Source organism: Equus przewalskii, chromosome 14, assembly GCF_037783145.1.
Source record: "Equus przewalskii isolate Varuska chromosome 14, EquPr2, whole genome shotgun sequence".
NCBI classification, from domain to species: domain Eukaryota; kingdom Metazoa; phylum Chordata; class Mammalia; order Perissodactyla; family Equidae; genus Equus; species Equus przewalskii.
This window is the reverse complement of record NC_091844.1, coordinates 81823252-82111609: the sequence shown is the minus strand read 5'-3', so window position 1 is coordinate 82111609 and position 288358 is coordinate 81823252. Positions and strand designations below refer to the sequence as shown.

Sequence of the window (288358 nt, the reverse complement as noted above, 5' to 3'; positions counted from 1 at the left end):
CTGGAATGATTTGAGCAACAAAATAATGTCATACTGGATTATAACCCAAAGGATAAAATAAATAGGCATGGGTCATACTGATATAAATAAACCCTTGAATAAGTAAATAAATGTGAGAAGACACAAACCTTCCGTACAGAAGAATCCCAAGTCATGTACGTACATACCAGCCGTCTGGGAGGTGGAGCCCACCCCTCTCCCCCTGAGGGACCGAGACTCAGTGACTCACTTCCTAAGAATAGACTAGGGGAGGGGTAAATAGTAACTTTACAGTGGAGAAACCTGGCAGACATCACCTTAACCATGTGCTGAATGTTAATATCACCAGTGATGTCGTGTGCGTCTCATGAACCCTCGGATGTGATGTGATGAGAAGGGCCCATCACCTATGTCGTAGTCTCTCCAAAAACACAAAAGCACAGTCTAACCATGAGAGAAACAATAGACAAACCCATGTATTGGGGGACATTTTACAGAATACCTAGCCAACTCCTCAAGATGATCAAGGTCATAGAAAAGAAGAAACGTGTGGAAAACTGTACAGGAGTTCCTCAAAAATTTACATGTAGAATTACCATATGATCCAGCAACTCTGCTCCTGGATATATGCCCCAAAGAATTGAAAGCAGGGACTCTAACAGATTCTTGTCCACAATGCTCACAGCAGCATTATTCCCAATAGCCCAAAGGTGGAAATAACCCAGATGTCCATCAACTGAGGAATGGATAAGCAAAATGTGCTACATACATACAATGGACTATTATTCAACTATAAAAGGGAAGGAAGTTCAGATACATGCTACAACATGGATGAACCTTGAAAACATTATACTTAGTGAAATAAGCCAGACACAAAAAGAGAACTGTTGTATGCTTCCACCTATATGAGGTCCTAGAGTAGTCAGATTCAGAGAGACAGAAAGTAGGATTCAGGTCACCATGAGCTGGGGGTGGGGAAACAGAGAGTTACTGTTTAATGGGTACAAAGTTCCTGTTCGGGATGATGAGAAAGTTCTGGAAATGAATGGTGGCGATGGTTGCACAACACTGTGAATGTATTTAATGCCACTGGATTATACACTTAAAAATAGTTAAAATGAGGGGCTGGCCCTGTGGCGGAGTGGTTAAGTTCACGTGCTCCACTGCAGGCGGCCCAGTGTTTCGCTGGTTCGAATCCTGGGCGTGGACATGGCACTGCTCATCAGACCACGCTGAGGCAGCGTCCCACATGCCACAACTAGAAGGACCCACAAGGAAGAATATACAACTATGTACGGGGGGCTTTGGGGAGAAAAAGGAAAAAAAAAAATCTTTAAAAAAAAATAGTTAAAATGATAAATTTTACGCTGTACGTATTTTACCAAAATAAAAAAAGGAAAGCAGGGGAGTAGGGGGTGGGGAGAAGGGAAGACTGAGAAATTGTCACCAGAGAAGACTAGGAAGCTGTGACAACTAACCGCAATGTGGTGTCCTCAACTGGATCTGGAACGGGAAGAGGACGTTAACAGAAAACTAGTGCAACCCAAAGCAAGCCCGGAGTTTAGTTAACAGCCATGTGCCAGCAGCACTTTCTTAGTTTTGACAAATGGACCATGACGTAAGATATCAATGGGGGAAACTGGGGAGGGTGTGCAGGAATTCTGTGCAACGTCTCTGCAACCTTTCTGTAGATCCCCAAATTATTTCAAAATAAATGAAAAACACCCAGGTGTCTAAATCCTCAGCCCTGCCCAAGTGAAAACACCTCTCCAAGGAAACTCTCCAGGATGGAAACTCCGATGTTGCTCCTGCTTCCAATGACAGCGGGACCAGAAAACCTGACACTCTCTCCCGACCCCTAGTAAATGCACTGGGGCAGGGCCAGCGGCTGGCCAGGCCTGGTCCTCTGAGTCTTGTCTGCTCAACCAGGAAACGCACAGCAACCCAGGAGCTGTGAAATTAGACGTGACGTTAACAGCGCCCCTGCAGGCAGAGCAGCAGCGACTTCATCGCTCTCGGGATGGAGAAACTGGGAGAAACTACCAGAATGTTTGCAGATACTGTGTAAACTCTGAGGGTGCAGAGGGGTCAAGAGACGATGGGATGAGCTCCCTGCTCATGGAAGCCTGAAATGAAAATCCTGTAGGAAATAGGTTTTAGGAGAGTCTGCAAGGAGGTGCCAAATGCAAAACTCCGCCGCTGGAGCCAGCAGAGCGGCTGACCCTCGGAGCGGCTCCAGACTGTTGCCGGCAGCAGCGGCACAGGATGTCTCTAGAACATGTACCTAGTCCAGAGCACTTTCCATCTATGATCATGCTCAGTCCTCCCCAAACCTGGTGAGGCGGGATTGTCATCTTCCTTTTAAAGAGGAGCCCCCGCTGGGACGGCAGGTGCCATGTGTGGTGAGCCAGCTGTTGTTCATGGCAGAGTCGGGCTGTGGAAGAAAGCCCGTTGGGCTCTCAAGCTCGTGTTACTAGTCGTGATGCTAAATTGTCAGAAACCCCTCCATACCCTAAACTCCACCTGCGGGGAAGGGGGTGGAAGAGGAGCCGGCCCAGTCCAGCCGTTTGGAAGGAGAATGGTCTCTATCACCCACAGCCAGCAGGGAGTTCCTACCTGAGACAGGAGGAGATGCAACGGCCAGAGGATTGAGCCAAACCAGAGAGCGTGGGGCAGCGCTGAGGCTTGACTCAGAGGGGCCAGGCATGGGGCTGAGGTCAAGACAGTGAAGGCAAGCGCTTGCCTGCCGGGGCCTTCCCATTGCTGAGCTGGTGGGGAAGGCACACGGGCTGCGGAGGAGTTAATCCCCAAAGCCGAGGAGACTGGAGAGCAATTGCTATGGACTGAATTGTACCTCTCCCACATTCTATGCTGAAGCCCTAATGCCCAATGGGATTGTATTTGGAGGTAATTAAGGTTAAATGAGGTCATAAGGGCGGGGTCTCTAGCCACTAGGATTGGTGGCATTATAATAAGAGGAAGAGAGAGATTCCTCTCTCTCTCCCTGGTGCACGCACCAAAGGCAGGCCATGTGAAGACACAATGAGAAGGCAACCGTCTGTAAGCCAGGCAGAGTCCTCGCCAGAAACCAAATTGACTGGCACCCTGATCGTGGACTTCCACCCTCCAGAGCAGTGAGGAATAAATAAATGTCTGTTGGGTAAGCCACCGAGTCTGTGGAATTTTGTTATGGCAGCCTGAGCAGACTAAGACAGTGATGTTGATAAGGGGTGCTGCACAGATTCACACACGTGAGACCCCCCTGCTGGCTGGGCAACCAGAGAAAGCTTCCTGGAGGAGGAGAGCCTTGGCTGAGAAGTGGGGGGAGGGGGAGAACTGGTGAGGGGAGCTCCCAGGAAAATGGTGATTGAAAAGGCAGAAGCATCTCCTCAAGATACGTTCTGGGAAGACTCTGCTCTTTTCTGTGGTTAAAATTCCACGTCATGTCGAGAAGATTTATGTTTCCATCTTAAAAAAAGAATCATCCCAGGCATTTTAAAAACCTCTTAAAAATAGAAAACAAGGAGAAACGAGTGGCTGGAGAAGTAAAAATGTGAAACCAGTGTGTGTCCTGGTTTAGAAGAGAGGGAGAGTTGGGGGCAAGTCCTTGGGTCTCCCCCCCTTCCTGCCGCAAACCCACACACCAGAGATACAGTGCTGACACCTGTCTCTGTAGAGAAAACCCGCCTGGAGCACGATGACTGGCCAGAAAGCCTGTCCTCTCTTATGTGGAACACACCCTGTGCCGTGGCGCCAGTCAGGAAAAGAGGGGACTCTGAAGAGAAGTCCCGTGTTTTCTTCACTTTGCCCCAAAAGCATTCTCAGGCCTGACTTTACAGAAAGAGGGGGGCACAGTCTGGTTTTGTCCTGAGTGAGGAGACATTCAAAGTGCAGCCAAGTGCAATCAAAGAGGCCAGGGTCTGAGCAAAACCCCAGACAGATAGGTGGGGTCCCCGAGCAAAGGAGGCCTGGGGCTGGCTTCCGGCATGAATGTCCAGGAGGCGAGAAGACCCAGAGAGAGACAACTGTCCCTGCAGTCAAGGACGGCAGAGTGATAGATGGCCCCAGAGAGTGGTGCGGCCCTGCAGGGTGGGGGGATCCCCAGGGAAGCAGAGCCTGGGCAGGTGTGGCGTGAGCAGCCCCGGAGGGCCCCGCCATGCGGGACGGGGACACAGCGGCAGCTGCGTGGACCAGCGATGAAGAACCAGGAGCCAACGGAGAGCTCAGCAGGCATCCGTGTGGACACATGGTGCCAAGTACTAAGGGCTTTGACCTGACATAAGCCCCTTGGTACCTGGATGCTACCCAGGGAGAAAGAAGAGGCCCCAAATCGACCAAAATTAAGTTTATGCCACCTCAGGTGAATGGTAACTCTCAATATAAATCATGAATAACAGAATAATAAGGAAGCTTTTATTTCTTGTATACCGTTATCTGCCATACTTCATTTCATGCAGTAAATTGTTATTCTAAGTTCCTATTGTGAAGAGGAGGACATTTGGAAAGAAGAAAGGTGACATAGATCCTTGCTCATGGGTCTGTTTCCTGCCCCAGGATTGAGAGTTGGGGCTAATAAGAAGATTTGTTTCCCAAGTAAGAGTACCGGAAGGTCAGGGTAGAAACGCTCACATTGGGTGGGAGGTCCCCTGATGTTTCCCAATCGCCCCCAGGTGCCATCAGAGTTCTGGGGCTCTATGAGGAGTCTGGACCTGAACCTCACTGCCTGGAGTCCCAGCCTGACAGCCCCCTGCCTCCATCGCCGTTAGACGTCTGAGGGTGGAGACTGTGCTTGATCTCTTTGTGCGCACGTGACACAGAGCTTGACACAAAGTCAAACGTCATAAATGAGTGTTATTGACTGTGTTTGGGGAGAGGGAAGGAATGTAACAAAACAGCTGAAAACAGCTTCATAATTGCTTAAAAGGAGAAAGAAAAAGGAAGCCAGTGTTTCTTGAATACCACATGCTGTTGTAACGCTGCTGCAGGCAGTTAACTTTATATTTAATCAAACACATTAACTCCTTAAATGCAGGCAACACCCCACGGTAGATACGTTATTTGCATTTTGTAGATGAGAAACACACCCAGGGAGGTTAAGCAATTTTCCCACTCAGCTAGTAATTGGCAGAGAAATTATTTGAAACCAGCTATGTGTCACTCTAAAACTTATGCTCCTTCCTCTCCATCAGCTGCCTGTGACAGCTGTAAGGGAATGCTTGCGGGGCTGAAGAAGCACTAATTTCCCCTTCAGAAAATCACACTCCCTTTTACAGGCTTTACTCATGAGATGCATGCTTCCTGAACATCTTCCTTGTGTAAGGAGCTGGGGCTGCAGGGGCTGCGGGGGCTGCGGGGGCTGCGGGGGCTGTTGGAGACACAGCAGCATGAGGCCCGAGCCCTGCCCTGCACTGCTTCCATCCAGGACACTGTAGGATCAGCCCTGACTCAGCCAACGAGCCTTGGAGTTTAACACGAAAACCGTCAACCAGGATCCAGTTAAATTAGCATGAAAGCGAATTACCAATTACCAAGCTGTCAAGTCACAGCGGAGGCCCAGGAATTTCCATAACTATCAAGACATCATTTAAAAATATTTAATTCCGCTTGCATCGTTCCAGCTGGGGGATCAGATTGCTTCTGCTTGGTTAGAGGTGTTCTTTGGGGGAAAGCATTAAAAGGGCCAAAAGGTATTTTGTTCCACATAATGAACAAACACACGGAGAGCTGTGCAGACATGGTGGAGTATATTCTTGTGCAAATGGATCGTGTAGCATTTGCTTAGTTACCTGGAGCAGTAATAGTCATTCTTAATGGGTGAGTTTGAGGTTTTACAGTGTGCATTAGAGACTTAGATGGAATAACAAAACATTTTTACCTAGCTATCCAAAAGACAATATGAACTGTAAATAAGCATAAGTTTAAAAATCCATCACACCTAAATTTCTCAGATAATTAATAACATTTGCTATCTGTAGTATTTAATGGCTTAACATCTCAGGGTCTTCCCTTTTCACACTGAAACTTCTGAATAAGGACTCCATGGACACGTAGTAACAGGCCCTGCTACTCTGAGGGGGAGCAGCTCTCTCTGAGAAGTGTTCCCAGCATCGCTCTCTCTGATGGGGTTCCCAGCATCCCTCTCTCTGAGATATGTTCTCAGCATCCCTCTCTCTGAAGGCTTGTTCCCAGCATCCCTCTCTCTGAGGATGTGTTCCCCTCATCCCTCTCTGATGGATGTTCCCAGGATTCCTCTCTGACAGGTGTTCCCAGGATCCCTCTTTCTGATAGCGTGTTCCCAGATTCCTAGCATGACATGGCCAGCCCCATAGAGGCACCAACTTCTTCTAGTGCCTTCTTCCAAATGGCAATCAACTTCTCAGTTCAAAGGGTCTTTTCCAGTCCAATCCAGCCTCTGTGTCCAAAAAGAATGACCATGAAGACAGCAATGCCTAGGGTCTTGCAGGAGGGGCTGTAGCAGAAGGCTGCAAGAGGCTCCCATCCCAATGTAGCAAATGAGTCATGTGACCAACAAGGACAGCAGGACCGATTTGCTTGTGACGGACAATGCTCCAAGCTACAGAGAACGATCTTATGAGGTCAACATTATCATCCCCATTCTGTGTGAGGAAACCGAGGCATGGGATGTTTCAGTAACTTGATCGAGTGGTAGAAGCAGTTCTCAAACACAGTGACTGCAGACCTAGAAAGTGCTCAGATGAAAAAGCCCGTCTCAGAAGGTTACAAACTGTAAGAGTCCATCATATAACATTCTTGAAATGACAAAATTATAGAATAGAAAACAGATTAGTGGTTGCCAGAGGTGAGGGAGAGGGGGCAGAAAGGAGGTGGGTGTCGTTATAAAAGGACAACAGGAGGGATGGTTGTGGCGATGGAGCTGTCCTGTATCCTGACTGTCGTGGTGGAGGTGTGAACCTACACAGGGGATAAAGTTGCACAGAACTAAATAAACCTACGCACAAGTGAGTACCAGCGAAAGGGAGGTATCTGATGCCCGGATTTTATGTCAATAGCCTGGCCGTGATATTTTACAACGGTTCTGCGAGAAGCGACCATGGGAGGAAAACGGGTGAAGGGAACATGGAATCTCTCTGTGTGATCTTAGAAGAACTTGTAAATCTACAATTATCTCAACGTAGAAACTAAGTTTAAAAATACAGTATTTATAAAATATGTGCATGTTGAAACCTAACAAATTAAGTATTTATCTAAGAGGACATTGAATGTGCTGGGATGTGATGTGCAGAATTTGTTGTTGTTGTTTCAACTGACTGAGCAACTTTGATAAATTGTAATTTAAGGTTTTACACATGCTGTGAACTTCAACTAAAAAGTGAAGAAATAATAACAAAAGTAAACACATTTCAGCTTTAAAAAAAGAGTTCAGAAATTTAGAGGAGAATTTCCTTCTTGATGAAAGATTAAGACAGGCTCTCTGGTGAGAATGATGTTTAAGCTCGGTCCTGAAGAATAAGGTGTGTTTGACAGATGAGACAAGAAGGGAGAGTGTTCCGTGTGCAAAGAAGAGCGGAAGCAGAGCTCGGACAATACGGGGCAAATACAGTTTGTGTCTTCGAGGGCTATTCTGGACCTATTCAGATTGGGATTACGGTCCTGATCCCAGCTTAACCTTGGACTGTGGTGCTTTTTAATTTTCTTTTAAGTTTTGGAGTAAAACTACATTCAGCTTTTGCTTTTCTTTTTTAAGTTTTTTTCTTCAAGGCCCTGCTCTCAGCTAGATGTCAAGGAGACTCTGCTTGTGGTGGTGGGGAGGCCTTGAGCTTGACATTTGGAAGATCTGAGTTCAAATCACCATCCCACCACTCACTGACTCAGTGTCATGGAACAAGCGTCTGGACTCCAGTTTCCTCTTCTGTAAACTGAAGGTGATAACACCTACTTTGGAAGGTTTTACGAGCATCAAGCTGTATAGCACATTAAAGTGCTTTGCAAATTGTGCAGTGCTAAAGAGATGGGAATTGCTAACATTAACACACTAGTTCGTACTGAGGTGTCCATTGTTCTACTCTTTGAGGACAATCACTGTGGGAGATGGTAGAGTGTGGGAGTTAAAAGCAGAGGCTTGGAGAAAGGCAGACCTGATCCAAATTCTGGATCCACCCCTGCCTTAAAAGGACCCTATAACCTTGTGTGAACTATTTCACCTTTTCAAGTTTCAGTTTCCTCATCTGTGAATGGGAATAAGAGACCCTCACAGGGACGTTGTAAGAATGAAATTAAGTGAGATAATTAAGCAAAATACATTATAATAAATAAGATGACTTATAGAAAGTGCATAAAATATATGTCGTTCAATTTTATTACTGATATTTAAAAGGAAGCCTGCAAACCAAAGCTGGCCTTTCCGAGGTGTAACGGTAGAGGAGGTGTCTGGGCAGAAGGAGTCGGGTTGTGTTCCACCAAGCGGGCCACAGGCACCCCTTTATCAGGCCACTTGGGACACCTGTTAAGATTGCGTATTCTTGAGTACATCCAGTGTGAGGCAACTGAGGCCCAATGTAGGCATCAGAGGCCGTGGCAGCCCCACTGTCGCTCCTTCCCTCCCACTATTGTTCTCGCCAACTCCACGGGTCCCACGTGGCTCTCAAAGTCACCATCAGACTTGTTGCCAAGCTCCTCCTGCTTCATGGTGAGAAGGTGGAGCTTCTTGTCAAGTGAGAGGAAGGTAATCCGTTGGCTTGGCTTAGAGTCATTCCCATTCCAAAGCCACAGCTCTTCCGCCCTTGTCCTCACTTTGGTTTTAGTCACATGTCTTCATCTACATGTATGAAAATGCTCACGTCTGTCATGTGACTGACGTTTTCCCAGTCCTCTCTTGGGTAAGGAAGCTCGTTCTCTAGCAGATTCTGCTAGAAGGGCTGACGGGTGCAGCATTCCTTAATGTGTTGTTGTGTGTTGAAAACTTTTCCCTTAGCCTTGATGCTGAAGAGCACTTGGCTCAAAATACAATCCTTGGTTTACACTTTTTATTGCACTTTTTAAAATTCTGCTTCATGGTTGCTCTGCTCTGAAACCAGTTTAATCTGTTTGCCTTTGTAAATTATTTGTTCTTTCTGCCCGGAGGCCTTGAGGATATTTTATCTCTGAAATCTGATAATTTTACTAGCTCTGCCTTCGAGTCAATGGTTCTGGGTTAAGTTTTCCAGGTACCCAGTGAGCCCTTCCAATTCGTAGATCCAAGTGTTCTTTGTCCCTGGAAAATTTTCTTGGATAATAATTTTAAATAGCTGTGTGTCATCATTTTATTTTTTTCGTCAGGGACTCCAACACCACAAATGTAATTCCTTCCCGGCCCATCTTTCATTGCCATTGCTTTCTCTCTGATCCTTTTTGCTTCTGTCTTTATCTCATTTTTTCTCTTTTGGTTGTTTTCTTGCTTTTCACCCCTTATTACGTTTTCATTCGCATATGCTCTTTCTTGGGAATCTTGTAATTTATTCTTCATTCCTGGGATATTTCTGTCTTTTTCTTCCATTCTTTTCCTGAACTCAATGACTTCTTTATTTCTTCCTGCCTTTTCTTTTTATATATTCTTAGTTTTTCAAGTTCTGATTCAAAGTGATTTTTTATATCCTCAAAAGAATATATGAGTGTATTTAATTCTGTTTGAAGTGCTGTCTTACAATTTTTCTGGGGCAAGTTTTTCTCAGTGGATGTGGACTGAGAGCTGTCTTCAGGTTTGGGGCATTGCTAACTCTGGATGGATCCATTGCACTTTTCTCGTATTCATTTTTGTGGTATTGGTGAGTTTTGCTGGATTCCTGGGTTAGCGCGCTCTATCCTGTCGGTATAGGAAGGTCCAGACACTTGTGTGGATCCTCTGTCTGTCCATCGTGGTGGTGAGGGGAGTGTCCGCACATCCTCCAGGCTTGGGTTCTCTCCTGTCTTGCGGGACCCTAAACTTCATCCTTTTGCCTCCTCCCTTCCTCACCCAAGCTGGGAAAGTCACTCTTCCTTCCTATTTGTCTTCCCCCCAGAAGCAGTGCATTTTGAGGAAGTGCGCCTTCAGACTGCACATTATTTTAAGCCCCTTCCTTGTGGTCCATGTTCTGATCGACCCAAGCACGTACTGAATATTTTCAGATGGCAGGTGGATTTTGTCTTCCTGACGGTGACTCTAGGCCAACATTAGGACCCTTGACGGTGATTCTAGGCCAACATTAGGACCCTTGGCTAGCGCCCCTCTTCTCTCTTCCCTCCATTTTTCTCCATCTGCCTTTGCTGGCTGCAGAGCACGTGGCAGGGGAAGGGAGGGCAGGAGCATAGAAACCGGGTTGTTGGCTTTGGTGGGTTTTTTTCTCCCACCAAATTAACTTACAGTTATTTTGAAGTTTGGGCATTCTCTGTTTTTAAATTTTTCTGAGAGTGAACATATATATAGATTTTTTCCAGAGCATTGGAAATGAAGAAAAACTTCTTAATTCCCTTTATGAAGCAAGTATAACATTGAGACCTGAGCCTGATAAAAATAGTGCAAATATAAGAAACTACAGACCAATGTTCCCTGTGAATATTGATGCAAAAATTCTAAACAAAATATTAGCTGGCAGAATCCAAGACCACATTAAGCAAATATTTAAGAAATAAACAAGTGGACTTCATTCCAGCAATACAACCTTTTTAACATGTGGATCTACACAGACTAACTACTGGTTCGGTTCGACAGGGTTTGCCAGGGCATCATGAGTATAGTAGAAAATCAGTTTCCCCAATGAAGGGTGAATGTGAATTATATATTGAAAAACCCACCCAGACAGGATGCAAAGCTTTTAGAAGGGCAAGATATTTGTTAAAATGGAATTAATGGAAATACTTTCACAATCGAAAGCACATTTAGGCAAGCCTTTGAGTCTTGCTGGATGAGTTTCAAATACCTTTGTCCCCTACACTAACACTGCCTCCTTCTCTGAACTGTGTTCAGATGTAGATGTTGTTGTTTTCTTGCAAGGGCGGGGTTCAACCATCCTACAGCGCTCTCTCAGCCACTGCTCTTCCCAGCCCGGCCTCCTGCGAGCTGTACTGAGCAGCATCTGTCTGTGGACTGAGCTACCTGACTAGTTGTGATCCAGCCCCCACCCCTCCTACCGCCCTCTCTCATCTAGCTCATCCTGATTTCAAATTAAAGGGGCATTAGGAGGCAGCAGAGAGAGGCTAGAGGCTTAGATTCTAAGTGCCACTGTACCACTTAGTAGGGGTGAGACTTTAGACAAGTCCCATAATGTCCTTCTACCTCCATTTCCTCGTCTATAAAATGTCTTCATCCTTCACAGGGTTGTCATGAGGATGAAATTATCTAGTCCTTTGAAAGGAAGAAAGAGCCACACAAAGAAATGTGCAGCCACATGGTCCTGGTTGAGCGAGAAAGGAAGAAATGGACTTTCCTCCATAAGCTTTTGGCCAGGAAGTCTGTCGATTATTACAATTAATAAAAAATACATCTAACTGGGGTCAGTCCGCTGGCATAGCAATTAAGTTCATGTGCTCCACTTACGTGGTCTGGGGTTCACCGGTTCGGATCCCAGGCACAGACCTATGCACTGCTTATCAAGCCATGCTGTGGCAGGCGTCCCACATATAAAGTAGAGGAAGATGGGCATGGATGTTAGCTCAGGGTCAGTCTTACTCAGCAAAAACAGGAGGCTTGGCAGCAGATGTTAACTCAGGGCTAATCTTCTTCCAAAAATTAATTAATTAATTAATTAATTAAAAAAATACATCCTAACTTTTCCCCCAAATCTAAAGTCACAATTTAACATTAATTGTGTTACTTAGGAAGCTCTAACTGCTTTCTGTCAATCAAATAAAATGAATGCCCCATTTCACTCATCCTTTTCAAATAGAGAAGATTCTTGTGAACAATTATAAGAAGAAGCCATGCGACAGAGACATTTCTCTGTGACGAATCCTGTGGAATACCTGTCTGTTTCCTCCTCGGGCTCCAGAGCAGTCTACCCACTGATACCAAAGCCAATTGGCATGCTCCTCCCCATGCAGAGAATACACAGGCTCGTTCCCAAAGCTTGAACGCCCACCATCTCTTCAACAAACAAAAGCCTGACATTTATGCAGATGCTTTTTTTAAGGTCAAAATACTGAGTAATGACGGAAGAAACATGAATTTAAACTATACAAATCCCAGGTATTTTAGACCTTGAAAGAACATTCAAGGCCTCAGACACACATCTGTAGCACGGGGTGCGCTCCTTTCCCCCTCCAAAGTCCCTGTTGAAAGATGTTCAGCATAAGGCCACCCATTCACGTCCTGGGGGTTGACTAGATTACGGCAGAATCTCTCCAACAACTTATTCATTCATTCAAAACAAAGTGATCTTTGGGTTCCTATTATATGCCAGGCTGTGTGCCAACAGCCCAGCGCAGAATACAGGACGGGGATGCTGCCAGCAGAGATCTCACGGTCCAGCCTGACAGACGTGGATGTCAATCAAGGCATCACACAAACACGTTACTGCAAACTGTGATGAGATCAACGAAGGAAAAGACCAAGACCGGCTCTATTCCAGAGTGAAGGCGGCCCGGAAGGCTTCGTGGCCCCTAACCCTGGGCCTTGCACATAGTCAGTGCTCACTAAATGCAACGGACTGAATGTGTGTGTGTCCCTAAATTCCTATGTTGAAATCCAAATCCCAGTGTGATGGTATTAGGAGGCCGGGCCGTTTGGAGGGCTCCATTCTCATGAACGTGATTAGTGTCCTTCTACAAGGGATCCCGTGGAGCTCTCTCACCCTCTCTTTCCATCATGTGAGGACACACCACGAAGACCGCCATCAGGAACCAGGAAGCAGGTTCACACCAGACACCAAGTCTGCCAGCACCTTGGTCTTGGACTCCCAGCCTCGAGAGCTGTGTGAGATAAGTGTTCATTGTGTAAGCCGCCCAGTCTGTGGTGCTTTGTTACAGCATCCCTAACTGACCGAGACAATAAATGTTGAACGGTCAGATGTTAATCTGAGCCCTGAAAGATGAGCGGGTGCTAACTAGGCCTGGGTGTGTGGAACAGGGAGAAGAGTGGTCCAGGAAGAGGCAAAGGCTTGTACAAATGTCCTGAGACAGGAGGGAGAATGGCCACTTTAAGCTAAGGAAGAAAGCTCAGTGTGGTCAGCAGAGAGCAAGAGCTGATGGTGCTGGAAGATGAGGGGAGGAAGTCCTCAGGGGCCACCAAACTCTTTTCCCACTCCCAGAACGAAGAATTGACTGTGAACTCTTTCAGTTCACCTCACTTTGATCAGTTCCACTAACACTTGTCTAACTCCTAAGGTACTGGTGCTAGATACTAACAGAGATCCGTGAGACTCGGGCCTGCCCTCAAGGGTTTTGCCTTCTTATGAAACACACCTTTTTTCAAAACACACAGCAAGCAGAGATTGTTGTGCAAAGATACTGGGCATAATATTTGCACAGATAAACAACACCAGTAGGATAACACATGATGGTTTGAGCACCACGCTCTACACACCTGCCGTTATTTATGTGGTAACATCTTTGACAAGATAACCGGGTCTTCCAATACTTCTCAGCCCTGCTGAGTTTCTCATGTCAGCATTACCCCAAGCCCAGCAAAAGGCACTGATTAAAATTCCAAGGGAGGGGGCTGGCCCGTGGCTGAGTGGTTAAGTTTGCATGTTCTGCTGCAAGAGACCCAGTGTTTCATTGGTTCGAATCCTGGGCGTGGACATGGCACTGCTCATCAAGCCACACCGAGACAGCGTCCCACATGCCACAACTAGAAGGACCCACAACGAAGAATATACAACTATGTACTGGAGGGCTTTGGGGAGAAAAAGGAAAAAAATAAAATCTAAAAAAAAAAAAAATTCCAAGGGAAGAATCTCATTAGGACCTACTCCAGGTCCAAATACTCTGGGCCACACACCTCCATCAGCACAGAGATACACAGAGTGGAGAAATCTTGTTCTCTCTGCTGGAGAGGGCAGCAGGCAACGCTGTTACACTCCCAGGTAACACAAATGGGCTAAAGGATTCCAGAATCACCCACTGCGAGAGCTGGGAAGGACTCCAGAGATAATGTTATTCAAATCTTTCTTCCTACAAATGAGAAGACTGAGGCCCCGAGAAGCTGGAACGCCCTCCACAAGCTCACTGAGTGAGAGGAAAGCAGAGTCTAGAATTTAGTCTTGGGACTCACAGTCCAGTGCTCTTTCTATGGCACCACCCTAGCTCCTGGTATGGAAAGTGTGTGTATGAATATAGACAATATGTCGGGTTAGAGAATAAGACATCTGAGCTGATCCCCCTGCCTTTTTGTGTTGTCGTTCATTACAGATTTCTCTTCCTCCTCTCCAAGTCAAAGACCTCCTCCAGCCTCCAGAAGACCCCACCTGAACTTTGAAGCTCATTTTATGACATTACTACACTCACAAAGATCCAGGAAGAAGGGAGATGTGGAGAGATTAGGAAAAGGTCATTTCTCTCTCTATTGTGATGATGCTGTCAGTAGCAGGAAAAAAAGTGTATTATCTTACCCAATAAAACTTTCCAAGGTTAGCTGGGTCCTGGATTTATTAACTCAGTGACTCAATAATATCTTCAAAGATCCCAGTTCTTTCCACCGTCCCCCTTTGACACACTCGGCAGATTGACTTGTCTTTAGTTTAGCCCTCCTCGTGGTTGCAAGACGGCTGCAGTTGTCTAGGCATCACATCCACACCTAACAAGGGCTAGAAGAGGTTCTCATTGACCAGACTTGTTTCTCATACCCATACCTAAACCAATTACAGAAAAGGAGAATGAGACCTCAGTGACTGGATTTCACCTTCCCTGAATCCCATGGAGGTGGCGTGGACATCAAGACAAAATCAGCCAAGATGAGGGAGAGAGAGATTTTGAATAAGGAGCCAGCTGCCTGCTGGCCCTTATTGGGTTCCAAGCACCTCTTTTCTCTCCCTGTACCATTTCATTTTTAGTCACGATAAGGGAGGAGTTTGAATGCCAAAAGCACTGTCATTACAAAGGCATTCTGCTACACCAAGACAATAGGTGTGCCCTGTGGAGTTTATTATAAGGGATTTAAATTCCATTTCATTTTGTTTGGTAGAAAAGTCATATTCACAACTCACATTTTCCTTCCCTCCAGGGGCCTCCATTGTTCACATTCATACCACCAATAAGCATTCCTAAAAGCCTGTCGGATAATATAAATGAAAATGAGAACAAGAAAGATTTCTGTGCTATTTGTCCTTAATATCCTGGGGCAAAACGTGGATTTACTTATTTGGAACAATATTGTGGCTTGCAAAGCCTATGAAAACTCCCAGTGCTATAAAAACATCTAATAAACGCAGCTCTTAAAAACAAAATTCTTGCAGGAACTGAGTTTCTTTGTTATTCTGTAGCTTAAAAAAAATACTAACAAATAAAAATTATTGTGATATTGCTAACTTTTAAGCATCAGACAGTTTTAGTATCCGTGCTACAGCATAAGATGCTGCTTCACAGAACTTGCAGACACAGTGACAACTGCCCACTTTATAAGAGCACTTTTTGTGCGTGTGAAAATATACATTACCCAAGGATGCTCCGACCTCTCCTCCTATTTATAAAGTGTTGCCCTTAACCTGCTGATAAACACCCTTCACTGTTTCCTGGTCCCTGCGAGGTGATGCTCCCACCTCACGGCTCCATCGCTCCCCCTTCCCTAAGTCCCCACCCCATCCACACCTCTGAGACTCAAAAATCAGAGGTGGTTTCTCTACGTTGTATATTTTCACGCACCTCCGTTGCTTTCATGAGATTTTCCCTCTGTCTAAAACACCCCCCATCACCACTCCCGTCTTTGCCCGGATAATTCCGACTCATCTTTGAAACCCTCCTTCAGACCTTGCTTCTTAGGCACCAGGAACACATCCCTAATTCCCATCCACACTGCCATCTACCGTGAGAGGGGATCCTTGACGACCCCTCCACACCCTGGATGACCCCTCATTGCACCTCCTATTCTGGGAAGGTCAGCTTCGCCTGTGGATGCCGCCCTGGGCCCCAGGCTTTAGAGGTACCACTCTGACCTCCCCTGTGGGTTGAGGCCAAGGAGATGAGCTCACTGGGAGCCCCTGCACCTCCCTGTTCCAGACCATGCTCCAGGTGCCCAGCTCCAGCCCACCCTCCCCGAGGGGCACATGTGGGTGTGCAGGCCCAAGGCCGCTTGTGAGGCTGGGGGCGGCTGAGGCTTCTCCCTCCCAGGTCGGGGCTTGCAGCTGCAGGGGGGAAGGGATGGGGCAGACCTTGGAGTGGGGGCCATGGCCAGGCAGTCCCCATGCCATCATCTTTCAACAGGACGCTTCAGGTTGCCCAGGAATTCTAAAAGCGAGCTTTGCCTTCCAGGCACACGTGTCAGGGAAGGAGAAAAGGGGTATGTTTGTACCAGATGGATGGCCTGTGGGCCTCCGTTGGCGCTCCTGCTGGCTCTGCAAACCTCCGGGGAGGGCCAGGTACGTTCTGCAAGCACGATGCTCGGTATGACGGATTTCCAGGAGTGTGGTCAGTGTGGGTCACTGTCCAGAGGGCGGGGGTCTGGCCGAGGTAACCATTACCCCATGGTGACCTGCCGAGTAGCCAGGTTGCTTTCCCCAGGGGGTGCCCAACCCCCCAGGGAGCCTTTCCTTGAGAACTTTCTACAGTGTTGACAAAGCATCACAAAAGCGAAGTGTGAGCTCCAACCAGCCTGGTTTTAATATAAACGGTTCCTGTTCGAAATTTACCTCAAGGTAATATTTATGTTTCAGTTTGAGGGAGTGTATTCAATTTCAAGGAAATTTATTCTGCGACGGTAAATTCTAAGGGAGATTTCCTTGCGCCGCTACGGCGGTGTGATGGAATCAGCTGAATGTTGGCATCGCAGCCGGTACCCAGTTAGGGACCTGTCTGGAGGACACATTTTTGTAACTTCAAACACTCTGGACCAACGGATCCCAAATGTTGATGCAGGGACCTACTGCACGGAACCACAAAGGTCACTCTGGGGCAGGCCCAGGGATCTGTGCTGGCCAGGATTTTGCGTGGTTTGAGGATTTTTTTTTTAGCTTCCCAGATGCTTCCAAGGGACTTTGTGTGGGAGCTATTGCCCCCAACCAGAAATGGGTACAGACTCTTACCACAGAGCAAGGACTGTGCTACTTGGCTGTATGTGGCATTTTGTTTTTAATTTTCCCAGCAATCCTGAGAGAGAGGAACTCATTCTCCTCTCCAACAGATGAGAAGACTGAGCTATGAGAGGGCTGGGTGATGCACTCAAGTTCACAGAGCGAGTTAATGGTGGATCTGGGGCTTAATTACAGACTGGCTCGAAGCCCAGCGTCCTTCCACTGGGCACGGGCAAATGGCAGGCGTGGGGAATTGCTTCAGCCCTCCAAGAGTTAGCAAAAAGGATTAGGGCTTCGCTTTCTCTTCAAAGACGTCAGTTTGTCAGGATAATTCCAGCGGCTGTGCATTTTCCACATTGAAAAAACGTCTGGCAACAGCACTTAGAAATTCAGGTGGCTCCATCAATGATGGAATCAGAGCTGGCAAAGAGAAACCGTGGTATTTCTAAAGACGTCGGTTTCTGAAGCAATAATAGACCATTATTGGAGGAAAAAGCTCTCATTCCATTAACAACACTGTTTAATGCAAGAGCATAAAAAAGCTTTCAAAGCTTCAAGAGCAACCGCATGAATTTTCTCTCTTAAAAAAAAAAGTCCCCAAACAAAGTCTCTGCCCTCAGAATGGTCCCCAAAGGATGTTTTTTGCCATTAATTCCACAGTCATAAATGCATCAGCTTGTTTCCCACAGTTCCTTCAGGAAAACTAGTACACAAACACCGTCTGTTCAAAGACAACTTGAGAAGTGAAGTCTGGTTTCAGGGATTGCTATAATTCACCCCCTAAATTGCCTCTTCTTTCAGGCAGAGAGAACTCAGGACTCGCCCAGCTTCCTTCTCATCTCCATATCTCCTCTAGTTCAGAAGCCGGTAGTTCCTCCTCCTTCCCCGGAAGTCTCCTGCTCCACGTTCCAAGCACACAGTACCTTTCCTCCCACTCTTCTTCATAATAAGCTTTTTCTTTTTAAAAAGAAATTTTTTTTTTGAGGAAGATTAGCCCTGAGCTAACATCCGCTGCCAATCCTCCTCTTTTTGCTGAGGAAGATTGGCCCTGAGCTAACATCCATGCCCATCTTCCTCTTTATATGTGGGCTGCCTACCACGGCATGGCTTGATAAGCAGTGCCGTGTCCGCCCCCAGGAACCAAACGCAAACCCTGGGCTGTTGAAGCAGAGCGTACAAACTTAACCACTGCACCACTGCACTGGCCCCTAAAATGAGCTTTTTTTTATTGGCCCTCTTTTCTTCTTAGATACCCTGATTTCCTGGTCACCCTCATATTTCTGTGGAGCAAAGAGAAGGGTCATCCTTGTTAAATTTCAGCTCTCAACCTAAAGTTATCTTTGGGTCTCCCAGTTCACTCCCCCCAAAAGCAACCAACACAATCTCTGTCTTGGGTGTCCCTCCAGAGAGAATCTGCATGGATAAACATACCTACATAGATATGTATACTTTTTATACATAAATGTTTATAGACTTTATATCTAGTCCTACCCTATCTTTCTAATTTTGTATATATATATATATTTGAAGGGTATTGATTTATATAGACTAATTTTTTTTGCACAGCCACATTTCTGAATTACAAAATATTTATATAGAGTTTTTTGTTTGTTCTTTTGAGTTTTTCAGCTAAAGAATTATAATGTTTGACAACTATAACAGTTTTGCCTCCTCCTTTCTAGTTTCTATGCCTCATTTCTCTTTCTAATCTAATTGGCATCAGCTATTTAACATATTAAATAATAGTGTGATAGACAGAATATTCATAAAAATTGACCATGTCGACTGACAAGTAATAATGCACAACTGAAATGTCACAATGTTTTAAACTATCATAACCTCAATTAAAAAAATTGACCGTATCTTAGGTCACAAAGAAAATCTTAGCAAATTTCTTAGAATGGGAGTTGTACAGTCAACATCCTCTGATCATAATACAATAACAGTAGTAACAACAATAGCAATAAAATAAACAATAAAGTCCTTCTGCCTGGAATAAAATACATACTATTGTTTTAGGGTTTTTTTGGCGAGGAAGATAGCTAACATCTGTGCCAATCTTCCTCTGTTTTCTATGTGAGACGCCACCACAGCATGGCTTGATGAGCAGTGTGTAGGTCTGCCCCCAGGATCTGAACCCATGAGCTCCAGGCCACCAAAGTGGAGCCTACGAACTTAACCACTGTGCCCCCCAGGGCCCCTCCCCCTACTATTGTTAAAAACAAGACAACAGGCCCAAAATGGAGTCACTTATGCAAAACCCCATGTCATCAATCTGAGACTTAATTATAGTTTTGGCTCTCCCAGAGACGGAATCTTAAACCAGTCCATCGGGAATCGCCTGGTCAGCACTGGTCAAGCCATCTGCCTGATAGGCTCCCGCCATCCCCAAAAGGAAAATGATCTTGCAATAACCAACTGCTTTTTTGCCTAGTATAACTTCCTTCTTCCTGCTCCTTTCTGCCTAAATGTCATTTTTTACACCTCCTTAGAGCTCCTTTCTATCTGCTAGATTGGGTGCTGCCTAATTCATGAATCATTGAATAAAGCCAATAAAATCTTTAAAATATACTCAGTTGAATTCTGGTTCTTAATACCATTAAACAATTCTTAGGACTCATAGGAACTACAAAATGAACTTACACAATCTCTTGAAAATAATGGAATGAAAACATACATGTCAGAATCAATTGGGATATTGCAAAAGCACTTATCAGAGGAAAATGTAGAACATTAAATTCTTAGAACAATAAAAATAGAGAAATAAAGATAGTGAATTCAATGCAAATTCAAAAAGCTAGAAAACAGAGTAAACTAAAAGAAAACAGAAGAAAAAAATGTAAAGACATAATTTAAAGAGTTAGAAAAAAGAAAAACAGTAGAAGTAATAATCAAAAATCTGGTTCTTTAGGTGAGAAACATCATCAAAATAGACAGCCAGCTAACCTAATCAAGAAAGAAAACACAAATATAGAAAACAAGAAATGACAAGTGGAAAACAACCATCAAAACAGATACTTTAAAAAAAATTGTGAGGGGCCAGCCCACTGGCCCAGCAGTTCAGTGCGCGCGATCCGCCTCTCAGCGACCTGGGGTTTGCCAGTTCGGATCCCGGGTGTGGACACGGCACTGCTTGGCACGCCATGCTGTGGTAGGAGTTCCACATATAAAAGTAGAGGAAGATGGGCATGGATGTTAGCTCAGGGCCAATCTTCCTCAGCGAAAAGAGGAGGACGGGCAGTAGTTAGCTCAGGGCTAATCTTCCTTAAAAAAAAAAAAATTTGTGAGACTACGTTGCAAAACTCCATGCAAATAAATTTGAAGACCCGAATAAAATGGATAATATTCTGCAAAAGTTATGGTTTGCCAAAATTGACACCAATGAAGACAATTCTGAAAATACAAAGAAAGTAGTGAAAGAGCTTCACACCACCACCCCACCCCCCAAAACAAACCAGGCCCAGATGGGTTCACAGGTGAATTCTAAATTCTACCAAACGTCCTGCACTCAGATAATGTCAATGTTGCTTACATTACTCCAGAATATGGAAATAGAAGGAATTTTTCCGAATTATATGAAATCAGCATAATATTGAACCACACACCTAATGCATTTACTCAAAAAGAAAAACACAGACCCAGCTCACTTACAAACGTCAATGCAAAACCTTAACGAGAATGTTAACAAACAGAATCCAACAACTCATTAAAAAATGATGCACCATGATCAAGTGCAGTTTATTCCAGAAATGCAAAGTTTATTCAATATTAGCAAATTCATTACATATACGTAAAATCCATAATATTAATACTGCTAAGAAGCAAAATCATCAAAAAGGCATTTTACAAAATCCAAAACCCATTCATATTAAATAAATACCCAATAAAATAGGAATTAATGAATATTTCCTTAATATGACTTCATATATGCATATATATGTCACAATATATACATATAAAATCCAACACTGTCTTAAATGGAAAACACTAGAAGATTTTCACTAAAGTCAAGAACGACATAAGGATGGCTTTTATCACCATTAAATATATTTAGCAGTGTGTTGGGGTGTTAGCCAATGCAATTAGGCAAGACAAAGCATGGAGAGGCATAAGAATTAGAAAGGAAGAGGTAAAATTCTATCTGTAAATGATTTAATTACATATGTAGAAAACCCAAAAATAGCAATGGGAAAACTACTACAAACAATAAGAATTTAGTAAAGTAGCATGTTACAAAATGAACATAGAAAAATCAATAGCTTTCATATACAAAAACAAAAACCAGGTTAAAGCATTCATAGAGCAAAACAAGAAAAAATATGTAAGTTCTTAAGTGTAAAGTTAACAATAAACGTCCGTTGCAGTTTGGGTTCTCTGGGAAGCAGATGCCAAGATGGAGCGAAGAGTGCAAAAAGCCGAAAGCAAGAAGGAGGCCGGTGGGACAGGGCAGGCCCTCAGACCCCAGCGTCCACCACAGTCTCTCCAGCCCAGCAGGGAGATCCAGAGCGAAGGCAGCCAGTTAAGAGTCGTTCCGTACTGGGCAGAAACGGCCAGGCTCTTACACCAGCCTTGCTTAGTCAATGGCCAGGGGCTGTCCTGAGAATGACATAGTAGGTCAGTTTAACCCTTAGCGTCTGGGAAGAAATGCTTATCTTTAAAGACATGCTGATATGGGAGGAGGCATGCATCCCTATCTTTAAAGCCATCATTCTTTGCTTGGGGATGTTGTAAATGTTTAAAGCGGGTGTACAATGCATGCTGGACAGGCCACGTCAGGCCATTCTGAAAAACAAGGTCAGGCCAAATTAGTTTTAAACCAAATGACTTCCTCCTGTACTTCAGTGTATTAACTCTCTCACTGCTTTCCATTGTGCATCACTACTTGAGGGTGGGCTCCAGGATAGGTTGTTAAGTCCCTAAAAAGCAAGGTGGAGAGAAGGTGCACGGTGTGCTACCACTTATCGGAGAAAGGGGGGAAGTGTGTGGGTGAGTGTTTATTTTTTTAAACGAAAGGATAAACAGTAAAATGTTAAAAATTGTTTTTTATGGGAGAGAAGAAATAGTGTAGAGAGAATAGGTTTAGAAGTCAGACTTTCTTGAATATATCTGTTTTATAGATTTAATATAAATATTTTATACATTTTAAAACATTAAACTTTAAAAAACAATCCCTTAAAATCTACAGCGAAATGAAACAAATGAATGTCCCCGTGTCCCTGGGTGTGGCCTATCCCTGTGGAGACTTTAACGCACAGTAATTTGATTTTATCCACTGATGGGAGGTAATCTCAGAACAAAAGAACTACACACACAAAAAGGCTTAGACTATATTTTGCTATTCATATGGCTGGTCACAGTTTTAGTAGCATTATTCAGAAACTATTGTGCGTGTTTTGTGGGATAAAGAAAATAAGCAGTTATGCTGAAGTCAGTGAAAGTGGGATTTTTGGAGTGGGAGAAGGAAGCATAGCATATAATCAACAAGCTTAACAAAAACCGTGTAGGTCTGTACTTTCAGTGGCTAGTGCTGGCCACTGAACAAACTTGAAAATAATACTAACTCAGAAGTACTAAGCACCCCTAGCACCCAATCATGGTCATTAACACCCTTTCTCACCAAAAGGAGCCAGGACTCCTTGGAGAAATAACTGACTCAGGTGTGGGGCAGGCAACGTGAAGGAGAGCCCGGCACATCTTGTCATGTCAGGAGGCAAGGAGGTTATCAAAGATTACCAGAGTTATGGCAAATGAATTTAGGAGTAAACTTGAAGAGAATCTCACAGCCAAAAATAGGATAATTTGAGTATCAATAAGATTAATCATTTCAAAGGCTCAAAACACACCAAATATGTTTAAATTGGTAGGTTCATAAGGAACAAAACAAAAAAAAATCATTGGTCATTTTTGGGGGATACTAGGAAACCAATGCTATTTGGAAAACTGGGAAATTAACAGAAAGAGGAAGCATTAATCCCACTTTTCCTGTATAAACTGCACCTTGGGATAACCAAATAGTTGATGAGGGGAATTTCCTTTTTATTGAAGGATTCCGGCTGAAGAAGAACTGGTAGAATTAGAATATTACCAGTTAACAACTTCTAATAAATTAATAGACCTAGGCAGTAATCATTGGAGGCTGCCAGAGAGACATAAAGAGACAGCTAGATACTGTGTGCCTCCTGATGGAAACACATAATTCACCTGTGAAGTAGGCTTCCTCCCAAATTAGATCTGAGTCAGATTAAGTCTTTAGATCTAACTACCAATTTACAAGAAATACAGGCAACAGAGGACCGGGTCAAAGGACACCATGGAGATGTAATCAGCAAAATTCATACCATGGGAAATCAGACAGGACAAACAACCTGGTTTCTTCAAGAATAACAAAGAGCAGGAAGGGAGGATGCAACTGTAGATGAAAGAGTCCTGAGAATCTTACATTCGGAGTCATAGCAATGTAAATGTTTCTTTTCCTATGTGTTAGAAGAGTTTAAACAGCATTTGTGTTTTCTGTTCTTTCAAGGGTTGGTAGCATTGTGAAACCATCTGGACCTTGTATTATTTTGGGGGGAGTAACTCTTTGACAATTTTTTCTTTTCATTCCACATTAATCGATCTATTTTAGATTTTCTAGCTCCTCTGGGGTCATTTTCAGTCATTTGTATTTTCATAGAATATTGCTAATTTCATCCAGATACTCATTTATTTGCAGAAAGTTGAGCCGAGCAGTAGGTTGAGCCATGCAAACTGCCATCGACAATTCATGTGGTTCCATCTAATAATTTTAAGTAGAATTTATTTCATTTTACTTGATTTTTCCACGATCATTTCTCATTTTGTGTATTTGTGCTTTCCTTGGTTTTGTAGAATAGTTTAGTTAATGGTTTATCTTTTTTTATTTTATTTTTTAACAAAAAATTAGCTTTTGGATTTAACTACTACTCTTATGTGTTTTCTGGTTCATTTTATTTCTGCTTTTATCTTTATTAACTTCTTCCTTTTGTTTTCTGTAGGTTTATTTTGTTTTTATTTTGCTATCCTCTTGTGTTAAAAGTTTAATTCCTCTTAATTCATTCATTCTTGTTTATTAATACATGTATTAAACTTAGAATTTCTTCAGCTGCATCTCATACATCTGATACAACTGTTTCAGTTATTAGTATCTTTACATTCTGGACAGTTTGCAATTTCAGTTTTGATTTCCTCTTTGGTTTAAAAAGATTTTTAAAAGCTGGAAAATTTGGAGAACTAGCTATTTTAATTATATCTGTCTTTATATTGTATTGTGATCAAAGAACATGGTTTGTACTCTTTTTACTTTTTAAATTTTGGTGAAGTATTCTTTCCAGTCTAAAACATCTTTTTTGGTAAATGTTTTTTGTGCACTTGAAAATGTGGCTTTTCTGTTTTATAGGTATAAAGTCTTTTATGTACACATGATCTATTTTTTCATATTTAAGTTTTTGATTTAAGTGCTGTAAAATTCACTTTTTTAGTGTACAGTTCTATGGGTTTTGAAAGCATAGACTACTTCACTACTGCCGCATGCACATACAGAACAGTTCCATTGCCCAAAAGAACCCCCACGCGCCGTTCCTCTGTGGTCAAGCACTCATCCCCAGCCCCCCACAAGCGCTAATCTGATGTTGCTCCCTGTAGTTTTGCCTTTTCCAGAGTGTCACATAAACAGCATCATACAGTACGCTCCCTTGTGGAACTGGCTTCTTTCACTCAGCATAACATATTCGAGATTCATCCATATTTGGTGTGTGTCACTAGCTTAGGTGCTGAGAACATGGATAAACGATGTGACATCGTGTCTTCTACTTGAAGCCCCAGGCCCTGCTGTGACACCAAAGAACCCAAGAGAGGGAGGTTGTGATCACCAAGAACCCAAGAGAGGGAGGGCGTTCCCCCTGACAGTCCGAAAGAGTAGAGCTGGGGCAGACACACTTTTCAGAAAGCTTTCAAAGGACGCCAGTCCAATGGCCTCTTAGGGACAGAAGCAGGACAAGACACATCCAGGCTGTCTTTCAGAAGACAGAGGGATAAGCATTAACCAGGGGGCTGGCTAGGAGCCCTCAACTTGCATCGACTGTGACATTAACAAAAAGAAGAGCAAATTCCGGCTGCAGGCATGCGGCTGTAATGGAGGAGAGAAAGCAGAGTCAAAATGGTTCTGGTTCTAGCAACACAGGGCTGTAAAGAAGTTCATTTGATGTATTAGCAGAAGGTAAAAATCAGTGTTAGTGTGGCCGCCATGAGAATGCACCTTTCAGATCTGCCAGCAGGGAACAGCTGACCCCTCGGGCCTCTGCCCGTCCGCTCGCAAATCCATCGCTAGGTTTGCACTGAAGCCGTGGCTCCCACCGGCCGCTCCCAGCCATGACAGAGCATGGCAGGCCCATTCTTGGGAGATGGGTCTCCTCTGACAGGTGACTGTGGCTCAGTGAGACCGCCCCCTCCCAAGCCCCCGCCTTGCCCAACTTCCCTTAGAACCCCATGGCTGTCTACAGCACTTCACGGGCCCCTCTTTCCTCCTTTCTGAACTTCCTTCCACAGCAGACTTGTGTCGCTGTCCCACAGCTCACCCTGCCTTCCCTCTCTCCATCCCCGTTTTCTCTCACAGGTATTTCCCCAGATAGGTTCCTTCTATCTTCAATCTGAACAGTTGCAGAGCTTCAGGGATGTCTGCATGATCCGCCAAGCCGGTCTGGTATACCAAGGTCAGGGCTCTAGTGTGGGGATCCTGGGACCCTGAAACAAGGATGCTTCCCTCAGGATGCCTCTGCGGCCCTCCTGGGCCCTTTGGGCTGGTGCAGGTGCCCCACCCTTCCCCGATCAGAGCAAGCACTGCTGCTGCACGGGCAGATGCTGTGGTGGCTGGCGGCTGCTTCCCCACGGGGCAACAGGGGCCCCTCGGGAGTTGCCCCCACCTCCTCTCCTGGCTGCCAGCTGCGAGTTAGAGTTAAATCTTAGCATAAATTGTCCTGGGCCTGATAAAGAAGGAGACTATACACTTTGGAATTACAAGAATTAACTGGCATTGTCAGCAGGAGCCAGTGGGAGGTGGGGGAGTTACTCCCGGGATGGGATTCGAAGTGCGGGGATATGGAGACTGGTAAGCAAGAACTCACTAACTGGGCCAGGGTCTTCAGACACCAGATTTAGCACTCTAGCAAGGCCTACCCCCAGGGGATGGGACAAGCCGGCTGTTGGGGTTGCTCAGCAAAACCAGGACAAGATGGTGGCCGGCTCTTATGTGGCCGTGGAGTGGATGTGCAGGTTTCCCCCGGAGATGGAGAGGAAGGCTGAGGGAAGTGGGCACGCTGGAGCGGGCACTTTATGTAAGGCCAGAAGATGACATTTCGTGAGCGGGCCCGAAGGACACGCCACTCACCAAGGCTATCTGAAATAAGCTGGCAAGTGGGGCGCTGGCATGCCTAAGAAGTTTGATGCTGGCTCTTCTCCACAGCCCAGGACTGACAGTAGGACAGGCAGTCATCATAGAGCTGAGCCCATTGATGTCCACGGGGAAGATGGGGCCTCAGAGTAAGAGGCGCCCGTGGTAGCACTTCACCACCAGAAGCCAGGAGGCCACAATTACCATGACACTCAGTAAGGCCAGATGGGCGGCCCACCAGGAGCATTGCCTCCTTCTTTGTGATAAGAGAGAAAAGGCGCAACAATTTGTCTTTTACCTGGGAGGGGATATCCCAGCCTGCCTCTGACCACTGGGTCCCTCAGACTTCCCTGAGGTGGCCAGTCCCTGAATCATCATGGAGAGTCTGCAGAGAGCTTTCCCTGCAGGGGGTCGTGGAGATGGTTAACAGAGCCTGGTGCCCACAGGGCAAGATGGACAGGCATGCGACGAGGATGCTGCTCAACATTCACTTCCAAAAAAGAGGGAGCCAGAGGCTGAGGGTGGTTACTGTAATAAAAAAAAAATCATGGTCCCTTTCTCTGTTCCCAGTCCTGAACCAGTTTTCAGATCCAAAACCAACTGATTAAAGAAGTGGCCAGCTCCCTAGGGGAAGGATGCTACGACATCGTGGCAAGTATCTACCGTGACGATCCCCTGAGCCCTTCCCCGGGGGGTCTGTGGCCATTTACTCAGGTGACCATACACCAGGAAAGGGGACCAACCAGACATTTTGAGGACTACTGGACACAAGGTCTGACTTAACACTGATCCCAAAAGACCCAGCACACTCCCGTGGGGGTTGGAGTGGGGGCCTGCAAGGGCCAAGAAATAAATGAGTCCTGATGCAAATCCAGTTCACAGTGGTCCCACTGGGTCCATGGACGCTGCCCAGGCCCCAGGTGTATACTTGGAACTGATAGACTTGGCAGCTGGGGTAGGTCTCCACCTGAACATCCTTCTGGTGCGCCAACTGACCACGACTGAAACGCCCCATCTCCCCTCAACACTGGCTTCTCCTGGGTTCCTGGCCGAGAACAGCACTGTCCACCTGGTCACCTAAGCCATTACCCATCTGATGGTCGCTTGGGCCGTCCAGCTCTCTCTCCTCCAACCCCAAGAGGGACACTAGGCCAATACAGCCAACACGTCCTGTAAAATCTTCCCCAGATCAGGGACGGCCCTCTTCTCAGGGTCAGGCCCTCATTGCTTCTCCTCCATCAGCAAGTGGAGACGAGTCAAGCACAACTCAACATAACCAGCACCTAGTTAATCATCTTGAGATTTTCTCTACAGCCATTCATTGATCTCAGAGAGTGGTTACTTTACATTCTTTTTTTTCTACCCAAGGTGATGCCAAACCACATCATGTGGTACCCACATCGTTTTAAACCCCTGGGCTGGTGAGATTTTTATTTTTCAAGTGTTTGGGCCATTCAGGAGTCCCTTCCTGGGGCAGACTGGGCGAGGGGTTTGTCCACATCCGCGGACAGTCTCTGCAGCCCCATTGGCTGTGGCCTCCTAAGCAGAATGTCCTTATATGAAGCAGGTTCAACAGGTAACTCTCTCTCTCTTCTTTAATAAGAACACTATAAAACACCCAGACACGTTCTGAGCAGAGTGATTTCTCAGAGGAATTTTGCGAGTAGTACATGTTCCAGCTCTTGAAAATGTATAATTTATCTTCTAGAAAGGGGCGCATAAATCTTACTGTCACTTTCTTAATGACAACAGACAGCAGTCCCATTTGCTTCCCACAGGGAAAAAGAGAATAAGTCATGAATTGAGTGTTACGTGTTGGGGGGGGCTCCAGTCCTACACAGGGGGGCCCCGCCATGCTCCTGCCTGGGGCAGGGCCTCCCACAGCCACATTCTGGGCAACCAGCCTTCCTGGAACCCCAAGGGCTAGGGCAATTGCAAAAGGAAACTTTTTCTGTTTTATCCTTGAATAGTTTCCGATGGTTTATAAGAAAGCTACTGATCGGTGTTCTTTTCGTGTATACGGACATCCTAATGAATTCCCTTACTAGGATTAGGAGTTTTTTAGCTGATTCTCTTGAGGATTTTGTGTGTATCCATCCATCAGTAAATAATGATAAGGTTGTCTCCCTTTGTCAGTGGTTATTTATCTTAATTCTGTTTTCTGCCTTTCAACAACGACTCCCATGTAGGTTCCCTGAGTTATTGGGAATGTTGACCACAGTGCTGCGCAGCTATGGGAGAATGGGTTTGGAAAGAGCAGGAACTATGGCCGGAGCCAGCACAAACGTCTCGATGTTTGGATGGAAATAGGAAACAGCTGAGAGCATTTGGGGTAGAGAACTGCCTGTGGCTCCTCTTCCTTTTCCTCTCCCTTCCTGACCAAGTCAGTTCAAAGCCCACAGGTGTCCATGACAGGGTCGGGGAGGTGCTGCTGGCCCCGAAAAGAATGTCAGAGTTCAATCAGGGAGAAAACGGTGTCCTTGAAGTTTTGGGGGGGGGCATCTGGCATGGGTATCAGAGCCTAAGAGGGGTGAGGAAGGCATCCTGGTGAGGCAGTGGCCTGATACAGCTGTTGGAACCAGAGCAGAATAAGGGGTTGTCCATGTGATGGGGTGGAATGTGGTCTCAGAGCCCTTGTGAGGTCAGGAAGCCATCCACATGGAGGGAGGGGTGGGGGGCAGCCCAGCTCAGTGGCTTGAAGCCCGAGGTGAGGAGAGCATCCATGTGGGTACAGCCTGGGCGGGTGTCCTGCAGGGTCAGAAGATCTGCCAGGTGAGGACACCAGGCCCAGCACAGGGTAGGGGAGGAGGGAATCTGCCTAGGGGAGAAGGCAATGTCAGTGAGGGGAGACTGGGTACACATCCGACACTGAGCTAATAAGTAAACATATAAGGACAATGGGAGGCAGGTTTCCCGTTGTCAAAGAAGTGACTTAAACATTTGGTGAGAGGAACCCTAGAGTGAGCCCAATGGAGTGGGAATTGGAATTAAAAGTATCCATGTGAACTTGGGGTTCGGAGATAGATGATAGATAGATAGGTAGGTAGATAGATAGATAGACAGACAGATGATGGATAGATGGATGGATAGATAGAAAGATAGATAGAAAGATCACAGATAGATAGATAGAGAGATAGAGAGATAGATAGATAGACAGACAGACTGGCATACCTTCTCTAGTCCTGCCCACTGAAAGAACCTGGGATCACTCAACACCCCAAAAGCAATGAGCGCACCCATCATCTGGAGTTTGGCTTTTGAACGTTATTCTCCATGGAAAGGAGCCCACATTCCTTGGAGAAATAACTGATGCAGGGCTCGGGCAGAGAACGTCCAGAGCAGCAGCAGCCTCCATGCTAAAGGGATTCAGGCTTGACCGTGCTTATCAGCTGAAGATGTGCCCCCCGAAACCGGGGGGTTAGAAGGACCCTTGCCCTTGAAGCTTAAAGCACTCCGTTAGATTCATTAATTTAAAGCTGACATTTTATTACTGTAACAAATCAAATAACATATAGAAAAGGAATACTCCCCCTAACTCCTCCACCCTCACCCCCACCCCCCGGGCCTGCTAGGGGACGAAGGTGGCACTGGACCCTGTGCTGTCACATCTTCCTCTACGTTCACACTAACTCGCAAACATGTGTAAGTTTGAGTTTGGCGTTGTTTTTAAAAGCTGGGTAATACCATATAATCTTGTTTACAACTAGGTTTTCCACTTCGGAGTATATGGTAGGTCAACCACCCCGGTCAACAGAAACCCATCTAAATTCTTTCCCTGAGAGATACGACATCTCATTGCGCACACATACCAGCTTCTGTTCAAACACCCCACCCAAAGGGGTTTTCAGGGAGTTCTCGTTTCCCATCCCAAACACAATAAACAGTATTTTACACTGAAGAAAAGAGAGGAAGAGCTAAAGAAACCCAGAACTCAGTTGGAAGATGGGCTCTGTGAGGAAATATTTTCAAACTTTTTATATCCTTAAGGAAGAACGACTTGAGGGTTCTAAATCCATGAAAGCTTATATGTCAATAAATAGCTGTCCTTGTATTCAAGGGAAAACTCAGGCCATTCTCTTCAACTGCAGAAAACAGGACTCCTGCTGGACTCGAGGAGGAACCCTAGACGATGGGATCCTGGAATCCAGTCTGGCGTTGTGGCTCCTGCTGTCGCCAGCCATTCCCTATGCTCAAAACACAACCCCCACCCCCCTGCGCGAAAACGAAAAAACAAAGAAATCAGGGCAAAGCCCTCTGTCAGAGGCCCACAGGGGTAATCGTGCCCCCCACTCTGCTCTTCTCGCCAGAGGAGTGTGCGCTGCCGCTGTTTTGGTTCAGAGGGGCGAGCATCGCTCTCGGCCATCGCCTGTGGCTGGCACGCTCGCTCTTCCAATAAACAGCCCAGCTGCTTTCCTTCCCATTTGTCTCACTCCCACCCAGTGTAAAATTTTAAACGGCACAAATAATGGGCGGCCGTGCCCCGGCAGGCTAGTTTTGAAGGCGGCAACACAGAGCTGTGGAAAGAATTCCAGATGCTGTTTCTGGGAGCAGAGGTGTGGTGGTCCCAGCTCTGCCTCAAGCTGTGCATGGCCCTTTGGGGTCCCTCACCCCTGGGGGCCTCAGACTTCTCGCCTGTAACCAGCCTGGAGGCCCTCGCACGGTTGCCGGGAGGATGACTTGACGTAACATCTGCGGGCTCCATCGCTCTTCCCCATGGCCTGAGCTGCAGTGGGTGGGCCAGGTAGCACAGTGGAGGGGACGGGCCCTGAGCGTGGGTGAGGATGGCATTGGAGGAGGCCAGCGAGGAGTCCAGGGGAGCAGATCGGGGTTGGGGGCAGGCAAGACTTGGGCCAAAGGTGGAGGACAGAGAAAGGGAGCGGGACTGAAGGGACCGTCAGAGCAGGTGGGGACATGAAGAGTGGGAGGGAAACCGATGCAGAGGCTGGAGTGCCTGGAGCTGGCTGTGTGGCTCAGCCATGCGGTCATCCCTGCCAGCCCCCTTCACCAGGCCAGTGCCCCACACCCCACACCTGAGCGGGGCTGCTCCGGGGCACAGCCCTGGCACACACAGTGTCACACCTGTCCTGAGACTTGCCCTTGGGCCGTGGGAGTCCATGGTTGCCCCTCCCCCTTCCTCCCCCGGACAGCACTTCAAAATGACTGTCCCATATGGGGCCCAAAAGGCTGGTCCCCGTGCCAGATGAATTTTGGGGAGACACCTTCAGTCTCTGGACTTTCACGTGGGGTAACAAACCCGAGTGTGTCCGAGCGTCTGTGGTCGGGTTGCCGGCACTGGAGATGAACCTCATCCTGGCTGACAGTCTTTGCTGCCCCCGACTCTCCTGTCCACGGGGAGGTCCACCGTTGTCATATTTACTGGGACATCCTCAGCATCTAGTAACGACCTGCACAATATTTTATTGAACTTTATTTTTTTCCTTTAAAAGCAATAAAGCATAAGTGATTCTTTCAGAGCATAATGTCAGCCATCACCATCTTTGGAAAGTTAAATATTTTAGGAATAAAAAGGGTCTTTCCGGCCCAAGTACTGGTGATGCCAAGTGTCGAGTGGAATGAGCCACAGTCCGGTTGCACATCTGGGACTGTGGGGCCGCCCGGACCCACCCGCCCACTTGTCACTTTGGAAGTTACACCCACCGTCCCACGAAGCGGGCACAACAGAGGAGTCAGGGGGACCGTGACCGGGTCACAGCTGTGACACATAACTGCCAGCTGAGGGGCCTTGACACCTCCCACTGCTCCCCCCAGGCCTCAGTTTCCTCACCTGTAAAGAGAAGGAGCTGTGGGTCCTTCTGAGGTCAAATGGTCAGTGACTTCATAATCAGATAATGGCAACATGGCTGCCACGACTCAAACCGGATTTTCACCCAAGGCGACGCATCCCAGTCTAGAGTGAGCCGAGAGGGGTCCTAGAGCAGCTCAGTGGAGCGGCACGGAATCTCACTGACCGACCCAGCACTCACCAGCCAGCGAGGCCGGCAGTTCTCACCCTGCAGGGGCACTGGCCAGACCCTCAGATTAACCGAGCGGTCACTTTTCCACTCTCCAGGAAATAACTTGCTCTTGGTTTCTTCCATGTTCTCCCTACGGTCCCCTCAGAGCACCCTGTGGCTGGTGAACCAGAATCAAAGAGGAAGCAGGAGAAGAAGTCTGCCACATCCTCAGGGTAAAGGCAGAAGAGAGGCCTGGCCTGTGACCAACGACGGTGGTGGCACCCAGGTCCCAGCAGTGACCAGTCTGAGTGTGACCAGTGCAGCCAAACAGGGCTGCCTGGGCCCTTTCCAAAACCAGCCAGTGGTATACACAGAACACAAAGGAATATTATACAGCTGCCAAAAGGAACAGAATTTTGATATGTGCTACAACATCGATGGACCTTGAACACATGGTGAGTGAAATGAGTCTGACGCAGAAAGACAAATGCCGCACGATTCCACTTATATGAGGGACTCAGAGTAGGCAGATGCGCTGAGACAGAAAGCAGAAGAGAGGTTGCCAGGGGCTGGGCTGGGGGAGGGGAGAGTTACTGTTTAAGGGGCACAGATAATGGGCACGGAGTTTATGCTCGGGTGATAAAAAGCTCTGACTAGAGATAATGATGATGGTTGTGCCACACTGGGAATATACACTTACAAATGCTTAAACTGAGAAATATCACGTTGTGCGTATTTTGCCACATTTAAAACAAACCAACCAACCAAGACCAACTTTATGGAACAGGCACTTGGTCTTGGCACCAGAAATGAGGAGGGGGTGTGGAGGGAGAGCAGTTTGCTGGGGGAGGGGAAGCTTCCAGTCTGGGCTTATCACACGGTGGGGCGCAGAAACCTGGGCTGGGCAGGGCTTTGGGGAGACCTGGAGAAGGTGTGGGGCCCTGCCGTTCACCAAACGTGGCCTCCAGGGGCCCCCAGCACTGCTCTGGAGCCTGCGGCTCACCCACAAGGAGTCATCTTCAGCAGATTAGGCAAATGAGCAGCCCCAGCCTGTTCCTGTGCCACCAGCAGGTGACAAATGGTCATTAGTAAGGAGGAAAGCATGGTCCATTTGTCATCTCTGACATCAGCAGTCCAGAAGGCCCTGTTGACTGCGGGGTTCCCTTCCCGAGGGATGTGGCTGGCTACTCGCCAAGCCCGCCCTGGGATCTTTCAAAGCCGTTCAGTTCACACGGAGCGAGCACAGCCCGGGGGACTGCAGCAACATCATTTTAACACTTAATTACTTTGCTTCCTCATTCACAAGACAGCTGCATCCGATGCAATTTGTCATTTCATTAGGCAATAAATATTGAAATCAGCAAACAAACCAACGTGTGCAAGCACAGCTCAGCTGGCGGCAGCGAACTGAGCTGATGCAGAGGGCACGGCGCAGCAGGGCCACCCATCCACCTCACCCCTCACTTCTTCCTCAAAACCACACGTTCATGTCGCATCCTCCACCGCCGCCATCTCCAGCCACAAGTACACACTACTGGGTGATTTTGACACCATGCTGTCAGCCCTTTATTATAAAGACACAGAAGCCCCTTTCTCAGGTCTCTGGCAGGCAACCCAGTCAGAAAACGGAATTGTTTCCCTGCCTCCCTGTTTGCAGGCCCCTGGCAATGCTCACCTGGCGCGGGACTTTGTAATGCTCCGAGTGTCTCCTGTGATGAGGGGAAGGCGGGATAGGACTGTGAGTGAGGAGAGAGCCTGGGGGATTCCGGACAAGGGGAGCATGATGATACCGGTGCAGCCGCGGAGGCTGAGCTGGGAAAGACAGCAGGATTGGAAGGGGCGTGGTGGGAGACGGAAGGTCATTTCAGACCAGGGCAACAAGGAATGAGGCAAGGAGAACTGGGGCCTGGCCCGGGGGCAGCAAAGAGACCCGCTGACCAGAGCAGAGACACTGCTGGGGCCAGGTCGCCAGGAGAAGGCGGGCTGATGACACGGGGTCCTGGAGCTCTGCAGAGGACGGGACGGGCCCTGGCTGTGGAGGATAGCCCACTGGGCACCTCTCCAGACAGGCGGTCAGGAAAAGAGATGACCAAGGTCCACTTCCCACGCGGGACCTCTTCTAGCATCATCATCGTTAGGACCACACTTAGCACTCATGGTACACAAACCCCGTGCCACAGCATCCTCTCTCTCCCTCACACACACTCAGACACAACACTGACACAGATGCTCACACACTCTGATACTCAGCTCTGCTCCGTCTCTTGCAGCCAGTTGGGGTGACTGAGGCAGAAAGGGTACCAGGCAGCCCCTGTGGGGTTCCTGTAGGAGAAAGTGGGGATGGTGAATGGTAAGACCTGCCAGCGATCACATGCTCCGCCCACAGGCACGTCTATAAAGGGAAAGGGAAAAGCTGCATCGAACTGAGCATCCTGGATGGGAGGACAGGAAAACACCTGCGTGACATCCACCGAACACCTCCTTTGGGTGGGCATACACCTGTTATGGAGTTTAACTCTGAAACAGCCATATGAGGTACGCGCCTTTACCCCAGAGAGGTTAAGTCACCTGCCCAAGGTGACTCAGCCAGCAAGTGACACAGTTGAGACTGAAACCCAGATCTGCACCTTTTTTCCTTCCTCTCCAGCTGCCTCCCTTAGCAGAGTCAGGAAAGCCAGCAGAGCTTCTCTACAACCCACTGAGTCACAGACTGTCTTCTAAGCCTTTCAGACTCAGTGCTCCTTCCACTCCTCCACCCAAAGGCAGTACACAGATCTGGTAGTAGTCATTTACACTTTAGTGTAAATTTAAGTTCGAGTGCTACTTGTCCAAAGAGTAATTTGCACGTTACCCCTCCACTCTAAGGGATTCGGGGTCGGGGTAGGGGGTGGGCACAAACATGCAGTCCATCTCAGGAATGAAACTTGTTAAAGAAACCCGAGGTATAAGTGAGTAGCTGCAGGGAGACTAACATAGCAGCCTTGAACTCCTACTAGTGGAGAATCAAATGCTCATCTTAGACATCCAGTTACCCGTCCCCAGTCTTCGTCAGGCCATTGCCAATTCCTCTCAGCAATGACATAAATTCATCCATCACAAGATGAGACAAGTCATCCCAATGTCGTTTTAAACCTGTTTTTCTTTTTCTGAACTTTTTCTTTTACATATACAGGAATAAATTTTTACAAAAATGCTTAGGTGGAAACGTATCCATCATCTCAGTCACACTGTAGTTTTATTGATCTTGCTTTTTATTTTTTTGGCTTTTGGCTCTCCCTCCCTCTTTCCCCACAACTGTGTCCTGTTGGTCTATTTCTCTGTAAAACCCAGACTAAGACAGATTTGAGAAGCCAGACAAATATACCCACAAACCCCAAGTGAAGAATTTAGCTCGTACGCATCCGTATTTTCTTCCATGCCCATAGAATCCTTTACAGACCAGGGCCCTGTCAGGAGCGAGGGTCAGGCAAGGATCAGGGTTTTTCTAAGTGAGGAGTCAAGGTCTGGCTCCCGATAACCTGGGAAATGCTCCCCTCACCGCCCCCCCCCCCAAGGTGTGCCCGTCTCCCTTCTCCACTTACTCCAGTGCGCACACTTGCAGCTCCACCAAGAAGTCAGTCCTGGAACCTTAACTGAAAAGGTCCTGGGGCGCTGAACTGAAAGCATTCGGTCACCAAAATAGTGCTGCCGCTGACAGACGTAGCTGAGCAGCCTCCCGGGGTGGGGAGCACGGACAAACTCAACCCTGGTGACACACAGATCAGCAATGACAGGGCAGGGGCTCAAGAAGACCCCAGCTCTGTGACCGAGAAAGCATCGTAAGCCCCATTGGAGAATGTGGATGTTTGTCTTACGAGGAAGACCAGACACGCGACCTGAACCTCAAGGTCAGTGGTTTTCCTGCAAAGCGAACTCAGGTACAAAGAAACAGCACAGTCAAGTCCACTATTTTGATGGGGGCAGGGAGGGAAATAAAACCTCAGGAAGATCCAAACTTTGTCAGTGTTTCCGCAAGCATGTGCTGCTTCGTGCGTTTCAGGTTGTCTTAGACACTCCTCCGATGGAGGTGATTTTTCCCAAGAAACTGTTCAAAGCATGTCTGATAAATTCAAGAGATGGTCATCATCATCATCATCATCAATTTTATATCCGTGAACAAACATTAGATAAATAGCCTTTGTACGTCAGTCTCTAGCCGATTTTTGCAGCTGTTGCTAAAGCACTAGGAGCATTTGGATTCCACTGAGCAAGAGGAAGGTGACTATTTATTGTGCATCCGCTGAGTTCCAGGCCTGGCGCTAATTAATTTACATCCTCATCTCATTTAATCCTTACAGCAACGATAAGAAGCGTGTACTTGAAATTTATCTTTATTTTAACGAATAAGGAATAGACTCAGAAAGTTCGTAACCTAATTGTTCAAGTCATGTGGCTGGCAAGTGGTGGCGTTTAAAGGTAGGTGTGTGGAAATGGGAAGCTGAGGTCCTTTAACGCCAGTGCCCACTGCCATCGCTTCAATATTTCCCATCATCTTCCCCTGACTTTCTAGGGCTCTGTCCATCTTTCAAAAGATAGACCGAAGTTCTACAGAAGTAAATGTTATCCCCCCAAAATAAAATGACAGTATTACCTTACCTATAACTCAGTAATAGTTCCCAGAGATTCCCAAGACATTACAATTTGTGGATGGGAACAGTACAGGTGGGTTTTGGTTAATTACCTTTCCATCTGACTTCAAAGTTCACTTCATAAGCAGTAGCTGTGACAAGCAGCAACTTCCTCCACCTGCACCCACGTCACGTTATAAACTGACCTTAATCAGAGCTTGCTTTCTGCTTAGCCTCGGGTTTCTTTCTACACCGTGTCGACCCTTTTGCACTGATTGTCTTAGCCCATTCGGGCTGCTGTAACCCAGATACCAGCGCCTGGGTGGCTTACAAACCACAGAACTTTATTTCTCACACTGCAGGCTGGGAAGTCCAAGATCAAGGCGCTAGAAGATGTGGTGTCTGGTGAGGACCTGCTTCCTGGTTCTTAGAAGGCCGTCTTTTCTCTGTAGCCTCCCATGGCAGAATGGGATTATAAGGACACTAATCCCATTCATGGGGGCTCCACCCTCATGACCTAAAGGCCTCCCAAAGGCCCCACCTGCCCATACCATCACACCTGGGCTTAGGATTTCAACATATGAATTTGGGGGAGACACACATTCAGTCTATAGCACTCATCAATGCCTCCAGGCTTTTGAATTATTTCTGCTAAGTGCTTACTCTCATGTTTAGATTGGATCTTCTTTTAATCTCTAAAAATTCTCCCAAGGTATCCGAGAGCTGTCAGTCATGCCTAGGCAAAGAACATTGTCTAAATTTATCAACTGCAATTTCAATTCATTTCCTCAAGACCCTTTTCAAAACTTGCTAATGAAGTTGCCAAATGTTAACATCAATTTCAGTTAGCCTGCTTAAAATCCAGAATTTTGTGCAAGAGTGCTCAATTTTTGAGAAAAAAGGTGCAAATATCAACCTGGATTGTCTTTTTCTGTGCAACTCTTGAAATGTGTGATGAATAGAGAGGCGTTTTGCTATTGACAAACCCCAAAGGTTCCCTTCTGTTTCTTTCTTTTTCCATTGCTCTATAGAAATTTCTGGATTCCACAATCGTAAAAAGATATCTTGGTATGCAGTGGGCCCCCAAAGTGGGCTGGCAGGTGTCAGCTATTAGACTGACGGGGCTGCCACGTTCACTCTGCATCTCCTTCGTCACTCTGCCCATCTTCTCCGGGCAGTTACACCTCACTTTACTAACACGTCTGGCACATCTCTCACTATCACCCTAGCAGCATTTTATTTTAAACTGTCCAGGCCCGGAAGAGCCTCTCAGATGGGTAATTAAGGAAATTACAAGCTCGTATTTTTTCCGTAATGGTTTTTCAGGACTGTAGAAGTGTCAGGCAGCCCCATAATAAATTCCACATTCCCAGGGCATCACTTTGACAATTACCAAAGAAATGAGTCCAATTTGCCGTGGCTTTCTTTGGAGCTGGATCTATAAGAAAGAGACGGGCACTCTGTTTCACACAGCAGACTGCCTGGTCCAAAAGCACCGGGCATGTGGAGCGGAGAGAATGCTAGCCTTTGAGGGGAGCAAGACGGAATTTCGAGGCTTAATGATAATTAATTCTAAAGCACATTTCCTCCCATATAATGACAGTGTGAACCTCTCTTTCTTAGAAAAATGCTGCAAAACTGGGCTTGGAACAGATGAGCTCTGCAGACACATCTTTATTTTCATAACAGAAATTACCCGGAAAACAAGATTTCCCCACGCTTCTCTGTCCTTCTCCCTAAAACATCCCATTGGCTATAGTTTGACTGAAATAAAGTGAAATAAGTAATACTGCAAATTCCAACAAGTTCAACGTTACCATGTCTTTTCCTTGCTTGACTGCTGGGAACTGTGCCAACTTCCTCTCAACTTTTTTCAATTTTTTTAATTGTGGCCAAATACACATAACATAAAATTTACCATCTTAACCATTTTTAATGGTGCAGTTCAGTGATATTAAATACATTCATAATATTGTCCAACCATCACCACCATTCATCTCCAGACTCTTTTGATCTTATAAAACTGAAACTCTGCCCCCGTTAAACAATAATTCCTCATCTCACCCCCCACCGTGCCCACCAGCCCCTGGCAACCACCATTCTACTTTCTGTCTCTATGATTTTTGTGTGTGAATGTGTGAGGAAGAGTGGCCCTGAGCTAACATCTGTGCCAGTCTTCCCCTATTCTATGTGGGACGCCACTGCAGCATGGCTTGATGACCAGTGCTAGGTCCGTGCCCAGGATCCGAACTGGCAAACCTGGGGCCATCAAAGCAGAGCACACGAACCCAACTGCTACACCACCGGGCAAGCCCCGTCTCTGATTTTGACTGCTCTAAGTACCTCATGTAAGTGAAATCATACATTATTTGTCTTTTTGTGACTGACTTATTTCACTTAGCCTAATGCCCTCAAGGTTCATGCATGTCATAGCATATTGCAGAATTTCCTTCCTTTTTAAAGCTTAATAATAATATCTCATTGTATGTATATACCACATTTTGTTCAGCCATCATCTATTGATGAACACTTGGATTGCTTCCATGTTTTGGTTATTGTAAATAATGTTGCTATGAACATAGATGTATACTGTCAAAGCAAATAATCCATAACCAATCTATAAATCAAAATTGGGGTGAGTTTATTATGAGCCAGAGTGAGGATTATAACCCGGGAAGGCCTTAGAAGGTGTTCCAGAGAAGCATGGGTTTCAGTACAGTCTTATATCTTTTTAGAACACAGAACACACATTAAACACACCCAGGATACATTTTCATGAACATTTCAAAGAAGTATTCAGTTGCAAATTAGCAGGTCAACATGACCCCAAAGTCAGGGAAGGGACTAATCTGGGCGTTACCAATAAGGCGTCACCAATAGGGCGTAGGCGGGGAAGTCTGCATTCTCATCTTGAGAGAGTGCATTCTGTACTTCACTGGACAAGCAGATGTACAATGTATTTTGCTAGGCCGTAAGTCAGCCTTTTTAGTTCAAGCTGAATCAGTTTTAAACCCGAATAGTTACCCTATGTACTTGGATACGTGAAAATCCCTCGTCAATATCCATACAATGGGAAATTTTCATCCATAAAAAGGAATGAAGTCCTGACACGTGCTACAACATGGAAGACCTTGAAAACATTATGCTAAGATAAAGAAGCCAGAAACAGAAGGCCACATACTGTATAATTCCATTTATATGAAATGTTCAAACTAGGCAAATACATAGAGACAGAAAGGTTAGTGGCTGCTGGCGGCTGGGGGATGGGTAGTGCGGGAAGGACGGAGAATGACTGCTAATAGGTACAGAGTTTCTTTCTGGGGTAACGAAAATATTCTGAAATTAGGTAGTGGTGATGGTTGCCCAACTTTGTGAATACTATACTCAAAACCACTGACAGGTATGCTTGAAACAGGTGAATCTTATGGCGTGTATATTATAGTTCCATTTTTAAAACAGAAGCAGCCGTTGCTGCCTCCCGCAGCGCCATGCAGCTTGCACGGGCTGGGAGGAGCTCTCCTGGTGGAGCTGAGCCCAGGCTGAGAAGAACGGGGCATGTGCTGCGCTCCAGACTGCAGGCAAACAAGGATACGTTCCCTCAAATCTACATCTCGGGGAGAAAGAATCAGAACATGGGAGGGGCCCGAACAGACAATGGGCACCAGAGGCAAACTCAGCAGGTGATGGGTGAGGTGTCCCTGGAGCCTGGGGGTGGGGAGAGGGAACGTGGCATCCTGACATGGCAGTCAGCACCCATGCCAGCAGAGCTGCCGAGCACACGCCCGGGAGAAAGCCAGGAGGTCATCCCAAGCCTGTGGAAGTTCATTCACACTGTGCAATAAGCAGATAGACAAAATCTGAAAAGTCAATCAATTAAATCCTGCTTGGAGGGTGTTGAGAAGAACTCCCTACTGTGGGGGATGGGAACTGGTCGCCCCGAAATGCGTTTCTTTGGCATAAGGATTATTTGGGGCTGGTTACTTTCAAAAACTGCAGACATGGGAGAAGCTCTGAAAACCACCCTTTGTAAGAAACATTCACATCGTTAAGGGAAACCTCCGTCTGTAAAGGTGTCTCCCTCTCTGTACCAGGAAGAGGGGGATGACCTTATCTCCAGGAACTTTTATCAATGCAGAAGGCAAGCGCTTAAATCTACCTAACCACCTTACTCTTGCTTACTGTGCTTTCCTGGTAATCTCCCATAACTGACTCCCCCCGCCCCCAACATCCTCCTTTGTCTTTAGCTGAAGATGATTTTTAAAGTGGCAGCTTTGGCCATTCTGGTGAGTTACCCAGTTTCCCTCAGCCTCTCCCATGTATACATGTTTTAAAGCTCTGTTTGATTTTCTCCCGTTCTTCTCTCTCCTGTGAATTTAATTCGTAGCCCAGCCAGAAGGACCCAGGGGGTAGAGGATGTGTCTTCCTCCCCTACAGGACTTAAAGGGGATCCTATAGTGAAACAGGCTGTATTGTACGTCAGAGAGTCACCCAATGATTCTTCTGTTGGATAAACTGAATTTTCATTACAGGGTTTATGGTATTCCCAGTTCTTCCTCGTGTAGTCATTTGAAGCAATGAACAACGGTTAAATGCACACTGAGTGCCAGATGGCATGCTTGTTCATTCGTTCACTCAATATCCACCGCCCCAGGGGCACACGACGTCAGACAGGCCCTGCCCTCCAAGAGCTCACCCCCTACCCGAATAACCACCAGGCGGTGACAACAAGCGCCAGTCACACTCTGGCTAAGCTGGTAGCTGGACATCTCCCGGTCTCAAAGGGCAGTTCCAGACCAGAAGCACTGGCATCACCCAGAGCCTCTGAGAAATCCAGCTCTCAAGTCCCACCTGAGCCCTGCCGAGTCAGAATCCGAAATTTAACAGGGTCCTGGGTGATTCCTACGGATGTTAAACTTTGAGAAGCCCTGGCCTAAACCTTCAGCTTCTGGTGGTAAAAGCGGCCTTCATTCCCTGTTTATTCTAACGCATAGAATAAGCAGCGCTTCTGGGTAACACACGGCAGATGGCAACCTAGCCGAGGTTCTGTCCTCTACAGAGAAAGGCAGTTCTCCAGTGAACTGCTTTCCTTTCCGTAGGGCTGTCAAGACCATGATTTGTGAAGACCTAACACTGAGTACTTAGTGCCAGGCTGGGAGCCAGGGGCTTTCCCGCGTGCTGTCTTCCGTAAGCCCCAAGCAGACCCTCTGAGCAGCTGCCGCCGGTCCATTTCCAGGTGGCTGCAAGTCCATGAACAAGCGGCAGCACTTGCTGGGTCTAATGGCACATTTGCAATTGAGGAGCCAGGAGAAAAGAAATTCAATTAAACCAACAGGTGATTATCCCTCATAATGGAAATGTTTCTTCTAAAACCCACCTAATTGGAATTTACCAACTGCACATTGCAGTGGGAGACGCAGACGGCAGTCTCCTTCCAGAACATCTTTAGGACACACGTGTCTGTCACTTCTGATGAGACCAAGAAGTGTGCTTTCCTCACTGTCTTCGTGAATAAACTTCGGCCTTATTTTCTGACCCACAAAGTTAACAACTACAGGGGTAATTCTTTCAGGTCCCCACATACGGCCTCCTCAGTCCAAAGTCGGGCAGAGCTGACCAGAACAATCCAGAAACAAAAAGCTATTCTCTCCAGCAGTGTCGGAGCGAGCTGGCTTTCAGACTGTATAGCTTCTTGGTTACCGAATTAGAGAAACTGTCATTGCTAACTGAGGAGAACCCACACGATTCCAAATCCCGCAGCCAAGGGGGAGAGCGTACACTCCCTTCCTGTTCCCATCTCCAACCCGACAGAGGGACGGAGCTGAATGATTCCAGGAAACTGGCTGGGGCGCTCTGGCCGCCTCCAGGCCTTCACGCCCGAGCTGGCGAAGATGCGACACGGGCGGGCCCTCAGCCGGGTTGCTCCGCCCCATGGCTCCAAAGCCCCTGGCATCAGCCAGCGCTCGGCAGTCACAGCAACAGCTCGCAGAGCTCCAGAACCACTGGTGGGGAACGTCAGTGACATCAGGTGTCAGGGTCCATCCGAATAACCTGGACGACGTCTGAAAACAGATTCCTGGACCCCACACCAGAATTAGCAAATGCAAATACAGGACACCCAGTTACATTTGAATTTCAGATAAACAACAAATATTGTTTTAATATAAATCCGCCCCAAGTATTGCATGGATAGTCTTCACTATCTGTCTGAAATTCAAATTTACCTGGATATCCTGTAATTTATCTGGCAACCCAGCCCCAGGGTTTCTGAAACAGCAGGTCTTGTGTAGGGGTTGAAAATTTGCATTTCTAAGTTCCTGGGTGACGTTGATGCTGCTGGCCCGAGGGTGACACTTTGAGAACCACTGAGGAAGGTAATGTTATTATCCCTGTTTTATAGATGAGTAAAATGACGCACACGGAGGTTCAGCAACTTCTGCAGGAGCACTCAGCCACCACTGGGACCCAGCAGCCTGGCTCGGGACCTGCCCCTTAGCTACCATGCTCCTTTGCCCAAGGAGGAGCACTTGCTGGAAGAGATGCAGTGGCCTCCCCTGGCGGGCTGTCTCCTTACACACTTGCCCCACTAAATCTACCCTCCACACAAAGCCAGACGATTCTTGCAAAGCTCTAGTTGAATCACTTCATTCTTCTGCTCAAAACCCTGGAATGGCTCCCATCTTCCTCAAAATAAAGTCTATGTCCCTACTGTGTTCCTCAAGTCTATCTGATCTGGCCCTGGCTTCCTCTCTGATCTCACTCTGGTTCACTCTTCTCTAGGCACACTGGGCTTCTTGCTGCTCTGTGGGCACTCCAAGTGGACTCCTGCCTCAGGGCCTTTGCACTTACTGTTCCCTCTGCTTGAACACTCTTTCTCAATATATCCCCATTGCTTCCTCACTTCACTCATGTCACTTCAATCAATGCAATGTCACTTCATCAGAATCTTCCCCAGTCACTTTACCTAAGACAGTAATCTCCTTCATCGCTCTCTGTCCCCTTGCTGACTTGTATTCCTTTGTGGCACTTATCACCATCTGACATTTGACATGTAGTACGTACTTAGATATATACCTGTTTATTGTTTTTCTTGTTGGTCTCCACCCCTTGAAAAGTTAGCTCCAAGAAAACAAGTCATCTGTGTTATTCACTGCCTAGAAAAGAGGCTGGCAAAGAGTGTTATTATTTAAGAAAATTATTTTATTATTATTATTCAAGAAAAAATATCAAATGAACAAATAGGTTGTGTATGTCCATCCCATCGTCACCCAATCCTTTGTTGCCAAGGAATGGTGCCAACCTGCTGTACAAATAAAGTAGGAATTTTATGCAAAATCATCATTCAAAGCAGCTGTCAGAAATGTCTAAAAAACACTAACCATCACGTTAACTTGGCTCTGGGAAATAAACACAGAACTGAAACATTGAGTGGCATACACGACACTTCCAGCCCCACTTATGAAAAACCATCTTCTTATTACGCTACCGCTCGCTCAGAACTTAATGTGTTAACACCCATGGATTGTTCCCTAGCAGCAAGCCAACATTCAAGCAGAGGCCTGGAATTAAAACGTCTCTGCTTTTCTTTAGCCAAATGGTAGTTCTAATTATAGCATTCAGACTGGCGTGCATATTTATTTACTCATCTCTAGCCTTGGCTTATAATTAAGAGTTAGTGCATTCTCCCTCGGAAAATGGGTGACAAATTATTACAATGTGTTCCGGGGCTGTATATGATTAGAGTGGGGTGGTTAAGGAAGCTAGGGGTGTTATCCGTTTCTATAATTATGCCATCAACTTCCATCTAATGTGCGTGGCTGGGACCAGGAAATGAACTTGCTAGTCTAGATCCCGTGGGAAAAGGAAGCAGGTTCGCCTGTGAAAGCACAGAAGGGCAGAAGCCGGGAGCCCCCAGGTCTGGTCCTCACCCTACCGTAACTCGCTGCCCTAGCAGCCATTTAGCACCTAGCTGAGGGGTCATGACACCTTCATGGCGAGCCTTTATCTGGCCCCCAGGACAGCAGACAACAGGGACTCAGCAAATACTTGTAAAATGCAGGAAGTGTGTGAATAAATGAATTAATGAGAAGCACTCAGCTTCTCTTTGAGTTTTCATTTCCGACAGCGTGTCTCTTACTTACACTGCCCCACAGTGGCGGGATCCCTGTTAAAAGGCACAGGACTCAAATCCTGTACCCCTTGTCTAATCTCAGGCAGATCACTAACTCTCTCTGAGCCTCAGTTGGCCTATCTGTCAAATGGGATGTAATAACAATTACTGCATGTGGCTGTTGGGAAATTAAAGGAGGTGATGTATGGAAAGCATATGGCAGCAGTAGATGCTCACTACATGGTGGTTCTCTGGATTGACGTGGGGCCCTCCCCATTCTTTGTCTAACCAGGAGGTTGCTGAGTCTGCTCAGAGCCATTGGGGGACAGCAGTCAGCCTGGCTGGGCCATTCTGCTGCTGCCGGTCACTAGGGCCCATCGTCCTGCTCCTGCAAACTGTCTTTGTTCCTTCCTCACAGGTGTCCACCATCTCCTGGCCAGTGCTCAGCCAGCAATGGTGGCTCTTGTCGGCCCAGTGCCACATGACAGCAACCTTATTTTGTCCCTTACATCCTCTCCCCCACCTGCTCAGGGGCACACCTGCTCCCGCAGTGGGGCACACCCCCTCCTCAAAGTGAGGCACACCCGCTCTCCACAGTGGGGCACACCCTCTCTCTGCAGTGGGACACACCCTCTCTCCTCAGTGGGGCACACCCTCTCTCCACAGTGGGGCACACCCTCTCTCCGCAGTGGGCACACCCTCTCTCCACAGTAGCCTCCAGAAAGCCCGTCCCCTGAAACTCAGGAGGGATTCTCCTGGCTCTAGGAAGGCCCTGCCCTGCTAAAATCATGGACTTCTTTCAGCAGGGGTCACAATAGCCAAGACATGGAAACAACCCAAGTGTCCCTCGGAGGAGGAAGGGATAAAGAAGATGTGATATATACACACAATGGAAAATTATCCCACTTAGAACAAAAAAAGAAGAAAACCCTGCCATTTGCAAGAACAAGGGAGGACTGGAGGGCATTACGTGAGAGAAATAAGCCAGACAGAGAAGGACAAACACTGCATGGTATCACTTACGTGCGGAATCTTGAGAAAAGACAAGCAGTCAAATGGGTAGAAACAGAGAGTAGTATGGTTGTTGCCAGGGCACTAGGGGCTGGGGAATGGGGAGAGGCTGCTCAGAGGCACAAACTTCCAGTTAGAAGATGAGTGAGTCCCCGGGAGGGAATGTGCAGCGTGTGGCCACAGCTAACGCCCCATGTTTACACTGAGAGTGGCTGTAAGAGGAGAGCTTCATGGTCCCACCACAGCAACAGCAACACGGTAACTCTGTGAGGGGAAGGGTGTTAACCAACCTCATTTTGCAGCATATAAGTGTATCAAACCATTGCATTGTACACCTTGAACTTACATGTTATTTGTCAATTATATCTCAGTAAAGCTGGGGTGGGGGGCATCGTGCACTTCTTCCAAGGCACAAAACGTTACACTTCTACAGAAAGTCCTTAGCTGTGGGTCTTTCTCAGGACTTCTGTCTGCCAGAGAATTTTCCTGTGGCTCTGTTTTTCTCTACTGACACTGCCCTGTAGGAGGAGCACCGTTGGTCCGCATTCCCCGGGCTGGCGCTGAGGGACAGAGCCCCCTTGTGGCCGTGGGACTGACCACCCTGCCACACTGTTCTAGAAACACGAGTGGGCATGAGGACCAGGGTATAATGACCAGACGTCAGCCACCCACCCTCCCATCTCTCGTTTTCTGTGTTAAACCTCAGACACACACAGAATTCCCCCAAAGGCTGCCCTTTTTTGGCCCTGAACGTCAGTGTGCTGCAGGAAGAGCATTTCTGGATTGATTCCCGAATTTGATCTCCATTCGAGAGTGGGGAATTTTACAACCCCCCCATCTGGTTTATCACAACCATCCCAATAACAACAATGGGTGAAATCGATGTCATTGGGGCTTCATAGAAAAGTCTAGAACAGAATTTTTCAGAAGTGTTTCTCACGGCTCCCATGGGGTCCAGAGGTGCCTTCCTGGGGTATCTGGAGTTCTCCAGGGGAGTGTTTGGGTTTCCATTTGACGCTGGTCTGGAAATATCAGGGCTTGGAGACTCCGGGTTACCCCGGGGCCCCTTACACCTGAGGACGGCTGCTCATTCACACCCACGTTCCTGCCTCCTCGCTGCGCGACAACCACTGACGGGACCGTGATGTTGGCGGTACAGTGACAATCAGGGCCCTGACCTCGTAGATCACCCTTCCAGTCTAGGGGATGCGGGCTCAGCACTCAGGCTGGAGAGGAGAATTATCCTGCAATCATCGCACCAGAGTCTTTTCCATTCTTTCTCTCCTTAAATCCTGTTCCCTAGCAGCCGTCTCAGCCTCAAGGCAGGGGTCAGGGAAGATCCCACTTCAGGAAAAAGGAAGATGTTGGGTAGACAAAATCTCGGCTGCCAAGAAGTGGAAGTAGAAACTGTGACCCTTCCAGCGAGGAGGATGTAAGAAGGGATGGAGGCGGGTGCCCAGGGGGGGCCCTCGGTGTCCCCTCCCCTCTCTGGGCCGAGGTCTCTGAGCCAAGTGTCTCCTTGGAGAAGCTGAGGGGGAAGGCAAAAAGTAGAGGCAGGGACCTCACCCCAATTCCCACTGGGGGTTCCTGGAGAACCCCTGGTGCCCCCCGCCCCCACCTGGGCTGGTGGGCCATGAGGCCCAGCGATGGACACCCAGAAGAAGCTAGCCTAGCACTGCTGGGCCTGCCCAGCTCCCACGTACGAGACAGTGAGCTCCCCAGATCACAAATTACAGAGCCATGGACTTCTGCCACAAACCCTACTGGGCTGCCCAGGGGCAGGACCAGACCCACCACCTCAGCCTTTACCAGTCAGAGCCCACCTAAGGGCAGACCAGGGGCTCCCCCACCCCCACACTTGTGCACTGTCCGCACTCAGAGAAGATAGGGTGGGGGTCCTGCAACCCTGACCACGTGCCCATCAAGAGACTGTATCATCCAGAAGAGCCCACTCAAACCAGGAGATGCAAGGAGACCGCCTTCTCTTTGTCCATCCGGGTGCTCCATGCAAGTCCACGACCTTGGTATGTGTGGCAGCTCAAATGGGATTAAGAATTGGTGTCATTAGCACCATGGGCTAATTACACTACCCCCAGATTAAAATTAGACAATGGAGTCATTCTGAGGTTCTGAGCACTTGGAGGAGAGTCTGCAGAAGGAAGAAAGGAAAGCCAGAGAACATTGTCTCTAAGGCCTTTTGCAGAGAGGAAAGCTTAGGGGCATGGACCAGCAGGAGGCCACAGCAAGTCATGAAGCCCAATCCTGCTCACAGAGTCGGGCACCCGGTGGGCAGCCGAGCTCTTCCTTCTCCCAGGCCTGTGCCGAGCTAGTCTGGGGGAGGGTGGTGGGCCATTTACGTAGGGTGGGGGTGGCGCACTCTGCATCTGTCTGCAGTCTGTGAGCAGGATGGGCTGTCTGCTTCCTCCGGCATGTGCAAGAAGGGCCCTGTGGCCCACATGCTGGGGCAGGTTAGGAACGCTGTCTGAGGTGGAGACGGGTGCACAGGTAGATAGTCAGGGATGCTCAGGAAACCAGCCCCTGCCAGGGATGAGGAAAGCAGGACTGGGCAGGCTGGGGCGGCACGGAGCAGGAAGGCCTCAGGCAGAGCCCAGGGAGGCTGGGGCTGGGGTGGCCTGCAAGCCATCCTGAGTGGAGGCAGCGGTCAGGCCTTTATGTGGCCATGGCAATCAGTGAAGCAGGCAGCCCCTGGGGAGTGCACGAGCTTGGGCCACGCAGCTCCCGTCCTAGGATTCCTGGGAAGAGACTCAGCTGCCGGCCACCAGCGGACAGCATTCCTGGCAGGGGGTTTGGGGTTGGGGTAATCCGTGCCTCTGTCCTAAAGGGGCCACAGCACACATCACAGCTCCATGAGGGGCAGGGGTCAGTGACGAGGGGAGGCCGAGCCCTTGGCAGAGGAGGGGTGAGCCCGGAGAGGGGAAAGGCTCTCAGCCTGTCCCCAGGCGTGTCCAGCTGATGGGGGAGCGGAGAGCCCAGCCTGGAGTGAGGGCAGCACACACCAGGCATGTGTCAGCCCTGCCTGGGCGAGCAGGTCCTGATGCCCACATAGTGTCCTACGACGATCCTCTCTGCAATTCAGTGAACACCTCTAAGGTGCCTTCCAGCATAAACAACCTCTGACTCCTTGACTTAATCCATAGCATTTAAAGGATCTGGGAACAAAATAGATGTGCTCTAATGGGTCCGAATGGAGTATTTTTGCTCAGACAACGCACAGTGTATAACCCGCAGAATTTGTCTTTCCAAACCAATAGAAAGTCCACTGCTCTTGAAAGGAGCTGCCGGTTGTGCAGAGATGAGTCTAAATGCTGGTTTCTGCAGCAGAGACTCTCACACTCACAGGCACAGGGGGTTAGGAGTTCAACATATCTTTCTGGAGGGACGCAATCGAACCCATAACACACCCCCTCCTTGGGGGCAGCCTGCATCCAGTGATGGTCAACATGGGGGTGAAAGGCCTGGACTGCTTGCTCCAACCTGGGACGAATCCGAAGGGCTGTTCTAGCCACAGAGCTTCCCCTGTGGGGGGCTGAGACCTCCACTGTTGTCCCTCCACCCAGCAGGGCTGCCTTCTATCCTCCCACAGACGTTGATCCCAGGGCACTGCCCCCACGCAGCTCCCTGAACTCTATCCTCCGTCCCAGGGTGAGCTTCCTGGGGGACCCAACCTGCAGCAGGGGCCCGCCCCGTGTGGGGAAGTGGACCCCAGCACACCACACACAGCAGCCAAATAAGGGCCCCTCGCCCCAGCCATATAGCAAAAGCACACAAGCTTGTTCCAAGGATGATGCCCTTGCCCAGAACGTTCCAGCAACTGCCCCTAGAGCAGCCACCTCCAGATTCAGTCCATGAGCGGATGTGGGAACTTCCTTCTGTTGTCATGGTCCATTCCAGTTTGGTGATCTCCTGGCGTATAAACCTGGCGTATAAACCTGGACGACTTCTAGCCGTCTTCAGTTACTCATTCATTTCTTCATCCCAGGGAGACTTGCTGGGCTTCTGCTGTCTGCCAGGCTCACGCTACGCGCAAAGACATCCAGGAACTCAGGATCACAGCTCTGCCTTCAAGCAGCTCAAATTCAGGTGGGGAGAAAGACAGGCAAATGCCTGCGGTACAGAGGGGCCGTGTGACAGAGGAAGGCTGGGGGCCCGGGTCCAGGGAAGAGGGGATGGAACACAGATGGGGGCCCAGGAAGACTCCTCCGCAGCAGTGGCAGACGGTCCTGACGGATGATGCTCCTTCTGGGAAGATACTGAAGGTGCTCCTGACATGTCTTGGGAATGACAAGTGGTTGAGTGTGGCTACAACAAGGGAGCTCGGGTGGAGAAGCAGCAAGCAGGAGAAAAGGGAGGGCAGGCGCTCAGTCGTGAAGGGGCAGAGGTGGCGGGCGGCCGAGGAGCGGGGTGCCGTGGATGCTGGGGGCGGTGGAGAGTGCTAAGAACCGCCATGCTGGGCTGGGTGCTGGCGGGGGTGGGCAGTGAATGAACGGGACACAGACAGTAATGAAGAGACAGGAGGACGGGAGACACAGAGGAAGAAGATGTGTCCCCAAACCTGGCCCAGACTCTGAACATGGCCCTCAAGTCGCCCTGCATGTCCCTCCCAAGTGAAGGTACCACTGGAAACAGCCCCGGAGGTGAGTTCCTGGGAGGAACACACTGCTTCATGGGGACCCTCGGAAGAACTACAGTGTTTCACAGTTACCGGCACCGTCCTGAGCCAAAGCAGCTCTCGTCTGTGAATAGCAAAGGGAAGTTCCATGTCACATTGCCAGTCACTCTGCCTTACTTTTGGAATTGAGCATCAGAACCCTTAACAGCTGTCTGCATTCCCAACAAAAATATTAAAAGAAGTATTTTTCTGTTATGGAATTTCTGTCTCTGCTTTGCCAGATTCTTGATGTACATTTGTGACAACTTTCTGGGCTCCTAGGAAGGCTAAGGAATAAGCCCAGAAGGAGCGTTTAGGGAAGGACCAGGGCAGCATTACTGGTTTACACAGCAACAGCCAAGCGACGGCTGTCAGCCTGTGGCTGCCTCCTGTCCTCCAACCCCCATCACAAATCACCTTCCCGTTTTAAGAGAAAAAGTGGACATGAGCCCAACACTGAGATATCAGTGGGGAAAATTAGCCCACCCCATCTCCACTGAGAGCCCCCAAATGGGGACAGAAGTCAGACCTCTCACTGACCTGGGCCCCCTTTCTGTCCAATCTTAGATTTTCCACATGTCTGTAGCTGGAATAGTAATAACTCGGGATTAGAATGTCCCTGAGATAGTATTTAGTCCATTCTTTCACTTCATCGTACAGATGAGAAAACTACACCAGAAGGGGCAGGTACTTTGTATATAACAAGCAATAAAAATAAAATAAAATATTTCTAAAAGATTGATGAGTGCCTATGTGAGTGTAAAATGAATAAATGATTAAATTCCACGGGTTAGAAAATAAGTTGGAGGCAGCTCTCCCCACTCCTACTCAGGTCGCCCTGCAGTATCTGATGCTTCTGGTGGCTGTAAGGTTGGTGGGAGTGTCTGGCATGTCACCAGGAAAAGAAGGGGTTAAATAACTATTGGTCCCCTCCCCTTCCCTTTCCTGGTCCGGAGGTTTCATTTGAATCCTATTCATTCCACATGGGGGCTTGTTTTTTGAGTCAGCTCTGTCCTTAACCATCACTAGGTGACCCGGCTGGTCTACTGATGGAACTTCAACTCTGATCCATACATTCTGCTCTCAGACTTCTCACATCACAGGAATTGCAATCTCCACATGAGAGAGAGACGGTAAAAATGTTTCTGGTCACGTTAACTAATTTTACATTTTCAGAATTAGACAGTTTGTAGCCCAGGAAAGTGAAAGAATTTGAGGCCCTGTTTCAGATCAAATGCAAGAACACATGAGAAATCAGGAGAGGAAGAAAGAGGTCAGTAGCCTGAAGACAGGAAAATGCCATCCAGTTTTCAAGAAAAGGGAAAAGGTGAATTCTAAAAACAGATGAGCAATACTGACCGATTTTGAGCAAAATTCCAGTACCGAGTAATTTTTAAATGACTGGTGAAAATAGCAACTCACTGGGAGCTGGTGTGCAGTCACTGGGAGCTGATCTCGTTTCACTTTGATAAGGTCGTTTGGTTGACAGCCCTGGGGAAGGCATGGAGCCAAAACATCTTTATTTTAGCAAGAAAACTGTCCACATCTTTCCATGATTCTTTGTAAAAACAAAAGAAGCAGCAGCAGCATCTAGAGCTGAACAATGGCAGATGGCAACTGGTGTCCTCAGTGTGACAATAGAGAGGCAAAGAGTTGGGGAAAATATGAAAGAAAAGGTAGGAGAGACAGAGAATAGGATAAGAAGGACCAATATACGTACATCTAATAGGTTCTGGAAAAAAAAAAAAAAGTAGAGGAAATGAAGGAGAGCCAGTATGCAAAGGGATAATGAACGAATCCTCAGACACAGGAATGCAATCCCAAGCAGGATCTCCCATCGAGACACACCAGAGTAAAACCACAAAAGACCAAGACAAAGACAAGATCTGAAAGAAACAAGAAGGAACAGGCAGATCCCTTCAGAGCACAGGGCGCTGGGCGGACAGCTGACTTCCCACAGCCGACAGAAACCAGAATACGATGGAATATTATTTCCAAAGTGCTAAGAAAAAGTTGCTGTGGAAGTGAGACTGGCTATCTAGTGAAATTGTCATTGGAGAATGATGGAATAATAAAGATATTTACAGACAAATAGAAACCAATGAATTTACCAATAGATCTTCAGTAAAGGAAGTTCTTCAAAAGAAGAAAAATTGAACCCAGAAAGAAGGACTGAGATGAGTAAAGACATTTAGGGGGAAATAAAAACAAGGTGGAACTAAAATATTGGGCAAAAATAACACATACAGTTGGATAAGTGATTACAGTGAAAGCATTCTAAAATTTTTGTATGTTATGCAAAATGTTTGGGAGAAGGATAGAAAAATTGCAGAACTTAAGAAACTGAGTTAAGTATGTATGTTAGAATTTTAAGGACAACCACTGAAAAAATAGGCAAATTTCCAAAGAGCTAAGGAACAGAAATGGAGTTTATTTCAAAAGAATAGTGGAAATGGTCATTTTGCTTTATTATTTTATTTTTGAAATGGTAATTTTAAAAAGCAGGATAAACAAAGTACAAAATAAGATCATAGAAAAAATTCAAAATATTGATAATTATAATAAACATAAATGAACTAAACTTGCTAGTTAAAAGACAGAAGTCGTCGGATTGGATCTTTTTATTTGAGACAGCCTTATGCTGTTTACAAGAGACAACCCTAAAACATAAGGACTCACATTTAAAATAAACGGATGGAGAGAGAAATAGCAGGCAAATATCTACCAAAAGGAAATGAGTATAGTTATATTAATAGGAAAAAAGACTGTGTACTTCATAAGACAGCAAATATCCTACCCAGAGATGGAAGAAAGGTGTAACAGTGTCGAGCTAACAGCACAGCCTTGAAATAGATAAAAACCTATGCGTCAGGGCCCTGTTTTCTCATTCAATGAAAAATTAAATACACTGAATGAACAGCATTGTGAGGACTCAGGGAAATGCTGAATGTGAAAAGGAGTCATTAGAACAGAAAGTGCCACCTAGACTGGGTGGTCAACATTAAGATGAAGAACACCCACTGTGTGTGTGGAGAGAAGCCCTGGCCTGAAAGTCTAGCCACAGCAGGGCTTCCGAGAGCTTCTGGACCACTCTGAGATGGAGGACCCTTTGAGAAGATGATGAAAGCTACACATCCTCTTTCTGCCCCAAAACAGCACACCTGCAGAAAATGTCACAAATAATATCAGGGATTTCACAGCACTGCTAAAGGATGCTTCTGAAATTTTTCAGGGTCCCTGATATAAGGAGACGTAGGTTAGACACATAGAAACTATGTCATGGGAGGAATGTCTAAAGAGACTGTGCGCTTGTCTTGGAGAAAAGCTGACTTTGAGAGACACCCTCAGTTACTTAGCGGGCCATCGTGAGCCTTGTTCTTGGCAGTTCTAGGGGGCAGAGCAGAGGCCAGCAAGTGAAGCTCAGTCCCTCTCTAAGAAGACATTCCTACCGGGAGAGCATCAGGCACGTCATGAGGTAGGGCGCTCTCTGCAGTGGAAATAGTCCAACAGAGGCAAGGGGAGGATGCTGCAGAAGGGACCACTGGCTTCAGAGGGATGCTGGACCATGACCTCAAGCTCCCCTTCCAACCCCTTGGAATCCTATGGATCGAACAGAGGAGGATCATTTGTGGGAATATTCTTTCCTCCTTCCTTCCCTCCACAGCTGTTTTCTGAGCACCTACCACGTGCAGGCACCATTCTAGCTGGAGAGGTGTCTATGGTGTTTTGCCTCCAGTGATGGAAACAGACAAGGAACAAAATAATTTGGGAGTGATAAATGCCACAAAAAGAGTAGAGTGATGAAACAGAGACTGCCAGAGAGCTGAATGGGGAGCTCATCATTAGGAGGTCTGGAAGGGGATGATTTTTGAGCTGAGATCTGAGTGACAAGTAAGAGTCAAGCGCAGATGAGAGAGCTCCAGGGTCAAACAGCACAAAGATGTAAGGTGGGGCCAGCGTGGTGGAGCCGGAGCACAGGTGCAGTCATCAGGCTGTGGGGAAGTTTCCTTTCAGTCTCTGTTGGAACGACGATCATGTGTTGGCTTCAGTGAGACCCACGGCTTTGATAGCTACGATCTGCATAATCATTGAAAAAGGGGAAATTAGGCCCGCTGGCAGGCAAGCTGAGATAAACAAGGTTTCCGAGGGGACACAGATTATGCCAACAGGACACAAAAACAAAGAAACCTAGGCAAGGCCAAGAGGCAGCTGCAAAACTGGCTAGCACTCTCTCCCTAGGACCGCCTGGCAGAAGTACGCATGGGGCTCCTTCCCAAGATGGCCTTCCGTCCCTCCGTGCGAGCACTGTCCATGCTGTAGCACGCAGAGGAACCCAGCATGGGGACTACAGGAACGGTCTCATGGTTGCTTTGTCTGGGCTTCCACATAATCATAATGATTCTAGCCGGCACTATTCTTACCAGCTGCCAGGCGGTTCGCTAAGACTTTTACACATAATTCGTGACGTTGCATATTCAACATAACGCTATCAGGTGACTGCTGATATTACCACCTTCTCTCGGAGGGAGTGGGACTGAGCGCGAGGAAAAGCCATAAAGCAGCAGCACGGGGACTTAGACCACGTCTGCCCCAGGAAGGAGCTTGTGGGCGCCCTCGAGAGCAGAGTGGCTTTCAGCATTTTGAGCGCTAGTGAGGACGAGAGCCAGCGCTCCCATCCAGGCCCGACCCCTAAGTGCTTGCTCTTAATCACCACCTTTTATCACCTTTCTGCATGTAGAGGCACTAAGCGAATTTCAGCCCAAAAGCAAAATGCACGAGGCAGCCCTTCCTAGTGCACTCGCTCCCCAGAGCATTTACGGGATGCAAATGCAAACACACTCCCATTCCCAGCAGGCACTAATTGCTCTAACGAGAGAGGCCGTAATTCAAACACGCCATTAGAGTTGATAACCTGGAGCAAACACCTTCCTTCTGCTGTGCAGCTGCCGCAGTTTGAGGGTCTCTCCCAGATCCAGACTGGGTTGGTGGAGTCTCCCAGGGAGCCCCCCGATTTACAGATTCCCCACCAGTTGGTAGAACCCACGTGTCTGAGGCAGCTGTTGGCCTTTGCAGTAATCAAAACAAGGCTACTACTGGGAAAATAAGAAGCAGGAATTGTGAAAGTTCCATCAGTCAACAAAATAATCTTTCACTCAGTTTGGTTTTGCAGCCCTAAAGGGAACTCTTGTCTCCCCCACCGTTTGCCTGAAATATGACTTCCTCCTCCAAACACTGTCAGATAGTTTCCTTTAATGAGGCTTCCCTGCCGTCCTTGTTTAGAAAAGAACAGAAGATTTCCACTTGGAAAGGGAGTCAATAGTGGCAGGAAGAACACGGCCCTAGAACACGAATGATGTGGGACTGACTCCAGGCTGCGGAACTTCCCAACCTGGAGGTCACGGGCCAGTCAGTTACGCTCTCTGAGCCTCGGTTTCTTCATCCATAAATTGGGGTGAAGACAAATGAGACAATAGCTTGAAGTCACCCAGCACAGTGTTAACACATAGGTGCAGGAGGCCTGTGTCCTGTCACTTACCAAGCAGGCTGCACGTGTCCCTGCCTCACGGCGCATAGACTCAAGAACGCAGACATCAATCCTCTGGCTATTTTCCTCCTTCTCTGAAAACCAAGGATGGGGATTCCCTGGACTCCTCTCCTCTTCCCCAGTCCCCAACCCTGCTCCTTGGAGGTGACAGCTCTCTGTGGTCCTCCGGCATCTGCTCCTCGTGCTTCCAAGTTGCAGGGCTCAGGCGTTTTACCGTGTGGCTGCAGAGGCGGTGCGCAGACCCAGAACCTGGCGGATGTCCCAGCACAGAGGCCAAGAACTAGGCAGTCAAGTCTGTGCTAATCTGAGTCCCTACTCCCCCACCTAACCTCTCTGGCCTTTTCTTTCCTCGTCTGTAAAATGGAGACAATAATACCCATCTGTATTAGTCACGGTTCCCCAGAGAAACGGAACCAATAGGCTGTGTAGATATAAAGAAAGAGACCAAGAAAGTCGTTATAAGAAGTTGGCTCGTGATTATGGAGGCTGAGAAGTCTCAAGATCTGCAGTTGGCAAGCTGAATACCCAGGAGGGCTGATGGTGTGAGCTCTAGTCCAAAAGCCAGCAGGCTCAGATCCAAGAAGAGCCACTTTTTCAGCTCAAGTCCACAGGCAGAAGACCACCATGCCAGCTCGATCAGTCGGGCAGGGAGAGGTTCCTTACTCAGCCTTTCTGTTCTGTTCAGGTCTTTAGTTAACTGGACGAGGCTCGTGCACGTCAGGGAGGACCGGCTGCTTTTCTCAGTCTACCAACTCAAAGGTTGATCTCATCCAGAAACACCCTCACGGACACACCCAGGACGATGCTGGCAAATGTCTGGGCACTCCATTGCCCAGTCAATGACACATGAAATTAACCATCACCCCACCTCCTTCGGTTGCTAAGGTTAAATAGAACAAAGCACTCAAGCGCTTACGGTCCTACCCAGGGTGTAGGACTCAGCAACTCCACCATCCGCAGACCAGCCAGGACACGGGAACTTCTGATGCCCAAGATTGCCAAAAGCACAACACGGTGATCTGAAGGAGCCTAAAGTGATTGTCATCTCCATGAGCTGTAAGAAGAGCAGGGTGGTGAAGGCAGGGACAACACCCAGGTCAGGTCAACATGCCACCTCGCCTGGTTCAGGAAGACCTGCTCTATCCCAAAGCGCTCTCCCACCTCGTGCCTGGGGGTGACAGTGTAAATGTCCGCATCTAGTCTGAACGGCTCCCAGGTCAGGTCCACATCTCAAACTGTTTGTGCCCCCTACCACCAAGCAACAAAGCATTTCTGTCTTAGATCAAAAAAGGACATGATGAATCACAGGGCCTCAAACCTCAAAGACGCCTGGCTTCCTTCGGGCGCCCTGGAAGGAGAGGTAACTGATGTTTCTAGACCTGATGGAGGATGCAAAGCTACAGGCTGCCCCCTGCTGCCCCAGGCGTGTGTTGCAATCACCCCAATTTGACTCCTACTTCCTCTTCAAATGCATTCAGCTGCCCTGTAGTGGGAAGTCACAGAATTAAGAATGCAAAGACAACGTCTTCAGAATATTTTTTGCAATGCTTAAAATGCCCTCAACTCTCAGGAATCCAGAGTCTACAGAATAGAAACCCCTGAGATTATATTTTGGGTAGCCAAAGTAAAACTGGTTATGTGAGATGCTTTTCTCTGCAAATAATAACTCAAGAAGACACCTGGGACGGGAGCCGGCAGGCGTTCCGGTCCTGGCGCCGCATCTCCAGCGCGTGTGATTGGTGAGGGTCATGGTTTTCCTGAGCCCCTGGGCTCTGCATCCAAATCCAGATATGATCACCCTCCCTCACACACACACAAGGCTGTCACACTCCAAGGAGAAACGCAAGAGAGCAAACTCTCAAACTCGAAGGCAATACAGGTGCTCTTTTTCATGCAATTATCTATCAGAGAATATTTATCTCTCAGAGGCTAGATTGGTATTTAAAATCTAATGTCTAATTGCTGAAAATTATCAAGGAGGCTCCTGGGGCACAAATGGGGAGCTGTTAAGTGTCAGGCAAGCTGCAGCTCTTCAGCCAGCAGAAAGCACAAGCCTTTAGACAAGAGGCAGGAGAGATCCCACTGCCAGGCCCTTCATCACGGCCTCCGTCGTTGGACAAGTCACTCAGCCCCTTGAAGCTCTTGTTTTCTCCTCCATAAAATGGAGCCAATACTATCCGCCTAATGAGATGGGGTAGCGATTGAAGATAACCACACACAAATGCCTGAATACAAGACAGTTTTATCCATAAGATATCCCAGAAGGAGTCTGAATTCATATAATTTGTCATGGGGTAAATTGTGTCCACTCAAAACTCACCTTGAAGTCCTAACCCCTTATTTGGAAATAGGGATGTTGCGGATGTGATTAGTTGAGATGAGGTCATACTGGAGTAGGCAGAAGCCAATCTGATATGAATATGTCCTCATAAAAGGAGGAAATTTGGACAGACACACACACAGGGAGAACGTCATGTGGAGACGAAGGCGGAGATCAGGGTGATGCTCCTACAAGCCAAAGAAGACCAAAGATGCCAGCAAACAGCCAGAAGCTAGGAGAGATGAGGAGCAGATTCCCCCTCACAGCCTAGAGGAACCACCCTCGCCAGCACCTTGATCTTGAAGTCTAGCCTCCAGACCCGTGAGATGATACATTTCTGTTGTTGGAGACACCCCGTTTGTGGTAGTTTGTTAGGCAGCCCCAGCAAACTAACACATGATCCAAGAGTGATTTTAACAAAGTAACTCTTCCTGCTGTTGAATAATGCTCACCAGTGGGCACAGGAGGTCAGTGTGGAGCTTGGACTAGACCCGCTTCCCCAGACTCCCTCTTAGTGGTCTCTCCACTCCCGCTCAGGGCGCTTCCTCAGAAGTTACCTGAGTTACTTAAAGGAGGTCAGTTTTAACTCAAAACGAGATTTTTAAAAAGACACTGTAGTTAAAGTGTAATATGGGAAATCAGGAAAATTGGGTGGTAAAGTGAGCAAAATAAAAACTTCATTAAAAAATGTTGGGGCTGGCCCGGTGGCATAGTGGTTAAGTTCGTGCACTCTGCTTTGGAAGCCTGGGGTTCGTGGGTTTGGATCCTGGGTGTGGACTAGCACCGCTCAGCAAGCCATGCTGTGACAGCGTCCCGCATATGAAATAGAGGCAGATGGGCACAGGTGTGAGCTCAGCAACAATCTTCCTCACATACACACACACACACACACACACACACACACAAAATGACAAAATGTTTAACCTGTTTAAGTTGCTATATTAAAATAAAAATAATAATTTACCTGAAGAGTATATTTTTAAATTATTAAATAATACATGCTAATTGTAAAATATTCAAATGCCACAAAAATATAAAGTAAAAAGTGAAAGTCCCCCCATAACTCTCCTCCCCAAAGAGATGCACTAGAAGCGGATGACGTGCATCCATTCAGACGTCCCCGTGCTGTCAACACACAACATGACAAACCAGAGTGACACCACGTGCTCTGCTGCTTGTTCTGTGGTTGTTGTTTTGTACCATTTGTTTGTTTTGCTTAACATCATATAAACGACATCTTCACGAGAAATAGATAGCGTAAGGAAATTGTAGGTAATTTAACCAGTCTCCTATTGAGGGGCATTTAGGTTGTTTCCAATTTTGTTTTTTCGCCAGTGCAAATAATGCTGCAGAGAATATCCTCAAATAACTTTGCACATTTGTACGGTTTTTTTGCAGAATAAATGCCTAAAAATGGCCAACCTAATAAGTTTGTGGTGATTTTAAAGCACGTCTACACATTATTTGACACTTCTCCCATCAAAGATGGAGTTTACTTCTCCTCCCCTTGACTATGAGCCGGTGTTAGTGATGTGTCCCAATAAACAGAATGTGCTGGAAGTGACTCAGTGTGACATCTGTGGTTAGGGTAGAAAAGTGACACGGAGGCAGCCTGCCTTCCTCTTATTCAAGATGCTCGCCCTTCAAACCCAGCCACCATGATGGGGGGAAGCCCAAGCCACATGGAGAGTCCACAGCTGGGTGACAGGCCCAGCTAAGGTCACGGCTGACAGCCAGTACCGACTCCAGACGCAGGAGTGAATGAGCCGTTAGACAACGCCGGCCCACAGGCTTTCCGCTGCGCCCGCTGACGCTGCGTGGAGCAGAGGCCGAGCTGCTAGCAGGCCCTCCTGTAAGGGCAAACTTGTGAATAAACTACAGGTTGTCATTATTTTAAGTCATTAGGTTTGGGGGTGGCTTGTTACATAGCACTTGATAACTGAAAGAGTGTTCCACACACCTCCTTTCTCGGAGCTGGATGTTCTTCCTGCAGGGTCCACACAGCCGCCCTGCAGGGTCCACACAGAACCCAAAGCCGTCCTGGGCCTCCGGCTCTTGCTCCCAGGAAGCAGTGGGCACTCATTCTGGAGCTAATTAGCCAGGATCGGGCACCCCCTCTGAAAGGCTTTGGTGATACTTAACGCGGCATGCAGCCCATCCCTTCGCAGCTTAGAGACGGCTTCTCGATAGCCTTCCTCAGCTGACCTGAACCCTTATGAAGGGACAGACCTGCTGTTACTGATGGAATTTCCACTCATGGCTGGAATGGTGTCCCTCGGGACAGGAGGCCTTCCGGCCTCTGCAAATCTCACCAGGTTCAAGGCCGATGCCAGAAGATACAGTGCCCCTGGGCTCCTCTGGGACGCAATTGCCCGATTTGAGAGCCAAGAACATAAAACAATTCCATCCAGAAAGCAATCACTGAAATGAATCAAATACAAATTGTAGCAAAACTTATGTATCATTTTACACTTACATCATTTGCCCTGAAAAATAAAAATGTTTTTAACTACTAGTGCAGAAAAGAGTTAATACAGCAGGCCTGAAATGGCTGTCCTCAGAGAGGCCCGCTCAAGAGGGTGGCCCTGGGCTAGTGTCTGGGAACCTGGATTTCGAGAGAGTTCCCTCCGTTCCCTGATAAGATGACCACCGTGCCTAAACTGGCTGTGCTACAAGAGGATCTGTGCCGAGCTCTTGCTTTCCTTCTGGGGGCCTGGAATTTTGGTATGTGCTCTGCAGACAGTGCCTACGTGACCAGCCCCCCATAAAATCCCTGGGCGCTGGGTCTCTAAGGAGCCTGCCTCGTGGGCAACTTTCACACATGTTGTCACCCTTATTGCTGGGGAACTAAGCGCATCCTCTGTGACTCGGCTGGGAGAGGACTCTGGAAGCTGGAGCCTGGCTTCCTCCAGACGCCACCTCAGAGGCTTTTCCCTTTGTTTCCATTTGCACAGTAAATCGCAGCCATGAGCATCACCGCATGCTGAGTCCTACGGGTCCTCCCAGTGGATCATCGACGTGGGTGTGGTCTTGGAGGGCCTAACACACCACACAGCTCCCAGTTCTGACAAGACTGGTAAAGCTGGCACCCGCCTGCCCAGCTGGTATCGTGTACTTAGCACTCTGAAGAGCAACACCGCTCTATACACTGAAAGTCATTTAAACGTCCATTTCCTTTGACTCAGTACAGTTGGCCCTCCAGATCCACGGGTTCTGCATCTGCAGATTCAACCAACCGCAGATGGGAAGGCCTACAGTGGTTGTGCCTGTACTGAACATGTACAGCCTTTTTCTTTCTGTCATTATTCCATAAACAATACAGTATAACAACTATTTGCATAGCATTTACATGGTATTAGGTATTGAAAGTAATCTAGAGATGATTTAAAGTATACAGGAGGATATGTGTAGGTTATATGCAAATGCTACAGCCCTTTTATATAAAGAATTTGAGCATCCTTGGATTTTGGTATCCATGGGGGTCCTGGGACCAATCCCCCACAGATACGAGGGACGACTATAGTCCTATTCTGGGAGTGTGTCCCGTCGAAACAATTCAACAGAAAGAAACAGAGGCGCAAAGATATTCATCACAGCTAATGCTAAACCTGAAAACAAACTAAATGCCCAAGAATAGGACAAACGGCTAAGTAAATTATGGTATATCAACTCTAAGAAACCAATTAGAATAAGATGTATAGAGATTTTGAAGAGAAACGTGAGAAGATATTTCTGATATATTAAAAAAAAATTTTAAGCTGAGTACAAAGTGGTGGGTCCATCGGGGCTGGCGCCGTGGCCGAGTGGTTAAGTTCGCGCGCTCCGCTGCAGGCGGCCCAGTGTTTCGTCGGTTCGAATCCTGGGCGCGGACATGGCACTGCTGGTCAGACCACGCTGAGGCAGCGTCCCACATGCCACAACTAGAGGAACCCACAACGAAGAATACACAACTATGTACCGGGGGGCTTTGGGGAGAAAAAGGAAAAAATAAAATCTTTAAAAAAAAAAAAAAAAAAAGTGGTGGGTCCATCGACAGCAACTATAGAACGAACAGTGAGATGGAAAGTGACTGTTCAGCAGTGAATGTGGCTGGGCTGGGCTGGATGACAGGGAGGAGGTGAGTTTTTCCATAGTTAAACCACCTTTAATGTTGCTGCTCTAATAAACTATGAAGCTTCCTAGGGACTTGGTAGGAGCAGCTGGAAAGGTGTTGTAGGGGAGGAAGGACCCACCCTCTAGGTCCTTCTGGCTGGTCTAACAATTAAATTGACAGGAGAAAATCAAACAAAGTTTAATAACATGTATACATGGGAGAAATTCAGGAAAACTGAGTAACTCACTAGAATGGCCAAAGCCCCACCTTAAATGCCATCTTCAGCTAAAGACAAAGCAGGATGTTGGGGGTAGTGGTTTGGGACTTCAAAGGGGAGAAAGGTAATTCATGGAGATGGAAAAGCAAGTATTAGGTAAAAGAATGTTTGCAGGGCCATCTATGGACAATGAGACCCAAAAGAGAATTTTGATATAAACGGACTTTCTACTGTCTTCCTGTCTACCACACCTGGTTTATATTATACTATAGTTATCTCATGGTATTAGCTCCTTCCTGGGACAGGTCTTCCATCTTAAATTCTTTTAGGCAGTTAGGGGGGAGGTCAAAGTTTCTTTCAGAGTCTTTTGTTCTTAAAAATAATCAAGCCAAGAGACACATTTTGGGGTGCAAATTCTGATCCCCCACAGTCCTGCCTTTGAAATGTTAAGAAGTTTCAGAGTCCAGAAGCTGAGTAGGTAGATTGATCCATTTCACTGAACACATCTCTCAGTCCTGAAAATAGATCAGTCCAGTTAAAAATTTATTTCAGGGGCTGGCCTGGTGGTGCAGCAGTTAAGTTTGCACGTTCCACTTCGGTGGCCCAGGGTTCACCGGTTTAGATCTCTGGTGCGGACATGGCACTGCTTGTCAGAGCCATGCTGTGGTGGGTGTCCCACATATAAAGCTGAGGATGATGGGCACAGATGTTAGCTCAGGGCCAGTCTTCTTCAGCAAAAAGAGGAGGATTGGTAGCAGATGTTAGCTCAGGGCTAACCTTCCTCAAAAAAAAAAAAAAATTTATTTCAGGAGGCAGTAATGCAGGTGGGCTCCCAAAGTTAGGCCTATAAAACGTGAGCAAGCAATCAGTATTTAATAAGAAGTGTTTCTATAGAAACAAAAAGAAAAATAAGCTTAATGGTTGGAGCACATTTAAAGCAGTTTCTGAGCCCAGAAGACAGCCAGTCAAGAAGATGTCTAGATGTCAGGGTTGAAGCATCTTTTGCAGTTTGCAGTGTCTCTGATGATGTCATTGGGTGTTCAGGTATCTTTTGAGTGGCTTATGTAACAACAGGCATGCTATCATGGTGATCTCTCTTAAGTTTATATCAAGTTGTCCAGCACCGGTGTGCAGGGCTTCTGGAATCAGGGTAGTTTCGGTTCTCAATGGATTCCAAATGAAAATGATGGAAAAAATCAAAAATGTTAGTTTGGAGATTTGTAGCCAGATATTTCAGGAGCCTAGAAGAATTCAGGATCCAATCTAGTTTACAAGCAGAAAACAAAAATCTCAAAAACGATGAACAGAACTAGAATATAATAGCCACAACTTTGCATTATAATTTCTACTGAAACATAATTTTTCTCTCTAAAATCAACCTCATCTTTACCAAAGATAGCCAAATTAAGACTAATTGGTTTTCAAAATAAGTCTAGTTTCAATAAATTTGGTCCAATTATTTACACAAGTACAGCAAGAATAGCAATTGACCATATAGGCTTTTTTAATTGTGCTTTGATAGAACTTTTTATGAGGAATCTCTAACTGAAATTCAAAGGCCTCTCACAGGAAAGCCAAACCAAGGACTTACATCAGACTCTGCCTGTAATACCTATAGATTTGGGTGAATTCTTTCTTCTCGAGGTCCCCAAAATATCCTGAGCTTCTTTGCATCTGCCAGGAAATAACTTTCTTTATTCACCCGGTAAGGTTGTCGGAAACCCTGTAAGCAAGGTACCAGACCAATATTTCCAAGCGGCTTTCTTTGTTTCATAAAGTCAATCTTTGTCCCTTAAAGCTGTCTGGTCATATCCGAGTCTATGTATGTTTCTCTCAAATATGACATTACAGTCAAAGCTTTGGTAATATAACCAATGTTTTCTCTTATAAGGAGAAACAGATTCCTATTGAACTTACACAAACAACTATATTGCCTTAAAAATAAGAATACTTACTGACTAAGATTGTCCAAACTCTGGAGGGATCAGGTAGGGGGAAAAAGATAAATGCTTCAATTCTTCTTACATATAGCAATATGACTATTGCTATAAGTCATAGTTAGCTTAAGAAAGAGAATAGTGTTTCCTTAAACCTGAAAAAAACAAGACATTAAAAAATCAGCAATATTTCAAACTAAAAGTCATAAAAATTATAATCATCCTTATCAGTTCATTTAGTCTCATGTAATCAACTTTTGATCCTGATCTTCTGTTAGCAGTTTCATGAAGCCATCAGCTTTTCCATTAGAGTTCTGTAATTTCTTACCCAGTTCAGTTTTAGGCTCTGAAAGTTTACCAGAAAGCTGCATTCTAGAACAAGTGTCAGAGTCCTTTCTGTGAATCTCTGAAGAAGAAACATATTTGCAAAAGCAGAGTAAAAAAATGTCTGTAAATGTCATAAGATTTAAAATAGGATGTAGGTCACTGTGAAACACCTTAGTTATCTGTTTAACCAAAGTGACAACAGAAGATGTTAAAGGCAAACAGAGAGAGTTAAACAGTTTTTATAAACCTTAGTAGAGAGATCTCAGCCTTTTCAAACATAGGAAATTATTTTGACAAAACATAGAATTTCTTTTATGTAGATTTACTCAAAGATAGATAAAAATATTTTATAATCTCTTTATCAAGAGCAAACTACAAGTTAAGAAAATTATCCTCTTAAGAGAGAGAAAACTAAAATTTAATTTTGTACCAGCTTACTTTTCATATTAAAACTCATTTACTTAATTAAACTCATTTTAATCTTCACCAACTTGACCATGCACAAAACTCTTTTCTAGTTTTTCTCCCGTAAACCTCTATAATCTTTTTTTTTAAGTGAGGTCATAATTGTTTATAACATTGTGAAATTTCAGTTGTACATTACTATTTGTCAGTCACCATATAAATGTGCCACTTCACCCCTTGTGCCCACCCCCCAACCCCCTTAGCCCTTGTAACCACTAAACTGTTCTCTTTGTCCATGTGTTTATCTTCCACATACGAGTGAAATCATACAGTGTTTGTCTTTGTCCATCTGGCTTATTTTGCTTAACATAATACCCTCAAGGTCCATCCCTGTTTTTGCTAATGGGACGATTTTGTATATTTTTATTGCTGAGTAGTATTCCATTATACAAATATACCACAACTTCTTTACCCAGTCATCACTTGACGGGTGCTTGGGTTGCTTCCACATCTTGGAAATTGTGAATAATGCTGCAATGAACATAGGGGTGCATAAGTCTCTTCGTATTGTTGATTTCAGGTTCTTTGGATAAATATCCAGTAATGAGATAGCTGGGTCACATGGTCGTTCTATTTTTAATTTTTTTGAGAAATCTATATACTGTTTTCTGTAGTGGTTATACCAGTTTGCATTCCCACCAGCGGTGTATGAGTGTTTCCTTTTCTCTACATCTTCTCCAACATTTGTTATTTTTTGTCTAGGTGACTATAGCCACTTTAACAGGTGTAAGGTGATATTTAAGTGTAGTTTTGACTTGCATTTCCCTGGTGATTAGTGATGTTGAACATCTTTTCATGTGCTTATTGGCCATCTGTATATCTTCTTTGGAAAAACGTCTGTTCATATCCTCTGCCCTATTTTTGATGAGGTTGTTTTTTTGTTGATCAGTTGTGTGAGTTTATGTATTATGGAGATTAACCCTTTGTGAGATATATGATTTGAAAATATTTTCTCCCAGTTGGTGGGTTGTCTTTTCCTTTTGATCCTGGTTTCCTTTGTCTTGCAGAAGCTCTTTAGTCTGATGAGGTCCCACTTGTTATTTTTTCTTTTGTTTCTGTTGTCCAAGTAGATATGGTATTTGAAAAGATCCTTTTAAGACTGATGTCAAAGAGTGTACTGCCTATATTTTCGTCTAGAAGTTTTATGGTTTCAGGTCTTACTTTCAAGTCTTTGATCCATTTTGTGTTAATTTTTGTGTGTGGCAGAAGATAATGGTCTACTTTCATTCTTTTGCATGTGGCTGTCCAGTTTTCCCAACACCATTTATTGAAGAGACTTTTCTTTCTCCATTGTATGTTCTTAGCTCCTTTGTCAAAAGTTAGCTGTCCGTAGATGTGTGGTTTTATTTCTGAGCTTTCAATTCTGTTCCATTGATCTGAATGCCTGTTTTTGTACCAATACCATGCTGTTTTGATTACTATAGCTTTATAGTATATTCTGAAGTCAGAGATTGTGATGCCTCCATCTTTGTTCTTTTTTCTCAGGAGTGCTTTAGCTATTTGGGGTCTTTTGTTACCCCATATGAATTTTAGGATTCTTTGTTCTTCTGTGAGGAATGTCATTGGGATTCTGATTGAGATTGCATTGAATCTGTAGACTGCTTTAGGTAGTATGGGCATTTTAACTGTGTTTAGTCTTCCAATCCATGTGCATGGAATATCTTTCCGTTTCTTTATGTCATCATTGATTTCTTTCAGTAATGTCCTATAGTTTTCATTGTATAGGTCTTTCACTTCCTTGGATAAATTTATTCCTAGACATTTTATTCTTTTTGTTGCAATTGTAAATGACATTGTATACTTGAGTTCTCTTTCTGTTAGTTCATTATTAGAGTACAGAAATGCAACTGATTTTTGTAAGTTGACTTTGTACACTGCAACTTTGCTGTAGTTGCTGATTATTTCTAATGGTTTTCCAAGGGATTCTTTAGGGGTTTTTATATATAAAATCATGTTGTCTGCAAACAGTGAGAGTTTCACTTCCTCATTGCCAGTTTGGATTCCTTTTACTTCTTTTTCTTGCCTGATTGCTCTGGCCAAAACCTCCAGTACTATGCTAAATAAGAGTGGTGAGAGTGGGCACCCATGTCTTGTTCTTGTTCTCAGAGGGATGGTTTCAGTTTTTCTTCATTGAGTATGATGTTGGCTGTGGGTTTGTCATACATGGCCTATCATGTTGAGGTACTTTCCTTCTATACCCATTTTATTGAGAGTTCTTATCATAAATCTTGGATCTTATCAATTGCTTTCTCTGTACCTATTGAGATGATCATGTGGTTTTTATTCCTCATTTTGTTAATGTGGTGTATCACATGGATTGATTTGCAGATGTTGAACCATCCCTGCATCCCTGGTATAAATCCCACTTGATCATGGTGTATAATCCTTTTAGTGCATTGCTGTACTTGGTTTGCAAATATTTTGTTGAGGATTTTTGCAACTATGTTCATCAGCAATATTGGCCTGTAATTTTCCTTCTTTGTGTCATCCTTATGTGGCTTTGGTATCGGGGTGATATTGGCCTCATAGAGTGTGTTAGGAAGTGTTCCATCTTCCTCAGTTTTTTGGAATAGTTTGAGAAGGATAGGTAATAAGTCTTCTTTGAATGTTTGGTAGAATTCTCCATAGAGGCCGTCTGGTCCTGGACTTTTATTTTTGGGGGAGGTTTTTGATTACTGTTTTAAGCTTTTTACTTGTGATTAGTCTATTCAGATTCTCTATTTCTTTTTGATTCAGTTTTGGGAGGTTGTAGGAGTCTAAGAATTTATCAATTTCTTCTAGATTGTCCAATTTGTTGGCATATCATTTTTCATAATATTCTCTTAGAATATTTTGTATTTCTGTGGTATTTATTGTAGTTTCTCCTTTTTCATTTCTCCTTTTATTTATTTGAGCCTTCTCTCCATTTTTCTTAGTAAGTCTGGCTAAGAGTTTGTCAATTTTGTTTATCTTCTCAAAGAATCAGCGCTTTGTTTCATTGATCCTTTCCACTGTCTTTTTTTTCTTTCAATTTCATTTATTTCTGCTCTAATTTTTATTATTTTCCCCCTTCTGCTGACTTTGGGCTTTATTTGTTCTTCTTTTTCTAATTTTGTTAGCTGTAGTGTAAAATTGCTTATTTGAGATTTTTCTTATTTGTTAATGTGGGCCTATATCACTATGAATTTCCCTCTTAGGACTGCTTTTGCAGCATCCAATATGAGTTGGTATGGTGTGTTTTCATTTCCATTTTTCTCCAGATATTTTTTTATCTCTCCTTTAATTTCCTTAATGAGCCATTGGTTATTCAGTAGCATGTTGTATAGTCTCCACATCTTTGTCTCTTTCTCAGCTTTTCTCTTGTAGTTGATTCCTAGTTTCATAGCATTATGCTCAGAAAAGATGCTTGATGTGATTTCAATCTTCTTAAATTTATAGAGGCTTGCCTTGTTCCCAACATACGGTCTATCCTTGAGAATGTTCCATGTACACTTGAGAAGAATGTGTATTCTGCTGGTTTGGGATAGAGCATTCTGTTTAGATCTATAAAGTCCATTTGGTCTAGTTTTTTGTTTAATTCCACTATTTCCTTATTGACTTTATGTCTGGATAATCTATCCATTGATGTAAGTGAGGTGTTGTGTTCCCCTACTATTATTGTGTTGTTGTTAATATCTCCTTTTAGATTTGTTAAGTTGCTTTATGTACTTTGTTACTTCTGTGTTGGGAGCATAAATATTTATAAGCGTTACGTCTTCTTGGTGGAGTGTCCCTTTTATCGTTATATACTGCCCCTCTTTTTCTCTCTTTACCTGTTTTATCTTGAAGTCTGCTTTGTCTGATATAAGTATGGCAAAACCTACTTTCTTTCACTTGCTGTTTGCTTGGACTATCATCTTCCATCCCTTCTCTCTGAGCCTGTGTCTGTCTATGGAGCTGAGATTGTGTTTCCTGGAGGCAGCATATTATTGGGTCTTGTTTTTTAATCCATCCAGGTACTCTGTGTCTTTTGATTGGATAGTTCAATCCATTTACATTTAGAGTGATTACTGATCTATAAGGGCTTATAATGCTGCCATCTTATCACTCGTTTTCCAGTTCTGCATTTTCTTTGTTTCTCATCCTGTGTATTTTGGGTACCAATTTGGTTAGGTAGTTTTCTATGATGATTTTCTTAGTTTTCTCCTTATTTATCATTTGTGTCTCTGTTCTAATTATTCATTTAGTGATTACCATTAGGTTTCTATAAAGAATCTCAAAGATGAGATAGTCCATTTTCTGATAGCCTCTTATTTCCTTAGACTAATTCGATTCCATCCCTTTCCTCTTCCCCCTCTAAGTTGTTATTGTCATATCTTATTCCTTCTTGTGTTGTGAATTTGTGGTTAAAATGACAAGATTATATTTATTTTGGTATTTTCCTTCCCTTTATCTCTAATGTTATACTTAAATGTTTACTAACCTGTTCTGATATAGAGCTGCAATTTTCTGGTCTTGCTTATTTATTTATCTCCTTTCTCAGGGCTTTGCAGCCCATTCCTTATGGATTTTTTTTTTTCAGGTATGAGGGCCTTCTTGAGGATTTCTTGTAGGGGGTGTCTTGTGGCAACGAACTCCCTTAGCTTTTGTTAATTTGGGAAAGTTTTTATTTCTCCATCATATTTGAAGGATATTTTCACTGGAAAGTGTATTCTTGGCTGAAAATTTTTGTCTTTCAGAATTTTGAATATATCATTTCACTCTCTCCTAGCATGTAAGGTTTCTGCTGAGAAATCCTCTGAATGTCTGATAGGAGTTCCTTTGTAAGTTATTTTCTTCTGCCTTGCTGCCCTTAATATTTTTCATTGCCACTGACTTTTGCCAGCTTTACTACTATATGCCTTGGAGAAGGTCTTTTCGCATTGATATGTTTAGGAGACCTATTGGCTTTGTTCACGTATTTCCAGCTCCTTCCCCAGGTTTGGGAAGTTCTCAGCTATTATTTCTTTGAACAAGCTTTCTGCTCCATTCTCCATCTCTTCTCCCTCTGGAATACCTATAACCCTTATGTTGTGGTTCCTAATTGAGTCAGATATTTCTCAGAGATTTCTTCATTTCTTTTTAATCCTCCATTTTTAGTCCTCCTCTTTAGTCCTCCTCCATCTGAAGCATTTCTACATTTCTGTCCTCTAAATTGCCAATGCAGTCCTCCATAATATCAGCTGTATTGTTCAGGGAATCCAGATTTTTCTTTATCTCATCCATTGTCTTTTTCATCTCCAGCAGGTCTGATTAGTTCTTCTTTATAGTTTTAATCTCTTTTGTGAAGAAGTTCCTGATTTCATTAACTGTCTTTCTGTATTTTCTTGTAACTTGTTGAGGTTTTTTGATAGTGATTTTGAATTCTCTGTCATTTAGATTATAAATTTCTGTGCCTTCAGCATTGATTTCTGGGTACTTGTCATTTTCCTTCTGGTCTTGAGATTTAATATATTTTTTTCATACTGCTTTATGGTATGGACTTGTGCCTCCACATAGTGATAGCATCTGGTCACAGCTTCCACCTGCTGCCACTGAGTGGGGGTCAGGAGCTGTGTATTCTGAACCCACCATGATCTGCAGCTCCCTATCTCCAGGTGCTGACAGCTTTTCTGACTGTGTGGTGCTCTGGCTGACTGCTGAACTGGAGCACCGGGTGGGAGGAGGGATGCTTTCTTTCACTGCATGATCACCCCAGCCACTGTCTGCTTTTCTGTGTTCACTCTGGCCAACCACTGAGCTGGAGCACTGGGCAGGGGGAGGGGTGCTTTCTTTCACCTGAGTGTTTCTGGGGGCATTCTCACTGGGTCCTCATTATCTGCTCTCCTAGGGTGCTAGCTTGATGAAGATACCCCTGCAATAGATTAGTCCTCTCTGTGTGGGGTTTTCCCATGGGCTTTGAGGGAACTCGGAAAGCAATGGTGTTCCTAGGGAGGGCTGTCCTGCCTCCCTCTCCTCTCAGAGCCACACACAGTCCCAGGGTCACTGCCATTTAGGAGGAAGAAAAGGTTCTTCTTACTTCCTTCCACTTCCTCCAGGGGGCCCAGCACCTCCACCTTCAGATGTATGGCTGTGTGGGTCTCTCAGATGTCTTTTGTGTTGTGTGAATGCCCTCTGTTGGTGTACGAGTCTCCTTTTCATTGTATCTTAGAGGGGAGGATTTAAGAGGAACACTCACCCTGCCCTGATGCTGATGTCGCTCCCTCTTTTCTCTGCTTTCTTTAGTGGGATTCACTGATAGCTGTTCCTCCCATTTTCCAAGCAGCAAAACACTCAACAGAGGAACTCTGTGAGCCAGAGATAACGAACTGACTCAAGTGAGTCCCCCTATGAGTTTCATTAGTGTGGAAGATAAGTCAAAACACTTGACTGTGATGGTAGTAGAAACACAGCTGGTGGCATGGTGACAGTCCTCTGCTTCCCCTTCTATAACCTTCTTAACAAACAAAAATATATTTCTTATATCTTTTACTAAAACATACATCTTACTTTCCTTGAATACAAAGATGTTTTCCTTATTAAATTTTAGTAGCTGTAATCACATTTATTAATTAGAATTCTTAACCTTCACAGACCTCAATTTTTAGTGAAACCTAAAAAGTAAGCAATTATGAACTGTCTTTTACATTAACATTCTTTGGCGTGGCAAATTTACAAACACTTTTTATAATTTCTAGAAACTTGCTACTTCATAGTACAATCTTTTAATAAAACACAAGACACGTTTACCAATAGATCCAAATATCTTTTAGTTTCTCTGTAATAAGAAGCCAAAATTAGATAAATCTATATTTAGTAGTTAATGTCTAATATTTTATCTTTTTTATAAATGATCTAGATATTCAATGAATTTTTCATTGTTTAACTTAACCTAGCAAAACTTCAAAGTTTCAGGTTACCAAAGAGATTTTGGACATGTTCCTTTGATCAAACTAACAAACTTAAACAAGTTTTTGTTTACCAAAGATTATCTTATATTATGATAACTTGAAAGACATTTGGGTTAGTTTCTATTACATTTAGAAACAATTTCTATAAGCTCTTACTTTAAGCCAAATAAATAGAGCTCTTTTTGGGGCTGGCCCGTGGCTGAGTGGTTAAGTTTGCACACTCCAGCAGCCCAGGGTTTCGGCAGTTCGATCCTGGGCATGGACCTAGCACCGCTCATCAAACCATGCTGAGGTGGCACCCCACACAGCAGCACTACAAGGACATAAACTAGAATACACGACTAGGGGGCTTTGGGGAGAAGAAGAAGAAGAAAAAAGATTGGCAACAGATGTTAGCTCAGGGCCAATCTTTAAAAAAAATAGAGCTCTTTTCTCTTTTAGAAATTATACCATGTGGAAGTAAAATATCACACATATAAAATAATATAGACACATACACAAAGACTTCACAGCTATTGTTTAAACCTTTAGGATAATGTACCACATCTTTAACAGTCTGCACAAAGCATTTGATAAAGGCCCTCTTTCTAAGAGTACAATTTAACCGTAGACCAATTTACCTTGAGGGGGAAGCTTTTGTTATCTTTTTTCTTAGCACCTGATATTAGCCTCTCATTTTTATCTCATACAGTGTGGGCTTGGGCACCCCTATTGACTTCCCTTTGGTGTGTTTAATTAACATCATCTGAAGGGCAGATTTATGTGCTGTCTCACAATCAGGCAGGGGAAACGTTCCCCCATGAGACATAATATCTATCCCCACAACACAATCCATAATACAATCAGGCAAAAAGAGATGCAGTCATGCTCCCACCGGCTCCATTGAGGCTGTGCCTGTCACCTGAGCCCAGGCTGGAAGGTTCTACCAGCACCTACTTTAAAGGCTTTCTTGGGGTTGAGAAAAAATCGTTAAAATTCAACACCAGCAACCTCCAAATCCAAGGATTTTTGTTCTCTGCTGGAAAGTCTTATATCTAGTTAGGTCACAGAATGTGGGGTGTGGAAGGGGCAATGACTTGCTCAAGGACCCAGTGTCCTGGTTCCCAGGCAAGGCCGGCCTGAGAGGTGGGCGAGGGGGGTCCTCCCGGCTCAGGGAGACCTGCCCAGGGTGAATCTGGGGGCTCTTCCGTGACAGTGACCTGCGGAAAGAGAATGCGTTCAAGCCGGACTGGCAGGTGAAATCTTTTTTACCCCCAACTTTTTATTTTGAAAATTTTCAAACTCATAGAAGAGTTGAAAGAATGGTACAGTGCGTCCCCATACACCCATCACTTAGATTCCTCAGTTAGCACTATTAGATTTGCTTTGTTACGTCTCTCTCCATCCCTCTATCATCTTGGGCCCTCTGCCCATGCCCAGTGTGGGCTTCATTGCCTCCTCTACCTGGAGCGTGGCAATGGTCACTTCACCTGCTTTTTGTCCCCTTGCTGATGATTGTTGCTCTGCAGACACCTGTGTGCTCAGAGTCAGCAGTGTCTCCCCTCTGTGCGCAAGCTCCGGGACACAGCTCTAAACAGTCCTGCGGCCCAGCCCACCCTCCAGCCTCGGTCCTTCCATCTTCCTCCAACTTCCCAAATACCAGGCTTTCTCTTGCAACCAAGGTTTTGCACTTGCTCCAGTTTCTCCACCTGGGAAATCCTTTCCAGCTGTGAAGACTCACCTGCTTGATACCTCTTTCATGAAAGCAGAATCTAGAAGAGAGGCCCAGGTCTGGCACACAGCGCAAGCTCGGTGTGCTGGCTGGACTTGTCCCCACAACTGGGCACCTTGTGCACACCTCTGTGAGCACGGCCTGGTCTGCATTTAGTTGTCTGTGTGTCTGTTTCCCAGCTACGCAGAGGAGGCACCATCCTGCTCAGCTCAACCAGCCCACAGAAGAGTTTCATGGAAGGACTGTGACTCTGTCAACACTCACAGGAGCTAAGAGGAAGCCGAGAGACCCAGAAGCATGGAGCACCCAGGGCAGAAACTGTGAGAGAGGCTCTGAGGGGTCAGCTGAGCTACACCAGGAGAGGCCTGGGCCATGGAGCGAACTCGGGCTGCATGGCTTCCAGCAGAATCAGGGCTGAAGGTTCAGAGCATGAATCTCCAAGCTCAGGTTCTCACTGTTTCCTTCAGAGGATCAAAACTCAAGGCAGGCTCTTCAGTTTAGAACTGAGTGACTTTGAGCAGTCAATCCTGTTGGCGAAGCCTCAGTTTCCTCCCCTGGAGAACGGGGTTGGGAATCCTTGCCTTGGATGGTGGGGCTGGTCCAGCAAGATAAAGGATAGTGCTTTGTAAACCCTCCAGGTCTGCGCAGATAGAACAGATATTAATCGTGCAGGGTCACTAATTCTCCCTCGCCTGGTGCGTTCTCGTAACCTCTTCCATCATTGCAACAGAGCGGCAGAAGCATCACGCCAGTCTCTGCTCGACGGCTCACACACACCACCTCGTGTGGCATCCACAGAGGGCAGAACAGGAGTATTACTGCCCCTCCACACGCCCTGAAAGAGGCAGGCGCTGCCTAAGGTCACGCGGTGATGATTCATGATTAGGAAGTTGGGTCCAAACCCCAGCGTCCTGACTGGGCACCCAGGCCTTGTCTGACTGCCCCTCCCTGCCTCCCCCTTGCTGTATGGAGGTCTCCAGCCAGTGCAGCAGGAGGCAGAGCTGAGGGGCAGCTGAGCTGGGCATGGCCCAGACCCAGGAACTCTGTCCACCCCACCATGGGGCTCAGATGTGCTGCACACACACACACACACACACACACAAACACATGGGCCCGCCCCTTCCTGGGCACACTGGGGAGCTGCCCCGTTCCCAGGGCAACTGTCAACACAGGCAGAAACTCAAAAGACGAAACAGAACACAGCTCACAGCTGGGCTCCAGTGCTCGCCCAGCCTGGAGGGCCTGCTCCCCATCAGCCACTCTGAGCTCTGGGTCCAGAGGGGCAGTGAGGGGAACCCCTGCACAGGCCCTCCTGGGGTTAGGAGGGGGTTGTCCAGGGAGAGGTCTGAGGTCAGGCAGGGGGCTCTCTCTCTCACACACACACACACGCACGCACACACACACACTTGTGTACCCATGGGGAGCCGCCCGACCCCTGGGCTCCAGAGAACCACATCAGCTGGGTACCGACTGCCCTCCATCAGGCCACCAGCCTCAGTCTCCCCCACTGCCCGCGGTGGCCCCGTGGCAGGAAGGGGTCTTGCTGGTGGCCGCCAGGCCCCCCAGGACCTGGAGGCCAAGCGGGAACCCCTGGGAGCAGACAACGTGCAGCAGGACCAGCTGTGGAGGGAGCTCCTGGAGGCCGAGAGGCGGAGTCAGCGGCGCTGGTGAGTGCCCCGGCCTGCCCTCCCCTGTCCCCCAGCCTGACTGGGAGGAGGCCTGGGGGTGAGAAGGAGTAAGCCAGGCAAAGGGCATTGATGGAACAGTGCCACAGCCAAGAGGCAGAGACCACGTCCATGGGGAGGTGAGAGAGAGCCCAGAAGTGGCCGGTCCTGGGCCTAGAGAGGGGGAGGGAGTGCAGCCCCATTGCCTTCATTCTGGGATCCCATCAGCCCGTTGGATTAATCCCTCCAGCCAAGTGACAGGATAGGCTGCAGGGGGCAGCCAGGACACTGTGGCGGCGGTCCAGAGGCAGATGCTGGCCATCTGACCCAGGGAAAGGAGTTCCCTTCATGCATTCATTCAATCCAAAAATTCCCAGGAGAGCCGTTCTGTCGGGCTGCAGTGGGGGACGAGACCGGCCTGGGCCTGGCTCCACGGAGCCATCACTCTCAGGACAGGGCAGTCAGAAAGCAAGCAGAGGACAATGAGCACAGGGTACCAACAAAGAGTGCCAAGCGTGACTGGTGTTGTGAAGGAAACAAATGGAGAGAGTGGGGGCCTCTTTTTTTACAGGGTGCTTACGAGGCCTCTCTGAGGAGGTGACATTCACACTGAGACCTGAAAGATGAGAAGGGGCCAAGAAAGAGTTTGGTGCGTTTTAAAAGTAAAGCAAAACAAAGAATGTCCGTGTGGCTGAGGCAGTCAGTGAGGGGACGGTCTGTGGAAGGCAGAAGAATCCAAGGAATGTGTTAGTGGTAGAATTATGAGAACTGCTGTTAGATTGGAGCAGGGGGTGTGTGTGTGGGAGAGTGTGTGTGAGTGTGTGTGAGTGTGAGTGAGTGTGAGTGTGTGTGTTGGAGTGGAGGGGACATTTACAAAGACAGGGCTGTCTGGTGCAGGGAAAACTGAACAGAATAGGTATTTATGAGAGCAGTAAGAACTCGTGACACTCGGTAGAGGTGAGAGGAGGGTGAGGCTGACAGAGATCGCCAGCTTGGATAACTGATAGGGGGGCCGACAGGGGATGAAAACGCTGAGTTCTGGTCGAGTTCAACATGCCCGAACCACATCCAGATAGAGTCGCCCAGAAGGCAGTTGACTGTGAGTCAAGAGTTGGGCACTGAAAACCCACAGAGACGGAGACGTGAGAGGGAGCTCTCCCCAGACTTGGGGAGTCGAGGGTGAGAGGGACAGGGAGTGACTGCTGATGGACACAGGCTTTCTTTATGGGGTGATGAAAATGTTCTAGAATCAGATAGCGGCGATGGCCGCTCAACTTGGTGAATATACTGGAAACCACTGACCTGTACACTTTAAAAGGGTGAGTCTTATGATATGAGAACCACATCTTATTTTAAAAAGGAAAAAGGTGAGCGCTCACACTGGAGACGGGCATGAGCTTTCCCCGGAAGAAGGTACGGCATCAGAAGAGACGAGGAGGTCGGCCAGAACTTGCAACAACGAGATGGGCAGAAAAGCAACCAGGAGCCTAAGGAAAAGCAGCCAGAGGAGGGAGCCCCGAGAGCGAGGAGTCACAAAAACCAGAAGGAAAGGGCTTAGGGAAACCTAGAGCAGAGCTGCCCAACAGAAGTGCAACCCGAGCCACGGGCGCAGTCTGCCAACTCCTAGCTGTCCACCTGAAAAAATGAAACAAGAAACTGGTTACTTCCATTTTAATAACAGATTTTATTTAATCCTATATATCCAAAATATTATCATTTCAACATGCTGTCAATATACAAAAATTATTAAAGAGATGTTTGACATTCTTCTTTGTACTAAGTCTTTGAAATCCGGTTTATATTTTCCACTTACAGCACAGTTCAATTCAGACCAACCACATCTCTGATGCTCGAGAAACCGACCTCCTCCTGTTTTATAGACAGAGAAACTGAGAGGCCAAGAATACAGCGACCTCACTCAGGGCCACACAGTAAGCAGGCAGCAGAGCAAGGACGGGATCCCAGTGCTCTTTCCTCATCCCTCACTGGCTCTCGCTAAGGCTGAGCATGGCTCTGAGATCAAGGTCCCTGCCTTCTGTTAATTCAAAATCAAAGCTGTTGAAACTTGGCTCCCTCATGACAGCAAAGGAGGCGATGGTGGGTGGGAGGCGCCAAGACATTTTGGAAGATGGAAAGAGATGGGCTTGCCGAGTGGGGAAGGTGAAGCATAAGAACTGCGAGGGGCTGGAGGAAGAGGGCACCGGAGCTCCCAGGAAGGCCCGGGTGTGGAGGCACCGACATCTCGGGAGACAGGCTGAAGACAGGCGGCTCAGTTCAACGTCTGTCAGTGGAACAATTCGGCAACTTGAAAAAGAGCCAAAAAGAACTTCTGGAAATAAAAATATATGAAGTTGAAATACAAAACACAACTGAAGTGAGAGTTCATAAACTCAAGATAGGTTAGTAGAAAATACTCAGAAAAACAAGGAGATAGAAAACGTGAAAGAAGAGCTAGAACCTAGAGCACAGAGCAAGAAAGTCCAACACACCTTCAAAGAGAGCTCCCCGAGGAGAGAAGAGGGAGGTGAAACATTTAAAGAGAAAATGTCTGAGAATTTTCCAGAACCAAAGAAATGCATGAGTCCACAGATCCTGGAGGATGTACTCCACAAAACAAGAGAGTAAACTAGAGAGGAAGACATGGGATCCAGGAGGAGGGCAATCCCAGGCGGGCGGTGACGGAAGGCAGCCGTGCCTTGGTCCTGGCGGGTGGCTGCCTCCTGGGAGCAGAGGACCCAGGCTCCCAGAGGGCATCCTCTAGAGAAAAAACTTAAAAGAAGTTATTGCTTGCCTGATGCATTTGATTGCTGGAAAATAATATTGAGAGGGCTCTTACAATTTTGCTGGAGAATTTAGAATCAATGATCAGTACATAGAAACCTAAGAAAATGAGGAGGAAATGTAACTATTAACACTAGAAAACAATTCTAAGATGTACAGGAAAGGACCTGGGGTCATATCATACTACTTAGTTCATCAGCGAACAGTATTTATAATAATCATAAGGATATAATCAATAAATATCAATTTAACCAAAACCTATAATACAATTACTTGGGGAGAAATGAGAGGAGGAGAAAGGGGCAGGAATGCGAACATAATCTCTTGTAACAGAAAGTCAATCAATAAGTTTACATTTTCAAAAGCTCAATAAATGGCAGTAGGGGGTTATTATTTCAGAGCATGGAGGCGAAAAGTGTGGAGAAACAGCTAAAAGACTGGAAATGCACTCGAGGCTGTAGGCCCAGGGGATGTGAGGGTCGGAGCAGAGAAGCCTGTTTTTATTATGTATTATGGAATTATTTGACTTTTTAAAAACAGATTAAGGTGCCGGCCCCGTGGCCGAGTGGTCAAGTTCCAGCGCTCCGCTTTGGCCGTCCAGGGTTTTGCCGGTTCGGATCCCGGGTACGGACACTGCACCGCTCATCATGCCATGCTGAGGTGGCATTCCACGTAGCACAATCAGAAGGACCCACAACTAGAATATACAACTATGTACTGGGGGGCTTTGGGGAGGAGGAAAAAAAAAAAAAGATTGGCAACAGGTTTTATCTCAGGTGCCAATCTTTAAAAAAGTAAAAATAGATTAAAACAAAATCAAATTACCAGCGCAGGTAATGCAGCTCACTCTCCTCATCGTCACTCTCTTTCCCTCGCCCTCCCCACCTTCCTCTGCCGCACACTGGAAGATTCCAAAGGCACGGGGAAGTGGGAACTGGTTTTTCTTCACAAAATACTTGAGCACTCCCCCAGCGGCCTCAGACAATGCAGAGACACGCGGTGAGACTGCTTCCTCTGGCTTCCTTACGCCCTCTGCTAATCCTCTGGCATCATTGTTTCCACTCTGGGAAAAGTCATTGATTGTTGAAATGTTTGTTCAGTTTATAGGATACGCCATAAATACTTGGTTGACGTTTGGCATTTGTTTCACTTAATTATTTTAGTTCCTCCAAGACATAATAAATGCATCAGTGGCATCAACTTATTCACTTGACACAGTGAAAGTCATTTGTAAAAATGTCACAGGAAGATCTCATACTGCTCACGTGTTTTCCTTTCCAGGGCTCAGAATTGGAGTTTCCTGAAAGACTATGATCCCATGGTAAGACCAACCACCTTCCTATCAGACATACTTGCACTGGGAACATTTATTCATTCATCTAACATTTATTGAGGATCTACCGTGTGCTTGATGCTGAAATGTACAGAGACAAAACACAGTCTTGTTTCAAGAGACTTGGAGTCTGGGGGAAGGAAAATACTTATGTAGAGCATTTAGAAATTAATGTTTCCAAGTATTTCTTGATTTTATTAAGACAAACAAACTGGAAATGATAGGCGTCTGCTGCTGAAATTTTTCCCCAGTATGAGGATGTCAGCAGTGCACAGTGATGTGTGCTGTGCCCCATGTGGAGAAAGTTTGGATGAACATACTTTGTGAATTAATTCCTGCCTTTGATATCGCCACCTCTAATCCATCCTACCAGAGTCATTTTCCTAAACCGCAAAACTGACTGTGTCTCTCCCCTGCTTAAAATCCTTCAATAAATCTGCATTTTTCATGGCAGCTCACAATGAATCTGGTGAGCTAACCCTGCCTCCCTCCCCTCCCTCCTTGCTCAGCCCACACTGACCAACCCACCCTCTCTCTTATCCATGCCTCTGCATGCTGTTCCCCTGCCTGAAATGCCCTTCCCATCTTGTCAGCCTGATGGACTCTTATTCATCCTTCAGGACCCCACTCAAGTGCCTTTTCTGAGAACCCTCCCCATCCTGAGCAGTCTTGACCAGATCGCTCTGTTCCTTACACACACATCCATTCCTTTGGAACAGCATGTACTATGGCAATGATCAACTTCACCAAGCTGTGGGCTCCTGAAGGGAAGGGATAAAGATGGCTTCATCTCTGCACCCACCCCCCAGCACCCAATAAAACAGTTAATACTCAGTTTGTGTTGGATGAATGAGCGAAGCAGGAGAATGAATCTGGCTGTAGGACTGGTCAAGGAACTAACCTGGAAAATGAGCAGTGTAGCAAGTCAACCAGGGGGCGGCCACACTGACATGGACCTTGCAAGGTTTAGTGAAGTTTTAACATCTGCATTGCTGGCCTTGCTGGGTTGCCGTCTGCCCTGCAATAGAAAATTTAGCTCGTGGGACCTGAAATCCTATGCTGAGCTCTTGGTCCGAGCTTCCAGATTGCAAAGTCTCGCCCTGCCCAGGGCTGTGTACTAGCAACCTGACCACGGAAAGCTGCATCACACCCAAACGGTGGGGACACCTGGGCCCAGACTTTCCCAGGTGGAAGCCGGATCTCATTACCCACTGGCCCTGCCGCTTCGATTCAAGCGCAAAGCTAGCCATAGACAGAGGCCGGGACGGCTGAAGGGTTTTGTCCGCCCATCAGATTGTTCTAAATCCCTCCATTTACTCACTCATTCCTCCTTCAGTTACAGAAGTCGCCAGAAAGCACGTACACGAATGTTCAGAGCAGCACAGGATCCTTATAAAGCCCCAAAGTGGACACAACCCAAATACCATCAGGGCAGACGAGATGAATCACTTGTGGGTGACAGGTCACACCGGGGAATACAGTACAGCACAGAACAGGAAGGAACTGCAAACCACACCAAAAATGGGTGATTCTCGCAAGCATGTTCTTGACAGAAAGAAACCAGACAGAGGAGACGTGATCCCATTAAGATAAAGTTGAAAACAGCGCAAGACTAACCCACAGTGTTACAGGTCAAGACCAGGTCGCTTGGGGGCAGAGGCTGTGACTGAGGGGACATCTGGGGGCTCCTCATATTCTATTTCCTGTTTGGAAGTTTGTTGGGCTACACAGTTCCAATTTGTGTCCTTTCCATGTGTATGCTCGACTTCAAGTAAAAATTCACCAAATGACAAACCCCGTGGCACGCCCACCACATGCAACGTCATGGGGTTAGAGAGAGGGCTAAGACCCAGTCCCTCCCTCGGTCACTGGAGGTCAAGCGTCAAAGTCAAGGGGTCCGGGAAGCGTCCTGGGTCGGGAGCCTTGGGGATGAGGAGGAGAAGTCCACAGTGGCCGCAGAGTCGCATCGCTCTTCTGGGGGTCCCTGGCCCAAACCGGGACCTGGAATCGGGCATCCGGAGAACGCTGCCTGCAGAGCATCGCTCCCTGCTCAGTTCTTTCCAGGCTAAGGGCCCGGGGCACTGGCGAGCGTGCAGGCCTCTCCTGGTGTCCCCACAGCGTGTGACGGGACTGTCCCCTCTCCTCAGGGCAATAGGAAGGAGGCTGTGAAGTTGCCGGAGTACGTGCCTCTCTTTTCGGACACGGTCCCCAATTCCACGAACCAGGCTGTGGGCAGCAGGGTGGACACACCCCTGGGGAAAACCCTCATCGGCATGGACTTCTTCTTTGTGGAAGGTGTCCGGAAGAAGAAGCTGGAAGATGAGCTGCAGCCCGTCTAGGAGGAGGAGGGCCCAGCGGCGGCCCCAGGTGGGTGTGGGAGCTGAGAGGGGGCCCGCCAGTCCACCTGGCACCATGCCCTGGTGCCGTCCCGCATGTGTCACCCGGCGTCCAGTATCTCTGAGCCCCCACAACCTTTACGGGGTCTCTGGGGGCTGGTTTTACAGAAGAGATCAAGAGGATGGCGTGACTTGCCCAAGGCCATATAACCGGCAATGGTGGGATTCCCTCTCAGGGCCCCTTGAGGGGGAGCCCTGAACTGGGGTCAGGAGCCCTGACTGCCTGGGTTCGAATCCTGCTCCTGACTCTCAGCAGCTGTGTAACCTGGGGCAGGTTGCTGGAACCCTTTGTGCCTCCATTTCCCCATCTGTAAGATGGGTGTGTCCTGTTGCTGTGTGTGCTGACCACACACTGAGCAGCTTAAAAGAACACATACATATTATCCTTCAGTTCTGGAGGTCAGAAATCCGACGTGGGTCTCACTGGACTAAAATCAAGGTGTCAGCAGGGCTGCGTTCCCTTCCGGAGGCTGGAGGAATCTGATTCCTCACCTTTTCAGCTTCTAGAGGTTGCCTACTTCCAGTGGCCCCTTCATCTTCAGAGGCAGCATCGTGGCATCTCCCAATCTCTCTGCCTCCCTCCCCCACCTTTCGAGGACCCTGGGATTCCTTTGGGCCCACCCCATCCTCCAGGATGATCTCTCCATCTCCATCTCACGGTCCTTCATTTAATCACTTCTGCAGAATCCCCCTTCACGTAAGGTAACATATTCACAGGCCCAGGAGTTGGGGCGTGGGCATCTTCAGTGGGCCATTTTTCTGCCTCCACAGATAGGGATAATAGTCGTACCGATTTTATAAGGTTGATGGGAGACTCAATGAGTTAACATGTGTAACTGGAGCAGCGCCTGGAACACAGCGTGCGGGTGTGTTTGCAGAGGATCACTCTCTTGGGAGGGTGAGTGCCGTCCTGGCAGTCACCTGGGGAAGATGTGATCCTCAGACAGGGGCTGTCTCGGGTCAGTCTCCCCATCTCTTTCGCTGCCTGTGTCATGGTCAGGGCTGCCAGGGTTAGGCTGGAGCCGCACAGGAGGAGCTGCCTGCAGGGGACCTGAGCTGAGGTGGTGCAGGCAGCCCCTGGGTGCCTGTGGTCTGGGTCCATTCCACATCCTCTGTGCTGTGGGGTGGACAGGGAGGGGCCTGGGCCTGGGAGCAGGGCGCCTGGGGTTCAGACACTGTTCTCACGGGCAGTGCTGGCCCAGCGCCTGGCAGGATGGGGGCGCCTTGCTAAGCGTTGGTTTCCCTCCTCCTCCTGGAGGTCCTGCTGGCAGCCACGTAAACTTGACGAGGGATGGTCTGGGCCCCTCGTGTTCAAGCAAAAACTGCAGAAAGGGCTTCTTTCCTCTTTGTTGGTTAAAAAAAAAAAGGTTCGTTCTGCTCTCAGTGGTCTAGTGGTTAACATTTGGCAGAGTCCCGTCTGTGGCTCAGGTTTGTTTTCCGGCCAGGGAACCACAGATCTGTCTGTTGGTTGTCATGCTATGGCGGCTGTGTGTTGCTGTGATGCTGAAAGCTATGCCACCAGCATTTCCAATACCAGCAGGGTCACCCACGGTGGACAGGTTTCAACAGAGCTTCCTGACTAAGGCAGACTAGAAAGAGGGACCTGGCCACTCCTGAAAAAACTGGCCATGCAAACCCTGTGAACAGCAGCGGAGCGTTGTCTAATAAAGCGCCGGAAGGCACAAGGATGGTACAAAAGGACCCGGCAGTGTTCTGCTCTGCTGTGCACAGGGGTGCCAGGTGTTGGGATCCACTCAGAGCACTAACGACGAAGCTCTGCCCTTCTTCCTGGCACGTGGCTGGGCTGGATTGGTGATTCAAGCATGGCCATGTGCCTGGCTGTGGCCAGTGGAATGAGAGCAAAAGCAGCATGCACCCCTTTCAGACCTGGCCCCCAAGACCTCCTGCCGTCTTCTCTCTGCCCGGTACAGAAGGGAGAGGACTGAGAGGATGTGGGAGGATGCAGGAGGATGCAGGAGAGTGGGGACAAGATGGGAGGACCAGGCGGGACCCCGAAGGAAGGCGTGGAGCAGAGTTCTCCCCACACCCACACTGGGCGCTGACAGGAGCAAGATATAAATGCTTGTCATGTAAGGGACACAAACAAAAACAAAGTAACGAAAACAACCCAAAACCAAACTGCCACCCACATTTCCAGTGTGAAGCATTTGAAACTGACTCTGCGTCTGCTCCTCACAACAACCCCAGGAAGTCAGCAGGCGGGGGCATCACGTTCACGTACACTGGCAAAAGTGAGACTCGGAGAGCTGAACGTCCCAAGGTTCTCAAGGCCAGTGCAAGTCCAGCCGGGCCCAGGTCCTTGGGCTTTCTGCACTGTGTCCCTTGCAAGTCCCCGGCCACAGCCTCCTGGAGAGAGAGGGGGGTGGAGCAGGGGGCTGGAATGGCAGCTTTTTCTGATACTTGCCTGTATTTTACTCAGTTTTACAGCTAACCTGAAATGTCACTGCCATTTATGTGTATTAACTCATTTAATCCTCTCAGCAATCTTAGAGACAGGTATTACTGTGCCCTACCGATGAGGAAATGAAGGCACAGAGAGGTTAAGTCACTTGCCCAACATCACACAGCTGGTAAGTGGTAAAGGTGCTTATTTCCGGAGACTATATGGCACTATGTCCTACTGGACCCCCTTAATCCTCAGAAAATTGAGTCCCAAATATTTAGCAAATTATAGCATTTTTCTGCTTAAAGAATCTCTCTGAGCCCTTGGGAAAGGGAGAACTGATTTTCCCTGACACCAAGAACAGGTCTTCAGTGCTATCAGGAGTTACACAGGACAGGCTATTTCCCCATAACACAGAGCCCACCTCACTTCCCGGCCCACCATTGGCCCCTGCCATGTGTGATGGGACAAACCAGGTCTGACTCCAACCTGGCTGGGAAGAGGGATGGTCACGCACGGCAGGGTACAGCGCTGCGCCCTTGGGTCTGGAGGCTGCAGCCTTCTTTCTCAGGGTCTGAGAGGGGAAGCTGGGCTCCCTGTCCAATCTGAGATCACGTGCCTGGGCAAAAGTCAGTGGTCAGCACAGTCAGGGTCAAGGTCACATCATGGCAGCGTCACAGGAGGCTCAAGGCCCACCCTTGGACTGGGTTGGTACAAAGACAGCTGCCCGTGGCTCCTTACAGACTCGGTCTGCATTTTTGCCATGAGCATGCTGTATATTATTTTTACACCCAGAAAAAAATTATTTCCATTTGAGGGAGAGGGTGGAAGCAAGAGGCATTCTGGGGGTGAACTGCACATGCAGGTGGTCGAGCCCGTGCAGACTGCAGAGGATCATTGGGGGCTTCTCTGCCAGTTGCTAAAGGGAGTCTGGGAGGCCCAGACCCGCGAGCTTCCACGGCTTCCCGGGAGCACAGCCACTTACAGACGACGCGACATACTGAGCACAGATAGCATAGCACCCAAATCGTCTCTGCTGTAAGTATTATTGTCACCACTGAGAGATTTGGAGACTAAGCCAAAGACTTCACACAGTCTCGTCAGGTCCTGCAGCCAGTGAAGAGCCACGATCCCGTTGCCCACCTGACTCACCATGCCGCATCCTCCTCTCCAGGCCTCGGTCTTCACAGCTGTGAAATGGGGAAGGGAGACTGATCCAAGGACATCACCCCGGTTCTGTTCTCTGGGCAGTCAGCGAGCGCAGCATCTGCAGGTTTGCGGGCTCTCTGACAGCATGTGACGCCACGCCATTTCTTCCCCACAGGTGTGCAAGGAGCTGGGGGTCGGTGATCTTGGCTGGCGCAGCGGGATTTGACTCCAAGCTTCAGGTTGTGTCCAATTCTGTCCACATGTCTCTTGTTTTCTTGGACTGACAGCTTCCTGGGGGCCTTTTCTTCCCCTGGCACATCACCAGAGCCCAAGAGCCAAATCATACCACACAAGGCTTCTTCGTGCACCGCATCTGCTAGCCTTCTGTTGGTCAAACAAGTTGCAGGACCAACCCTCCCCCACCAGGGCAAGAAAGCATTCTTCGCCCACAATGGGAGGTTCAGAGGGCAAATATTGGCTGAGTAACGGATCCCAACTATAATGCAGAGGATCTGACCAATTCCACAAGTAGCCCTGGACAACAGTTTTCCGTAAAATGCTTAAAAAGCATCTGAAATAGGGCTCTGGGTCTCCCGCTGCGTGCAGATGAAGCCCTTGAACTGAAAGGGTCCAGACCTGGCCCTGTGCAGACTTGGGCAAGCCCTCCTCTAGCCAGGCGCCTGCTCCTGCTCCAGCTTGTTCTGACCCTACGCTGGGCCGCGGCCTCAGGAGCTCTCAGCCTGCAGGAGCTTGGACACTAGCTGCAGACCAATGTCCACCTGTGGGAGATGAGAGGACAGACCCCCCAGCTAGGGACTCAGGGAGGAAGTCCTCCTGTAGAAGGGGATCATGGAGCTGGTCCTCAAGAAAAAGGCAGGGAGCTGGGAGGGGAGGGCAGTTCTGCTGGACAGGTGGACAGAGCGAGGAAGGGCGCCAAGGCAGGGGAGCAGCCAGCAGACTTGCCCTGGGCAGAGAGCCCCCGGGCCCAGCCTCTTTCTGCACGCTGCAGCCCACCTGCCTGTCCACGCTCCTCTGCGTGCGTCATCATCGTGGGAGACCCCTCCTCACAACCAGCCAGCTGTATCCTCCGCTCCCTGCCACACCTGCCCTCCTTTCAAGAGGATGCCTGCTCCTCACCTTCCCACGTGGTGGCCACGTCACCCACTAGGAGCCAAGGAACTCAGAACCAAGGGGCATCCGAACCAGAACCCCAACACCAGCCTCGCGAGTCATTTGGGCCAGAACAAAGGAGGCTGGATGGACCAGGACAGGAAGTGGGCACCAAGCCTGCAGGCTCAGCACCAGCAAAGGCAAAAGGAGCAATACGAACAGAGGCGGGCATCTCAGAGCCAGCAGGCTGGGAAGCGGAGGCCCGGGAGGCACCGGAATCCGGCTGATGAGCCGTCAGAAAGCCTCAGGATTCTTTCTTCACTTTTTATCACTGCTTCTCTGAGCACCTCTGCCTCACTCTCCTCCCTGTGACAGAACCGGCCTCTGTGCTTCCATGTGACACAGAATGACCACCGTCCAGGGAACATGCGAGGTGAGCCCGCAGCTCCTTCCTGTGCCCGGAAGTGAGGAGGTGTTTAAAACAGCGTGGGGAAGTGTCGAAGGGACATTAAGAGCCCACCTGAAGGGGCTCCTACGGGCCAAATTTGGGAAAATATGAGCACCAAATGATGCTCCCCCCTGGCTGCACCGATGATAACACAGTCCCGGCGCTTCTGGGGCAAAGCCAGGGCCCAGAGCTCCCCTCAAAGAAGAAGAAAGAATCCAGGTGTTCATACCAATAACTTTAAAAAATTTTAATTAGAGGAGGAAAAGGTCTTCTCCATTGAAGAATACAGAATAAATGATAAACAGAAAATTGCCGTTTTATAACTGCCATTTTATAACTAACCAATTTAGGCCAAGAAACAATAAAAGACACCGAAACCACCGAGTGAAAGATTCTTGGGGAGCAGAAAATGGTGAAATCTGGAAGATTTCACGTTAACCGAATTATTATTACACTTAACCTCACCAGTAAAGGACAGCTGACATCACTGTTGTCCTGCTGTGCCCCTGACGTCAGGGGCCTCCTGCTGTGGCCCAGAGGAGGAGCACTCACCAGGAGCACTCCGCCCATCGCACACAGTCTGAGCGTGATCACGAAGAAACATCAGGCAACGCGGGCTGAGGGCATTCTGCTGAAGAGCCAGCCTCCTTCAGAACACCAGTGTCACGAAAGGCAAAGGACAGGACAGCGGAGGGCGGAATCCGGATTAAATGCGACACAGAGCACGACCATGACCAGCTCCCGCATCACAGCAAAAGTAGCTCTAAAGAACACTTTGCAGACTAAATACTAGACAGCAGACTAAACATTAGACAATAGCATTGTATCGATGTTAAATTCACGCAGCGGGATCCCTATATCGAGGTTACGTACGAGAACGCCCTTGTTCTTAAGAGATAGATGCTGGAGTGTTCGGGGGTAAAGCGTCACATGTCTATCACTAACTTGCAAATGGTTTAACAACAACAAAGTGTGTGCAGTGTGTAGATAGAGATAAAGCAAAGGTGAATAAAAATGTTAACAATTGACAGAGTTAAGGGAGGAGCACACGGGTCTTCACTGAACTGGTCCTGCACCCTCTCTATAGGTTCGGGAACCTGTAAGAAGCTGGGGAGGAGGGGAGGGGCCCCTGAGTGCCAGCCCCTGGGCTGAAGAGCCAGGGTGGTGTTGGAATCAGTCAGTGCTCAATTCCAAGTTCCTGGAAGGCACTGGGTGGCCAGCTGCAGTCAGGGAGCCTCTGCTCCACTCCGCTGCGGCCTGAAGAGTTGGGTGAGGCTCGTGTGACGACAGGCTGGGTTCCCTGTAAGCATGCAGATGGGGAGGAGTCAGAGCTCCTCCAGATGGGGACGCTCGGTATGGGTTGGAAAGATACCCCAGTAGATACCTGCTGCCGAAACCCTGGTCTTGGCACTGCCCACACCTCCTGAGGATGCAGAGGAGCCCCAAAGGTCAGCCGTCTGATCAGAAAAGCCAACATGCTATTGGGATGGCCCAGTTGGGACATGGGGGCTGGGACTCGCACACCTTGCTTCAGGGGCCATCCCCGACTCCGCCCGGGGCAACCCGCCTCCTGCAGCTTCGGGAGCAAAGCCAGTGGCCACAAAACCCGAAAACATTTTGCAAGTTTGCACTTGGTAGGGAGCTACCACTTATTGAGCACCTACTGTGTACCTCTCAATAACCTCATGAGGTGGGTGTGATTATCCCCATTCTAAAATGCAGAAACTGAGGCCTAGCGAAGTTAAGGGCTTGCCCAAGATCATGCGGCCTGCCAGGGCCATGCTGGGAGGACAGCGGTGGTTTGCATGACACCCGAGTCCCAGATCAGTCACATCCAGGGCTTTGGGCACAGCAGCCAGTGCAGGGACAGCTCACAGCCAGGTAGAAATCCTCTTCCTACACCCCTACCTCGGCCGGCAGACCTGCAGAGCAGGTAGCTTCTGTCCTTGTCCCAGTCAGTGTGTGCTCTGCCCACAGGAGTCTCGCGGGCAGCCAGCCCCCCCGGGATGGTACAGGTAGGCCAGGCCCCAGGCAGCAGCAGCTCTCTACGGCTGGGGTCAGGCCCAGGGCCTGGATACCCCCAGGATAAACAGAGCCCCAGACGGAAGGGAAGAGAGGAAGCCACCGCCACATGGCAGGACCAGGAACTTCCAACCACGACCACGTGGAAATGGCACCAGGCTCCTTGCTGTCACGGATTAGTGGAATGACATAATGAAAGAACACCTGACACAGAGCAGGCACTCAACAGATTCTAGATGTTTCTGTAGTTGCCACTGCTACTGTCGATAAGCCTTCGATGCTCGTCAGAAAGCTCTTTACTTCCCTATTTTATTTTCCTATGAGCAGTAACTGTTCACTGATGAGTGATCTAACCAGGGCAGAGGCCAGCGCGATTCTCATCCCACAAGCAGAAGCAGGAACGGTTTACACCCAAATTACAGTGTCTGAACGTCAGCTGAGTCCACTGAAACCGTGGGGGCACTTAGTCAACTGTCCAGATTCCCTCTGCAAATAAAACCTGAGATTACACCTCAACGTACCTGAGTCTCAATCCAAAATCCAGGGGGAGCAGAAGCGCTCCTCCTCCGTGCTCCTGCCATCCGCCATGCTGCACCCTTCTCTTCCGGAGTGTCCTCTCCTCCCTGCCCGACGCCTGGCACATGGGTGCTCCCTTCCCTCTCCCCTGTCCTCAGCCCAGGACAGGGCCCCCAGGAGAAAGCCCAGAACTCACGAACTGCGGGTCCACGGCCAAGCACAGCGGGCCCCTTGTGTTCAGAACTGCGGAGCGTTTCAGGAGAGGCAGGGGGAGATGTGAAGGGCCAGGAGGGCTCTTTGCCCTGAGATCGTCACAGAGACAGCTGTCTTGGGGACCAGCTGTCCTGGGCAGTCTCTGCCAGACTTCTTGCCCCCTTGGTCCTCAGCCCCGCAGCTCTGACACCCTCTCTTCCCCACGCCGAGCATCCCCAGCCCTCTCCAGCTCCCAGCCCCTTCCCAGCGGGCTCCTGAGCACTGGGAGCCCGGCAGCCTGGTCAGAGCAACCGAGCCGGTGCAGCTCCGAGGGAAGCAGAGGTGGGAGACCAGGCTGAGCCGGCACAGAGTTAGACAAACTCCCACGGACCGTGCAGCGGCCTCAGCCCTCACCTCCGGCTATGACGCCCAAACACCTCAGAGCGACAACAGTTTACATTTCCCGCCACTCCCCAGCATGCAGTAAGGACTAACAAACAGAAATCGCGTCTTCTGTCCAAAGCAGCCCAGGTCCCGGTGGCACTGCCTGCTGGTCACTGTGCCGCCTGCTGGGGGCGTGGCTATGTGAAGCCGCTGGCTGTGACAGTCAGCCAGCAATAGGGCTGGACGTGGCAGACGCCCTGGCAGTTGGGCTTTTCATGGGACCCAGCCCCTGCCAAGCAGAGGCACCCCCAGGAGACTCGGGAGGCAGAAGGCAAAACCCCAGGACCCTTCCAGAAGCATAGACACAGCGGCAGGTCCTTCTGGGACAGCCTGGCCCCAGTGCTGTGCGGGTCCGTCCCAAGCTCCAAAAGCTCTGGGCGGCAGTGGCAGCAGCGTCCCTATGGGACGGCCTTCCCGGTCATGGTGACGTCAGTGGAGGTGGCGGCAGCTCTTCACCGAGGTTGTGGGAGTTGTGCCCGGGAGACCCTTGCTAACATCTGCTTCCTCATCTCTCAGTGATCCGGCACACTGCTTAATAATAATAAGTAAGGTAACTAAAGAGACGATTCTGTGGTCTGTAAACGAATCCTCACTGACACACTCTTCTTGGCAGGGACCTTCCAGACTCCTCAAAGTTCTAGAACATTCTGTCTCTTGGGACCCTGTCTGGGAGGCTCACCCAGGACTCATTTTGAATTTACCATAGAGAGTGAGCTCCAAAGCATGCAAATGTGTGACTCAAAGAAGAGTAATGCTGACTCTTTCGTTCCCAGGGGCTGTGGGGAAAGTGGGGTGGTCTGCTCTTGAGACCACTCGACTTTTCGAAGATAGGATCTTCAGGGCAGCCAATGTCAAGAAGATGCTCCTGCACTTAGCTACTCAGCCGTCTCTGAAGATTAGCTGCACTTTAAATCCACGTGAAGGAGTGGCACTTCCAACCCACTGCGGTCCATGGTGCACACAGCACAGCGTGGTCGAGAGAATCGTATTTCTGGAGGAGTCCACAGCGAGGGCGGTCATCCCTATTCTAGCCAGAGCTTCTCAACTTAGTGTGAGTGCAGAGCTGGGGGTTTCGTTAAAAGGAAGATTCTGGTTCAGCATGCATGTGTGTGATATATATCACATGCAATGTGTGTGGGTATATACAGAGCATGTGTGAAATTTCTGCTGTTTAAGTCGCCCAGTCTGTGGTATTTTGTTAAGGCAGCCGGAGCAGATTAATCCAGTACATACACACATACACACACACATACATATCACACACACCCCTTCGCTGTCTCCTGAGAGGGCAGAAGCGATGGTCCCTCCAGAGCAATGAGCACATCTAGTCTCAGGTCTTCATTTCTCAACACCGTTCTCTATCCGTTAAAAGGACGTGGGGCTCCTTAGGCAAATGGCTGATTCCAGGGGAAGCCGGGAGCGCTGGGTGACAGTCAGGGCGAGGCTCAGTAAAGAAATTACGACAACAAACTGCTGGTGATGCCAACCATCCGGTGAGCGCCAGGCAGCTTCTGACATGCCCACCTTACAGAGGAGAATACAGGGCACCAAGAGACTGAGCAAATTGCCTAGGGTCACACAGCCAATAAGTGGCAAAGCTGGGGCCACTAAGCCCACCCAGAGGCTCGGCTGGCACCAGATTTCAGGGGAGCATTCCCGCACAGGGCAGAAAGGGCACAGGACTGGCGTGGAGACGGACTCCAGCTGGTGCCGGCTGTGTGACAGGAGGCAAGCTGCCTCCCTTTCTGGAGCTCAGAATCCTCACCTTGAAGTGACAACAGCACTTCACGCCCAGCCTCCCTTTTGTTTTAAACTTTTTAATAAGGAAAATATCAAACCTATACAAAAGTAGAGCGTAGTATAATAACCCCCGGATACCCAAAACCTACTTCAGAAATTATCAACTCTCACATCATCTGTAAATATTTCAGCATCTCTAGAAGGTAAGGACTAAACACATACGCGCGCGCGCGCACACACACACACACACACGCTCTGTGTTCCTCTTAAAGATTTCTTTCTAAACATCCTGTTGTCCTTTAGCCTTGCAGGGAGGGCTCAATACCTTCTGGTCTCTTCCGGACAAAGGGGATGATGGCCAGGGGAGGCCTGGAGGAGCAGGGAGGGAGCACGGGGCAAACGGCAGAGCCTCTAACAGCTGCCCGGCTGAGGCGCACAGCGCAAAAGCAGCCATCGTGGACTCTGGAATTCCCTTTTTCTGAGTTTTTCTGCTTCATAACCTTGACTCAATACCTATGCGATTTCGAGAACCTGGAGAATGCACCCCACCCCCCTCATTTTGTGCCACGTCTAAATTGCCTTCTTTTATCAACAGAAATCTATTTTACCTCCTTAAGAAAAAAAGTTCACTCCCAAGTGCTGAAGTGCAAGGCCTGCGGGGGCCTCCAGCGCTAAGGCACAAGCCCCCAGGAAGGAAGCTTCCCGGGTTGGGGAGCAGCGTCCCCGCTCTCAGCTGGAGGAAAGGGCAGGAACTAAAACCACCCTGGGGGAGGGGGATCCTGGCCCCCCAGTGACTGCGGCGAGGGCTGTTTTCCCCCTGTGTAAACGAAGGTGGGTTGTTACAAGTTTTAATCTCTGAAATGCTCAGTGAGAAAAACAAAAACACTTTTAGGGAGTGAACCATCCCAACAAAACGGTCCATCTCCCGCGAGGGGTTCCCGTTTGCCCCGCTAGGGTTCAGTCTCTGCCCACCCAACCCCTGGGAAAGCAGGACTGTCTGGGGGGGTCTCCCGCCGGCTCAGAACTGCGCGAGTCGGTTTAACATGGAAAAGTGAATGAGCACCGGGTACAACTGGCAAAGGGCAAGGCTGACGCGTGGTCGGGGGAGGGGGCGGTCCCGGGGAGGCGTCGGAGCAAGGCGGGGCGGGGCGGGAGGGGGCAGAGCAGGACTCCGACAGGGCGGGCCCCGGGGAGGCGGATGGGGGAGGAGGGAAGGGCGGGCCCCCACAGGGCGGACCCGGCGGGGCGGATGCGAGAGGAGGGAGAGGCGGGCCCCGAAAGGGCGGACCGGCGGGGCGGGCCCGGGCATGGGCGGGGGCCGGGAGGGCAGGGCCCGCGGGCGGGGAAGGCGGAAGGACTCGGCGAGCCGGGCGGCCCCGTGTCGACGGCTGCTCTTGGAGCTGCGACCCGACCCTCCGAGCCCCGCGCCCGCGCCCGGTCCGCCGGCGCCATGTGGGCGGCGCTGCTGGCCGTCTGCAACTGGAGCACCCTGGGCGCGTGCGCCGCGCTGAAGCTGCCGCAGATCTTCGCCGTGCTGGCGGCGCGCAGCGCGCGGGGCATCAGCCTGCCGAGCCTGCTGCTGGAGCTGGCCGGGTAAGGCCCTTCCTCCCTCTCCTCCGCGGCCGGGGGCGCTGGGAGCCCGGGGAGCGTCGGCTCTGGCCAAGCAGGGGGCGGGGGAAGCGGAGCCGAGGGCGCCGGGCGGCCGGGAGGGGCACTTCCCCCGGCTGTTCGCTCAGCTGGGAAAACCTGCACCCCGCGACACCGTCACTCCGCCCGTTGGTGCCATCTGGTTTGAGCAGGTCGTTTGCACCTGGAGGCTCGCTCACGTACATCCCTAAACCCACCAGCACCGCCTTTCTCGGGCCTCGGTTTCTTCACCTGCAAAATGACGGGTTGGATTATTCTAAGGATCTTCTGGCTTTTAAAAGTTCCGCTTGTGGAGGGAGAGGATAGGGGAGGGATTCGGAGAAAGGAGAGCTCTTTGGAGGGAGAGGAGCAGGGCACGCGAATCGATGCTGGAGAGCTGGGCCGGACTCAGGCAGAGATGGCCGAGACTGTCCAGGAGCGGGTTTATCCGTCAGAGATCCCGAGTGGGTGCCCTGATTCAGTATTTGAAGACCTACACGCGAAACGCAGGGCGGTAAAACTTTTGGTCGAGAAGACTCGAATTCGCGGGAAAACACGGCACGTGAAACCCAGCAGTCTAGCCCCGGGCCCCTGGCTAGGCCGGTCCTCCCCGCTTTGCTCCTCGCCAGCCCGGGGTCCCCCCCTCCGCGTTATCCCCAGGCAGAGGCTCTTCCTGGAGGGGCAGCTCGGTTGGCTGACCCCGAGATCCCAGGCTGGAAAGAAGCCGTGGGAGAGGGAGGCAGAGAGGAGACACCTCGCGGCTGAGGCTGCGCCGCCCCCGAGCCCGGCCCCTGTCCTGCGGGGTCCTGACCCAGGCGCGTCGGCCTACCGGAGGGTGTGCGACCTCTCACGCGTTTGTGAATGACCCTGAAACACGGGGGCCCCAGGCTGGATGGCGGGGACTGGACAGTAGGAAGGGGGCCCCGGTTTGGGGGACACTGGCTGGAAGTGGCCACAGTGATTGTTCGGGTTGAGAAGGGGATGAGCGGGCAGAGGACATGTCCGGGAAGATGTGGAAGGCCAGGGAGAGGGGCCTCGGTCCCTGAGGGGGGGAAGATGAGGCTGGCCGCCTGCAGGGTGAATAGAAGACAGATAGACACCTTCGGAGTGGGCGGCCTGCCACACCCTGCGACTCCTCTGCAGGCCAGTGATAAAGAGGGTGAGGGCTCCGCCTTAATCTAGGGTTAGCTGTCATCTTGTGTAACTGCTTATTTTTGAAAAAACAGCCCTCTGGCAGTGGAATGTGGCTCCCCTGGGAAGGAGAGCCTGAAGATGGGGGGGCGGTGCTAAGGGTCCTGCAGTGATGACCATGCAGGCAGAGGCTGGTGGTGGGCTTGGCCCCTGCCCCTCAGCCTCCATGGGAGGGCAGGATGAGGCTCGCAGACTGCTGTAATCAGGCCGGGCTGTGTCTAGGCGGCCCAGTGGCACCCTCTGCAGAAGCCCAGCTGGAAGTGATCAGGGGCTCCCACTGGATTCCTATGCGGATTATCTCCACCTCCGGCAGCAGTTTATCAGTGGTGTTGTTTCATGGGCACGTGTGTGTGTTGACACAGTGTGTTTTTAGCCTTATTTGACTCAATCCTCTCAACAGCCCAGGGAGGTAGATATCTCTGTTATCCCCGACAGTGGGACCCGAGGCCAGGGAGGTGAAGGAACTCACCAAGCGCCCAGGCCGCAGCAGGGCTGTCTCCTGGGTGCTGACCAGGATCCTGGCTCTCTCCATCCTGAGGCCTGCCCCGCCCTGGCTGCCACATGCACTGGATTTTGATGCTTTCTCATCTCATCTGCATCCTGTGGGTGGGGGAAAGGTTGGCAAGCACCCTACCCTCCTCCCTGCTCCTTGCCCCTGCCCTCCCTGGTGAGGGCCAGCTGGGGCCAGGTGTGTGGAGAGATGGCCCTAGAGCTGGGGGCAGTGCAGGCCTGACTCATCCCTGGTGGGCCACGCCTGCCTATCTCCCAGGCTCCCGCCCAGACCAGGGTCGGGCACGGGCAGGCAGGGTAGCAGCCAGAGTTCCAGCAGAAAGAACCCCCAGGCCGTCACTGTCAGAGGGCCCCTTCATCCCCTGGGAAGTAAGAGCCAGAACAACCACATGGATGGCGTGGACCCTCTTTGGATCCTGATCTGAGCAGACGAACTCTAAAACCTTATTTTTGAGAGAATGGGTCGATTGGAGCATGAACTATATCTTAATGATACCAGGAAATGATTTTTAATTTGGGTTGGTGTGAAGTGGCAGGAAAATGCCAGTCTTTGAGACCTGTGTCCTGAGGTGTGCAGGGTGAGAACCGTGTGCCCACATCAGCAGAGCAGAGGGTAGATGAGCCTGCATGGAGCAGTGTCCTGCGTGAGTGCTGGGGCCGGGCAGTGGGTTTGCTAGACGATTTCCTCTGCGTTGTGTCTGTGTGTTTCAGTTTTCACAATTTAAAAAAAAAGTCCATTCTTATTTCTGCCTTTCATATAGCCATGGGGGCAGTGAGGGGCCTCAGTTTCCCCAGTGGTCTGTAAAGTATGGAGGCCAGTGCGGATGACCCCTGACGGTGCTCTCAGCTCGGCTGGTCCAGGGCCTCCGCCTGTCCCCAAGGTCTCCAGCTGTATTATGGGAGGTGTCCCCTCGTTCAGTGTGTGTGTGGGGTAAAGACCCGGGAGCCTTTCCCCCTGAATCTCTCCTGCTCATTCCTTCAGCACTGCTGCTCTGCAGCCTGTTGTGCCCGGCCAGGCTGGCTGCCACCCTGCCCTGCAGTAGGGGGATGCCGCCCCTGCCCCGGCCCCTGGGCTCTCCCTTGGAGGTGACCGGAAGGTGCTGCTCTGGAGGCCCGGCAAGAAGGGAGACCGCGCAGGGGGCAGGGGCCGACCGGAGCATCTGCTCGTCCCCTGAAGCCATGAGACCACGGACTGCAAAGCCCCCAGAGAGCCTGCCAGGCTGGGGTTCCTGGGAAGAGCTGCTGGTCACGAAGGGGCTGACCAGGGGAGGCCCAGGCCTGGGAGCCCCACGTGCTCAGGGTGACGCTGGGCTCCCTGCTCCCGTCCTGTGACCCTCCCCGCCACCCCCTGCTCAGCTGAGAACTGCACAGAAACTGTACAGCTGAGAAACGGATGGGGCCCGGGCTCCCCAGCCTGCTGTCTGCTTTGTCAACAACCCTTCCGAGCTGAGGAAATGAGCCACCAAATCCAGATGAAAGTGGAGGCTCTGGCCTCTTCCGAGTCCTTCCTTCCAGTCCCTGTGGCCGGACTTGCAGACTGAGGGAGCCTCACAGCCTGGGCAATGGGTCAGGGACAGACTCTGAGGGGACAGCGGGAGATTTAGGTTCTGAGGGGAGCTGACTGGCTAGATAGGAGCTGGGAAGGCAGGAAGCTTGGGCCTGTTCTCCTGAAAAGGGGAGGGGCTCTGGGGTCTTTCCTACCCTGCCCCCCTTCCCCAGTCTCTCCAGAGCTCAAGTTTTCTTAAAGGAGCTGAGGATTGGTCTTCGTGCCTTTCCCCACTGCCCTCCCCTTGACCGGGCAGCACGCTGGACGGCCACACAGATCACCCAGGCGGTGTCACGGCCTCCTCAGCTCACCGCGGTGCCCAAACACGCCCGCCTCTTAGAAGCCCTGCCTGCACCCCCCACACCCCGCCACGGATGGCTCTCCGGCCCCCTTGGATGTCTGTCTTGGCCTCCACAGCTTCTAATGTGTGACCTGAGGGGGCCACCTGGGCCATGCAAGAGCCCAGCTTTGGGGACAGGCAGACCCAATCTCTTCTGATCCCGATCGGCCGTTTCCTTCTGTAAAAATTAAGTGACCATCCTGAGGGACTTGACAGTGACCGTGTAAATTGTGCCCAGCACCCACAGTACTGGATGCTCCAAAAATCATGGAGATTATGACATTAACATCCTTTTTGTTCTGAATTGCCCTCCCTGACATTTGCAGGCTTCATCCACCATTTCTCGGGTTTTGCAAACGATCCTGTGCTCTTGGGTGCGGCGGGGCCTCCGTGCTGTGTCCGCAGAGTCCAGCTCGAGCTCGGCGCTCAGGGGTGCCCTCCCTCTCCGCAGGTTCCTGGTGTTTCTCCGGTACCAGTGTTACTACGAGTACCCGCTGCTGACCTACCTGGAGTACCCCATTCTCATCCTACAAGGTAACCGCCCCTCCCTGCCCGCCGGGGGCCCTGCGGCCCTCCTGCCTCTCACCGGGAGCCTTTCCCTTTCAGATCTCATCCTGCTGCTCTGCATCTTCCATTTCAACGGGGACGTGAGACGGGCGGCTCCCTACATCGCCCTGTATCCTTTCAGCATCTGAGAACCAGAGATGGGACTCAGAGACAAGGGTGTTATTGGCTAATAGTATGAATTATTAAGCACGGTCCTTTACCCGAAGGATGTTCTTTTCGTTAAACTACAAAGGAATCCCAAATGCGAGACTCCATGTGAGCGAATGTATCTCCACAGCCCAGAGATGCTCTAGAAGGGTTCCTGCCCTGTGGCCTTCCCGCCACGACCAGGGCGCCCCGTGGTGTGCGACAGGCCAAGTGGGATGTGAACTGGTACCCCAGTGCTGAGCAGGCCAAGCTACAGAAGCACCCCTGCTAAGAGCAACACCGTCCAGCTTTATTCTTTAAGGGAAGGGAGACATTTCTTCCTTCCCTGAAAATGTCCCCAAAGTATTTGAAGTCATAATAAAGAGAATGTCTGGCATGTAACACAGTGCCGCTAACACCCCTGTCAGCTGGCTCCCACACCAGCATACTGCCCGTTAGTGGGCGGGTGTGGACTCATGTTTGCTTGTTCAAAGTGAGAACCATGCCCCTAGTCATGACATTAGGAGGGTCTCCATGGGGGCCTGCTCACCACACAGACGTGCCCCCACTCACATGGCTTCCTCAAAGGCGGGCCAGGCTTTCATTTCAGCTCTTTGTAAATACTCAGTTATTCTGTTGAACTTCACACTGCTTGAAAGGCCAGGAAAGCCTGTGAACAGCAGTTAAGCCTGCCACATCTGTGAAAAGATCTGAGCTGTTTATGTCGGCGTCTTCAGGGTGGAGGCCCCGTCTGCCCTGAGCGTGGCGAGGATGTGGGCACGGAGTGGTGGGCAGCACTGGGGTAGCCTCGGGCGCATGCCACAAGCTGTCTAAGCTGCAGTTGCCCCGTCTGTGGAGTGGGATAGTAACGCCTACCTTTTAGGGCTGTTTCGAGAACCAACGTACAGGGGCGCAGGCCGAGCTGGGGACGCGGCAGGGGCCTCACCACTGTTTTACTAGGAGCGTGTCTGCAGATGGAGCTGGGTGTGGACCAAGTCCTGACTGAGTTGTAAGCCCCCTGACTCAGTTTCCCTCTGCAAAGAGAGGATTGCACCGCTCTACTGCCCCTTAGCACTTCAAGGGTAGTCCCAGCAGGTTAAAGATTTTTGAAAACAGACTACTTTGAAGAGAAAAGCATTGTGTGATTTACTTTTTAAATAAAATGCAACAAATCTTTGTGCAAATAGCGAGGCTGTGGATTAGGAAATCTGGGTGCTGACGGTCTGGTAAATTATTCACATAGCTGTTTGTGTGCTGATGGCAGCTCTGTAGTGTTTGCAAGATGTTTACAGGCTCCTCCCACCAATTGTGACGTGTGGAGAGCACATAAGTAGGTCTGCCATATTAGCAGTGAAGTTTTTTAGCATAAGTATGCCCCAAATATTGCATGAGACATACTTATGCTAACAAAGTATTTGCTATTGATCTGAAATTCAGATTTAACTGAGTGCCCTGTATTTTTATTGGCTAAATTCTGGCAGCCTTACAAGAAAGTTATCTCTGGGATCTCGGTAGCTGCTACTACTGCTCAAGTTTTATAAAATGTATATTCAGAATGAATGGAATGAGGCGCAATGGTGCAAAATTGGGCAAAAAATACCACCAAAGTTAGTTTAAACAATTAAATTAGAGTGTTTTAAAAACAAGATTTCATCCACCTGGCTTCAGGCTGCCTTTCTGGTGCTGACCAGGGTGCTAGTAGTCCCACTGATTTTTAGCACAGGGCATTATCTGTTCCAGCCCCTTCATTTCAATAATGTTATTCATTATAGGCACAGCAATCTGTTGGGTCCCCACCGTGTGCCACTAGGCATTGAGGAGGTAGGTAAGGCAAGAAATGTTAAGTCCATTTTGCAGATATGCAAACCAAGGTGGAGAGAAGGGAAGTGGCTTGCCCAAGGTCACAGCAGAGGCTCCTGGCCGTCCCCTCACTGGCCTGCCCACTGCCTCTCCTGTGTTAGCTTCAGTTCCTCTCCCTGGGCTCTCGATTCCTGCAGCGTCACTGAGCTTGACGAAAATCAAATAGCATTCCTCCTCCTCCTGCGTTGCTCACCCCACTGGATCATTTTCACAATGGAGTTAGTGGGAAAGGAGGAAATCACTAAACAGTTTCGGGGACAACTGTTTTGCAGAACAAGCCTACTTTATAATGTCAGACTTCTCTTTGAAGCACTTCACTGATGACATTACGTTGGAGATGTCCGCACAGTCAGGAATGAAGCGGGCAGTTAAAGTCATCTGGCATGTTCCCAGTGCTAGAATAGCCCACGAACGCAGGGTTCTTTGTAACTTTCTTCCATGATCTGCTTCTGTTCTTTTGGACGCCCAGCAGGTGTTCACTTGAACTGTTTTTGTCTTTTCCAAGTCTGAGAGGTTCTAGCAAAGCCGTTCCCACTTCCGCACTTGGCTTACGTGTGTAACTCTGTGGTCCTGGTTTGTTTCCATGGGTACGGGGCAGGGAGGGTGGTGGAGCTGCCAGCCGAGCCGCTGCTGTCTTCCTCAGCCCTTGGTAAGATTGGTGACGTCGTGGTTCCTCCTCACCCTGCAGAAGTGGATCATAGATGTGGCCATAGTAAGTATCGCTCCCGGTAAAGAAAGTGTGTGAAACAGCAGGGGTCTGTCCTCTCTCCTCTCCCTGCCACCTGCCCTGCGAAGAACGTATAGACCATGTGTTGAACCTGCTGATTTTTCAGCTGTACCAGAGGATAACGGGCTGAAAGCGCAGTGCTGTCCAAATACTAAAAGACATTATTCTCATTTAAATGTGTGGCAGAATTTTTTTTACTTCCTTTTTTTGGGGCCGAAGAGATCCAGATGGGCGAGGTAGGTAGTAGGAGAATAAAGAACTGAGCATAAGTTAAAGAGCCTCTTATCAGTTTAATAATTACATGTTGGCCACATACCCAGTATTTGTGTAACTCTGACCCCCAACATGTTTTCTCCTCCGTGGAGAAGGGTAAGCCCTATCCTTTTGTCCTTCCTTGGTTAAGGGCTGTGAGAACAGGGTTCTGAGAGCGGGTCAGGAAGCCTTGCGCACAGGTCTTCTCTCCAAGCTGACTGAAGTGAACGCTTCCACCCAGCGGGAAAAGGAGCAGAACTAATTGGTGGTCACAAGTCACTGCCCGCCACACCTAGACTCAGGAGTTTCGCCGCCTTCTCCCCCCAGCATCTTGTCTGTGACCCTTTCTTGGAAAGTGGACTTGACTCTGTGTCGTGTTTCCACCTTGTGACGTATGGAGAGCAAATAACTAGGGTTGCCGTATTAATGCTGAATAATTTTTTAGTATAAGTATGTCTCAAATATTGCAACGGGACATTCTAAAAACTTATTTGTTGCTGATCTGAAATTCCAATTTAACTGAGTGTCCAGTATTTTTGGGTGCTAACTCTGGCCACCCTACAAATAAGTCATCTCCAGGATCTGCGTCGCCGCTGACGCTGGTCAGGTTGGTGCAGTTGTGGCTGGGTGACTGGGCTGTCACAATGCAGCAGTGCGCCTCCAGCCCCAAGAACGTCATCCCGGGGATACGGTGGTACAGGCTCATCAGGAATGGGGCCTAAGCTCAAGGGCTGCAGCCTTTTGTTGCTTCTGCGCCCTCCTCAGTGAATGCTCTGTTCTAACCACACACTGCTGCTCGCACAGCTCAGAGAAGAGGGCTTCCTTTTTCCCTCCTCAGGCACGAGCGGCATGCCAGGCTCTGTGCTGTCGCTGTCTACAACAAGTGTTTCCCGGGTGCCCACTCCGTGGCGGGCCCTGGGGGCCGTGGGGATGAGGTGGTGGCTTGAGGGTCATGGGGCTGCAGGGAGGAGAAAGCGCGGGCTTTACAGCTCACACAGGGCAGAAGCCCTAGGGTCCGGGAGGGGAGGAGAGCTGTTTGAATTCGTGAGAAACCCAAGTTGTGGAAGGTTTACAGTTCTGTTGCTTTCAAAAGCAGCTACCACTTCAGACTGACAAATCGTTTCCACAGAAGATTAGATAAACTGATAATTCGCATACTCAGAGTTTAGTCACAAAAAGATAGGAGTAAAGTATTTAAAAATGATCTCCACAATGCTGTAGGCACCAGTTCTCCTTTCCAGTCCTGTGTCACGGAAACCCTAATAACCTGCAGTTGAATATGTGTAAGGTTGTCCAGGCCTTGCTTATGTCCCAAACGAGAACTACTTCACGACTCTTAAGGTGGCATTGTCTCCTGGAAGACGTGCCTGGTGGAGTAGCAGGCATTGAGGGGTCATCTGTTTAGCACTGGGTCACCCGAACGTGATCCTTGCCCCCGACAGGTGTGAACAGGGCCCGGCATAAATCCGCGTGTGCAGACTTCCTGACCCACCCCTCCCTCCGCTCCCTCAGCCCTGACCCAACTCCTCGCCAGCCCCTGCTGATCCTGTGTCCTGGCTGGGTCTCAGATGCTGTCTTCCTCTGCCTGCCTCCCTCCTCCGTCGCCCGGATTGCACAAAAGCCTTTTTCCTCACCAGTCTTTACACTTGGTTTATACTTGGGGTCAGTCCTCCAAGCCGTCTGCGCCCAGCTCCTGTCTTTGGATCCCACCACAGGCCTGACCGTGGTGCTTGCTCACCTCCTCTGCCTAGGAACACACCCTGCTGTTATCTTCTCCATTTTTCCTTATCTTACCTTATTTTTCCTTAAGGTTACCCCTTCGCTCCCCCCATGTCATCTCGTGTTCCCCTTTGTCATTACATTTGCCACTGCATTGTCGTTAAGGATTTATTGAGTGACGACCACGTACGTGCCAGCACGGTTCCAGGTACTGGGGAGTGAGCAGAAATCAAGCTCTCCCCTGGTGGAGCTTTCCTTCTGGGGAGACAGAAGATAAATGAGCTACTCCTGTCAAGGACACTAGCTGTGTTCATCTTGCTCAAGACAGCTCGGTTCTCCTTCCGCATCTCAGCAGCTCTGGAGCGTCTGATGCCTAGATCAGGATTCCTCCTTGGATCACTTTGCTCACTTGGCTCCAGGACACCTCGCCCCTGCTGCCCCTTCCACCTGATCCTTCCTAGTGTCTCTGCCTGCCCCTTCTCATGTCCCTGACTTCAGTGACAGAGGCCCCAGCCTCCAGCACCCTCTGTGTATATCCAGTGAGCGGCTCCACGCTACCCCTCCCTGCCTCATAAGCGTCTCCAGCTTCACGTGGCCAACACTTGAGTTTCTGGTCTCCTGCCCTGCCCCTCTCTTCCAGCAAACCTGCTCCTGCAGCTTTTTCTATCTCAACTCACAGCGTCTACTCCATTCTTCTACCCGTGAAGGCCAGAAACAGTGGCGCTTGGAATCACCCTTGACTTCCCTTTTTCTCACATCCCACAGCCAATTCCTCACAAATCCCACAAGTTTACCTTCAGACTATATCCAGAATCTGCACACTTCTCGCCCCTTCTGTTTCCACCTCCCTGCGGCAAACCTGGATGTGCCAGTAGCCTGCTGGCCGGTCTCTGGCTTCCCCCTTGCCTCCCTTTGGCCCCTCCTCAACCCGCAGCTGACGTGGGTGTTTCTGCTGATGGGCCCCGCTCAGTGTGGAGGGCCCTGTCCGGTGCAGCGGGCTAACTGGCATGAAGGTCTCTTACCTCGCAGGGAGCGGAGGAGCTGAGGGCATCACCGTGTGGACTCTGAATAGCCGGAAATTCAGAGCTGATGGCCCACAGCCTGCTGCTTTATGAGTCTGTCAGTTCAAAGCAGCATGGTTTTCCCCCAGGTTCTCTCTAAAACAACATAGTATCCGTATCCTTCTCCCTCTTTTTTGTTGGCAGCTGGGGATAGATAAGCCTTGGTGGTCATGCCGTGACTCTTTCTTAGTCTCAACTTCAAGCCGGCTGCAGCCCGTTAGTCACACACTGAACAGCAGAATTGGTGGGTTATAAATAAATGCCTCCATCTTGCCTTCTTTTTCCCTAGACTTTGGTTTTGACTTGTACAAATTGGTTACTACTTGACCTGAAGATTTGGCTTCAAAAGTGCTTTCAGTATCTCATGCTCTTTGTTGTTTTAACTAAGGGACTCCCAACTTTCTCATGTTTCATCTGCCAACAGAATTTATGTACTTTCATCAGTGCGGCCAGTAAGTTTGCTCAGCTCCAGGACCTGTGGAAGACCAAGGACTCGGGCGTCATGAGTGCTCTGACTTGCAGCCTCGCTTCATACACCTGTGCGAGTAAGAACAAGGCTCTGATGGCGGGGTGTCCTTGGTCAGCAGCAGAGGTCTGCCCAGAAGAGTGCGTTCACTTGGTGTCCAAGTGTCATAGTCCCTTGAGCTTTAAACCTTTGCAAAGAGCTGTTCAGATAGACCTCCCAGGGCATCCCTATATACAAGGCTGATTTAATGCAGACGACTATACCTTTTCTGCAAGATCTGTATTCCAGTGGCTAAAAAAGAGTGAAAGCACACTTTTCCCCAAAATCTGGCCTAATATTAACAGTCTTGTTCTTTGAAAAGCATCAAGAAGTTGATTATGTTGAATCCACTAACTTGTTTTAAAAATTTGAATCTTTATAATGTAACAGGTTAAAGAGATGAAAATTATACATTGGCTTTTGAGAATGAATATAGTTTGCAGCAATGGAGTTTTTTTGGAGCCATATTATTTGGTCTCAACTTTAGAATTTCCGCTGTTCATTTGGATTCTTGCAGGAACTGCCTAAAATACATCTATGCTTTAGTTAGGTAGAAATATTTTAAAAATTCAGAGTTATCACATTAGAATTACTAGTTTTAGATATTTGAATTATACTTCCTGTTTCTTCTATATCTTAAAGGACCAATTTCTCCATCCATGGTTGCTGGTAGAGGTCTTTATGTCCAAAGTTAGTTAAAATGAAGACTTCTTGAGTTTTATTTTTAGCTTTAAAATGTTGGAGTGTTATAATCATATATATATATATATATGATTTCTGAAATTGCTGATTAGATATATTACTTGTTAGCTCCCTAATCTTATCTTCGGTATTTTCGTCTTTCAAGTGTTGCTCATGGCGTTTCTTTTGGGAACCCTTGGGAGTTTGTAACTGCAGAGGCCGTGTGTTACATCTCCATCGATTTTGCGTGGCACTCTGTGCTTAGCAAGTACTTAAATATTTGTTGACTGCATGATAAATGAACTAAGGACTATAAATTTATGGGAAAAAAGGAACTGGTTTTAAACCCAGCTTCCCTTTTTGATAGATGAGGCTAACAACTTCAACATTGACTTAGAAATGAGTGGAATGTGCATTTTAGCACTTAATCTGATTTCCTTTGGTTACTATTGTCTAGTTCACCTGGAGACGGGTACTACCGGGTAGCATTTATTAAAATTCTTTAAAGTATTAAAAGAGTTTGCTCGAGAATCCTCTGTGTTGGCCATCTTCCTAATGGGTTGGAGTCTCCCCTCCATCTACTTAAGACCCATCTCTTCCCTTTAAATTGCTGATTTAATCAACAACTATTCACATAGCGTCTTTGTGTAAATCCTTGGGTAATCAAAATTGGCCACAAAACATTTGATAAGATTCGGTCCCTGTCTTTCAGAGCTTAGTTTAGTTAGAAGGTAAGACCTTTCAAAGCCACCGTGTCAGTGTATGCCTCACGCAGACGTGTTAGGTAGAGGGAGAGCTCCGTGTGGGGTGGCGTGGGTCAGGAAGGGGGCACGCCTTGAGTTGCAGACAGTGGTCTCCTGTAACTTCAGATTCACGTTTTGCATGGGTTACTTTGAACTGTCGCCCGCAATTCCTAAAGTGTTTACTAAGTGAAGTGCTTGACCAGAAAAACGCATTAAACTAAACACTTCTAGCCGGACCCTTAAGAAAATCGTACCCTCTTCTGGGCCTGTTTCCTTTATCTGTAAAACATCTAGAAAGTAAGGGGGTAGAGTTCAGTGCTTTAAAAACATTGTTTTTAGTTACTGGGAGGCTTTCTTTAAATGAAACCTTACCAGAAGCTCAATATGTAAATGAGGTTTTCACAAGTAGTTGTGGGTTCGCACAGCGGGGAGAGGCGCTCGGGCTGCCCTCGCTCCCCTGGGCAGCACTGAGGTACCTTCTCGGAACTGCTCCTGCTCTTATGAGCAGCTTCAAAACCACCGGGCTCGGACGCCTGGCTGGATTTTAGATGTTTTATGGAACACAGTCCTATTTAGTATTCTGTACCACCAAAATCTCTCAAGAAAAGTTAGCATATATTGCTGTATTTAAAATGGAAAGACAATAGCTAAATACAAAATGTTTGAGAAGCAAGTTATTTATTGCTGAACATTTTCTTTTCCAGCAAGAATAATAACAACTCTAATGACTACCAATGATCTTACAAGTAAGCAAAATATTTTTCTGTCCACTTTCTTTTTGAGTTTTGTGCTATTTGCACCTCGTTTGTTTGTAAAGTGTCTCAGGGTTTAAGAGATCGATTTGGCTCCAGTGGATTATAAACTTAGAGGCCAGCAACAGTCTATTCCTGGTCTTTGTCAGTCACCATCTATAGTGTTAAGCACCTACCTCTTGTAGTACCTGGGATAGAATCTGCACAAGACAGGAGACTCCTATCTTTGTGGAGCTTCCACTCCAGCAGTGGAAATGGACAGTGAAGTAATCACCAATTAACTATTGAAAAATATTGTGAAATGTGTTTTGAAAGAGTAGGACAGGATGTGCACCTAACAGGACAACCTGAGGGAGCTGGGAAGATGAATTTGAACAAGAGTGAGATCTGGAGAAGGAGGGGAAGACACTGTTGGAAGGAGCAGCATGTGTGAAGGTCATGAGCAAAGAGATGCACGGCTTGGCCACCAGACAGGACCAGTAGGGTTGGGGGCGGGGCGGAGAGCATGGGGAGTGAGTCTAACGAGAGGAGGGGAGGAGCTGGCAGTGGCCAAAGGGTCCAGAGCCTCTGCGAATTGCCCATAAGCAGCAGGAAGGCTTTTACAGCCAGGAGAGTGACATAATCATTTGACTCCATGTCCTTGTTCTGTTTTTTTTAAAAGAGCTACTGTGATGAAGGAGAAAATACTTGGGTTAACCTCAAGAGAATTCAGTCATTGCTTAGGCTGCGTTTTCAGCTCTCAAATCGAGCATATAAATTTGTGGAAAATGATTAAAACAGATGGTGTCACCTATTTTATGAAGACTACACATATGTCCCTGGCGCACAGACTCTTTAAATAAGCTAATTATTATTTGAGAACTATTGCTAAGGAACAGAGGGATGCATTTGTTAATCCCTTCCTGGAGGTTTTATCTTTGACTTTAATATTTTCTATCAGCTGAGAGAAGGGTCAAAAGTGTTCTGGTCAGGGGCCAGCCCGGTGGTGTAGTGGTTAAGTTTGCACACTCTGCTTCAGAGGCAGCCTGGTGTTTGCAAGTTCAGATCTTGGGTATAGACCTAGCCCTGCTTATCAAGCCATGCTGTGGCAGTGTCCCACATAAAATAGAGGAAGACTGGCAACAGATGTTAGTTTAGGGCCAATCTTCCTCACAAAAAAAGGGGAAAAAAAGTGTTCTGGTCAAAGCATAATCTTGGGTCAGGTGGGGAAAGAGAAAGGAGACAGGCTTGAGTCTTCTCCACAGGACCTGAATTCTCTTCAGGGAAAGAATAGTCGAACCACAATTAAACAACAAGATAAACCTACATTTTAAGAATTAAGCTTAAAAGTTTGAGAATGTTCTAAATGTGATTTGTTTTTATCCAAGGTGACAGCTATTCCTGAAAGTTACCAGTATAGCTGGGGATAACCTTTTAAGAACAGTTTAGCTAATAATCTTACAAGTGTTTTACAAAGATACATTAAATTTTATAAACCTTATTTATCAGGAGAACGTTCATTAAAGTCACTGTTAAAGTTACTTTTTTCTCTTTTTTAACAAAGAGCCACAATTCCATGGTTACCTCTATATAAAACATGCTTCGACATTTGGGCCAGTTTTTCAGGATTATCTCAGGAGAGTGCACTACACTACCTTTGTGTAACCTGCAATGTTCTGAGACACTACCTCCCCAAAACTTTAAAAAATGAGTAAAGGTGTTTTAAAAAGTCCCAATATTTCTTATCAGCCAGAGCCAGATTCCTCCAAATTCAGCATTTAACACGATAAATGACTATTCATGGAGTCAGGCCAAGTGGCCAAAAGTAGTCATGATAGGAAGATCATTTTTCCAGAAATGTTGGAGTCAAAGTTGTTCAAAAGTTCTCATGATCCATAGTTCTGAATTTAATTTTTGGAGAATCTTTATTTAGGCTCCAACTTAGAGCAGGAGGTGATTTTGTCTTATAATGTGAAAACGGTATTTTTTAATATACTTTTTCTTTCTTTTTGACTGATTTCAGTTCTTACACGTTTTGTGATCATGATGACTTTAAACATATGGGTAACGGCTACAGTACTTCGCTACCAGAAGACCGATGTAAAGGCTGAATGATGGATCCATGATTCCTACACACGAAGTGGATTTCAAATAACTAAAGGGGAAACAGCTCATGGCTAAATCAAGGTCTTTTATAGTCGACTGTTTCAGAAACTTTGAAGTCAAAGGTGTTTTAGACTTGAAAGAACCACTTGAACACATATTCAGAAACGTCCCTTTCCCTCCGCTTCCCCCACCGCGTCAGGTTAAGGCAGGGCTCAGCCAGCTGCAGCTTTGAGAAGGCTCGGGATTGATGCACACCGTCCAGGGAGCACGGTGTGAGGAGACGGCTTTGACCCTTACGTAACATCTTGATTAAGTTCTCTCTCAAGAGTTAACCACATCTATTTTTCAGCTTTCAGAATCTTTTAAGAAATAAATCCTCTCCACAGCACAAACGAACACGGATAGAGTGGGATTTTGCTCCAAGTCAGAAATAGAATTATATTAAATTACTAGGGCTTACTTTCTGGGACTAATGTTTAATTGTAACAGATATAACAGAATGGCCTTTTGTATCATAATACAGTATAATACCTCCTTGGGCTATATATAGCAAAGATAGCAAGGCAAGCAAAATTGTAACTGGCTTGAGTTCATAGACCAAAGTAGTCCTTTAGCTTCATACTGTGCCTTTAACTCCTACCAAAAGGTGCTATTTGCTGCAATCTCTACTTGTGACAAGGTAATCCCAATGAACTTTCTGATTCAAGCACAATGCTGCCATTTTTTAAAGGGCCACATCTATACAATTATTGGAATTTGGTACACAATACAGCTGACCTTGACCAGGTTTTGTCTATTGAAAACATATGCCGTAAAGGGTATGGCTGGGATCTGCCAAGTTCTTGTGGATTTTCTCATTACAGTATGATATTCTAGACGTGATGTTAAGATTATTGTACACTGTATTTTCCTATAAGTTTATAAACCCTAACATTTAAAAACTCTCTTTCCCCTTATAATTGAATGCCATTCTTCTGTTATATGAAGTAAATGATGTTTATTAGAAAATGTTTTAGTTTCCTATGTAAAATCTGAACTCTGCTGAGTCTTGAAACTGTCAGTTGTTTTAATGTGATTAGTTTTAAGTTCTATAAGTGCAGTTTTTAAAATATAAGCCGTGGTTAATCCTTTTAGAACTACTACTTGAGACCAGTAGGAGGAGAAACATATCTAAAAGTAAATAATAAATCATTCATTCTGTAGTTTTTAGAGTCATAGTCGTCATTTAAAAACATATCCAAGTGAATTTCTTCCCATATACAATTATGCAGTCACCTGTGGCATCACGTCGGGTACGTTCTGAGAAATGCGTCATTAGGTGATTTTGTTGTTGTGTGAACATCATAGAGCGTATTTACACAGACCTAGATGGTAGAGCCTACGACACACAGGCTATAAAGTTCTAATCTTATGGGACCACTGTTATACATGCAGTCCGTCAGGGACCTAAACATCATTATGTGCTGCACAACTATAATCTGACCATGAGCATAAATACAAATTATGTGACTTTTAGGCCAACAAGTATTTTATTTAAATATACTTCTTTAATTAGTATTTTATCATTGCTTTAAACAAATCCTTTAAGAATATACTTAGGTGAAGAGTTCTCCGTTTTTTCCCTTTGGGAGAGAAGGGAACAAACACTTGAGCTATTCCAGATATACTAACATATTATTATATTTAATCCCACAACAATCCTATAAATAAAAAAATCTCCATTTTACAGGTGAAAACACTGAGGCTCAAAGCGAATAACCTGTCCCAGGTCAGATGGCCAGTAAGTATCCTAGCAGAGAACCCATTGATTACCAAAGAAATGCTTTCTAGAAAACCACCTGTCAGCACACTATTCCTGACAAAACAGGCACCCTGCCTCTTTTCCGTATCCTTTACACTCAGATGAAATTGTTAGGTTTGCTTGCCCCTTAAAATACCTAAGTCAAATCCGAGACAGACTCCTGGTTGAAATTGTTTTGTATTTCTCCATGGCCTAAACGATAGGGCTGAAGATTCCCAAGTCTATAACCTTAGTTATGACTTGTCTGCTATATCCATCTTTTAGGGAAGGCAGATTTTGGGGGTAATTTTAAAAGTTTGCAGCATTCCAGGACTATTTCACAGGAAAAGTATGAAAATGCTTATGTCTTAATTTCTTTTATTTAATTTTAATATAAAAAGCAGGCATAAAATACAATTACATTACTACAAAGATGCAACAAAATTAAAAAAAGAAAAATCAGAGGGGTATGATTTTTGTTCAAAGGGGACAGATGATCAAGTATTTATGATTATCTAAACCATGCAGTTCATAACTTATTACAATTCCAAACAAAACTCATTATTATGGGGAAGGGAATCAAGGAGAGGCCCCCAAGCATAATATTCAGCACTGTCATACAGTGCTTATCTTCAAAGTGCTTTACAAATCAACTCTGGTATCTTCACAACACAGGGAAAAATGAAGCCTTATTCCAGGGGAGGAGAGGTAAGTCAGTAGCAGTGTCGACACAGACTGAGAAACTCAGACGTGACTTGCTCTCATCAGATTTTAAACATGTTATTTAAAGCATGTTTCAATAAAGTAATATAGTGTCTAAGTTCCTCTGTTTTACCACCAGAATCCTAGATTAGTGACAGCAGCATAGCTTCTTACATTGTGGTTCGGCAGCTAGAGTGCTTCTTCTTGAGGACCTGCAGATGAGCTGGTATAAAGGGATCCTTCAGAGCCAGGTTCGTGTCACGAAATTGAGCATAGGTTAGTTTGAAAAACACTAACCTTTATTTTAGATTTATCGGTATAGTTATTCTTTAGTTAGCTAGAGCATTTTAAACTTTCAGATATATTTTCTTTAAATCTTGCTTCTAGATAGCATGTTCTTTAATACTTTTCAAAAATTCACTATACATTAAGTTTTAAAAGTAATACCGGCACCAGTTTTCCTTCTACTTCTGTCTCGCTATCCCTACAAAAAAAAAGTCAAAAAATCCAACTAAGAAAATCCCAGCATTCACTACTTCTTAGTTCTCAACAGGAGGTATTTATGGCTCTAGGAGAAATCAGGTGTGAGGAAATAAGCAACTTGTGGTCTTATTTTTATCTTGGAAGCTTTGGAGCTCAAGAAAAAGAGAAGCTGGCACAAAATCAGGTTGTTAAGCCAAGTCAACTTCATATTTAATGAGGGTTGGGAAGAGAACATTTGGAGAGGTACATGCACTCATGTATGTACATGAAACCGGCAACAGGGTAAAAAGCAAATTCTTACCCAAGGTCAGAATTTTTTATTAAGCGCAATTTCCATTAGTCGGACAAACAACCTTATAAACCCTTAAGTCAAACCATATAATGTGAAGAATCTCCATGGGAGAGACTTTTTTCACCCCTCAGAATATCTTTTTTCCCCCAAAAAAACTTCACATTAATTTTCCTTGTATAGTTGCATCACACCATGATTCTCCATATTCTCTAATATATACAGCATTCAAAATTTAAAGTTTTGCCATTTTTACTCAAATATTTCAATTACTCATATGTAAACTTCAAATTATTTCACCTTAATAAAGTTTATTAAAAATATATATATATACTCTCCAATTCAGATAATATGATAGAACCTCCCATAGTGTAACAAAATCTTTATATAAAATATTAATTCAGTCTCCTTTTAACAAGTCTAATGAATGGAAATATTTATTCTATATAAATTTTATATATTTTTCATTTTTTAATCTTAAAAAAAAAAACAGCTGTGCCCCCAAACCAGAAATGCAGAACATATCTGCAAGGGAAATGGCATGCATATCTAGTTTTAGCACAGACAGCATGGAAGAGTGCAGATTGGCTAATGTAAGAACAAGAGTCACTTTCAGTACATCAGCAGGCCATAGCCACTCTTCAATTTCCACAAGAGTATCTATAACTGGGGACCTAACTCTTTAAATATCTCTACACTGACCCCAGAGGGAATCAATGAAAAAGGTCTACTTCCTTCATTGAAATATTAATGATGTATTTCAATATCACACCAAACTCTGTCTATGTATACAGAGACTGATAAAAGACTGCATAATTTTTCTTACTCAATGCTTATCATTGATACATAACTGAAGCAGTATAAAACATACATTTTTCTGGGATAATGGGAAATATAGCAGGAATAGTCCTGCATAAACTGTAACTATAATAGCATTTAAAAAATAAAAATCAAGGTAAGTGCCTTTGAGGCCACTTCTTCCCAGTCACCAGTTTTCTAAACCCAATACTGAAATATTGCCATACACAGTCATGTGTTTAAGGGATCACATTTAAATATTTAAAATATATCTACAGTATGTCTTTAGTTTTCTTTGTATTTGAGATAATTTTTGAATCTTGAGTGTGAAAAAATGTAAAAATAGTCACAAATGTCTTTACCAGAAATAAAAACACATCTAGGCTAGCCAGCAAATTCAAAGCAAAGAAAACGCTTCAGAGTCGCACACTAATACTGAGGTCTGTAAAAGGGTTGGATGAGTAATAGATACACATAAAAGATATATTACTTCCAATACTATCCATTATTGTTTCTATCACCAATACTTAAAAAAAATTGTTATACAATCAAAATAGGCTGACATTGATAACTATTATGTGTAAAAATAGCGCACTAATTTTCTTCTGCAAAGCAAATTTGCATCCTAAGAGCTGGTAAACACCTCTTCTTTTTTTTAAAATGCAGAACAGGGTTGAGACTTTGAAAAAAATTAAATTAAGGCATTCAAAATGGGTAAAGTTGCCTATTATGAAGCATTAGGAAATCGACATAATTAACTTCAAACTCATTGTTACAGTAATTGCTTAAACGCAAACATGCAGCTTCCACCAGGTACACAAATGAGTGATGATAAACTCCAACGTTATGGCTTTATACAAGTGCATAGTTGCAACTGCAGTAAGTAATGATATCTGGTTAATGTGTGTAAAAAAATAAAGTGGGAAGTTTAAAAAAACCCTCTTGCAGTATTACAGTACTATATATTTGTGTGTGTGTGTGTGTGTATGTGTGTATATATATACACATGCACACACAGTATAATGGTCACTTCTTAAAGACGCAGTCTATATCACTGTAGTGGAATCCATTCCCAGATTCTTTCTGGTAAATGTGCTGGTGAAATCTCTCTGTTGAAGCTGAAAAGATGATTTCTTTAACTCTTCTCGATCCTTTTGTGCAATGTAGTGTGAGTGACTGCCAAGAGAGCTTTATGGAACGAGTTTGGAAGAGTTGCATATGATATTCTTACTCTATCAGCCAATCACTGTTGGTTCAACTTGCTGTTCCAAAGGAGCCCAGAAAATCTCTCCAAGATTTATAATTTATATTGCAGGAATAAAGGGAACAAATATATGTGTATGTGTGTGTGTGTGTGTGTGTGTGTGTGTGTGTGTGTATCAGTCTCTCAGGAAAATACAGCTTTTTCATAAATTTTGGGCCATCATATTTCAGTCTTGTTTTAACTGGAAGAATATGATCACCTTGAATAATGACTGCATTCATAGAAGGCAGTTAGCTGGAAAGAAGGGAAAAATAAAGTAAGTTGATACAATGAAATAATTTAAGAGACTGTTAAATTCTTTGAAAAGGCATTCCATTTATATCATTAAACTATATAGTCTTCCAACTACTCTACTTTTAACACCTAAATCATGCATAAAACATATTTACTGTATTACCTGTCTTATTTTTCGGTTCATGCAATTACAATCTTTCTCATATTTTCCCATATTGGCTACAAACATGACACACAAGTTTTAATATGCACTGGCTATTAGGGTTAGACAATATGTCACTGGAAAACTCATGTGAATGTAAGCGTGACTTGGGGTTCAACTGGTAGCTGCCCCATACAGCTGAAAGAACAGTGGCCTTACGGACCAGGTTTGACTTGACTGTTTGACCCTTAGCCACATTTTTAAAAATCTATGAAATGGGAACAAACGCATTGTTCTAGTAAATATACGTAAAAATACTCCGTAAATCCTGGTTATAAACAGATCCCAATATCACATGATTTAAGTGTATGTTTTGCAACATGCTTATTAGTTAGGTTAAGATAGACATTATTTCTTTTAATCCATTCCACGTCAAAGGTTTAACTCATGAGGTTCCATTTTCATTTAAATGTCCTTTAACCACTATTAACTGAACTATTTCACATTTTCTAAAAGCAAAGGAACTTTCACATTATTAGCATTCTTCAGCAAGAGAAACATTAAATTCTCAAAAAGCAAACATTTCACAGCATCACAAAGAAAGCCAAATCGGAAATAGCTATTTCACAGCACTTACTGACTTATAAAGTTTTTACAGCTTCAATTCTTACAAGTTAGAAAGAAGGAAAGAGGAGGAAGCAGAGAGGGATGGAGGGAGAAAAGAATCCCATGCTATGTTCACAAACTAATACAGTTGTAGGAACTTGAAAACATTGTAAATTTTACTTCTCTGAACATGGCTTCTTTGGAATGAACAGAAAGTACCAGAATTAGCTCCTTTTGTTATTTCTACATGTTTCATTCCTAAGATAAAATATTATAATTCCAACTGTATTGAAAATATATAGCCAATAAAGAATCTGAACATAGCATTTCACTTTTAGACTTAACATGGAAATTTCAGTTAGAAACTTTTCTGAAAACTACTTTTCAAATATATACTATTAAAAACAACTTAATACAATTTCAAAACTAGTCAAAAACAAGGAAAACCCAACTGCAAACCACATGCGCTACTTGGAAGTACTAAAATAACTCATTTTTCATTTTTGATTTACCCATTTCTTCAGAAATCAAAAACATCTCCATCATCATCACCATCAATATCATCAAATGACCAATCCCAGTCTTTAAATGCCAAATCAAGCAATCTGCAATAGGAGGTTTGCAAATTTACACACTCTAACACTCTTTAGAAATGGCAGTTCGATATGCTATGATCTAGAAATCACACTTCAAATGCGCTCTAAGTATTTTAACTTTCCCTTCATCTATAACACGATTAAAATTAAGATGGAAGCACACAAGGAAATCTTCTTTCTCTTTACATATAAATGCATATAATCATTGTGGCCAGGCATGCTTTCCAGAATACCAGAGAAATGAACACAGAGATAACGTATGAGGATAAGACACGATCTTCTCCCCACCAAGCCCAGATAAGAGCTAACCATCCTGACGCACAGTTTGATCTGAGAACTATGAAAGCTCAACATCTGTCAACGTTCTCTGCATAAAAGTGTTTGGATTTTTCCAGAGTAGTACCATAAGCCCTAGTATAAAAAGGAATAATATTAAGAATGCAGTTTTCTCAATTCCAGCAGGATCCTACTTGCTCAATAGGTCACCAACAGTTACGTTCTCCATGAAAAACTGGACAAGGGAAAGACCACAAATATATAAGCAGCATTAACAACTTATCTTGGCTAAATAAACTGAACTTCGAGCAGGGGTATATGTGGTCTTTTCTTTCTAATCTAATCCAATAACCTACTACTGCAACCATCATATTTTAAAAAATAGGAGTAACTGTTTCATTATTTGTAACTGTGATGTTCATGAGTAAACTTGTGCCGAGGAACTCATCTGGTCCCCAAAGTCTCATCTGTGATCACTGTTAGTAGTTCTTCAACTTTAGTGTATATGATTTACCCAAGGCTATTTAAATGCATATTCCCAGGCTACATCCCAAGAGATTCTGATATCATTGGACTGTAGGGGTGGGGGAGGGGCTAGTAGTTTAATTTTTAAATAAAAAACCCCAAGATAAATTCTGATGCAGCTGGTTGACTTTGAGAATCACTAACAGAGTATGTTGATGGATGATTACCCTAATTTAAAAGTAAATGGGGCCAGCCTAATGGTGTAGTGGTTAAGTTCGTGGCTCTGCAGGTTCGGATCCCAGGCACGGACCTACACACTGCTCATCAGGCCATGTTGTAGCAGCGTCCCACATACAAAATAGAGGAAGACTGGCACAGATGTTAGCTCAGGGACAATCTTCCTCAAGCAAAAAGAGGAGGATTGGCAACAGATGTTAGCTTAGGGCCAATCTTCCTCACCAAAAAAAGAAAAACAAAGTAAACCAACTCAAATTATTTAAAAATGTGCCAAATACAGAACAATATTTGAGAGAACACACAAACTTAGATATAATTATTTATTCACTTAACATGTATCACAGCCTGGTATATACTCATTTTTCTAGGCTTACAGATAAAGTAACTTTTAGCTATGGTCTCAACTCTGCTGCAGGGGTAACAGATCAGTAGGCCTTCCTGAATATCCAAGCCCCAATTGTAGCACACTTTATGAAAAGTCTGCATTTCATATCCTTCCAAAACCCCAGAAGTGTGTGCGAAGCGTGTGCCTGTGTCGCGATCTCCAACTTGAAAAGTCTAACAGCTGTGCTATTAGCGCAGTGCATCAGGGGACTTCCCTTAAACCTTGCCCTCAGCACTTTCCAGTCAGTCACCTAAGTCTTGTCATTTCAACTTAAGAAATCTTTCCTTAACTTGGTTTCCTCTCTTCATTTTCACTGTAGATACTTTAGTGCAATCTTAGTAGGTTTCAACACACCAATCTCTTGTTACAGACTTCTATTTGTAGAACAAAATCAGAACTCCTATAGCATAGCGCACACAGTCCTTTTCAATGGGGCCAAAAGCTTTCTCTCCAGCATCATCTTCTACCACTTCCTGCCACTACCTTCTTCCCACTCTAACCCAAAATAACGTTACAAACACATAAGTAATTCTGACAACTTAGTACCTCTGCACAAAACCTTTCCCCAAGAATTGTCTTTTCCCTTATTTCTTTGCCTGGAAATTACTGATTACATTTTTGAGGTGTTTCTTGAATTCTTTATCAGGCAGAATGCTCCATGCCTTCTTTTGCTCCTCCGGAACACCTGCTCATGCCTCTATTATAAACAACATTTTTAAATAGTGCCATAATTATCTGTTTGATTATCTATCTCCTCCACTGAACTGATCAATCAGGATATACTTCAGGCCTGTGAAACTTACTGCCAAAGACTGCTTCAGAAAGAGCACATTTAATTTTGAGTTGTAACAGCAGCAGAAGAGAGTGCCCATTTCTTTACATCTCACCAATCTGTTTCTTAATCCTTACCAGTTCGACAGGTGAAAATGGTTTTACATTATAGTTTTAATTTTAATTTCTTTCTTTAATAATCAGGTTGATTACTTTTTCATATTTATGGTAATACCTGTATATTCCTAATTTTTATATTGGGAAGAGGAAATCTTTCTCTTAATGATTTATATAAGAATTCTCTATACAAAGATACTAATCCATCTTTCTCATATATAATGCAAATATATGGTGTTTTTAAAAATTACAAGACTTTAATATTTAGTCAGTCAATCTCTGACTTTTTCTTCCTTTGCTCTTATTCTTAGGAAGTTCTTTTTCAATCCAAGATCAGATACATATTTATCTATTCTCTTCTACTTCATTTATGGATTGATTGATTGATTGATTTTTGAGGAAGATTAGCCCAGAGCTAACTACTGCCAGTCCTCCTCTTTTTTTGCTGAGGAAGCCTGGCCCTGAGCTAACATCTGTGCCCATCTTCCTCTACTTTATATGTGGGACGCCTACCACAGCATGGCGTGCCAAGCGGTGCCACGTCCGCACCTGGGATCCGAACCAGCCAACCCCGGCCACCAAGAAGCAGAACATGCGAACTTAACCACTGTGCCACTGGGCTGGCCCCAATATAATGTCTTTTTTTTTTAAGATTTTATTTTTCCTTTTTCTCCCCAAAGCCCCTTGGTACATAGTTGTGTATCTTTTAGTTGTGGGTCGTTCTAGTTGTGGCATGTGGGATGCCACCTCAGCATGGCCTGATGAGCAGTGCCATGTCTGCGCCCAGGATTCGAACTGGTGAAACCCTTGGCCGCAGAAGCAGAGCACGGGAACTTACCCACTTGGCTATGGATTTATTTTTGACACTTCAAGTTGTATGTAACTTTATTATTTTTTCCCAAATAACTAGTCTGTTAATTTTCTAATATTTAGAAATAGAAAAGAAGAAAGATAAGGATGACATAATAGCTCCCCACATCTTTAAGTTTCAACTATGCTGTCAACGCTTTATTTCTTAAAACTGGATAAATGAGCATTTGTTGCATTTTTGTGTTATACTTTTCTGTGTGACTTAAATATTGCATTTTTTAAAAAAAGATCTTTAAAAGAAAAATAATTAAAGAGAAATGTCCCAGCAGAGAACAGTATTTTGTGTCTTGCACATCTCTTCAAACTGTCTTCATCAAAAGTCAGCATTTTATTCACAAATTGCCTACTTTTTCAGCATAGTATTTTAATTCAAAATTACCAAGAAAACATTCCTCTAGAATAGTATTTCTACACATTATGTTTTATAAACTGTCAATTAATTCAATTCTACTCATATTACTGTGAGGCAGTTGAGTATTACAGCTGAGAAGGCAGGATTTGAACTGGACTATCTGGATCAGAACTCATGGCCATGCTGCTTACTAGCTGTGTGATCTTGGGCACACAATGCTTCTGTGCCTTAGTCTCCTCATTTGTTAAGTGAAGACATTAACAGCTAAATCACAGGGTGGTTATGAGACTGTACAAGTCAGTATAGTTAAAGCTCTCAAAGGAGTGCCTGGTACATAATAGGCCCTCAAAAATGTTATTTTATATAATAATAGTAGCTAACACTTATTTAATTATTACTTTCAAACACATCAGTAAGGAAAAAGGGAAGTGCTGCAGAGAGAGTTAAGAGGAGAATCAGAACAAGGAAAGTCCAAAGGAACAAAATGTAATGGTGCAGTTAATAACAAACACTGAGGAAAAGTTAAAAGGAAAAATTAGCTGAATATTTATGGGCATTATGTTTTAGTGTGTATATAAATACATACATATATATTTGATGACGTCTAAGAAAGCCAAACATTTGTTTTAAGAAAGATACCATGTGAATTAGTTCAACTGATGCTAGACTGACTAGTTCTAAGACTAATATTAAATAAACACAATTGAAGAGCTAGATATTAAATCACTGCTGATATACACCAGAAATGCTGTTTCTAGGTTTTCTTGGATGATCCTGTAACAGCTCTACCCATTTGTCTACAGGAATGTGTTAATCAATTAGTAGACTACTAAAGGCCACCGAGCCCAGTGTTGGACTCCTCTCCTGAGCCATGCTATCCACGGCAGCTTGTATGCACATGACAGACTGGGGAGCTCTGCGGTCTAACAGTTTTGCCAAGCTGTCATCTAAATCATGTAAACTGTGGTGACAGAGCACTCACTATTCTAGAAAAAGCCAATTCTTCCAATTTTAGAAATTTCTGATTGCCTCACAGTTTTCCCTTGTTGAGTTAAAAATCTGCCTCTCTCTGCTTGATTCTTGTTCAATACATCTTCCAAGGAAAAGTCCTTTAAATATTCATTGCTATTTATTATCTCCGATCCTTTCAAACCATTTCTTCAGAAGACTAAATATCCTTAGTTCCTTCACTTGCTGTACGTGTAACACGTTCAAATGACCCACTGTTACCTCAGTTCTTCTCTTCTGTATACCCTCCAATTTGTAAACGCTACTCTTAAAATGTGACACCCACAATGGAATGCAAACTGTAGGGTGATTCATATAAGACAGACACGGATACAACTTTATGAGTTAGTAAAGTTAATATAGAGGCAGAGATGTTAAAAACAATGGAAATAATGTTGCAGAGGAATAATAAAATACAAAATTATACTTCAAATGTGCCCATCTTTATGTTTAAAATTTCAAAGAGTATATTAGATAAAAAATTTTCACAAAAATACCCTACACATTTTAGTCAGTTTTAATATTAGTTTTATCTACATGCACAGCTGTGAGAGAAAGAAATCCCTATTACTTACTGTTGCTATGCAAAATGTATTAAAAAAATCAATGAAGAATGATTCGAAGGGCAGGGCCAGAACTAAAATAAAACAAAAAGTAACAAAAACCAAAAGTAAATGTGCTGTCAAATAGACCATAATCCTGAATTGGCATGGGGGAGAGGGGACAAAGAAAGTATTTATCAGTAGGTGAACATGAAAACTGTTATGTAATTGAAAACATGCCTTACTTGGTCTGAAAACTGCTTCATAAACTAATTGTATGTGTTATCATATATAGTGAAACCATTAACTTGTCAAACAGCACAAAAGAATAAAATATATCAAAAGGACTGAAGTTGTTATAGTCTTGAATCTAAACAAACCATTTGCCCTTCTAGAGTCTCAATGAAAAAGAAAGCTAATAATATCTATTCTACTCCACAGGAGTATGTTAAAGATCAAATGGGAGAATACATAGGAAGTGAAAGGAGAGAAGAGAATACATATGGAAGCACTCTGGGAGCTATAAAGCACGATACATTTTAAGGTATTAAAATAGCATAGCGTTTATGCATTAATAGTTCTACAATATTAATAACAGAAACTTAATTTTTAGATGTTTTCCACATGGCACATGGAATGACCTTCAGTGTCTCTGAATTATTTGAGTTTCTTCAGCTCTAATACTATCACATAATCACTAATTTTATAATATTTAGTTTTATCATACCTCACACTAAAATTCAACATTTTCAACTGCTGAAATGCCAATGCTACCTTTATCATTCTAAATTATTTCCTTGAGATATTAGTTTCAAGAAAAGTTTCATATGTTTGTGGTTAGAATGAAAAGACTTCGGAGAATACAGCCAATGCATGTCATTATTCATATACTGAACTCTTGTGTTAGGGAACAAAAAGGACATCTGAAATTAGATACTTGATCTAAATATACTTTATCCTTTAGCTAATGAAATCATGTTCATTTCAATGAATAGCAATATTTATAAACGCTGTAGTGGCTAGTAAGCCAAGTAACGGTTATTCTGAATCACGAATTAAAGTACTATAATGTAGCCATATGAAAATGGCTCCATCAGAATGACGTTCTTGTGCATTAATGATCATCTCTGAACTTACTCCATATTCCCTATTCCATCTCAAGGACAAGGAATGCCCACTTTACCCATTAATTAATATTTGAATGTTTAAAGCTGATCTACATTGCTCTTTAAATCAGATACAAGTTATTACTTTAAACTTATAGATTTGAATTAAGACTTAAGAAGATTTCTGTCCTGCCTCCCAAGTCATCTAACATAAAAGAGGTTTAAGAGGTTTGTGATATTAAACACAATGTGTTCACCTGCCACTTAAAGGTCTGAGTGTGCATCCTGTCTACTAAATCACTGAATTAGTCAATATGCTTATAAAATCCTAAAATATTATGATTATATACATAAACATGACAAAAATGAGCCCTTATATATTTTTGGTTGAATTTAATATATGTGTGTGGTTTAGTAAGTAAATTTCTATTACACTAATCCAAATCAATGAATGAGACATGCACACTAAAATAGTTTCAAACATTTGGTATTCCATGGTTCATTAAAATACCAAGCAAAGGAAAATTTGGAGTTTGAATATAAATAGTACAATATTTTTTAAAACATTTTAAGTTTTACTACATTTTTATTTATTACCTTGGTTTGTTCGGGGCAAGCTGTCGACTTGGCCGCCTAATAGACTGGTTTTGTTGAATCTTCATTGAAGTTCTAGGAGATGACCGTGCAAAAGGGTCCGGAGCTGGAGGCTTTTTAGGTATCTTTTTCACCAACCGACTAACCCACTTTTGCTGCTCTTCTGTAGAATTTGCTAATAACAATAGATTCTTTGCCGTTGAAATGTCATAATAAACTATAAAAAAATTTGAAAAAGATTAATGCATTTAAAATGATCTGAACATAAATAATATTGATGGAGCAAGTAATTTACTATTTACCTTTGCAAGGTGCTATAATCTCCTCCTTTTTGTCCATGTGATCTTTATGACATTTAATATGGCAGCGACGGCACTCTAAAGCAGGAGGAGGTTTAAACATATGCCACAATGGCTTCATACAAGCTTCACAGTTGGTTGGGAAATGATAGAGCGTAGGAATAAATTCATGTCCCTTGTGGCAAATATAATTTGATTTTTCTCCCACTGGCTCCACTGGAAATTCTTGTTCCTTCTTACTTTCTCCTTCATTAGCGTACAGAATCTATAAATACCAAAAAGAACAACAAATGATTTCCAAACCTAAGTTAATTTTTATGCAGTAATGATTCTTATAGTGTAAATAAAATAAAATTAGCCTAAATTATTCAATGAGAAAAAAATGCATTTGACTTTCAAACATTAGGTCTGTCTCATCAAGGACTTCTATGAGAAAAGTCATTAGACCATCACTTTGGTTCACATTTCAAAAGAATCAATCCTGTTCAAATGGGACCTCCTTATTTTCTTCAGGATATCTTACTATGTTTTAGCAAATTTATCAGAATAGGCCAGCAAGAGGTAAATCTGCACTCGACGGGTGTTAGAAAGTTTTTCTAGGAGGGGGTGTTCAAAACAATCACCTGGAGAGATGTAGTGATTATACAAATTATTGATTTATAATTCTGAAAAAACAGACAACTGGGTGATAACTGCAAACAGAGCTTAAATTGAAAAGATTTGTTATTTGGAGAGCTGAGGAAGAAAGGAAAAGAGGAAAGGATGTATCCAAATAAATAATATCAGCACCCAGAAAATAAGCAGTCAACTCCCCCACAGTACACCAAGCATAACACCTTTTACATAGAAGGAACTCAATAACTAATTGTTGGTTTGACTAATTTTAAAATGGAAGTAGTAAAGCAAAGAATTTGACTTTACTTTAAATTGTAAATAAAAAGGCTACTGGGTACAAAACTTAACTTCACAAGAAACTTATTTAACTTGGTAGAGAGATGAGCATACAAACAAAAACAGAAGGAGAAAGTTCATGCTTAAAAAATGTCATAATCAACCCTGCACAAAAGGATAGCAAAGGCCAGAAACATGATATAAACACACTACAGACTGAACAAGTAAAATGGAGAGAGAAATGAAGATGTATCCAAACAGAATAAACATCAAAGTCAAAAAGAAGAAATCACTTTAGATTGGGACTAAAATTGAAACGTAATCTAGAAAAAGGCCCAAGAATAAAGAATTTGATATGTCATGTCAATACTGAGAACCTCTATAGGTGAAAAAACAAAACAAAACCAATCAATAGAAAACAAAATAAAACTATGTTTACCTGGAATATCCTTGGAATTTCTTTAGCATCTGCTCTATATACATCTGTCTGCGTAACTGGTCGGACATGAAATAACTTGCTATAAAAGATTTTTAGTAAAGGAATAAAATATTACCAAAAAGTCAAATCACATTAGTTATACTATACTTATGTCCTAAGTTAAAATTGACTACTTTGACCCACATTAGAAGGTCAGAGAACATCTTGCTCTAATTCAACCACTCCTCGAGATTTTGAGAAATTTCCAGCAAGCCAGAAATTTTCCATTAGTTTCAGAAAACAACATAATAAAAAACTATGAAATAAAGATGTTTTAGCTAACTCTATATCCCAGACTTTCATCTGTATGAAGCAAATATAAGAAAATGTAACAACAGTAAATTAGGAGCTCTACTGTATGAGTATATACATACACTACATGACTAATACATACACTACATGACTAATACATTGCACTAACAACAAAAAAGGTCATGTTATTCTCTTATACTTCAAAAGATGAAGTTTGTAAATATTTTAAGAAAAACTTACTCTATATCTAAAACCATGTAAGGATTAGATTGTTCTTTATCTTGTTCACTGTCATAGAAAAGAATCTTCTTACTGCTTACAATCACATACTGTTAAAAAAAGAGAAGGAATTAAACAATGATTAAAGTTAATATATATCTTATTTATTTTCTTGAAAACAAATTCTATATTAGCAATAAAAATCATACAAAATAACTCAGTTAAATAACTAAAAAGTTCTTAACATACTCTTAGAAAAGTCTTCCTTAAAATAACAATAAATTTTGTTTGTATATATTTTAAATAAGCAAATTGGGGAGGAAATGAATTCAAATATTTTTTGGACTGATTTAGCTTCAAGCTAGATACTTCCGATAGCATAGGTAACCTTATTGCTATGGTTTGAATGTCTATATTTCCCTAAAATTCATGTGTTAAATCCTAACACCTAATGGGATGATATTAGGAGGTGGGGCCTTTGGAAGGTGATTAGTCACGACAGCAGAGCCCTCATGAATGGGACGTGCTCTTATAAAAGGGGTTCCAGAGAGATCCCTAGCCCCTTCCACATGTGAGGACACAAAAAGAAGTGTGCAACCCAGAAGAGGGCCTTCACCAGAACCCAACCATGCTGGCACCTTGATCTTGGATTTCCAGCCTCCAGAAGTGTGAGAAATAAATTTGGTTGTTTATAAGCTACCCAGTCCGTGATATTTTGTTAATAGCAGCCTGATTGTACTAAGACACTTATGAAAAATGAACATAACATTAAATCAGTAACAGAGGAAAAGAAATAAATGGGTCTTTCTGTCATATCCAGAGTGGTTTTCCCACTGAAACAACAAAAGCCTTAAGGTCAATAGGCTTCTAGTTTCCCAACACCAAAATCTATTTTATTATTAACAACATGTTAATAATGAAAAATTTTTTTTACAAAGATACATAAAATCTCATCATTCCAAATCAGAAACTGCAACAAGTTTTATGTATATAAAAGTTCTAATTATATACATCATACAACTACAAAAGTGAAATGGCTGTAGCTAAACCAAAAGCAAAACAAAAGAACCATATTCAAAGGTACCAAATACCTTTTTAACCCATCCAAATTTCTTAGTGTTGTTTCGCACTGGCAACGAAAGCCATCCTTCTAGTCTTGATTCTATAAAACAAGCACGAGATATGAGGATAAATATAAGAACTCTCCTAAAAAAATAAGGAATTTAATAAAATTTTAATTTTATAAAATTATAAAACATTAAATATGCCCTTCAGAATTCATCATTATACATTATCTAGGATCTAATAATAACGCAGGATCAGTATAAGCAAGTTATGCAATGCAAAACAAAATCCAGGTTATATCACATTGGAAATATACATTCCATAGTTTATAAAGTCAAACGCCGGTTGATTAAATTCATGCATTTGCAAAGTTCAGCAGAAAAGTTGCAAACAAAAGATTTTCACCAGTACACCTGTATTAGAATCCTTTATTTTTCCTTTGGAAGAAGGCCTAACTATAGATATAGTGCACATCTTCTTCAAAGGGAAAACATTTTAAGTGAGTAATTATGTGTTCAGAGAAAACGGACATTTAGAATGACCATAATAAAATGAAATTGTGTGAATTACAGATCAAATTTGGTTAATGAGTAGCAATAAACCAAAAGATTTCTAAATTCCAAAGTATCGATATAAATAAAATTCTAGTTCAACAAAGGAAATTGTCTGAATTTGTCCTAATAGCATTTGATCAGTATCCTTTAATGACATAATTGAGATAATAAGCATCTTTGGAGGTTATTCTAATAATAAAAGTAGCTATCCACTTATTTAACATCTACTATGTGTCTGAACTGTGCCATATGCTTTACATAAATGTTCTTTAACCTTTAGAACCTCACAGAAAGGTCACACAGGGACACATCTCTGACCCCAGCGTCTAGACTCTCTCTCACATCAACAACCTTTCAGATTTTATGAACAGAAATGCTGTGATGAAAATAGTCTATATACTCAACCGCCTGGACATCGTCCTATACCAATTTAAGAGATTAAATCAGATGACCTCTAACGATATGGGTAAGACTTAAATAATTTTATTGCTAAGATCTAAAACAACTTCAGTACAATCACTTATGATTTATATTACATACTGATATATAGCTAGGAAATGTGACAACAATGTGAATAACTATAGGTATTTTACTTTGAATTCAATTAATGAAACTAAATTTTACCTTACATTCAACTGCTCATACGCTAATTTCTTGTCATTTACATTAAACATGTTTTGCACTTATACTAACTTTGTGTTAAATATAACAATTTTATATGTTTCCATCTGGTTTCCTCATTTAAGTTATAAATCCTTTCAGGGCAAGGTTCAGGTCAAATCGTCTTCTGTTCTCTTTTAAGGCTGCCTAGCACAATGTTGACTAGGTAAGCACGCAATTAACACCCAAATACATCCTCTGAAACAGTCCATGTGCTTTTTTTCTACTGTCACTTGTGATACAGAACTTCAGAAAGAATTTCTTCTTGGTTAAAAATGGATGAAACAGGCAGTGAAATTATATCCTCTTAAACGATGTAAAGTACTGCCCCATTTCTTGTAAGTTGACAAAATAAATCTATCAATTGTAATAACAGCAATGCCGTGTGAAAATACCTTAAAAACAAATTCTTTGTTCATGCAGCAGTTTCTTTAACTGACACTAGAGCAACTTGTTAGTGTTAGTGAATATTAGTTAACGTTACAAGAATTTTCAAAAGGACTGAAATTAAGGGTAGTGAGAAAATTCCAAAGGTGAAAGATTTTTAGGATATCACCTGTACCATTAGGTTCCGATGAAATAGGTAAGTAGGGCAAAGATTCTTCTTCTGAGTCAGAATCAGAGTCAAGGAGCATATGAGAACTGGAAGGCTTAGTGGCAATATTGAGAGAAGTAGAGGAACGCTGGTAGGTGAATGACATGGATTCCATAGTGTGTGATTGAGTGATATGAACTAAACACCCAACATAACAGGAAGTAAGAATGCAGAAAGAAGAGAAAATAAAATGAAAGCTTAAAAAGAGAGCTACCTGTAATAAAGAGCAAATTTAAATAACTAAATGTGAAATTTTCTTTTGCATTTTTTAATGAAAAATTTTGTTAAAAATCAATAAATAAGTTTAAACTCTCATTGAATCCCCACTCTAAGGAGTAGGTTTTCCCTTAAAGAAATGACAAAACGTTTTTCCTCAAGAGCAAAGTCAGCCATAAGACTTAGAACCACCAACTGACTTCTATTTAAAACAAAAGGCTTTTAATAAAAATAAACTTAACGGCTGAAAACAAATCTGTACCTGGAAACCCATCATCTGCCTCAGCATCCCCTGGTCCACTGCCTATACTGGAACTATCCAGACCAATATGCAAGGCCTGGAGCTGTGACCGCAGCTGCTCAATGTCACTGTCTTTACTGTCCAGTGTCATCTGTAGTTCAATTCGAATCTGGCTCTCTTCAGCTATTTGCTACAAGAAATTAAATTACATTAAATTAACTGAGTGTCACATATCTCACAATTTTGCTTCTTCATTCAGTAATAATTACTAAGTAATAAAAATGTTCTATAACCAATAAAATATATACAGACATGAAAACAATTCTACTACTTAAAAAGAAGTCTTCAATCTAGAGTCCAAAAAGCATTCTTACAGCCTGCATCTCATTCAGTTCTTTCTGATACTTGATCATCTGCTGGGTCAATTTTTCACGTTCAGATTTAAGTTCCATATGAAGTTTTCTATTCTCCTTCTCTTTTCTCCGCACATCTGTGTCACTACCACGCTTGACAGGTTCTTTTCGATTCATGATCTCAGCCAACTTATTCACAGCCTTAAAAACATAAAAATAAGTGTGTTAGTAAATAAAATAAATTACGTTGATGGTTTTTCGGTATTCACCAATCGCAAGTTATACAACCAGTAATAATCTCCTTCTCTATACACAGGGCAAGAAAGAAACACTTTCTAGATTAAGTAATAGAACCTCCTTCATCACTCATTATCCTTTTCCAACCTATACTCTATTAGTTTTTCACTCTCATGTTTTCAGAGAACTAATTTAAAATGTTTATAGGTTTGATCTGATGTTACTTTCTACCACTTTGAGTTTTTAGTTCCAAAAGAAAATTGTACTAGGCAGATCTTTTATCCTGGAGGAAGAGAATTTTGTATTGGCATCAGATTAATAAAATACATGCCCAACCACAGAACAGAGCATCTGGGACCCACAAGTATTCATGCTGTATATACAACCATGAGAGCTGGCAGAAGGATGGTCAATAATCGCGAGTGCCTTTTCAGATTAAGTTACCCTTTTTTAGGCTGTCAGCAAATGGGCATTCTCTGCAGATTCTTAAAAGCAGAAAAACTGATCAGATTACAATGAAAAGTTAGGAAGGAATGTGATTTCATATGGAAAAATTAAGAAAAACTTTCATAAGCATTGAATTGGACAATATTAATCAAATCTAGCTTCTCCCAACCTGGCAAAAATCAGACACTTGTGACTGTTCACAAATACTAATACATTCAATGACTGCCCCTGCCAATCTATAATGCTAGAAGTAAAATGCAAAAGAGAGAACCTAAAAAAAATTCAAAATCGTATTTAGAGTTTATTATACATACTTGAGTTTTGAGTGTTCTCTCTGTTAACAGCTGCTTCTCAAATTGTGCTTTAATAGCTGCTGCACTTATCTCTTCATCTTTCAACCTTGATAGTTCTGAAACATGGAAAAATGTAAACATTTTATTGATAACTACAGCAACTGACAGACATTAGGTATATTTAAAATAAACCTTATTCTTTGTTAATACTTACGCTCTTGGGCATCTTTCAATTTGTTATTTAATTCTTCTTTCTCATTTGCAAGATTGGCAACATCACTAGTTAGTGTCCTATTAGTTTCTTCAAGCTAAGAAACAAAAATGGAAAAAAAATCATATCCCAATGAACAAAATTTAAGTTATACAACAAAATGAAAATATCCTAGAACATCGCTAAAGCTCATGTTTTTCTAAGTATGTCTATCTCTATACTTCTTGCCTTTGTGTTACAATCTTACCAAACTTCAGCCTTGATGAAAATTTTGCTAACCGTAATGGACTTCATACGCACCCCAGGAAGCCAAAAAACTGCCCTTTTCTCAAAAATCCTTAGCAGTATTTTTTAATGAGAAAAACATACAATAAACTAAAAAAGGCAAATATTACAACAAAGCCCTGCATTTCATCATAGAGAATAAACAAATTTTAAAACTGCAGTATTTCTTTCAGAAATAGAAATTTTAAAACAGAAAATAAAATTTTATTAAAGAAGTTGACATCCTTTTGTATTCTCTCCAAATCCTATTCCTATTCTTCCTTCTTGAAGGAAATTTTATTGTGAATTATGTGTTCACACATTCCATCATGACTGTATACTTTTATTACATACACACGAAACAATACATAGTGTGGTTTTATGTGATGGTAAATTGTCCATAAAGAGCATACTGTATTTATCTTTCTGTAATTGCTTTCACTTGACACTACATTAAGAATTAAATTGTTGATATATATGAAGACTTAACTCATTTTAACTGATATAGTAGTTCCATCTTCTCCCACATTTCATTTATCCATTTACTCATCTACTAATAAGACATTTGAATTTTTGCTATTACAAACATTTATGATGCTATGAGTATTGAGGCTTTATTTCTCTAGCATATTTATCTTAATATAGACTTTATTTGGATTATATGAATATTTAAAATTTACTGGAAATTACCATACTATTTACTATACTATGCCATACTAAATTTACAGTCCCCACAGGAGTAAATGAGTCATTTTCCAGACGTCCTTCAAACACTTGCAATTAGTCAGATACTGAATTTTTGCCAATGTGATGGGTATAAAATGGTATTTCAAAGTTATTTTATCTAGCCTTTTCCTAAAGACTAGTGAGGTTAAGCATCTGCTTATACTTTTAGGTTTTCACTTTTGGCCAATTTTTCTTCTCAATTGTTTAACTTTTTCTTATTGAACTGTAGGAGTTCCACATACATTCTTGATACTAATCCCTTGTTTAATAAATACATTACAAATATCTTCTTCTTGTCATTTATTTGTTGTCTTCTGTTATACGTAAATTTTGGATACTGTTCTAATAGTTTAAATTTTTTATCTTTTCACATTTAGGTCCTTAAGATAGCTAGAATTTACTTGCGTGTGTGGTAAAGGATAAGGATCAAATTTTATTCCTTTCCATATAAAAATATAGTTATTCCAAAACCATTTATTAAATCTGTATCCTTTGCTACTTATTTGTGTACTGCCACTTCCATCATAAACCAAGTTCCTGAATGTACATGAATCTATTTCTAGCCTCCCCACTCATTTCCACTGAACAGGATTAAATATCCCCATTCCCTGTTCTGATACCACACTTGTTAATCAGTGTAGTATTTTAATAGATCTGGATAACTGATAAAGGCAAACTCAACCACCTGATATTTTACTTAACTTTGAAATTTTATTGCAATTTTTTTTTCAACTTGCATATGACTATCTTCACGGTAGTTTCAAGATTCTTTTGAACTAAACTTTGTTTAACAAGAAAAATTTGCCTTAAGCTGTTTTCTACTTTTAATATTCCCCTTTTACTTTAGTTTTTTAACTTTGAATTTACCAATAGGTGAGGCCACTTAGAAGAAGCTTTTTTGAGACTCTCTCTACCAGACAACACTAAGAAGCTAATGGTTAACTGGATCACAAATCTTGTAGCCAGCACACACAATTTTTCATTTAGATCTATGTTACTTTCCTAGTACTTCAAAGAAAGATTTATGATATAGTAATTAAATTATACTCAAAAAAGAACCAAGAATTTACTTACAGATGCAATTGTAGCATCTTTTTCAGTGAGTTCCTGTTTGTGTCTAGCCATCATCTCTTTGATCTCCAGCTCTTTCATGATTTTCTCTTTTTCCAAATCAGAATATTGTTCTTCAGCAATTGAACGAGCCAGCTGCTCAGAATCTGCTTTGGTCAAGGTGATCTCCAGTTGAGCAGCCAAGGAGTCCCTACATTTTAGAGATATATCATTTTAATGTTTAATTTTCACTATTAAGTCAGTTTTTGTCTAACGCACTTCATCAACACATTTTTATTTGGAGTATAGCAGGCACTGTTCTAGAAGCAGGGTACATGGCTATAAACAAGAGACAAAGATCTTGCCCTTACCTTTCATCCTGTAATTCCTGCTTCTTCTGCTGTAATTCTTTACAAAGTTTGGTCTTTTCTTCACATTCTTCTTTAAGTTCCCTAACCTGTGTTTTATAGAGGGTCTAAATAGCAAAATATAACAGAAACCTCTATCATCATCATCATTAGGAATATTATTTCTACGTTCAAAATCTATAAAGTCAAATTAACACATACAAATATGCTCATAACACTGAGTAATGTTGAGCCCTTGAGCAAATTCATACTTTCATGAGTTTTTCTATTTTCTGATAATCAACGAATTAGCTAATAAAAGTTCAGCCAATAATTTAGAAGCATGATTTTCAACTGGATATCATAGTGAGATTTCTCATTAAATGACAAAGACTGGTGGGATGAAGAAGCAAAAAAAAATATTACTAATTTAGACAAGAAAATTTTGTTAGCTTAAATCAATGAAACAGAGGTGACAGTTACTAATTCATATTTTAAAACTGATCTCAATAAAGTACAAATATTAAAATGATAACTTTATTTCTTTCATTATGAAAATATAATACTTCCTCAAAAAGCAATACTTTTAATGAACTTCACAGGATATAGGTATATGCATAGAACTATTTTTCTAGCAATGATAATGGATCTCTGTTAAACTATCCACAGTCTGTTGCCTACTTGTTCTTTTTATATGAGGAGTATGGTACGAAACATCCCATCCAAAACTCTGTCTGGAGTTTGCTATAAGAATCATTCTAAAGACTTGAATCATTCTCCTGGTTCTGCAGCAAATTTTTTAAAAAATTCTACAAATACAACAATTTTCAAATTAATGTGCCTGTAACTTACTGAGAAATACTGCTCTGCTTCAAGCTGATCTTGGAGCTCTTTCATTTGCCCATCCGCATCTTGACGCTCTCTGTGGGAACATTGCATCAAAGGTTTAAATAAGTTGTCCACCTATTAAACCAGCAACTCTTGAAATGTGGTCTGGGGAACTGTTGGGAGTCCCTGAGACTCTTGCAGAGAATCCAAGAGGTCAAATTATTTTCATAATACTAAGCATCATTGCTTTTTTCTTTTACTCTCCTTATCTCACTAGGGTATATGGACTTTTCTTGAGGCTACATGACATATAATGATGTCTTCACTCCAACAGCTAATGAAACGTGTGCTTGTATGTTCCTGTGTTTTACAAATTTCTCAGCTTTAATTTCTAACACAAAAAATATAATTAGATATAACTCACATAAACAAAAACTCTTTGAGGCCTTCAACAATTTTTAAGAGTATAAAGGGGTCCTGAGACCAAATAGTGCTATATTAAACTAAAAACATTAACTTACATATTCTCATAACATGCACTGTGATCAGCCATTTATGCCAACCAAGTAGGAGAATTAAAAGAGCAGCTAAAAATCGTTTATCTTAGGATGAGTGAAGACATGACTAGGAGGGGGGTTCAGAGGAGGTAATGAGTGCAGGTTTTTATATCTAAATGTAGATGGTAACTGCACAGATTTGTATACTTTGTAAAAATTCATTGAGCTCTACACTTATCATTTGTGTACTTTTTTCTGTATGTAAATTTTCAAAATTAAGAAATAAAAAATAAAAAGTGAGCCTAACAACCCATTTAAGAGGCTGGGTTGAAATAAGTTAAATTCTAGGGTTATTAAAAAAACACAAAGGGGACCAGGCTGGTGGCACAGCAGTTAAGTACACACGTTCCACTTTGGGAGTCCGGGTTTGGCCAGCTTGGATCCCAGGTGCAGACCTACGCACCACCTGTCAAGCCATGCTATGGCAGGCGTCCCACATATAGAGTAGAGGAAGACGGGCACTGATGTTAGTTCAGGGCCAGTCTTCCTCAGCAAAAAGAGGACGACTGGTAGCAGATGTTAACGCAGGGCTAATCTTCCTCAAAAGAAGAAACAAACTCATAAAAATTATAGTCATTCCAAGTTAAAGCTAAGGCGGGGGTGAAAGCAAGTTGGAGAACAATACAACATATAAGATGCAATTAAAAAACAAACAAAAAAAATAAAATCTACAAAAAACTTAGCCCTATATATGTTGTATAGATGTATAGGTACAGACATAGAAAAAAGTCTGGAAGGATAAACAACAAACTGTTAAGATATGTTACCTCTGGAGAGGTGAAACACGTCTGCATTCATAAAGGGGAATTTATATTGCTTTCTCTTTATTTCTTAATATAGTTCTGAGTATGTTACAGTGAGAAAGTATTTGAATAACAGATATTTAAAAAATGTATATAGCAAGAAAGACTCAGACCAAATGATTTAATCATACCATCTTCAATTTGTATAGAACTTTTATCCTTATTTCCATTTAACATAATTTGGACACTTTGTTTACTCTCTGGCCCTTAAGTCTCTGGATAAAAATGAAGTTATTACTTAATGCCACTTACCTGTGTGATTTCTGTATTTTATTATTGATGAGTATATTACTAAGAAATGATAATTCTTATTTCTGAGTCAAAAATGTGAAAGACGCTAATTAATAACAAAGAAAATGTCAACTTTTAAAATTGTCTCATCATCACCAGGTAAGCCCACTTGCAGTTAACCCCAGTATAATTTTTTTTTAAAGATTGGTCCTGAGCTAACATCTGTTGCCAATCTTTTCTTCTTCTTCTTCTTCTCCCCAAAGCCCCCCAGTACATAGCTGTATATTCTAGTTGTAGGTCCTTCTAGTTCTCCTGTGTGGGACGCCGCCTCAGCATGGCCTGATGAATCGTGCTAGGTCTGCGCCCAGGATCCGAACTGGTGAAACCTGGGCTGGGGAAGCGGAGCGCGCCAACTTAACCACTCGGCTACAGGGCTGGTCTCCCAGCATAATTTTAGTATCACGACCTTCCTGAGGAGCTGCTGTCATTCATGTATGTAACTTTAAAAATCTGACATTTATTAGGTATTTAATAAAAGTATTTTTCAGAAAGTAGCCACATAAATGCACATGGTTACAATTAAATAATGCAGAACAGCACAGAAGAAATTATCATGAAAGGCAGCAATCTCCTTATCGACACCTCTCTACCACCTAATCCTACTCCCCTAGAGGAAATCACTTTGTTTCATTTCTGTTTTTCGTTCTTTTAGCAGTTACACCTCCGCATCTCAGTTTATTTCTTGACATAAACTTTAATTATTATTCACCAATTCCCCACTAACTTGAGAATTTAGCTCTTATCATCCCTAACCTCACCCAAACCTCCAAAACAATTGTATCACTGGCCTGAGTGACATAATCAAACCTCCATTTCCTATTGCATCAACCACAAACCACAACCTCCCCTATTTAAGATGAGAACTGCAACATTCTCATCCTTTCTCTTTTATTTCTTAAAATTTCATGAGAACATGTCTAAATGTGGGTCTTTTTTCATTTATTTTTGCTGTGTCTTTTCAATCTAAAGTCTTCTCTTTCAGCTATAGGAAATTCTTTTCTATTATTTCTTTAATAATTTCCTCTCCTTGGTTCTCTGGAATTCTTATTTGTCTGCTGCTAGAACTCCTAGAACAGTCTCTCTGTGTCTTACTTATTTCTCTCATATCTTTCATGTCACTCCCTCTTGTTCCACATTTTGTGAAATTTCTTTTTCTTCAAATCCTTCTCATAAATTTATATTGGCAGTAATTTTTAACCTTTAAGAGCATCTTCCTATTCTGGCTGCCCCATCTGCATTACATCTGGTTCTTATTTAATGGAAGGAGTATTTCCTACAATTTTTAATCAATACTAATTATTACCAGCAGGGTTGTTTTGTTTGTGCTCTCTTAAGTTCTCTTCATTCCTTGATACATGTTTCATCTGGGGGCACTTTTCCTATTTCTTTATCATAGCCTTTCTCCTTCATATCACAGCCTTTCCTCAAATGCCTATTGATACTTGGTTATTCATTTACAAAGGAGGCAACAGAAATTTTAATCTCTATAACTGTGGGAGGGGTTTTCTAACTGACAAACTTCAGTTTAAGATGAGAGGTTTAAAAAAACCAACATTAAAAAATAACCAAAACAAAAAGTAACAAATGTTGGAGGGGTTGTGGAGAAAAAGGAACCCTCATACACTGTTGGTACGAATGCAAACTGGTGCAGCCACTATGGAAAACAGTATGGAGATTTCTCAAAAAATTAAAAATAGAAATACCGTATGACCCAGCCATCCCACTACTGGGTATCTATCCAAAGAACTTGAAATCAGCAATTCCCAAAGTCCCATGCACCCCTATGTTCACTGCAGCATTATTTACAATAGCCAAGATGTGGAAGCAACCTAAGTGCCCATCAACTGATGAGTGGATAAAGAAGATGTGGTATATATATACAATGGAATACTACTCAGCCACAAAAAAGAATAAAAATCATCCCATTTGCAACAACATGGATGGACCTTGAGGGAATTATGTTAAGTGAAATAAACCAGATAGAGAAAGACGAACTCTGTATGACTCCACTCATAGGTGGAAGTTAAACATGCAGCCAAAGAGAAGTGACTCGTGGTTACCAGGGGAAAGGGGGGTTGGGGAGGTGGGCACAAAGGGTGAACTGGTGTACCTACAACATGACTAACAATAATGTACAACTGAAATTTCACAAGGTTGTAACTATCATAATCTTAATAAAGTTAAAAAAATAAAAAAAAAGCATTAAGCAGGGGAACCCCCAAATGCCAGAATGAAAAAGGCTTTTCTCTGAATTGCTGACCCCATACTAGCTGTTCTAACTATCCAGAGAGTGTGCCCAATTTCTTTAGAGGGAATGCCCTGTAGGAACCCTAGCGGTGGTAGTGCCTGACTACAGATACTTCTGCAAGGGGTAGCGGTAGAGTATGATGAGTAGATTGTTCCAGTACAGCATCACATCTTACTCCAGCCCTTCAAGGTATTTTTTTGACTAAAGAAACTTTTTTCCTTCACCTCTATCCCACTTCACATATACTCCTGGCTGTCACTTCCTTTGCTCTACTTCATTAGTCAGAGTTTTCATTCACTTGTCACTACCTCATTAACTAAAGGAACTTCTTGTCCTCCAAGCCACTGTAATTCTTGATGTGGGTTTATATATTTTAAAAATTCCTTGGGGCCAGCTCCGTGGCCGAGTGGTTAAGTTCACGCGCTCTGCTGCAGCGGCCCAAGGTTCGGATCCTGGGCGCGGACACGGCACCGCTCGTCAGGCCACGTTGAGGCGGCGTCCCACATTCCACAACTAGAAGGACCTGCAACTAAGATATACAACTACGTACCAGGGGTGGGGGTGGGGGGGGGGGTGGTTTGGGAAATAAAGCAGCGGAAAAAAACAAAAACGATTGGTAACAGTTGTTAGCTCAGGTGCCAATCCTTAAAAAAAAAAAAAAAAAAAAAAAAATTCCTTTACTAGAATTTTACTGGAATCTTGGAGAGAAGAAAAGATATATACGTTGGTCATTTTCAAATGCAAGCCTACACAGCACTTCATATGTAAATTCTCATTGTATGTAATTTTTTTTACCTTGTATTCCAATTATTTATGTACCAGTCTTACCTCCCGCTAAGGAATAACATCTGATAAAATGCTAGTAAGCTTCTTAAGGGTAGGAAATGTATCTGATTCATCTTTGACTCTCCCATAGTGATTGTCAATATATATATATATATAATATATATATATATATAATAGGTATGCATTCATTCATGCAACATTTGTTGAGTATATACAATGTGCAAGACATTAATCACAGGTTAGAGACAGCAAAACATAATAAGTGATTTTTGCCACTCAATGAACTTATTATTAGGTGGTTAAGATAGCAAATGTGGATATCTTTGAGGAGGAGGGTTAGAAACTGAGGGATTAAGAAACAACAGAGCCATGTGCACTTATAAAGAAAACAAGAAGCACATACACTAAAGTACTGTAAATTAGGTCTAAGTAAAGTGTAAATGGAACAGGAGAGGAAACACAATCTAGATAATTAAGTAGCTCTTGCATTCATATAAACACTGTTGTTAGAACAGATACTATAGAGAATATCTGTTCAGTCAAGTAGCTTAAAACTGTGTTCCCTAGAACCTAGGACACAGCTCAGGCTTGACCAAAGCTGGGCCAATGAGTTCCACCCAGGATTTGGGGTACTTTCTGAACTTGGGACCCAGAAAAGTTGAATCAGGGTCTCTCCAAACAAATAAAGCTATAAGACCTATCTCTAGAGTTTCTCCTTCTGGAAGGAGCAAGATTTTTGTTAAATGGAAAAAGCAAGCCTAAAATGAGAGAGAAGAATAAAGCTAATATACAGGAAAAGAAACAAAAAATAAAGATAAGATGAACATGTGTGAATATTGTTCAAGGTTCTAGTTCCAATTTTTAAAAGTCAAAATCTCATGAAGTTTAAGAGTCTAGGCTTACCCAGGCAACAATTTAGCACAGAGAACAAAATCTTTTTGACCATCATTTCCTAGGTAGTGTCAACATTTGACTACCCTTCCTAGGTAGTGTCAATCTTACTGACCTGTCTGTCACAGGTATGCTAAAAGCAGGCAATCAGCAATGATGATAAAAGTAGAGCAATAATCCTAGTAGTAGTCATAGTAGTAACAGGAATAGTTGTAGTCATAATAGTCCCTTCCACTGTCGTGTGCTAGATGCTGTAAACAAACCACTGTTATCCTTTATAAGATCCCTAACAAGGAAGCTATTACTGCCCTCTTTTGTAGGTATGATAAATGGTGCAGAGAGGTCAAATATTCTGCCCAATGTTGGTTAGCTAGTAAGTAGTGGAACTAGGATTCACACCTAGACCTGCCTGGCTTCAACGCCTATGTTCTTTCCACTCTACCGCATTGCCTCTCATCAAATAACTGGGATCCAATACGACCTTTGGTCATGTCTGGGAAGAAGTAATCATAATACTAATGACTGCATGAGACAAACTTAACAGTATATTTAAAGTATACTTTAAAAGTATTTTAACAATATGTCCAATATTTTCTAAGTAAACTAAATAGAGCACTAGAGTGTATCCTAAAAAAATTATTCAAAAATGTATATGGTGTTTGCTTAATAGTCAAACATTTCTGTTCTAGAAACTAAAGAAACAAACAAAAAGCACATGGACAATAAGCTTGAGGGATAGTCCTAAGGAGAAATTTATGGAGTGAAATCCCAGACATTTTCTTCTACTCCAACAACTCTCTCTGATTATAGCATAATAAGGTGGCAGTAGTGAAAACTTTGGGGGGAAGCAAATATCTTCTGGAAGGACAACAGTGGCAGCCAATACATTAGTTGTATAGAAAGAAAGAGAAAATGTGGTCAAGAAAATAAAATGATTGAAAGAAAATTCCTACATAAATCAAAATTAAGATAATTTACATTTGGATAGTTGTGCATATTAAAATTTTGTCTCAAACAATTAACTTACTTTCGAAGTTCAGCATTCTGTTTTTCCAAGCTCATTTTCATTTCCATGAGGTGATTATTCTCTTGTTTTAACTGCTTTTCTGACATCTTTAGTGTGTTAACTTGCTGTGTTTGCATCTTCAAGTCATTTTGTGTGAGGCAGCGCTTCTGAGTTTCCTGTTCTATTTTTAATGTCAAGTTTCTAACCTAAAAAGCAAATTGTGTACTTGGTATATAAGTAAATTATTTTGATTTTTCTTGTCAATGAAGCTGGCAGCAAACATGATGATGTAACACAGATTTTTCCCTTAAGCAGTTAATTTCATTTCACAGTAAATAATTTTCGTATTTTTGATAATTACACTTTTAAAATAAAATATGGTCTTTAAGGTAAAACTAACTAAACAATTTTAAATTATGATTCACTTAGAATATCATCCAAATTCAGTAAAATTAAAAGGTGGTAGAATATTATTTTACAAGAAAAAATTTAAAATGATGAAACCATCATTGAACTGTTACAAATAAAGTTTGCTATTAATTTATTAAATAGTTCATTATTTGTTAACTTCATACTTACATCCTCATTTAGCACATCTTTCTGTTTAAGGAGTTCATTGATTTTCTGCTGTGACTGTTTGAAGTCACAGTCTAATATAGAGCATCTTTTCTCAGCTTCTAGTAACAGGTTCTCCACTTTCTGTTTTAAAGTCCTTTCCTCCAAGAGCTTTTTCTCCATTTCTATCGCCACAAAAATGGACAGAATCATGAATTTACAAACAAGAAAAGCATATCAAACACATGACAGTGCTAACAAAAATTATAGTACACGCTGCCTTAAAAATATTTTCATTCCCAATTTAATATTTTCATCACTCCTCTTAATGTATTTGAAATGTCAACAATTTCATGCTTGAAAATTAGGTGTCTCATTTGCTGGGAATAAAATCTACCACACTATGTAACATTACATCCATTCTAATGAAAGTAAAATAATTCTCTTTACTTACAGTTCTAAAAGATGCTGACATTTTCAAATAAAGATTTCTTTTATTTTCCTGCTACTCTGTGCCTCTCAGTCACTCTTTTTAACTTGAAACATTCCAGGTAGATTCTATGACCTCTAAGCCTCATTTCATATTAGCATATTACTTTGCAAAGGATGAAAATTACACATTTTAGGGAGCTGGTAAAGGACACGACTCTGTAACCAAACTTTCTCAGTTTACACCCTGGCTCTTACACTTCTAATTATTTGACTCGGGGCAAGTTAATTAACCTCTCTAAGGCTCAGTTTCCTTATCTCTAGAATGGAGATAACACTACCTACCCTCTTGGGGATGTTATGAAGATTCTGAGTTGTTTGCATAGCACTTCCATGCTGCCTGGCATACAGCAAGCACCTGATGTGCCACTATTTAAGGAAAACTTTTAATGACCTAAGAAAATGTTCACAACTTTTTTTTAAAAAAAGCAAAACAGTATAGAAAACTGAGAAAATATACAAAATATCCCGATTAGTAGAATTATGGTTAATCTTTACTTACTTCTTTACATTTTCCTGTATTTTCTAAATGATTTGCAATACACTTTTGTTTTATTAATCAGAAAAGGCTTTTAAAAGCCTTTTTCAATCTCAAAGCGAAAAGCAGGCAATGTTTATGTCTAATCAAATGATTTCACATTAAATGTAAGTTATTACAGTCAATAAAGGATTACAGTGATCATTATATCAGAAAATCTGTTCAAATCCAATTAGGTTCCTCTGCTCCTTCAACCCTAATGCTCAATATCTAATTATCGTTTATTACAAAGTTATATTAGGTAAAAATTAAACCTATGAATTTTCAGTTTTTAATGAATTGTTTTCAAAAGTGTGGAAAAATGAAATTCTTCTTCACATAGTAGTAACAATAGCTAGCATTTCTAAGCATTTTTCATGTATCACTGCACTTGGTTTTCACAACAACGTAATATTATAATTGTCCCTTTACAGAAAGCAAGGCACAAAAAGGTTAAGTAACTAGACCACGTCACATGATTAGTAACTCACTGGTAAGCCATAGTCTTGATCAAAGGAGGCAATGACACGAAGTGGAAAAACCAAAGTCTGTAGACCCAGATTTGAGTACCATCCGTAATATTTAAGTTTGGCGTACTCGACTCAAGTAAAACATGAAAGTCATATGCATCTTATGTCCGTGTTGTAAAAAGGAGTTTGAAAAAATGGTAGTTATTATTATGCTGAATTGGTTCATTTTCAAGAGTTCAGAGAATAACCTATTCATTTTAAAAAACAATCACCTTAATGTGGGCAGAGAGAATAGAAAGAGGCGCCAGTGAACTTACTGAGGTGATGAAAACACAGATTCTATATCTTGTTTTGGGTGGTGGTTACAAACGTGTATTACAAATGTGAAAAACGTTTTCATTTTACTGCATCTAAGCTACACCTCAAAAGAAATTCAACTCTGTCTTCTAGACCACAGACAGGGAAACTTCCTCTCTTCTAATTAAATTTTTCTAAATAAAGCACTCATTTCACCTTTTATCATCCTGAATTAGTTCCTTAAACTAAACTGATATTAGCAAAAAAAACTCCAATTTTAATTACATTCAATAATTAAAAGGTTATCTTTTTGCTAAGTTATTCGTAAGTGTTATGCTTCAAAATGAGTAAAAATTTCTGTTTAAAAGTTTTATGAATCTTCCACAAGAATACTTTATTGATTTCTTTTGGAATTTTAAATCCTTCATAATTATAAACAGCTAGTTTGAAAAATAAGAAATTATCCTAAGGCAATTCTAAGATACAGGCTAGTTTGTGGAAAAACTAACTGTGCTATCTTACTCTACATTCATTAGTACTGCATGGCTTTGACCAATTCTAGCTAGTATCTTCATCATGACAGAGCTCAAAATATTCAGTCAACTTATATTCTAGTTAGGTAAGCCATTATTTTTAAATCCTTATCCTGCATAAACTGGCAAGAGTTTTTAACACAGCTGGTGAAATGTCAAACCAAATATTACAAAAAGAGCCTATCTCCGAAATCTGAGTAGATATATCCAGAACTTCATACTCTGCATGCCTGTCACTACTGATACCATTAAAATATTACTTTCTCTCTAATCTAAAAATCTGGTTGAATAATTCTGTGTTTGGGCCTTACTGTCTTAGAAATGATTGTTGCCATAAAGAAAAAAGATATATATGTGTGTGTGTGTATATATATATATATACACACACACATATGTAAAGCTTCCCTAATAGTATTTTTCCTCCAGTTCCCTGTATTCGGCAATAAAATATAAACAAATATTTTTCAAAATCAAAGAGTTGAATATAGAATCAATTCTTAGCAAAATGCTGCTGGAAAATCTTATAAAAATGCGTACCTTTCATGGCTTCCGATTTAGCTTCTTCAATGGATTCATAAATCTTATTTTTATCTGCCAGCCGTGCTTTTGTAGCCTTATGTTCAGCTTCTTCTTGTTCTAAGGTCTGCTGTATAACTTTTAGTTGGTATGTCATATCTATTTCCATGTTATTCTTTTCCTATTAAAGATTTAAAATGGCAGCTATCAACACAGCAGACTGGCTCACAATTTCAAAAACTTTACAAAGTTGTTTTCTATAGGCTTACTAAGAATGTTCAATACTATGCCTCTCCTCTTTATTCAACCACCTTGTAAAAATAATCTATGCACTCTACTTGTTCACTTCCCACTGTATCCATCTCCCACATCTCTACTGTTTTGAGATCTGTACTGAGATTGTTTGATCTCAATACAGTGATCAATGATGTTCTCAGTATCAAATTCAACACTTTCAGTCTTTATCTCATTTGAACTCACTGTTGCCCTTGAAACTATTTCCTTGACATATTTTACACTGAATTCACTTGGCTCTCCCCATTCTGCTCCCCTCTTTTCTGTTGCTTGTTAAGTTTTCCTCCAGCTGCCCCTTAAACGTTAGCGTTCTCTGGAGGTAGTGTTTTTTAGCCACAACGCTTCTCCTCTTCTATATCATTATTTCTCAAACTTTTAAAACATATCTAATGTTTCCCCTTGCTATATCTAAAAAAAAAAAAATTTCAGGGTCCTCTACCATTCACCCTTATTTTCCACGTAATAGACTTGTTTTAAGTTGAGAATCTTTAATAATCTATATATCCTCAAAAGATTTTCTAATTCTTTGTTTTCTATAGTTTGTATCATAAATACAGATATTTCTTTTCTTTTTCAAATAAAATCTTTAATACAGAAAATGATTTTTTCAAACAACACAATCCACTGAGTAATCTACTCTGTCCTGAAAACCCACTGCTCTAAATGATCTCTTCCCAGATGGGCTCTTCCATTTGCATGGGTTCAGCTACTTCTATACCAATGACTCTGAAATATTTCTAGCTCCTACTACCATAGCTCACTGCTCTGTGGCAGCCTAATTTGGCTGTCTCATAAGCACCTCAAACTTAGGACTAAAATGGATGTATCACTGTCTCCTCTAAAAGAGCTACTTTTCCTTTATTCTTATTAATTAATGGCACCACTATATACCTTGTCATAAGCTAGGAACCTAGGACTCATTCTTGAGTACTACTCACACACCGCATCTAATCAATCACGAGTATTTCTCAAATTCATCTCTATTTTCCATCCTTTTAACCAGTGCACTAGTCTCCACTACCTGGATTACTGAAAAAGCCTCTGACTAGTCTACCTGCCTCTTGTCTTTTCCTCCTCAAATCTAATCTCCACATGGTACACAGTGACCCATCTTAAATGTACCTCTAATAAAATCATCCAGTTTAAAGCCCTTCGGTGGCTAGTCCATTACTTAGGGAAACTAAGTTTCTTAAAAAAGTATTCAAAATCTTGCATGATGTAGCTAATGCCTAGCTCTGTAGCCTCACTCTAGCCACTGAATTCCTCACACTCTTACATGAGGATCATACTGTGGTCTTCAGGCCAATTTTGGCCTGATGTCTATTTTTGTAAAATTTTATTTGAACATAGCCAAGCCCATTCCTTTATACTGCAGCAGAGCCGAGTTGCAACAGAGACCATATGGCCTGCAAATCTTGAAATATTTTCTATCCTTCCCCTAAAAGGTTAAAATTTGTTAACGCCTACTCTATACTCCAGAAATATTGAACAGTTTGTACTTAAATAAATCGACTATGCCGTCTTTATTTTCCATCCTCTATGTCTTTGCTCATGCTGTTTTCCCCAACTCAGAATGTGCCTCTACCCTGTCAACCAATCCTGCCCTGTCGATTAGGGATTCATCCTGTGCATACAATATGCCCTGTCCACACCTCTATCATTCCATTTACCACACGGCATTAGAATTATCTGTGTGCTTTATTCTTATACTTTAGAAATTACCCATTAGACCATGAGATTGTTGACAAGGACTGAATCCTAGTATTTCTACCATAGATGACACATTAAATAACTTAAACGAATGAATAAATAAGTGAATGAAAATAAAATATTAACTGCACAGAGCCTAGAAATTATCCCTGGCTTACAGTATTTTTAAAGAAAAACTTCTAAACACTAAAAGTCATGATAATTTTATGTGATTTTTAAGACTTGTTATAAGTAAAAATTTGAGTTTTCCTTGGATCCCTAGAGAGAAGCGGCCTCATTATACACTCTCCAGGAGAGTCCTTCCCTTCATAAGCATCTAATATAGTAAGGCTGCTTGTGTTATTATCGTAAGTCTTAAAATATATATCCCTAATCTACACAACCAAGTCTAAACATAAAAGAGTCCATGAGTATGTGGAATATTTCAGTTACCGATTTCCCTTTGTTTAAAGAAAGTTTTCCAATCTGAAACTCTACAGTCATTTTCTTACACAAATATAAAGCTTAACATGTTTTACCTTTTCCAAATCAGTAAATCTCTCCTGTAGTTGTCTCTTCTCCAGCTCTACTTTTGCTAATAAGATTTTGCCATTCTTTAAATCTTCTTCTAGGCCAGATATTCTACCTAAAATTGCAACATTTTAAAAATAAACTCACAAAATATATAAATATTAAATTAAGATTAAAAAATTTGGAAGTCACCTCATACTTTGTTGCTATTATTTATGAGCGGAAGTTTTATAATTGTTGGACAGTGCTTTACAGTTAATTCAACTGGAAACCAATCTACCACCTTGGTTTCATACTTAAAATACTTTATACTATTTGAAAGTAAATCTTTTGTTCATAAAATTTTGTATCAATGTAATTCTAACACCCTAACTTTACATAACAGAGTAGTATATTCAGAAATGTGCTACTTTAGCACATTATCCATCATCTGAAGTTATTTCCAAAATACAAATCATCAAGATGAATTCAAGTGCAATCCCTATTTTAATACCTTGTAAATCATTAATTATCTCTGATCCATGGGTTCGGTCCCTCCTTTCAGATTCTAGAACTGACTGAAGATTGATAAATTCCTTTTCAAGTTTTAACTTGGCAGTCTCCAGCAGGCAATTTTTATCTTGTAGATCTCTATTGTTCGATTCCAGCTGCTGAATCTGCTTTGAACTTTCTGCCTGGGTTTTTCTTAACCGGGCTGCAGTATCAGATTCTGTCCGCAGCAAAGCATTGGTTTCATCCAGCTGTTATTCCATTCAAAATCAAACAAGGAAACAAAGATAGGTGTATATAATGAAAATACTTCAATTTATTACTCCATTACAAACTATTTAAAATAAACAAAAACTTAAAAATATTTTCCTAACGATTTCCTTACAAATTAGAAGCAAAGGCCTTTAGCGTTAAGAGGCAGTCATAAGTAAAATAATATCCTTATTACAAACTGGGATCAACCTACTTGTCTCTGGAGTTGATTCACTTTCTCTGTAGATATTTGAGAGTTCTGATTTCTTTTTTTCAAATCTTCAAGTTGATCTTTTAAACTGTTAACTATGATAAAAAGCATTTCAGAGGCAAGCCTCAACACAACACACACATATACACACACTTAATTTTTTCTTGGTAAGTGCTTAATATGCTACATCACAAACCATCATTTTCCAAATTTCGTTTCTTGTCTGCTTCATGATCAGCTTTCCGCTGATATTCTGCATTTTTGTGCTGAAGAAGTGCTTTTTCTCTTTCTAATTGTCTCAATGCTGATTCCACATTTTTCCTTAAGGTAATCTGAAATAATGCTTGAAGTTATTATCAAAGAAAAGAATATATAAAAACCAAATGAAAGCAAAAATATTTCAGCTATTTCAAGCAGATAAAAAAGACCTAAAAAAAAAAAACCTGTATTTACTATTTTGTTAAAACTGTAAAACTTTTTTCCATATTTTTAAAATAGCACACTCTTCTTTAATAATCAAGACCATAAGTGTTTCTATTTACTAGTGAAACTCAAACTTTCTATAACCTTCCATCACCACTGAACCATCTTTACTTAATACAAACTATGGGTCTAAAATGTTATGAATAGTAATTTAAAAAAAAGAAACGATCACTTTGTTTTTAAACTATGACGTTAATACAAATGCAATTTTTTTACTTGAAATATTCACACGTACTAAATTAATTCAAATTTGCAAAAACCTAAAATGAATCTTCTTATCATGGTTATCCTATAACTTTAGTCTTGTCCACCAATGCTAACAGGCAGGTTTTACTATATATCAAGATATGTGTTAACATGGTCCTAAGAGAACTCTGCAGCTAAGTCAGGCTCCAAACCTTTATGAACAGAAACGTTAACAAAAGCGTAGAACAGCTTTACCTCTTCTTCTAGCTCCTTTGCTGCCTTCTCTAGGCGAATATTAACAGATCTAAAGAATTTCAAAAGAAACAGTAAATAAAATAACTCTCTCCTAATTTATAATAAAAACATTTACCATAAAGTTAAATAATCATATAATTACTCAGTAGCTCTTCCTTTTGTTTTCTTTTTTTTAAAGATTGGCATCTGGGCTAACAACTGTTGCCAATCTTTTTTTTTCTGCTTTATTTCCCAACCATCCCCCACTCCTGTACATAGTTGTATATCTTAGTTGCAGGTCCTTCTAGTTGTGGGATGTGGGACGCCGCCTCAACGTGGCCTGACGAGCGGTGCCGTGTCCGCGCCCAGGATCCGAACCCTGGGCCGCCGCAGCAGAGCGCGCGAACTTAACCACTCAGCCATGGAGCCGGCCCCCTGTAGCTCTTCTTTTATAGAGAAATGTTTAAACTTAAATTTTAGAATATCTGTAATTATCTGTGAAACGTACTTGCACTTCTGCTCTAGTTCCTCTTTGGCTTGCATCTCAGTGCTAAGGTGTTCTTCTAATGTGTCTAGTTTTTTCTGAATCTGTCAGAAAACAAGAAACTGTAATTATAAAGTTTGCTCACATGTGAAAGACAAGAGGCTTAAAGAAAATAACGATAAGCATCTCCTTTCTTTCATCTTAACATAATCTCCTATATAATGGTACAGTATTTGTACCTTCTTAATGTGACTTTTATTGGCAGAGGAGAAAATCCTCCATCTCCTGCTTTCTCTCTATCACAGCACACATGTATGTATGAACACACTATGTAAACATACAAATGAGAAGCTCTAATCTTGGCAGAATTCTTCTATGACACAAAGTTTCTCATTCATTATGAATAAAAAATATCCTCTGCTATCCTCCACAGATCTTCAGCAGATTACTTGTTTGAAAATATTATCACCATTTGCGCCTATAAGATAAAGATTAAAAGGTCTGTATCTGAAACAAATATTCAAAATATTTGACTGAACATGCCGAAAACTATATAACTGTTCTTAAAAATAAGAATGTAAGCTCTTCCTTATATCTTCCCACATCAACACTGAGCACACTACTGTGAAGAGCTGTAATCAATAACTCTCTTGGATTCATGATAGCTAATTAATTACAAGTCACCTCCTTGCCATTCTTTAAATCTTCAAGGCCAGATATATCAGTCTTTAAACAAACTGAAACTACAGAAAATAATAAATAATCCATTTTTGGGGCATTATTACCTCTAGAAAGGATTTATCTTTTTGAGTTCCTTTTGTGCCTTAGGTACAGTGGTAGTTACTTTAAAAATGTTGTCTCATTAATCCTAACAAAAACCCTAAGAAGATGGTAGCGTTATATCTACTCAATAAAGAAAGTGAAATTCACAAAAGGTGAATAACTGGGCTAAGACAGCACAGCTAATAAGTGGCAGTGCCAAAAATCAACCCAAGTCTATTATATTACAAAGCCAATGTTCTTTCCACTATTCTTTCCAGTGATTAGGTTCTCCGTGGTTTCTTAAATATTTCATATATCTTAAGTAAAACTGTATTTTTTCCTAATAAGTATATACAGGCCAATGAACTAGTCAAGTTTAAATGCTTTTAACTGCTACTGCATTAGTATGTGATCACCTGTTAACTTATCGACCTAATAGTTATCACATGCTAGTTATCACATCTGAAGTTCTTGCTGTCAGTTATATATCCTTGGTAAATAAAAACAAGAAAATTACATAATATATATTTTAAACAGCAGATTCATTGGAGCAATAATAAAAGGGATCCTTGGTAGAAAAAAGGTTGGGAACTTCTCTCTTGGGTAGATGTAGTACTCCAAATGCTAGGTGGAATATGGCTATATCAAAACACTGCTAGAGTGATGAGTTTTTCTCAGTTTTTCAACATATTTGACATCAACATACCTCTTGACTCTCCTATTTAAAACAAAATAAAAAACAGAGAAAACATTAAAATGCTTGTTATCCTTTATAAAATTCCTAAAATACAAATCAAAATTATCCAACCAACTTTTTTAGTTTTTATACATTTTGAAGAGAAAAATGTTTAGCATCCTCATTTATGTGTATGTGTACGTGTGTGTGTATGATTTAGCCTTGTATGCAGTTACAAATTATAGAGGTCACAATATACCATTAACAGTTTGATGAAATTATCCTTTATATGAATTCCTTCCTAAATATTCAAAATTTGAATCTCCCCACTATTTCTGGACCCTTATAGCTTATTATCTGTACTCTTTTATAGTACTAAGATAATAACATTTTCTAACTGGTATTATAGCTGTTTATAAACCTATTTTATCACTTTTGCTACTAAAACTAAACCTAAAGCCACATTAAAATGCATCTTTTTACTAGCCATTGTATCTTATACAATGAGACTTGTCAAATAAATCAATCATTTCGATGTTATGCTGAACTACTGCAATAAGGAATGTTATCTAATGATTCAAAACATAGTATCAAATGAACTTTTTAAAATACATGGATATTACTAAAATATTTGAACATGTGACTAAAATAGACCAGTAAAAATGTATACATACTTCATTTTTCCTTGATTGTATTGAATCATTTTCTCTACAAGATGGAGAGTCACTTAATAACCTAGAAGGAAAGGCAGGAAATAAATTCTTCTGCAGGTCATTATAATCCATTTTCTTTTCTTTTTTTCATTTTTAAAGATTGGAACCTGAGCTATCATCTGTTGCCAATCTTCTATTTTTTTCCTTCTTCCTCTCCTCAAAGCCCCCCAGTACACAGTCGTATACTCTAGTTGTGAATGACTCTGGTTGTGGTATGAGGGATGCCACCTCGGCATGGCCTGATAAAGCAGTGCCATGTCTGCACCCAGGATCAGAACCAGCACGAACTGAAACACTCAGCCATGGGGCCAGCCCCCTATAATCCATTTTCTAAAATGAAGTTAGTCTCAGAAATAAATTCCAATCACAAAGATTTCTCTTTCTTTTTACCTCAACATATTTTAAATGAAGCAATATCTTTCCCTCTAGACATTTACACCATTCAATAATTTAAAATGCTAAACTTTTCTTCCCTCTCACTCTTATTGGATGTTCTAGTCTTTAACATTGTTGAGATTGGAGTCACTAAATGGAACTATGCTTTCCCCCTCTTCAGCTCGAGTTCCTATAATAATTATTTTATTCATCTTTTCTAGAAATCTTCTAGAAAGAGACATCTCTCCCCTCCTTTTCAAAGATAACATCTCTTCATCTCCAGGTCTTAATATATAAATCATCACTTCTATTTAACTGTCAATTTGTCTCTTAACTGGGTCCTCATTGCCTACAAACATGCTTGGGTTTCTCCTGGCACTGATATCTTCATCTTAGTCAGCGTTACAATAGTTTTTAGAACACTACTGTTAGCAAGGTGACCAACTCATCCTGGCGTGTCTGGGATGCGCCCAGCGTTAGCATGAAAGTCCCAACGCCACATCTTAAGACACTGCTCTGTCTTGGGCAAACCATAATGGTTGGTCTACCCCGATCATTACATACATGGAAGTACCATAAGTTTCTCAAATATATGTTTCTCAAATGTCTTTAACACTTCACTCAACTATTTAACAGTTTACAGTGGCTCCTCACTGCCGATCAAAGTCAAAAATCCCTAGCACAGCACACAACAATCATCTGTTGTAATTCTTGCATTATTCTTCCCCTAATCTCCAATTCCAATCTATTTTCTAATCTTATGAACAATATTCATGTCAGCTGACCAATATTTATTGAATGACTTTGTGCCAGGTTCTGTGCCAGATGGAAGGATAACGGGCTCAAGAAAATGACAGTCTCATCAAGTGCTCCAAATGGTCATAATATAGTTAACACATACCCTATGTTTGAGCTCTACTGGACTACACTACTCTGCTCCCAATGCATACTTACATTCCAAACTTTTGCTTTCACTGTTCACCTCCCCACAACCCTCACCTAATGTCCCCACATCTTAGCCACTCAAAACCTTTCTTATCTTTAGACTTGGCTAAAATGCCTCCTCTTCCCTGAGGTCTTAACTGATCTCTCCTTACCTTCACCCCAAAGAGATGTGACTTCTTTATTTTTCTTCTGAATTATCTCAGATTTTTTTGGCGTCTTTCTTAAGGAAAATACCACATTCTACCCTTCATTATGACTACATAATTCTCTTATATCCCTCATTAGTTGGCAACCTCCTTCAAAAGCAGGTATTGGCTTTACTTAATATCCCCAAAAGAAGATAGAACGTTGCCTTGTATTCATTTTATAAATGAATATAACACTCAGAAATAAAATAATGATATCAAATGAAAAGTACCTCTTTTGACAGTCTTTTTGAAAAAACTCAAAGTTTAAAACAAATTAACACTTTATCTTCCATAATTTAGAGTCTCAAAGTAAGACAATTCTTTATAGCTAGACTCCGAAAGCAATAAAAATATAACAAACAAATCACATACAAATTTTCTCTATAGTAGGTAAATCCTATGAAAGGCAGCTGATTTCCCACAAACGCTTTAGGAATTGGGAAGGTTTCTACATCTCCTTTATCATCTTCAATGTCGTCAAAATTGCTGCTATCTATGTCACTGCTGAGTTCAGGTACTACAGGAGCTGCCGCTATTAAAAGGAAAGAAATGAATTATTTCATTCACAACTAAAAAATATATATAAACCACTCCTACTTTGTCTTATATTATTAACTTCATATTATTAATAATGTATTAACCCACTATATATTAATAATATATAATTAATAATATGTTATGATTTACTATAGAAAAATCTAGTAACATTTTCCACTTCATGATTTCAAAGAATTTAAAAGTATTTTATTATATCAGATCAAATAGAGATAAATCAATTAACAAGGAAAGCAATATGATATTATTCTAGGTATTAAAATAACAAGCAGCAATAACTTGCATATACATTCTTTAGTTTCAGTTTTCTACATTCTTTTAAGCGGAAATATTTCTTACTCTTAAAATGAATTAATGTCAAATATACATAAAGTTAAAATAAATTACTATGCTTACCCTAGTATTCACCAGAGTATGGTCTACATAAATAATTAATTGCTGATTTATTAACTCAAACATATTCAAATTAAAGGATTATATTTCTCCCATTCTGAACATTGAGATCCATAAAACTTAACTTGACAAGTTAAGAAATCTATAATGTTTATTATAAAAGTATTGGGAAATATTGCTAATAAATACGTATTAGTTTGCTAAGATATTGATATTGATATTTAGTTATAAATATTACCATAGAACAGATTTGAAATGAAATCTCTCAATTTAAAAATCGGTTAGCATTAAGTGTATCAAACATGTCTGTTAATTCAAAAGAGGAATCAATTTATGAAATTTAAAATGTGATGGAATGGAAATATTTAAATTTATTAACTTACTCTCTCTTATGTTATCCCAATTCCATTGATCATTCTTAAAGAAAGGATGTTGTTTGATTTCTTCTACCCCATTTCTCCCAAGTCGTACCTCCCTAAACAATGTAGTTAAAGACTGTATTATAAAAAGCAAGATTATGAAAAAACAAAAATATTAACTAATCTTGACAAGGATCAAAGTAAAGATCACAAATGAGTTTAAGATATCTTTATTAAAAGCTTCAGCTTAAATGGTTCTCAAAAATAAGTAGCTCAATTTTACAGCCTATGATGTCTCTAGACAGATTTAAAAGACTAATGTATAATAAATGTCACCGAAAATGAAGTATATTTCCATCTACAGTTTACGTGAAATGAAAGTACACGAGACTTTCAAATAAAAATATTCACCTGCGTGGGCCAAAAACCTCACAACCTTCAAGAGGTAAGACGGATGGAGGTCTAACTTTGGCACAGAAGAGCTATTCAAAGCCTCTCTAACAAAAACGTTATTTTAAAAATCTCTCCCCTTCGTAAAAAGAACTCACATACTGTGTTTGAATCTATCCATATTTACTGATAAATTATATCTCTACATTTATATTAATTATCATTCTGAATACAAGAAAAACGTTACTAATAATTTCATTCTCTGACCCTTTGAGTCTTCAATGAAGATTACATGGAAATTAAAAGCATTTTTTTACATGCCCCTGGAGCTATGTTTAATATAAACAAGAAAACCTGTAAACTTTAGAAGGAAGTGCTCCAAGGCATAATGATGGCATTAACTTTAAAATATCTTCACCTACAATTATTCCTTAGACTGCATCCCTCCCCTCTAATAAACTGCTAAGGCAAGTCTTTCATGAATGGCACTCCATTCATTAACATATGGTATATCCTGTTTTATATTTTACGTTTCCGCACAAATTATGGTCATTCCCATTAACCCATCTAGCCCTAAGTCACACATTATACAGGATTTGTTTTGAGTTTATCAGCATGGATTGTTCGTTAATCATATAATTAACGAACATTAAAAGTTTTAATCTACAAATGACTGATAAACATATAAAAATGATTAACCTCTCTAATGAGGAAAAATAAAAACTTTTCTTGCTTCAGTTGGAAAAAGAAAAAAATTCTTACTATTCAGTTTGATGAGAATGAGGGAAACAATTACTGTATGAAAATATACCCTGATGTGACTTCTTTGGGGGCCAATTTTGCAAAATCACTCAATTTTAAAATGTGTATACCAGAATTCCACCTCTAAGATTTTATCCTACAAAAAGTATGCAAAGACAAATGTATGAGGATAGTCAATACAGTACTGCTCGTAATGGCAAATGGCTAACAATAAAATTTGCTGAGGAATCCTATTTTAGAGCTAGAAATGCCCTTAGTTATCATCTAATCTGATCTCATCGTCTTAGGTATGAGTAAAATATTTCCCAAAAAAGTAAAAGAATTTCCCTAAGATCATAAAGCTAGTGAGTCAAGTCTGGACTGGAGTGCAAGCACCCTCTTCTATGGGTTGGTCCTTTGATAGGATGACTCCTATCACAAATACAAAATGAGAAATCAGAGAAGAATTGAATAGGGAGGCCAAAGAAGAAACTCCCAATAGCTTTCTAGCATCTCTTTTTCAGGCAGGTGTTCACAACATTGTTCATCTATTTTGTTTGAAGAAATACAGAATTTCTAGGACAGGCTTGTTCGCATTCAAATGCAAATAAAAAAGGGTTGGGAAGGAGGCACTCCCAAGTCAAACACAAGCAGTTGTTAAGATTATAACCTTAGCATTTATCTGAACAAAATGCTCTCCTCCCAAAAGTTGTACAATTAATCACCTTAGAGGAAAAAAATGTGAATAATACAAAAGTTTTATTTCTTTCAAATGCATTATTTTACACTAAGTTTCATTTTTTTTCTTTTTAGACATGAGGATTAAGGCTAGAGTTAGATTACAACTGGGCTGCACATACAAAATGACGAGGGTAACCCAACACCAGGCTTAGCAGTAGGAAAAGGCTAACCTAGAATTAAACGCGATTTGGATAAAGAAATTGATTTCATGCGTAAATAAGAGTTAGGTATGCTTTCATTTCTACAAATTTAGAGTTAAAGGGCTCTCTACAAAGAAATTCAATCTATATTACCTATCTGTTAAGAAGGCACAGATGAGATTCTTCGCATGTTTAGAAATTTCTGCATCTTCAGGGAAACATAGTGAGTTTTTATGATCCATAATTTTGCTGTATGTTCCTACAAGCGAATCTGCATAAAATGGAGTATCACCTAAAATTCCAAGAAAGAAGACACCAAAAGTAACAGAATGCAAACTAAACACTTTTCATCTAATAAATATGTTGTTTAAATTTGTCACATGCACGGAAAAATGAACGGTCTATGGGCCAGGCGCCTCATTCAAAACAAACAGGCACACACCAACAATATATTTAAATTTTAATGGTACCAATGAACCATCAACCCTTAAGAGCAAAATAAAATCAACGCTAACTCTTGAATTTGCTGCTCTTGTTGTTTTTTATATAATAGGAAAGGAAACAATTTACTGGGTAATTAAAAAAAGTACACTAGGTGGAGTCAGATCAGGCACAGTCCTCTAATGCTTGAGCTGGATCAGCCTTTTGAGATTACTCTCTAGAGCTGTATTCTACAACACAGTAGCCACCAGCCACACGTGGCAATTAAAATTAAATTAATTAAATAAAAGAAAAGTTCAGTTCCCTAGTCATACATTTCAAGTGCTCACTGTGGCCAGTAACTACCATACTGGACAGCACAATTATAAATCACTTTCATCATGACAGACTGACAGTGCAGCTCTAAGAGTTAGACCAGCCCTATTATTTTCTATGTGAGGAAGCTGGGCCCAAATAAATGACGTGTGATTTGCCTAAGATGACACACAGCTAGAGTTGAAAACAGCAGAAACGGTCTCCCAATGCACTGTTCCTGCTGACTAAGGGCTACGATAAAGAGGCACTGAAGCAAGTGTAAAGACAGACAAAGGTAAAGCCACCATTTTGGCAAGTACTCATCTAAAGCCACAGGTTTAAGGGTCCTGCCAGCATGCCTCAACTACAAGTCATCTTAGTACAAACCAGACTTTCCCAAACCAGCCAATCCAAAACTTCAAAAAGGATATTCAGATAGCTAGTTTTCGTTTGTTTTCAAACGGGGCGGGGCGGAGGGGAGCTTTAAATCCAAGATTTTTCTAGTGCCATTTTTAACTGCAGTAGAATCTTTTAAATGAAGTCCAGTGCCAACCAACCTGAGCAAGCACCAGAGTAGGCTTAGAATACTGCAAAGAAGAGCCATTCAAAGTCATTAAATTTAGCTCTCAGAGTTGAAAACAACAGCAGGAATTTAAATGATCTCTTCAAATGAGCCCTGTGACTTCCTCTGAAGTACATTATTTTCTAAAGCCCTAGGAGAGTCTATGCAAATGACAGAATATATTCTACTTTCAAAAGATTACAAGATACAACTAATCCATCCTCAGATTGGGCCAGAGGTAGGGAGAATGGACAGCTACCTGGGGACATATGGTGCATACAAAGAGACCTACTAAAAAGACATCCAAAACGAAGTAGGTCATACGACAACACAAGACTAAGCATAGCAAGATCAATGTTATATACACAGAATGGTCAGCAAGAGAAGGTAATTTATACCACAAAAAAAGTTTTATGACTAATCATCATTTAATTTGGGGATTTATCAAAGTGTTCTTTTTTTTTTTTAGCAATAACCATACTCAATTATTCTACAGATTTTCCACTACCAATTTCTTTTAGGGTCATTTTCTAGAACAGAAATTCTCCAATTTCTAAAAATATTTTTTCAACTCTAAGGTCACTTCATGTAAGTTATTAGCCTTGTCAGACTTGCCTCAAAAAGCAGATTTAGCTACATCTCCCGTCACCCCCAAGCCAGGTGATTCAGTCACTGGTTTCCTTAGCCAGAAGATATTTTTGTGATCCTAGTACTTAGGAATGGGAAATTTTAAGCATGAAATCTATGATGTAAAGAAAAGTTTTGAAATACTTGAGCCTTTCAAATTTTGATTTGGTCAAAGTAAAAGAAATGATTAAACTTGTCTCTGAGTTTTCTGAGACTGAAATATGTATTATCAAATATATTTATCTTGATAGTCAAATGGTCAATTACTATATTTATAATTTATTTTACTGGAATTATAAACCAAATATATATACAAGTAATAAATAGAAGAAATACAGTTTATAAAAATCAATTACATAACATAATTACAAAAACTAAAGAGTACTTTTAGTTCTCTATCATTACTGGAACAAATATTAACAGTCTGATATTTAAACTATTTACAACCAATACTACTGATCAAGAAAACCTTAGAATGGAGCCCCATTGCATGCTGTAAACTTGCTCCTTCTAATACTTTCTTAATATAAAAAGGACTAGTGGAGGAATATTTCCTAGCAGTGCAGTTCCAATTCTTTTCATATTCTACTCAATCACTGTAAAGTAGGAGGCTTGTTTTAATTTTCCAATTAAACATCCGTCATATCAGACACTACTAATTCAAAGTTTTCAGAAATTCCACTTCCCTAGGACATAGGCAATTAATTTCCTTATATTCTCAAATTCTTGTCTTAGAACTAAAGTGTTATAAGATGGATTTTGAAAAAAGAACAAGTTAAAATATTTACTTACCCACTAGCATCTCAAAAAGGAAAACACCCACAGACCACCAATCACATTCTCTCCCATAGTAACCATCACCCCCTTGTGATTTCAGAACCTCAGGTGATATATAATCAGGTGTTCCAACTGCTGTATCACAATGCACCATGCCTGTCTGGATATATAGCAGAGATAAAGAAAAATAGATGTGTGTAAAAACACACACACATAAACACAACTAATTTATTTATCATTATATATACAGTGGCTACAAATTGCTACGAACAGAACTTCATTGCTGACACGGCTTTGGGAGGACAGGAGATAAATGCATCATGAAATGCATAAAATCTCTGGACTACGAGAGATCAGGGATAACCTTCCAGCTCTAAAACACAGGTGGCTTCATTAATGAAAGAAGCAAAAGGTGGTAAACTCTATGAGAAGTCCATCAACATCTTTTGTTTCTTTTTCTTACACTAAGAAGTAGTTACAAGAGAAGTAAAAAATGCAGTCTTGGGGAGTCCTAATCTGGAGAAAAGAAAAAAATCATTAGAGAAAGGAAGGGTTTTTTTCCCCCCCTTAGGAAGATTAGCCCTGAGCTAACTGCTGCCAATTCTCTCTTTTTGCTGAGGAAGACTGGCCCTGACCTAACATCCATGCCCATCTTCCTCTACTTTATATGTAGGACGCCTACCACAGCATGGCTTGACAAGTGGTGCCATGTCCGCACCCAGGATCCGAACCAGTGAACCCCGGGCCACCGAAGTATAACCTGCACACTTAACCGCTGTGCCACCGGGCTGGCCCCGGAAGCTTTGATATTTCAAAAGGAAACTGCAGCAATTAAGATTCAAAGGACCCAGTTTAGTAGTTGGATAAAGAAATGGTTTTCACTATATCAAGAAAAAATGGGGGAAATAGATCAAACATTTAAACTAAAAGATCTTAATAGCTTGAAAGCTATAACTTCAAGATGCATATTTAGAAATACGGAGCTGTGGCACCCGAGGTATTTGGCAAAATGATAAAAACACTCTTATCTGTGTTTAGTTTTGGAGGGTAATAAGAAAATCCCTATCTGATGTCTTTGAGACAAGGACAACAGCCATTGTAAATGTATGTACGCATGTGTGCATTTTGTAGCATACATATGTGTGTGTATGTATGTTTGTGTATGTGTGTATGCTGCAAAATTAAACCACTATAGTAGCACAGTCGTAAATAATACTCATTCACCTCCAGCTCTGCCCAAACTTGCAAAGATTTTTATAGACTAATTTAAAGCCTTTCATTTCCTTTACCTGCCCAGTAAAGAGTGTATCATCCACATTCCTCATAAGGAAGCCACAGAAACTACAAAAATATTAAGTATTACGACCACCCTGGGAAAAGAAAGTTCAATGTATTATGTAAACAGGATTTATGTAAATGTTTTTATTTAAGTGCAATAAAATAGGTGTTAAACATGGGAAATTAACTTCCAAAGCAATCTTTTCATTCCTCAAATTAGCAGAAATAACTCAATTTTATTTTCCCAGGTATATAGTAAATAGAAAATAGAAGTCATTTTAGTTTGAATATAAACTAATACAACAAAATTTTTGGAAATAATTGGTCAAATTATGAGGGTAAACTTTGTATGGATTCCTACTTAGGATAAAAGAGGAAGACAGTGCCTGACTTCAAAAGGTAGGGCATACAATTAATTTTTATCACGAACCATCCTATACTTTAGACTTCTGTTGGAGGAAAAATTAAAACAAAATCTCTTCATTTCACATGTATCCACAGAAATTAGACTTAAAAAAAATAAATCTGTGAGACTTATGAGCTAAAACCTAAGTGGGGACACACAGGAAAAAACTCACCAAAAGAAAAATTATTAAGTGTTAAATGGTTGAGAGGAACAAAAGGAAAGGGTAAGAAAGAAAAAAGAATTGGTATAAAGTTAGGCTGTAAAGGATGGATAAGTTGGGCATTGAAGGAGAGAGAGTGGTATGGTAGCTTAGAAAGAAAAAAAGAGCGAAAATAAAGGAACAAGAACGACTTTATATAGAGCATGTTCAAGAAATGCAGTGAAGTCCAAATCAGCTAAATATAAAGTGTGACAATGATGAAGCTGGGAAAAGTAAGACGGAGATCAGTTTGAATAAACACTTGCAGAATAATTTGGTAGGACTAAAGAATTTTTAGTAGGCAAACTATGTAAATAGCACTCTACTTTTGGAAAATTAATATTCTAACCACAATTTTTGGCCAGCATATTGGGGGTTAAAACTTTTTTTTCTTTTTACTTTTTATTAAGATTATGATAGTTTACAACCTTGTGAAATTTCAGTTGTACATTATTGTCAGTCATGTTGTAGGTGCACCACTTCACCTTTTGCGCCCACCCCCAACTCCACCTTTCCCCTGGTAACCACCAATCAGTTCTCTTTGTCTGCATGTTTAACTTCCACCTATGAGTGGAGTCATACAGAGTTCGTCTTTCTCTATCTGGTTTATTTCACTTAACATAATACCTCAAGGTCCATCCATGTTGTTGTGAATGGGATGATTTTATTTTTTATGGCTGAGTAGTATTTCATTCTGTGTGTGTGTGTGTGTGTGTGTTATATATATATAGATATCTATATATACACTTAGGTTGCTTCCACGTCTTGGCTATTGTAAATAATGCTGCAATGAACATGGGGTACATAGGACTTTGGGAATTGCTGATTTCAAGTTCTTTAGATAGATACCCAGTAGTGGGATGGCTGGGTCATACGGTATTTCTATTTTTAATTTTTTGAGAAATCTCCATACTGTTTTCCATAGTGGCTGCACTAGTTTGGATTCCCACCAACAGTGCATAAGGGTTCCTTTTTCTCCACAACCTCTTCAACATTTGCCACTTTTTGTTTTGTTTTTGCCATTCTAACAGGTGTAAGGTGATATCTCAGTGTAGTTTTGATTTGCATTTCCCTGATGATGAGTGATGATGAACATCTTTTCATGTGTCTATTGGCCATCTGTATATCTTCTTTGGAGAAATGTCTATTCATGTCCCATGCCCATTTTTCGACTGGGTTGTTTGATTTTTTGTTGTTGAGCTGTGTGAGTTCTTTATATATTATGGAGATTAACCCTTTGTCGGATATATAACTTGTAAATATTTTTTCCCAATTAGTGGGTTGTTTTGTTGTTTCAATGCTGTTTTCCCGTGTCTTGAAGAAGCTCTTTAGTCTGATGAAGTCCCATTTGTTTATTCTTTCTACTGTTTCCCTTGTCTGAGAAGACATGGTGTCTGAAAAGATCCTTTTGATACTGATGTCAAAGAGTGTACTGCCCATATTCTCTTCCAGAAGACTTATTGTTTCAGGCCTAATCTTTAGGTCTTTGATCCATTTTGAGTTTATTTTAGTAAACTGTAAAAAAGAATGGTCGATTTTCATTCTTTTACATGTGGCTGTCCAGTTTTCCCAGCACCATTTGTTGAAGAGACTTTCTTTTCTCCATTGTACACCCTCAGTTCCTTTGTCAAAGATTAGCTGTCCATAGATGTGTGGTTTTATTTCTGGGCTTTCAATTCTGTTCCATTGATCTGTGCACCTGTTTCTGTACCAGTACCATGCTGTTTTGATTACTGTAGCTTTGTAGTATGTTTTGAAGTCAGGGATTGTGATGCCTCCAGCTTTGTCCTTTTTTCTCAGGATTGCTTTAGCAATTCGGGGTCTTTTGTTGCCCCATATGAATTTTAGGATTCTTTGTTCTATTTCTGCAAAGAATGTCACTGGGATTCTGATTGGGATTGCGTTGAATCTGTACATTGCTTTAGGTAGTATGGACATTGTAACTATGTTTATTCTTCCAATCCATGTGCACGGAATGTCTTTCCATCTCTTTATGGCGTCATCAATTTCTTTCACGAAAGTCTTGCAGTTTTCCTTGTATAGGTCTTTCACCTCCTTAGTTAAATTCACCCAAAGGTATTTTATTCTTTTTGTTGCAATTGTGAATGGGATTGTGTTCTTGAGATCTTTTTCTCTTAGTTCATTATTAGAGTATAGAAATGCTACTGATTTATGTATGTTGATGTTATACCCTGCAACTCTGCTGTAGTTGTTGATTATTTCTAATAGTTTTCCAATGGATTCTTTGGGGTTTTCTATATATAAGATCATGTCATCTGCAAACAGCAAGAGTTTCACTTCTTCATTGCCTATTTGGATTCCTTTTATTTCTTTTTCCTGTCGAATTGCTCTGGCCAAAACCTGCAGTACTATGTTGAATAAGAGTGGTGAGAGTAGACATCCTTGTCTTGTTTCTGTTCTCAGAGGGATGGCTTTCGGTTTTCGCCCATTGAGTATGATGTTGGCTGTGGATTTGTCATAGGGGGTTAAAACTTTTTAAAATAAACATTTGGAAAAGATACTTAAAAACTGTCTCATGCAGGGGGAAAGCCACAAATTGTATGAATATAGAATCTACATTTATGAAAAGTCTCTGATCCTATTCTAAAGAAATACAGGAAGAATAAACCAGAAACTAAAGACGCTGATTTACCTACAGGGGCAGGGTGGGAAAAGGGTGGAAAGAAGGGAGTATGGGAATGGCGTAGTAGGGATAAAGAGGGAGTGATCCTTCTCTTAGTATGCAAATTGTATAGTTCTGACTCTTAAAACCAGAGGAATGCTTCACATATCCAAAAAATAAATAAACAAGTAAAACCAACCTGGATGTGTGGGGAACTCTAAATGGAATACAAACAGTAAGAAATGAACTTGTTTTATAAATTAAAAATATAACCACACCAAAGGAGGTAGGGAAGAAAACAACTGACCTAGGTAATTCTGGAAGACAGTATCTTAAATGATTACTTTAAGGCTAAATACAAAAAGAACTGCATAAAAATGCATTCTTAATTAGTAAATCTGTTTCTTATAGGGCAATTCTGAAATAATTTTATGTGTATACTAGGATTGAACAAGTAAACATTGTGTAGTTAACGAGAGCCAGGTTTCTCACTGTCCAAAAAAGAAATTACAAAGAAGAAAGGAAAAAGACTAGAATGAACTCTGTGGTTCAGAATCAGAATCAGAAGTATCAGTATGAACTCATGAATTTTAACATACCATACATGCAGACAGGTAAGTACAGAATTAAATATGAACAGGTGTGTGCATGTGGGTTAACAGAGATAGTGTATACAATATACATGTGTCTGCTGACAAGGCCTAGAGATAATGACAGTCCAGGAGCAATAAGCACACCTAGTGCCCAAATACTGCTTTCTAAATGCCATTCTTCAATAAAAGGAATCAGAGCTTCTTGGAGAAGGGACTGATTCCAGGGCCGGGACTGAGAAAATACAAGACAAGGGTTGTCAATAACTTATAGTGTCAAAAAATAAGAAAATGCTCTACAAATGGGGCATATCAAAAGGACAGAGAAGCCAATCTAAACAGCCTTCATAAGATAAGCAAACTTTGGACTGAGTTTCAAAGCATAAGTAGGAATTTGCCAAGTAGACTATATTCAACACCATATACGAAGGTCAGGAATCATGAAACAGCATGATATAAAAAGGACTATATGTAATATAAGACTATATTCAACACCATATACGAAGGTCAGGAATCATGAAACAGCATGATATAAAAAGGACTATATGTAATATAAGAACCATAGGATACAAAAGGTCGAGTGATAAGAGGATGAGAGTAAAAAAGTAGGCAGAGGTCTTATCAGCTTAAGAGGTTTCAAATACAAGCTAAGGAGTCTGAACTTTATTCAGTAGGTGACAGGAATCTACTAAAGTTTTTTGAGCTGGAGAAAACATAAACAGGTATCCATTTTCAAAAGTTTCCTCAAAAGTATTTTATTTATTTATTTATTTATTTAAAGATTGGCACCTGAGCTAACAACTGTTACCAACCCTTTTTTTTCTTTTTCCTGATTTTTTTCTCCCCAAATCCCCCCCAGCACATAGGTGTGTATTTTTAGTTGTAGGTCCTTCTGGTTGTGGCACATGGGACGCCACCTCAACATGGCCTGACAAGCGGTGCCATGTCCGCACCCAGGATCCCAACGAGCGAAACCCTGGGCCACAGGAAGCGGACCGCATGAACTCAACCACTCAGCCATGAGGCTGGCCCGCAAAAGTATTTTATTTTAAATGGATCAGATTACATGTGTATTTGCTAAATATATCTGGTATTTTATAATTAACAAAATATCATAAATTGAGAGATGTACTGAAAACACAAAATTGGTGGATGACAAATCTTAGAATTGGTCTAAGAAACTGTTCAAAATGCTTCCTGTGAAAGTGGAAAAGAAAAATTATTACCAGAATTCTTAATTATCAGAAGTATTAAAAGCCTCACCTTGACTGCGACATAGACGGGAGCCTATTCAGTCCATTTCAATAATTAAAAATGAGCACTTGCACCAGGGGCTCCTTTCTCAGAGAGGCATATCCTTGCCTTCTAAGATTCTTGGCTACTGGAAGGTCCTGATTCTGCTTGTGTTCTATCTAAAAAGCAGCCCACCTAGTTTAGAACCCCATTTCCGTTTGCCTTGTATAGTGTCCAGAGGCACACAAAGCTGCCTGTTATTTTAGTTACCAGCCTGGGTACCAATCATTATTTTCATTACGGCTCTGGTTACAAAGCTGCATAGCTCTTCAATGGTCTGTCTTTATTGCTTCCATAAACCTGTTCTTTCAAATGTATAATTTTGCAGAAAATGAGGTTTTGCAGAAACGTGAGTAGAAATGCCTATATTTTAAACAATGATGTCACCTGTAGAAAAATTAGGAACATTAACAATTTACCAATTAGCTTTTTAAAAATTATAGCCTCAATTTAATCAAATGGTATACACTAGAATATTAATAGATAAAATCTTATACTATTTTCAGGTAATTTAAAATACTAACATAAAATGTGCCTTAAAAGGTAGAAAGCTTGCTATGAAATGTATGACAGGCAAAGAGGAACTCAACTAATCAAGTTAATGCAAGTAATTTTAAATAGCAGAACTTCTTGGCTGTCATTGAGATACATCTAGACGTAAATACACTACACTGTAACTTCCACTCACATCCAGATATTTTCTTCAGAGAGAAAAAGAGTGACAGCATTCAGAAAACTGTGTAATCTACAATTTATCAATGATAGAACTCTTAATTGTGATAGTAACAAATTATTTTAGTCCTTGGAGGTTATAATTTTATAGCTGTGTTTTGTTTCTTCTTTAATCCATGGCATAATATTTTATAGGAAGCCAGAAGAGCTAAAAAATAATTTGGGCATCTCTGTCTACATGACAGATAAAGGGTTGGCAAACTTTTTCTGTAAAGGGCCAGAGTGTAAATATTTTAGACTTTGTGGCCCACACAGGGTCTCTATCACATGTTTTTAAAAACAGAAAAACAATTTTTAGCGTAGAAGCTGTACAAACCCAAGCCACAGGCCAGGTTTGGCCCTGTGCTCTAGTTTGTGACCCCTTCTAAAGACGTACAGATGAATGAGAATGAAACTATGAACATCTCTAATGGCTTTGAGACTGTAACAACAATCAAAGGCAAACAAAGTGATGAAGCTGAAACTTGCAACAAGACTACTGACATTAACAACTAACACAAAAATTTTAAATTCTATGTACTATAGTTTTTAATTAAAAACTCCTTTGTTCTTCAACATTATATAATTGTCCTCGTTATTAATATTACTTGAGGAATGAAGGTTTGGGATCAAAAAAAAAACCCCAATATTTTTAAAGTTCAGTATTTGAAAAAAATATTTGACTACATCAAAATTAAGGATATCTGTTTAAACAAAGATGGGTAGCAGACTGAAGACAATATCAGCAATATCTGTGGAATTACTATCTAGATTATATAAGGAATGCCTGCACATCAACAAGAAGTCAATTTTAAAAGGGTCAAAAGATATACAACACAGGTAATCCACAAAAGAGAAATGAATATCAAGTATATGAGGAAAGGTTTGACATCATTAGTTATAAGATAAATACAATTTTTAAAAAATACTACTTTATACGTGTATACATATATAGAGAGGAATTGGTAAGATTTAGAGAGTGAATAATGGGAAGGGTGAGGGAGGATATGAGGAGACAGGATCACTCATGCACTACTAGCAAGAGGTTCTAACACTTACAGCCATTCTGGAGACCAGTAATACTTTATGCATCCTCTGATATAGTAGTCTCTTTTTTTCTTTTAACCCTGAGGAAGATTGGCCCTGACCTGACATCTGTGCCCATCTTCCTCTATTTTTCATACGTAGGATGGCTGCCATAGCATAGCTTGATAAGCAGTGTGTAGGTCCATGTCCGGGATCCAAACAGGTGAAGCCCGGGCCACTGAAGCGGAGTGCACAAACTTAACTGCTACACCACCAGGCAGGCTCCTACAGTAGTCCTTTTCTAGATTTATATCTGGAGGAAACCCTAGTCAGAATACACATGGGACATGTATGAAGATGTTCAACATAGGCTGCAGGCAGCTGGTTGTGACCTAGGAATCTACCATAAGGGGAAATTATAAGTAAAATCAGTAGATAGATACTATGGAATACTAAGAAGCAATGAGCTAATTTACATATATCAGGAATAGATATAAAACAATGTAGAGTAAAAAAAGTAACCAAAATGATATCCATACCATTATACTATTTATACATATGTACACTAAACTAACAGTTTGCAAGAGCATACAGTAAACACATTACAGTGGCTGTGTATTAGGGAAAGAATAAGACAGAAACTAAAAAGAGGAAAATATAATAAAAACAAGATAGAGCTTTTGTGTAGACTACTAATGACAACAAGCTGTGAACCAAGGAGTATAATTAACTCAAGTATATGTACCAGAATTAAAAAATAGTAAACAAAATTGTAGAAGCTATATTTTATTTTGCCTTTTAAAGAGACAATTTAAGATATTTAAATAGCTGAATTTATTATTTGCTTACATGCTTGTAAAATTATTTTGTAAATACCATATTCTGTCCTGTTCTTCATATTCTCACACTCTGCACCCTTCTTTCCTTAACCACCTTTACCCACCCTAAAAACATGTGGTATGATTTATTTTTCTGCAGCCTCCAAAAGGTTTTTGGTTCAATTAAACTCAGAATACAGTGACGGAAATGCAGCACATAAACATCATTCACTATGTATAACAGACATAAAAAAGTTTAGCATTCTATTAGGGAATTATTTCATACTTTATTTTTATTAAAGATAATTTTCACTGTTAATCATTTCATACTATATTATGATAAATGCCACAAGAGGGAGCTTTGGGCACAAATACTCCACCTACTAAACATTGATTAAGGTATGCAGAAGACAGACACAGTAACAGACTTTATGAAGAAAACCAAAAAAGTAAAGGGATGTTACGGTTTAGACAGGTAGCTCGGGGATACAAACCTAGACAGATGAATATGGCCTATGAGGCACAGGACAAATCCTAAGTAAGTAAAGACATTGCAGACATTATTAGAAGAGTGATCAGTCAGATGAGAAATATCAGGAAGAACTTTCCAAAGGAGGTAAAACCTGAGCTGAGCTTGGAAGAATATGGATTGCTATGAAGGCAGAACAATCAATAAAAGTGAATGTCACACAGTTGGCATGAATAAGAAGTAAAGAGAAAAGAAAATCAGGTTAATTCAAAATAAACACCTTCACAAGATAACTAAAAAGAAACAAGATTCATTATATAACCATCCTGGAAGGTTATAAAACCCATACAAAAGATGATATCCAGTTTGCTGTCAATATACTTTAACATTTAGAAAATCTAATATATGCAAGTCACCCCTTAGATCTAACAAGAGAATACAAAGAAAATAAAACATGACCCCTCCCATCAGGAATTACTGCCAGGAATTACAGTATACTTATAGAGATAAAGCCAAGAGATACACATTTTGCAACAAAATAAATCAACATCGTAATTAGCTATGAGGTTAATGCTACTGAATCTATTAATCATAATATGAACTGTTCAACAGATAAAGCTCTACAATAGATCATGTCCCAAATTTATTCTATGTGGTTCATGCAGGTAAGGTTGGTAGAAGATGGTAACACAAATTTCTTACCTTACCTCTTTTTTTTTTTTAAAGATTTTATTTTTTTCCTTTTTCTCCCCAAAGCCCCCCAGTACATAGCTGTACATTCTTCGCTGTGGGTCCTCCTAGTTGTGGCATGTGGGATGCTGCCCCAGCGTGGTTTGATGAGCAGTGCCATGTCGGCGCCCAGGATTCGAACCAACGGAAACACTGGGCCGCCTGCAGCACAGCGCATGAACTTAAACACTTGGCCACGGGGCCAGCCCCACCTTACCTCTTTTTTTTAAAGGACAAATACAGAAACAATAATGGTGATGGAAATACCCATGTACCTTAATTTATATTTTGTGTCCTACTTCTTCACTTGATCATTATACACATGAATTAGGTTTTTTTGGTAGCAAATGCTTGTTAACATTCTATGAGGCAAATAACTATTTAAGTTATCTAAGTTATTTTTCTTGGATTCACCAAATCTACTAATAAAGTACTTTATAGCTAGATTAATGATTAGTAAAGGAAATGTTTTGATTTGGATATTTTATTACTTTGTTTGAATCACTACAGTTAGCAAAACTAAATTTATTTTTGTTTAAAATTATGAAGTCCAGATTTGAAGTGTTTCTTTTCTTTTTGTTTCTCAAAAAAGTAGCATTTTGGGGCTGGCCCAGTGGCACAGCGGTTAAGTGTGCACGTTCCACTTCAGCGGCCCAGGGTTCACAGGTTTGGATCCGGGGTGCAGACATGGCACCACTTGGCAAGCCATGCTGTGGCAGGCGTCCCACACATAAAGTACAGGAAGATGGGCACGGATGTTAGCTCAGGGCCAGTTTTCCTCAGCAAAAAGAGGAGGATAGGCAGCAGATGTTAGCTTAGGGCTAATCTTCCTAAAGAAAAAAAACCTAGCATTTTTTTTTTTTTTACTTGCTTGTTACTTACTTCATCCATCTTCATACATGTGCCAAAATCTGCTAATTTTAGATGTCCATGTTTATCCAAGAGCATGTTGTCAGGCTTCACATCTCTGTGAATTAAACCCATGGAGTGTATGGCATCCAGAGCAAGAACAACTTCAGCAGTATAAAACTTGGCCCATTTTTCAGGTACATCATAGTTACTCATAAGATTTACAAGGTCTCCACCAGGCATGTATTCCATTACCATGTACAGATATTTATCATCTTGAAAGGCACAAAAGAGCTGGAAAACAAAACAGGAAGAAAAAAAGTTAAAAAAAAAAGAAAGAAAACCAAAACCATAAACAGAAAAAAACCAAAAACCATTATTATGATTTAAAAAGACAAATTATGTTATAACCAAAACAGAATTGAACTTTATGAAATCTTTGATTTTAGATGTGGACACCTTTAATAGAAAAATAGACAAAACTTTTACACGGATATCTTCTTCAGGCTTACTAGCAAAATATGCACAAATGAATCTTTTTCCCTCTGGAAGAATACAGGATTCTATTTAAATAGAAATATTTTAAAAGAGCAACAGAATGAGGAACATAAAAGGTGAAAGAATGACAGAAGAATTCATAACAAAAAAAAACATTTCTGAAAACAAATTACTGCACATAAGTCACAAAGAGAGCTGCTCAACAGTTGTTCAAAGAGTTGAGGACACTGGGGGCAATATCAATAGTCAATTTAAAAACAAGGCAAATGATTTACAAAGCTGGTGAAAACATATGATGTTTAAAGTCGATGGTTTATTCTTTGTAATACTCATCAATAGGTACACTGTGGAAAATATATTTAAATTCCTCATGTGTTAATAAACCGAGTAGCGTTGATGGTATCATGTGCTCTTGTGGACTTAACCATCAGCATCAGTTCTGTGAATTTCTGTCAGATATAGAAGCTGAATATCCTGACTCACTCTACCACACAGCAGTTCAATAGCTTCACAGGGGTAAATTTTGAAAATATACCAACAGATTGTGGTTTGTGTGTGTGTATATATATAGATAGACACATACATAGAATGGAGTAAAATACAGTAATGAAATTAACTATAGCAACCTGGGTAACTCACACCAACATAATGTTGAACAAAAAAGCTAGACACAAAAGAAGAAATATTCAATGATTTCACTTATATAAAGTTCAAGCAACAGGAAAACTATAGTTTTCGAGTGTTTGTTTAGATGGTAAACTAGAAAGAAAAACAGGGAAATGGTTACCAAAGTCAGAAGGGTGGTTATTTTCGGGGGAATGCATGGAGATAGACACTGGGGAAGAGCACAAGGGGACTTCCGGAGTACTGGCAACATTTACTTTTTGACCTGGGTAGTGAATACATGGATATTTGCTTTGTGATAAATCATTCTGCTGTTTGTTTTACAGACTTTTCTGTGTATGTCACAAATAAAACCATTTTTTTAAAAAAAGTATGATAAAATTAAAGCAGAAATCAAAGGGAAATTTATAGCCTCAAATGTGTTTATAGCTATCTCTCCTTATCCTCTCACTATCCAATATTCAAAGAGATATTTTTATCGGAAAATAGGGACCAACAATAAAAGTTAGGCAGATAAAGAAACTAGAAAAGAACAATATAAATCCAAAGAAAACAGGAGCTAGTGAAAAAAAAAAAATAATTAAAAAGAAAACCAAAAGAGGTATATTTTATAAATAAAAAGCATGTTAAGACAAAAATTTACATATACTTTATTAAATAGAAAAGTGAAAGAGAAGACAGATATAGTTACAGAAAGTATAAACTGACTTAAAAAGTAAATAAAAACCTTGATCACTCAACAATCATATGAGACATTAAAAGGTTGGTAGAAAATCTAGTTGGGAAGAAGGGAGAGAGGGATTGAGTAGTAGAAGGGCACATATTAATTTTAGAATAGCAGCTCTCTCTCAGAAGGAAGAAAGGGTGAGAAAAGTGGGTAGGAGAACTGAAAGTATTTCAAGAGTTCTTGTAATGTTTTAGTACTTCAAAATTAAAAGAATAAAATTAAATATACTGAACGTGTGTAAGATTGAAACCAAAGAAAGTTTCCAGATAGCTTGTTAGGCAAACAAGAAAAGTTACCAACAGTGAATTAATTATGTGTGACTGTATCAGCTGAAGAAATGTGTCTAGAGAAAATCAATTTGTTTAAGACTATTAATCTCTCAGCAACAACAGCTGCTCAAAGAGTTGAGGACACTGGGGGCAATATCAATATAAAAACAAGGCAAATGATTTACAAAGCTGTGAGAACATATGATGTTTAAAGTCGATGGTTTATTCTTTGCAATACCGATCAAGAGGTACACTGTGGAAAATATATTTAAATCCCTCATGTGTTAATAAATGAGTAGCGTTGATAGTATCATGTGCTCTTGTGGACTTAACCATCAGCATCAGTTCTGTGAACTTTTGTCAGAAATAGAGCTGAATATCCCGACTCACTCTACCAGACAGCAGTTCAAGAGCTTAACAGTGGTAAAGTTTTCCTGCAATTATATGAGTCCAGAGCCAAGACTGAAATTTGTCTGATCAAGAAGAACCACCCTCAACCACTATTATCGAACACTGAATAGTTCTGGAAATTAGCTGTAGCCGCACACTTGATAATGTTTCTTAATTAATACAACCTAAAATGACAAGGCAAAATAGTGCTTATATGCAAAACTTCTACTGTGGTACAATCATGTTGATGACATCAAGCTACTTTATATACTTCCCATGCTACCAAAATCAAAACAAGAAGTGAGATCTCCATTCCTACACAAATTTGCAGTGGATATATTTTCTAAGCTCAAACTACAGTCCCACAGTTCCAGCAGCATCTTTTGGACTTCAATGTAAGTGCAAAGGAAAGATCCACATTTCAAAATCCGTTTAAACTTGGCAATTGAGGAACATCAACTTAACCTTCAACTGGAAGTGTAATGTAATGACATTGCTACCTGTAATGTAATGACATTGCTAAAAGGTAAACATCAAGAGAAGAATTTAACATAATTCTATAAACGCCTTCCAAGTAATGAATATACTCAAAATCATATGCTTGAGGTCAACATCGACAGTCATAAATAGTGCGTTAGCCTGTACCCTTGACATGTGATGAAAATGGCCTTTACCTCTGTAGTCTTCCTCTCAAAAACCCATAACCCTAGTCTAAACAATAAGAAAAACATCAAATTCCAATAGAAGAGCATACACATCCTACAATATAACTGACAAGTAATCCTCAAAGCTGTAAAGGTTATCAAAAACAAGGAAAGTCTGAGAAACTATCACAGCCAAAGGGCCTAAGAAGATATAACAACTAAATGTAACATACTATCCTAGATGAGATCCCGGAACAGAAAAAGAACATTAAGTAAAAACTAAGAAAATCTGGGAGCCAGCCTGGTGGTATAGTGGGGTTAAGTTCATGGGTTCCACTTTGGTGGCCCAGGGTTTGCAGGTTTTGATCCCAGGAGCAGACCTACACACCACTTATCAAGCCATGCTGTGGCAGCATCCCACACACAAAATAGAGGAAGATTGACACAGATGTTAGCTCAGGGACAATCTTCCTCAAGCAAAAAGAAGAAGACTGGCAACAGATGCTAGCTCAGGGCCAACCTTCCTCACCAAAAAGAAAAAACAAACCTAAGAAAATCTGAATAAATTATAGACTTCAGTTAATAATAATATATCAATATTCATTCATTCATTGTAACAAATGTACCTAAAGTAAGAGGATAACAATAGGGAAACAGTACAGAGAGTATATGGGAGCTCTCTACTATCTGCTCACTTTTTCTGTAAATTTAAAACTGCCTTTTAAAAATAAAGTCTACTAATAATAATGTACTACTACTAATAATGTACAACTGTAATTTCACAAGGTAGTTAACTATCATAATCTTAATTAAAAAATAAAAGCAACATCTAAGTTTGTTGCAGATTATAGGATGAAGGGTAGCAGAATATGCCACCCCGAAATACACCTCTTTGGTGTACTGGTTATTTTGAGCTGTAGGTTCCTGGAAAACAGCAAATGCAGGGACAGGCTTTCTCTGAACTCTTATCTGCCTAAAGACGGATAGCCCAAAAGGAGCTTGATTGTCATAAATCCCCTCTTGGGAGTTTCATCAACCAGGGAAAACTGACTCATCACAGGAAAGGAGGCTACAAGTGTACACACTCAGAAAAACTTTGTCACAAACCATCGTATCTCCCATCTATTCTTCCAAGGCCCCATTCATCTTTTATAAAAATCATTTACTGTCCCCTAAGAGGCCTACATGCCCCTACTCCTGTCCCTATTAAGATGGTATTTAACTCTGAATTCTAAAGTTACCTCTGAGTTACTCATTTTTCCCTGGGGATCTCCCATGTATACATGAGCTATCCATGTCAATAAACTTTAGTTTTTCTCTTAAAAATAAATAAATAAATAAATAAATCATATGCTGGTACCTACCTGTGTGAAAAGACATTTTCTAATAAGATGAATATGTAAAATCTTATTACACATCAGCATTAACAGAACATCTGCAATCAATTTTGCGAGGAAACACTAATTGTGAATTTCAATTAAGCAAAAATGTTATTGCCCCCCAAAAATTATTTCATTCTTCTCCTGAATAGATCTGTATTTTTAAAAACTGTACTTACTGTTATGTTTTTTGAATTTTATCAATAAAAAATGTGCAAATTTTTTTCTCATTATATATGTACCTACATAATATCTTTGATTTTGCCTCTTGGGCCACAAAGCCTAAAATATTTACTTACTATCTGGCTCTTTACAAAAAAAGTTTGCCAATTTCTGGTATGCCTGAAACTAGATGGGCCATGGTTGGTAACTACTGAAACTGCCTGAAGAGTACATGGGGATTCAATATACTTTCTTTCTACCTTGGGATGTGTTTGAAATTTACAATAAATTTTAAAAACTAAAAAATACACCATTAAAAAGCAAGTTCACCCAGCCTCATGGAATGAATAGTTTCTATTTTATATAAACTGTACTGCAGCTCAGAAAAAATTTGGTGTGCTTCCCAACTGTCTTCTAGATATGAAATCCAACCAGAAGAGCCCATGTTAAAAAAATTAAATTAAATTAAGTTAAAGGTCAAATGTCACTTATGCAAATAGATGGAAAATTCCTTAACATCTTAGTAAATCAAATCTGGTAATCTGATGAGAATATCACATCATAGCAAATAGCATTCACTTTAGATTTTACACTACCTTTAAGTTTATTTTTTTTTAGTGTACTATAATAACAAGAAAACCATATTAAAAGATGCTGAAGGAAGGATTTCAAATACTTTAACATTATTCCTGATAAAAAATACTTGCTAAGCTATGAATAGTTGGACAGGCCAAACCCTTTACTGTCTTAACCAGAAAGATTCAGCAAACATCAGATTTAACAAACATTAGAGTTCTAGCCACTGAAATGAATAAAAATAAAATAATAAATAATAAACAAGATAATAATAAAAAAGGTAAGGATGAAAAACTTCTACTTTTCATCACTATACTGAAAGACAGAGCCAAAGATATATTTTTTTGCATTTTGCAATATCTACATATTTAAAAATTAGTTTTCTTATGCATAAGTTTCTTCTGAACCTATCTTGGGGGAAAATGTAATATGGTTTTACTGAAAATCACGCTCTGCACAGAGAGACATACTGTATTGTTATGGGAAGACCCAATATTCCAAAATAATCAAAACAACCAAAAGATTTACCAGTTGAGGCTGGCCCAGTGACACAGCTGTTAAATTCATGTGCTCTGCTTTGGCAGTCTGGGGTTTGCCGGTTTGGATCCTGGGTGCAGACCTATGCATCGCTTATCAAGGCATGCTGTGGCAGGCATCCCACATATAAAATAGAGGAAGATGGGCACACATGTTAGCTCAGGGCCAATCTTCCTCAGCAAAAAGAGGAGGATTGGAGGTAGATGTTAGCTCAGGGTTAATCTTCTTCAAGAAAAAAAAATCTACCAATTAAAGCAATGCAAGTCAAAACCATAAGTGTATTTTTTAATAGAATGAAAAGCAAATTCTAACTTCACAGAGAAAATTTTTAAGAAGTGCCACAAAAAAATATTATAAAAGAAGAACAGTGACAAGAGACTTCCCCTACCAGAAATCAAAATATATGAAAAACTACAGAAATTAAAACAATACGATTTTAGAGCAGGAACAAATAACAAGTCAAAGTAACGGAACAGAGACAAAAGAGAAATTCATGTGTATTGGTAATTTAGTCTATGATATACAGGACATTTTGTTTACTTCATGGGGAAAAGATGGGCTTTTCTACAAATGGCATTGGGAAAACTGGCCACCCATTTGTGAAAAACAAATCCTACTTCACATAAAAAAAAAAAATTCCTGGCAACTTACAAACAGACTCCCCTCCAAAAATGAAAACATAAAAAAGTTAAAGTATAAGAGGATATTTTTATAATCTTCAAGGTGCAGAAGGCATTTCCCAGCAAGAATCAAAATATACAATTTATAGATTTGACTACATCTAAATTTAAAAATTCAACGAACAGACAAGTAATAGTCCAAGAGAATTATTTCCAACATATATACTAAAGGATTAATATCCAGGATCTACTAGCATGCTAACAAATCAACTTAAAAAAAGAAAAACAAGGGGCTGGCCCCGTGGCTCAGTGGTTGGGTTCATGCTCTCTGCTTCGGTGGCCCAGGCTTTCACCGGTTCAAATCCCGGGTGTGGACATGGCACCACTCAACGAGCCATGCCAAGGCAGCGTCCCACATACCACAACTAGAAGGACCCACAACTAAAATATATACAACTATGTACTGGGGGGCTTTGGGGAGAAAAAGGAAAAATAAAATCTAAAAAAAAGACAAGAAAAACAACTCATTAGAAAAATGAGATAAGTGATGGAGAAGGAATACAAACTACTAATAAACATGAAACATGCTGAATGTCTAAGTAATCAAGGAAATGCAGCTTGACACAGTAACATCTTACTTCTTGAGGATGTGACTAATAAAAATTTAAAATAATTACAATATCCAGTATTTGCTAAAAATACAGTGAAATAAAACATCTTTTAAACAATTAGAGTAATATAAACTTGTAAAAACCTTTTTTTACAAGGCAATTTGGCACTATCAATCAAAATATCAAATGTCCATACCTATATGATCTAGCAATTCCAATGCTAGAAATCTATTCCAAAGAAATACTCAAACATGTACAAAAGATGGGGACCTACAAGCATGGTTAAATTCATGTCAAGGATAGAAAAAGTACAAGACAGGTCTGGAATACCTTGCTATTTGTCATATCAGATAGCAAGCAAGCTATCAAAGACTACAAGGCTATGTCAAAAGGATCAGGAGCTGGGGGTGGCCCCGTGGCTGAGTGGTTAAGTTCTCGCACTCCGCTGCAGGTGGCCCGGTGTTTTGTTGGTTCGAATCCTGGGCATGGACATGGCACTACTCATCAAACCACGCTGAGGTGGCGTCCCACATGCCACAACTAGAAGGACCCACAACGAAGAATACACAACTATGTACCGGGGGGCTTGGGGGAGAAAAAGGAAAAAAATAAAATCTTTAAAAAAAAAAAAAAAAAGGACAGGACTCAGGAGCCAACCTTAACAGGATCCCACTTGCCACAGATATCACAATTTCAACATCAATAAGATGTTGAAAGGACTGAAATACATCAAATAGGTTTTAAGTCCATGAGTTTAATTAAACTGATACTCTTTCAAAATTGGTCACCTTTAGAGGATAAAAGGAACCTAATCCCTTATTTTGAAAACTAGTGCATATAAGGAAAGAATAAAACATTTATCCTGTCCCACTTCTGTGAACCGCACTACTGGGTAAACCAATTAGTAAATGAGGGGAATATTTTTATTTATGGAAGTATTCCAGTCACTATAATCAAGACAGAATGATAGAATTGGAATATCACCATTTTGCAATCCTTAATAAATTAATGGATCTAGACACTGAGCACAAATAGCTGGTAAAATAACAGAGAGACAACCAAATATTAGCCTCCCAATAGAACAAAACACTATCCACGAAGTTGTCCTGCCAGCTCTCAATCACACCTGATTCTGATTAAGCCTCTATATCTAACAACCAACTTACAAAAATACAAATGAGAGAGAAACATGTTAAACTACACAAGGATGAAACTGGCAAAATCTAGGTTCCTTCAACAAGTGAACTGATGGGACAAAAGAAAAAAGAAAAAGAAGGAAACTCAAGATTGAGAGACTTAAAAGATACACCTAAATTTGAAAAAACCTAAAAGTGAACTGAAGTGTTTGTGGATACACCTATTCAGGTATATCAAACTGTAAAAGAACGCAAGGAAGTGTTTACCATAAAAAAGACACTAGAAAAACAGGGAAAGAACACAGCAAACTAGATATATAGATGGCTTAAAAAAAAAGTCCTCTCCACCAGCAAAGGAACAAGTTTTTAAATTGTGGCAACATTTATCTATTGAATTCAAATTGCACTAAGAATATATCTCTAAGAAATGCGGATGGGTCAAAGACTTATACGTACCATAATTTATATAAGAAAAATGAAAAGAGCTATTTCCAATGAGAATATAGTGAATTATGGGGGCCTTCATACAATTAAATATTAAATAGTGATTAAACAATAAAAACTGAGATTCAGAAAACTGTTTGAAATAATCTACCAAAACTAATTATAGGCATCCTATGACTCATTAATTTCACTGCAAGGTAGATCGCTAAGAGAAATATGTGAACATACAGGCCAAAATCCATATGAAAGAAAATTCATGGTGTTGTTATTCATGACAGCAAAAAAACAGAAAGAACCCAAGAACTAGTGAGTGAATAAAATGTAGTATATCCATACAATAGAATATTATTCAGCCATAATAAGGAATAAAGTGCTGATACATGTTTTAACATGAATGAATGTTGAAAACACTATGCTAACTGAAAGAAGATGTCACAAAAGACTATATATTTATGATCCCATTTATATGAAATGTCCAGAATAGGCAAATCCACAGACACAGAAAGCAGACTAGTGATTGCCAGGGGTTGGCGCCAGGGAGGATTGGGGAATAACTGCTAATCAGTTCAGCGTTTCTTTTAGGAGGTTGATAAAAATGTTTTAAAATTAGAGAAGGAGCAGGACCAAGATGGCAGCATGAGTGGTCTTCTTTGTCTCTCCCCTGTCGAATGTACAACCAATTGGACATTCACCGATTAACAAAGGATATCCAGATAGCATCTCAAGACCCCTAAGAGACTCATGCTGCTATACATCGGAAGGTGGATGGACTTCCCCCTGGGAGGAGGTGGAAATAGGTGAAAACTCTCCGACCCCCAACCCCCGGAAAGCCTAGCTCCTGCAAGAGGCTCTCTTCCAGTGGACTCCCCCATAGCATCGCCATACACCAAGGGCGGGAGTGTGCACTCACCAGCGGAGCAATGGTGGAAACAGGTGACAACAACCCTACCCAAGCCCCCCCCACCGTGATTACGTCTAAGCCTGGGGGGAATCCCCAGGGCCCCGCACCCACCGGCAGAGAAGGCCTCCACTCGCCGTTAGCAGGGAGGCCCTGCCGAGAAACCAGAACAAAAGAAAGCTCCCAGCGAGCGGATTCCCCAGCACGGCACCAGACCGCCAGCTGCTGCTGGGCCCATGGTCTCCGGCGCATGGGTTGGTGCAGGGGGCGCCCGGACTTCCTGTGGACGTGCTTGGGGACAGGGTTGGAGCTCCAGCGCCTGGCTCTGCGGCCCGGGGGGAGGCTCCGGGGTCCCGCACCCCCCAGGCAGGGAAAGCCTCTGCTCGCCATTAGCAGGGAGACTCTGCCCAGAAACCAGAAGAAAGGGAAGCTCCCAGCAAGCAGATTCCCCGGCACGGCACCAGACCGCCAGCTGCTGCTGGGCCCATGGTCTCCAGCTCTGCACAGGTCGGTACAGGGGGTGCCCGGACTTCCCGCGGACATGCTTGGGAACTGGGTGGAGCTCCAGCGCCCAGTTCTGCAGCCCAGGGGGAACCTCCAGGGTCCTGCACCAACCCCCCCGCAGGGAAAGCCTCTGCTCGCCATTAGCAGGGAGGCCCCTCCCAGAAACCAGTACAAAGGGAAGCTCCCAGCGAGCGGATTCCCTGGAATGGCACCAGACGGCCAGCTGCTGCTGGGCCCACGGTCTCCGGCGCACAGGTCGGTGCAGGGGGTGCCCGGACTTCCCGTGCACGTGCTTGGGGATGGGGTTGGAGCTCCAGCGCCCGGCTCTGCGGCCCGGGGGGAGGCTCCGGGGTCCCGCACCCCCCCGGCAGGGAAAGCCTCTGCTCACCATTAGCAGGGAGGCCCTGCCCAGAAACCAGAACAAAGGGAAGCCCACGGCAAGCAGATTCCCCGACATGGCACCAGCCAGCCAGCTGCTGCTGGGCCCACAGTCTCCGGCCGTGCACGGGTCGGTACAGGGGGCACCCGGACTTCCTGTGGACATGCTTGGGGACTGAGTGGAGCTCCAGCACCCGGCTCTGTGGCCCTGGGGGAGGCTCCAGGGTCCTGCACCCCCCCTGGCAGGGAGGGCCTCTGCTCGTCATTGGCAGGGAGGCCCCGCCCAGCATTCGGAACACCAGGAAGCTCCCTAGAGCAGAATTCCCTGCAAGGCAGCAGCTTACCAGCCACCGCCAGGCACACGGACTCTGGTCGTGTCCCAGACGAGGCAAGGGGCTCCCAGATATCCCGTGAGAGTGGTGTGGGGCAGAGTGGAGCTCCAGTGAAATGGCTACGTGGCCCAGGGGGGAACTCCAGGTTCCTACAGCAGCCTCAGCGAAAGCCTCTGCACAGCACTAGTGGAGAGGTCCCGACTGGCAATCGCAAGGCGGGAAGACCCTGGGGCAAAAGTAGCACAGCTAGGTGAGCTAACGACAGACTGCAGAAGATACCCATAGCTCTGCTGGGACCTATAGTGGACAAGCGTGATCTTCTGGGCTCTGTCAGTGACAAAGCTGCGATTATAGGTGATCCTGCTCCCGGCTGCTGGGAAAGCCCATAACACTGCTACAGACCCCAAGGAGGGAGCACGTCTAAGTGGGCTGCAACAGTAGGCACCAGCAGCCTGAGGCCCCCTTGCGATTGCCCCCACAACTGACGAGGGACCCCACAGGACCACTGTGACTATGAGAAGGGGTCCAGGTCCAGTCAGTAACAGCTGACAGGGTTTCTGGTTGGTGCAGTCTAAACAGCTGCCACCCCACACGCCAGTCGCAACAAGTGGAAGCAGCGACTAAACTCTATCTCTATGCGGAGGCACAAATCCACACCATCAAGCAGTATGAAAAAACATATTAAGTCTCGGAACAGAAGGAAAATGATAAGCACCCAGAAATCAATCCCAAAGACAATGAAATCTATAACATAAATGACAATGATTTCAAGCCTGCCATTATTAAAAAACTCAACGAGTTAAAAGAGAATTCAGATAGACAACTCAATGAGTTCAGGAGCTATGTCACAAAAGAGCTTGACACTATAAAGAAGAACCAATTAGAAATACTGGAGATGAAGAACACAATGGAGGAGATTAAGAAAAATCTGGACTCTCTGAACAGTAGGGATGATAATACGGAGGACAGATTAGCAATTTGGAGGATAGGAATATGGAAATGCTGCAGACAGAGGAGAGAGAACTAAGACTAAAAAGAAACGACGAAAGTCTCCGAGAATTATCCGACTCAATTAGAAGATGCAACATAAGGATTATAGGTATACCAGAGGGAGAAGAGAAGGAGAAGGGGGTAGAAGGCCTGTTCAAAGAAATAATAGCTGAGAACTTTCCAAACTTGGGAAGAGAGATGGAACTTCATGTGACAGAAGCCAACAGATCTCCAAACTTTATTAATGCAAGAAGACCAACCCCAAGGCATATAGTAGTGAAACTAGCAAAAGTCAACGATAAAGAGAAAATACTAAGGGCAGCCAGGCAGAAGAAAATAACTTACAAAGGAAACCCCATAAGGCTATCAGCAGATTTCTCAGGAGATACCTTACAGGCTAGAAGAGAGTGGAATGAAATATTCAAAATTCTGAAGGACAAAAACCTGCAGCCAAGAATACTCTACCCAGCGAAAATATCCTTCAAATATGATGGAGAAATAAAAACTTTCCCAGATAAACAAAAGTTAAGGGAGTTCATCGCCACAAAACCTCCTCTTCAAGAAATGCCCAGGAAGAACCTCATTCCTGAAAAATCAAAAAAAGGAAAGGGGTTAGAAAATCCAGAACAAAGGAGAGAAGCAGAAGGACAATAACACAAAGTAACAGCTCTCCATCAGGACAAAATGCAAAAGAACTGGGAAACAAGTGATAAAATGGCAACAGTAGGCCAACGTTTCAATAATCACTCTAAATGTGAATGGATTGAACTCTCCAATCAAAAGGCACAGAGTGGCAGGATGGATCAAAGAACAAGATCCAACAATATGCTGCCTCCAGGAAACACACCTCAGCCCCAAAGACAAACACAGACTCAAAGTGAAGGGATGGAAGACAATACTCCAAGCTAATAATGAACAAAAGAAAGCAGGTGTTGCCATACTTATATCAGACAAAGTAGACTTCAAAGCAAAACAGATAAAGAAAGACAAAGAGGGGCAGTATATAACGATAACAGGGACACTCCACCAAGATGACATAACACTTATAAATATATACGCACCTAACACAGGAGCACCAAAATCCGTAAAGAAACTATTAACAAAACTAAAAGGAGACATCAACAGCAATACAATAATAGTAGGGGACCTCAACACCCCATTAACACCAATGGACAGATCATCCAGACAGAAAAATCAACAAGGAAATTATAGAATTAAATGAAAAATTAAATCAGATGGACCTAATAGATATATATAGGACACTTCATCCAAAAACAGCAGGTTACACATTCTTCTCAAGCCCGCATGGAACATTCTCAAGGATAGACCATATCATGGGAAAAAAGCAAACATCAATAAGTTCAAGAGGGTTGAAATAATATCAAGCATCTTTTCTGATCATAATGCTATGAAACTAGAAATCAACTACAAGAATAAAGCTGGGAAAGGGTGAAAAATGTGGAGACTAAACAACATGCTACTGAATGGATTATTGAAGAAATCAAATATTATCTGGAGGCAAATGAAAATGAAAACACACCGTACCAAATTATTTGGGACACAGCAAAGGCAGTCCTAAGAGGGAAATTCATTGCAATACAGGCTCACCTCAATAAGCAAGAAAAATCTTACATAAACAACCTCAAACGACACCTAACAGAATTAGAAAAAGAAGAACAAACAAAGCCAAAAGTCAGCAGAAGGAGGGAAATAATAAAAATTAGAGCAGAAATAAATGATATTGAAACAAAAAAGAAAGTAGAAAGGATCAATGAAACAAAGAGTTGGTTCTTCAAAAAAATTAACAAAATCGACAAACTCTTAGCCAGACTCACTAAAAAAAAAAAGAGAGGTCTCAAATAAATAAAATTAGAAATGAGAAAGGAGAAATCAAAACAGATACCAAAGAAATACAAAGGATCATAAGAGAATACTATGAAAAACTATATGCCAACAAATTGAACAACCTAGAAGAAATGGATAAATTCCTAGACTCATACAACCTCCCCAAACTGAATCAGGAAGAAATAGAGAATCTGAATAGACCAATCACAAGTAAAGAAATAGAAACAGTAATCAAAAACCTCCCCAAAAATAAGAGTCCAGGACCAGACGGCTTCTCTGGAAAATTCTACCAAACATTCAAAGAAGATTTAATACCTATCCTTCTCAAACTATTCCAGAAAATAGAGGAAGATGGAGCACTCCCTAAAACATTCTATGGAGCCAACATCACCCTGATCCCCAAACCTGACAAGGACAATACAAAGAAGGAAAACTACAGGCCAATATCACTGATGAACATAGATGCAAAAATCCTCAACAAAATTTTGGCAAATCGAATACGGCAATACATCAAAAAGATTATACACCATGATCAAGAGGGATTTATACCAGGGACACAGGGATGGTTCAGCATCCGCAACTCAATCAATGTGATTCACTACATTAACAAAATGAGAAACAAAAACCACATGACCATCTCAATAGATGCAGAGAAAGCATTCGACAAGATCCAACATCCATTTATGATAAAAACCCTCAATAAAATAGGCATAGAAGGAAAGTACCTCAACATAATAAAGGCTATATATGACAAACCCACAGCCAACATCATACTCAACGGACAAAAACTGAAACCCATCCCTCTCAGAACAGGAACGAGACAAGGGTGCCCACTTTCACCACTCTTATTCAACATAGTTCTGGAGGTTTTGGCAAGAGCAATTCGGCAGGAAAAAGAAATAAAAGGAATCCCAATAGGCAACGAAGAAGTAAAACTCTTGCTGTTTGCAGACGACACGATCTTATATATAGAAAACCCCAAAGAATCCATAGAAAAACTATTAGAAACAATCAACAACTACAGCAAAGTTGCAGGGTATAAAAGAAAGACATTCCATGCACATGGATTGGAAGAATAAACATAGTTAAAATGTCCATACTACCTAAAGCAATCTACAGATTCAACACTATCCCAATCAGAATTCCAATGTCATTCTTTACAGAAATGGAACAAAGAATCCTAAAATTCATATGGGGCAACAAAAGACCCCGAATTGCTAAAGCAATCCTGAGAAAGAAGAACAAAGCTGGAGGTGTCACAATCCCTGACTTCAAAACATACTACAAAGCTACAGTAATCAAAACAGCATGGTACTGGTACAAAAACAGATGCACAGATCAATGGAACAGAATTGAAAGCCCAGAAATAAAACCACACATCTATGCACAGAAAATCTTTGACAAAGGAGCTGAGGGCCTACAATGGAGGAAAGAAAGTCTCTTCAACAAATGGTGCTGGGAAAACTGGACAGCCACATGTAAAAGAATGATAATCGACCATTCTTTTTTACAGTTTACTAAAATAAACTCAAAATGGATCAAAGACCTAAAGATTAGGCCTGAAACAATAAGTCTTCTGGAAGAGAATATGGGCAGTACACTCTTTGACATCAGTATCAAAAGGATCTTTTCAGACACCATGTCTTCTCAGACAAGGGAAACAGTAGAAAGAATAAACAAACGGGACTTCATCAGACTGAAGAGCTTCTTCAAGGCATGGGAAAACAGGATTGAAACAAAAAAACAGCCCACTAATTGGGAAAAAATATTCACAAGTTATTTATCCGACAAAGGGTTAATCTCCATAATATACAAAGAACTCACACAACTCAACAATAAAAAATCAAACCACCCAATGACAAAATGGGCAGGGGACATGAACAGACATTTCTCCAAAGAAGATATACGGATGGCCAACAGACACATGAAAAGATACTCATCATCACTAATCATCAGGGAAATGCAAATCAAAACTACACTAAGATATCACCTTACACCTGTTAGAATGGCAAAAATATCCAAAACCAAGAGTGACAAGTGTTGGAGAGGCTGTGGAGAAAAAGGAACCCTCATACACTGCTGGTGGGAATGCAAACTGGTGCAGCCACTATGGAAAACAGTATGGAGATTCCTCAAAAAGTTAAGAATAGAAATACCTTATGACCCAGCCATCCCACTACTGGGTATCTATCCTAAGAACCTGAAATCAGCAATTCCCAAAGTCCCATGCACCCCTATGTTCATCGCAGCATTATTCACAATAGCCAAGTCATGGAACCAACCTAAGTGCCCAGCAACTGATGATTGGATAAAGAAGATGTGGTATATATAGATATACAATGGAATACTACTCAGCCATAAAAAAGGACAAAGTCGTCCCATTCACAACAACATGGATAGACCTTGAGGGTATTATGTTGAGTGAAATAAGCCAGACAGAGAAAGACGAACTCTGTATGACTCCACTCATAGGTGGTAGTTAACTTACGGACAAAGAGAACTGATCGGTGGCTACCAGGGGAAACGGGGGTGGGGGGAGGGCACTAGGGGTGAAGTGGTGTACCTACAACATGACTAATAATGATGTACAACTATAATTTCACAAGGTTATTAACTATCATAACCTTAATAAAAAAAAAGAAAAAAATGTTCTAAAATTAGGTAGTAGTGATGATTGCACAACTCTATAAATATACTGAAATCAGTGAATAATAAAAGACACAAATAGAAATGTTAGTCATTTTGACAAGTTTTCCAAAAGAGTTACACATTTCATACATATAAACATAACGATAGGGGCCAGCCCCGTGGCCAGGTGGTTAAGTTCGAGAACTCTGCTTCAGCAGCCCAGGGTTTCACGGGTTCGGATCCTGGGCACAGACCTAGCACCGCTCATCAGGCCACGCTGAGGCACGCCACAACTAGAAGGATCCACAACTAAAAATACAGACAACTATGTACTGGGAGGCTTTGGGGAAAAGAAGGAAACATAAAATCTTAAAAAGAAAAAAAGATACATGAAACGTACTTTACCACAGAGATAAAATCATGAAAGCCAGGATTATAATCTGTTACTTTTCCCAGTGTACAATGCTTCACTGTTGATTTGCTTCCAGAGATTCATTAACTCTATCTCAACGAACACTTTAAAAAGGTCCACTTAGCAGAATTAAAGACACAAATTTATGAAATGAAAAACTAGAAATGACAATGAGTTTGTTACTATGAAAGCAATGTAAAGCTAAAAGTGGAATAAATACTTCATTTATGACCATCATTCCTTAGCTAAGTAAATTATCACGACATACAATCTGTGACAAAAATTTTAGTTCTAGCTGCACATATCAGAATTTCTAGTCACTGGTTGCAATAAAAAAAACAAAGTGAGGAGGAGGAGGGTTGAGGTTCAACCTCATTAAAAAAAGCACTAGCAATGAGCATTTAAATTACATAATCATCTCTATGACAAACTTTATCTCCAAATTGCCTTCCACAAGCAGGGTATCAAACTCCCAGATCATTTAAGCATTCTGAACACGCACTGGTATATACCTAATCCTACTCATGACGCCTGTTCAAAAATGTCTGCAGAATTAGATATTAGCATAAAAAATCTTTTTTTTTTTTAATAGAAGCAAAGCTGGTGAGGGTTATAATTGAAAAGGTGGCAAAATAGAACCATAAATTCCTTGTTTTGCAGTCAAATAAGAGGCTGAATTAGGAACCCCAATAAGGTCTTATATTATAGGTAACATATAAAGGACTGTAGGTGAATTTTCAAACTTTTTATTGTAGGAAGTTTTTTTTCTTCTTTTAGAGATAGGCTGATTATTGTTCCTATTATGTAAATCATGAGAAAGTGTAGGCAGGGGATTATGGCATACTGGTGACCAATCGAATTCTTTAAAAAGGAATTAAAAAAGAAAAAGCTGCAAGTAATACTTGCCTCCCTACGCCAATTCAAGTGTGACACATCATGTCTATATGACATAGTATTTAGGAATATTAAACAAGCATACTGAATCAGATCTTGTTAAAAATAACTGCACTGTCACTATGTGAATGAGATATAGGACTTAGCATGCAAATCAATTCTTATGAATAATAAGCACTTATAAAAAACTTGTAAAAGTTAGTATGCTTACCTGAACCACCCAGGGACTGTTGGCAAAGGCCATAATATCTCTTTCTTCCCAGAAAAAAGCAGAATCTGATCTCTTTATCATTTCAAACTTACTAAGAAGCTTCATAGCATAAACCTTCTGTGATGCCTTGTGACGAACCTGTTGATTTTTTAAAACGCAAAAAGTAATACTTTAATTTTACGAGAGAAAGGGAAACAACAGATCGTACTATAATGCTATTATTAAAGATTTTAGTTACAAAACAAAATTATCCGTAGCTAACTAGTAAAAAGTAAAAGCATAACATTTTTAATGAAAGAAAGAGGAGAAAAATCCCAACAGCCTAAATATTTCATGAAATATACAATACCTTTAAATGCTAGGTTCAATATACAATTATCTCATTTCATCTAAATAAAGTTGAATTCATGAAGCTTCATTCCCTTGTGCTAATTAAGCTAACCAATTTTAAGAATAAGATATTGTTAAATGAGAAACTTATAAGATATGTACATGTATCCCTCACTATCTGACGATAAGAATCTAATAAATTTAGCTATCAGGGGATATTTGTGATTTTATTAAGTCATCCCTACCTCTTTCTAGGTATCCTATTTAAAAGGTTATTTTTTTAAGGGAAAAACCACCAATAATATGGTTATTTGATCAATTCTTATCTTCCTCATTAGACTGTAAATTCCCTAAGGGCAAGGACAGTGTCTATTTGACCATAATTTTAATCCTAGAATATAACATAACAAACTACAGAGTCAATAAATATTTAATGAATTATATAATAGTTAACATTTACTGGATAATTAATAATAAATAATAACTGCTAACATTTATACTTGGATATCTAATACAATGTGCAAAACTGAACTCCAAATCTTCACCCCTGAATTTATTCCTCCTACATTCTTCCCTATTTCAGTAAGTGGCATCTTCATCCTTCCAGTTGCTCTGGCTAAAAACCTTTGGCTCCTCTTTTTCTCTCACACAGCTCATCAAACTCATCAGCAAACCATGTCAGTCCCACCTTCAAACAGCTTCAGAATCCAACCATTTATAACTACCTCCACTGATACCACCCTGGTCTAACATCTTTTATTTCAATTACCTGCCATGGCCTCAACCAGTTTCCCTGCTGTCACTCTCACGCACCCACAGACTGGTGATCCTTCTAAAACATAAAGCATTTCCTGTCACTCTTCTGCTTAAAAATCCCTAAGAATTTCCCATCTCATCTCTGCATGTGTTGTTCCCTCTGCCTGGAATCACCTCTTACAGCAGGACCCAATCCCTCACTTCTCCAAATCCCTGCTGAGAAGTCCCCTTCTCAGTGAGACCTACTCTGATCAAGCTACTTAAACTTTCACCTCATCGCCCCCTCTCCTGCCCACACGCTCCCTATTCCATTCTCTCTTCCTTGTGCTTGAGTGCACTAGAACAATGCAATGCAATGCTTTTTTTCCCCTCCTCTCGGCACTGGAGAATTTAAGCCCAACAACAGCAAGGATTTTTGTTTTTGTTCACTGCTTAGTCCCCAGTGCCTAGTATAATGCCTGGCACATAATACCCTTTCAACAAATATTTGCTGAAAGAATGAATTTACTGAGTGAGTGCTTACTATGGGCCAGGCACAGTGTGTTTTAATAGATGTACTGTCTTATTTAATCTTCATAACAATCCTAATGAGGCAATATTTCCCCATGTTACAAATGAGAAATTGAGGCACAGAGAAATTAAGTAACTTGCCTGAGGTTAATACAGATGGTAGAATCAAGATTTAAAGGTAGTCTGCATACAGAATCCACATTATTAACCACTTATCCTGTGCTATTTCTATATATGCATACCCACAATTAGGATGCTTTCCCCAAAACAGGGCCAGATTACATCTGTCGACCCAGACTTCCATTCAGTTAGTGCTCCTTTTCAATGAGAAGTATGCCACATTTTGTACAAATTATCTGGTCACCCTACTGAGGGTTGGAGGAAAGAATCTAAGAGGCAATCAACCTCCTGATGACAGTCTACAGAGACCTAAATGATCTAGCCTACACCCACCTTCCCAATTTAAATATTGTCATTTTCTTCCCCATGTTCACACTTCAGGCATGCTTACCTTCTTTCATTCCTCTAATACACTTTTCTCCAGAATCTTTACAGGTACTGAGAAGGTACTAGAAAATCCATCACAGTTCCTGACTTCACCTCTCCTCCCCAGAGACTAGCACCTTTCTCCACTCAGCTGCAATATAAACTCCTCAAAGGATTGACCATCCTATTTAAAGTACAAACTCTTAGTTCTCTACCTTAGAACTCCATTTGTTTTCTTCCTAGCAAATACTGTAACTCGTAATTTTTTGACGTCATTTCCTTGTATTTATTGTCTATCTCCCATATTAGAATGTAAGCTCAACAGAGGTAGGGATTATTCATGCCTGTTTTATTTCTCCATTTTATCCTCAGTACCAAGTACAATGCCAGCACTGGCAATTAAAATAGACACTTGCAAATAATTGATGAATTAACATCTTCAAAAAGTTTTTTATTTGATAACTGGCCAAACTACTAATTTCTAGTTTTAAGAAAAATTCAACAGGTAACATTTCTAATTAGTTTTTGTCAAGTACTGTCCACATTTAGAATCAATACTTATATTAATAAAAATAAGGTAAACCAAAGAAATGATCATGCCCTTTCAAGAAGATATGGAAGAATCATCACACTTTACAGATCAGATACTGTATAAAATGCAATATTTTAGAAAATCATACAATGCTGTACCTCTTTAGTAGAGTTTTTTCACCACTAACAAAACCCAGGTAAGGAATTTTACTTGTTGAATGGACTAGAACAAATCACTAATAGAAAAGACAGACAAGTCTTAGCATGAAACAATAAACACAAACATGTATCACTCAAAATCATACACTCCTGGCTATGACAGAGTAAATGGTACCAGCTAACCCTCCAACTATAAACAACCAACAAAATTGCAAAACATATGAAGCAACTGTTTTCTGGCTTTGTAAAATAGGCAGCACAAGACTATATAATCCCTGAGAAAAGAGAAACTCACCAAGTCAGCCTCATAACTGCCCAGACACCCTGCTTGAAGGCAATACTCCAACCAGCAGACAACAAGCAATCATCTAAGCTAAGCACAACAGTCCTGCTGAGTTGAAGAGGCAGAGATCAGAGTTCAAGACAGATGAGACAGCTGGATTATGCTGGACAGGAAACAGGAAAGTAAGAAGCTATGTAGAGGGAGGTCCCCAGAAGTCCCATGTGAGTCCTTGACTAAGGGCTGGACTATTCAAAGAGAAAGTACCCAAGGTTTACAAGAGAGCAACCGCTATAGGGTTGATAACAGAACAGAGACACTAGAGGTTAAACAGCACTAGAGGAACATTCAATTTCCAGCCAAACAAGAGCAGAGAAACCTTGCTAATTTCCTGAGATCCAGGGTGAGACATCTTAGGAGAAACAACTATGCTCTAAAGCAAAACCTACTCTAGCACTCCTAACAAAGTCTAATAATACCAAGCCCTAAAAGATCGAAAAGGGAGCAGAGTTTGGAGCTTCAGTCCTGCCAGTTAAAAAGATTTGGGGGGCTGGCCCCGTGGCCGAGTGGTTAAGTTTGCGCGCTCCGCTGCAGGCGGCCCAGTGTTTCGTCGGTTCAAATCCTGGGCGCGGACATGGCACTGCTCGTCAGACCACGCTGAGGCAGCGTCCCACATGCCACAACTAGAGGAACCCACAACGAAGAATACACAACTATGTACCGGGGGGGCTTTGGGGAGAAAAAGGAAAAAAATAAAATCTTAAAAAAAAACAAAAAAAAGATTTGGGAAACAACTTTGTCTTTTCACACATCTACACTTACAAAGTATAAAATTAAGCCTGAACAAGTTAAGGGTCATCAGTAAGTAACTGGACAGCTTATTAGAATGAAAATGAACACTCATCAAAGAAAAATAACAAAATCCAGAGTCTCTATCACATAACCATAAGGACTGGTATATAATTTAAAAATTAATCAATAGTTAAAAAGAAAAATGTGACTTATCATCAAGAAAAAATCAGTCAATAGAAAACAACCCCAAAAGATGTTGGATTGGATTTAGCTAACAAATGCTTTAAAATATCTCATAAATATATTCAAAGAACTAAAGGAAAATATGTTAAATAAAAATGAAAAGAACAGTCTCAATGAGTAAACATAAGGAAATATCAATAGAGAAATGGAAACTATAAAAAAGAACCAACTAGAAATTCTATAACTGAAAAATAACTAAACTGGAAAATTCATTGAAGGGTTTAACAGAGCATGGACATAGAAGGGGAGTCGGTGAACTTTAACAAAAAGAAATCTAAAGAATAAAGACAAAAGGAATAAATGAAAATGAACAGACTCAGGGGCCTGCAAAACAATTTTAAACAGTCTAAAACATGTGTAAACATAAATGGACTAAATACTCCCATTCAGGCAGAAATTATCAGAACTCATTGAAAAGCAAAACCTAACCTCATGTATTTTAAATATAAGAGAAATACGTTGAAAATTAAAGGATGAAAAAGATATACCATGCAAACAGCAAGGATAAGAAAGTTGACAGAGCAATATTAATAATAGACAAAGTAAACATCAAGGCGAAGAGAAAAAGAGGGTAACTCAGAGAAGAAGAGTATAATTCATCAGGAAGGCATAAAAATTCTAAATATGTATGAATCTAATAAATGGGTTTGAAAATTCAGGAGGCAAAAACTGACGAAATTAAAGAAAGAAATGGATAAATTCATAACTTCAGTTTGAAATTTTAATTTCCTCTCTCAGTACTTGATATAGCAAGTAAAAAGATCAGTGTGAATATAAAGAAAATACAAAACAGAATGAAAACTGCCTAATCAAATTACAATTGCAAAAGTTTATGATATCAATAGGTTACATCACTTCTCACTTAAAATATTTTGAAATTTGAAGTATTTTCATATACTGTAACTTCACATGACACAAATCCTACAATTAACTGGCCAAATAAGTTATGATGAGGGTCACAGATTATATCCTTCTATATTAAATAACAAAACTAGAATAACAATTCCTTTGATTTGTATAGTGTTATGACATTTATAGAGTGCTGAAAATAAATGCATGGGAAAGCAATATGAAAACATGGGTAGGGGGCAGGAGATTAGGGGATGAGGGAATCCAACCCTTAAAACTAGAAATCCCTTCCAGAGCAGATAGTTCAGATTTTTAGCTGATTTGTGTTAAATCAGCAAATTATCTCAAAGCAAATGCTCCTTCTAGCAATGCTGTTAAATGTTGTAAAAAAAAAAGTTGCTAAAAGAGGTTGCTACGGTACTCCCTCTTCTATATTTATGCCACTCTTCAAAGCTTCACTTACTCTAAGACCAAATGAGATTTTGGATGTTTCCTAACGTCATTAGCAAAAGCAATCCCTATAACATTAAGAGTCAATCAATTAATTTAGACTGTAATATTATTTATGCCTGACTCAGATCATGACCAGAGTTTTAAGAATTCTGCTGTAAAGCACAGCTATGAGCCGAAAGTAAAAGATTTTTCAGCTGGCAGAAAATAGTTAAATATTTATTTTTTTGAACATGAGAAAAATGCTTATTGACTTTACTTTTGGTGATTCTTTATGCAAAATTGTTTCCCTCTCTGTGCTTCCATAGCACTAGTAATAATCTAATATCATAATTAGCTGTGTACAGGTCTGCTTCGTAAGCTCCTTTAGGAACAGAATGCAAATTTTCTTTGTGGGGCTGCCTAGTAGCTGGCACAATGCTGAAATCCAATTCAACATATTCAACAAAATCATATCTATATCCATACAACATCTATAAAACTTTTAATAAAGACTATTTTGGTTAGATGCTCTAGTTAAGGAGGCCTGAATTTCATCTAAACTACTGTGATAGGACACTTAACCGGCTCATAACACAAGAGTCAGGAATCACCAGTTTATAGTCTTCGACTTGAACTACAGAACAAACATCAAGAGGCAATAGTTGCATTCATGCCAAATGTCTACCTCATACCTTTAAAGTTCACAAGCACTAGTATCACAAAGTACTACAAGAAACTGCTGTTACTTTAGGAAAACTGGTTTCCACTGATCTTCCTTCTGAGGATGTCTCTTTTTGAACAATTCTATCATAATCTTCCTTAGCATCTCTGTACATTCCTCTTAGTTCTCTAGCTCCTTCTCCTCTACTCAATATGGATGGATAAAGAGTCAGAAAGTAGCTGAGTAGCTATTCACTACCACACTGTATGGACTACTGCTTAAAAGTATGGATTTGGATGTCAACAAACCTGGCCAAAAGTCCTAGCTATTTTTGAACTATGTGGCCAATTTGCTTAACACTCCTCTAAATTTCAGTGACTTCATCTATAAAAGAATCTCACAGAATTGTTGCAAAGATAAAATGAGATAATGAATATAAATACTTAGCATATAGAATACACTCAATGAAAATGTTAGCTAACTCCACCATAGACAAATGGAACTTAGCATATTCAATTATGAAACTTCACATGTGTTTCCCCTAAGTCACTAGTCTATGAGTGCCTGAAGGACAAAAATATTGTTCCTATTCCAATGTTTCTCTCAGAAAAAAGATGGTTATATTCCTCATTTCTAATTTTATAAGTAACGAGTACAAAAACACCAGCTAAATTGACTACACATAGGAAAAAACAAAAAAAAGCAAAAAAAATAGGAAGGGCCAAAAAGAATTAACAGTGGCTTTATCTAAGCTGATGCAATTCTGGGTGATTTTTATTTTCTTATATTTATTTATTTGTATTTTCTACAGCTAAAATGTACTTCTTTTAAAAAAAAATGTTTAAGTAGATGAAACATTCCTAAGTGTAGCTACAAACAAGCTTGGAAAATCCTAAAATGTCTATATCTCCTGGAACATTTGTGGAAAAAAACTTTTGAAAATCACTAACCAAAATGCCCCATTTGAGGCTTTCAAATTTATTTTTAATATCAAAAATTACAACAGATTATTTTTATGAGACAATCCAATGCATCCATGTGACAGACCTGGAGCAGTTATTGTGTGCTGCTAAAGTTTCCACTAAAGATGAAAGAAAAGAGTGCCCTTGTGCTTTCTGTCTAGTCTGGTTGTGGCAGCCAAGACTGAATGGGGGAACCAAGGAATTACAAAAACATGGAGGGACGGAGGCAGGGAGATAATTTTCGCAACTCAGAAATAACCCTGTAGCCAGCAAAGAGCCTGTTTTATTCCAAAAAAGGAATTAAAAATTTGAGTTTACATGACAAGTGTTAAAAAATCATTTCCCCTACACTCTTTGCTTCTGGTTGATTTCACTTTAAAAGCTTAGTTTCAAACCAATTAAATTAAAAGCAAGCCAGTGGGAGGAAAAACCAAGATCCTCATCTCACATCTGCCTTGAGCCCTGTCACTGAAAGCCTGTATCCCTTTAGTACACTGTATCCCCAGGAACCATCTGAGCCCAGGGATCAGGAAAGACCACAGTCATTCACTTCAATGAAAACTTTCTGGTGGCAGGCTCCGCGGCCAAGTGGTTAAAGTTCCACGCCCTCCACTTTGGCAGCCTGGGTTCCCAAGTTCAGATCCTGGGCGTGGACCTACTCCACTCATCAGCCATGCTGTGGAGGCATCCCACATACAAAGTAGAGGAAAACTGCCACAGATGTTAGCTCAGAGCTAATCTTCCTCAAGCAAAAAAAAAAAAACGGAGGATTGGCAAAAGATACTAGCTCAGGGAGAATCTTCCTCACACACACACACAAAAACTTTCTAAGTTTCAGGTTCTGTGCTGCACAGGATATAAAAAGACAAGAAAAATCCAATTAGATCTAATTTGGCTGCACACACACATTACTTACAATGTCCAGGGTTGAATTGACAAATGGCTACATAATATCTGCGGCTCTACAGATATTCCTCCTAAACTGTGTACTTGACTAAAAAAGATAATCTTCCCAGATATGGGCAAACTATTTTCAGATGAGCAACTACACACCCCTGATGGGAATCCCAAAACTACTCAAAAGACACCGTTCCTGCCCTGAAAAAATTTACAATATGAAAGGAGAATTTAAAGAAGTATACATAAAAACCACCACACAAGGTTAACACAGTAAATTAAATAATTATAATTAAAAGATGCAAATGAGAGATCACATTCAGATAAAGAGTAGCAAGGAGAGTACAATGAATCAGAGAAGTTTTCTTTTATAATGAGCACTGAGAGACAGAGTGAAACAACATGATAAAGAAACACAAACGTAAACAAAGGGCACGCTCTGCAATGAGCAGCCTGCCCAGAATGAACACCATAATGGAACATAAGAATAAAAAGATAAAAGTGGTGACATCTTACAAGAGAGCCTAGGAGGCCAGGATGAAGATTTCATGCTTCATTTAGTAGGCAAAGGAGCCATGAAATGCAAAGGAGAGATACAATAATGTATTTTAGAAGGATCAATTTGGCAGCAGTTTATATTAGGTAGATCAGATCTATACTTCCCATTCTTTACCTATCTGAATACAGAGAGATGGGGAAATGAAAAAAAAAATGAATAAAACAAAACATGTATGTTACCAGGAATGGGGGTAGGAGTGGTACATGAAAATACAAGGACATAAAGTATGAGGAAAACAGTCTGCCAAATAGTAATGTGGATCTAGCTGAGCTTGGATAGCATGAATTTGCAAAAGATTTCATAAGCATGGTCTTGATATTTCCCCATCAGCATTTCCCAATCCAAAATCAACAGTACAACAGTGAAACATTGTTAGCGGAACAGGAAAACACAGCGGCACACTACAGTCAGGTAGATGCTCATACCTGACTGGGAATGAAAGAGTATCTTCGATAAAGGTGATGGCAGTGAATACCAAAAAAAAGGGGTAGAGACAGGAGCAATAGTATGAGCAGGATTTACTGAAAAATGACATACAAGAAATGAGGGAAGGAGAAATCAATAATGATTCCTGGTTGTTTTGGCTTGAGCAACTGGGTTGATACTAGAGCCATTTATTAAGAAGTAGAAGATAAGAGAAGGAACAAACTTGTGGAAGAAGAGCCACATTAGAGAGGGAATCAAGCATTCTAATTTCACATTTTAGACGTCTGTGACATATCTTAATGGAGATGTCAAACAAGCCATCGTGAATATGAGTTTGGAAAGCAAAGAAGTTCTGAGCAGTAGCTATAAATTTGAGCCCTGACATCATATAGACCGCATCTGAAGTCACAGGAAACAATGAGCTAGGAGAGAATGCAGATCAAAGAAATAAGAGTCTAGGGGCTGGCCCCGTGGCCAAGTGGTTAAGTTTGCGCGCTCCGCTGCAGGTGGCCCAGTGTTTCGTTGGTTCAAATCCTGGGTGCGGACGTGGCACTGTTCATCAAACCACGCTGAGGCAGCGTCCCACATACCAAAACTAGAAGAACCCACAACGAAGAATATACAACTATGTACCGGGGGGCTTTGGGGAGAAAAAGGAAAAAATAAAATCTTTTAAAAAAAAAAAAAGAAAGAAGAGTCTAGCCTTTGGAAACGACAATATTTAGAAGTCAGGTGGAGAATGAATCACAAAGGAAACTGAGAAGAAAAAGCCAAAATGAAGGAAAAAGTGGTGTTTCCAGAAAGGAGAAGAAATAAATACTGGTGAGAGCTTGAGTAAGATGAGAGTGAAACATCATGCACCCAATAAAATTACATATGAAATCTATATTTATTGGCACAGAAAATTGGTTATGACCATACAGCCAAGAGGACAGACTCTGTAGTTCTCTGCCTAGGGTCAAATCTCACTTCAACCACTTAGTAGCTATGCAAACTGTGACACGTTATTTATCCTATCTACCTGAATTTCCCTATCTGTAAAATGGGCATAATAGTAATAATATCTATCTAGAAGAACTGTTGTAAAGATTGGTTACTATATATAAATTGCTTAGAAGACTGCCTGGCATGTTGTAAAAGTTATAAAAGTGTGTGTTGCTATTTATCATTGCATAACAAAACACAAGTCACAAAACTGTGTGCTTTACAAAATATGATTCCTTAATATACATATATATGACATATATTACACATATCTTTAAGAAAAAAATTGGAAAGCTATACATCAAAGTCATAAAAGTAGTTCTCTCTCAGTAGTAGAACTATGGGTGATTTAAAAGTATAATATTGGCTTATTTTCTTTTTATTCTACATGAATGTATTTATTGTATAAATGCAAGGGTTTTTTTTGGTGAGGACGATTGGCCCTGAGCTAACATCTGTTGCCAATCTTCCCCTTTTACTTGAGGAAGGTTCATTCTCTATTTTTTGCATGTGGGATGCCACCAAAGCATGGCTTGATGAGCAGTGTGTAGGTCCGTGCCCAGGATCCAAACCCATGAACCCAGGGCCACCAAAGTGGAGCATGTGAACTTAACCAACTTAACCACTACGTCACAGGGCCAGCCCCAAAATGAAAGAATGTTTAATTTCAAGGGAGAATAATCAGCATTGATGCAATTTTTATAACTCAACAGAGAAAGGTTTCAACTTTCCTAGAATGAAAATAATTAGGATAAAATATAAATATCCACTAAAAATAATTTGACACTAGTTTTACAACAGTCCCCAAATGTTTCTAATTATCAAATACTTAAAGGATACCAATACACTAGCTACATTTATGATTGGAAATGAAAATAGAAGACACAATAAATGGAGATTTTCACATTTTACTCTACGTAATTCTAAGCAATTTAGACCTTGGAGAGTGAGAATGTATTCATATATTAATTTGTATAGTTTTAAACAAAACTACCACCAGGAAAAAATGTAACGTCACTTACTTTTGTTAAGAAGGACGAGTAGGCAATATCACAAAACCAACTAAAAATAAGGTCCCCAAACTTCAAAATAAAATGCAACTTCAAAAACAAAAACGCTAAAAATATTTCCACTGTTAACCATGAAAACCTGTTTTTATACATCTCCCTCAAATAAAGAATCATAAATAATTTCTAATATATATACATTATGTTTAAGAAGGTTAATTTGTAACCCCATTTTTAGAACCTAAACTATAATTTTTTTTTTGAAACTATAATAGTGGCCAACTCAAAAAAAAAAAAAAGCTCCAGGAATGCAGGGGACTTGTCTGAGTAGTTTACCTATATAATGCATTGCCAGTGCTTATAACGGTACCTGACATTCAATAAACATTTGCTAATCAATTAACCAAAGGAATATTTGAAGAATAATGTATGTTCTGTTATAAAGACTATATATTTACCTTAAAAAGACATTTGCGAGGCTAGAATTTGTAACTTCCTTCTTCAAAAAAAAGATTATGTCCAAGATAAGTTAATAAACATAAACAAAGTAAGCATGCATACGGTGGTCAAAAGGTGGTTTCATTGAAAGGTTCATCCCAACACACATACATACTGTCACAGGATGAACCGTGCCGTCCTCCTTCCCCAACACACACGTAAATTCAGACTTTGAAGCCCTAACCTCCAGTACCTCAGAATGTGACTGTATTTGTAGACAGGGCCTTTAAAGAGGTAATTAAGTCAAAGTTGAGGCTGTCAGGGTGGGTCCTAACCTCATCTGACTGGTGTCCTTATAAGAAGAGGCGATTAAGATACACATATGGGGCTGGCCCGGTGGCACAGCGGTTAAGTGCACACGTTCCGCTTCGGCGGCCCAGGGTTTGCCGGTTTGGATCCCGGGTGCGGACACAGCACCGCTTGGCAAGCCATGCTGTGATAGGCGTCCCACATATAAAGTAGAGGAAGATGGCCACGGATATTAGCTCAGGGCCAGTCTTCCTCAGAAAAAAGAGGAGGATTGGCAGATGTTAGCTCAAGGCTAATCTTCCTCGAAAAAAACTAAAAGACACACACACACTAGAATGTGAGCACAGAGGAAAGACCATGTGAGGACACAGCGAGAAGGCAGCCATCTGCAAGCCAAGGAGAGAGGCTTTAGAAGAAACCAAACCTGCTGACACCTTGATCTCAAACTTCCAGCCTCCAGAACTATGAGAAACAAATTTCTGTTGTTTAAGCCACACAGTTGGTGTGGTATCTTGTTATGGTGGCTCTAGTGAACTAACACATCTAAATACACATAAAAGTTACAACAATACTTCTGATTATTTATTATTTATTTACTTAAAATTAAAACATTTAAATCCATAGAAACTGACAACAGCGACAACAGCTAATATATACTTAATACCTATAATGCGTCAGGTCCACGCTAAGTACCATATATGTATAACCTAATTTAGTCCTCACAAAAAAATTTTATAAAATAAATTCTATCATTAGTGCCATCCAAAGTAAGGAAATTAAAGCTTTGATGACAGGAAATTTCTATACTCTAAAATGGAAAAAAGAGTGGTCAACTTTGACTCTACTTCCACAGTACTAGTGTGCTTTATGCAAAAATGACTATTAAAAGTTGAACATTATTACTTTAACTATAAAAAGCTGTTTCTTTAAGCCAATTAATGAAATTAGTATGTGTCTTTTTTTTTCCTAAAGATTTTAATTTTCCTTTTTCTCCCCAAAGCCCCCCAGGGACATAGTTGCATATTTTTTTAGTTGTGGGTCCTTCTAGTTGTGGCACATGGGATGCTGCCTCAGCATGGCTTAACGAGCGATGCCACGTCTGCACCCAGGATCCGAACCGTCGAAACCCCAGGCCGCCAAAGCAGAGCGTGCCAACTTAACCACTCGGCCATGCGGCCAGCCCCAGTACTTCAGTCTTTAAAAGAAGCTTAACTGCTTTTCCAGGAGGCTCCAATTTTAGGCTACGATTTATTACGTATTCACTGTCACGTGCTATTCTAGATGTTTTAGCTCATTTAACACTCATAACAACCTAAGAATAATGAACTATTATTATGTTTGACAAATGAGGACACTGAGTCACAAACAGGTTAGGTAGTTGTCAGAGGTCATAAGGCTGATGTTAAACTGAGAAGTCTTGTTCCAGAGTACGTGCTCTTAATCAATATACTATAATGAATCATATTATTTTCCATAAAAATGAGATGTGATAAAAGATTCAAAAACAGAATCCAAAAAGCAATACTGATATTAGATAAAAATCATCCATGTCAGAGACCTTTCAGGATATTACACAAATTTTGCCCTCCTAGAATTATAGAACTTTTCAGTCTGTAAGAAACGCCTTTTTCAGATGAGGGAATCTACACCCAAACAAATCAAATGACTTGGCATCTTCCTTTTTTTTTTTGGCACCTGAGCTAACAACTGCTGCCAATCTTTTTTTTTTGTCCTGCTTTATCTCCCCAAATCCCCCAGGTACATAGTTGTATATCTTAGTTGCAAGTCCTTCTAGTTGTGGCACATGGGACACTGCCTCAACGTGGCCTGACAAGCGGTGCCATGGATCCGAACCAGTGAAACCCTGGGCTGCCGCAGTGGAGCACACATTCTTAACCACTCAGCCACGGGGCCGGCCTTGATACCTTCCTGACTCACTGCATTTTCATATGCTATTCTCTCTGTGTTTTGCCTCCCACCCGAAGCCTACTTTTTCATGTGGCTAATTTCTTTACATCTCAACTCAAATGTCACTTTCTTACGTCAAGGCCTTTCCTAAGTCTACCTCAACTGAATGAGGCACATCCCTCCATAATTCTGTCTCATAGCACCCAGATCTTTTCCTTCATAGTATTTATCATATTCTGCAAATATTTTACTTGTTTAAAGTAACATTCTTCATCTCCTCCACAAAACTACCACTTTGAGAAAGAGACTATGTTATTGTATCTTTAGAGGCTAGCACTCCTCCTAGAACATAACAGATCCTGATTAAATATTTCATAGATGGATGGATAAATGAACCATTTTATGTCTGACAATTAATTGCTTACATTTACAGAGAACTTACTATATATTCCAGGAACTGTTCCAAATGCTTTATATATACTGTAACATTTAATTCTTACAGTAATTCTATAAGCTATAAATGCTACTCTTAGCTTCATTTAACAGGTAAGAAAGTGAGGCACAAAGAAATTAAATAACTTGTCTGAAGTCACAGCTAGCGAGGGAGAGAGTCAGAATTCAACTGTAAGTAACCTGACTCTCACTCCTAAATACTACAGTATAGCTGCTGTGACACACCAAAGTTACTTGTACAATGAGAATTTTCTTTGCAGAAATTGATTGGTGGGCCCTCTGTGGTAACGTATTTTTAACTTGACCAGAAGAAGCGAAACGAAATGAAAATTGGCATTCTACTATTGTAAAACTTTCTTCAGATGACTGGAAAAACATAATCATAAAAATGTCCCAAATGTGGAACATTCCCTACATATCCACCAACTAATTTATCTACCACATACGAATCAACTTTAAAAAGTTATGGAAGCAACACTTGGACTTTTCCTTTTCAATCTCATCCTTCTTTAAAGAGTCCCTGCCTAAGGTAACAAACCAAGAACTAAAGCCAAAAGAAACATGCTATAAGCTCTTGGGTCAAAGGCGATCAGATTAATGGAATGTTAAAATATCTTTCATTTTTAAAAACATATGACTTTGTTTCTGTCTGTTTTGTGGCCAAAATGAAATTTGAGATGGAAAATTAACAATAAAAATAAAGCCTTCTGTTTCTATACATTTTCCTTTTCTTTCTTTAACATATTAAACTTCAATGATCTAAGTAACCTAACATCAAATAATGACTACCCTGCCACAAAAACAAGACAGGTCAAGGTCTGTTGCATTTCCTTCCAAAAATAAAACTTCAAATTCTAATCTCTCTTCCATAATTACGCCGAATCATAAGTCTGAAGAAACAATGTATCTGTTTCAAATACATGTACTATGAATCTATATATCAAATAGGCAATAATAAGAACGGTTAACACTTAGGGAGCCTCATAACCAGGATTATTTATTTTATTAATTCACTTAATCCCCTACAATGACCCCCACGACATAGATATTATTTATTGTCTGTATGCAATAGGTTGGAACTCAGAGACATTGAGAAACCTGCTGTAGTCACCATGATCTTTGAGTTAGACCACGGCAGAGCTAAGATTCAAATACTTTATATTTTCCCCATCTTATAGGAACTTTCATAACTCAACTGTCATGTACTCTAATCTCTTATCCTCCCAACTAGAGCATTCTACTAACTGAAGCTTCATCACTTTGACTAAAAACAAAAAAACAAAAACAAAACCTCATTACTCTCCAAGGCAGCCCATTCGTCAAATCGACTCCAAATTAACTTCTCAATTCCTTCACTCATACCTCAGATGGCATCGTTTCAAGTCTCTAAGCATTCCATCCCTTGAGTACCCTCTATCAATGTGCCTTTTAAAACAAGGCAACAGGGCATCTAGACTGTATCTAACATTCCAGGCATGGCAAATCATCTCAAAATAGAGAATGTCTATCTCTATCATCTTAGAAACTATATCAAAGCAGTCCAAATTTCCTTTACTATTTTGGGCAGCCACACCACCAATGATCCTTGCCTGGTTTACATTCAAGAAAAATTTTTTTAAAAAATATTGCTCTTTAATTCATAACTACTATTAAGCAACCTATCCCTTGAGTTCCTCACATCAAGTATAGGTCATTATTCTGGTTAAATTTCACTTCTTCCATCTAGCCACTGATCTTCCCAATTGAAAATTTCTAGATTTTGGCTCATAATGTAAAGTCATCCTCATATTTCAGTTTTAGCTCATTTGCAAAATTTTTCAACATGCCACCATTGCCTCCATACAAGTCCTTAATAAAGTGTTTAATAGAAGAGGAGAGAACCCTGAAACCTGTCCCTGGGGATCTCTGTCCAAGGTACCATTCATGCCTTCATCAGTCTCAGAATACAGCTATTAAATTAGTTATAAAGCTGCCTACCCACATGCTTATTCGTTGATATTTCTCCAGATCATCTTCAAATATGTCCGACTTTTTTCAAAAATCTATTGCACTACCCTGATCTACAAGTTCAATAAAGCTATCCAAGAAAGAAGGAATGAAAGAGAAGAAAAAGACAAAGGTTATTCTGTCATGACTTGTTCCTAGAGAAACCTATCCTGGCCCATAGTGATCACTGCTTTCTTGGTGCTCTACCAAAAAGAGTAAAACACTGTTGATTGAAAAACAGAATTCGACTTCCTAATTTAACTATAAGGACAAAAACAGAGCAGTTTCATACTCAGGTGATGAAAATACGATTATTATTATAGTTCCTCATTTAATTAACATTGGTAATAACATGTATAATATTTCCAGTTGGTACCACTTTGGCCTACAGAGATAAATTTCTTATTTACTTTCAGTTACTAAAATGTCATTGTCAGGTTTCTCATACATCTACATAATTCTCAGTTAATTAAGCAAAGATGCTATTAATTTCAACATACTAAATGAAAATACAGTAGTTCTGTTTGAACGCTAACTGCTAGGCAGATTGTGTGTGAAGCCAAGTTGGCCTTATTCTAAATCTCAGTGTTTTAGAGCTGTAAGAGACCTGGTGTTTATAGCACAATTGCCTCCTTTTATAGACAAAGACACTGAGGCTCTCAGAGATGGAATGACTTGACCAAGCTCATAAAGCTAATACTAGCATGGCTAAGCACAGAAATTAGATCTACTCAGAGGCTACTGATAATGTTTCACAAAACCATGTCATCAAAAAGAATAAATAAATAAAACAAATACTTTCTTACCAACTGGACTTCACCAAAAGCACCTCTTCCAATAACTTTTACAACATCATAGTCTTCTGCCTTCATCTGTAGACCTCTGATTTTTTTCACAATTTTCTCATCTATAATAAAAAGACCACCATATTTGTAATATCAATTAGCATATTTATAAACAATATTTAAAAATAACCACCATATTTTTAAACAAATTCTTATTTCAAGAAATAGCTTAGTTTTCAGGTAAATCTGTCAGTTTTTAAAGGCTGCTGTTTAAAAATCTAAGATACACATTAACTTTATATCAAAGAACTGAAACTCTATGGTTTATTAACACATATAAACAAATACTACTTACTGACTCCCAAAAAGTAGCAGTTAAGCTACTCTGTTGCTTGGCAAGTTAGATGACAGCTGAAACAGTGACGACCCAAGCAATCTTGGAGTGCATTCTGAATCATAGCAGAAAGCTGCTATGAAGTTACTTGCAAGGCTAATCTTAGTAATGAATTTTGGGAGCCTACTTCTTTGAAAAATAGTAATCACATATTGTAGATATGGTAACTACAGACAAGATTGTTTAATTAGGAAAACAGCCCAGTCTCTGACAATACCAAATTAAAGAGCTTACTGTGTTGATATAAAGTAAATATTAATTATTTTGAGAATTTCTTATTCTTAGAATTCAAGTAGTTCAAGGGCCAGCCCAGTAGCATAGTGGTTAAGATCGAAAGCTCTGCTTTGGTGACCCAGGGTTCATGGGTTCAGATCCTGGGTGTGGACCTACACACCACCCATCAAGCCATGCTGTGGCTGCATCCCACATACAAAATAGAGGAAGACTGGCATAGATGTTAGCTCAGAGCCAATGTTTGTCACCAAAAAAAAGAAAAAAAAAGAGAATTCAAGTTCATTTACACTTTCATTGCAATCAACATTGGCAAACATTAAAAGTTATCACATACATGACAATAATTATCACATTATCTTTCACTAACTAGAATGAAATGTCTGCATTTATACAAACAAAGTTCATTAAGTCTTCTGGGTAAACACTTTGGTCAAGCTAAGTCGTAACGCTGCTAATATTAATTTAAAACTTCTCTGGGAACTGCCATATATAACCCATTCTGAGACAGCTAAATAGTCTTAAAAATTTATACAAAATCTTGAACTTTACCTAATTTACATACTGTAATTGGTTCTGGAGTTTTGCTTTGAAAATAGAGAATATTAGTATTTAAATAAATCAAATGGCAAACTAAAAATACTTAAGTTTTATAGATTAAAGTTTACAGACTGCAAAAATATTAAATATACATCTCTTATTAAAAATATAACTATACGATCAAATTTGAAGTTTATACATACTTACATCTATTTAAGAAATTATCTATATTCTTATTTTTCCTCAAAGCAGGAAAATCCAAATCAAGGACCAAAGAATTTAAGCCATCCTGTTTAACAAAAAATAAAAAGAGGAAAAAGAAAGTTGTTACAATTTCCAAGCTCTCAAAAAAAAAAAGTCGTGAAGTTTTATTATATGTTGTTCTTGCTGAATAAATGTCAATCTTCTTTGATACGACATTACCACCCCAGTGGCTCCATATCCAACATATCTTAACCAGTTTCCCAACTTCTGCTAGAGAATATTAGGATTGACTCTATCATGTTTTCCTTTCTTCTTTTAGGCAACAGAAAAATGTCACTTAAAAATATGCATCTGCTACTATTTTTGCTAGTCAGATGTCTTCTTTGCTCTCTTTAAATGCCAAGTAAAATTTCACCAAGCTTTTGACTTTAACAAATACACCCAGACTGAGGAAGTTTCCCTTCATTCAACAACCCTTAACTGTGTGCCTGGTGTATACAAAGAATACAAAATCCAAAAATAAATAAAACACTAACTATCCCTACCCTCAGGGAACTGAGCCTCAGAAATAAATTTCCCAGGGCCCAGCCCTGTGGCCTAGTTGTTAAGTTCAGCACACTCTGCTCCAGTGGCCCGGGTTCATGGGTTCAGATCCCAGTCGTGGACCTACAACACTCGTCAGTCATGCTGTGGCAGCGACCCACATATAAAGTAGAGGAAGATGGGCACAAATATTAGCTCAGGGCTCATCTTCCTCAAGCAAAAAGAAGAGGAAGATTGCCAACAGATGTGAGCTCAGGGCTAATCTTCCTTAGCAAAAACAAAACAAAACCTAAATTTTCCCTAAAAACATAAAAATAGGATGTTTCTATTTTCTTTAAGTTTCATGCACTTTCCAGACTTTCTACAACATGCACACATTACATTTATAATCAAAATAGAAAACAGTACATACATATAACCTGGTAGTGGTGAAAAAACTAGTAAGAAACAAACTAAGTCTTAAATTACTCAATGGATATGCCTGTGAAGGAAACAGTATTTGTAAAACACTATGGCATATATTGCCTCATCCCCAAGTAACTCTGAGGAGGGCAGGAGGAAATATTCTCATTTTAAAAATAAACAACCAAAGGTTTAGAGAGATTAAGTGACTTTCACTTGCCCAAGGTTATACTATTAGGAAACGACACAGCAGAATACTAACTAAATCTTAGAGGTCAACATACTTAATTCAGTGCCCTAGTCTCAACAACTAGACCAACACCATGGAGCTTGGAAGGATAAAAAAGAAAGCTGGAAGATTGCAGAAAACAAAACAGCGATAAAGAGACCTTTTGGGAATCTGGGTGGGGGAAAATTACATGCAAAACTTAGAAGGGTAACTTGAGTTCTTAGTTTACTAATTCTAGAAGAATTGCAAATACTATATTTACCATTTAGTTATACTTCACATTTTGAATTTCCATTCTTTAAAAAATATATCAGCACTTGATGAAAATATTCTTTAACAACAGAAAGAGGCAGCCATGTGAGGAATAAATTATAAACATTTTTAATCACAATTAAAATTATCATATCCCACTGACAGCAATAATGCAAACATACAAAACAATCTTTTTTTTTTTTTCAGGGAGGAAGATTGGCCCTGAGCTAACTCTGTTATCAATCTTCCTCTTCTTTTTTTTTTCCTCTCCAAAGCATTAGTACATAGTTGTAAGACCTTCTAGTTCTTCTATGTGGGACACCACCACAGCATGCCTTCATGAGCAGTGTGTAGGTCTGCACCCAGGTTCCAAACCTGCGAACCCCAGGCCACAAAAGCAGAGCTCATGAACTTAACCACTACACTACTGGGCCAGCCCCAAAACAATCTTGATTCTCCTGAACTGAAAGAAAAACAAATACACTGAAAAAATAATAAATATCCAACTTCTAGTCAAGTTGAAATTGTTAAATTCACACTTTGAAACCCTCCCCCCCTTCTCCAGGACAGCTGGATTGCTCTTCAAGGATTCCAGCACTTTAACAAATTGGCTATTTTTAAGTACCAAAATATCAATATACCTTTATTGGTATAATTTTGATGTTTTAAATAAGTTTAAAATGTAAAATCTGAATCACTTATATTCTTGGATATATCCAGATTTATACTCTATTAAAATGTCAAATCAAAGAAAGATCCATTCATTTGGAAACCTTCTTCTATATTTCCATTAACCTCCGGAGGAAGAAAAACATCTAAACTGACAAGGCAAAAGCTCCTCTTACAAGAATAAATATCCTCCTCTAGTTTAGCCACTTTCCAAACAAATAGAATATGAACACTTTATACTAAAATGATAAAAGTAATTGAATTTAAAATCTCCATCTACCCATAAAGAAGACAAAAGAAATTTTTCTTCAAAACAAAATTACAGCTTGATATCAGTAAGAGGATTGATTTCTTGCCTATCCCACAGTGTTGCAAAAGTTATCACAAAGAGATGGTATTATATAAAAATTAAATAATTCTGAAAAAAATCTGGAAATAGTTTATAAATATTTCCCCATAATATCCCCCACTAGTGTAGAATCAGAGAGCTTTTTCAGCAGTTGGAACACTTGGGCAGTTGCTCAATTCAACAACAATACCATTTTGTTATTTTAAACCATTTTTTAAAGATCAAATACTATTTCATTTGTGCATTACCTTTTATTTTTATTTAGTATTTATTACTGAATGATACTATGACACTTCAATCTGCTAGTAATTTGTATTAGAAGAAAATGTAGAATACATATTTATAAATTTATATTTATAATTGAGCTTTTATGTTTATAAATTTTTACATGACATTTTTTCTATTTAGTATCACTTTTTAAGAAATAAATTCTGGATTTTTTTAAGATACCAATATTTTCAGTGTATGAAATTAATATATACTGAGATCCAGTCTCTGGGTTAGCTCAGGACCTGACTGAAAGCCTAGGTCTACGACCTTCCTTGTTATGCAGTTTCATATAAACTTTAGGCAGTAAGATTTTTTTCTTCAGTCACTGTAATTTCAAATGTGACTCTTTCCTTTGAGAGTGATACTAAAACTGAGCTAAAGAAATTTTAAAAAGAATAAAACAAATTAAAGAAAAGCCTACAACCAAAACTCACAGCAATGAAGAAAATTAACACTAGTGATCCCTTTCCCCACTTTCAGGAGAAGATTTAAAAGTCACAGGCCCACTGAAACAAAACAAAACACCACACCTACAGGATATTCAAGGAGCAGAAAAACAAAATACCAAGCAATGAGCAGAAGCTGAAGTCACAAAGACCTACTGGATTTCACGGCAGAAAGCAGTAAAACCAATGACTGAGAATTAGAAGGGCCTAAATGTGGTGAGACCAAAACCAGAATGATTACTGGGAAAACAGAAAACCCCAGCTCCTAAAAAAAGACTGAAAAAGATCTTACTGCCCAAGTTTTATATGAAACTATATAACTAGGTAGGTCAGACACAGCCTTCTGTGAGCTAAGCCCCCAGAACTTGCCCAGTGACTAGATCTCCCACACCTCTAATATTACTAGCTGAGAAATGTGAATCCCCTCCAATACTGGAACTAACTTGGGTTGTCTATATGTGAAAAGTTAGCATCGGGGGAAGGCAGAGAGAAAAGTGTATCATCCTACTGTCTTTCTGAATAAACAAGTACAAGCCAATACACAATTTCTCCCATTACAATTATTACGGTGAAAGAATATACATAACATAATGACCCCTTTTCCTATCCTTTGCAGAATACAGAACCCTTTATACTTTAGCTGTCAAGAAGGAATGAAGTATTGGACTCAATTTCACTTCCCACTACACACTGACTCTAAAAACCTAATTTTTAAAAAATATCCAAATGAAACACATACCCCAAAAAAGGGAAGGAGGTTGGAAATACTTCATCAATCTGGAATGTCTAAAGTGATACGCAAAATGATGGAGACAATCTTGCAGGAATTTCAATTGTTAAACGCAGCACAAATTATGATTTAGCTGAAAATTTTATAAAGTTATAATTTGCCAGCATAAAGGTAGTATTTAAAGCCATAAAACTGCCTAAGACCACTAAAAGAATGCGTTTAGACAAATAAAAAAGGATCAAGAACTGAGTCCTGGGATATGGAGAGACTGGGGAAAAGAGAGGACTAAGAAGGAACCAGTAGCAGTGACGGCAGCGTCATGGCAGAGTGAGCTTGACCAGGACTCCCTCCCCTCCAACATACAAAAAGGAGCAACCATATTCCAACAAAAAATATCCTAATACCATAGGAATCCTCGGAGGCCCACAGCAGCCAAACGACGGAGGGTGGAGGGCTGGAGCCCCCCTCGGAGGAGCTGGAACAGGGTAAGAGAGAACGTCCCTTCCCCCACAAAGACTGGGATCGCTGACATGAGAGGCTCGTGAGGAAAGGAGTGGGGGAGGGGTCGTGCATCGGCAGGATCACCCAGGACTCCCTAGCGCCCTTGCAGCCTAGAGAGAAGCCCTCTAACAGGGCGAAAGCTTTTGCGTGGGGTAACTTCATAGAGCCAAGACCCCAGGAGACCAGATCGCGAGAGCTGATCGGGAAACCGGGTTTGCACGTAAGAGAAAGCACCCCTCCTCCACCTACCCGCGCTGTGCTGCGCTATACTGCACTGCACTGCGCCATCTCGGCTGAAGGTGGAGGGCTCAGAATACGTGGTTCTTAACCCCCATCTAGTGACGACAGGCTGTAACTGCAACCAAATAATATCACAATGGAGAAGACCCATCCTTCTAGCATCCATCAATTCAAGTCTCCAGATCAAAGGGAAAACAAGCACCCAGAATTATGTCCTGAGGACTTGGAAATAAGTAAACTAAACGACAATGAATTCAGAATAGCTATTGTCAAAAAACTCAATTAGGTAAAAGAAAATATAGAGAAACAATTCAACAAGTTCTGGAGTTACTACACAAAAGAGATTGAAACTATAAAGAAGAATCAATCAGAAATACTAGAGATGAATAATACAATGGATCAGATAAAACAAAATACGGATTTTACAATGGATCAGATAAAACAAAATACAGATTCCCTGAGTGCTCATGTGGACACCATAGAGGACCAAATAAGCACAATTGAAGATAGACAGGTTTAATGGCCCCAGACAGAGAAAGAGAGAAAACTAAGACTAAAAAGAAACGAAGAAAATCTCGGAGAAATAGCCAACTCAATGAGGAAATGCAACCTAAGAATTATAGGTATCCAAGAAAGTGAATAAAAGGAGAATGGAGCAGAAAGCGAGCTCAAAGAAATAACAGCAGAGAACTTCCCAAATCTAGGGAATGACAGAGAAATGTGTGTGGAGGAAGTATTCAGATATCCTAGATATGTCAATGTAAAAAGACCTACTGCAAGGCATATGGTAGTAAAACTGGCAAAAATGAATGACAGAAAGAATACTCAGGGCAGCAAGGCAGAAGAAAATAACCTCCAAAGGAACCCCTATCAGACTTTCAGCAGATTTCTCTGCAGAAACCTTACAAGCTAGGAGAGATTGGAATGACATATTCAAAACTTTTATAAAAATCTTCAGCCAAGAATACTCTATCCAGCAAAAATATCCTTCAGATATGAGAGAGAAATTAAATCTTTCCCAGACAAATATAATAAGGGACTTCGTAGCCACAAGACACCCCCCACAAAAAATCCTCAAGAAGGCCCTCATACCTGAAAAAAGAAAAAAAGGGAGAAAGGGGTCACAAAACACAGAGTAAGGAGACAGATAGAATCAGAACAGGATAGCAAATATTCAACTATAGCATTAGGATAAAGGGAAGGAAAACACCAAAAACAAAGACAATCTTGTCACTTTAACCACAAACTCACAAGACAAGTTGGAATAAGAGATAAAAATAATAACTTGGGAGGGGAGGAGGAAAGGGACTGAATCAGTTTAAGTTAAGGAAATAAGAGGCCACCAGAAAATGGACTATGCTATGCACAAGATTTCAAATACAAACTTCAGGGTACCCACTAAACTGAAAAACAGAACAGAGACACAAAAAATAAATAAGGAAAAAACTAAGAAACACAGCATAAGAAGCTGCAGAAGTCAATGGGTAGACCAAAACACACAGGACGAGAAACAAAGGAAATGCAGGAAAACTGGAAAACAAGTGACAGAATGACAGCATTCAACCCTCATACATCAATAATCACCCTCAATGTAAATGGACTAAACTCTCCAATAAAAAGAGACAGTGTGGCAAGATGGATTAAAGAACAAGATCCAACAATCTGTTGCCTCCAGGAAACACACCTCAGCTCCAAGGACAAATACAGGCTCAGAGTGAAGGGGTGGAAGTCCATACTCCAAGCTAATGGCAAACAAAAGAAAGCAGGTGTCACAATACTTACATCAGACAAAGTAGATTTCAAGATAATGCAGGTAAAGAGAGACATAGAGGGTCAGTATATAATGATCAAAAGGACAATACATCAAGAAGAAATAATGCTTATAAATATCTATGCACCCAACACAGGAGCACCAAAGTTCATAAAGGAACTATTAATAAACCTAACAGAAGATATCAAAAATAACACAATAATACTAGGGGACCTCAACACCCCACTCACATCATTGGACAGATCATCCAGACAGAAAATCAACAGGGAAACAGTGGAATTACACAAAAACCTAAAACAGTTGGACTTCATAGACATATAGAACACTCCATCCAAAAACAGCAGAATACACATTCTCCTCAAGTGCACACGCAACATTCTCAAGGATAGACCATATGTTGGGAAACAAGGCAAGCCTCTATAAATTTAAAAAAGTTGAAATAACAAGCATCTTCTCTGATCCTAATGCTATACTTCTAGAAATTAATTATAAGAAAAGAGCTGAGAAAGGGACACAGATGTGGAGACTAAACAATATGCTATTGAACAAGCAATGGATCATTGAAGAAATTAAAGAAGAAATCAAAAAATATCTGGAGACAAATGAAAATGGTAACATGCCAAACCAACTCATATGGGATACAGCAAAAGCTGTATTAAGAGGGAAATTCATCACAATACAGGCACACCTTAACAAACAAGAAAAATGCCAAATAAGCAATCTCAAATTACACCTAACTGAATTAGAGAAAGAAGAACAAACAAAGCCCAAAGTCAGCGGGATAAATAATAAAAATCAGAGGAGAAATAAATGCTATTGAAACAAAAAAGGCAGTAGAAAGGATCAATGAAACAAAGAGCTGGTTCTTTGAGAAGACAAATAAAACTGACAAATTCCTAGCCGGACTTACAAAGAAAAAAAGAGAGAAAGCTCAAATAAACAAAATCAGAAATGAAAGGGGAGAAATAACAACAGACTCCACAGAAATACAATGGATTATAAGAGAATACTACAAAACACTATATGCCAACAAAATGGATAACCTAGAGGAAATGAATAAATTCTTAGACTTTTACAATCTCCCAAAGCTAAGTCAAGAAGAAGCAGACAATCTGAACAGACCAGTCACAAGGAAAGAGATTGAAACAGCAATCAAAAGCATCCCAAAGAATAAAACCTCAGGACCAGATGGCTTTCCTGGGGAATTCTACCAAACTTTCAGAGAGGATTTAATACCTATACTTTTCAGGCTATTCCAAAAAATTAGGGAGGATGGAACACTTCCTAACACATTCTATGAGGCCAACATCATGCTGATACCAAAGCCTGACAAGGACAGCACAAAAAAGGAGAACTACAGGCCAATATCGCTGATGAACATAGACGCAAAAATCCTCTACAAAATTTTGGCAACCCAAATTCAGCAATACATCAAAAGGATCATACATCATGATCAAGTGGGATTCATACCAGGGACACAGGGATGGTTCAACATCTGCAAATCAATCAATGTGACACACTACATCAACAAATTGAGGAATAAAAACCACATGATCATCTCAATAGATGCAGAGAAAGCATTTGACAAGATCCAACAGCCATTTATGATAAAAACTCTGAAAAAAATGGGGTTAGAAGGAAATTACCTCAACATAATAAAGCCATATATGACAAACTCACAGCCAACATCACACTCAATGGGCAAAAACTGAAAGCCATCCCCCTGAGAACAGGAATGAGACAAGGATGCCCTCTATCACCACTCTTATTCAACATAGTACTGGAGGTTCTGGCCAGAGCAATTAGGCAAGAGAAAGGAATAAAAGGAATCCAAATAGTGAGGGAATAAGTGAAACTCTCGCTGTTTGCAGACAACATGATCTTATATATAGAAAACCCCAAAGAATCCATTGGAAAACTTTTAGAAATAATCAACAACTACAGCAAAGTTGCAGGATATAAAATCAACTTACATAAATCAGTAGCATTTCTATACTCTAACAATGAACTAACAGAAAAAGAACTCAAGAACCTAAAAGCATTCACAATCGCAACAAAAAGAATAAAATGCCTTGGGGTGAATTTAACTAAGGAAGTGAAAGACCTATACAACAAAAACTACAAGGCTATCCTGAAAGAAATTGATGACGACATAAAGAGATGGAAAGACATTCTATGCACATGGATTGGAAGAATAAACATAATTAAAATGTCCATACTACCTAAAGCAATCTACAGATTCAACGCAATCCCAATCAGAATCCCAATGACATTCTTTGCAGAAATAGAACAAAGAATCCTAAAATTCATACGGGGCAACAAAAGACCCCAAATTACTAAAGCAATCCTGAGAAAGAAGAACAAAGCTGGAGGTGTCACAATCCCTGACTTCAAAATATACTACAAAGCTACAGTAATCAAAACAGCATGGTACTGGTACAAAAACAGATGCACAGATCAATGGAACAGAATTGAAAGCCCAGAAATAAAACCACACATCTATGCACAGCTAATCTTCGACAAAGGAGCTGAGGGCCTACAATGGAGAAAAGAAAGTCTCTTCAACAAATGGTGCTGGGAAAAGAATGAAAATCAACCATTCTTTCTCACCATTCACCAAAATAAACTCTAAATGGATCAAACACCTAAAGGTAAGACCTGAAACCATAAGGCTTCTAGAAGAAATTATGGGCAGTACACTCCTTGACATCAGTATGAAAAGGATCTTTTCGGACACCATGTCTTCTCAGACAAGGGAAACAACAGAAAGAATAAACAAATGGGACTTCATTAGACTAAAGAGCTTCTTCAAGGCAAGGGAAAACAGGATTGAAATAACAAAACAACCCACTAATAGGGAAAAAAATATTTCCAAGTCATATATCCGACAAAGGGTTAATCTCCGTAATATATAAAGAACTCACAAAACTCAACAACAAAAAAATCAAACAACCCGATCAAAAAATGGGCAGGAGACATGAACAGACGTTTCTCCAAAGAAGACATATGAATGGCCAATAGGCACATGAAAAGATATTCATCACCACTGATCATCAGGGAAATGCAAATCAAAACTACACTAAGATATCACCTTACACCCATTAGAATGGCAAAAATAACCAAAACAAAAATTAACAAATGTTGGAGAGGTGTGGAGAAAAAGGAACCCTCATACACTGCTGGTGGGAATCCAAACTGGTGCAGCCACTATGGAAAACAGTATGGAGATTTCTCAAAAAATTAAAAATAGAAATACCTTATGACCCAGCCATCCCACTACTGGGTATCTATCCAAAGAACTTGAAGTCAGCGATTCCAAAAGTCCCATGCACCCCTACGTTCAGTGCAGCATTATTTACAATAGCCAAGACATGGAAGCAACCTAAGCACCCACCAACTGATGACTGGATAAAGAAGATATGGTGTATATATATATACAATGGAATACTACTCCGCCATAAAAAAAGAATAAAATCATCCCATTTACAACAACATGGATGGACCTTGAGGGAATTATGTTAAGTGAAATAAGCCAGATAGAGACAGACAATCTCTGTATGACTCCACTCATATGAGGAAGTTAAACATGTAGACAAAGAGAACAGATTAGTGGCTACCAGGGGAAAGGGGGGTTGGAGGGTGGGCACAAAGGGTGAAGGGGTGCACCTACAACATGACTGACAAACAATAATGTACAACTGAAATTTCACAAGATTGTAAACTATCATAAATTCAATAAAACTTAAAAAAAAAAAAAAAGGAACCAGTAAAGGAAGAGGAATATCAAGACTACTGTGCTATATTGGAAGCCAAATGAAGAGCGTAGCAAGAGGGAGAGAGAGTGAGCCACAAAGTCAGTACAACTGGTAAGTCAAATAAAACAAGACTGAGAATTCAGCAACTTGAAAGTCATCGGTAACTTATTTTTTTTAAAGATTGGCACCTGAGCTAAGAACCATTGCCAATCTTGGTTTTTTTCCTGCTTTTTTTCTCCCCGAATGCCCCCAGTATATAGTTATATATTGTAGTTGTGGGTCCCTCTAGTTGCGGTATGCGGGACACTGTCTCAACGTGGCCTGATGAGTGGTGCCATGTCCGCACCCAGGATCCAAACCAGGGAAACCCTGGGCCGCTGAAGAGGAGCGTGCGAACTTAACCACTCGGCCACGAGATCGGCCCCTATCAGTAACTTTTATAAGGCCTATTTAGGCTATGAATCTGTTATTTCCAAATAAATGTTCAACACCTTCTTAGTTTCTGTTTTACTATAATTGCTGCATTTGTATTTAAAAAACAAAACAAAAACTTCCTTTAAGATGTTACTGTGAGCTCACACTCACAGACCCTAAACAATACCTAGCATTCAACTTGACAATAAATTATGTAGTATCTCATACCTTATACAGTCCATGTACCAAAAACTGTAACTAAATTATACAGGTCAATACAGCATTATTATTAATAACAGGAACTTTTCTTGACTACTTTGTGCCACGTGCTGTGCAAAAGCATTTTACATGCAGTCAACATTTTCGTTCTTACAACAATATACAAGCTAGGTTCTATTATTACACACCCACATCAGGAGACAGAAACTGAAGTTTAGAAAGGTGAAAAAACCTGCCTAAGCCAACACAGTTTATAAGTGAGAGAATTAGAAGTTTATGATACATTTATACTTTAAACATTACTGAATTTAAAGTTAATAAGGTTATTCCTCTAATGGAATACTGAACAACATTCAGCTTTTAAAGTTAAGACAGCAAAAGAATAGGAAACATATTTCTGTGTATCTGCTGTACAGATAAGTGACCAGGAAATGTTATTTCAATGTACTTGTAATACATTTCCTTCTGCTGTTATTACAACTCCAAATACAAATCTAAAAATAGTGGGACCAAACAAATCCATTATTAATAAATAAAATGTAAATTTTTAAGCCACTCTACAAGCACACACAGAAACTGCTGAATCTTAAGTATACTCTGTATTTCTTGTAGTACTCTTCTTTCACCTAGAAAAATCTAAGTCATATTAACTGATCTGCTATCATTTATCAGAATCAGTTGAAGAAAATCCTTAATGCTTATTTAAGATATAGCTTTTAAGTACATTAGTCTAAGATATGTCAGCCAAATTAAATGACAAATTAGATTTATCCTATCACCTAACAAAAAAGAATATTTGAAGAAAAAATTTGCATAAGAAAATAGAAAATAAAAGAGTACTACTAGATGCAAGTGTCTCACACATATTTTGCATCATATAGATTAACTTCACCGTAAGCTTGAGTAGCTAGGTTAATGAAACCTAAGAACAGTTTTCCTATCTGCTATGTAAATCTTCAGCTATCTATAGTTATAGCAAAATCAGCTCTTAAAGTTCCCTACTGTTTCAAAACAGTATAGGCGGTACATTAATGAAGTAATGTATCTGACAAAGTAACATTTATACTTAGAACACTTAAAGGGATAATTAAATCAAAAACATGCTTAAAATCTGAACACTGCATTGTGGGGGAAGGGGAAACTCCCTGAAGAATGAATACAGTTCCCACTGATCTTAAGTCTTTCTGAAGTCTGTGTATTTGAACAGGCTCCTGATTTCTAGCACCCTCATTTGTAAAACGAGATAATAGCCTATAAAATCATTCTGGTGAGCTGTTCTCTCTTATAAAATTGACTATTTAAACAGTTAAAGTGTGGAGTAGGGTGAGGCACTTTCCTGGGGAAACAGGAGTGGTACTTTGACTTTTCCTTTTGCTTCAGGCTCCAACGTGGCTCAGCATGGGCAAGACAGGATTAGTATTACTAATTTTCCCTTTTTGCCTCACACACCAATATGGCTCAACAAAGCACTCTTCCAGATCCTGCCTTTATTTAAAATTTTGATTTTTATATTTTGTCCATCATGAATTCTCACATTTTTTAAGTACTGTGATAAAATATTATTTTTCTTGATTGTGGTGATTTTTTGGCACTTCCGTAAGTTTTGTGCCGAAGGCAAATGCCTCACTGGCTTCACCCCAGCCCCAGTCCTGGTCCCTAAGAAGAGACTGAAATCTCTACCATCAATTATAGTGTATTCTAACTTTTAAAAGAATGTACAAAGAATCACATTATTGATGACCGGTTTTAGAAGGAGAATTAGTTAAAGAATTAAGCGTAAAGTTACTAATAGTACGAGTGGTGATAGTGCTGCTACGACAATAATATCAAAGCGGCTGCTATTTACAGAGTGATTGGACACCAGATACTATGCCACTTTACATCATATCACCTCATTAAGTCACTTAACTTTCCAAGCAGACTGTAGCAGTAGGTGTTATCATCATTTTTTTAACTGAAAAAATTTAAATAATTTCCCAGAATTGCACAGCTAGAAAGCACCAGGGTTGGGATTAAGGCCCAATGCTGCTTCAAGTAATTATTAGTATTTTTACTATTTTAACTAGGTTCTGAATTTTTTCATCTAAAAATATTAAGTTAATAGGAAGATATGAATCAAAGTACTTATTCATAATGTAGCATATTGTTCAGAAACACATGAATAAAATTAAGATCAAATTATATTTGTATTACTGGACTTTGGTTTATAAACCAACAATTGTATCTTTTCCTCTAAAAATAAAGTTTTCCTTCTCAAGGAATATGTATTTCACTATTCCCTACAGAATAAAATAAAAAATCAGCAACTTAAATACCTCCTCACTATAAAATATCAGAAAAATTAATATATCATCTGTCTGAATTCTATTCTTAATTTAACACTGGTGTTCAACTGTAAAACTATTGGCAGATAAAATTAGAGTTGCTATTCTAATACCGATTGTAGACAAATCAGACTTTTAAAAAATGTTTTCCATATTTGTAACTCACAAAGTTAAATATCATACATAGACATTTGGCCAAAAAGCAAACAAACAAAACCGCTCATTCAGAATATAACAAATCTATACAAGGAGGATACAAAAAAAAATGCTGGTTTTATTAGTTTTCCTAGTCTCCGCTCACGGTACACAGGAAAGCAAATTATTAAAATTATATGGCCTCAATATTTTGATATTACAATAATAATATAGTTCAGCAGAATCTTTTTCTTAAGCCAGTGCTTGAACAGCCATACTCTACACTGGTGGCAGGTCTGTTTATACTGTGCTACATCAGAGAGGCACTCCAGAAGACTAGACTACCTAAAAAGAAAACAAAGGCACCCAAAGGCAGAATAACCTACACTTTATGGACATTTTGGAACAGAAGGTGGTGAAAAAAAGCAACAACTTTTACTGCAGTCTATCTAGTAACTAAGGCTGTTGGAGATGATAATGATCAACAACTCAAAGCAATATTTATTTTATCTTTGTGGAAATACGTATATACAGAAAGAGAGAGTCAAGTCACTTTAACAATAGAGCTATTCCAGCTTTTTTTAATTTTGAAGGTAAAACAAACAGATAAACAAAGCTTTGTTTACTAGAAAGTGAAACAATTTGGTCATATTTCCACTCGATGACAAAGAATAGTCCTTCAAATCTCTATTTCCCAACAAGTGTTTAGTTAATTAAATCAACAGAACCTTCTCTTTCATTTTATAACCAGAAGTTTACCCATATGGTTTCCACTCACCAAGAACCTAAATATAGAAAATCATTTTTCCACAAGTTAAGTCAAATTTCAGCTTCATCTCCAAATAGACCCTATACAAAAGATGAATCACTCAATAAATACGTTATTTTTTTTTTTAAGATTGGCACCTGAGCTAACATCTGTTGCCAATCTTCTTTTTTCTTCTTCTTCTTCTTCTCCCCAAAGCCCCCCAGTACATAGTTGTATATTCTAGTTGTATGTCCTTCTAGTTGTGCTATGTGGGACGCCGCCTCAGCATTGTTTGATGAGTGGTGCCATGTCTACGCCCAGGATCCAAACTGGCAAAACCCTGGGCCGCCAAAGCGGAGCACGTGAACCTAACCACTTAGCCACGGGGCCAGCCCCTATTATTTCTATTATTTTCAATATCACCTAAATACATACTTTGCACTTAAGGATTATGTAATTCAAGAGATGTAGAGTTTAAAAGTGTTTTAAATTTGACTTTAACATCTAAACCTATCAGCTGGAACCAAAACAGTCCCATCACTAATTTAACATGTTCCATAAAAAAAACTTTTTTACTTCTTTAAATTTCATTTTAAACAAATGTGTAATACAACATCTAAATCACAGGGCGAGTCTGACAACTAATCAAGTATTGTTTATGAAGCCAAAGGAAACAAAGGTAAGTCTGAAAAGTACTAGTTGTATCTCCTTTTGTTATGAACGTACTTACATTGTAATCAATTTAAAGAACTCTTTCACTCTCAAGTAGTTTTCAATCTTACTTCAGTTATACACAGCTTGAAATTTTATTTCAGACAATTAAAATCTGGGAGAGAATACACAGAACATAAGTGTTTGAAGCAACATTATTTATAATAGCAAGAAATTCAAAGTAACCTAAAAACAAAAACTAAATAAATTTTACTGAAACTTGTTAGAGCTAGATTAAGCAATCATTAAACATGATGGTTACACAGACTATAGAAAGTAATATAAAATGTTAATATGTTAAAAGTACAGAATATAAAACTGAATGATAATCCTGCCTAAGGGAAGTATGCATATGAAAATTTTTTAATTGAAATGCAGCAAAGTAAAAACAGTAATTGTGACAGCATGATGGAATTATATGGTTCTGTTCTTTTTTTATGATGCCATTTTGTAACTCATAACAAAATACAGTAAAATCTAAGTGAACAAGATCCAAGGTATTACAGAACACAACTTAATAAATTTAGATTTTTTTAAGAAAATTACTCAGGGGCTGGCCCCGTGGCCGAGTGGTTAAGTTCGCGCGCTGCGCTGCAGGTGGCCCAGTGTTTCGTTAGTTCGAATCCTGGACGCGGACATGGCACTGCTCGTCATACCACGCTGAGGCAGCGTCCCACATGCCACAACTAGAGGAACCCACAACGAAGAATACACAACTATGTACCGGGGGGCTTTGGGGAGAAAAAGGAAAAAATAAAATCTTTAAAAAAAAAAAAAAAAAGAAAATTACTCAGTTATTATCTCTAGCTCTCCATCTCTACTGAAAATATCCTATCTTAAATTCCAATACTTTTCACTGTTCTCTGCCTCCTACAAATCGTATGTTCTTTTTCCCCCCTCAGAGTTTTCTGGAATTCAAGTAAACGTTGCTTCTGTCTAGGGATTAACAGATTACTTTGGGAAGAACTGACTTCTCAGCCAAGAACAAGGTAGGTCTCTTCATCAATTTAAATTTTCTATTTCCTTCAGTAAAGTGTTATTCCTACATACTCTACGTATTTCTTGATAAGTCTACTGATAAGTATTTTACATTTTTGTGGCTATTACCACATTTAATTGGGTTTGAAATGTGGAGGACACTGAGCTCCTTTAAGAACAAAATTTTAATTATACACAAACATTATATATACTTTTCTGTCTGTATGTCTGTGCATGTGTATATGTCTATTATACATCAATAAAAAATGTTTTGGATGTATTGGATAATTAACTAACTGACAAGATGAAAACATCACAGGGGCAAATAAATAGCAAAACATTTTAAAACCTGTATGCCATCACTGTGCTCAGGCATTTTCAGCACCCTTATCTAATACACTGTTTCCTTAATCAGAGAGGAAGCAGGAGATAAAAATGAGTAAGAAACTCCTCCTCAAGTTTGCTAAATTTCAACAAAGGTTTTCTATAATAGTGACTTAGTCTCCAAACACTTTTAAATCCTTATTTGTGTTTGAAGTGCTGGGAGGGAAGGGACAAAATGTGGAGTCACGCCACCTTATACTCTGTATCTCATCTCCCAGGTTAAGAAAATTATATTTCTTATTTACAACCAATTCAGCAATTGTAAATGAAAAGTGGATAACTGCACTGCTAGGTGAATCTAAGATGCAATTAAAGGAATTTCAAACACAAAACTACCCTTCCCTATTATCAGAATCTGATATATCATTATAGTTCCTATTAAGATTTTTTGAACTGCAGAGATTTAAATCTTTCATTTTATATCCCACATACAAACAATCACTGGAAATATTCCAATATCACATCATTATACCCACAGATATAGTACCCTTGGTTTTCCAGTCAACTATTAGTCAAACCTAAACAATGAGCTTCTTAAGGCAAAACCAAATACTTTACAAACCCAGTTCACATGACAATCAAAGGGCAAATATATATACCCTATAAGTCACATTAGGAAATCAACATTTACTGAACACCTACTTTGTGCCCCAAAAAAGTCACTTTCTCATTTAATTTTCATAAAAATTCCACTGGAAAAAGAACGTAGTAAATGGAGAAGTGTTTCTGGACAGAGCCATTTAGGTACATAATGGAAGCAGAAATTTTAACCAGAAGCAGCTCATTCTGCTACCCATACAACTACCACTAGGAAGAGTGAAGGAATACTTCAGCAAAAAGAAAATAGTTGCTGGTGGTTTATTTTTAGAGTACATGCTCTTTTCTCCTTCAAACTACATATGTAACCATGTAGATTCAGTGGCTCACCTACTTTTAGGTTTCTGTTGAATAAAATATCCTCTCAACAGAAACTACAGAAGCAAGGTGTACCTCGTCCCTACCTAGGAAGCAACATTTCTTCTACACATCTGAAGGAATTTTTTTTAGTAACACTTTTCAAAATTAGAAAACATTTAAAACTTTTAAATTAAATATCTGTCCCATCTCTCTTTTGTCCACTCTATGTGCACTCCCTTATAAATAAAAGAAGATGAGCAATTTTGGGCAAGGAAATCTAATATACTATTTTTTGGTCCGTTCTACATTTTGGTAGCCCATAAATTTTTATTTGGCAGAGAAAAGGTCTCACTGCTAAAACAGATTGAAAACTAACAGTACAGGGAAATCTAGAGTTTCTAAAGGCTGACTACCAACTATCATTTCATACCTAACTCCTCTGCATATTGCTCAATTTCTGGCAATAAGAGCACCTCAAGTAGGAATAAGATTTGTCAATCAATTGAGATACAAATTAGTAACTGTGGTTGCAAAGAGAAAATTACTTAAAAACACTGAACCTAAATTATCCTTAATTGGAACTCATAAACAGCCATATCATCTCCTACACTCAAAGGAAAATGGTAACGAAACAAACACCTATCTGTACTTTATTCTGAGAATCATCTTCTACGGTTCATTATCTACTTCTGCACTGGGACCCAGTACCATATTTCCAGCTGTCCACCAAATATCCAAAAGACCCCAGAAATCTCCCAAATTGGGTATATGTACTCAATGGGAGTGAATAAGATGATCCACTGAGGGGCAGGAAGAAAATATTACAATTTTGCACATTTAACTTTAAAAAATTTAAAGTTTAATATAGGAGTTTTCATCAACATCTCACTCTTGTTAGCATTCAATGAAGTGTGATATGCTATAGTTTACATGTACCTGATTGTGGGTATTCTTGGATATTACCTACTAAATTTTTAAAAATTCCCTAGTAGAGAATTATGTTAAGTGAAATAAGCCAGAGAGAGGAGGACAATCTCTATATGACTCCACTCATATGAAGAATTTAAAAATGTAGACAAAGAGAACAGATTAGTGGCTACCAGGGGAAAGGGGAGGTGGAGAGTGGGCACAAAGGGTGAAGGGGTGCACCTACAACACGACTGACAGACAATAATATACAAGTGAAATTTCACAAGACTGTAACCTATCATTAATTCAATAAAAATTAAATTTAAAAAAATTCCCTAGTAGAAAGATTACCAAGCAGATTAAAAACATTCCATTTTGGGGTGTAGACATATGTCAAAGCTTACCAAATTGTACATTGTAAATATGTACAATTTATTGTATATCGATTATACTTCAATAGAGCTATTTTTTAAATGAATGTAATGTATGTAATCAGCTTTAAGATAATACCAAAATTCAAGTAGTACAAACAAAAAGAAATGACAATGTTAACCCTCCACCTACTCCTTATATAAGCTCTTATGGCCCAAATTATGAGGCTAAAACCAATGGCAAGCTAATTATATCACCTCCCAAAACTTAAAATTTACCTAAAGCCTATTTGAAACATGGAATTGCATCCATAATCATTAATGATGTATAGTATGTTCTGCTATAACCTGAATTTCTATAACAAATTATCTCATATGTGGCTGGGAAGGGACTGATTAAGAAAAATACATGATTTTTTTCCAGCTTGTTAATGTTTTTAAATGATAATGGGCAAGCTTTCTCAAATTAAAGAGAAAGTCTTAGCAATATAGGAAGACATTAATAAAAACGCCAAAAATCATGCAGAAATGCCTTCCTAAAATACAAAGAGTAGCTTCAAAAACCTCTACATTGTTTATGACATTAAGCTATCTAGTGAGTTAACTAGGGCAATTAAAAAAGCTGAGAAGACATTTCTCCTTTATTCAAAAAAAAAAAAAAAAAAAAACTGATAAAGAAAGCTAGGGAAGTAAAGGCCTTTGTGGGCCTAAATCTCAGACAAATATGCTCAAGCCTCAAGGTTTAAGGTTGCAGGCATTCAAACGTCTGTGATGCTGGGTACAAATACCAAGAGATTTAACTGTGTTGATATTTTTATTTGAATTGTCGTTTTTGTTAGTGTTCTGGTTAAAAGTTGTATAAGTTTTACACAGTCTGATCCCACCCTATCTTTTCTCGTTAAGCCCCATTAGTTACAGTACATGGCTTTTGCAGAACACAGAGCTTTTTGGGAATGTGTATTTCATGTTAGTAACTGAACAAAGTCAAAGCCCCCATAATTAGCAAGACATTTAAAACCTAAACAATTGGAACATGAAAACAAATCTCCATAATTATTTATAATAATATAATTATTATAATCTATAATGTTTAGTGCCTGAGCTCTACCCAGAACTTTACCAATTTTCATTAAACTTAATGATAAATGTTTGAAAGCCTCTTCTGTGTTTTAGTTTTTTTGTTAAAAAAAATACTTAAAAAAAATTCAAACACCACTGGGAAACACTGGTTCTTCTTATTATGGTTGTTTGAAATATATGAAAAACAATATGATGAAAAACTAAAGTGCTTTTTTTTCCTCCCCAAATCCCCCCAGTACATAGTTGTATATTTTAGTTGTGGGTCCTTCTAGTTGTGGCATGTGGGACGCTGCCTCAACATGGCCTAACAAGTGGTGACATGTCCGCGCCCAGGATCTGAACCCTGGGCCGCCAAAGCGGAGTGCGTGGACTTAACCACTCGGACACGGGGCCGGCCCCTAAAGTGCATTGTTTTGATGGAAAGTATCTTTGGAAGGCACACAGAAAAAAAAACAATTGAAAAGTTAAAGAAATGAGTAACAAAATAAATTATACAGTAAGAGAGGCTTACTATACTATTGGAAGAAAGTACATACTTTTCCTAACCTGATCAGTTTAAACATAGTTGGATACTGTTACAATGAAGAAATAACTGAAGAAAACATAATGTATTCTCAATAGTAAATTACTTCTTTAACGAAAAACAATACAGTCATGTGTCACATAATGACATTTCAGTCAACGATGGATTGAATATACAATGGTGGTCCCATAAGATTAGTACCATACAGCTTAGGTATGCAGCAGGTTATACCATCTAGGTTTGTGTAAGTAAACTCTATGATGTTCGCACAACAACAAAATCACCTAATGATGCATTTCTCAGAACATAGCGCCATCATTAAGCAACACCTGCCTGTATTGTAAGGAAAACCTTCGTAACAGTAACCACTAATAGAGCTGATACTCTAACTAAAATACAGAACTGCCTCTGAAACTACATATGTAGTGCTACACATGAAATTCATTCACTGCATCATTCACAGAGCAAGCTTTTACAACTAAGAAATTAAACAGGAGCACAAAGTGCTAGAATATGTCATCAATACTATAAAATTTATAAAAATAAGATTGTTAAAGTATAATCAAATTTTTTTTAATTCTTTATAGTGAGATTAAAAATGATCATAAAAAATTTCAGTTTCATACAAAAGTTTTCTGGCTATCTTTTAACAATGAACTTTTAAAAGTTATTGAACTTAAACTTATAGATGAAGTACTATTTTTCTTCTATAAAAAGACAAGTGCTCCAAATTTGTTGACTTTGCCTATGAAAACAAGCACCTATTACAAGTATGCTGCAGATATTTTGGGGGGAAAAAAATCAAAAGATTTTGTCTAAGTAAAGGCAATATTTTAACAATAAGTGAGAAAAGAAAAAAATTCTTTTTGGAAGAAATTCTTGCTATGGAGAGAGTATTTTAAAAAGAGATGTGTCTGGAAATGTTTTCATCCATATATGAATTTTACAGAAAATAACATGCTTTGCCTATGAAAATTGTTTTTTAACTTTTACAACCATGTTTTTAAAACTTGAAAACACAATTTTCTGACCCAGTTAAAAATAAACATGCTCAGCAGGTTTTTAACTCATTTGTTAAAATATAAAAATGCAACTCTTTCTGATTCATTTTCAATAACTGGCCTCATCAGAGAAAACAGAAATTTACTAACTGAATTTCAACAACCACAAAAAGAAAGTTTTCTAACTGGTGGGCAGAACTAAAAAATGAGTATCGTGATTTAGTAAGTGCAACCACTGGTGGTTATGCTTCTACCAAATCCATACATCTTTGTGAAATCTCAAAAAAAAAACCTCTGATAGTCCTTAAAACCCAGTAGCAAAATAAACTGAACTCGAACCTATTCTTCGTATCACTGCAAGACAATGTTAAGCCAAAATTTTAAAAAGCTATTAATCATGTTTTAATTTAGTGAGAAAATTTTGTAACATTATAAAATGAGTATCTCAAAAATATTATGTTTATAGGTTTAGCTTCCTAATTTTATGTGTATTTTCTAATGTACATAATATTCTAATATTATATATTCTACATGTACAAAAATTAGAGAGAAAGACATCTATTTAAGGATATGCTCAAAAATCTTTTATGGATGGGATACAAGATTAAAAGTTTGGAGACTGAAAATTCTCTAAATGTAAGGAATTTTTTATTATTATTCTAAGCATAGAATATATGCCCCCAAAGCTGTTTTGTAAATAAACATTTAGCCAGCATCTTGATATCAACATATCCAAAACTGAATTAGTCATTTTCTCATTCCAGTCTTACCTACTCTACATCTAATAAAAGCACTACCATCCTACATTAAGTCAGGTTCAGAAACCCTTTCTATTGCTCTCTACGTTAAGTCATTCCCTCTGCAGGGCTGATACTTCCTCTAAGGTCTTACAGTTGGCTCCCTTCACTCCATTCCCTAATATGTTTGCTCAGATTCTCATTTCTTACCTATTAACTAGTTTCCCTGCCTCTAATCACCCCCTGCTCCAGTCCATCTTCATTCTACTACTAAGTACTCAATCTTTTTGAAATTTAAATCTATGTTTCATGCCCTCCTTAAAATTATTCAATAGCTTTCAAATGCTTAGAGAATAAAGTCTAAACTTCTAAACTAGCATTCCAAACACTTTGCCATCTGGCCCCACCAACCTTCTCCAATCTCATTTCCCACTATTCTATTACTTTTCATCCACATTTGCTGTAGATTTGTATTGTCCAACATAGAAGCCACTAGCTACATGTAGTTGTTGAGCACCTGAAATGTGGCTAGCCTGAATTGAGAAATGCTGTACATATAAAATACACACTGGATTTCAAAGACTTAGTACCAAAATGAGAATGTAAAATATCTCAATAATTTTTTAACATTGATTACATGTTGAAATGATAATATTTTAGTTATATGGGTTAAATAGATTATTAACATTAATTTCACCTTTCTATTTTTTAAAATATGGATACTAGAAAAATTTAAATTATATATGTAGCTCACATTACATATCTATTGGATAGCATTGCCTAGACCAACTAAACTTTCACATTTCACATTCATTTTTCTACCCTCATAACTTTAATCAAATCAGTCTTTCACCACAGAACATTCAACACTTACTCATCATTTGTTGAGGGGCAACCATGTACCGTGACGGAGTCCTAAGCATAAGAAAATGTTCTTCATGATCATCTTTACTTTCCAAATCTTCTCTCTCCTTTAAGATCAGCTTAAATGCAACTTTATCTCCATGAAACCTTCCTTGATACTTCAGAATAAAAATTTCCCATCTGTGGAAGTTCTACATATTGCATGTTCTTCAAGGAAGATGTCAGTTTGTACTTAGAATAGTTATTTCTGTACATAGCTTATCACATCTATTAACTATAAATTCCTTAAGTGCAGAATTCTTCAAATCAATTTGATTCCTCTAATGTTTATGTCATAATACCTAACACAGAGTCTGCCCTCAAATATTAAAATCAGATATCAACAACAGGGCTGGTGATACGCTCATCTAAGATTAAATAAATTACACTTACTAAAGCAAAAAAGTAGGTATTTATGTTAGTATTATTTAAATAGATATGCAACTCAATTACTATCTGAACCTCTTTTATGACCATTACTTTCTTCTTCTTGCTCTAGCTGAAGCCTTGCCTTCCTTTGATGACACTACCTACTCTACGTTACAACCCTCTCAAATGATGGAAGCTGCAGATGGGATAAGTGTTCTCTTTGCTCCGAGTGGCGACTCTTAGACCACTCTTCTTCCTTCCTTCCTGCAAACCCTGAGCTTTGAAATCATCAGCCACGCATCCACCAACTCTTCTTACTGTCATCTTCGACCCCCCGGGTCACTAATCCTCAGTCTCTAAAGATTTTACTTCCTTGCTGACTGTAACATTCTCTAACATTAATCCTGTTATAATTCTTGGTGATGTCATTATACTCCTAGATATCCTCCTAATATCCTGAAACTCACTCCTGTGGTCTCCTTAACCTTATCATCACCAGTAACTGCAACAGCTCCATAATCTCAATTTTAAACATCCTACTCATTGACCAACTCCTGTCTTTCCAGCTCACTCTCACTAATACCTCAACTCTAAGAATCTTTTGACTCAACAGGACCTTCAATCCAGATCCTATCACTTTCCACTGTCCTTCATCCTCCCCACTCCTATGTTTACTTTTTATATAATTCCAGTCAATCATTATAATCACTGCCCTGTACTTACCCTCTTGCTCCTCTGACCTAATCATACTCTCCTGGAAAACCACATCATGGGTTAAATCCACCTCTCTCTCTACTCAGTAGCTGCACCTCCAAAGCTAAACCTGACTTAAGAAAAACACACAACCATGCTCAAGTGGTCCTTAGCTGACTGACAATCCTAGACTACTTCCCTGGTCCATTTTCTCTCTCACTCTCCTGGACGACTTCACACTTTCTCTTCTCTCCTCAAACCTCAAAAGTCTCTCCCAACCTCATTCTCAGCTAAGTTCCTGGCTTCTTACCTCACCGAGAACTTGCACAAGCTCTCATCACCAAATCTGTCCATATTCCTACATCTGTAGCCATAATATTCTACTTTCTTCCTACTATTATATTATAGTCCTAGCTACAGCCAATCGCTTCACCTATGCACTAAATCTCCCATCCCCTCTTGCCTACTAAAAGACAACATTATGGGGGCTGGTCTGATAGTGTAGTAGTTAAGCTTGCATGCTCCACTTCAGCGGCCCGGGGTTCATGGGTTCAGATCCCAGGCATGAACCTGCACACCGCTCATCAAGCCATGCTCATCTTCCTCAAGCAAAAAAAGGGGTGGGGGAAGACTGGCAACAGATGTTAACTCAGGGCCAATCTTCCTCAGACACATACAAAAAAAGACAAGACTATAGTAATTCTCCTCTGTCCCCCTACCACAGCCATCCTATTATCTCTTCATCTCTTATTCTCTCTACTTAATTACTGCCATTGGCATAGAAACACATTATTTCTCTTATCCTTAAGAAAATAAAATCCCTTGACTTCACTTCTCATACAGTCATTGTCCACTTTCTCTCATTCCCTTTACAGAAAAATTCCTTGAAAAAGTGATCTACACTATCTTTAGCTTTTCTCCTCGTATTCTCTTTAGAACTCACTGCAATCAGTTCCCTCCTGTCAACCATCACCATCACCACACTACCTAAACTGTCCTTCTCAAGCTTATCAATGACCTTCGCACTGCTAATCCAATTTATCATCTCAGTCCACATTTTACTTGACCCACAAAAATAAACATCTTTAAACAATCCTTTACTATCTACTTCTTGAAAATCATTCTTCATTTGACTTTGATAAAAATGCATTCACTTGGTTTTTCCATGTGTCTCTCTAGACTGCCATTTCTCAGTCTCCTTTTGCTGGTTTTCTCCTCAGTCCTTGGGTCTCTTCTCTTTTAAATCCACTCACTCCACAGGAGATCTGATCTCAACTTGTCTCACGTCTTTAAGTGCTGATGGCTTCCAAATTCATTATCTCTATCCCAGACACCTAAAATCTTGAATTATAGACCCATATCTCCACTTGCCTATATGACATCCAACTTATCTGGGTTTCTAATAAATATTTGAAATGACAATGTCTGAAACTGTGCCCTGTCTCTTTCCACTGCAACCACTTGCTCCTTCAGTCTTCCACAGCTCAGTTAATGGGAATTCCATACTTCCGAATACTCATGCCAACAACCTTGGTGTCAAGCTTGACTGCTCTTTCTCTCAAGAGCATAAATGTAAACACCTACAAATCCTGGCTTCAAAATGACTTCAGGGAGCTGGCCCAGTGGCACAGTGGTTAAGTTCACATGCTCTGCTAAGGCGGTCCAGGGTTCACAGGTTCAGATCCTGGGCGCAGACCTGCACACTGCTCACCAACCCATACTGTGGTGGTGTCCCACATACTAAATAGAGGAAGAAGGGCACAGATGTTAGCTCCAGACCAGTTTTCCTCACCAAAAAAAAGAATTCATAATTCCACCAGTTTTCACTACCCCCACTATCAGCACCCTAATTCAAGACATCACCAATTTACTTGAAGTACTTCAAAAGCCTACGATCAGGTCTCCCTGCTTCCAGCTTTGCCCTCCCTTTCCCCTTCAGATTATTTTCAATTAAACACAGAGATGATCCTACCAGTGCTCTGTTCAAAATTTCCAATGGCTTCCATTTCACTGAAAGTAAAGCACAAACTCCCAGCTATGACCCTATGATGCTCTTTATGATCAGCCCTCACTTACTTAATTGGTTAACTCTCAAGCCTCATCCCCTATTACTTTCCTTCTTACTCATTCTGCTCCAGCCACACTGGCCTTTTAAAATTTTTTAAATCACAACAGGGGGCCTACACACGGAGTAAATGGGACTGAGGTAGAAAGGCAGCCCAGTAGCAGTCAAGGCTGTCACAAGAAGGGACGTCTGAGCAGCAACACAGTCCTATGGGGTGGGGAGCTGGCTACATATGAAGGAACTGAGCAAATCAGTAACTACATAATAATAGAAACCAGCTTCTACTATTGGGAAAAGAGGTAGAAATATGGGGGGGGGGGTGGGGGTGGGAAGAGAGCTAGAATGAACACATGATGTTAGGCTGAAATTGGAGGTATCAGTATAAATTCATGGTTTTCAATATATAAAAACAGACCTAGAAATACAGATGTAGATGTCTGTGTGGGTGTACACACACACACCCATGCTTCCTTGATCTGTCCACTAAAAAGGTCTGAGTGCAGAGACAGTCCAAAAGCAATGACCCCACCTAGCACCCAGATCATGGTTTTATACTACTACTGCTCTCAACTAAAAGCAATTAGGGCTCCTTGGAGAAATGGCTGATTCTAGGACTAGAGCATGAAAATTATAAAATGAACCTGTAGCATCTTGTGCCAAAAGTAAGGAGATGCACAAGTGACAAAATGGCAAAGAAGTATACATAAGCACTGTATCAATGCCAATATCCTGATTTTTTTTTTAAAGATTTTAATTTTCCTTTTTCTCCCGAAAGCCCCCTGGTACGTAGCTGTCTACTTTTAGTTGTGGGTCCTTCTAGCTGTGTGGCACGTGGGATGCCGCCTCAGCATGGCCTGATGAGTGGTGCTATGTCCGCGTCCAGAATCCAAAGTGGCGAAACCCTGGGCCGCTGCAGCACAGCACGCAAACTCAACCACTCAGCCACGGTGCTGGCCCCCCACCAATATCCTGATTTTGATAACGTACTATAGTTATGTAAGATATAAACATTGGGGGAAACTGGGTAAAGGGTACACAAGACCATTCTGTATTATTTTTGCAACTTCCTGTGAATTCATAATTATTTCAAGATAAAAGTTTTTTTAAAAAGTAAAGAAGTACACAAAGACTGATGGGAACATGTCAAAAGGTCATATAAGCCAGCTTAAAAGGGTTCTCAGGGCCAGCCCTCGGTGGCCTAGTGGTTAAGTTCAGCACGTTGTGCTTTGGCAGCCCAGGTTTGGTTCCTGGACGTGGACTCATACGGCTCTACCACTCTGCTAGCAGCCATGCTGTACTAGCAGCCCACATACTGAAAAAGAGAGGAAGACTGGCATGAATGTTAGCTCAGGGCAAATCTTACTCAGCAAAAAAAAAAAGGGGGGTTGGGGGTGAGCTCCTCGTGGCAAATCTGGGACAATTTGAGTACTAAAATACATAATTATAGTAATGGAGTATAACCTACTGAATAAAACAGGAATTCCCAATATAAATTGATATGAATTAATTGGCTAATTAATTACAGGCATACTTCACTTTACTGCACTTGAGATACTGTGTTTTGTTAAAAAAAAAATGAAGGTTTGTAGAAACCCTGCATCAAGCAAATCAGTGCCATTTTTCCAACAGCATTTGTTCACTTTGTGTCTGTGTGTCACATTTTGGTAATTCTTGCAATATTTCAAACTTTTTCATTATTACTATACTTTATATTTTGTATTAATTAAGGTATGTACACTCTTTTTTTAAACATAATTCTATTGCACACTTAATAGACTATACTATAGTATAAACACATTTTTTATTTGCACTAGGAAACCAAAAAATTTGTGTGACTCACTTTATTGCCATGTTCATTTTATTGCAGTGGTCTGGATGAACCCACAATATCTCCAAGGTATGCCTGTAATTCTCTTTCTTACAGTAAAATGCCAACTAATAAATGTAGAAAGAATACTTGAATCAGAATATCACCAGTTAGCAATCACCATGGTAAAAATTAATGTTGAGAAACATCAATGGATGCTAAAACTCATGGGTGAAAGTGGGAACAGTTATATGATTTGACATAGTCTCAAAGTATCTCCCCACAAAATACGTATTAATTACAAAGAAAGAGGGGAGTAACTAGAAACTTGGTAGACATCATCTTTACTCAAGTGATCAAAGTCAACACTACCTAATGGGATAAACTGTATGCCACCAAATAGGATTCATCAAGAAGAACACAACATCATTTCTGTGAAATTGCAGCCAAAAATACCTATCTTGGGTCTAAGCATCAGGAAACATTAGACAAACCCAAATTGAGGGATATTCTACAAAATGAGAGGCCTTAAAATTGTGAACAGCATGAAAATCAAGAAAGACTGAGGAACTGTTCCAAATTGAAGGAGATTAAAGAGATATGAGAGCTGGATGCAATGCATGATCCTGGATTAGATCCTTTTGATCTAAAGAACATTATTTGGACAATTAACAAAACTTGAATGAGGTTTCTAAGCAAAGTGTATAAAGAAGTTTTTTAAACTTTTCTGCAAGTTTGAAATTGTTTCCAAATAAAACATTTAAAAGAATAAAATCACACCAAGGCATGTTCCTGACTCCGGGTCTTTGGACTTGCTATTGCCTTCTGTCTGGAATGTTCACATCCATGTATCTGCATCGCTAGCTCTCCTACTTTCAGTAGCTCCTTACTTAAAAGTCACCTTTTCAGAAAGACTTAACTGTCTAAACTGTCAACATCCTATATATTCCTATCTTCCACTGTGTTTTACTTTTTTCTCCTTATCATAAATCACTATCTTACATACAATTAACTTAATTATTTATTATTATCTGGCTCCTCATTAAAATGTAAACTAATGCCAGGGAATTTTTATCTGTTCTGTTCACTGCTACATTCCCAGGGCCTAATCTGGGGCATAAACCAGTGCTTGACAGGTTGTAATTGCTAAATAAATATTTATTAAATGACTGAACGTACACAAAGTCCTTTGAACACAAAGGTCTTAAGGTACAATTACAAAATAATTCACTTTCTTAATCATAGCAAGGGAATACTGAAACAGGTAAAAAAAAAAAAAACTTCTCTGTTAATTTGATAACTCTGGAATATCATTTCAACAAATATGTCTGAAACATAAACGAATGAGCTAATGTCCCTGCTTCAAGGCACTTAGTGAGCAAACCTATTTCCATAGGAAGCAAAGCTATAATACTGTAGCCAGCAAATACAGCAAGAAAATATCTACCAAGAGGATGTGGAAAGTACAGTATAAACTATTCAAATGCTGACAGACAAGAATTAACTGTATCAGACTTGACTGAAAAATAGAGATACAGAAAGAAAGCAAGTTTTCTCCAGGAAAAGAGAACGACAGTTAACTCATATTCAAGTAAAGTCAACAGTGTGTACCAGGGGACATAAATAACTGAGGTCTCTGATATTTTATTACCACATTTCCTTGAAAAACTACCAAGACTAAATTAAGCTAACCACAGTGATCCCAATTAGTTTACAGTATTATAAAAACATACTGAACACTTTGTATTTAAGAAAAAAGTATAATCCAAAATTCTGCAAAATGATCTTAGGGTTTCTACCTAAATGTGTAGAATCACATGAAGTGGTCAAATCAGTAGCATCTCATTTTATAAATGCTTTTTTTCCCTGTGCCGCCAGGTAATACAGCTGACTTTCCTTTCTTGCACAATTGTCACCAAAACGACTGACATTATCTTAAAGAAATTCTTAAACAACAAACATAACTGAATCTAAGTCAATACTTCTGAAAATGAAACACACAGAAAAAATTGTATTTATGCATGTGTGCATATACATATATATATTAATAAATATGGTTTGATAATCATTAATTGAGCTACACACGACCCCCATCCATCTTACAACCTAACTGGTTCTTTGATAGTGAATGAAATCCAAATTTATAAATCAAATTCTAATTTCCAACAGAAACAGTATTATGAATGAGAGTTCTGTACCTAGAAAATTATTTCAGTCTCCCTCCTCACTAACTGGCCCCTCCCAAAAAAATCACAAAAATAAAAGAGAATGTAGAACACAGAAACAGTTTAACATTCCTAAGTATGAAAATAATCATTTAATATAAAAGCTATGTCAAAGTTTTTTCTTCGAGGGATTTTATGAATGGACTGAACTAATTATGCAAAATATAAGTCAAACTAAGATGGCCTAAAGATACTTTCTTTTCCTGGTAAATCTCCCTGTAAAAAGTATTGGCATGTTTTATTTCTCCTAATTCAGTCCATGTTTATGCTAAGCTGATCCCAAAATTTGGTGAATTTTTTTAAAGGAAGTAGCTTGATGGTATTTGTGTTACCTGGTGTTACCAAGGACTGCAACCCTCAGGAAAATTCTAAATATGACTTTGGCCATTACTATAAAGTCTTACTTACAATGAAAAAAAAAAAAGGTTAAAGTTGGAGTTGGGGATCAAAAGTCAAACAGTTGTAACTGGGAGATTCCTGTATTTACTGTGCTTAGTCACATAATTCAGACTTCATAAAAGATACCACCAACATTATTGTGGTTTATGCAATACTGAGAGAATTGTGAGGGCACACAAGTCACTGACTCTTAGATAAACTCCGAATTTAAAAGGCAAATACCCAGAATATATAAAGGTCATCATACTGTAAGCATAATCACCACAAACTATTCCATTTTGTAATTATTCTTGAGATACAAAACAATGTTTTATATCCTAGCATGGCTCAACATTACAACTTATAAAATCCATGCTCTACGGCCAAAATTTATAAAAATATAACTTCTAAATAACAGACATTTAGTAATCACAACTGCTATTTACAATTATTTTAAGTTACACTAAATTACTTAATTTTCTAGAATCTTGATCCATATAAATGATACACTCTATGAGTATCATAACCACCTTGAGGGCATTATGCAAAGTGAAATAAGTCAGACAAAGAAAGCCAAATACCATATGACTTCACTCATATGTGAAAGATAAAGAAACAAAACAACAACAAACAAACACATAAACACAGAGAATAGGCTGGTGGTTACCAGAGGGAGTGGGTAGAGGGTGAAAGAGGTAAAAAGGGCACATGTGGATGGTGACAGATGGCAATTAAGACTTTGGGCAGTGAACACGATGTAGTCTCCACAGAAATTGAAATTAACGAGTACACCTGAAATTTATATAATATTATAAACCAATGTTAACCCAACACAAAAAAATTGCTTAATTTTCTATAATCTTGACCCATATAAGTGATATACACTAATTCTTATCTACTATCATTCTTGTGATAAACACAGCAAGGAAGATTCCACCTCTGTGAGAGAGACCTATCTGTTGGAAGAATCCAAATCTATTCAGGACTACGAGCCTGTTTTGTCCCGTGTCTGAGGCTATATCCTAGATTTTACCAATAATTAACAGATGACACAAGAGCTCTATCTTACTCCACCAATTTTCAACCGGCTCTGAATTCAGCATGAGAAAAATTGTTTATGGATCAAACCCCTAAAATTCCAGTATCTGGTACAGTGAACTGGGACTCTTAAAAAAGAAACCAGTAATTTGTGTACAATAAAACAGGGAGATTTCTACCTCCACTAATAAGAGACTAATTTGTTGCAAGCCAATCCTGCCACTGAGATTAAAATGGGGGGGGGGGGGGTGGGGGCACAAGGAAGTGAGTTGACTATAAAGCTGCAGCTCAGAAGGTGAGAACCTGTAGAAAGCTTCCAGCACCCTCATGGGGTTGGGAACACAGAAATTAGAGTTTTGGACTCACAAAGAAAAGCCCAGGCTTTTAACTAAGTGCACCAAAGGGCTACACCCTAGAAATAATTAAGAAAAAACCAGAAATAGACCAACCCTCAAAAGACTGAAAATCTTCCTCAAATCAGTTCAATCACTGAATAGATTAAGGTGATCCACCTCAATCCTAAGTGACTGAGAGAAGAAAATAAATCCTCCCTGAATAAAGATAACATTACCTAATTATCCAAGCAGTTTTTCATATATAATATCCAGTAGTCAATCAAACATTAGCAGTCATACTAGAACATAAAACTAAAATATCGCAAAGCCAAGAAAAATTTTTTTAAAAATCAGAAATTTAACACAAACTTCAAAATCACCGCTATTAAAATGTTCAAGATAACAAGATGGAGAATTCAGCAGAAAACTTGAAATTTTATCAAATAAATAAAAATTATAAAAGTTAAAAAATAAGTGAAATTAAGAATTCGATAAACAGATTAGACACAACTATGCCCTTTAGTGAATTGTCTAAATTCTTTAAAAGTTTTCCACTAATACCTGAGGTTGTATGGTTAATTTACATAAGCTCTCTATATTAAGAATATTAGTGCATTAGGTGACTTTTGGGGCATATGGTTTTTCTCAGTTTATCTTTTAACTTTCATTCTCTTTTAGTCTTGTTCACTTTCAGCAAACAAAAAACTAGATTTTTTTCTTTATGATTGCTTTCATATCAATTATGTTTAGACGAGATGAGTATTTGCACAATTTCATTTTGTTTATGGTTTTTCATTTTGCCTTTACTCCCTTTGACTATTTGGAGTTTATTTTGGTGCATGTTATGAAGTGAGAAAATCACCTCATTTTTTTCCCTCAAATACTTAACCAACTTCTTAAAGGAAGTTTTTCATTATAATCATAAACTCCTATTTTTTTCTCATTGTAAAAATATGTAACACTAATTGAAAGGTGGGAAATAAGCGAAAATAAATTCTAGTCCTTTCCCAGAACTTGCATATACAAATGTGCATTTGTAAGAAAATCCTTTGATACCTAGATGTAAGTAGTTACATTGACTCCAAAGTCCTTTAGTAAGGGTAATGGATAAGTAATTTCTAATGCATCCAATGGAATACTGTAGAGCTTAGGAAGAATGAAGTAGATTTAAATGTATTAATACAGAAAAATGAAATGGGTCTATTGTTGAATGAATAAAATATACTATGATATAAAAAATAGGACAGGAAAAACTATTCAAACTGTCAATAATTTGCATTTCAGAATAACAATAATGCTCTCCTCATAGTCCAGTGCAGTAATTAAAAACATTACTACAAATGTTTTTCGATTTCCTGCTCTCTTTAGACCAATTTGACACATGTGCTTCATCTACATGCTCTTTAAAGGAACTGATTCAGACTTTGCACATACTAGCTTTTTAGTTACTATAATCGACTGAAACACAGTACTATTAAGTATACTTAAAATATCACACCAATGGTTTAGGACTACATTTGCTGGCACTAATGTAATTTTCAACATACAGCATGTTATATTTCATGAATAAAATAAAGCCTCATATCCTCCACATTTCACATGCCATCAAATTCAGTAAGTTTAGAAAATAAAATATTAACTGTAAATACCATTAACTGGCTTTTCATGGTTCCTTGTACTACAACATGGTTGAAATAAGTTATAAAAGTTACAAAGCTATATCACAATTAAATTTAGCCAGTATCCCAGCACCCATGATTCACTGTTTTGTGTTTGCCACTAAATATGTTGTTCAAATTACTAAAACATATTGTGGCATGTGATACAGCCAGGCATATATGATGCTTAAATATGGATGTCCTTGAATAATATTCATCTCCTTAAATGGCATATCCAAAAACTTTCTCCCATGAAAAGAGCTGCAAAAAAAAGGAAAAAAAGTGTATTACAAATGATTCTAAAGTCTTTAAAGGCAAGGAATACGTCCAAAAAACTGAATTATTCCTTTATTAAAATTTCATGCATATTCTCATCCACAGGCAAAACCTATGAAAATGGACAATCCAATTATCCAAATTCAATTTGTCAAACATTAATGAGTAACTATATACTAGGCATAGTGCTACGAATTGGGAATATAAATATAACTACACTAACTTCATTTATATCCTGTCTCACTGCAAAAAAGATCTAAGGCAATCAAGACATGGTCTTTAAACTCAAGTGGCTTATACTCTAATAGAAGACAAAAACGTAAAGCAAACAATTACTACAAAAGGTGAAAATTTTGTTAAAAGGATTATATTCAAGTTGTAGACATACCCTTGTAATCAGTGTTACAAAATGAAAAGCACCACTGGTGTAAAACCATGGTGAAAGCACCATTACACAGAACACAAAGTCCAAAAACAGGGGAACAGTTAAGCAAATTAATTCAATATTGTGGTACATTTGTTTAAAAGTTTAAGAAAAAAATTAACAATATTGGAAAATCCTTATGCTACCATGTTAAAGACAAAATTGAATATAAGGGACATTCCCATGGTTTAAAAAAATTAAAATTAAATTAGCAAAATTGGAAAAATAGCGAAAATTTTTTTAAAAACACACAAAACAAAAGAATGATTATCTCTGGGTGGTTTTAACATAAGTTTTTATTTTTTACTCTTCACATTTACAATATTCTATAATAACCATAGATTAATCCTATAATCAGGAATGTAATAAACGTCTAAAAAGACATCCATAATCTTTTCTGACAAGCCATTTAACAAAGAGCAAAGTCCTATTTGTCTGTTAACTGGGCAACACTGTATAACGAACTTGGAAAATATCCTCAAAATTTAGTGAGAAAATTTTCATCAAAATATAGACTGGTAAGGAAGGCTTGAGAGAGATGAAAGACCTCACTTTTCTAAACAATCTCTGCTAGAAATTAAAACCAATAATTACATTATTAAACTACATATATCCAAAATAATAAGAATCATACTAGGCACCTTCTTCAGGTTCCGGTGTTCTATATCTGCGCTGTCTAATATGGTAGCCCCCAGCCACAGTGACTATTGAGCACTTGAAATAAGGTTAGTGAAACTAAGGAACAGAGCTTATTTTATTTCAATTAGTTTAATTAACTTAGCCACATGTAGCTAACGGCTACCACACTGGGCAGAGGCATATCTAGATATATTCTAAGACAGCTCTCTTAAAAAGAATTACTCAATACAGCTACCCTCAACTGGTAATATTAAAACTTGAGAAGATGAAAAAGTAGGTAAGTACTGGAAAAGCAAAAGAGGAAAGAAAAATACTACATTTATCAAGAATCACAGGTTGGTGGAAGGGGAGGGTCTCAGACCCCAAGAAAATTCCGAATTTATACAACATTTGTATATCATATATGTATATATAATATGTAATATTACCAATTTTAAATGATTTTCCTTATTTAATTTGCATCTATACTTTGTCAATTACTAAAGAGAAAAATTGTGCCAGATTTATAAAATAATAAAAATAGCATTAAGAAATTCAACATAGTGAACGTGTGACCGACTGGGAATGGCAAATTCTTCCATAGTATTTAATTTCCTGTACTCCAAAAAAGAAAAGACTCAATAAACTAAAGGTTACACAAACAAGGACTTATTCTCAATAGTTCTGGCATCTGTCTCTTCCACCAATGAATTTCTCTTTCAGGTACTCCATCAGTCTTCATCTCCCTTAAAAGTAACAGGTAAAACGGGTTCTGGAACACCCAGGCTTTAAACATATTTTGCGTAACAAATTACAAAAATTGAATTTCTTTAAGAAGTAAATGTCTTACGTGATCATGTATTTCTTGGCACTCTTACACTCCTAGGATATGATGCGTTTGTTTTGTGACTGCTATTATGTCACTACAGAACAATAAGAGTAGGCTAAAACAAAATAATAAGAGAATGAAAACCAAAAATGCATCAAAATTTCTCAGTACAGTAATTTAAAGCTAACCATACCTAAAACTAAACCTTTAACTGATAAAGGACACTAGCATAGATAAAAAACTTAAGCAAAGGCCAGGTTGGGGCCTTCAGACAACTATCACCTATGCTACAAACCTTACGGTGAATTATGGCTAGTCTAGGGTTTTTAGTTGTTTTCAACTTTGCAGATTCAGGAAAGTTTATTTTTACTTCTCATTCTTCATTAATAAACAGAAGAAATAAGTGGCCTGAAACAACTAATTTGGTCACTTGTATAGGGTACCTCCTAAGTAAAGAGATTAATTTACCAACCAGAAGCTGGCTCAGAAATAAAGATTGAAAACAAAGGTGTTAGAAAAGGCACAGTTGGTGAAAAAAGTGTGTGATTTGGAGTCAGACAAACTTAAAATGGATTATAAACTCTGCCACTATTACCAACTTAACGTAACTTCTCTAAATCTCAATCGCATCAGTAAACAGACATAATAGTACAACACTTCAGGAGTGTTGTGAAAAAGACATGAAGAAACTTTGTATAATGATGTCAGTGAAACACAAGGCACATACATAAGACGAACTCTAATAAAGGGTAACTATTAATTTTTAAAAGCTATAAAAAAAAACCAACAAGTTGTCCTTTGCTACACATTTCTAAACACTTTATTTCCTTGGCAATATAAAAGAAATAATGATAATTTTTAAGTATCAGTTTGAATTAGGTTCAGCTGCAAGTGACAGAAAATGCCCCTCAGTGCCTTTATGTCTGCCTCAAAACAGTTAAGGGTCAATATAGTATAGCTCCAAGGATTATCAGGGACCAAGGCTACCCAGCTTTGTTACTACCATCAACCTGAATACACTGCTTCCACCTCATGATGAGGATTAGCAAGTACCAACCCCAGCCATTAAAAAGAAACGACAAGAAAACCATAAATAAGCTCCCTATAAGGACTCTTCATTGTTGCTACTCACAAACCCCTTATGTTCACATTCTGTAAGCCACAACTTACTCATGTGGCCAATCACAAATAGCAACATAAACTACTAAAAAATATACTTTTTAACTATACATATTAGTACTTTTAACTATATATATATATATATATATATATATATATATACACTAAGAGTCTCTTCCATAATGTATCTACTTTTTCCAATATTCTTTACCACTATCAAGCTTCTTTCAATAGCACTATCTCATAATGCAGTTGTCATTAGCTGGATTAGATCTCATCTCAAATAATTTAACATTTAAGAAAGACACCAGCATTAGGCCCTTCGATGAGACAATAAGGATAACAATAGCAAATAGTTCTGCCATGTGCTAGCACTGGGATAAACTCTTTACATAAATTATGCCATATAATAAAATTATTTCATACGGGTCTTACTCTAGTCTGATAATGGCTTTTTATGTTATGTTTAGGGAATTAAGTTAAAATATCTATGGCTCCACTTTCAGCCAAGATGGACTAACAGGGACTGGATTTACCAGCCTACCTCACCCCCACCTAAACAACTAAACAAACAGAAAAAATAAGTGAAACAATTTTCAAGACATTAGATAAAAATGAAGGACAATGAAGGACAGTGATCCCTGAGAAGAGAAAACAAAGTGAGCCCTAAGAGGGTCACAGCTTACCACCTAGAGACAGTTTCCAGGTGACCAGGCCTGGAGGCTGAGTTTAGCAGTCACCCTGGATTAAGGAGATGAGAGGTGGAACCCAGGGAGGCCAAGGAGGCTACACGGCAGAGTACCAGAGAGGAAAGAGATGTACAAAGACAGATCACAGGAGACGTGCAGAAGGTACCCCTAGAGCCTTCAGCAGAGTACTGATCATTGCATATATATATATATGCGATTTCCCAAAACCAGGGACAAAAAACACCAGAAAGGATTGGGAGAAGCCCTGGAGCTGACAGAGGATCAAAAAGTTCCTGCCATACTAGCCAGGCGTAAAACCTTATCATTCGTGGCGCTTGAGATAGATTACTCAAGAGTTCTGCCTCAGTAGCAAGGAAAAATTAGCCCCAGATCAACCACTGTTATTTACCTACAGAACAAAGCAAGACACAAAAGGATCAAACTGTTTTCAAGAAACACAACCACATCCTTGAACAAAATTCAAGACCATTTATAGTAATATAGAAATACCTAGCACCCAAAAGGGTAAAATTAGTAATACATGACAATCAATGAAAAATTATCATATAAGCCAAGGAACGTACAAATGCAACAGATAATAAGTAGAATAAAATCAATTGAAACTGATCAGTAAATGACACAGATAATAAACAGAATAAACAAGAGCATTAAAACAGTTATGATAACTATATTCATTATATTCAAAAAGCTAAAAGATATAAAAAGGAATAAATATATGCTACAACATGGACGAACCCAAAAACATTGTAAGTGAAATAAACCATACACAAAAAAACAAATATTGCATGATTCCACTTCTATGAGGTATCTAGAACAGGCAAATTCATAGAGACAGAAAATGAAACAGAGGTTACCAATGGCTGGTCATAAGTGGGGATGGGGAGTTACTACTGCCTAATGGTTTACAGAGCTTCTGTTTCAGGTGATGAAAAAATTTTGGAAACAGACTGTGGTGATGGTCGCACAATATCATGAATGTACTTAGTGCCACTGAATTGTACACTTGAAAATGGTTAGGACGGCAAACTTCACGTATATATATATTTTAAAACAATAAATAAAAAAGATTCAGGCAACAATGAAATGTTAAATAGAGACACGTAATATAATATAAGAGGACACAAATCAAAAATCTAGAGATAAAAAGATATCATGTGTGAGATGAAAAATGCATTGAATAGGACTAACAGGAGACTAGAAATTGCAGAAGACAAGGGAACTTGAAGACATAGCAATAGAAACTATCCAAAATGAAACACAGAGGAGGAAAAAAGACTTAAAAAAAATGAATAGCCTATCAGTAAGTTTTGAGCCAGCATGAAGCAATCCAATACAGTACATGTAACTGGAGTCACTAAAGAGGGAAAAAGGAGAAAAGAGAAAAATACAGGCGAAGAAATAAGGTCTCAAAATTCTCCACATTTGATGAAAATTAAAAACTGTACAAATCAAGAAGTTCAACCAAAGTCAAAAACAAGAAACACAAAGAAAACTACAGCAAGGCATATCATAATCAAATTGATTAAAACCAGTCAGAAAAAGAAACCCTTTTCAGAGAAAAAAAAAAACAACACACATTATGAACAGAGGAATAATGCAAGTCAGAAGACAGTGGAGCAACATTTTTAAAGAACCAAAAGAAAAACAAAAACTATCAACCTAGAATACTATATACAGCAAAAATATCTTTCAAAAATTAAGGTGTCAGGGCCAGCCCGGTGGCACAGTGGTTAAGTTTGTGCACTCTACTTCAGCGGCCTGGGGTTCACCAGTTTGGATCCCAGGTGCAGACCCACACACTGCTTACTAAGCCATGCTGTGGCAGGTGTCCCACATATAAAGGAGAGGAAGAAGGGCATGGCTGCTGGCTCAGGGCCAATCTTCCTCAGTAAAAAGAGGAGGATTGGCAGTGGATGTTAGCTCAGGGCTAATCTTACTCAAGCAAAAGAAAAGAGGAAGATTGGTAATGGATGCTAGCTCAAGGTGAATCTTCCTCACCAAGAAAAAAAAATTTGTTGGTAGCAACAAAAGCAGTGTTTAAAGAGAAATTTATACCAATAAATGCAAATTTAGGAAAAGAAAAGATCTAAATTCAATAACTTAAGCTTCCTTAGAAAACTAGAGAAAGAAGAGCAATTTAAGCCTACAAGCAGAAGAAAATAAATAAAAATTAGAGAAGAATCTCACACTCATTAGGATGGCTACTATCAAAAAGCCATAGAACAACAAGTAGTGGCGAGGATGTAGAGAAACTGAAACCTTTGTGCACTGTTGGTGAGAATGTAAAATGGTGCAGCCACTATGAAAAACAGTATGGTAGTTCCCCAAAAAATTAAAAATAAATTATGATATGATCCAACAATTCTACTGCTGGGAATATACTGAAAAGAAGGGTCTCCAAGAGGTATTTGTACACCCCTATTCACAGCAGCATTATTCACAATAGCCAAAAGATGGAAGCAATCCAAGTGACCATCTACCAATGAATGGATAAACAAAATGTGGTATATACATACAATGGAATATTATTCAGCCTCGAAAAAGAAAGAAATTCTAACATACGTTACAACATGGATGAACCTTGAGGGCATTATGCTAAGTGAAATAAGCCAGTCACAAAAAGACAAATACTGTACAATTTTACTTATATAAGGTACCTAGAGTAGTCAAATTCATAGAGACAGAAAGTAGCAGGGTGGTTGCCTGGGGCTAGGGGAAAAACAAATGGAGAGTTTTTTTTAACGGATATGGAGTTTTACAAGATGAAACAAATTCTGCATCTTGGTTGTAAAACAATGTAAATGTGCTTAACACTACTGAACTGCACACTTAGAAACGGTTAAGATAACGACTCTTACATTATGCCTTTTTTATCACAATAATAAACAAGCAAACAAACAAACCTGGCATTTTTTGAAGGCTTACAACATGTCTCTATGTGCTTTAGACTACTTCATTTAAACTTAACAACTTTATAAAGTATTATGATTATCCTCCATTTTACTTAGAGGAAACTGATACGTTCAAAAGTTAAGTAACTCATAACATGACAGAGTAAAGACAAGAAATAAACCCAAATGTGACTCCAGGGTCCAAGTCCTTAACCACTATGCTATATCGCCTTTGTTAAAGGTTATTATTTTTCTGAAGGAAGTGTTATCAGAAGTAATGTTCATAATAAATATGGGAGGGAGTTAAGTTTACGTGTTTTGACGATACAGCATGATACTTTTAAATTTAAGATTCCATATACAATGGAACAATTCCATGTTTATATTCCAAACAATATTATTTCACTATATGTTGGTTGTTCTGCAATAATATCTCTATAATACATATCACCAATTTTTTTATTTGTCTATATAAAGAGCACTCTTTTTGCTGGTCATACAAAATTTAATACACACGTATATATACAAGGGTATGAATACGTCTTTTGATTTGTTTTAATCCAATGTCATTGTTTACCAATTTTCAAGAATCCTTTCTTCAAATTTTTCATTTAACTTTCTAAATGATTACACAACACCAACTGTTTTTAAATGCAAAATAGTCAGTTATACATTTGTTCTCAATAGACAGTTTTACTCAAATGTCCTAACACAATATGATGAAAAGGACACAGGCCAAAAAAATTTCACTCAAAAAGGTTAAAATGTGTTCTCTTTTTTATTTTAAAAAAAATTCCGCTACATGGGTTTTTACATTTTCCTCACTGAAAACACATTTTATCTTGGAAGAAAAAAGACTTTAACCAAAACTTTATATAACCAAAAGGCCTAGATAAGGGCTTATTTTTCATTCAGAGATATAATGAAATACGACCATTCCAAAGGCCTGCACAAGCTCCACGCTACCAATTAAAGCAAAGGAAGACCACCCTCCCTATTCCTAACAGTCTATTACAGTCCAGCTGTGTGAGACGCAGTGTAGCCTAACCAAAGAATCTGGAGCCATAATGCAGAATCCCAGCTCCACCACTTGCAAGCAGTGTGACCTTGGATAAGTTATTTAGCCCCTCCCTTCTTTAGTTTCCTCATAAAATCAAGAAAATAACATTATCTATTTCATAGGGCTGTGGGGAGAACCAAACGAATTAATACATATAAAACTGCCAGAGACAGCAGATGTAAGAGTTTGCTGCTATTCTTATCATCGTCATTGTCACCAACATCATCATCTTTCAAACACACAAATCAAGTCCCTCTTCCATCATAATGCTTTTCTACTATTTCCAAAGTCCAGTGACTGCCACCTTTTCTCACTTGATGGTGTTCACTATCTTGCCGCTCAAATGGCAAGTATGACACTATTTTATATTATTGTATTTACTGCTCTTCAAGTCACCATTTGACTTGCCATTTGACAATAACCTTTATCTTCCGAAATAAACTACAACTTCTTAAAGTACCTGGACCGTCTCAAACTTTAAGTTATATGTGGTAGAAAGTAAAAAAAACAATTGACAACTTTATCATCATGCAATACCATAGTTGTGAAGAGCTCCTTTCCCCTTTCCAGAGTTATGCATTCCACTTCCTCCCTAGCTTGGTAAAATGGTCAGTGAACAATATCTACACTTACACTAGTCGGTTTTAAACATATTGCAATTTCTTAATCATCATCACCTCAGCCTCTCTCTAATTTTGCTATCCAAACATACATAAAAGACAGAAGCTTCCATCACCTCCTTTACTTTAAAAGACACCATCACCATTTTCATTTGTATCCCAGCCAGACCTGTGAGGGAAGATCCGAGGATATCTCAATTTGAATGCACCATTTAGCTACCCTGCAGTCTGACAGCAAACCACTATGAGAGGAAAAGTAACAGTTCTCCTTACAGTAATCCTTTGCAATAATTTGAGAGATAATGCTACTCATCACCAACAGTGGAAAAAGGTCAGTGCCAAGAAGAAGGGAAAACTAGACAGAGAAAAGTCCAGGATTCAGATTGCAGCTTCATTATCTTAAGATTTATTAATTTGCAGAATTCCACACATATCCATATTCAAATGATCAACACAAACCTTTAAAAGATTTATAAATAAAAAGTGATCATTAGATAATCTACAGTTGTTGAATTGTCCATCATACTGCAGACCTCCAATAAGTGTAGATTATACAGAGTTAAATGCCCTCTCCACTTGTAGACATAAAACAAAACAAAACACTACTCTCTTTTGGAGAAGTTCAACCTGAACTTAAGAGGATTTTAGGGTGAATAAGTTGAACAATTACTGATTTAAAAAATATTCTGAGGGGCCGGCCCTGTGGCCGAGTGGTTAAGCTTGCGCGCTCCACTTTGGCGGCCCAGGGTTTCGCTGGTTCAGATCCTGGGCACCGACATGGCACCACTCATCAAGCCATGCTGAGGCGGCGTCCCACATGACACAACTAGAAGGACCCATAACTAAAAATATACAACTATGTACTGGGGGCTTTGGGAAGAAAAAGGAAAAATAAAATTTAAAAAAGTATTCTGAAATCTGAGATCCTTTTAATGCTAAAACATTTAATATTAATTACTTCTCTAGGGGCCGGCCCCATGGGCAAGTGGTTAAGTCCGCGCGCTCTGCTGCGGAGGCCCAGGGTTTCACTGGTGCAGATCCTGGGCGCAGACATAGCACTGCTCGTCAGGCCACGTTGAGGTGGGGTCCCACATGACACAACTAGAAGGACGTGCAACTAAGATATACAACTATGTACCAGGGGCAATTGGGGAGATAAAGCAGAAAAAAAAAAAACTTCTCTAAGATATCCATCCAGCTTGTGCAAAAATAATAGTTACCAATTTCTTATACAGAGCTTGACAGTTTATATTAGAAAGTAAGTATGAGGATGAGAAAAAAACAGTATCTCAGAACACTAAAGGCACAGATTCTTTTCCAGTTCTGCCATTTATTACCTGCATTTCTGTGAGCAAATTACTTAACCTCTCCAAACCTCAGTTTCCTCCTCATTCAGGAAAATATGACGAAGGACATGTGCCCTACATATTTCACAGATTGTTATTTCAAATGAGAAAACGTACAAAATGCTAAGACGCTAAATGTAAAAAATACAAAATCTTTTAGCTACAGAATAAGTAAAACCTTTACTGAAAGAAGAATTGGTGAGATTATACTAATAGAAACATGCTACTTTTTGATTTTACTATCACTTTAATACAGACAAGTAACAGATTTTTCATGTTTGCAAAAAGAAAGCAGCTAACTCTGTTCTACCTACAAGGAGTCATAATTTCTTAAAAATGTTTGAAACCATAATTGAATTTATAAGTATTTCTAAAGATAAAATATTTTAAAAGAACATGTCATTTTGATGCTACTGGAAACATGAAAAAGAAATCTAAATGCAGATAGTAAAAACTACACACAGTAAGAACTACATGTCTTGCTAATATTATATTATTGTTATTGACAATTACTTTAATGATACAAAAACCTCTACTCAACATGCTCAGTTTCAAGTAGTTATCATTAAGAACTCATTTAAAATATCTATTTTCTATAGTTTAAAGGAAGTTTTATGTCCCGTATTTACATCACTATTTTCCACTAGCTATATTTTATACACACTTCTCACAACAGAAATGCTCCCAAGAAGTATGAGTTCACATTAGTAACCCCTATTTGGAACACTTCTCTAAGGAAATCCTCTTTTAAGTTCTATAAACCAACAGTGCGTCATAATTAAATATATAACTAGATCAGTTTCTGAAAATATCACTGCAAATACATATTTGTCTTCTCCATCCAGAATCTGAGTTCAAACTAAACTAAATACAATAAGGCAAAAGTATTTCTACATACTGCATATCAGTAACATTTGGGGAATTAGTGTTTTTCCTGTAAGCAAAGGGATCTGCACGTAAAAAAGAAAACCTTGGGGATGTGAAGGAAGCAGCTTCAAAGGAAGTCATTTAATATGGGTAGAATTTGGGAGGAAAGGGAGAAGTAAGTGACAAGAAACAGGGTTGGAGAAGTCAGCAGAAGTCAGATCATTAGCATTCTTGTAAGAAATAATTAGCATTTTGAACTTTTCCCTGAACGAATGAGATATCAGTCATTTAAGTCCTTTAAGTTTGGGAATAACATGACTGGACTTGCATCTTACAGTAAGTAGTTTGGCTAGAGAGTATAAAATGGATAGATAGGAAACTAGAACAGCTGAAGGAAAGCACACCAGGGAAAAGAATACCATAACAATCTAGAAAAAATATAATGGTCACTTGAAGTAAGAAAGTACAGGTAGGATGGGAGAGAAGAAAATCATCTTTAGATGTTAACACCGACCAGACCTGGGAACTGACTGAATGTGAGGTCAAAGTTGACAGACACCCAGATTTCTGGCTTGCTCCATGCTAGATGGATAGTGGAAACAATCACTGTGTCCAATATCACAGGAAATTAAGGAGATTTGAGAGCAAAGGAGGAAAAAGAATATAGTTGTAGCTATGTTGATCTTGAAGTGTCTGTGATATATCCAAGTGGAGATGCCTAATAGGTAGCCGGATGTGTGAACCTAAAGCTCAGAGGCAAACTTTCAGATGGAAAAATGGAAGTGACCAATGTAAAGAAAATCTTGGAAATAGATACAAGCTTAAGAAGGCAAATAATGAGCATTTTAAAAAATAAAAAAAAAAGTAAAGAAGGTTTCCCATTTAGCAGAGGAAGAGGAGGCAAGAAAAGAGCCTGAGGAGAAACAGCTAGAGACGCTGAGTACTGTCACAGAAGCCAAAAGAAGACAGCAATTTGAGAAGCACCACATACTTCCGAACATTCAATAAAATGACAGTTTCAGCAGCAAGGAAGTCAGCATGATCTTGAAGGGAGCAGCGTTAGTGAGTGATGGGAAAGGAAAGATTATAGTGTATTGAGGAGTGAAGAGAAAGTGAGACAGTAGAAAAGTTTGGGGCTTTGTTTTGCCAGTAAGGGGAGGGAGCAGAAGCTAGAAAGAATTGAGATTTCTTTCTAGGGGTAATTTGGTTATTTGTTTTAGGTGAGACACTTGAACAAGTTTAGCAAAATGAGAAAGACTCAGAATTAAGAGAAAGATCAAAGACAAACAGAGTTAAAGAGCAGGAATGAGAGAATGCGATCCAAAGCACAGTTGGAGAATCATTCTGAGACAGAATGATGGACATCTCATCCACTGAAACAGAAGGAAAAGGAAGAACAAACGGTACAGAGGAGATAAACTGGTGAGTCAAGAACAGGAAATTTAAGGGCTCTTCTTTTGATGGCTTCTATTTTCTCACCAAGTAGAAAGACCATCTGTAGAGAATACTTTGTTTCTTAAATTTAAAGAAAGAAAAGAATGTTTAAAATAGCCCATATGGAGAACGAAAAAACTGCTCTGCAGCTCTGACATCTCTTACAGGGAGTGGAGACCATGAATTCATAATACCACTAATCTGGCTAAGTTGTGTGATTTTTCTCCATCAGTGCTCAACAAACACCTTTTGTGTAGGCCAGAGAAACAAGGTGACCCAAAATCTGTGTTTTGCCAAATTCATATGATAGAAATTTAACAGGGCAAGGAAACTGAGAATTCTGGCAAGAGGTATGAAGTGATGGACAATGGATTCTTGCCTGCTTATAAAAGAAGGCTTTAGTGGAGAGAGGCATCAAGGAATTGCAGATCTCGAAAGCATCAATAAATAAGTTTAGTAAAAGATAAGAGATTAGTGTCAGGAGCAGGATGTTTAAATTAAGCACCTTAAAGGTGAAGCTGATTTCAGCTAAGGGTGAGGTCCAGAATAGCTTCATGGGAGTAAGTAAATGAATTAAGTGAACATAAAGACCACCAGAGATGAGGAAACTGCAAAGTCAGGATCCTGGGTATTCTGTTCACACAAACACTGAATTCACCTGAAACAGTGGCACAACCTTGCATAGAAAGGAAGATTGTGAGTCAGAAGCCTATGCCTTCAATGAGCAAGAGAAGATGTATACCCCAATGACATGAGACTCAACAACAGGAATTTTAACAGGAAGGCTTTATAGGCACTGCAGTGCAAAGTAAGAAGGAAATCTCCTCCTAACCTTTCCTACACTGAGATATGCAGAGAGTAAGAGGGTACAAGTACCACTAGACGGCTTTCCCTCAGGGGAAAGATAGGGATTATTTAAACAAATCAAAGTAACATTCAGTAAAGAATATGAAGATGCAAGTGATTATGTTATCCTCAGAAAAAGGGTGAGAAATGTTTGAAAAGGTGGGGAAGAACAGGAGGGGGAACAAGAGTGAGAAGAGATGTGTCTAAGGGCTTCTGTCTTGGGTAGAGAAAGGCAACAATGAAACAAGATTTGGTAGTGAAAGGCGAAGGTGGCTAAGAGGACAGGTTTTAGGAGTTCTCTGGAAGAAAAGACATCAGGCTTCTCAGGTGTCAGCCAGTGCCTGGAATAACTATTAGAAAAGTCTGTCTGTAGTGTGTGAGAAGACTCATACTCTGACCATAGGCCCTCTAGGATCAGTTCAACTGACCCCATCTTATTAACAGAGTAATTAAGAGTGGTTTTTCAGGAACTGAGACCCCCCCTCATCCGGTTCAGGCCAGTTGAGCCCACCAACCCATCAACTGGGCCTGGGCAAATGCCCGCTAAGTGACCTTTTTGTCGTCAAAGAGGTGAAAACTCAGATCATGCTAACACCACTATTTTGTGAACATGCAGCCGATGAAGCTTCACTACACTTGCACAGATCAATTATCTCTCTTCTCCTTACCTCCAATCATCTATCTCCATACTTCAGACCGACCTGCCCTTCATCCTATAAATTTTGCCCTAAGTCCTGGATCGGGGAGACAGATCTGAGGGTATATGACCCCTGTCTCCTTGCAGATCAATCTAGCAATAAAGCTGTTTTCTTTCCCCCAAAAGCTGATGCCATAATTGGCTCTTTATGTGCCTCATGTAGGAGAACCCCAATTTTGTGCAATAACAATTTCTCCTTGGAAGGAGCCAAATGAAGTGTGGATGAATTGTGTTGGCTTAAGGTTACATGCTGAGACCATCACCCAAAAGCCCCATTGGTTAGGTTTGGTCTGTAAGAACTGAGAAAACCTCACCATCCATCTCAGATTGTAGAAATCAATGTTTGTCCTTGATCATAACTAAGCCCCAGTTTGAAGCTCTGCTGTTTCACAACACCTACCAGAGTGTCATAAAGAAATAAAAACATCTCATTAACCAAATAAGACATTCCTCCTTTAGACTTGATTCCTCACTTGTAAAATGAAGGGGGTGAAGTAGAACCATTACCATTAAGTCAAGAGTCAACTCTCCCCCTCCTCTAAGAAAGGAGGAGGCAGCAAACCTTACATATAGACTCCCAGTTGGGAATCAAACTAAACATTTGATAAAGCTTCCTAAACACATACCAAGTGCTATAGGCTCTGCACTAGATACTGGGAAGAGACATAAAGATGAATACTACATAACTATATGAGGTGATGGATGTTAACTAAACTTACTGTGGTAATCATTTTGCAATATGTGTAAGTTAAGTCAATATGTGATACATCTTAAACTTATACAATGCTGTATGTCAATTATACCTCAATAAAACAAAGAAAAAGAAAGAAATCATCTTTAAAGCATTTATGCCACATTATGCTAACAACTAGGAGGTTTTAGTCCCCATATTGCCAATAAACTGAGATACAAAAGTTAAAAAAAAAATGAATATTACATGGTCACAACCCTAGAGGAGCTCCTGGTCTGGTATATAGTAAGTAAATAATCATAATACAATATGATTATAACTGCTTACAACAGAGATATATACAAAGTACTATATGAGCAAAGAAGAGGAAGAAAGCCATTGCCTGGAGTCAAGGGAAGATTAACAGGAATTAGAGGAGATCTCACAGGGAAAATAAATTTAAGGTGGATCTTGAAAGAAAATTAAAAACCAGAAGTGACTAACAACAGGTGCTCCATCTCATTAGTAATCAAATATTGAAATGGATATAAAAGTAAAGGGAGCGACTTGCTTTTGTCTACCTATCAAATTGGTAAATAATGTAAAAGGCTGATGATATTCAGCCTAGCAAAGATATGGGAGTATGTGTATTCTCATCACTACTGGGAGAGTTCGATTTGCTATAGCTTTTTAAAAAAGCAATTGAGATTATTTTGGAATTTTAAATGTACACACACTTTAACAATTCCATTTCTTGAGATCTACAAAAATATCCACATATATGCACAAAATACTTACAATGATGTTCCCTGCAGCAACCTTTATAACAACCTAAATGTCTATCAATACTGGAATAGTAAAATAAACTATGGCAAATCCAGATAATGGAACTCTCCACAGCCCTTAAAAAGAACTAGGTAGGCGCTGGCCCAGTGGTGCAGTGGTTAAGTTTGCAAATTCCACTTTGGTGGTCCAAGGTCCACTGGTTCAGAGCCCAGATGCGGACCTATGCACCACTTGTCAAGTCATGCTGTGGCAGGTGTCTCATATATAAAGTAGAGGAAAATGGGCATGGATGTCAGCTCAGGGCCAGTCTTCCTCAGCAAAAAGAGGAGGATTGGTGACAGATGTTAGCTCAGGACTAACCTTTCTCAAAAAAAAAAAAAACATTAAATTAAATTAAAAATTAAAAAAGAACTAGGTGAATTTTAAGTTCTGACTGGACAATTTCCAAAATAAATGAAAAAAGCAAATACAGAACAATAGACACAGTATAGCTGCATTTTGGTTTTTTAAAAACCCAGAAGTATTTGTGGGTTTAATAGGTAAGGAATAAAAGGAAAATGACACACCATTAGGTTGTTATATGCACAGCAAAAGGGGTAGTGATACATTGATGTGTTATAAAGTGGTTGTCTTAGAAGACAGAGATCAAGGAAAAAAGGCTAAGAAGAGAACTAATATTTTATATTCACTTCTGTAATTTTTAATTTTTCAAATAGGCATGTATTACCGTTGTAATTAAAAAAAAAGGTTGTTTTGTTTGGTTTTTTGTGAGCTGACAAAGCAGAGAAGGAGAGGGAGCACTTCAGGTAGAGACAAAGGCAGAGCATAAAAAAACATGGTATAGGGGCTGGCCCCGTGGCCGAGTGGTTAAGTTCGCGCGCTCCGCTGCAGGCGGCCCGGTGTTTCGTTAGTTCAAATCCTGGGCGCGGACATGGCACTGCTCATCAGACCACGCTGAGGCAGCATCCCACATGCCACAACTAGAAGAACCCACAACGAAGAATACACAACTGTGTACCGGGGGGGCTTTGGGGAGAAAAAGGAAAAAATAAAATCTTTAAAAAAAAAACATGGTATATTCAGTTATCTGGGAAAGGGCGACTTCCTCTCTCCCTAGTCCTGCTCACTCTCTTCCCTTTTCACATCTCTAAAGACAACAAGCTATCCCTCAAAGCCCAAGACTATGAGCCATTATCTCCACCCAGACTTTGCCCTGCTCTTCTCTCCAGATCGCAAGAGCCCTTCCAAAACCCCTCCCCTTTACTCCAATGGAGGCATCTAAGCATAGACCATCTACAAGATAGAAAACAGTCTGTGTTCAAGTCTCCCTATTGTAAGAAAAACCACTGAAATACAAAAAGAAAAAAAAATGAAAGTAGATAAAATTCATTTCCTAATTCATAAATGCCACAATAGGGAAAGTGTATAATGTATCACCACAACCATGCTACTGACAGGCTTCTCCCCATATTCATTTCAATTATGCCTAGTTTATACTAATCTAGTTTTTCCTAGACTATAGAAATACAAATTCTAATTCCATGAGCTTGTTAAATGGTTGACAATAGGCTTATTAAATAAGGCCCAGCTCTGTTACCACATCCTAAACCCCAAAATCAGTTTTGAAATTACATGATCCAAGAAAATTAAACAGTTACCAATTACAGTGGCCATCAATAAATAATGATCACATCACATACTACTGTGCTACTTGTATATATTTTTCTACATGATAAAATTATAATTACCCTGGTATGTCTAAGGACCAGAATCTTTACCAGGGGTAATAAAGCATAACATACGCAGTTTGCATCTTCCAAACTATTCTTTGTAATTGTTCCTAAACTTATCTTTGTTACTAAAAGTAGGCCAGAAGTTGCTAAATTCAAGTCACAGATAAGAACTGTTGATGCAACCCAAATGCTTCTTTAAATATTATATACAAAAGCATGATCAAGATCTTTCTATGTGAATACTAATACAAAGGTTTAAAAATTTTGTCATGACTTTTCCTCACATTTATATATCAGGATTTATAAAATCTTAATTACATAAGAACAACAGATTCTGTTTTGATAGTACAATATCACACCTACTCAAAAAGAATAAACCTTAGAACTGGGAAAAAGTTGACATCTGGAGGACAAGAAAACAATCCCAAAAATAATACAAGCAAATATTCACTCAATACAACTAATTAATCTCAGTGAATTAAAAGATTAAAATGTCAACTAATTTTCATTCACTGATTTAATACTTTAGAGAACCTAATATATGCCAAGTAACGTACTGCCTTTTTGGAAAAAACAGGCTAACATAGGAAGACTGATTCTGTACGCACATTATGCACATACCTTTTCGAAGACATTTACAGACATATACAACATAGGCTGTTTTACAGATAGTTCGTCAACTGTCTGTAAAAAAGCTATAGTTCTGGGGTCGGCCCCACGGCATAGTGGTTAAGTTTGGCAAGCTCTGCTTTGGTAGTCCATGTTCACAGGTTCAGAGCCCAGGTGCAGACCTACACCACTCATCAGCCATGCTGTGGTGGTGACCCACATATAAAATAGAGGAAGACTGGCACAGATGTTAGCTCAGGACTAATCTTCCTCAAGCAAAAAAATAAATAAATAAAAGCTAAAGTTCTGTACAGTTTACAGAATACTAGCAGATATAGTTAGCTTCTCACTGGATTTAATCTTCACATCTCCTTGAGGCAGAGAGAGATAGTCTTATAAATTATCACTCACAGTCAAGAAGATAATTAATAAAACATCTAATTAATTAATACCAGTCTTAGCTGTTATGACTCCAAATCCAGTATTCTTTCCATTATACTACTTTGCTTCTTTTAAAAATACACTTGAAAATAAATAATCAAGTCATTTCCCTTCATTTTTTTCCATCTTTACTTTCCATTTTTATGTCTTTACCATAGACAAAAGAAAAAAGAAACTTAAGGAAAAAAATTCATTTTCATTTTCATATATTAATAATATAGGTTAAAGAGGATCCATTTTAGGGATTTATTTTAACGGAATTTTACTTAGAGAAAATGATTTGAAATAAGCAAGCCACTGTTCAAACTTTTAGACTTTTTATTTCACAGATTTGTTGTAACTTAGACTAAACTGAACACAGTTCAGTTTATAAGAGAAATGTTCTCTGTTTATAACAGAAAAAAGGAAGCACAGTAAAACACTATGTCAGGGACTTATATTCTCCTTATCATCTTGAAAGACAAAACTTCTCTATGCTAAAACTTTGTAACCATCCATCTCCCCAACTCTCCCCCAAAAATCAGTAATGAACTTCTTAAAAATGTATTCAGTGTTTTACTTTATGACTTCCCTCTGAAGGAAATTTCATAGGCCAATTTTGTACTAGAGTTTCCTTTTATTAGTTCTAAATTTAGTTTTATTTGTATCATCCGTTGCTCTCCTATTATGGAAATGTCTTAAATATGGAAAAAAATCTGCTTTCAGTCACGCCTTCAAATTTTGTAATTTACAGCTTCCCCCTTTTTATAAAAATATATGCTTGCAGCAGAAACTGCTTTTCAGAACTACCAGCAAACTCCTTTAGGTGAGTTTCTCATTCTTTTATAATGTAACATCTTGCTTTTGTGACCGAATTCTTCTTTAGCCTGAGTATAACAATATTAACAAAACATATTCGGACTCTAATTTTAAATGCTGTAATCATGAATTATATATTCCATTTAAGCTACAGTCAGAAATAATACCTTAGAATTTTTTTAGCATGGACATGGCATAACCAATCATGAAGTCTCAAATTAAACTGCATTTTGCCAAATATTTAGAAATGCTGGAGCATCTTATACAACACCAAGGTATTATGGGATAGAGATTCTAATAACGAAATTGTAAAACGTTTCTAAATCAAAATATCACTTCCAATAAAATGTTAATAAATCACACGTAACAATTTCTAAAGAAAATCACAGAAGTATATTAAATCAGTGAAAGAAGGGCCACCCAGTTTTGGATTTCACATTTGCAGTTATCTTTCTATTCTGGAATACTTTGGAAAGGATGGATACATTTTAAAAGATAAACTGTCAAAAATCTTTAGGGATTTAAACATAATCTTACTATGCATCACCCTAGAGTCTCATAAATATTAATTAATTGTGCCTTGACCACAAGTGTGAGCAGTCTTATTGTCCACAAGATAAAATCTTCAAAAAGTGAGTCGCTAAAGATTGCAAATACTAAAAGTTAAAAAATCATAAGTTCTATTCCTCTAAGAGCTATAACTATTATCATAAGAACCAATAAATGCAAATTTTAATTTTCAAATTTCTGAAATATGTACATACCCCTTAACCACCAAAATTAAAATAGCCAAACAGCAGGAAATCTGGTATACGTTAACTGAGAGAATGAAAAATATGGACATCTTATTATCCACTGCCTATGAATCGTCGGGTTTTCTCTAATTTTAAATGATGTGAAGGGAAATAATTGCAAAGAATGTGCATTTTTAAGAATGTAAACAGTAAGATGTTAAGAAAAATGACTATTCTTTAATGTAACCAATAACTTCAAGGCTGCTTTAAAAAAAAATCTCAAAACAGTTTAATATAAGTGTTTAGAATATTTTACAGTATTTTATTTTTTGCCTGCTTTTAACGAGACCATAAAATAGCTTTTGAATGATTTTATTTTTTTTAAACACAGGCACAATCACAAATAAACATATACCACCCTGTTTTAGGTGCTATGCTCTGAAGAATCATACACTCCTAGTGAAATTTTTCTTCCTGAATTAAATCAACGGTCAGTGAGTAAACAGACTGTTACTATTTTCCCCATCACCATTTATTAAATGTGAAACATCAAAATTATATATTTCTAGGCCAGTAAGTCTCTGTAGACTGCTTCTCACAGAAGAGTAAGATGTCATGGTAACGTTTCTATATTGAAATTTTATATTATGTATATTTTACCACAATAAAATTTTTTTTTCACTTCTGTTTGGTGTATCTTGTCTGAGTCTCCCTTCAGAAAAGCTCAGCAAATTAAATATCCTTCTAAAATAAAAAAAGCCCTGGTCTGATTCCTAAGGAGCTCTAAAAGATATAAATGTGATGACCTTGGATATTTCAGAAAACACAGCCTCTCTCTGTATGCCAGCCTTTTCTATATGTACAATGCTGTGTGCCAAAGAGATCTCAACTACGTCTGTTTGCTTCTTTTTTTCAGTCAGTCAGTACAAGAAGCAACACCTACAGTGTTTCTCAAACTCTGACCTGCAGATTGCCTGTATCAGAGAACTACCTGAGATGCTTGTTTAAATGCAAATTCCTGGTCCCACCACAGACCACCTAAATCGGAAGATCTGACACCATTTCCACCAAGCACCCTAGAAGTGATTCTGGCTTCCATCAGGTAATTCTGGCTTTCAGGTTTCATCCAAGCCTCAGTGAGCCACAAAAATTAAGGAAGAAAAAAATTAGTATTCTCTTTTTCTCAGATACAGTTTGGACCCAATGGCCCATCTGCCATTTTATGAATTACACTACTGCACCCCTCAGTTCAGTGGTTCCCACACTCTCCTGCACTTAAGAATCACTGTTCTTTTCAAACTTTTAAAAACTCCCCACTCCAGGCTGCACCACATACCAATTACATTAGAACGTCTGGGGATGGAAGCAAGACATGAATATTTCTAAAAATCTCCAGTTGAGTCCTATGCATAGCAAGGTTTGGAAACTACTGTTACTGGCTTTAGTAGATAAAGATTAGAAAAATCCTTACTTAAAATGACCTTTAATCCAGTAAGGGAAATTTTTTTCAATGCATTTATTTAAATTAAATTTTCTTAAGATTATCTTTTTTGAAAGAATGTAAGACAAAAACAGTTGTTTCATGTTGAATGCAATTAATATAGGATGATACCGTGCATCTCAAGTTCAGAGAAAATTCATCATTATTTCATTTGCACATAATTTCAGTGATTATATTTTGAGAAATATAATCATTGAGGAGCCAATATGAAAATCCAAAGTTCATGTTTTAGATATTTAAAAGCAACTCCAAATATTCTGTTAACGCCAAATAAATTTTTCTAAATTTAGAAAAGGTACAATATTGTTATTAATATTAGCTTTATATTCCGCAACATCTCTTTCCCCAATTTCTGATGCAGTATCTCATTTCTCTGAAAGAAACCCACAATTTTGATGTCTTTTCTTCTAATCTTTACTAATTCCCATATGTGCTGATTGTATGACCTGTTAGCAGCACTTAATGAAGTCTAACGGTTCACAAAAAAAAATTTTAAATCTTGATTCTTTCAACGAAGGTAAACTAGTCAACCATGACACACCATTTTTAACCTTCAACTTGAACTTTAGTCACTATGTAACACAATAAAATAGGGCCATATATATTTAAACGTATAAAAGTCCAAAGTGCCACAAACATAAGTCTATAACTTATCCCAAAAAGGTGAAACATTTTTCAAAATCATACTAACGTTTAGACGTTTAATACTTCAAATATTCTTGCAGCAGTTTCAACGTACAGAACACATTTCACTAGATCCTGCAGGCCTCAAAGCTAGTGCACTTTCCTCTTAGAAAAATATCACTACAACCAAAAATTTTTTAAATTTATCTTTAATATATTAAAGCATCTTAAATATTAAAAGAATTATTTCCTAAATTTTTCCTTCACTGCTCAAAAAAGTCCCACGTTATCTTTAATAAAAACTCAAAAAAATACCTCATCTAAACTAAGGCTAAAGGGAAAGCTCCAATTTCAATGAGCAAACTTTTAGTATGACTTCTAAAGGAATCATAATGAAAAACAAAACAGTAGGCTCACATCCTGATACAGAATGCACAAATAAGGCAGCTACTTTTACATCTGAAAAGAACACTGTATCTTGGTTAAGTTCCAAAATTTTGTACATAATGGAATCCCACAAGTCAATACCCAATGCCACCTGTGAACAAGAGGCAATATTTTATCTGTATGTTAAATTCAGATGGGTACTCAAAGTATAGGCCAAAAACCAGGCATAATATACAGTGTTTAAAACACCAGTAGTTACCTACCCTCATAGGAACCAGGTTACTGAATTAGTACCAAGAACCGTTTCCTAATCTTTGTGAAGAACAGAAAAGATAAATGTTGGGTCAAGATGAAAGAAATAAGTTTATAGGCTAACTCAACATGTTCAAAATAATCAAAACAGGGGGCCAGCCCTGTGGCATAGGGTTAAGTTCAGTGTGCTCTGCTTCAGTGGCCCAGGTTCGCAGGTTCAGATCCCGGACATGGATCTACACCACTTGTCAGCCATGCTGCAGCAGCAACCCACATATAAAGTGGAGGAAGACTGGCAAAGATGTTAGCTCAGGGCTAATCTTCCTCAGAAACAAACAAAAAATCCAAAAAGGAAAGATGAGCACAGAGCAGAATGGAGAAATGCTCAAAGGCCATACATTTAAGTCAGAAGTACTTCAACTTGATCTGCAGCTTAGAAATAACCCAACTAGTAGAGACTCCACTGCCATTACCAGGGCGTACGCTGCTCAGCAAGGCTCATTCATGACTTGGAAGCAAAAGGTACCATAACAAGGTTTTTAAAAAAATGCTTAGTATTAATTAGGCCTTCCAGATGGAGGCACTAGTCAGTGGGATAATTCCACCTACAAAAGGCTCTGATCTGTATTTATTTGTATTCTGTTTTTAAACATTGCAATAAGCCTATGGTATACAAAATGAAACTCCTTTTACTAGACCACACTCACAGTACATTAGTAAAAGTCAAAAGAAAAAGCAAAATTAACAAGCACATCAAACAGTGCTCAGCACATCATTTGTTATTAGTAAAATGCACAACAATGGCTATATCACAAAGACAGACATCACTAAGTATTCTCTGAGGATGTGAAGAAACTGGAACCCTCATACATTGCTGGTGGGAATGTAAAATGGTGCAACCACTTTGGAAAACAGCTGCCAGTTTCTTAAGGGTCAAGCATAAACTAACCATAATACCCAGCAATCCCATTCCCTGAAATCTAACCAAGAGAAATAAAAACATGTCCACATATATGGCGAATTCATAAACAAAATGTACATATATCTATACAACGAAATTTTATTCAGCAATTAAAAAGGACAAAATGTTGACATATACTACAACATAGATGAACTTTAAAAACATTATGCTAGGTAAAAGAAGCCAGAAAAAACCGACTGCATCTTGTATGAGTCTACTTGTATGGAATTTCCAGAAAAGACAAATTTATAGAGACAGAAAACAGAGAGTGGCTGGCTGGGTTGAGAGCAAGGCACAACTGCAAATGTGCTCAAGGGAATTTTGGGGGATTAATGAAAACGGATTGTGATGACGGTTGCACAACTCCATAAATTTACTGAAAATCAGTACAATGTATACTTACAATGGGTGAATTTTATAGTATGTAAGTAAAATAACTCAATAAAAAGAACTAGCAAAACTAGTAAACAATGATACTTATGTTCAACACCTGCTGACTACTTTCAATTGCCACACTTTTATTTCAGAGCTAATTCTAAGAGCAAATAAGAGACTGAAACATGCCTCGTCAATTGACTACATCTGCAGGCTATATTTATTCATTCAACCAACAATTATCAAGGACTTACAAGCAAGATACTGTGTCTTGCTCTCTTTTGTCTGCTAACTGAACACCAGCAGAAGACAGAAAAAAACTACCATAACTCTAAATTCCCTTCTTTCTATAACTGTTTTAAATACGATGCAAAGGGAACAAGAAAAATCAAGCATTTGGGTTAATTAGAAAAATAAGAAACAGATTATTACAAACAAGAACCATTTTAAAGCTAAATAAAAATGCTAGTAATCAGAATACTTGATAATATACAAAAATTTTTCAAAACAGTCACTCATGCTGACTTGTAATAACACTCCACTCCTCAAAATCTCTCAAGCCCTCTGGCTTTGTTTTTAATTTTGTTGACATATAACAGCCAATATGCCATTCTAAAGAATTTCACACACCACCAGTATCTCATCTGTTCTTACTCATGAAGTGCTGTTTCAACACAGGCATCACCTAGAAATATAAAAAGGAACTGGATATGTTTAACCAGAAGAAAAGTTAGGGGGTAGGAAGAAGAGATGACACATGATAAATGACAAAGCCTGTTCAGCCTACACAAGGTGTCTTTACTTCACCTAAAACAGAATAAAATTAGCTTAAATCCTTTCCAAGAGAAACTGTTTCAGCACAATCCAGAAAATATCCAAATCGCAATTTACTTTTCCTGCTTGACCTCCAATTAATTCTACCACCCAAACCCATCCTCTCTGCAAATACAGATGTTTACCTATTTCCCTTACTATAGATAGGTAAGAATAAAGTGAGAGGAACACTTTATATATAATATATATGGTATGTATATGATATATATAAACATATACCAAAATGTTTATTTGGGGAATACTTTAATCTCTCTTCAAGCAGGGATATATTTCCACAGGTTATCACTGCTCATCACCAAAAAAGAATTATTGGTTAGTTCAACAAATACTTACAGGACACAGTAATAAGAACACAAAAAAAGACTCATGTCCTAAAAGAGCTTGTATTGTCCATTAAACAAACTCAAAAACCAAGAAGAATATAAGACAACAATACTTATTATATTAAGCATTCCACATCACAATCATCCAAGTAATTAAATGCCAATCCTGCTCTGCTCTGTTTCTATCTAAATAAATTATTGCTGGAGGAGGCTCTGCTATTCATTTCCATGGAATTAAAAACAACCCCAATAATGAAGTGTTAGAAATTATTTCCCAGTCTATAATCTCTTGAAAATAAAGAAAATTTCTATCACTTGTTTCATAACTAAAAAAGCCTGAAACTCTTTTAGAGAATAAAGAGAATTAGACATTGAATACTAAGTGATCATTAAATATAACAAAAAAATTATAAAGCACTTTACATATCTGAACAAACAACCCACACCTTACCAAAATGAAGCAACAAACCATAAAATCATTCTTGGACTCAGAAATATTCCCCAAAAGATTATCAACAATGAACCAAAAATGAATCTCAATTTTTCCTTTTTGTCACACACACACACACACACACACAGAGTGAAATACCAACTACTGTGACCAAAATACTTTCCAAAAAGATAAGTGAGGGTCAACTGGGACAGTCAACTGCAGAATTTACAAATATATCTCTATAATTTAATCATACTTAAAAAAAAAAAAAGTACAGATGAAAGGAAAGAATGACTCCAATCAAGGATAAAGTGAAAAGAGACAGTTTTAGTAGAGTCCCAAATGCCACCATGATTTCACATCAATTTAAAAATATTAAGCTCCATATAATAAGCTAACTACCAATGGAAAACGTTATTTTGTGTTTTTTCCCCAAAAGCTGTAAGTTGCCGTGAGTCATCTACATTCTCTTCACCAATAACCCTCATCACTAACAGCTCAAATATATTGTACTGAATGTCAGCACACAAGTGAATTTTAAGTATAGGTGTAGAGTAATATTTCCATGAAGAAACTCAAGAAGCCCAAACGGAAACCAAATCTATAATCACTACCTTCTCTCCTCCCCTAATCACCACTCTCCAAATAGAAAGTTGTGTGACAATACAGAGAGATAAACAAAGACTCCCAATTAACACTTTTGGAGTTCTAATACTTCAACAAATCTCCTGATAAAATCTTTGTACCCCTACTTCATACTTTCCATCAGAATTCCAAATGGAATAAAATTAACATTAAAAATAAAACCATCAGAGTATTAAAAGAAAATTCAAGTATATGAATCAAATTCTTGGTAATGGAGAATGACCATGACATCTAAGCCAGAAATCACTCTACAGTGGGAAGACTGACAAATTTGACTACATAAAAGCTTCTATTATTCCTTATGCATAAAAAAAAAAAACGACAAAGCACATGTACAGAATAATTTTAACTTTTTTGTATTTTAATTTTTCAGACAGACATTTATACCAAAATGTTAATCTAAACAGTGGTTATCTCTGTGTGGGGAGACTATCTATAAGCATCACTTGCATTTAAACCTTTCTCTATTCCCTAGATTTTCTATAGTAAGAACAGAGTATTTTTATAATTTAAAAAATGACAAATCTTTCTTCACTGCAAAAAATGAAATCTATGTTTCCCTCTCTCAACCATGGTTGCCTGCCTACCTCCTTCAGATAAAAAGATATAACCAAAAAAATGAATTTTGAATACAGCATGGGTTAAACAACAGAACAATGACTAAAGATTTGATGTACTAACCAAGGCAGCAGAAACACAAAAAGTCCACCCAACAGTAAACTGATTTTCGACAAAGGTGCCAAGGCAATCCAATGAGAAAAGAAAAATGTTTTTTAAAATTTGGTGCTGCTGACCATAGTTAACAATACTGTATTGTAGACTTGAAAGTTGCTAAGCGAATAAATCTTAAATATTCTCACCATTAAAACAACATGGTAATTATGTGAAGGATGCATTTACTAACCCTAATGTGGTAAACATTTGGCAACATATACATGTACTGATCATGCACCTTAAATATATAAAATGTCAATTATATTTCAATGAAGCTGAAAAAAAAACATGAGTGCTGGATAGTCTGGATAACTGGGTATGGGAAATGTAGAGGAAAAAAATGAACCTGGACCCCTAACTCACACCATACACTAAAAGTGGCTGAATACATACCCTAGACCTAAACATAAAAGTTGAACTAGAAACCTTATAGAAGAAAGCAAAGGAGAATATCTTTGCAACACGGTGGATAAGCAATGGTCTTAGGCAGAAAAAGCAGTAAACACAAAAAAATTTGATTATAAAAAATAGACATGCTAGCCAGAGCAATTAGACAAGAAAAAGAAATATAAAAGGAATCCAAATAGGCAATGAAGAAGCGAAACTCACTGTTCACAGATGACATGATTTTATGCATAGAAAATCCTAAAGAATCCATCAGAAAACTATTAGAAATAATGAACTACAGCAAAATTGCAGGGTACAAAATCAACTTACAAAAATCAATTGCATTTCTATACTCTAATAATGAACTAACAGAAAGAATTCAAGAACATAACCCCACTTACAATCGCAACAAAAAGAATAAACTATCTAGGAGTAAATTTAACCAAGTTGGTGGAAGACATATACAATGAAAACTACAAGACTTTCATGAAAGAAATCAATGATGACACAAAGAAATTAAAGATATTCCATGCACATGGATCAGAAGAATAAACACAATTAAAATGTCCATACTACCCAAAGCAATCTACGGAGTCAATGCAATCCCAATCAGAATCCCAATGACATCCTTCACGGAAATAGAACAAAGAATCCTAAAATTCATATGGGGCAACAAAACATCCCAAATAGCTAAAGCAATCCTGAGAAAAAAGAAAAAAGCTTGAGGTATCACAATCCCTGACTTCAAAATGTACAACAAAGCTATACTAATCAAAACAGCATGGTACTGATACAAAAACAAGCCTAGAGATCAATGGAACAGAAGTGAAAGCCCAGAAACAAAACAACACATCTATGGACAGCTAATCTCCAACAAAGGAGCTAAGAACATACAATGGAGAAATGATAGTCTCTTCAACAAATGGTGTCGGGAAAATGAGACAGCCAAATGCAAAAGAATGAAAGTAGACCACTATCTTAAGCCACACACAAAAATAAACTCAAAATGGATCAAAGACTTGAAGGTAAGACCTGAAACTATAAAACTTCTGGAAGAAAAGATAGGTAGTATACTCCTTGACATCAATCTTAAAAGGATCTTTCGAATACCATGTCTTCCCAGACAAGGGAAAGAAAAGAAAAAACAAACAAGTGGGACTTCATCAGATTAAAGAGCTTCTGCAATGCAAAGGAAACCAGGAACAGAATGAAAAGGCAACCCACTAAGTGGGAGAAAATATGTGCAAATCATATATCCAACAAGGGGTTAATCTCCAAAATACATAAAAGAACTCACACAACTCAACACCAAAAAGCAAACCTGATCAAAAAATGGGCAGAGGATATGAAGAGACATTTTTCCAAAGACGATATACAGATGGCCAATAGGCACATGAAAAAATGTTCAACATCACTAATCATCAGGGAAATGCAAATCAAAACTATACTGAGATATCACTTCACACCCGTTAGAAGGGCTATAACTACCTAGACAAAAAATAACAAATGTTGGAGAGGATGTGGAAAAACGGGAACTCTCATACACTGCTGGTGAGAATGCAAACTGGTACAGCCACTATGGAAAACAGAATGGAGATTTCTCAAAAAATTAAAAATAGAAATACCACACAACCCAGCTATCCCACTACTGGGTATTTACCCAAAGACCTTGAAATCAACAATTCAAAGAGACATACACCCCTATGTTCACTGCAGCATTATTCACAACAGCCAAGACATGGAAGCAACCCAAGTGCCCATCCACTGATGAATGAATAAAGATGATGTGGTATATACATACAACGGAATACAACTCAGCCATAAAAAAGACAAAATCATCCCATTTGCAACAACATGGATGAATCTTGAGGCTATTATGTTAATCAAAATAAGCCAGACAGAGAAAGACAAACTCCTTGTGATTTCACTCACATGTGCAAGATTATTAACATAGGGACAAAGAGAACAGTTTAGTGGTTACCAGAGAGGAAGGGGGCTGGGGGTGGGCACAAGGGGTGAAGCAGTACATTTATATGGTGACTGACACATAACAATGTACAAGTGAAATTTCACAATGTTATAAACTATTACAACCTCAATAAAATTTTTAAAAAAAGAAAAGAAAATAGACATGCCACAGACCGGGAGAAAACTTTGCAAAACATGTATCTGACAAAGAACTGGTATCTAGGATAGATAAAGAACTTGTACAAACCAATAATAAAGACATAGTCCAATTTTTTTAAATGGGCAAAAAATGTGAACAGATGCTTCACAAAGGAAGATACACAAATGGCCTGTAAGTGCATGAAAAGTACATCATTAGTCATCAGGGAAATGCAGATTAAAATCACAATGAGATACCACTACCCACCCACAAAATGGCAAAAATGTAAGACTCAATGTTGAGGAGGAACTGGAACCTCACACGTTGCTGTGGGAGTGTGAAATGAAATGACCACTTCGGGAAAAGATCTGGCAGTTTCTTAAAAACTTAACACACATCTACCCTGTAACCTAGCAATTTCAGTACTAGGTCCTTAGCCAAGAGAAATGAAAACATATCCTCACAAAGACTTAATACAAGATTGTTCATAGCAAGCTTTATTAAGAGCCAAAGTAAATAATATATAATAGCCAAAATCTGAAAACAGCCCACATAGCCATCAACAGGACATGGCTAACGGACTGTGGTTTATACACATAATGAAATACTACTCAGCAATAAAAAGGGAACAAACTGCTGATACACACAATAATATGGATGAATCTCAAAAACTACGCTGAGCTAAAGAAGCCAGATACAAAACAGTACATAATATATAGAATTCTATTTATATGAAGTTCTGGAAGAGGCAAAAGTAATCTTCAATGCCAAAAACAAACAAAACAAAAAACTCAAGAAGCGTGATTGACTCTAAAGGAATGGGGTGTGGAATTAGTTGAAAAGGCATGCAAGGGAGACTTCTGGGTTGGTAATATGTTCTATATCTTGCTAAGGACTTGCATTACACAGGTGTGTGCATTTGTCAAAACTCATCAATGGTTTACTTAAGATTTATACATTGCACTGTATGTAAATTTAATCTTTAAAAAAATAGGGGCTGGCCCCGTGGCCGAGTGGTTAAGTTCGCGTGCTCCGCTGCAGGCGGCCCAGTGTTTGGTTGGTTCGAATCCTGGGCGTGGACATGGCACTGCTCATCAGACCACGCTGAGGCAGCGTCCCACATGCCACAACTAGAAGAACCCACAACGAAGAATACACAACTATGTACCGGGGGGGGGGGCTTTGGGGAGAAAAAGGAAAAAATAAAATCTTAAAAAATAAAAAAAAATTAAAAAAATCAATAAAAAAAATAAACAAATATTGAACTCTACTTAAAATGAAACGCATGCTGAAGAGTTTAAAGAAGTGTACCAATATCTGAACTTACTTTAAATGAATCAAAAACAAAAAAATGTATTGATAGATGGATAAAGGGATGGATAGATGTAATAAAGCAAATATAGCAGTTATTAATTAGACGGTGAGTATAGGGATGTTGTCAATTCTTTCAACTTTGTTTTACTTTGAAATTTTCCATAACAAAATGTTGGGGGAAATTTTAAACTCTAACCGTTACCTTATTAAGTTGCACATAGTATTTCTTAAAAATTAACAATTGGTTTTTAGATATATACCACTCCTAGATATATACTTAAACCTACAGAAACTTCACCCGGGCTCCAGGAATGTTCACAGCAATACTTGCCATAATAGCAAAAAATGAAAAACAACCTAAACATCCATCAAGATATCCATCAAATAGATTGGAACAATATATTGTGGTTTATGGTAACAGTGAAAATGAATAAACCACAATGTGGGTGAATCAGAAATATAATTTTGAGTGAAAAAAGCAAGTCACTAAAGAATATATACAAATGTCAACCTCTTATAAAGTTTAAAAAAAACAAGTAAAACTAAACAATACTGTTTAGGGATACAGATAAATGTGATAATCTATAAAACAAAGCAAGGGAATAATAAAAAATATTTCAGGGCAGCAGACGGGAGAGGATGCAGGAAGACTGAGGGAGCGGCAGCAGCAGCACACAGGTAACTTGAACAGGCTAGCGTTCTGTTCATGAACTCGTGTGGTGATTACATGAAAATTTGTTTTTATGCTTCATAATTCCTATTTACATGCTATATTCTCTTAATGTTTAGAATACTTCAGAATTCAAAATGGGAAAAGAGAGCTATATGATCAGGAGTCAATCAAAACAACAACTTAGGCCTCAAGATAATTATCCACTATTTCTTTACAACTGTCTAAGCTGTATATGTATAAGTCTACATTTCCTTACTTAGTCTACACTGGCCTTACCTTGGGGCAAGATGCTTCCAAATTCAGAATTTGGGGGATTTTGAATGGTACAATAAGTACATAAATCTTTACAGTATGTTCCCAAAAACCCTCATGGTAGTCTGGGGTAGCAGTCTGAAATCAAACACATTAATATTTCTCATATTACTATTTACACCAAGAGAGATGAACTGACTATAAATATTCTAACACCAGATCAGGTCAGATGTTACCATCAAATAAGTTTTACCAAAAGCTTGGTTTTCAGAGCTCTTTATACATCAGAATTGTGGGTGATGGACTATGGACCTGTACTTTCAAAGAGATTCAATTTCACCTAAATAGTAAGTTTCATACAATATTTTTTTTGAAACCTCTCTAGCTAATTCATTTTCTTTAAAGATTTTCTGACCAAGAAAACATAAGTTTTAAAGTAATCCCATTTGTGCTATAAATGTCCAACTTTTATTTCACGAAAGAAAAACAGACATAAAACAATTTTTCACTTTTTAATTCTATTTTACTTTTACATCTTTACAATATTCGTACTTATTACATAGGAGAAAAATACACATATAATTTTATTTTAATTAGGCAAATAACCAAACCAACCTGAAAGTCCAAGCACTGTGATAAGAAATATCTTCATATAGTTTACACATATAATGAAATCCATCAAATAAAGCATTTTGTATTCTAAGTCACTGAAAATTGTAAATAAATTTTTAATCACCTTTCCCCATCAAAACCACTCTTAAGTAACAGTTTACTCAAGCCTGAATCCATAGGTTATTATAACCTTTTACTCTTTTAGAAAGTAAAACAAATTAAAACCCAAAAGCATAGACCTTTAGAAAGACTTCTCTCCAGCACACTAAAGCACAATTCTTTTACCATAATATTTGGGTAAGCAGTATAAGAAGCTGAGTCTTGACAACAAAACATTATTTACCCCAAAGTTTCAAACACTGCAAAAGCATACCATTGAAGACATGCCCCTCCAAAAAAAAGTGTTACAGAAGCAAACCTCTCTCAAAACTCTATTTCTAAATAATACCAAGCAAGCAGCTCACACTCTGCAACCACAAATCTGATATATTCTCTTCAGATTAATTTAAGGACCCACAATAAAGCAAGGAGTCTCTGCAGAGAAAAAAGACAATTTAGCCTCTACAACAACATAGTCTTGGAATCCAGCTCTATCTATGCTTGATGATTGCTAAGCACTTCTCTGATGGCAAATTCAAATGATAATGCTACTCATTCAAAATTATATAGCAAGAAATAGTTGCCAATAAATTTCAAAGGAAATTTAAAGCAATTAACTAAAAATATGCTGAAGCACACAGAAGTGAGCTCAATTTAATGAACACTACTATGCACCAAGCAGTGAGCTAAGCACTTTACATCTTATCTCATATGACATTTTTTCCTACAGAGTTTACCTTCTAGCCCTAGCCTACTGAAGAATAATTATACAGTAACTTCTGGTATACTTCATCTTCTTATTTCTGTCAGGCGGTATACAATGTTAAATGGTATTTTCTGGGCTCCTGAATGAACTAAGATTCATGGCTATGCTTTTATTGGACTATATTACTTTAAGATTTTCTGTTAAAGACAAAACATTTCTTTCCCCTAGTAAAACCAAAAGAAACATCATATGCAGTAAAACAGTGATCGACTGTGACATGCAGGTTAAATGGTAAGGTTTCAAATCTTTAAAGTGATCCCAGACATTATTTCATCAGTATTTCGGGAAATCCACTTTTATAACATTCTTTTAAAGATCAGTTCATTGGAGTTCCCATTTGGAAACATGAAGAAGTTCTGAAGATGGATAGTGGTGATGGTTGCACAACAATGTGAATTGTAATTAATGCCACTGAACCATACACCAAAAATGGTTAAAATGGTAAATTTTATGTTATGTATATGTTACCACAATAAAAAATTAATTTGTTCTACTATTTCATACAAAATATACATAATTTACAACTAACTTACTATAACATGGTTTAAGAAAAAATTTCAGCTCATCAATTTGCAATAGAAGCACCAGCAACCTTGCTCCAAAGAAAAGAGTAAGGGACAATTTTGGGCCTGGTAAGATTTACTGCAACTCAGAACCATAATTTAATCAACTAAAAAACAGTGATAACAAAGTCTGTCCAGACAGCAGCATCTGATGTCAAGTCTCACACCAGTAATATGTCACCTTAATAAAAGTGTAAAGTGGGCACTCAATAAATGAATGGACCAAATTGTTTCCTGAGCATGTGTAATTTCATTTGTAAAAACAGCCTTCATTTTAATAATTTAGAAAATACTTTAATAAAACAATGTATGATCATATTACATATATAAATAGCTTAGGTTCAAGCTCAGAATAACCCCAATAATTATGATTAACATCACTAAAGACCCAGAGAGGAAAATGAAGTGTAAAAATTTTCTATCTGGGATTGAATACGAACCTGATGAATACTTGAGATTTGCTGTACTATTTTTAACTGAACTTTCTGGCCTTAGGTCAAAGTTTTGCTAGCAAAATACCAAAATGAAAATGCTGGGAGTGAAGCCAGAGCCTCCACTTTGGCGGAGGAAAAGCTATGCCCTCCATGCAAGCCCTCCTACCACCGACCGAAGACTTCTAAAGACCGCCCCGGGCGACACGCTCCCCAGAAAACACAAACCACCACACCAATGTGGAATCAGCAAAGGAAAACGTCAAACGCGTCTGACAGAATACAGTACACCACCACGTTCTGTCTGCGCACTGCACGGAAAGACACACTTCTCAGTCAGTTCCTGCACTTTGGCCAAACAGCACTGAGTCACCCTGCAAATGATTCCAGAAACCTCAAAGGATAACCAACTGAAGAAAAGTCAGTCCCTGGAAAGGGAGGAGGCGGTTTTTCTCATCATCTAGTCACTAGGTTGCTCCCAGCAGGGAGCAGAACTGAACACGCGTCCAAACAGAGGAGATCTGAAGGATCCAAAGCTCACGCACCCCAACTCCAGTCCTCCAGAGTTAATTTAACACCCAGAGCATCTTGCTCGCCTTCTCCTCCGCCCCAGGGCAAAAATCCACACCCCCTTTCCCATAACTGCATCTCTACCGCACGGCGATCAAACTGCGCGACATAGTCGTCCATCCTAACAGAAGTAAGAAATCAGCACGCCTTACGGGTTCCTTTCTTAATCAAGAGCCAACTAGCAGGCTACGTGGCTATTAATTCGGATTTCAAAGGCCGCCTTAGGAAAGACACGCCACGAAAAGGAGAGACTGATTCCACTCTACAATTCAGACTGACTCTGGCTCTGGCGCAATAATCTCGGGAAATTGAATTTACATAAAATGCACGAAATTGCAACTGTGAACGTTCAGACAACTGAAAACGTGACAACTTCAGCCTTGTGTTTCAAGATTTCAGACTGAAAGGAGAGACCGAGGGCAGCTCTTCGTCAGGTACCCAGGTGGGGACTCCCACTAGGGACGGCATAGGTCGCCCCCGCGCTCGGACCCCCGTCCCCACGCAGCGTGACACTCTCCCCAGTCGGCGAGTCCTGTGCACGAGGGGCAGCAAACCCTCCCCCTACTCCGCAAACCCAGAGGCTAGGCGGGAAGGGCAAGAGGGCTGTCCACGAAGGGGCGGCCGGGGATGACACCCGCCCGGGAGGAGTAAGGGAAGCATCCAAGGTGGGTCTCCACCCCTGGAACCCGCTCGCAGAAGCGTCCGGCCTCCCACCCGCGCCCCGGCCGCCGGCCGGCGGGGGGCGAGACCTCCCCCACGAACGGGTGGGCAGCGACGGGTGGGCTCCCGGGCCGCGGCCACCTACCAGCAGGCTCTCCACGTTGATGGGCGAGCGCGGGTCTCGGATGAGCGCCTCCAGCTTCCTCTGGCGGCTCGCGCCCGCCCCGTCCCCGGGCACGGCCTCGGGGGCGCCGGGCATTTTCCCCGTCGGCGCGGGCCGGCTCATGCCGCCGCCGCCGGGCCGCACTCCCGCTCCCCGGGCTCCGGCCCGGCCGCCTCGGGGCCTAGCGCCGCTCCCGAACCGATGGCTCCGGGCGGGGCTCCGCCCGGGCCCACCGCCCGCTTCGAGCTGTGGCTTCGAGTCTCGGCGCGAGGCCGGGGCCTGGGGCTGTCCGAGGGGCCGGCCCGGCGCGGCCGGGAGCGGCGAGGAGCAGGCGGCGTCCCCGCCCCTCAGTCAGATTCGCGCCGCCGGGTCCGCTCGTCCGCCGGGAGCTCCCTCAGGACTCTGAGGGCGGGAGCGGGGAAGCGCCGCCACCACCGCCCGGCCCGGCCCGCCCCGCCCTGTGGGCTTCGAGAGGCTGAAGTCCAGGATCGGACACCTACGGCCGCCGGCAGCCCGCTCCCATGACCGCCGCCGGCCGCCGCAGCCCCACCAGCCCGCTCCCCTCACGCACTCCCTCGCGGCGCCCGTCTCCGGCCGCGCGCCGCCGCTACCCACAAGCCCCTCGGCCCGCGGCCGCCGGCGCGCGCCCCCGCTCGCCCCGCCCCGCCGCGCCCCGCCCCGCGCGCGCCGCCGTCCTCCGCCCCCTCTCGCCCCTTTTCCTCCTTTTTTTTCGCTTCCTTCTGTCTGCTCTGCTTCGCATTTCTCCTTTTTGAGCCTCCTTCCTAGCCAGCTTCCTCCTCCCCCTTTGTGAGTTCTCAGAGGGTAAATGGCCGGGCGCGCGGTCACCGCCTCGCTTGACCCGCTGAGCTCCTGCAGGGGGCGGGAGCGCGCGCTGGGGTGTCGGGGCGGCCCGCGGCCCGTAGCCGCCTGCCCTTGCCCCGGCGGACGACCCCGCGGACCCAGAGGCCGGCCCGCCCACCCCCACCGCCCTGTCCCGCGGCCGCCGCGCCCGGGGAGGGGAGGGGGGAGGGGCTGGGTCGGCCCGCGCCCCCCCGCCGGCCCCCGCTGACTCAGCGCGCAGCTATGCGGGCCTTGCATCACCCGCGCCAAAATAATAGCGACCGCCAGTCGCCCTCGCCTGCAGGGCCCTGAGCTTGCGAGGGGCCTGCCTGGGCCACGAAGATGTTAGTGGAAAGGCCTGGAGGGTGTGCAGTGGGAGTCGGAACCCTGGAAGAGGACGGGCGGTTGGAATCCTGGTCCTGGGGCAGCAGGGCCTGGAAGAGGTGCCTCCGCCCGCGGGGCAGAAGTCCTGGAGTCCCGGAAACCTGTCTGCGCCTCCCTAACACTCGTCTCCCTGCCGGGGCTTAAACGCTAGTCGTGAACAGAACAAGGCGGCGATAGAAAAAGGCTTTCCATCCCCAGGCCTTCGTGAGGTCCTTGCCCTTTGGGGGGCGGTTATGGGGGCCGCTCCTCCACATTCCTGCCCTCTCGCGGCCGGTGCCATTGGTCGGATCCACCCAGGGCACAATCTGAAAAATGTGTGCCAAGAGCTATAAAACTGTTCATTGAGCCCCCTTTGACCCGGTAAACCCATTTAAGGAAGTACATTTCTAAGGAAATGATCCAAAGGGGAAAGGGGGGAGAACTTGCATAAAGATGTTTATAGCAGGGCTATTCACCATGTTCATAATGACCGAAACCTGGGAATGGACCCAATTGTCCAACAATTGGGGAATAATCCAAACAAGTTCTGTCACATTACCAGAAAGAATCCTGGCAGGTATGCAGGATTCCTGTCAAGCACATGAAATTTTGGCAAGTACAGGAGAAGATGTATTGGAAATAAGGTTAAATGAACAACAAATACAAAATAGTTTGTGCGCACTGTTTAAAGCTATCTAAAAGGAACAGCTGTTAAGAACGGGAGGAGAATACAGTTGTTTTTAAGTCGGTTTGTTTTCTTTCTCTAAAGATGCTTAAGAGAATATTAAAATTTTTAAAAATTGAAAAACTGTCCTAAGATAGGTAGGCCACTCCAAGAAAGCTACAATCTAATATCCATTAAGTAGTGAGAATCTTAAGAACCTTTCTCACTGGCGTGTCAGAGATAAGCCCACATACAGGCAACTTAGTTCTAAAGCCCTAACCTTGTCGAAGTAGCATTTTACTCGGTAGGTGTTCCAAGAGCCTCATCTTTCCTTTTGTGTTAAAGCCACCCTCACTGGCGCTTAGACGGGAAGAGGCCCTGGATGACCTCATACAGGTTTTTTCTCTCCGATAATAACACTAACTTCTGGTCAAAAGCTAAGTCCTTTAAGTCTGTATGTGGAGTGACTCATTCATACCTCTACAGACCACACCAAGAAGACAGAGTGAGTTGGACTCACCTCCTGCTTATGCATTGGAGCAGTATAATGAGACAATCGATGAGGACGGATCCTTTTTCCTGATGACAATATAATATGCAAAGCAAAAGGAACACCATGTGATTCTCAGGTTCCAAATTGATTCTTCAGTGACTAGCTGTGTATTTTTATGGAGCTTGATGAGCTGACAGGAAGCCACGGTCCCAAAGACTAGACATGGAAACCTTATTTAAAAAGAAAATAGTGATCAACAAAATACAGATAATGTGCACATTTTGCATGTGGTCATTTACCTAGGCTAGAAAAAGCCTAGAGTGGAGGATTTCTGTCTACGCCCTACACCGTCGTCTATATAGAAGAAAAAACGACTAAGCTCTTGATGTGAGTTTTTTTGTTTTTTGGTCAGTAAAGCAATTCTTGTTTTACCAAAGTGAAAGTTCAAACAAATCAGAAATCTATAGAACATACCTTGAAAAATTGCTCCCCCAAATCTCCCCACACACACGTTCTCATATCTTTCAAGGCCTTTATCCATTCTCATACATACGTATTTGTATGTACACATATGTATCTTTTTCCCATGTGTATGGTATTATAACATATCATAGTGTCTTGCAATTTGGTTTTTTTCCTTGATTAGTAATATGTCTTAGAGATGTCTCCATGTCTGTACACAGAGATCTACTTCATTCTTTTTAACTACCATACTGTATTCCATAGTATGGATGTACCATAGTTTTATTTACTCTCTATTAGAGAGCGTAGTGGTTAAGAACATGCTCTGGAGATAAATTGCCTGGGCTGAAATCCTGCCACGACCACACAGTAGCTGCAGGTGTCTCAGTTTCCTTATAATATTTGTTGTAAAGTGTTTAGAAGAGTGCTGGCCCTCAAAAAATGTTCGATATTATTTGTATTTTCTTACTGTCACAAACATTGTTGCGGTTGACAGCCTTATATTTTTGCCTTCTTGGGAACATATTTAAATAGTATAGATTCGTAGAAGTGAAGTTTTGTATCAAAGAGTAGGCATACGTTAAAGTTACAGATACTGCCAAACTGTCCTTTAAAAAGATGACACCAGTTTATCTTCTCACCATCAGTAGAAGAAACTGCCAATCCCCCTTTACTTTGCCAATCTTAAATACTATGTCTTTTTAATTTTTGCCAATTCGATGGGCAAATAAAATACTATCTTGTTTTGATTTGTATTCGCTTAATTGCTACTGAAGATGAGTATTTCTTGTTTCTATTTCTTCTGAAATTACCTGTTTATGTCTTTTGTCCATTGGATTTGCCTTTTTCTTACCAACTTATAGGAGCTCTTTATGTGTTACGGATATTCCTCCTTGTTATGACATAACGTTATGATGTCTTATAGTTTACGATTATTTTCTTCCATCTGTAGCTTGTCGTTCAGTTTATTTTTGGTGTCTTTTGTCTCACAAAGTTTTTACCTTTTGTGAAGTCAGATCTACCAATGTTTTCCTTTACGGCTTCTGGATTTTGTGTATGGATTGAGAAAGATTTTAAACCCAGTTTTTAGGGCATACGGAGGACTGAAATTGCAATGTGCTATAAGGAAATGGCAGTTTCCTAAAAACGTCAAGCTCATCTCCTCCCAAATGAGCCGCAGGAAGAGACTCTCCCTGTGCTTGCTCTTCCCAGAGGCACTCCCGCTGCTCTGTGACTGTCCCAGGTTGTCTGCCTCCTTTTTAACAGTGAGCATGGTGGGGACGGGATGAAAACTTTGTTCACTACTAAGGAAGAGTAATGGACAGTAAACACAGAGAACACAGGACTTTGAAACAGGCTGGGCTATCACCGTGTAAGGCTTTGGTTCTGTAACTAGCTTGATCTGCGGGACTTAGGAGCTCCACCCCACTTCGTGTGAATTTTGTCCGTTTCTTTTCTCTGTCTCCTCATTCGCAGCCCATTTCTAAGTGGTTGGTATCAACTTAACATCCAGTACCCAGCACTACCTACCTAGCTGTCCTGACACTTCATAGTCCAAACTGAGGGAAGAGGGCTCCCTCTGTGGTCTACCTGAGACCTACCTGCTCTGTTCTTGTTTTTAACCTGAGGGATCTACCTCTTCCCCAGGAATTAATCCACCCATCAGATACAACCTTACCCTCTCCACCCACAATTAGGGCTGTAAAAGGACCATTTTTTGTCTTTCCATGTGGCACTTGCAATTACTTGTTTAATGATAATAATTACTATTATGTATAGGGCTCACTATGTGCTAGGCAATGTGCTTTTTAGAAATTATCTCACTTTTCAGAACAGCCTTTTACTAATGGTAATATTACTATGTCTATTTTCCAGATGATGTAATAGGTACTTAATAGGTACTCAGATATATGATAATGGAATGAATGAATGGATGGATGGATGAAAACGATGAACTCTGAATGGTCTGGGCTTCACCAAAACACATAACACCTTTTCCGATCTTGCTTCACATTGCAGAACAACTCAGGCTGGCATTGTAGCAAGATGCTTCTGCCCCACATAAGCCAAGATTTAATAACAGAATGAGAGAATAAACTCTCAATCCAAAGGTGTCATTATTTTTGTAAACTCCACTACTGTAAAGGATACCAGGTTTAATGGTTTATAAAATAGAGTTTCACCCTAAGTTTCATTCACGGTTTTGGTAATAACTCCCAGCGTGAATGAGAAAATTGCTGTACCCCTCTGTGAGTCAGTTTCCACATACACAAAACAGAAATAATGAAGCTTGGTTGTCATTAAGGCTCCTTAAGATCTCCAGATGAAAGATACCGGATGCGTCCAAGACAATTATTCACCAGTATACTATGAAAAATTCTCAGAGGAGAAGGAGTTGGTCACAGCTCAACAGTGTACTTGGAAGTAAGTGGTAAGTCACTCCAAAAATTTATACATTCGTGTTTAAGAAGAGTGGTTCCAAGAAATGTCTGAGATCCTGGAAAGCTCAGCTTTGATTCTGGTCCTGCCAGTTTAGCAGGAGACCTTGATGTCGTATCTGGCAATCTGGTTTTCCCCATTAGCGAGGTAGAACTGGCCCCGAATGCTTTATGTGATTTCCTTGCTCAAAAACCTTCATTGCATCCTCTCTGATTATGCATGAAATTCTCAGCCAGGAATCCAGGGCTTGCTGGTGTCACAGCCTCCCTTTGCATACTTTTCTTTCACGGCTCCTCTTTACTTTTTCTCAGACTGAACATATTCAACTCTTCTTTTTCACTCTTTGGTAAAGCCAGTTTCCACCCATAAGGAATGCCATCCTTCCTTCCCTTTTCCACCCACCACGCTTCTAACCATCCTCCACTAAGGCCTTCTGTTCCTTGAATGAAGGGCTTGACTCTTCCTGAGTTCTGGATCCCTTGTAGCTTTTAACAAAATATTTTGCAGAGTGCTTGCCTCACATACATGACAAGAGGAATATCTTTATTTTTCCTTTGGTGTTTTTTTTTTTAAGATTTTATTTTTCCTTTTTCTCTCCAAAGCCCCCCAGTACATAGTTGTGTGTGTATATATATATATATATATATATATATATTTTTTTTTTATTTGAGGGTCCTTCCAGTTGTGGCATGTGGGATGCTGCCTCAGCATGGCCTGATGAGCAGTGCCATGTCCACGCCCAGGATCCAAACCGGCAAAACCCTGGGCTGCCAAAGCGGAGCGCTTGAACTTCACCACTCGGCCATGGGACTGGCCCTCCTCCTTTGGTGCTTTTAACATCCAAAAAAATGGGTCTGTTATGTGTCCAGAGCACATTAGTGACTTACCATCATTTACCATTCACCACGTGAAGAGTAATTTCCTACTGTTCCACTTTCCAAACACTTTGGTCCAGCAAACTAGAAACTGTATGGGATGCATTGTTCACAGAGGAAAACATGCCATCCCCGCCTCTGAGCTCTGTTGGTACCATTCCACCTCCCCTCTCCTATCCCTCCCAGTCCTCCCCATCCCACCCATCCTGGAAGGTAGTCTCCTTCCAATCCAGTTTCCTATGTCCTGCTTTCTTTCCAAATTCAACTTGAACATTGTACTGGTTCTCTGGTAGATACGAAAAGGAACTGAGTTTGCGAAAGGATACGAAAGATACGAAAAGGAACTACACAGAGTTTGCAATCAAGAATTGATGATTGAATAAGTACTCAGTGTTAGTTTACTGATCAAATAATCGAATGAATATATACATGAAAAAACACAAAGAATTGTAATTCAAGAAAGGTAAGTACCCAAAGAAATTCACAGATAATATGCTAAGAGAACTCAAAGGATCCTGGAGCAAAAGATATCTTCTAGTCCAGCAAGGGGATCAGGAAAAGGAAGCGGCATGTGACCTGGGTCCTTAGAATTCAGTAGGGTTTGGAGACAGAAAGAGAGAACAGTCCTCCAAGCCAAACAAGGACAGATTGGGAAAGTATGAGATAAATAAAAGGGAAGTAGTAGCTAGAGAGCAGGTGCATGAGTGGTTAGGAAGAGAGTGGAGGAGGTACGCTGAAGCCAGATCAGGGAAGATCTAGAGTGGGTACTAACATGCTGTGTGATGCCACATAAGCCACTGCTGTCCGCCAGGACTCACTGGAATTGAAGATATAACAGAGGGCACCCTCTGATCCTGTCGCCCTGTGTGGTGAGCACTAGGGGACCTGTCAGCAATTACGGGCATGATGGGGATGGGACATGGGACTCAGCAGCAGTATGATGAAGCAGAGTAGAAGGAGGCCAGTTTGGGAGACGTTTTCATAATCCACAAGCCACCATTTGTAATTAAGTGGTTTATGATCATAAGTAATTAAAAACTTACAAAGCATACAAAGAAGAAAACTGCAGTTGGAGTGGTTGGTCATTAGAATAAAAGGATAACAGTTAGTTTCCATAAAAGCTTACCTTATTGTGAAATGAAGAACCACTTTAAACTTCCTGGCCTTTAGAGTGGCACTTTGATTGCTAAGGCTGCCCTTGTAATATTCCATTTGCTGCTTTGGCCTCTAAATAAAGTTGGGGCCTTCATGAAGTGAACACAGAGGGGGCGGGCCCAGGAAGTCAGAGCTGCGGCTCGGGCACACAGGCTGGTCAAGGCCCACATCTTTGGATGGTCAGTGAGCAGTGGGGATGAGGGCACTTGCAGTAGAGTCACGGAAACCTCATTCCAGGCCTTTCTCTGTCCCTCTTTCTAGCTGTGTGGCCTCAGGCAAATTAACTCGCCTCTCTGAGCTTTGGTTTCTCTCCTAGGGTTTTTGTGAGGAACGAGTAGAATGAGAACGTTCAGACAGCATTTGGTGTATTGAACAGGTGGTTCAAAAAGGCTGCTTCCTTCTCACCTGTCAGAAGCTGACAGGATTCCAGGCACTGTTTCTTTCATTTATTCATTTATTCATTCAACAAAGATATTTATGTGCTGGTAACATGGTAGTAAACAGCAGAGAAATAATCCCTGTGGGCCCTTGTTAGGCTTGTGGTCTAATGGTGGGGACAGATACGACACAAATAATCACACAAATAAATAAGTAATTACAAATGTGGTAAGTGCCACAAAGGAAAATTAATGCAGATGGGGATGAAGGAAAGTGATGAGAAAGTAATAATTCTGATGAAATCTAAAAGGACAAACAAGAGCTGGGAAAAACTGGGGGCTGAAGAGAAGAGGGGGGCCCAGGCCAAGGTCAAGGAGAAAAGCCTTCCCCCCCGCCCTCCACAAATAAGGGCATTTCATAACAGAAGGCTCATAGTTAAGCCACCTGCACTGTGCTTTGTTAAGAATGACACCAGCCCGGGAAAGTTAACAGGTCCACAATTGATGGAGAGGAAACACTTGTTTTTCCAGAGCACTGCAATTTAGCCTAATCAGGTTTCAAGAGTTATTCTCCCTGGCCACAACACTTCATATTTGCAGGGTTCTTTGTGGCCATTTTTGTAAGTATTTGTAAGTAGGAATTCTTGAAAGCAGGTGAATGTAAAAGCACCTGGTCAGACAGATCCTTATTCTGATCACCAGTGGAGAGAGGGCCCATTTTCTCCTTTACCCGAAGCAGCAGATCTCAATGGGGGAAACAGAAGTTGGACACACAGACCTGGGTTCAGGCTTCAGCACCACCATTTATGGGCTATGTGACCCTCGGCAAGTCACTTAACCCTGCTAACTCCACTTCCTCATCTGCAAAATCTACTCCACACAGGTGATTCCAGTGTTAAAACAAGAAAGACATGTGAGGGGGCTGTGTAAACATGACTCGTGGCACACATCTAGTCTTTTCTCTTATATCCTGCTGTGTCCCCAGCTTGCATTCGGGCATAGAAGAGGAGAGAAAGGGAGATGTCGAGGATGATCTCAAGGTTTCGCTAGGCTTCAATAATGAAGTAACAAAGATCGACTATTGCATCTAAATGCTGTAAATTTATTTTAAGGTAGATAAAAAAGGATGAGTCAAAAAAAAAAAAAAGCAAGTGGTAGGATGGTCCTTTGTGATTCTTTTTCACTTTTCCAGAAAAAAAGAGGAAGGAAATATATTGTGACAAACACCAGAAGCTGAATGCCAGTGACCAGTCTTCACATCTTTCCATTTCTTGTTGAGATTCTCACTGACAGTGTTTAAACAGGGCTGGGCTGTTTACACACAATCGTTGTTCGCAGTGGCCCAGCAGAACCTGTAAGGGACATATATCACACATCACCCCAATGCAGAGGAGGTGTGAGCCACAAGTCTGAAGGACAAGGGCAAACCCTGCTTTCATCTGCTCCACCGCAACCCTCAAAGAAGTGCTGAGACTTCACAGCCAGAGTCGAGAGCTGAGAGCTAGGAGGAGCTCAGCAGAGTGGAGATGCTCTGGAAGCTGGACACCGGCATCGTAACTTTCTGTTGTCGGAAGTGGTGCGAATTCCCAGAGCATTGGAGGTGTCAGCCCTCAAAAGTACTCTACACTCTCATTCCAAGACAACATGAAATTGACTTAGGGATGAGTACAGCAACGCTCCCTCCCAATGCCTCAAAGAATAAGAGCCTGCTCTAAAGGCTTACTCTCTGGTAGCATCCTTTAGTGCAATTCACAGTGGTCCTTAGTGGAACTCTTTATTCATCAAAAAAAAAAAACAGGTTGAATGCCTACCATGCATCACAGTCTGGGAAACTCGGAGATAGGGAGGAAAGGTCATTTGACTTCATGATTTGGGGAGGAAAATGATATGTATACGCAAGACCTGGCAAGGAGTAAGTGCTCAGCTTATTTAATGCCTGAAAGAAGGGTTGAATGAATGAATGAACATAAGGTCATAAATGCAAGCAAGCCCCACGGTACAGAAAAGAGCCCAGAATTTGGAGTGTAAAGGTAAAGTTGACATCCCAGCTAGCCCACTTTCCAGCTGGGTATTAGGCTGGATAATTCTGCTTGTTCCAAATTCATTGTCCACCCTGCTTTGTGCCCCAAGGGCTGACCTCCATGGACTGCCTCCCCTGGGCTCCCTTGCTGCCTGTTTTCTGGCTGGGCTCCCTTGCCATCTGTCTTCTGGCTGGGCTCAGCCAAAGGGAGTCCCTGGAAAGAGATTGGGAGAGAGCAGTGTTTCTTCCCCTCTGCCCTGGCTTGTCTTCTAGCAGCAGCTGTGCACCCAACATCTACAGCTCCCCACTCACTTCATTCCATTCTCCCTGGGCTGCAGGAACATGGCGTCCTCCCCTTGCCCTTGTGGTCTTAGCTTCTCCTATTGCTGATGTCTGGGTGCCTCAATATGCTTTGTTTTCCTTTAATCCTGTCTACACCTCTGGAAAGAGTTCCTTCATGGAAACCACCTGAATCAATTCTGTTTTCTGTTGAGACCCAACTCATTCAGTAAATTAGAGCAAGTTACGAAACTTCTCAGTGTCATGTTCTTCCATATGAAATGGAAATAATAACAATACTTAGTATCTAGCACCATGCTTAAACATGGGCCCTCAATAAACATTGGCTGCTTGAATAAATGAATGAATGGGTGGATAGATGGGTGAATGGATGGGGAGATGGATGGATGGAAGGATGAATGGATGGATAAATAGATGAGTTGATGGGTGGATGGATAGGTGGGTGGGTGGGTGAATACCTATGTGGATTAATGACAAGATGTTAATGTATTAAGTATGAGAATATTGGTTACTATAAGTCTCATTAAGTGGCAAGTGAATGTAACAGATAGTATTAACTATCTTGATATCATAAAATGGGCATGGGTCAAGAATCAGGAAAACTGAGTCTCAATTTTTCCATTTGTTAACTGTGTGATTGCAGGTAAGTTATTTTCCCATTCTGTGTCTCTCTTTCCTCTCCTAAAAAACAAAAGAGTTGGAGTTAATAAACTCTAAGGGGCCATCCAGCTTGGACACCCTATCAAGTCCTAAGCATTCCAGGGGAACATAGAACAATCTGAATTGGAGAAGTTAGGGGAGTGCTCAGGGCAGAGGCAGGGACATAAACAATATACTAAGAACTAGAACAGCAGAAGGACATTCCAATGAGCAAGACTGGAGGGGATTAAGGATGGGGAGAGGTCAGTAAATTCTGGTGACCAAGAATAAACATCTGGTTGGAACAGAAGTTGCCCACGGGGATTTAAGGGGCCTTGAACATAAGGCTGAGGAACTAACTCTGTAAAAGGGAAGGAATTTGACTTCCTCAAGGCCCCGGAAACCAGTGGAGAACTAGAATTCTAGTTTCCTCTGCTCAACCCTCTGAATTGCCATCAGGTTCCCTGTCTTCATCTCCTGATGGCAGCTGCCTTCTCCCTTTTGTGATTCCTTTCTTTGAAGGTCACTTGTCAAATTAGGGATCAGGGAAAATTTATTGGGTGAGGAAACCATTTGGTAAGGGATATTTTTGGCACTGTTCAAATCTTGGCAAAGGACTCGTTCCTGTCATTCTCCTACTAGCATTTTAAAATCTGTTGGTTTGCAGGAAAGTCAAAGGCAAGATAATCAAAAGAAAGTGATTTTTTTAGTTATTAAAAAAATATGAATCCAGAAAAAATTTTTAATGGGCCTTGAACAAGAATACTGCTCTGTAGGATCTAGGCATTAAGTCAAAAGCACTTGAATAAAATTATAAAAATTAAGAATAAGAATAATAATGCAAAACTGCTGTCAGATACCTGGAGTTTTTTGACAAATGTGGCCAGCTGTATGATTTAGTTCCTTCCCTTCTCTGGCCTCAGTTTCCCCATATGTCAAAGAAGTTAGACCCAATGGTGGGCTCTAGAAGTTTCTCCTGCCCGGGCAGTGCCTACAGCTCCCACACTGCAGATCTCCTTTCCCTCTCTTGAGCACAGCATTCCTGGGAGGGCACAAGAGAACTTGCACCACTTTAGTTTCGGCTTGCCTGACCTCTGTCCCCTGTGTGGCCTCTCTGAGTGCAGGAGCTGGAGAACGAATGCAGCTGCTCAGCACTGGCTCTCTGTGTGGCTTTGGCCAGAGATGAAAAGGAGTCAGCGCCAGCCTGCAGTCAAGCAGGGTTTCACTGAAGGAGTCATCTAGACATGTGCCAGCCTCCTGGCCACTGCTGGGGGCAGGACTCACCACCTCCAGGGGATGCTCACTAGGGCGGCCACACGGTGGCCATTCCAAAATGCTCCTTTGTTTTTGGTGTTATTCTCTAGCCCAAAAACGTTGGTGACACCCCCTTGTTGAGCTACAGCAGTGTGTCCCCAAGAGACACCTGTCCTGTGAGATGCTCCTCAGAAACCCAGGCTGTATCACTTGAGTTTGGAGCATGCAGCCTTCTCTATCCCACTCCCCCTTGCAGAGTTCCAGTGCTCCAAGAAGTCCTGGAGGAAAGAGGCGCACTCAGGCTCATCGAACCCAGTATATTTCAAAAATAACGTTTGACCAAAGGACTTTTCCTTAATAACTCTGAGCAACGTCCCTCAGAACCGCACCTCCAAGCAATATGCTTTGGGAAACACTGCTCTGTGGATAAAAACGCAAACTTCCTAGTGTTCAGCTAAAGCTCCCCTCATTCTGGTCCCTGACAACTCTCAGCCTGACTTCCCACTACTCCTCTGTATGCCCCGAAGTCCAGAGCCATTGAATTATTGCTGATATTAATGATTTGTGTGTGTGAATGTTGCAAAAATATAAACTTGGAAAAAGAAGAAAAGCAGGGTCTTAAGCAAGAATATTACCTGAAGGATCCTAGATTCCAGTTCAAAAGCACTTGAAAAGTTAAATTATACTAATCATCCTTTCATTTTTTTGTCAATAAACTATGCATTTTCCTCCCTCCAGGCCTTTGTTCATGCTGTCCCCGCAGTCTGGAAAATCTTCCCCCTTTATTTATCTATGAAAAGCCTATGAATGCATCTTTCAAAGCTTTATTCAAATGCCACCTCTTCTGTGGACTCTCCCCAAATTCCATACTAAGAATTTATTACTCATTGCTCTGTATTCGAACAACACTTTTCACGAATTTCTGTTAAAGTACTTTTCTTGATAATTATGTCTAATAGCTGTCATTTATTGGCATCCCTCTGTGTCAGCATTGTGTGCAAGATGCATACTGGTAAAAAAAATAAAGACAGTCCGTGTCTCTGTGATTCTTGGTCCCCATCTCTTGTCTGGGAGCCTCTTGGATCGTATCCTGGGAGCCCTGTCCCCACGCACTGCTCCATCTCCGTCTGTCTCGGCCTCATAGGTGGAGCTTACGCTTTAACTTTCCTCATATTAAGATCATCTGTTGAAATCAGAAAGAAAATGGTTCTGAGCCCTAAAAGGAAAGAAAATAAGGCATTAATTAGCAATATTTCCCAAATTAGAGAGTTCAATTATTTGGCATTCGAACAGACAGAAAGGAAATTGAGAGCAAAGAAATCAGTTCTACAGGTCCCAGCCGGATAGGCAGAGCAGATGTCATGAAGCCCCAGGACTAAATTTGAGGCTTATGCTCAAGTCTTTTTCTTCTGGACCCAATCCTCACAAACCAATTGCATTAGAGCCAGCAGATGAAAATTTGTGAGTGGTGATACAGAGACACTGCCTGAGTCAGCAGGATGCAGTAGCTGACTGGGTGACGGGGGATCAGTGCAAAAGACAAACAGATTGGGGCCATTGGATGGAGGGGCAAATAGTCCTCTGAACTTCAATGGTCTCAGCCTCTATGGACATTACCACACTGTAGTCCTGCCCTGATAGGCACAGAGAGGCCCGAGTTATCAAGAAGATGTTGGACTAACTGCTATACCTTCTCTTAAAAGGCAGCGAAGCGTATGCAAGCTATTTGGGAAAATTCTCTTTTCAAGATTATAAATGTTTGTTCAAAGGTGAAGATTTCCTCCAAGATACCCTCACAGTTCATTCCTCTTGTTCTCAGGTCTTTGATCAAATGTTGTCTTCCTGAACACCTGATTTAAATTGCAACCCTGCTCACCCCTGGCCTCCCGTAGGCTTTTTCTTACCATATTTTCCTTCATACCAATCATCGCCTAATATAATACACAACTTAGTTTTAGGTTATTACCCTTCTCTCCCACCCCAAAGGAATGTAAACTCCACAAAGGTAGGGGTCTGTCTGTCTGTCTGTTTGGTTCACTGCCATATTGTGGGAGAACTATGCACCTGACACCTGGTAGGCCTTCTTTCTTTACTGAACAAAAGCATGAACAAATATGTTTAGTTACTTGGAAAACACATTTAAATTTTAAAAAGTCATTCTATGGAAATACTGCTATACCTTCTGAAAACTATATGAGAATTTTTAAACATTAGGCACATTAATTCATTGGCAAATATTTATTAAGTTCACACCCTCTGTAGACGCTGTGCATTGGAGATTTGCCTATTTTGTTCACACTCAGACTCACACACACACTTTTGAGTGCCCTAAAACCCTAATTTTCCACATGCAGTCTTGACACACTTCAGATACACACACATACGCACACACATCACGTTCTGGTTCCTCCTTATAGCCTACCTTAGATCTTATCAGCTCTCTTGTGTAAATGTTTGACGAGTCTGGTCTACGTCTCCTTCAGAAAATTCTTAGAAGTAGGAAATGATGATATTGATTAAAAATGCTAGCATTTCCCCTGAGTGTGCCAAGAATCAATATTTAACCACCATTTATTGTGATGTTGGAGGCAGATACTGTATCCTGGAAAGTGTGCTGGACGTAGAGCCGGAACACTTGAGTGCTAGCCCTGGACCCATCGTTTAAGAGCCGAATGATCTTGGCAAGTTGCTTAACCACCAATACCTCACTCAGAGGTTTTTTTACAGGACTTGGTAATCGTCATTATTTTGTTAAGAAGTAAAAAGTGTATTACATCTCCCCAGAAATAGAGGTGACATCAGATCCCGATGACTAGTGACCCTTGAAATGCATGAGTCTCAATCTCGATATCTTGGCCAAGTTCACTGTTATATAATTTGCTTTGTGACCTTCACATTTAGGGTCTCAAGTTCATCATATACAAAAAGGATTCTACTAGTTCTGGCATGCTGGGATGATTCCTCTGACTCTGATCAAAACTGACAGAGTCTGTGGGTCGGTAGCAGTGAATTGGGATGGGTTCCAACTGATCTCGCAGCCTTACCTAGTATTCTCTAAGAGTGAAACTATAAACTTTCTTCATTCCGTCATTCACTCGTTCACTTATTCATTCATTCCTTCAATAAATACTTGCTGAACATCAATCACGCGGCAGAGCCTATAGTAGGTGCTGGAGACAACAAATGAAAAGAAGACACAGAGCCAGTACCATCAATGATCCAAGCTGAATCGGAGAGCCAGCTTTATAAACACATCATTGCACACATCAGGAGCCGTGAGGAGACAGGAACAAGGGGCAGAGGACCATAGAGGCCTGACTTACTCTGTCTGGGAGAGATAGAGACAGCTTTGTACAGAGATACATTTCGGTGGGATCTTTAGGAGACAGGTGAGGGTTTGCCAGGCAGTGGGGAGAAAGGCATGTCATAAAGTAGGAAAAGGATGTGGAAAGGCTCTGGAGCATTTCACTGGAGCAGTTTAACAAGCATTTCCTGTGTATCTATCATGTGTTAGGCAGCGTAATGAAAAGGAAAGCATATTCATGGAACAGAAAGCAGGTAGGGTAGAGTGGATGAGGGTTAGACTGTAAAGTGCTTGGGTGCTATGCTCAGGACAGATGTTAAATGCAAACAGGAAGATTACAGAACACGATCCCTTTGTGTAAAATTATTTACCATCACTATTTAGACATTCAACAGATATTAAGAAGTGCTAACTATATATGAAACACTGGAGATGCAATAACAAGTAAGACAGAATCCCTACCTGCGCAAAATATATCAATAAAGTGTGATAAATGCTATGATGACAGGGGCACTGAGCAGAAGGACTTAATCTAATCTAGGAGGAGGGATGGCCAAAGGCAGACTTTCCAGGGGAGGTGACAATTTAAGCTGAATGTCTAAATGTGAATAGAACTATCTGGGTCACTGGAATGAGAAGTTTCCAAGCAGAAGCAGAAGCATGTGGGAAGGCCTGGAGACCCAAGGAAGGAACTGGAAGATGTCAGTGAGGCTGACACACTGTAGAGTACACAGCAGGGATGTGGCTGGAGAACTCAGGGCATGAGGTCTAGTGTAAAGAGTTTGGGCTTTGTCCCAAGAGAAGCCATTTGTGGATTGTAAGCAGGGGAATGTCATGCTAAGGTTTGTATTTTGGATATGTATATCTATATCTATTTGATTGACATTTCGCACTTTACCAGCTTGGTATACAAAATAAAGTCACTCTTCCTTCATATTC

General features: G+C 40.8%; 3 protein-coding genes and 3 long non-coding RNA genes across 19 annotated transcripts; 3 read left to right on the top strand and 3 right to left on the bottom strand.

Annotated features, from left to right (window-relative positions):
- Positions 1–30000: 30000 nt before the first annotated feature.
- Positions 30001–32324, bottom strand: LOC139075647 (uncharacterized). Its single transcript, XR_011526259.1, has 3 exons — positions 32194–32324; positions 31790–31940; positions 30001–31300 (listed from the first exon to the last, which is right to left on the bottom strand). It is a non-coding gene; the product is annotated as an uncharacterized lncRNA (long non-coding RNA).
- A 20970-nt stretch (positions 32325–53294) lies between these two features.
- LOC139075646 (uncharacterized) lies at positions 53295–57176 on the bottom strand. The gene is made up of 2 exons (XR_011526258.1): positions 56420–57176; positions 53295–54960 (listed from the first exon to the last, which is right to left on the bottom strand). It is a non-coding gene; the product is annotated as an uncharacterized lncRNA (long non-coding RNA).
- Positions 57177–75565: 18389 nt separating this feature from the next.
- On the top strand, positions 75566–92004 carry CIMIP5 (ciliary microtubule inner protein 5). Of its 4 annotated transcripts, none has more exons than XM_070574465.1 (4): positions 75566–76052; positions 80112–80151; positions 82311–82530; positions 91618–92004. In XM_070574465.1, exons 1-3 carry the CDS (start codon positions 75802–75804, stop codon positions 82500–82502), a joined length of 483 nt encoding a protein of 160 aa, XP_070430566.1. In that variant the 5' UTR covers positions 75566–75801; the 3' UTR covers positions 82503–82530; positions 91618–92004. The 4 variants fall into 4 exon arrangements, with proteins under 4 accessions (XP_070430566.1, XP_008528118.1, XP_070430567.1 ...); XM_008529896.2 differs by lacking the exon at positions 91618–92004 and adding an exon at positions 86288–88711; XM_070574467.1 differs by lacking the exons at positions 82311–82530; positions 91618–92004 and adding an exon at positions 80784–80996 and having other exon boundaries at positions 75611–76052.
- Positions 92005–93893: 1889 nt separating this feature from the next.
- SLC66A3 (solute carrier family 66 member 3) lies at positions 93894–110077 on the top strand. Its single transcript, XM_008529895.2, has 7 exons — positions 93894–94177; positions 98249–98331; positions 98404–98473; positions 101005–101062; positions 104534–104654; positions 106743–106784; positions 108793–110077. The coding sequence occupies exons 1-7, from the start codon at positions 94035–94037 to the stop codon at positions 108882–108884; spliced, it is 609 nt and encodes a 202-aa protein (XP_008528117.1). The 5' UTR covers positions 93894–94034; the 3' UTR covers positions 108885–110077.
- A 939-nt stretch (positions 110078–111016) lies between these two features.
- Positions 111017–272823, bottom strand: ROCK2 (Rho associated coiled-coil containing protein kinase 2). Of its 11 annotated transcripts, none has more exons than XR_011526737.1 (36): positions 272217–272689; positions 268395–268508; positions 204025–204106; positions 202674–202774; positions 185910–186047; positions 168234–168494; positions 157225–157369; positions 154662–154800; positions 152521–152612; positions 151562–151721; positions 149643–149703; positions 147555–147634; positions 147068–147116; positions 146340–146475; positions 146147–146238; positions 145685–145931; positions 145200–145306; positions 142699–142858; positions 139880–140040; positions 139322–139506; positions 132743–132812; positions 131915–132018; positions 131568–131754; positions 129507–129600; positions 129314–129408; positions 128337–128516; positions 127984–128152; positions 127467–127643; positions 125723–125793; positions 124653–124741; positions 124122–124200; positions 122795–123056; positions 122496–122709; positions 120826–120887; positions 115686–115778; positions 111017–114425 (listed from the first exon to the last, which is right to left on the bottom strand). XR_011526737.1 is itself a non-coding variant. In XM_070574462.1 (35 exons), the coding sequence occupies exons 1-34, from the start codon at positions 272355–272357 to the stop codon at positions 115694–115696; spliced, it is 4425 nt and encodes a 1474-aa protein (XP_070430563.1). In that variant the 5' UTR covers positions 272358–272823; the 3' UTR covers positions 111017–114425; positions 115686–115693. The 11 variants fall into 11 exon arrangements, 9 of the variants coding, with proteins under 9 accessions (XP_070430563.1, XP_070430559.1, XP_070430557.1 ...); XR_011526738.1 differs by having other exon boundaries at positions 127473–127643; XM_070574462.1 differs by lacking the exons at positions 120826–120887; positions 268395–268508 and adding an exon at positions 148999–149010 and having other exon boundaries at positions 272217–272823.
- On the top strand, positions 271535–278833 carry LOC139075840 (uncharacterized). Its single transcript, XR_011526741.1, has 2 exons — positions 271535–271853; positions 277362–278833. It is a non-coding gene; the product is annotated as an uncharacterized lncRNA (long non-coding RNA).
- Positions 278834–288358: the final 9525 nt, after the last annotated feature.

Bases quoted from the DNA above. Each gene is read 5' to 3' on its own strand.
- CIMIP5 (XM_070574465.1), top strand. From the start codon at position 75,802: ATGGGGAGCCGCCCGACCCCTGGGCTCCAGAGAACCACATCAGCTGGG. The intron at 76,053-80,111 runs GTGAGTGCCCCG...TTTCCTTTCCAG, and splicing joins AGGCGGAGTCAGCGGCGCTG to GGCTCAGAATTGGAGTTTCC. The intron at 80,152-82,310 runs GTAAGACCAACC...CCCTCTCCTCAG, and splicing joins TGAAAGACTATGATCCCATG to GGCAATAGGAAGGAGGCTGT.
- ROCK2 (XM_070574456.1), bottom strand. From the start codon at position 272,357: ATGAGCCGGCCCGCGCCGACGGGGAAAATGCCCGGCGCCCCCGAGGCC. The intron at 146,239-146,339 runs GTTTGTGATGTA...TTTTTATCATAG, and splicing joins ACGAAATTTGGAAAATGATG to TTAACAGTTTAAAAGATCAA. The intron at 145,307-145,684 runs GTATTAAAATAG...TTGCAATTTTAG, and splicing joins GATAATTAATGATTTACAAG to GTAGAATATCTGGCCTAGAA.
- SLC66A3 (XM_008529895.2), top strand. From the start codon at position 94,035: ATGTGGGCGGCGCTGCTGGCCGTCTGCAACTGGAGCACCCTGGGCGCG. The intron at 98,474-101,004 runs GTATCCTTTCAG...GCCCTTGGTAAG, and splicing joins GCGGCTCCCTACATCGCCCT to ATTGGTGACGTCGTGGTTCC. The intron at 101,063-104,533 runs GTAAGTATCGCT...ATCTGCCAACAG, and splicing joins GGATCATAGATGTGGCCATA to AATTTATGTACTTTCATCAG.